This window comes from Balaenoptera acutorostrata, chromosome 13 (genome assembly GCF_949987535.1).
Source record: "Balaenoptera acutorostrata chromosome 13, mBalAcu1.1, whole genome shotgun sequence".
In the NCBI taxonomy this organism is placed as follows: Eukaryota; Metazoa; Chordata; class Mammalia; order Artiodactyla; family Balaenopteridae; genus Balaenoptera; species Balaenoptera acutorostrata.
In genome coordinates, this window is record NC_080076.1 from 54,168,320 (window position 1) to 54,421,415 (window position 253,096).

The 253,096-nt window shown below is 39.5% G+C and overlaps 1 protein-coding gene and 1 long non-coding RNA gene across 4 annotated transcripts; one reads left to right on the forward strand and one right to left on the reverse strand.

Moving 5' to 3' along the window:
• Positions 1–108,764: 108,764 nt before the first annotated feature.
• MIB1 (MIB E3 ubiquitin protein ligase 1) lies at positions 108,765–234,722 on the reverse strand. Its single transcript, XM_057525992.1, has 21 exons — positions 234,494–234,722; positions 215,216–215,387; positions 213,280–213,409; positions 207,351–207,455; positions 205,391–205,457; positions 203,883–204,087; positions 197,267–197,450; positions 190,883–191,027; positions 183,185–183,318; positions 176,992–177,099; positions 165,435–165,632; positions 163,152–163,303; positions 137,989–138,121; positions 134,789–134,875; positions 132,520–132,681; positions 130,112–130,293; positions 128,495–128,687; positions 123,311–123,389; positions 119,372–119,485; positions 117,856–117,956; positions 108,765–115,382 (listed from the first exon to the last, which is right to left on the reverse strand). Exons 1-21 carry the CDS (start codon positions 234,720–234,722, stop codon positions 115,242–115,244), a joined length of 3,021 nt encoding a protein of 1,006 aa, XP_057381975.1. The 3' UTR covers positions 108,765–115,241.
• On the forward strand, positions 153,617–202,384 carry LOC103009319 (uncharacterized). Of its 3 annotated transcripts, none has more exons than XR_009004970.1 (5): positions 153,617–153,946; positions 154,349–154,469; positions 154,728–154,775; positions 155,623–155,850; positions 201,787–202,384. It is a non-coding gene; the product is annotated as an uncharacterized LOC103009319 (long non-coding RNA). The 3 variants fall into 3 exon arrangements; XR_003622002.2 differs by lacking the exon at positions 201,787–202,384 and adding an exon at positions 176,128–176,403; XR_009004971.1 differs by lacking the exon at positions 201,787–202,384 and adding an exon at positions 176,128–176,403 and having other exon boundaries at positions 153,617–153,895.
• Positions 234,723–253,096: the final 18,374 nt, after the last annotated feature.

A 253,096-nucleotide genomic window follows, 5' to 3' on the forward strand; every position in this document is an offset into this window, starting at 1 on the left:
GGCAACGGAGTGGTTGGTAAACCATTACCAAGAGAGGACATTCAGGACGAAGAGCAGTTGGAAGCAGAGTTGGGGAGTGAAGGGCAGGAGGGAGGAGAAGGACTTCCGACCTGGACACGGTGCATTTGAGGAGCTGAGATGCCGGTCAGTGGCGAGCCTGGGGGGCAGCTGGATAGTCAGACAGCAGGACACAAAATCAGGGCCCGCAGGACTCACGTGCTGCATGACCTTGAACAAGCGCCTTGGCCTCTCTCAGCCTCGGAGTTTCCATCCAAACAAGGAAGGAGCAGATTCATATGTGACTCTGGGAGCGCAGAGAGTGCATCGCTGGGGGGCTGAGGATGGCTGCAAACAGGCTTCCCTCACATTCGAGGGAGGGTCCCAGACGCACCAAACCCTTCTTACGCTGTGCCACACAGAAGAGTGTTTCCAACTGTATCTTTCATGAGAAAGAGCCCCAGACACCCATCCCCAGGCCCCTGGAGCAGACCTGAAGGTACCATGTCACTCAGGATGCCAATGTAGTTCCCACTCAGCCCTGATGCCAACCCTGGATCCCACGCCAGCCCCCAGAACCCCTGATGGTGCTCAATCTCAGGTGCCTTCTTTAATGAGCCCCTGAGACGTGCTCCAGGTGGGAGTCCTCCCTCTCAGCATCCTTTAGGTCACATGTGAGGGGTGAGCAGGAGGAAGGATGCTGGGCTCGACACAACTTCTGTGGAACTACAGCCCTTCAGCACCTGCCTCCAGGTCAGTCATAAGATGCCTTCATGTTTCAACAAATAGAGCTGAAACAATTGAATAGTCATAAGCAAAAAAAAAAAAAGAATCTCAACCCATACCTTGCATCATACATAAAAATTAACTCTAAAAGGACCACGAACCTAAGCATGAAACCTAAAACTACAAAAGTTCTAAAAGAAAACATAGGGAGAAAATCTTTTTGGCCTTGGGTTAGGCAAAAAATTCTTAGGTAGGACACAAAAGCACGAAGCCATTTTTCTTTAAAGTTCATAAATTGGACTTTATCAACATTTTAATGTCTTCTCTTCCAAAGATGTGGTTAAGAAAATTAAAAAGCAAGTCACAGACTGGGAGAAAAAGACATAGCTGATAAGTGCTTGGTTTCCAAAATATAACTCTCATAACTCAGTAATAAGAAAACAAACAACCTAATTTAAAAGTGGGCAAAACATCTGAACATACACTGCACCAAAGAAGACATGTGGATGGCAAAAAAAAACGCTTTAAAAGATCTTCACTGTTGGTGGAAATGTGAATTGGTGCAGCCACTATGGAAAACAGTATGGAGGTTCCTTTAAAAACTAAAAATAAAGTTGCCACATGATCCAGCAATTCCACTCCTGGGCATATATTTGGAGAAAACTATAATTTGAAAAGATACATGCACCCTAATGTTCATAGCAGCACTAGTTACAATAGCCAAGACATGGAAGCAACCCATCTTGGAGGAATGCCCATCGACAGATGAATGGATAAAGATGTGGTACATATATACAGTGGAATATTACTCAGCCATAAAAAAGAATGAAATAATGCCATTTGCAGCAACATGGATGGACCTAGAGACTGTCATACTGAGTGAAGTAAGTCAGACACAAAAAGACAAATATCATATGATATCGCTTATATGTGGAAACTAAAAAAAGTGGTACAAATGAACTTATGTATGAAACAGAAACACCTATTTAAATGGCTGAACCAAAAAGAAAGGGGTGGGGGGAGGGAGAGACAGGGAGGAAAAGAAAGGAAAGGAAAGGAAATTGCCAATGTCAAGTGCAGATGAGAGAGCAAAGCACCTGGAACTCTCACACACTGAAGGTGGGAATGCAAAATGACATAGCCACTTTGGAAAAGAGTTTGGCAGTTTCTTATAAAGTTAAGCATAGGGGACTTCCCTGGTGGTCCAGTGGTTAAGACTGTGCTTCCACTGCAGGGGGCACGGGTTCGATCCCTGGTCTGGGAACTAAGATCCCACATGCCGTGCGGCGTGGCCAGAAAAAAAAAAAAGTTAAAGTTAAACATACACTTAGCATATGACCTAGCAATTCTACATCTAGGTATATATCCAAGAGTAATGAAAATGTGTTCACACAAAAACATGTGCAGGAATGTTTATAGTGGCTTTTATTCACAATATTAAGAAGCTTTAAACAATCTGCTCAACTGGAGAATGGATAAAAAAAAATGTGCCTGTGGTATTTCCAGGCTAACTGCCACACTACTCCATCCACACTGCTGAGCAATAAAAAGGATGCACACGGCAAGGTGGTGAATCTCAGCTGCATTGTTCTAAGTGAAAGAAACCGGACTCCAAAGGCCACACGCTATAAGATTCCATTTATGAAGCATCCTGGAAAAGGTGACACTATAAGACAGAACACAGATCAGTAGTTGCCAGGGGCTGGGGGTAGGTGCTTGATGACATAGGGGCACAAAGGAACTTTTGGTAGAAATGCCCTATATCTTGATTGTGGTGGTGGTTATGCGACTGTATGTGTGTGTATCAAAATTCACAGAACTGTAATTAAAACAGGTGAATTTTAGTGTCTGTAAAGTGTATCTCAATAAACTCAACTTAAGGGGAATAATATACCAAAAAGCACTTTTATGGGATTTCCCTTTTCACTTCCAAGATAATGTTTATGTGCATTGTTCATCAAAACCACCCACTTCATTTGTAACAGTCAGGGTTCTATATTCTTCTTTGCACAACAGGATGAACAAACTGAGAATGAAGGTCTAACAGACAAACTTCAAAGAGCCTGATCATAGCTCACTCTTCTTAGGTCTGTGCCTCTCCTCAGTAAAGCGTTTTATAAAACCTCAGATGTGCATGTGCACATTCACTCATGCGCACACACACACACACACACCTCACAGGTGATTTGGACTCAACCACCAAGAGTAGTCTTTGCAGCCCCTCTTGCGTACTGCTGTTGGAAATGTAAATACAACAAGTGTTGTGGAAGGCATTTTTGTGTTAAAAGTGCTAAAAATGCTCAAACACATTCACCCTGAAATGTTATCCTAGGGAATCAAATAAGTGTATACGAAATAATAGTAAAAATAGTAACTTACAAAGTGATACCTTATAAGGGTATCAAAATGCCTAAAAGCACAGACTCAAGCTGAAATGGCTGGTTTGAATGCAACTCCACCACTTCCTAGCTGTGTGACCTTGAGGTAAGTTACTGAAACTCTCTGTGCCACGGTTTCATTATCTGTGAAATGGGCTTAATAAATAGTACCTACATCTTAGGGTTGTTAAGGGTTTAAATGAGATGACGTATGTGAAGCAATCAGCACAGTTCCTGGCCCACGGTAAGCCTTCTAAAAATGGGCTGAAGGATGTCCCTCAAAATTTGTATATTGAAGTCATAACCTTCAGTATTTCAGAATGTGACCATATTTGGAGATAGGGGCTTTTAAAGAAGTAGTTAAGGGACTTCCCTGGCGGTCCAGTGGTTAAGACTTTGCCTTCCAATGCAGGGGGTGTGGGTTCCATCCCTGGTTGGGGAGCTAAGATCTCACAGGCCTCGAGGTCAAAAACCAAAACATTAAAAAAAAAAAAAAAAAAAAAAAAAGAACCAGAAGCAATATTGTAACAAATTCAATAAAGACTTTTAAAATGGTCCACATCAAAAAAAAAAAAAAAATCTTAGAAAATAAAAATAAAGAAGTAGTTAAGTTAAAGCGAGGTCATTAGGGTGGGCCCTGATCCAGTATGATTGGTGTTCCTATAAGAAGAGGAGATTTGGACACAGACAGGTACAGAGGGAAGACCGTGGGAGGACACAGGGAGAAGGCAGCCGTCCACAGGCCGAGGAAAGCGTCCTCAGAAGAAACCAACCTGTCATCACCTTCACCTGGGACTTCTAGCCTCCAGAACTGTGAGGTAATAAATTCCCATTGTGTAAGCCACCCAGTCTATGGTACTTTGTTGCAGTAGCCCTAGCAAACGACTGCAGCCATTAAATCACCAAATAGAGGAACTGGTTAAATGTATTTTGATACGGCTATTCAATGATAAGCTACACAGCCTTTAAAAACAATGGTCTCGGTATATATATATAATGATCTTTAATAAAATATTAAAGTGAGGGAAACAGGCTATAAAATAGTATGCATAGAATAATACTTTTTTGTTTATATGTCTCTGTGTATATATAAATAAATAAAATGTGGGAAGCATGATTATCTTTGAGAGAATCACGTACACGTAGAATTTTTCCTTTTTTTTTTGCTTATTTGCAGTTTCTAATTTTTCTATAGTGAACAAAGATTGCTTGCACATTACAAAAAAAAAAGAAAAAGGTAAGTGCTTTTGAAGTCAATCACCCTGAAGTGGACCAGAGCTGATGTCACTCAACAGGGACCCACAGACTGAACCAGAGGCAGACAGGAGTGGCGAGTCCAAGGGTCGGTGCCTGACTTCAGGGAGAAGGATGTGGACAGGTCATCCCCATTTGAAAAAAACCAAATCAATCCATTCTGGAGAATTCATTCCTGACCAAAGATTCCAGCACAGACTCAGAACAGATCTACTCCTTATTCTCCCTTCCGGGGCCACCAGCCCCTCCCTCTGCACGTTCCCGTCTTTCTGGAAAGCCCACGGGTTATAAACACAGTGTGCCAGGCTCCAGGGGCCAGGAGCAGCCCAACAGACATTTAGATTTGCCCCCAGGATTAATGACTTCAAGAAGCATTGGCCAGGAACTCTTCAAAGCTGGAAACAGAAGCCCTGGAGCATTAAATATAAATAAATACTTAGTCGATTGGTTTCTTCCTTGCTTTTCAAAGGGCAGTTACTTCCTGGATTATCATTACAGTAGTCTGCTCTCCGGAAACCAGGATTATTCAAGTGCACAGCTCAGGTGTGGGATGAAAGAAAAAAACATGTAAGGATCCCCTTGTTATAGATCCACTGTGCACTGTGTTTCCTCGTAGTTCGCCTGCATCAGGAAGGGCAGAAGCAGAAGCATTATTGTGCTACGTGTCCCACCTAAGGCATGTTTGTCTTCTTCTGTAGATCTGTACTTTTCTCCCTTTGAGGCATATTAATTCCATTTGAGGAAGAAAAAAAAAGCCCAGTTTCTCTATGTTAACAAGAAAGCAGTTGTCCCTGTAGCTAAAGTAGAATTCAATTCAACAAATAATTAATGAGCTTCTAGAATGTGCCCAAAACTGTTGAGATCAGGGAGAATACCATGATTTAAGTCCTGGTTCACATTGTCAAAAAATTTGCAATCGTTGTGCAGACAACTTTACAAGGCAGAGGAAATTGTTATCACAACAGCACAGGTTTTTTTTTTTCCTCCTTGTTTACTCTTTATTCATTTATTTTATTGTGGTAAAAGTCACATAATATAAAACATACTATTTTAACCATATTTAACTGTACAGTTCAGTGGCCCTAAGGACATTCCATTGTTGTGCAACTCTCACCATCATCCATCTCCCAAGAAAAATGGTACAGATGAACCTATTTGCAAAGCAGAAATAGAGACACAGAGAACAAATGTATGGACACCAAGGTGGGAGGAGGGGTGGGATGGATTGGGAGATTGGGATTGACGTATGTACACTACTATGTATGAAGTCGATGGCTGGTGAGGGCCTACTGTATATCACAGAGGGAAAAAAATGAAGGTACCATCTGTTTGCAGGACATATATTAAGTTAACCTTAAAAATGCATTCCAATATGCATTAAGTGCAGACAAATACTGTTTTTTGTTTTGTTTTGATTTTTTTTAGACACCAATTGTACTTGAACATTTGTTACTTTTTTTTTAAAAATTAATTAATTAATTTATTTATTTTTGGCTGTGTGGGTCTTCGTTTCTGTGCGAGGGCTTTCTCTAGTTGTGGCAAGCGGGGGCCACTCTTCATCGCGGTGCGCGGGCCTCTCACTATCGCGGCCTCTCTTGTTGCGGAACACAGGCTCCAGACGCGCAGGCTCAGTAGTTGTGGCTCACGGGCCTAGTTGCTCCGTGGCATGTGGGATCTTCCCAGACCAGGGCTCGAACCCGTGTCCCCTGCATTAGCAGGCAGATTCTCAACCACTGCGCCACCAGGGAAGCCCACAAATACTGTTTGATTCGACTTACACGAGGTACCTAGAAGAGTCAAAGTCAGAGTCAGAAAGTACATTGGTAGATGCCGGGGCCAGGGGGTGGGGAATGGGGAGTTACTGTTGAAGGGGACAGAGGTTCAGCATGGGTTTTTAACTGAGGCCACCAGATGGGCCCCAGGTCCATGACCTGCAGACACTGCTGGCAGCATTTGCCTGTGTGCCCGAGAGCTCCCGGGAGCGGAGGCCCTCGCGCTCCTCGGATCTCAGAGGGGACCCACAGGTAAGAGAGTACAGGAATAAAGGCGGGGTGATGCAACCTGACACCTTCCCTTGCCTCCCACAGCATCTTGCTGGTGAAGTGAAGAATCACAAGGCAGGAGCATGGGGAACGGGGCTGGTCCCCTTCCGGGAGAGTCCTTCCATGTTCGGATAGAGCTCCCAGGCCACCACCTCCCCACCGGCGGTCTCGGAGCTGCTACATCAGGCCTTGCCCTCCTGGCAAAGCACCCATGTTTATGCCGGAAGACTTCGGGGCGGAGTCTTTTAAAGGTGTTCCAGACTCCCCTGGCAGCATCACTGGGGCTGTGAGCGGCCTCGCTGCCTTCCTTGCCCGCTGTTTGCTGAAGGTTTACACACTCTCCTATGTTGGAGGCCTCCCACAAAACGCAGTAGGGTGTAAAGCACAACGGGCTCTTGGAAAAGCTTGTAACTGGATCTAGGCTGCTGATTGTAAGAAACTTGACTGGAGAAATAGACCTGGTCAATGAACTGGCTACTCCAAGACTGAGAAAGTAGAATCCAGTTCTCCTTGGAGACTTGCTTTCTTTTCCTTCATGGATTTCTCCTTCTAAAACACAATTTTCATGTTGTCTCTCTAGGGAAAAACACAAAGAGGCTGCATGTTTTGACCTGTGTTAATTCAAACTTCCACGCCGGACACCATACTTGGACAGCGTGCTTTATGCCGTCTCATCTTCTATGGCCCCTCGGTGCAGACCATGAGTTGGTTCATCCATTTGCTTATTCATTCATTCATTCATTCATTCAACATTACCCATCCTGATGGGAGTCATTGTTTTTTCTTTTTCTAGTTCATGCTAATCTTTGCTTTTTCAGCTCCTAGTGGACCTACAGGCCATTCAGTGGTCATCTCACTTTTGGGATCCCCTACAAGATTAAGAGCTCCTTGTGAGAAGGGACCAATCTGGTCATCTCTGCCTTTTGCGTGGTTGTCAGCCATGGCCTGCAATAGGATGGTAATCTTCCTATTAGAAAGTTCTTCTGCTGTTGACCTGAGAGCCACATTCCTACAACTTCCACCCTCACTGCACAGAGCTCTTCTAAGTTCTCTTCCATGTGACAGCCCTTGAAAGCTGCTTTTACGCATGTAACCTTCCTGGTTCCCCCAGTAAGCTGAAACTCCCACATCTAAATCCCCAGGCCAGACCCATCTCCCAGGCCCGGGAGACAGCATCATCTGGATCTGGTCCAGACTCCTGACCATCATCACACCCAAAGTCAAGTCCATCAACCTCTTCCACCGTATTCCTAATTTTGCTAAAAGGCTTCATCCAGTCACCCTCTGGGGGGAGGCAGTCTCCGCAGCTCCACAGCCGTATAGTCCCATTCCCCACATGTCCCCCGCCGCCCCTTCTCCCTACCCGACCACTGCTGCCTTGGCTAGGACCCACCCCCACTCTCCTCTCCACAGCGCACCTGGCTTCCCTCTAACCAACCCTCCCACTTGCTCCTTGGGTGATGTTTCTAGAAGACAAATCTGCCCTCATTACTCCCCTGCCCAAAGCCCATCAATGACTCCCTATAGCTCTCAGAATAAAGTCCAGAATCCTTAGTTTGGGGAAAAAACTAGGCCTCCAGAACCCAACAACAAAAGTTGAGATTCAGCATCTCAACAGAGTAGAAACATGAAATAAAACTAAAATAGGAAATTATAAAATAGGAAATTATTAGGGAAAAGACTCACAACAAAAGTCCTGCATTAAATTTGAAAAATATAAGCTTAAGTGGAACAGAATAAGGATAGCTTATTCTGCTTAATAACTATTCCTGAAAAACAGCTACCCTAGAGGTTTCTGACGACTGTAAATTCATCTGTGACAACAGTATGATGTCACCATCCGCAAGAATACTACCACCCCGTCCTGCCCTGTGGGTGACACATCTTAAGTGGAATGCTGGCATCCTGGCATTTTCCCAGCAGAGAGTGGCTAGACTAGTGAGAGTCTACAGACCTGGCCAGTTAGAGAACTTTCATTTGTTTGAATTCCGTTCAATCCAATTGAAATGTCTTTGGCCATTATGTGCCATGCTTTAAATCACAAAAATACATCATGAAACTTAGAGAGCGTCAAGGTCACACCTGGATTCTACAATCCCCCTTACCCCGTTCTACTTTTTCCCCATTTTCCACAGCACTTATCTCTTTCTGACATACTAGGTAATTTCCTTATTTATCATGTTTATTGGTGACAGTCTTCCTCCTGTTAGCTTATCGCCTCCATGAAGGCAGGGACCTTGATTGGTTTTATTTACTGATGGATCCCAAGTACCTGCAACAGTATCTGGCACATAGTAGGTACTCAATACATAAAGGATAGAGATAACTTATATACATATATGTTATATCTATATAATTTCTATACATATATATATATAACTATATAAATGATAGTCTAGTGGAGACAGACATGGAATTCTGCCCACCAATTATACTATCTCTCCCTTTCAGCAAAACTGAAAAGTGTGCCTTCTATGTTTTCACCCAAGTTGCTAGTTAAGGTGTTGGAAAGTGCAGGGCTATATGTATATTGATGCATGTGCTCCATGAAATATGTACAAGTCTGTTCATGGTCACAAGTTTGGAAGTAGCAAAAGATTATATGCATCTTGGGCTTCCCTGGTGGTGCAGTGGTTGAGAATCCGCCTGCCAGTGCAGGGGACACGGGTTCAATCCCTGGTCCGGGAAGATACCGCATGCCGCAGAGCAGCTAAGTCCGTGTGCCACAGCTACTGAGCCTGAGCTCTAGAGCCCACGAGCCACAACTACTGAGCCCACGTGCCACAACTTCTGAAGCCCGCACACCTAGAGCCCGTGCTCTGCAACAAGAGAAGCCACCACGATGAGAAGCCTGCGCACCATGACGAAGAGTAACCCCCGCTAGCCACAACCAGAGAAAGCCCGCGCGTAGCAACAAAGACCCAACGCAGCCAGAAACAATAAATAAATAAATTAAAATAATAAAATAAATAAATTTATTTAAAAAAAGATTATATGCATCTGTCAATCGATATCAGTTCATATAATAGACTCTCATGCAGTCATGTTTTAAAAAGAATGAGACAGATGTATAGGTACTGATTTCACATATCTCCAAGTTGTATCATTAGATTAAAAAATGAATTTTCTTCTTTTTATGGATGATTAAATCCTGTCTTTTGCAACAACATGGATGGACCTTGAGGGCATTGTGCTAAGTGAAATAAGTCAGACAGAGAAAGACAAATACTGTATGATCTCACTTATGTGTGGTATCTAAAAAAGCCAAACTCATAGAAACAGAGAGTAGAGTGGTGGTTACCAGGGACTGAGGTGGGAGGAACAGGGAGACGTTGTTCAAAGGGTACAAACTTCCAGTTATAAGTTGAGTAAGTTCTGGAGATCTAATCATGGTACGGTGACCCTAGTTAACAATGCTGCGTTATATACTTTAAGGTTGCTAAGAGAGTAGGTCTTAAATATTCTCACCACACACTCAGGCACGCACACACACACACAAAGGTAATAATGTGAGGTGATGGAGGTGTTAATTAACTGTGTTGTGATAATCATTTCACAATATATACGTCTATCAGATCATCACGCTGTATACCTCAGATTTACACCATGTTATATGTCAATTATAGCTCAGTAAAGTTGGGGGAGGAATGGAAAGTGCATATAGCATTTATCATGCTCATGCTTCCCTGTTTTTTTAAAAATCTCAAGGCATTTCTACATCAGCCTTGCCCCTGCTTTAACTTTTTGCTTTTTTTTTTTTTTTTGGCCACGCCTTGCAACTTTCGGGATCTTAGTTCCCCAACCAGGGATTGAACCCGGGTCCCAGCAGTGAAAGCACTGAGTCCTAACCACTGGACCACCAGAAAATTCCCAACTTTGTGCTTTGGGTTTGGTGGTTGCATTAATATTTACCTAATGGGTTTGTCTAGCAATAATTGAACAACCAAACATTAATTGAGCACCGCAATATGCCAAGCAGGTGCTAGAACCTTTAAATACACTGTTCCCTTAAATCTTAGGACATAGTGGTCACTATTCCTATTTCACCGTTGGAGAAATTGAGACTTGATGACTTGCCCAGGATCACACAACTCCTGGATTTTCCTGGAACTTACCCTTCTGTCCCAGTCCCTCTGTCAAGGGCAGAGTTTGCCCATGCATTTCTCTGCGTCTCCCCTTGGTACACAGATCATGGCCTGCAAGGCGCTCTGGCTTCCTGGCTTAGAGGAGCCTGGCCCGCTCACCCCCGTCCCCTGCAGAGGTGTGGAATGATGAGGTATTGTCACAGGCCTGTCACAAAGCAGGAGCCGGCAGCTCTGTCTCTCACCTGCCCAGGAAACAGAACCTTGCAGACGTGCAGTCTGACTGCCCAGGCAGGAAAACTGTCACCAGCCCCTCAACGGTGCAGACGGTCCCGGTCCACGCATCCCACTAGCTTCCCCACCCTCAGCTGGGTTTCCTCTCCGACTTCAGGGCTGCAGGGAGGAGAGAAGCCGCATCCCATCAGGCAGGGCAGTCTCCGTATCAAGGCAAGCTCTGTTATGTCTAAGGCAGAAGGCCGGAATTTAGTTAATTTTATCATTTAGGTGATTCAACTGTTTTAATGAAGAGGGGACCTTGGGGCTGGTGGCGTCACAGATAAGGAGTGTGGACAGCGTCCGCAGATGGGTGACCTTGTTCCACTTGTAACTGCTTTCCTTCCCCTCTGTCCTTCCCACCCCCTCCCTTGATTTCATTTTCTAGTCCAAGGTTTTAGCACCAACAGGGGAAGGAATAATTAGCACAGCCAAGCCTTGGGAAAACGCGGCTTCAGGGCAATCCACATGTGCTCAGCTGGCTCTGTGGCCTTCAAGCAGCCAGGCCCTGTGTCGCTAGGAGGAAGAAAGCAGCCGCCCTGGCTCCCCGAGGGGCAGGGCACGGGATAAGGCCGTCTGCGGGGAGGTACTAACCCAGGTGGCTCAGGAAGTGAGGAGGCGCGGCTAATTCTCAGCCGTGCTAATTCAATCCCACTCGACACACGTTTATTGAGAGCCTGTCACGGACCAAATTCTCTGCTAGGACCTGGGATTTGAAGAGGAGTGACATGTCCCCGCCAGCCACGAAAGAGCCAACACGTGATTGTTTGGGTTGACAGAGCGCAACGGGGGCCCTGCCTGGGAATCAGAAGGGAATTGTTTTTCCTCTTTTTTTCTTTTTTTTTTAAATTGAAGTACAGTTGATTTACAATGTTGTGTTAGTTTCAGGTGTACAGTAAAGTAATTCAGCTATTACATATGTATGTATATATACATATATATTCTTTTTCAGATTTGTTTTCTTTATAGGTTATTACAAGATTTTTTTTTTTAAAGATTTATTTTTTTTTTATTGATTAATTGATTGATTGATTGCTATGTTGGGTCTTCGTTTCTGTGCTAGGGCTTTCTCTAGTTGTGGCAAGCGGGGGCCACTCTTCATCACGGTGCGCGGGCCTCTCACTATCGTGGCCTCTCTTGTTGCGGAGCACAGGCTCCAGACACGCAGGCTCAGTAATTGTGGCTCACGGGCCCAGCCGCTCCGCGGCATGTGGGATCTTCCCAGACCAGGGCTCGAACCCGTGTCCCCTGCATTAGCAGGCAGATTCTCAACCACTGCGCCACCAGGGAAGCCCGGTTATTACAAGATATTGAGTATAGTTCCCAGAAGGGAATTACTGGAATAGACAAAGAGCAAGAAATGAGCCCAAGAGCCCAAACTGGAGGGACCACGTGGCCCTGGGAAGCCCAAGTTTTGCCCAGATAATGGGAAAGAGCTACACCAGGCAACGACGTGGTCCAAGGAAGTTCTATAATGTAAATATTCTATTCCATTCCCCGCTTCAGGACTTCTCATCTGAGAGATCCTAATTTGTGGTTTGATAATAATGTTTTCCTGAGATAAGCGTCATGTGACAGTGTGTGTGTGGTGTATGTTGTTAATATACTTGAAAACCTATTGCCTCTAACCGGTTCTGTCTCTGACTTACACCCTGAGAAGTTTATTCGCCACACGCTTCAGTTAATTCTATCCATCTCATGCGAAACTCTGTGTGTAAAGTTTTAAGGGTTCTGTACCCGACATACTTAAAACATGAGATGACTACATTGGCTTATATGTAAGGAGATTGTGATGTACTCTAAACGTATTTTTCCAAAAACAATCATATCCCATGTGTAATAATTTTTCAAGTCATCATTGAGGTAAATCCCTGGAAATTTTCAAATAAGGGAGTTTCATTTATTTGGCATTATTGGTTCACAATCTGTTGCACACAAGTGCCTGCACAAAAACTTTGTTTTAGCTAAAATATGCCTTATAACACAGTGTGCTGCCTCTTCCCTACCTGAACATTACCTCGATGACTCAGGGTATTATTAATTACGTAATGATTGTACAACATAATGCCTCCAAGTGCTATGGAAGTGCATTGAGCTATTTTCCTTTACACTGACACTGATTTTATTATTTTTTAATTTTATGCTTATGTTTGAATAATTTTTTCCCTCTTTCCCTCAGTGTTAGGCTGTAACTTTTAAAAATTGCTTTTAGCTGGCGGGGGGAGGGGAGAGATAAATTGGGAGATTGGGATTGACATATACAACTACTATATATAAAATAGATAACTAATAAGGACCTACTGTACAGCACGGGGAACTCTACTCAATACTCTGTAATGACCTATATGGAGAAAGAATCTAAAAAAAGAGTGGATATATGTATATGTATAACTGATTCACTTTGTTGTACAACAGAAACTAACACAACACTGTAAATCAACTATACTCCAATAAAAATTAATTTTAAGAAATAAATACATAAAATTGCTTTTAGCATTCCAATTTATAGCACTTAATTTGTTGCTGATATTGATAATAATAACAAATAATCCTAATATTAATAGCTATTTATTAGGCAGGTACCATATACCTGGCACTGTGCTAGGCACTTCAGGATTAAATGAAGACATTATTTCCCTATGAAGCAGGAACTATCATTATTCTTCATTTACAGATGTGGACACAGAGCCTTAGAGAGAAATTAACTTGCCTTTCTTCACACAGCTGGAGGCAAGAGGGGGGATAATGCTGTGTGAATTCAGACCTCATTCTGTTCACCACTCTGCTGTACTGACCCCTGCTGTGGCCTGGTCTACCAGACAATTACAGTCAGTTACAAATGTTTCTAAACTAAGAGTTCCTAGGCTCCAAGTGAGGACCTATGAAGCTCTTCGATTTGTAAAGTCCCTGAGCCGTTAGTGGATGTCCTTTCTTTGCTGACTTCTTTGTCCTCAACATAGTTGAAATAGCTAAGATTGCTGAAAAAGTAAAGCTGGCTAACTAAGGTGTTTTTTTTTTTTTTTTTCTCCCTGGAATAATACTTGCTTTTACACAGCATCAATCCTAGAATTTGTTCAGAAACAAACATGCTTATAAGTGAGCACCTTATTTATCTTTACAACATCTCTGTGATAAGCTCTTGTTAGTAGACATTATTATGACAGCTTTACAACTTTTTTTTAAAATATTTAGTTAGTTAGTTAGTTACATCGGGTCTTAGTTGTGGCAGGCGGTTTCCTTAGTTGCAGCTCACCAGCTCCTTAGTTGCGGCACATGGGCTCCTTAGTTGTGGCATGTGAACTCTTAGTTGCGGCATGCATGTGAGATCTAGTTCCCTGACCAGGGATTGAACCCGGGCCCCCTGCATTGGGAACACGGAATCTCAACCACTGAGCCACGTGGGAAGTCCCACTTTACAACTTTTTAAATAAAGTTAGAGACACCAAACACCAAAACAAGAATCCTGTATGCTCATACTAACCTCAACATTTCCTTGACTCATTGTCCCAAACTGTAGGGTCCTCAGCCCTCGGAAGCCCAAGATCTGCTCACCATTAGGCAAATATTTGCTCTCCTTTTCTGTTCTTTTTCACACTTTTCCATTGCCTCCACAGTGCTTGCTGACAACACGTGAAGCTCCATGCCAGGCACCAAAGGCATGTTCTTCCCTCCATCCCTTCGTGAATGCAGCTGCTGAAGCGGATGCAAACGTGGCGCAGGAGATGGTTTTATATCTTCACCTTCTCAGCACATGGCTACTGCATCCTTCCAGATGCTCAGGCCAAGCTCTCAAAGTCATTCCTGACTTCCCTGGCAGCGCAGTGGTTAAGAATCCACCTGCCAATGCAGGGGACACGAGCCCTGGTCCGGGAAGATCCCACATGCTGTGGAGCAACTAAGCCTGTGTGCCACAACTACTGAGCCTGTACTCTAGAGCCCACAAGCCACAACTACTGAGCCTGCATGCTGCAACTACTGAAGCCCGTGCTCCACAACAAGAGAAGCCACCACAGTGAGAAGCCCACGCACCGCAACAGAGAGTAGCCCCCGCTCACTGCAACTAGAGAAAATCCGCACACAGCAACGAAGACCCAACGCAGCCAAAAATTAATTAATTAATTTAAAAAAAAAAAAAAACAGACCCAGAATCTCATCCCTTCTTACCATGTCCATGGTCACCCCTGGTCCAAGCCATCACCACCCTCCTATATTATGACAATGGCCTCCCAGGGGGCTCCCCTCCTCCTTCCCAGGCCTCCTCAGTCTATTCTCCAACAATAATCAGAGCAATTCTTTTAAACTTTTCTACCATGTCTCTCTTCTGCTCCAAATCTTCCCATGGCCCCCAGCTCATGCAGAGAAGAGCCAAAGGGAAGGCCTGTACCTCCCTTACCTTTCACTCCCACACCCAGTCTGGCTCCAGCCACACGGGCTGCCACCCACTGGTGGCAGTTGTGTATATATCTTTTGGGAGTTCAGGTTTTGGGGGTTTTTTGGGGTTTTGTTTTTAATCTCAAGCTTTTGACCTGTAAATGAACAGAGGGTTACTGCCAAGGGCCGCCCAGCGGTCCTTACAGGCCTTGGCAAGGGCTTGACTTCCCTCACGTACCCAGCAGGGGGGCCGGGGTACTGGAAGGTCCCCTCCAGCAAGCAGGTGAGCCCGCCCCTCCCCTGCAGGCCACAGCAAACATTGGTGGCGACAGGAAGGACACACTTTCTTTTTCAATTTGCTGGAGGTGGCAGAATGCCCAGGACCGGCCCAGCACCGGCATTCCAGGGAGAAATTCCAGACTGAAGAGACACCTAGAGAAAAAGGGGGGCATGGAAATCCTGCGGCTCGAAGGAGACTGGAAACAGGGGAGGTTAGCAAGAGGCTTGAGGGCGGGTTCAGGCCAAAACAAAGCCAAGTCAGAAACAGAGAGCTGGGCATTCTTCACAGGCCAGCCCCACCAGGGGTCGACAACTGGGTGCCCGGGCAGCTTTCTGCCCGCCAAGGCCAAGTTCCTTCTCAGTGTCCGGGGTAGGGAGGGGCCCAGCAGCCGGCAGCCCAGGGCTCCTCTGGGCTCGTGTCTGAACCACATCACACAGCACGGCACACAGTAGGTGCTCCACGTGCGCCTGCTTGTGGGAAGCGTGAGTTCCAGCTGGCTCTGCTTCCTGCCTCTCTGCCCAACCCCTTACTTGTGATTAGGAACCCAGAGGCCCCCAACTTCTGTGTGCTCAAGGCCCACTCCTCGGGCGACGCAAACGACCACTTCCCCTTCTCGCCTTCCCGTCCTTTTGTGGGGGGGACAAAGGGGTTCTGCGCGCAGAAACCCTGTCTCCTAGAGTGAGGAGAATTCCTGGAATGGGCAGGGACCTCGCCTGAACCAGAGAAAGGAGAGCTCTAGGCGGAGGCAGAGGGGAGCAAAGGTAGATCAAAGAGGGCCTGGATGGGGTCGGGGTAGGGAGTGCTGGCAGGGAGACAAATGAGGCTGCCCGAGGGGTCAGCCGAGGGACAGGCTGCCTACAGGCTGAGGCAGTGACAGCGCGGGAGCACCTCGAGGAGACCGGTCATTGCAGAGACAATAGATAGAAAAGATAAGGGAAGGTGTAAATTAATGGAGAAGAGGACTGGCCAGAGATAAGGGTATCTGCCTGTAATTAAAACCTTACAGGCTTGCCATCTCCAAGGCTGGGGGGTGCGTCCCAGACTGTCCTGTGTCTGCGCCAGTGTGGGAGCTAAGGCCTGGGGAGCGCAGAAGTCGGGCCAGTTAATGATTAGCTCCCAGCTGAAGGTTTCGAAGCTGACGCGTCCTCATCCCGGGGCAGGGGGAGAACGGGAGGCTGAGTTACCTGAGATGCCGGAGGAGGGGTGGTGGTGGTGCGGGGGGGGCCCGGCTCAGCAAGAGCCAGTGGGAACCCCAGGCTTTGACAGGAATCCTCACTTCTGAGGCTGGCCAGGATACGCCCTTTCCGATTTTTTTTTTGGCTTTTGTTGTGGTGGTGGTGGTTTTTAATTCTGGCTTCACAGTTCTAAGCTCTGTCTCAAATACTGATTGAATTTGAACTTGATCTTACCGGTTCCACACCCAAAAAGGGTGCTGGGTGGCAATTTCGGGGAAGATTCGTCTGCCTACAGTCAGAGCTAATTAAATAGTAGAATGGGAAAGGCAATAAATTCTAGAGGCAGGCTGTCTGGGGTCGCATCCTACCTTATCCATGTGCTACCTCAAGACTTAGGACAAGATCCTTGACTTCTCGTAGAGTGCGGTGTGTTCCTGACGAATGCTAGCTGTTGTCGTCGTCGCCGTCGTCATCATCTTCATCATTACCATCTTTCCCCCACAACCTGCGAGCGGTGCCCTGACGTAAGCGCAGACCTCTTTTCAAAACCCCCATTGCCTGGCTGAGTGGTACAGAGCCCTCCAATCCCTCAGCACAGGGATGAGTGGACCTATCCTAGGACGGTCAATACAAGGAAACGAGGATCTCAGCCGCAAGTTGTGAGGGCTGCGGGAGGTCATTACAGCCCGCCGTGTGTCTTTCATCCTTCTCCTTCTCCCCTCACACCCAGTCCTGCACAAATCCTCTCTAGTCTACCTCCCAAATAAACGTCGACTCCATCCACTTCTCTCCAGCTCCACTGCTGCCCCCTCCAGTCAAAACCACCCCGCATGCCCCACCTGAACTGCTGCAATAACCCTCTGACTGTCCCCCTACCTCGACTCCTACCTGCACCTCCTAATCCATTTTACACGAAGCATGGGCAGTGATATTTACAAGGCAGGGCTACAGGCACTATGTCCCTGTCCCGCTTAAACTCTCCCCACCCCCTACTCCTGATGGCTTTCCGTGCACTTCAGATAAAGTCTCAAGATCTCAGCAGCCTTAAAAGACCCTGCAGGGGACTTCCCTGGCGGTCCAGTGGTTGGGACTTCACCTTCCAATGCAGGGGCGGGAGGGTTGTGTGGGTTCAATCTCTGGTCGGTCGGAGAGCTAGGATCCCCCCATGCCTTGCGGCCAAAAGGCCAAAACATAAAACAGAAGCAATATTGTAACAAGTTCAATAAAAGACTTTGGAAATGGTCCACATAAAAAAAAAGAAAGACCCTGCAGGACTGGCTCGCCCACCTGTGTAGTCTCATCCAGAGCCAGGCTCTTCCTGCTTGTCCATCTCACTCCAGCATCACTGGCTTCCTTTCAGTTCTTCAAACACCCCTTCCTCCTCTTCAAAGGCCAACTCCTTTTCAAGTCTCCAGGTCAATTTCTTCATAGACGCCTTCCCTGGCCACCCTTTCTAAATACCTCCCCATCCACCCCCCACTCCATTACTCTCTGTCCTAGCATCATGTTCATTTTCTCCATCGTGTTTACTTCTGTAATTGGATATTTATTTGCTTGTTCATTTTTTTTTCTTTTTTGTCTCTGTTACCATGCTGCACCAATGTGAAAGAAGAGGACCTGCATGAACAAGGGAGCGCTGAGGAGGATAAATAATTAGATCGTTGGTATTAGTGAACTTTAAGATAGGTCATTAGAAACTATCAACACAGAACAGAGAGAAAACAAGACTTAATAACATGAACAAAGCTTCAATGACCTGTTGAACAATATCAAGTGATCTAACATACAGGTAATTGGAGCCCCAGCTGTAGAACAGAGATCAGGAGAGAAAAAAAATTTTGAATACGGAATGGCCAAAAATTTCCTAAATTTGATGAAAAAGTCACCCTACATATCCAAGAAACTCTACAAACCTCAACCAGGATAAAAACGGAAAATCACACCCAGGCACATCATAATCAACTTTCTATCACAGGAACATAACACATGCTTTGGAGCCCCATTTCTTTCTCTTAGAAGGTTCTAAATTTCATATTAACCCAACCATATGTGACTTCCCCCAGCAGTTTTGTAACAGCTTCAAACCTTCCCAACTTAAATCCAGGCTATCTTCCTTCAGTCCCTAACATGAATAGTACGCTCAGTCTCTGACAGTTAAATCTCTATTTTAAATTTTTATTTACTTTTTGAATTGATAATACCTGAACATGTTGAAAAATCTAACAATTCTGTATTAGAGTTCAATCAGAAAAGCAGAACCATTAGGAAACACACACACACACACACACACACACTAAAGGATTTGTTATGCACAATTGCAGGAGCTAGTTAAGTAGTCTCCGTAGGACTGTTGTCTTCATACCTGATGCTGGCGTATGAGGTCCACAGGAAGATGGATGTAAAGTAGGGGACAGCAAAGACAGGCAGGAACCCACAAGTATGTGCTAGAACCCATGAGGATGGACTGACACGTGTGTCAATTCTCGCTGCCTCTGATGTTGGTGTCTTGCAGGAGAATCTGGTGCCCTCACCACACAGGTAAACACAGGATTCAGATTGATTCAGAAGTCAGGAAAGCTGAAAAAGGATCCAAGGGAAGTTGATTCATCGCGGGTCCAGCTGCTGCCCCCCACCAACAAGGGCTGCCAGCAGAGAAGAGACAATATATTGAGCTACAGAACAGCTTTTGCTTCACTTCCACCCTCCAAAGCTCACACAGTCATCTCTTTGGGGACCTACTCTAATTGGAACATACAGGAAAAGGAATTCTGGGAAATGTAGTTCCGCCTAGCCAAGCTGACCCACTACAAAGTTGCCAACCGTACAAAAAGTTCACACTGAAAAATGGCCCTTACACCCTAGTCTTTCCATTTCCCTCCCCCAAACAACTGGTTATCAGTATCAGTCTCTTGTGTTTTCTTTCCGAATTATCCTGTGCACATACAAATATGAACAAATATCTAGCACATGGCTTATTTTACACAAAAGGTCACATACTATACCCATTGATCAACATCCTGCTTTTTTATTTTTTTTTTTATAAATTTATTTATTTACTTGTTTGTTTTTTTATTTCTGGCTGTGTTGGGTCTTCATTGCTGCGCGCGGGCTTTCTCTAGTTGCTGCGAGCAGGGGCTACTCTTCGTTGTGGTGCGCGGGCTTCTCATTGTCGTGGCCTCTCCTGTTGTGGAGCACAGGCTCCAGGAGCGTGGGCTTCAGAAGTTGTGGCACGTGGGCTCAGTAGCTGTGGCACACGGGCTCAGCCACTCTGTGGCATGTGGGATCTTCCCGGGCCAGGGCTCGAACCCACGTCCCCTGCATTGGCAGGCAGATTCTTAACCACTGTGCCACCAGGGAAGCCCCTTGCTTTTTTATTTTTAACCAAACAATATATCTTGGAAATTTTTCCATATCAATATATGAAGATTTGCCCTTTTTTTCTTTAACAGTTGCATACTATTCTACTGTGTAGATGTACCATTATCTGTTTAACTAACCCTTATTGATGGACATCTAGATTTTTTTTTTTTTTGACCATGCCGCACGGCTTGTGGGATCTTAGTTCCCCCACCAGGGACTGAACCCAGGCCTTTAGCAGTGAACATGCCGAGTCCTAACCACTGGACAACCAGGGAAGTCCCTAGATTATTTTAAAATTTCGCTATTTTAAATCCTACAAAGAATAGCCTTGCACACACATGAATGTCCTTATAGTTAATGCTCTTTGTCAATCTGGTGTAGTAGCAGCCAAAACTGAGGCCAGGATTGGAGACTAATAGCGCCAATCAGTGCACATGGGCTGCAGTTGTAGTGAAGCTCTTTTCAGATACCCAATCCATTTTAATGTCCACCATTTACAAATTCTTTTTACACCTGTCGTGCATCTGTGCCTTTTTCTGTCCCTGTCCTAGGTCATGGGCTGCATCTGAGACTGTTGTGTGAAGGCTTGGTAAAGTAAGCTAACCAGCAATTTAATATTTATGGGATAACTTTCTAAAATGATCATCAGTAAAAATGGTCTTAATATAGATGTAATCCTCAAAAACAAGGTAACGTGGAAATCCATTGACATGTAAAGCAAGTGGTTGACAAAGCTGAAAAGTCATTCACTGTTCTGCCATCTTAATGTTACCTTTTCCAACAGCAGACCTTGCAAATATTAGATGGAAGAGAAGCTGTTTGAGCAAAGAAATGTGAGACCCACAGAGAAAGACAGATTGGCCAGTTTCTTTTCCTAAGAACATTTTCATTGATTTTTCCATTATTGAGTGTTTGCTTAAAGGCCCTTTCACCCTTCATTCCAAAGGGTTTTATAAATATCACCTTCACTTCATTCATGTTTTAAAGATCTGACCCTCTCTAGGGAGGAAATAGTTTTCTTTCAGGAGTCATTTGTTTTGAAATATAAGCATAGAATGTCTTGACTCATAGCATAATGGGGGCAGGGGAATGGATAAGACACATACACAAAAGAAGAAAACACAGAGTCACTTGCAATAGCACATCCCAAAGTAGTTTGTTGTGTGGTCCTAAGAAAAGCCCTCAAAGAGTAGCGAGAGATCTGAGGTGTGTGACCTCACTGTCCCAGAACATTCTACCCCCTCTCCTTGAAATTTTTCTGGTCCTCCAGGTTCCTTCTGTCTCCAATAGCCTGAGGTTCAAGAAAGCATTTACTGGAGAGTGTGTCCAGATCCCAGAGAGTCAAGATTTTGAGCCAGAAAAAAGAGCAGTGTCAAGAAATAGAGTGGCAGCACTATTTACAATAGCCCGGACATGGAAGCAACCTAAGTGTCCATCAAGAGATGAATGGATAAAGAAGATACGGTGTACATATACAGTGGAATATTACTCAGCCACGAAAAGGAACAAAATAATGCCATTTGCAACAACATGGATGGACCTAGAGATTGTCATACTGAGTGAAGTAAGTCAGACACAAAAAGACAAATATCATATGATATTGCTTATATGTGGAATCTAAAAAAAGGGTACAAATGAAATTATTTACGAAACAGAAGTAGAGTCACGAATGTAGAAAACAAACCTATGGTTACCAGGGAAGAAGGGGTGGGAGGGATAAATTGGGAGATTGGAACTGACATATACACGCTACTATATATAAAATAGACAACTAATAAGAACCTGCTGTAAGCACAGGGAACTCTACTCAATACTCTGTAATGGCCTATATGGGAAAAGAATCAAAAAAAAAAAGAGTAGATATATGTATATGTATAACTGATTCACTTTGCTGTACACCCAAAACTAATACAACATTGTAAATCAACTATACTCCAAAAAAATTTAAAAAAAAAAAGACACACACACACACAAAGAAATAGAATGAAGTCCCTTTAGGACAGAACAAAATATAGAAGCATGAAAATAGGAAGAACTGGTTTGGAGTCAGGTTGGAGAGACCCTGAAATGCCAGATTTGTAAGAAGAAAGTGAAGGTATTCCACATAAGTGTAGGCTCCAAAGAGAGGCTTAATAGGAAAATACCTGATTAGGGACCTTGGGAAGGGACTAAGACTCATAACTGTTTTATAAATGGATACACTTGAGTCTGGATGAGGAATATAGAATCAGAACTTGAGAGTGGCTGATTTCCAGGTCTGTGCTTAAGCCATCTAGTAAGCTAGGCTACTTACAGAGCTCAAAAGATTTACAAACACATTAGGAAGGCTCAGCAGAGCCAAAAGCCGGCAGTGCTCCCCAGCCCCGGGCTCAGGCTCCTTCACAGAAAGGCTGCAGCAAAACGGAACCACTGGCCCCTGGCCACGTCATGAATCAACTCAAGTAAGAATGCTTCATGAGCCGAGTCCAAACTAGCTCCCATCGGGGCCCATGGACCAGCTCCTAATTAATAGGCTCTTGTCCCACAAGGATGAGAACAACAGTAAAGGGAAGACAGTGATCACAATGGAGGAGGGGTTAACAAAGAAAGCAGAAGGGAAAGTTATGATGGGAAGATGGATGCAGGGCTAAAGTTAGCTGGCGAGGCAATAACTCAGACTTTATTTATTTGTTCAAGTCAGATGTGAGCAACTACATAAATTTGATTCCTGGTTTTGAAATTCAGTCAACACAGCAGAATATGAGAAAACAACCATGTTGAGAGGATTCAAAAATATAGACAAATCTCCGTCTTTTAACATTTTGTGAGTGCCAAAATATTAATTGCTGTACTCTTAGTGCGGTAACTGGGAGAATTCTCACAATGGCCATAAGTTATAACTATTATTCTTTATCAAAGTTATATAAATGTAGGCTGATCACCTTTAAAGTCTCAAAAAGCCAAATATAAATAAAGCACAGAATATAAATTCAACTGAAAAAAGTTCTGACATAACTCTTCTACATGTCACATGGAGTCCTAGGAAGAATCATTGCAATAATTATCGAAAGTAATATTAAAGGTAACAAAAGAGATGTTTGGTCTTCAATGTAAATTCAAGTATCTAAAATAACAGATCAAAGGGAAAGTGTATCTGCAATTTCTAACAGCAAAAAATAAGTTAGTTTGTAAATACTGTATTCTTCAATGAAGTAAGGAAGAAGATCAAGAGTAAAATGCTGGATAGCCTTATCAACCAGGTCACCTTTAAAGATAAATTTTCAGAATAGCAAAAATGAGCAACGATTAAATGCTCCACCTACAGCGAAACTGTTTGTTGTTATACTAGAGCCAGTTCTTTTATTTGTAGAGTTCGTGAATCAAAATGTAACAAATAATTGTCAGTATTGGAAGGAATATCAAACGTTATTTCACATCTGCCACTGTGTGTTTCTTCTTCTCTGACAGGCTGGGCGACACCAGATGGATGGAGAAGTGAGTAGTCATGCCTGACAACAGGGCTTCTGCGTCCCTGGAACTCTTCGATTTCTAATGCACATGCCTTCTCGGAAGTCTTTTCTTCTTCTCTTCACTTTCCGAGGATGCAGGACCACAGAGAGGGCTTGGGGTTGGTGTCTAAGGCGCTGGAAAATTAGAAGAGAAGATGCCAAGAGCACAGAAGATGACAGACTAACTGAGAATAATCAGGAACAAGACTTCAGAAAGTTTGGAATGTACCATCTGTTTTTACATTTGATGTGTTTTCCTGTTGCTTATCTTTGAGCATAAATGTTAGCGCGCTCCACCCTGATAATGCCCTTGGGTACCAGAGAAATTTATAATAAGGGAAGTTAGTCTGCAGAGACAGCCGTACAGTCGGTACAGACAGCTATACAGACTTCTAGTGGCAATCGTCTGTGCTCTTAAAATGTGTAAGTTAGCTTTCTGGAACCTATAACACCTCTTGTAATAGAAACAGTGTTACAAATAGACTTTAGGTCCCGGCACTAGCTCATAAAACCTATTTAATAAAGTTCCTAAATATCGTGTATGAATTTGCAATGAAAAATATATAATATTGGAAATGACTTCTTGGCAAATTATGATGTTTTAACTATGGGTTACAGTTGAAGTAAAATTACAAACGCTACCCTGGGAAATTAATTTGTTAAAGTGTTTTCAAGGCCAAGGTGTTTGGAATTCCATCTTAGAATATGGAACTTGGGAGAAAGTTACACACACACACACACACACTCCATATGGTGCAGCAGAACCTGCCCACTCAGGGAATGCTTCTTGTTCTGGGGGATTCCAGGGGGAGAAAAAGCTGGTGGTTCTCATGTGTAGGATGTATCCACATCAGGGATTTTTAATTTAGGAAAAAGCCTATTTCATTTCTTAAATGATAGAGGAAATTGTCAGTCAATTCCTACCTTCCCTACATATGCTCCTAAATTTTATATTATTGCCATACCAGCCAGGCTGACCCCTCTGAGAGCTGGGTCCTGCTCCCAGCTCAGCCCCTTGCCAGTTGTGTGGCTTTGGATGGGCACCCTCAATTCCGTGGGCCTAATTTACTCAAATTAAAAATGAGGACAGTAACATCTGATATGGGATCCTCACAGAGCTGTGGTCAGCACAAAATGAAATAATAATACTGCCTTCTTTTTGTGTAATACTTTGGCTTCTTTAATGTGTTCACACATTTTACTAGCTTGCCAACTCTGGAGGAAAACGAACTCTTTAAAATTGAACATCCCCCAAGAGGCCAAAACAGAAAAAATTATGTAAGTCCCAGGGCACTTGGCAATTCACACAGCCAACCTCCACACCTCTGCCAGCTCCCACCCTCTGTTGCTCTAATACCAGCTGGTACCAGGAAAAAACCCCTTTTTTGCTTCTTCTTCACTCGTAGTGAAAATTCACAAAGGAGCCTAAAGTTTTGATAGTGGAGAGAGTTAAGGAGAATATTATCCTCACTCAAACTCTTTTACAGATAAGTTTCCCTACATCTCCGGCGACACCCACAGGATCTAACCCAGTTAGACCCATTCAAGTAGTACAAGACCTGTTTAATGGGTCCCTATCAAATCAAAAAGCCTCTCTCCCTTCACTCGGGGACAACATGCAAGGCTGCCCTAACGCTCATCATATTTTAATGTCTTGCCTGACTTTCTCTGTGGTCGCTCTTGCCTCACACCCCGATGCAGACACACCAACCACACAAAGGAGCCATGACTCAAAACAGCGGTCAATGAGACCCAACTCAACAGTGCGGCCACTTAGTTAATCATAAATCATCTTTATTCTCTCCTACTCCTTGAGACCAGAGTTTGCCCTTCCCAAAGCAAGTCCACGTCCTCCCTTTGAGTAATGGGTTTGACCACCCCAACACAAACACAAGCCTGCCCCATGCACAAACTTATCAGGGCTGCTTGGAATGAAGGAGGGAAGGAGCAGAGGGAAAGAACAATAGCGCCCTGACTGGTGGGGCAGCGTTATCGGCCTGCCATCGGAACAGGGCCGGCACCTGTTTTCCTTTCTGTTGAGCGTGCAAGCTGGTTCCAGTGTACAGTACCAGGTGGTGTCAAAGGCTGCTGCTGGGCCCCTCTGTTTATGAGGGCTGTTGACACAAGGTGGAGTCCATGGGATGTAGACTGATTCCCGCCCTATTTTGCTGATAGCCGTAAATGAGGGAAGCACTATGGGTGGGCCCCTTTGCCCAGAGCTTGGGAGTTACATGTTTTTGGAGATGAGGTTTTGTGCATTGCGGGAAGAGCTGTGCCTTACCCTCCAGTGGAACGATATGCACGGTCAGCGGAGAGAGCACATTACAAAGAAAAGGTATTTTAGTGAAACATCCCATGCAATTGGTACCAAAGAAGAAAGGAAGTAAGAACTTAAGAACTGCTGCACAACTTGAGGCTTATGGCTCTTCAGCCAAACCCCCATCTCGTCATGAGACCTACCAGACAAGGGAAGGGCCTGACACCCACCCTAGACTTTAGGTCGAAGGCAAGGCTATGCCTTGAAATAACCCCCAGTTCCTATAGTAATTCACATGACCCATGGATTTGTGAGGGATTCCCCTGGAAGCTACTTGGATTTTTCTCCTTATAGTCCGTCTGGGAGTAATACATACTCCAGTTCAATTAAAGATGCCTCACAGACCGCCTAACCTGATTCAAGGCCCTTTGGCATATATTTCAGCAACTAACTTTATTCTTAACCTAAACTTCTTTTTCCTACCTCAGTTTCCCATTCTCTTATAGTTCAGCTGATCATGAGGAAGCTACTTGAAATTCTTATCGGCAAGGGATGAACCACAAGTTAAGAATAAAATATTTCTAGGGGCTTCCTTGGTGGCGCAGTGGTTAAGACTCCACGCTCCCAATGCAGGGGGCCCGGGTTCAATCCCTGGTCAGGGAACTAGATCCCACATGCACGCTGCAACTAAGAGTTCACATGCCATAACTAAGGAGCCCATGTGCCTCAACTAAGGAGCCCGTGAGCTGCAACTAAGGAGCCTGCCTGCCGCAACTAAGACCCAGTGCAACCAAATAAATAAATAAATAAAATGAATATTAAAGAATAAAATATTTCTAGAAAGGAGTTTTTTGTGGGTGCCCTTCCAGGATGAGATTTCAGACAATTCTAGGGGAAGTTTCTTCAAACTATTTGTAGGTTTTATGATGGAAGAGTTTGGGAGTACAACCGGGTCTTAGGGACTCTGGGAAACTTGGAGGGCTGTAATTTTCCTTTAAGTACAAATACAAGTCATGAATCCAGGCCTTTTCTGAGCTTGCTTGGGCTTTGGTCTCAGGCTAAAATCCCAGCTCCTTCACTTACTAACCTGTAAAGTTGAACAAGTGGCTGAATCCCTCTGAGCCTTAGTTGTACCCCTGTGAATATTTAGGTCACATCCACGGAGAACCACGAACATTGGAGAGTTCATGCATGTAACTGCACCAGGCCCAGCACACAGTGGGTTAACAGATGTTCCTCTCCTTCTCACTTCTGATTTCAAGCTACTCTCTTCTTTATCCTACACCAATGCATTTTCTTTGAAACCTATTAGAGAATCAGGCCAGAAAACAAACAGCACGTACATATGTTGCCACCCAATGGAAAGAACATTTCGTTCATTGGGTTTTTTAGCGTGGAGCTAATGCAGTGCTTAAGAGAACGGTTTATGGAGCAGTTGGTCTGAATTCAAATTCCAACTCCATTCGCAAGCTCTGGGCCTTGGGCCAATTACTAATCTCTCTAGGCCTCAGTTTCTTGTCTATAAACTGGGGGTAGTACTAGCAACAACATATATGTTTGTAGAATCAAATGAAATCATCCAAGTGAAGTGCTTTACTTCATGCTTGGCATGTAATAAGCACCCAATTAATGTTGACTATGGGTGTTATTTATGACATTATAATTTTTGTTACGGTTATTGTTGATTTTTTATAATAATCATCACCATTATCCAGACTGATATCAACAAGAAATGTATTCAAGTCCTTGAATCTTAAATGTACTGTCTTAATATTTATTAGTACTAGTAGTAGTACTGATGAAGATTTTTCCCGTTTCTACCTCCTGTGGGTCACTAGCTGTGATAAAACTATGTGTTATTATTTAATTGGGAGCAGGCCTGTGCTAGGTACCGTCCAAGCATTACCACATTGGATCCACATAACAACCTACGAACTCAGGTACTTTTATTTTCTCATTTTCACAGCCCAGAAAAAAAGGTTTAATGAGAGGAGATCACTTAATCTAGATCACACTACACGTGGCAAATGTGGGAAGTCCTAAAACTCTCTGGGCTTCTGTGGCCAAAAGGATTAGACCGATGATGATTCGTAAAATTTCCTTCCAGCTCCAACACCTATGATTCTAAACTGATCATAATTTCACTTTATTACCATCTCCTGTATATGTGAATATATCATATTGGATTGAGTTTAATATATAAGCTATTGTGACTTTTATAAACGTTTTTGCTCTAGCAAATTCTATGTAAGTAGGTTCATTTCTGTCTGTGTCTCTCCTCCCTTTGCTCCCAAAGCCTCCAAAGAACTCTTCCTCCAGCTCATGTACCTCCCCCTTCTCATACCCTTCCTGCCTTTCCCACTTCTCCCTTCACCAAAAGCCCACACACCCTCCCCTTCTGCCTCTACCATACCTATCCCCAGACCTGTCTCAGAATCTATCTGCCACCAAGGCCATTTCTCTGAACCTTATCAAGACCTAATTCCAACCAACACTGCTCGGAGTCCAAAGTCACCTCAAAAGGGCTGAAAAGAACTCTACAATGCTCTTATCCTCTCCACATAGATCCATACACTGATTATTCCTTCCTTGAGGACAGGGATTCTTGAAGAGTTAACGTGCATGCAAATTATCTGGGAATCTTGTTAAATGCACATCCTGTTAAATGCAGATTCTGATTTGTGGCTCTGGGTGAGGCCTAAGATTCTGCATTTCTACAAACTTCCTGGAGATGCTGGTCCCTGACCACACACCTTATCTCAATTATGCCTCTCAACAGACCTTCAAGGAAGGCATATTGTCCACATCTTACAGATGAGAAATGGGCTAAGACAGGTGAAGAGAAGGACCCAAGGTCCCAGAGCAAGTGAGTAGCAGAGGAGGGTTCTGAAACTAGCCAGACCTTTCTGACTTCATACAACGAAAAAGAAAAAAGAAAAAAGGAAAGAAAAGAAAAACAGATAAACATATGTGTGTATGTGTATATGTGTGTGTGTGTGTATCAATACGTATATGTGGAATGATACTGAAGATATTTAACTGTCCATCTCATTTCAGTAACATGAACACTCGTAAACGGCAGGAGAAAACTTTCAGCCCTGCACGTTGTCAGCACTTAATAAACATTAAGTCTGTAGGTGTGAGTAGGAATGTTTGAGGACCTGTTACATGGGAGGCCTGCTCCTTTCATTATGAGCAGACCCCGGGGAGGCCTTTCCAGAGTTTTTCCTTGGAGCACCACACATTACTTGTGTTACTGATTAAACTTATTGACTCTAACACCTTTTCTCCTCAAGCAATCCAGTCCCATAGAGAACCTCAGAAAGATGGGCATTTCATCATGAATGTGAATTACCAGAGTAAGGGTATGAATAATGAGGATCATGAATGGTGAGTCACCTCTGTCTCACAAAGCAGGATGTTGTAGACTTAGCAAGAAAGGGGTGCAGCCTTTGCAGCTCTAAGGAGGGGAAACCCCTGTAGCGACCATAAGCTAGTCCGGATGCTGGATGCCTTCGGGGGCCCGATAATCTAGTTCAATATGTGTGTAGAGTGAAAGGGAGGAACAGGAAGATACAAATTAAAGAGAAAACTCAAAAGATAAAGCAACGAATACACAAAAGATTACCAACGGACAGCAGTGTAGAGGGTACAAGAGCCCAAATCAGCAGGACTTCAGGAATATTGGGATTTGGAGGGAATGATGCTCTAGACAAAGGCCCAGGGAACAGAGGAGTGAATGCAGTGTGTTCTCAGGGAGGAGAGGAGAGGGCAGAGGGACCCCCACCCAGGAGATGGAGCAGAGAAACCTGGTGGGTTCCCAGGTGGAGGGTTGATTACCTTGGGGTCTTTGCAAGCCAGGCCAAGAGTGTGGGTGTCGTACAGTAAGAGTTGGCTTAGGAAAAGCAGCAGGCAGGGTGATGAGTAGTAAACGGGGCATCTACAGTCAGGAAAAGTGGCTTTGGATCCTGGCTTCACCATTTAATATGTAAAAAATGGGAAGAATCACATCACACCTGTGTGAGCCTTAGATACTTCTCTTTTTTTTTTTTTTTGTCTGCACTGCACGTCTTGCGGGAGCTCAGTTCCCAGTGAAAGCCCGGAATCCTAACCACTATGCCACCAGGGAACTCCCGAGCCTTACATACTTTTATAACTTGGGCATAATAATTGTTTCTCATAGTATTCTTTCTGCTGGTCTTGGTTAAAAATAATGATGAATAAAAGAATTAGATGAAGGGAATGTTAGTGGCACGGAGGAGGGTGGGTGACAGGCAACTGGGCCCCTGCCTTCTCTGACCCACAGGTCACTTTCAATGTGGCGACTCACAGCCCAGTCCCAGAGCTGGTCCAGGGGACCCTCGGTCAGCTGTCCTAGGTCCAGTGTATCCCCAAGGGGAGGGGTGACAAGCTCTTCAGTGACACGTTTGTCCCAGGGCCTTCCTGGGCCCTGCCTGGCATCAGAGAGGAAGGAACAAAGTCCAAACAGGCCTGAAGAGGCAGAGACATCGGACCTCTCCCCGGGCACCTGCCACCGCTCCTTGCCCAGGGCCTTCCAGGGGGGCCAGAGAGGAGTAAGTACAGGCAGAGCAACTGGCCACTGCAGGCACAACACTTCTTTTCTTTGTGGGACACAAGCCAGGGATCCAAGTGAAGGATATTCAGCTTGTCTTTTTGCTAACGGATTAGACCGGACAAATAGCACAAGGGCTCTCAGAACAATGGGTTTAAGAAAGGGCTGGGCCAGAGAAGACTTGAGTCTGAGGTTCCTGCCCCTAAAGCACAAGGACCAAAGGCCAGCTGGATGAAAGTTCTGTGGCCAGGCTGGGAGTGACCGGCTCCTTCCGGGTAGATTTCAAAGGCTGCTCTGGCCTGCAGGCTCAGAGCACCATGAGCCTGCAATGATTCATTATTCAGTACAAGGCAGATTCTATTTAGAAAACAAACATTTCCTGCATATTCATCCAAGTGGTTTGCATAATTATACTACTTACCATCACAACAACCCTGTCATTTAGATATTTTTAATCCTCATTTTAAAAACGATGACATTAGGGCTCAGGGAATTTGCTCCAAATTCCAGGATTCGTTCCCCAGTCTCTCCCAAGCCCAGCCCACCAATTTTTCCAAGACACCAAAATCAAAGCTTTCTTGCTTCCGGTTTTTTTCATAGCCACACGCAACGTTTGGGAACTTGTACTAAATGTTCCCTCCTGCTGTGTTTGCCTGTCAGGGCACACCTACCATTACCTCTTTAGACTGTCCCCTGAGCTATTCCCAAGGAAAACTATTACTACCGTTACCACAACTACTAATAAACATGGCTTTCATTTACTGAGCATCTACTGTGTGCTCAGCCCATGAGTTTACATATATGATCTTATTTACTTCTATAATTATCCTTATTTTATAGCTTAGGATACTGAAACACAGAAAGATAAATCCATTTGCCCAACGTCACAGGGGTAGTAGTTGAAAATCCCACTTTTTCAGTGGTGAAAGTGGGATTTGAATCCCATGAACTTTGAATCCAGGGTACGCAGTGTTAAGCACTGGACCTGATGCACAGGCATACACACCCCAACCTGTTCTCCCTACTTCCTTAATCATTTTAAAAATGCTCACTAGTAACAGAAGAATGACATTTTGGAAACGATCAAAACAGGGAAGAAACACATGATAAATAAACTTTTCCCAGGGCCTTTCTAGGGAAAACGGCATCACCATCTACCCCGTTGCTCCAGCCAGATATCTGAGTCCTCTTGATTCAGTATATTTTCATATATCAGTATATGTTCTGATAACTGTGAAGCAGAGTCTTATTTAAACTAACCCACGATTATTCTGTGCAACAGAATTTGAATCCACTAAGATGGTGATTATTCTTCCTGAGCTGTAGACGTTAGTCTCTATTCAGTCTTCAGCCATGAAACTCGTTAAACACATCATGCGAAATCTAATTGTCTGCTGGCAAAGGCCATCCCTCCTCTGAACAACTGAGCTACCCAACCTAAAATAAATAGAAACTTTTATGACTAGCCACATTGTTTTCACTTCTAAACAAACCTCCAGGAAAGAACACCCATTACCAACATATTTGTCCATTGTAAATGGCCATCATTAAAACCAACAAAGTTTAAACCTTTCGAGTGTTTGGAGTTTAGAATTTGGGGAGTTGGGGTGGAGGTTGGAGGACGTAGCATCCCTTAAAAGAGTATGGAAGGAATGTCCATCTAATCTAAGGAAAATTTCCTAACCTTTAAGGACCCATGTACGCCTTAGTGAGAACAGTAGAATGCCAAAAAATTATTATTTTAAATTTATCAGTATGACATTTTCACACGGGGAAAAGAAATGGAAAGTCTGGCTCACCCATCACAGCTCACATCCCCAGCTTGGCCAATGGGAGGTGCATTCCCGGTGTCCATGTGATCTCCGTGGCACGGATGGAGGCCAGCAGTGTCCACCCAACAGCAGCGCTCAGCGTCACAACCCCTCAAGTCCCCAAGACTCACTCTCCACATCCTTTACAAACTGCACAGATTGATAAAAAGACACTGTCTGACTCTCTAGTACACTACTGCCAGCCTCGCCATGTTTACTTTTATCCATATTGTAAATACCCCCTTGACTTAGCTGAGACCTTTCATTTTTAAGTGTTTGGAGTCAGGCAGCCTTCCGGTGTCAAAGACCTGAAGTGCTAGAAGAAGCTCCCAGCTTCCACTGAAACAAGCGTGGTCATGGTCTGAGTTTGAAAAGCTCTTTGTCTCATAGCTTAAGAAGCCCTCAGAGCCTAGGAGCATGGTGTTGCCAAATGGAATCAGAACAGTGGCTGTTCTGTGCTCTGTGATACCACTGTTTGCTCTGTGGTTCGCTGTGCCCATGATATGATCCTGGCCACCCAGAGCAACAAAAGTGGCTGACCCGCGATAGTGAGAGGCCCGCGCACCGTGATGAAGAGTGGCCCCCGCTGGCCACAACTAGAGAAAGCCCTGGCACAGAAACGAAGACCCAACGCAGCCAAAAATTAATTAATTAATTAATTAATTTAAAAAAAAAAGTGTCCAACCTTCAGGTGTACACAAAACCGAGCTGCTCAGGAAGTACACAAAGCCTTTTTCCCTGAAAGCAATGTTTTCAAGTATTCATCAAAATACCACTAGGAATTTTTTAGACTTTGCAAAGCTATTTTCACCTTACAGAGATGTTCATGATAACGGTGAAAGAACATTGCATTCTGTAAAGTGCTGCTCTACTAAATCTGTTACAAAATAGTTGTCTCTAACTTTATTTTAAGGAAGTGTAAGGGGTAATCCAAAAACCAATAACCAGGACTTCCCTGGTGGCGCACTGGTTAAGAGTCCGCCTGCCAATGCACAGGGCATGGGTTCGAGCCCTGGTCTGGCAAGATCCCACATGCGGCGGAGCAACTAAGCCCGTACACCACAACTACTGAGCCTGCGCTCTAGAGCCTGCAAGCCACAACTACTGAGCCCGGGTGCCACAACTACTGAAGCCCGCGAGCCTAGACCTCATGCTCCGCAACAAGAGATGCCACCAATGAAAAGCCCATGCTCCACAACGAAGAGTAGCACCCGCTCACCGAAACTAGAGAGAGACCGCGCGCAACAACGAAGACCCAATGCAGCCAAAAATAAATAAATAAAACCTTCATTTAAAAAAACGAAAACAAATAGCCATCTTAAAAAGGAGGTGACAATCACTCTAACGACAAATAATCGAAAGATCAGTAGGTTTTATAGTTATTAACATTTCTATCCTTAATGCTTGTTTATTTAGCTGAAGGCCTACGTGTGTCATGTTCGTTAGCATATCAAAAGAGAGTCATTTGTTTTCTAACTTGCAGTGATGAATTCTACATTTTCCTTCTTTGTGAGGGGAGATATTTTGAGGAGGATGAAGTGGAAGGAGGAAGGGTTTTGAAAACAGAAGGATGTTAATTCACGTTCACATTTGACCATTTCATGCTTTGTCCTCTGGGCCAGTTAATTTCAACCCTCTGAGCCACTGTCTATTTTTCTACAAATTGATGTCACAGGTTTGTAGTGGTAGTAAAATAAAACAATGTATGCTGGGGACTGCCATGCAATAGGAGCCCCCCAATTTTTCTAATCCTTCCCTGTGGTAAGCATCCCTAATAAGTAGTCACACCTAGTCTGAGTCTCCCCAAGTCCCACGTGCGTCTGACAAGAGAAGCTGGTTCCCGTGAGGCCTGATCACTCAGGGTGGCGCTCGCCAGGCCCCGCATTGCAGAGATGCTTTCTATTATTCCCAAATTCTTCTCATTGTTTAACGCTTTCTGTCCTTTACCCCAGGTCAAAGGAAAGGGTAGGATCTTTACAATAAAAAAACAGACATTTTGATTGGCCGGCCAGTCGAATACTCCCGAATTGCCCCTCTGTGTGCTGAGAAATGACGTAAGCACACCTCCTAAGGAATTCCTCAGCCCGCATTCTTACCTTCCCTTGCTGAAACCTGGGTTGGTCGTTACAACTACTTTTATGGGATTGTAAAAAATCAGATCTGAAAACAAACAAACAAATATCTATGTGCTTGTGCTGCCCTCGAATTGTTATGATTAAAAAGAGACAATTGGTTTTAAGTTACATATTCCTTGTATCCTATCCAGCCCTCTAGGGCTAGCTTTCATATTTTGTAGACTTTGAGGTCCGACCTATTGACCCAGGTCCTGATGTGCCCATGTCAAGCCGGAAGGGCCACCCTTCCCACTGGCTCTGCAATCAGGAGGCTGACAACCACCCAGCCAGCCACCCGTCAAAGTCCCTGCTGGTGACTCTCTCCCCCAGCAAGCTGACTCCCTTCCCCCACTTTCCCAAACATCTTGGGCATCTCAAACAATCCCAATTACACTCAGGTTGTTTAAACAAACAGCAGCACAATTCCCCAGCCCAGAGCCCCAGCTGAGGGATTCCCTTGGGCCCACTCTCACCACCTCCTCTCCCCGCCCCCCCCAACCCTAAGCCACTTTCAGGCAAGACAATGGCTCTACGTTTACAGTGGGTAGTTTTGTGCATCTAAATGTTTGCAGACACTTGGTAAAGTGTCCCAGGCCAAGTTTCCAAAGGATAGTACCTCCATGTTGCGTTTGTTTAAGAAGCCGATGATCCCAGCTAAGAGACGGTTGCCACCTCTCTTGAAAAGAGGCTAGAGGCGATGCTGCGGGAGGTTTGGGGCCAATTCCACTGGAACAGGGAATACCTGAGTCCCTCTCTCCACTCCCACTCTCCCTTCCAAGACTGGACGGACGTATGCTACAGAGAGTGTGAAATCAGGGAGTTGGTGGGATTTTAAAAGCATTTCCTAAATAAGACAACTGGGACAGGAACGGGTGCAATTTTCAATTCTGCTGTTGGGCTGAACCTAGGAGATGCACAGGTCCCTGTGGAAGGACTGACTATACCTCCCCACTGGGCAGCCCACATCTCGTGAAATCCCAGTCAATGCCCAATGCCTTAGGTCTCCTGTTGACAGGTTGAAAAGAAAAAGAACCTATCATTCTAACCTCCAAGTCTCTCCAGGCCATTTCTACAAGGGCTGCCACCAAACCTGCAAGGACCAGCGGACAGACAGCTTGATGGGTACCATCTGTAATTCATTTACTCACACAAGAATTTCTAGATTATCTATTTAGACCCAATCCAGAATAGTGCACGGAGAGGCAACAAAGGTGAAGTCTAGACTCTTACATGTGATAGAAAGTGTTAGGTATCTTAAGAGAGGAGCAAATAAGGACACTGGGAGCTTAGAGAAGAGATGACTTCTGGCTGAGTGGAGGTAAACGGATCAGCTTCTTCAGGGAGGAGCCCTTTGGGTCAGTCCTTGAAGGCTGCAATCTGCTAATAGGGACAGTTTTATTTTTGCCTTTTTAATCTGTATGCCTTTTATCTCCTTCTCTTGCCTTATGCATTGGGTAGAACTTCCAGCACTATGTTGAATGAGACTTGTCACAGCAGACATCCTTACCTTGTTCCTGATCTTGGGGAGAAGATATTCACGCCTTCACTCAAATATGATGCCAGCTGGAGGTATTTACAGATGTTCTTTAACAAGTTGAGGAGGTTCTCCTCTATTGCTGGTTTTCTGAAAGATTTTTATCAAGAATGAATGTAGAACTTAAGTCAAATATGTTCACTGATATAATTGATTGATACCATCATGTGATTTCTCTTCTTTAGTCTATTAACATGGTGGATTCCATTGATTGATTTTTTTTTTTTTTGGCTGTGGTGGGTCTTTGTTGCTGCCCGTGGGCTTTCTGTAGTCGCGGCGAGCAGGGGCTACTCCTCATTGCGGTGCGTGGGCTTCTCATTGCGGTGGCTTCTCTTGTTGCGGAGCATGGGCTCTAGGCGCACGGGCTTCAGTAGTTGTGGCATGTGGGCTCAGTAATTGTGGCTCGCGGGCTCCAGAGCTCAGGCTCAGTAGCTGTGGCACACGGGCTTAGTTGCTCCATGGCACGTGGGATCTTCCCAGACCAGAGCTCGAACCCATGTCCCCTGCATTGGCAGGCAGATTCTTAAGCACTGCACCACCAGGGAAGCCCCTCAAACCAGTCTTGCATCACAGGAGTATCACTGCATCATTGTGTATAATTATTTCCATATATTGCTGAAATCTACTTGCTAATATTTTATTAACAATTTTTGAATTTGTATTCATAAAAAATATTGGTCTGTAGTTTTTTGTTTTTTGTTTTCTATTTTCCTTGTCTGATTTTGGTAACATGGTAACATTAGCCTCATAAAATGAATTGGGAAGTGTTCCCACTTCTATTTCTGGGAAAAAAATTGTGTAGAATTGGCGTTAATTCTTGTTTAAAACTTTGGCAGAATTCTCTAGTGACACCGTCTTTGCCTAAAGATTTTTGTTATTGTTGGAGAATTAATTCTAAATTAAATTTCTTTAATAATTATAGGGCTATTTGAATTATCTCTTCTATATTGGATGAGCTGTGGTAGTTTGTATTTTTGAGGAATTGGTCATTTCATCTAAGTTGTCACAGATCTAAATTTATGGGTGTAGAGTTGCTTATAGTATTCCCTTATTGCCTTTTTTAAAAAAATATTTATTTATTTATTTATTTATTTATTTATTTGGCTGTGCCAGGTCTTAATTGCGGCATGTGGGATCTAGTTCTCTGACTAGGAATCGAACCGGGGGCCCCCTGCACTGGGAGCACGGAGTCAACCACTGGACCACCCGGGAAGTCCCCTTATTGCCCTTTTGATAGGTTCTTTTTCTTTCCAACCTGCCAACAGGATGTAGTGAGAGCTCCTGTTTTATTCCTGATATTGATCATTTGTGTCTTATCTCTTTTTTGTCTCTCTTATTAGAGGTTTGTCAATTTTATTGACTTTTTTTTAAAGAATCAACTCTTTGTTTCATTGACTTTATTTTCAATTTCATCATTTTCTGCTCATTTCCTTCCTCTTTCTTTTTTAAACGTTTTAGTTATTTATTTTATTATTTATTTTTGGCTATGTTGGGTCTTTGTTGCTGTGCGCGGGCTTTCCCCAGTTGTGACGAGCAGGGGCTACTCTTCGTTGTGGTGCATGGGCTTCTCATTGTGGTGGCTTCTCCTGTTGCGGAGCACAGGCTCTAGGCACGTGGGCTTCAGTAGTTGTGGCACGCAGGCTCAGTAGTTGTGGCTCACGGGCAGGCTCTAGATCGCAGGCTCAGTTGTTGTGGCACACGGGCTTAGTTGCTCCGCTGCATGTGGGATCCTCCCAGACCAGGGCTCGAACCCGTGTCCCGTGCATTGGCAAGCGGATTCTTAACCACTGAGCCACCAGGGAAGTCCCTCCTTCCTCCTTTTTGTTGTGGGTTTATTTTCTTTTTCTAGTTCCTTGAGGTGGGAGCTTAGATTATTAATTTGAGACTTTTTCTCTTTTCTTTCTTTCTTTCTTTCTTTCTTGGCCGTGCTGCATGGCTTGCGGGATCTTAGTTCCCTGACCAGAGATTGAACCCATGGCCCCTGCAGCGGAAGTGTGGAGTCCTAACCACTGGACCGCCAGGGAAGTCCCTCCTCTTTTCTAATGGAAACATCTAATGCTATAAATTTCCCTCTCAGCACTGCTTTAGCTGTACCCCTCAAATCTTGATATATTGTATTTTCATTTTCATTCAGTTCAATATATTTGTTTTGTTTTGTTTTTGAGACTTCCAAAAGAGGACTTTTATCTTTGTGTTTAGTTTCCAAATGGTTGGAGAGTCTCCTGCTACCTTTTCGGTGTTGATTCCTAGTTTGATTCCATTTTGGTCATAGATACTCCATAGGATTTCAGTTCTTTTAATTGGATTGGATTGGCCAAAAAGCTCGTTCGGATTTTTCCATAAGCTGTTACAGAAAAACCTGAATGAACTTTTTGGCCAACCCAATGTCTTTATATGTATCTCTATGTGTATCTTTAAATGCATCTTTAATGTATTATATATTTTGTAAATTGAGCTTACTTAAATGCTGTCTACCAATATCCCCAAGAGCTTATTTGTGAGTACTTCCAGCATTATGTTTATCTGAAAACACCGTCCCTTTAGACTTTTTATTAGATAAGGCTTTTTTCCAGAGAATGCAACTGAATCTTGGATTAAAAAGTCTTTTTCACCTACAATCTTGAAACAAAAAAAGTGCCATCAGCTCTCAATGTCCATCACTTGATGTCACATCTTCCTCCTGTGCCAGACTGTCCTCCAAATGAGAGAGAATTGGAAGGTGTCCAAACAGAGGGATCTATGGGAAGGTGAAGGTCTTTACTTTGCTAAATATCAACTAAGGAGGTCGTAATACACACCCCCACTTTCACCTCTCTATCAATCTTAAAGAGCCATGCAGGAAATAAGAAAGTGTAGGATCATTCTTTTAAAAAGACCCCAGTTGGTAAGGAATGTAAAACTGAGGAAATATTTTCCAGGAAAATTGGTAAGATCAAGAAGAGGAATAGATAGGAAAGTTTTTCCATTCCTTCAATTGACTTTTCTAGTTTTGACTGCTACAATTTCATAACAGTAAACTATTAACTCACTCTGGGCTCTGAAAATCCCTTGATTGGTCCTACTGCTCAGGTGAGTGGGGCCCTGAATATCCTGTAATCCGTATTTCCAAAAGAACTTGTTCATTAACTCCAGTAAAAAAAACAGAAGCCTGCGTCCATACCTTCTACTGGATTACTCAGAGAGGGATGGGCGCTGATTCACTTCCAAAGGCTCTGATGAGCAGGCCAGGGATGTTTTCCCAATAGAGACCAATCCCGCTACCCCCAGCCCCTCCTGCTTTTCCCCTCCCAGGATAAACACAAAGCAGAGACCAAGCTCCCAGCAGGATGACCTATAAGTGACCCTTGGACTGACCTAACACTCTGGTCACTCTCACCGACAGGTTTGTTTATCTTGGAACCTTGGAGCCTCTGCACCCAAAAGCTTCGTCTCTAGGCTCCAAGTCTTCCCAAGTGAGCTGTCAGTCACAGCTTAAGTGCGTGTGGGACAGTTGCATGATAGCCTGAGTTTATTTACCAAAACCTGATGTTTATGCTGTTCAGCAATGGGGAGGGCCACGGGCTGCTGAATTTAGTAATTGGGGAGACAACTAAACATCTCCATCAGGCATTAGCCCTCCCACTACAGAATTATCAGCGGACCCTGATAGCTCGTCTCTCCCTGGGAGATTAAAGATTCCCAGGTGATCTGAATTTGGTGCCTCCAAAGAAGGGGTCTGTGGTCAGGCCATTCCCCTAGACCTTTTTTTTTTTTTTTTTTTTTTTTAATTTTTTGGCCGTGCCATGCAGCATGCGAGATCTTAGTTCCTCCACAAGTGATCAAACCCGAGCTCCCTGAAGTGGAAGCCTGGAGTCTTACCAATGGACCGCCAGGGAAGTCCCCATAGAGCTTATTTTAATGAGCCACATCTGAGGCAAGAGGGAAGCTAAGCATCATGTTGTGGCTTGTCTGCTAGGACTAGATTTACGCTTGATACTGATATGTTGATATTTACCAAAAGAAAACGTAGATGTTGTCCCTAGTTTGGGCACTAGGGATGATCAATAAATCCAAAAACAAGGATGGATGTTAAAATTTTACTAAATTATTTTTTTAATAGATTTTGTTTTCCCAGATACAATAATCACTTAAGGAGTTACCACCTGACATGTAGAATTCTGTACTCCTGTTCACATTTCAGTGGCAATCCCAAGGGGATCAAGCCTATTCAGAGGATTGAATTCATCCTCCAGTTTCTCTTCCAATGGTTAAATATGGCAAACATGGGCTTTTAGATAAATGAGGCCTAATCAAGAAAGATGACAAGGTTAATCACAGAAATGGGCTTTTTTCTCCCTCCTAGTAGATTTCAAATAGATCTGAATCTCCAAGGAATGATTTTATTTGGTAGACCAGATGAGGAGAGCAAGAACTGTCCCTTCCAAGGGCGGTGCAGAAAGAGGGCTCTCATCCCCTTTTATCCCATTAAAGTCCCGCTGCTCAGGGACTGAGAAGCCCCCTCTATTATCAGCCTTGGCTTAAATAAACCTTCTGCCCCTGCACCCAGCCACCTCCCTCCGTGCTGCAGGCCCCATCCATCACTGTCACCTTTTCAGAGTGGCTGCCATGACAGTTCATGATCATTAACCAGCTCTGGTGTGCTTTGTGTTAAAGTTAAGACACATCAAACGCAGAAACTCTGCAGTTCCTTAAAGTTACAGGAGACGTGGATGGGCTGGGCGCCGATGGCAGCCAAACCTGACACCCGGCTTTGACAAAAGGTGAAAATGAGCCCTGGGTCAGGATGCCTCAGTATCCATTCCCACTCCTCCTCAACTCCACTCTCAGGGGCAGAAACCGGATGGAAAAGACACAGCGTGAGAATTGGGCTACAGAAAAAGAGAACATGAGCAAAGGACACAGCAACACTGCTTCTGAAATCGCCCCTCCCTCCCGTGCTGGTGCCCCGCCCCCAACTCCCCCGGCAGAAAGGTCGGCTCCCAGAAAGAACACTCAGTAAAATACCTCCCGCTCTCCTTGGCGCTCTCGTCTTCTGAACCATTTCACAAACCTTCTTATTTATGGCCTCAAATCCCTGAACCAAATGGAAATCGAAAAGTGTCTCTTTCCATTTCACAAAGGTTTATAATAGGTAAGTAACAGAGTACACGAAAGGTACTTGGGTATTTGGGTGATCCTGCTTACATTTCATGATTTCCCTCTGGGCCCACTGTTTAACGAAGACATTTGCTTTTCTTATCGTGACTTTTCTGCAACCAGGCCCAGCTTGAGGGAAATGACCTTGAGAGGAAGTCTGAGAAGGAAGGGGGAGCTGGCTCTGCCAGCTAGTATATAAAAATTAAATGACAAAAAGAAAGAGAAACAAACAAGCAGTGCATAACCATCATGCCATCAAAGCAAAGGAGTATGCATGCAACTCCTTCTTCATTCAAATGACATTTATTCATTCAAATGACGTTTATTCAGTCCCTCCCATGTGCCCCAGGGCTATAAAGAACAAAAAGTGGGTCATAATTCTTAAGGAGCTTAGAGTCTGTGAAGATAAACAAATAAAGTATCTACAAGAGAGATAGGCACTGAGGGAGCAGGGAGTGGAGGAGGGATCCGGACAGGATGTCTCAAGAAGACCTTCCAGGGGATGTGGCCAGTTGGCTGGGTCTTAAGCTATAAGCAAGGGTTCAGCAGAGAAGTGGGAGGTGAAGACACGCAAAGGTACAACATTAATGATAGCTAGCACTTATTAAGCATGTACTAAAATCCAGACTCTTGAGCACTTGTAAGGATGCTGGTCTGAACTGAGATTGTTAAATCCCAGAGGATTTCAACAACTTAGTTTAAAGAAAAGAACGTAGGATATCTCAGTAATCATTTTTATATTGATTACATGTTGAAATGATCCCATGCTGGACACAGTGGGTTAAAGAAGATCTATTAATTAATAGATTAACAAATCTAATGAATTAGATTCTAATAAATTAATAAATTATTAATAAATTAATAAATCTAATAAATTAATAAAGAAGATCTATTAATTAATTTCACCTGTTCCTTTTTTTAACAACACACAAATGTTTTTTACTACATAAACAGAAAATACTTTAAAAATCCTAACTCTCCTAATGGGTCCCTTTTTTTCACTTTCTTTTCTTTCTTTTTTTGTATTGAAGTATAGTTGATTTACAATGGTCCACTTGTTTTTTAAAGTGACTACGAAAAACATTTGAAATTACCTATGTGGCTCACATTTGTAGCTCCCCTTATATTTCTGTTGTACACAGACTCTCTTTAATCCTCCCGGCAACCATGTGAGTTTTGTATCTTCATTTTTCAGATGACAAAGTGAAGACCTAGTAAAGTGGACTCCTGTGCCTACAGCCCACAGCTGGTTAAGTAACAGGAAAGAGGAAGTTTTCAAGGGTTCAGTGCATGTTGGCAGTTTCCAGGGCTGGAGTGGACAATGTAGAGCTAGAAAGGTAGGGAAGGAAGCAAGAAAGAACAGAGCAAAGCAACTTGATATATTTATGTGTGCTTGTTGTTTAAAAATTCAAACACTATAAAGGAATAGAGTGGCATGTAAGGATTCCTCCAACCCAACCCACTTGCTGCCACCATTTGCTTGGTTTCCCTAAGAGGTACTCAAGCATGTATACATATATGGTATAATATATAATATATAATATATGATACATATTATAATATATGTGTGTTTTATACACATAGCAAGTATATATAAATATAAATTTGTATTATATATAATATAAATACATGTGTGTTTTATACACATAAAAGTATATATATTTTATATAAATGTACATGTAAAATCCCCCATCCTGTACCAATGGCCTGGCTCATTTTTTAGCTGTTTCATACATGGGACCAATAAGATTTTGCTGAAAAATGGGTTCTTCTGCTTTACAAACACTCTTAAAACTACTTATTATAGAGCCTCTGAGGCCCCTTTGAGCTCAAAAATCCTTTGACTTTGGAGTAGTATAATTTTATTGTTTGGTTCTGCTCTTCCCCCATATTATTGGTCATCGGTTTGATTTATTTAATGTGAAATTCTTGGCCAAAACAAGGTCCTTCATTACAACATTGCTCCTGTGGGAAACGTGATTTACTTTCCAACAGGTCACTTTAAGATAGAGAGCAGCTCCCTTGAACATAAAATGTTCAGTTGTACTGTGTTTTTGCCTTATATACCTATGAATACAATGGAAATTGAAAGAAAATTATTTCTATTTGCCCAAAAAGACGAATTAAGCTTCCTGCTGCTTAACTGAATGATGGCTTTTGCTTTACCCCATGTATTAATGTTTCAAATCCCAGCTTCAGCTTTTTAATAGTTCAGTGGCCTTAGGTACATTATTTAACTTCCTCCTTGGTTGAGAAGTTAAATAGTACGTAGGCATAATAATATCTACCTCAAGGGATAAGGAGGAATAAATGAAATAATATGTGTTAAGGTGCTTAGTTTAGTTCCCTGAATATAATAAACACTAAATAAGTGTAATTTACTTTAATTATTACTACTAGACTTATCTTTATTGACCTTTACTATGTGCATACCATGTAAAATGGGTAAATTTTATTGCCTATCTCATAGGACTACTTTGTGGATTGAATGAAATAATACATATTAAGCGCTTCTAGTACCAGGGGCATGTAAGCACTCAATATCTTTTTTTTTTTTTTTTTGGCTGTACCACAAGGCTTGTGGGATCTTAGTTCCCCAACCAGGGATTGAACCCATGCCCTCGGCAGTGAAAGCGCACAGTCCTAACCATCGGACCGCCAGGGAATTCCCTCAATATCATATTATATCCTTGTAGCTTGCATCGTGTAAACTATAACCTTTAAACTATAATGGCATGATATTATAGTTGTATACTTATAGTATTAAATGTAAAAACTAATCATATTATCAAGCTTACTATCTTAATGTTATTCTAAATTATCGCTAATCATGCTGGGCTTTTATGCTCAAGAAGGTGATATTTAATACCAAAGAACGCACACTGCGTTTCCATGCCACTCAAAGTCATCACGCATAGCAACTCCTTAATTAAAACCCTCATCATACCCAAGGCCAGATCAGTTCTAGATATTGTTTAACAAGCTAGAGAGACTAAGGGTGTGAGTCACCTCCGGACATAATTCAAATCTCCTTCAACAAGCCCTCCCGCCACACCTGCAACACACAGGCCTCTAGGCTTAGAAAAGTGATTCTCAAACCCTGGATCTGGTGTGTCATTGACCTCTAAGACAGCCCGCCTGTGGTTCCCGGTGTGACAGGGCAGAAACTGCCGTCATTCAGGAGGTGAGCCGTGGGCCACACCGGGTCCAAGCTGGCCTGAGGAGCTACCGCACAGCTCGGTGGCCTGTGTATCAACCTTGCCAGGGGTTATGTGGTGCCAGTGGCTCACACAACTGCGTCCTGACTTCAGGCATTATTAGATTTTTATTTACCAGCAGGAAAACCAAGTGCCGTAATTTATATTACTCTATTTTGAAAGGACAAAACAAGAGCGAAGAATCAACTGCCCCAGGTCAGAGCCCCCGGAGCTAGTGGGGTGATGTGTCGGCACCAGCCCCGCTTTCAAGCCCACGGAGGCTGGTGACAGGAGACTGGGTCCGGGAGGAGTTAGGGCCTAACCAAGGTCCAGGCAAGTCAGTCAGGTGGGGTCACTGGCCGGCACTGAGGATGTTTGCTCCCAGAATCTTAATAAAACTTTCCCCAAGTGGGGCTTCCCTGGTGGCACAGTGGTTAAGAATCCACCTGCCAATGCAGGGGACATGGGTTCAATCCTTGCTCTGGGAAGATCCCACGTGCCGCGGAGCAACGAAGCCCGTGCGCCACAACTACTGAGCCTGCGCTCTAGAGCCCACGAGCCCCGACTACTGAAGCCCGCGTGCCTAGAGCCCGTGCTCCGCAACAAGAGAAGCCACCGCAATGAGAAGCTCACGCATCACAACGAAGAGTAGCCTCCGCCTCCGCTCGCCGCAACTAAAGAAAGCCCACGTGCAGCAACAAAGACCCAATGCAGCCGAAAAATATATAAATAAATAAATTTATAATAAAAAATATATTAAAAATATAAATAAATAAATAAATAAACTTTACCCTCAGAAAGGCAAAGCTCTGTGTGGGTGTGAAAAATGGACCTTGATGAAACTGGTAAAGTTGGGACAAGAGGAGAGAGTCTTTTCTTTTCTGTCATCAAACTGCAAACAAGGCTGAACAAATGAATGTGACCTTTGGAGGAGGAGGGGTGGAGGGACACGTTGCTTGAAACCAAACCTGGGAAGTCTGAATCCAAAAGCAGAGATGTCGAGTTTCTGAATGAGTGACGAAGCTTCTATTGACATTGTGACATTCTATTCCGGCCTCTCCCCCCGGTGCCATTATGTACGGAGTTGTGCTTGTAAGTGTGGACTTATGTATGTTTGCATCTTTCATCCCAAAGGCATTTTCACAAATCCTAAGAGCATCCCTTGAGGCCAGGGAAGAGAAGTGCTCACACAGGTTCCCAGTTCTAAGGTCCTGCCTGCGACCAGGGGCCGAGGAGAGACAGTGCCCCTACTGTTGCCAAAGGGAAGTACCACGTCTCTGCCCGTCACCAATTAGGACACAGAGGGGAGAGGTTAAAGGTCAGGAGTGAGCATTACTCTCCCCTGGTCCCTGGTCAAAGAACCATTCCTCCTACGGGGCCAGCTCAGGGAAAACAAAGAAAGCCATAAAAATCTGGCTTCCTGACATACCCGATCATACCCACTATGACACACTTTGGGTAAGTCTGGAAACCGGTGTAACCATTTTCGAGGCAATCTGGCCATGGCTACCAAAATGTAAATATGTGTTTCTTTTGATTCAGCCATTCTTCTTCTAGAAATCCACTGTACCAGCATTCTCACCTATGTGTGTAAGAATATTCCCTACAGCATTTTTATTTACTGTAGCATCTTTTTGTGAAAGCAAAAGCTAGAAACCATCTAAATGCCTACCCATGAAAGAATGAAGTTAAATAAACTATGGGGCAGATAAATCTATGCAGCTGTTACAAGGAATGAAATAAATCTATAGAGAGAGACACGGAAAGACAGTTGAGATGGTTCTAAAAACACATTCAAGACTCATAAGTCATACTCTGCTGCTCCTGCAGTTAGACTATTTGCATGTTAATAGAAGGCAAGGGTGAGTGAAGCAAAAAGAAGTGGGTCTTGATGAGTGAAATGTGCAGATATTCTCAGGCCAATATAACAAGCACCCTCAAACCCTCAAACCCACCACCCAGAATAAAAGCGAATGGACAATAAACCCAAGTTTAACCAGATAACCGCATCCTCGACCCCTTCCTCCTCTCCTGATCACCACGTCCTCACTCTTCTTTATAAATAGTTGTATTGACTCTACAGACGGTCCCTGACTTAACGGTGGTCGAGGATGATCTGTATATGTATATTTTAAAGTATATAGCTTTATTGTAGTTATTTTTTAAAAATAAATTTATTTATTTATTATTTAGTTTTGGCTGCGTTGGGTCTTTGCTGCTGCGCGTGGACTTTCTCTAGTTGCGGCGAGCAGGGGCTACTCTTCGTTGCGGTGCGCAGGCTTCTCATTGCGGTGGCTTCTCTTGTTGCGGAGCACGGGCTCTAGGCACGCGGGTTTCAGTAGTTGTGGCGCACGGGCTTAGTTGCTCCGCGGGCATGTGAGATCTTCCCGGACCAGGGCTTGAACCCGTGTCCCCTGCATTGGCAGGCGGATTCTTAACCACAGCGCCACCAGGGAAGTCCCTATTTTAGTTATTTTTAATTATTAAAAAAGTGTATTGGCTGGTGGGAAGCAGCAGCATAGCACAGGGAGATCGGCTCAGTGCTTTGCGATGACCTAGAGGGGTGGGATAGGGAGGATGGGAGGGAGGCTCAAAAGGGAGGGGAAATGGGGACATGTGTATTCATATGGCTGATTCGCTTTGTTGTGCAACAGAAACTAACACAGTATTGTGAAGCAATTATACTCCAATAAAGATCTTTTTTTTTTTTTTTTTAAAGTGTATTATGGGAATTCCCTGGCGGTCCAGTGGTTAGGACTCGGCATTTTCACTGCCGGGGCCCAGGTTCAATACCTGGTCGGGGAACTAAGATCCTGCAAGCCGCCTGACGTAGTCAAGAAAAAGGGGGTGGAGTGGGTATTATGCTGTTTGTAGTCTTTTGGAACTTATTTCTTCACTTAATATATGTGCAGATTCATTCACATTGTTGTATATTGTTTAGTTCATACATTTGACTGCAGTGAAATATTTATTCATCCACTTTCCTGATGTTTCCAGTTTTTTGCTATTGTGAGCAGGACTGTTTGATCATTCTTGTGCATGCCTTCTACTGTTGTTATTGTCGTTGTCATTGTTGTTATGCAAGCATCACTCTTTGGTACATACCACAGAGTGGAACTCTGTTATAAAGTCTGTAAACGGTGCACTTTAGCGACCAATCAACTTTTCAAAGTTCATTGTACGAATCTACTCCCACTAGCCAAGCGTTAGAGATCTCTCTTTAGATCTGAATCCTCTCCATTTAGTATTGTCAGACTTTTTGATTGTTGCCAATTGAAAGGATGTCGCAGTGAACTTTATTTGCATCTCACTGACCCCTGAGGATACTGGATATCTCTCTTTTTTTTAATTAATTACTTACTTAATTAATTAATTATTTTTGTCTGTGTTGGGTCTTCGCTGCTGCGCGCGGGCTTTCTCTAGTTGCGGCAAGCGGGGGCTGCTCTTTGTTGCGGTGCGAGGGCTTCTCATTGCGGTGGCTTCTGGATCTTGGCCACATGTATTTTCTGTGACATGCCTGCTTGTGTCTTTTGCAGACGCTTCTCTTGGGTTCTCTGTGGTCTAAGTAAGCCTTGCTGGTGTCTGAAATGGAAATTCCATAGGAAACATTTTTAAACGAAACTCGGTTTCACCTGCCAGGAGACGGTGCTGGAGGGACATAAGGAACCATAAGAGACCGGTTTTCAGTAGAGGGAGTTCAGCAAAAGTCTGAGCATGAAATCCGAGGCAGCAGAGACCCCAGGAGGTGAGTGGGGCTGGAAGCTTAGACCAGCTGTCAAATTCTCCCTTTTCCTGCTCGCTACCTGCGGCAGCAGCAAATCTCCGGTGCCCTGGGCCAGGGGCTTCCCGCACTTTCCGCAGCACCTGCCAGGAGCCCTCAGCACCTAATGTTTGGTGTCACTTCCGGAGAGAACAGAGTCACAGGCTCAGATGACTACCCAAGTCATTTGGCAACCGATGCAGTCACTGTAGCTCTGCTTTCCAGCCTTTAGGAAACAAATTTCCAGAGATTTCTGAGGAGTGAGGGAAGAACCTACACAGACACAAATTTTCCAATTCATACCTCGGAAACTGCAGGCCCAGTTCTTTTAAGAAAATAGATTGAATTTCAAGAGGAGACAAAAACATGGGAAGCACAGAGCACACTGCTTCTATGTATGGCCGCTTCCAGCTCTGCTCTAGACCAAACCATTTTAAGCATCACAAAGCACCCCCTCGGCCCACTCTGTGGTTGCAGTTTATCCACGCTTCCAGGAGCCTCGCAAAGCCTCCCCCAAAGCAGTCCTCATTAGGATCCAAAGGGATCACTTCCTGTCCTTCCCGAGGTCTCCTGTCCCAGTCGTGTCTACCAGCCGCCATCTTTCTTTAATTATCAATTAATTTCTTCCTTATGACCTTAGAGGCCTTTCTCCCCATCCCAGCCCCACAGACTCCCATTCTCATTCCTCCCCACTTTGCCAACACCTGACATCAGCCTGTCTCTCTGGCCACAGACAAGGTGAGGTCAGGGTGACCTGCCTTTGACTTAGGTCTTGTGCACTGGGTCAAAGACAACCCAGGATGGACATGAGCCATCGAGACGAAAAGGGAAGGTGAGGCTCAAATTGAAGATGAAGTCTTTGGTTTTCCTAACTTTAAATGGAAATCATCGAAGAAAATGCTTTGAGTAGTAATGTGTGTGTACATTTTTTTACTGTGCATACCATATAATTAACCTTTTTTTTTTTAATCTTTTTTTTTTTGGCCGTGCCTTGCAACTTGCAGGACCTTAGTTCCCCAACCAGAGATTGAACCTGTGCCCCCTGCAGTGGAAGCACAGAGTCCTAACCACTGGACCGCCAGGAAATTCCCCCCATTTTAACTATTTTTAAGTACACAGCTCAGTGGCATTAAGTATTCACAATGTTGTGCAACCATCACCACCATCCATCTCCAGAACTTTTTTATCATTCCAAACTGAAACTCTGTCCCCATTAAACACTACTTCCTATTCTCCCCTCCCTCCAGCCCCTGGCAACCGTCATCCCACCTTCTGTCTTTATGAATTTAACTATTCTAAATACATCATACAAGTGGAACCATACAATACCTGTCCTTTTGTGTCTGGCTTATTTTATTTAACAAAGTGTTTCCCAGTTTCATCTATGTTATACATGTATCAGAATTTCATTCCTTTTTAGGACTGAATGATATTCAATTGTGCATATATACCATATCTTGTTTATATATTCATCTGTTGATGGACATTTGGGTTGTTTCCACCTTTGGGCAATTGGAAACAACGCTGCTACGAACATGGGTATACAAATATCTGTTTGATGGGTAGTGTTTTTAAACATTTTAAATTGTTTTTTGGGCTTCCCTGGTGGCGCAGTGGTTAAGAATCCTCCTACCAATGCAGGAGACACGGGTTCAAGCCCTGGTCTGGGAAGATCCCACATGCCGCGGAGCAACTAAGCCCGTGCACCACAACTTCTGAAGCCTGCGCGCCTAGCGCCTGTGCTCTGCAACAAGCGAAGCCACCGCAATGAGAAGCCCGCGCACCGCAGCGAAGAGTAGCCCCCGCTCGCCACAACCAGAGAAAGCCCGTGTGCAGCAACGAAGACCCAACAAAGCCAATAAATAAATAAATAAATATTTTTAAAAATAAAATTATGTTTTTCTCCAAATGCACAAACTACCTTGTGTCTATCTAAAAAGCTAGTAAAAACTGACCAACGGTCTAGGATACCCCATCATAATGATCAGTTTTAAGATAGGAGCCAAGGACCGTGCATTTTCTGGGTTCTGCTCCGTTCCCGTCATGCTCAGCACCTGGGGTACATCCAATCAATACAGACTGCTGGGGACACAGGTAACACTTATCACATGGGTTCCGGCCATGGCTAGACCGCACAAAGAGCCACCGGGGCCCGGGTTATCAAAGGGTTATTTAGCCCTCATTTTGATTAGCCAAGTACTTTATAATCATTTACTAATAGATCTTTTCCATCATCACCAGCCATCACCCAGTATGTGGAAATGGAGTATTTGGATAGTGAGGGAGCCAATTTCGTGTGAGGTGTACATGCAAATATAGGTGCAACCACAGAGACCAAACTTGCTTTGCTCTTGGGAAATAAGCATAAATGTTAAATTTGCTGTTCTGAGCAAAGCCATAGTCCTGAGGCTAGAATGTGGCCCATTGTACCTTACCATGGCGTCCAAAAGGATGGCATTAAGAGCTATGAGCCTTCACTGACTCCATCCTATGTCCTCCCCCAAATCCTTAGAGCTTATAGTGGTAAGAGGACAGTAGGGTGAGAAGCACAACCCATAACAGCTGATCCCCCAGAAGGTGAACCCAGGTGATACAACTGCTTTGCAACCTGCCGCAGTGACCTCATAACACCATCTATCATTCAATAATGCCAACACATGGGACTGTCAAATCCCACTCCAAGCTGCAATTTTCACAGCCTTTTACTGATCTTGGCTTGTGGGATTACACAGAGTTTTAAATTCCATTTTTTCAAGTGAACATATGTTATATTTTAAATGAAACAAATGTAGCGCATTTTATTTGAATCATTTTTAACATATAAAAACCACTTGCATTGGTGGTCATATTAATTTTTATGCCACATATATTATGTTATACATTTTATATGTGTAAAATATTTCACAAGTTTAAGAATTAATTTGTATGCGTTAGCTATTCTTACACTGTTATTTTTCCATTTTTTTTGGCCACAATATTTCCATTACACATTTCCATATCATACCCTGAACTAGTGAATTTTCTGATGAATTCAATTTATTTTCTTATTAATTCTCTGGCTTAAGTAATAGGGCACCAGAAGGTAGCAAGCAGGTGCCAGAAAGTTCACTTATGCAAAAATTATGACACATTCTTATTTCCTATCTGAAACGGAAACTGAAAAGACAATAAAAGATAGTTACTTGGTAACAGAGGATCTGCACTTTGAAAATTATGAGTAGTCACATCGTTGTGTTTTTTTTATACATTTATTTATTTATTTTTGGCTGTATTGGGTCTTCATTGCTGCGCGCTGGCTTTCTCTAGTTGTGGTGAGCGGGGGCTACTCTTCATTGCGGTGTGCAGGTTTCTCATTGCGGTGGCTTCTCTTGTTGTGGAGCACAGGCTCTAGGTGCGTGGGCTTCAGTAGTTGTGGCTTGTGGGCTCTAGAGTGCAGGCTCAGTAGTTGTGGCGCACGGACTTAGTTGCTCTGCGGCATGTGGGATCCTCCCGGACCAGAGCTCGAACCTGTGTCCCCTGCATTGGCAGGCGGATTCTTAACTACTGCGCCACCAGGGAAGTCCCTGAGTAGTCAAATCTTAATGACCTCATTCAATACATTCATTTTTTCATTAAGCATCTATCCAATGCCTTTTATGTGTGAGATCCTGGAGGTGCCGAGATGAATAAAAACTCTTCCCGGGCTTCCCTGTTGGCGCAGTGGTTGAGAATCTGCCTGCCAATGCAGGGAACATGGGTTCGAGCCCTGGTCTGGGAAGATCCCACATGCCGCGGAGCAACTGGACCTGTGAGCCACAACTACTGAGCCTGCGCGTCTGGAGCCTGTGCTCCGCAACAAGAGAGGCCGCGACAGTGAGAGGCCCGTGCACCGCGATGAAGAGTGGCCCCCACTCGCTGCAACTAGAGAAAGCCCTCGCACAGACACGAAGACCCAACACAGCCAAAAAGAATAATAAATAAATAAATAAAATTAAAAAAAAAAAAAAACTCTTCCCCAAGGAACCTCACTCTCAAGTGATTCTATAAACCATTTGTTGGCAAACATTGGTCCATGGGCCAAATACAGCTCACATCTTGTTTTTTGTAAATAAAGTTTTACTGGAACACAGCCATGCTCATTATTATTGTCTGTGATTGCTTTCATGCTGCAATGGCAAGGTAGAGTAGCTGTAACAAAGACCATATGACCATAAGCCTAAAATATTTAGTAGCTAGCCCTTGACAGAAAATATTTGCCAACCCTTGCTCCTGAGGAATGAAATAACTCTTTAATTTTAGAAAGTTCTTAGAAGAACTAACCTCACTCCCAAATGCTCTGAGAACTCAGGGAAGGTGCTGTTGCAACTCAAAGTGAGGTCCACAGACCCACAGCATCAGCATCACCTGGCAACTTAGAAATGCAGAATCTCAGGTCCCACCCCAGAACTACTGAATCAGAATCTGCTACTGAACAAAATCCCCAGGTGATTCATATATAAAGCTTGAGAATCACTGTTTGTGTTAGTCAGGGTTCTCCAGAGAAACAGAACCAACAGAGTGTACGTGCATGTGTGTGTGTGTGTGTGTGTGTGTGTGTGTGTGTGTGTGTGTGTGTTTAAATGGAGAGAGAGAGAGATTTGTCTTAAGGCGCTGGCTCCTGTGACAGTGAGGGCTGGCAACTCTGAAATCTGCAGGGCAGATGGGCAGGCTGGAAATTCCAGCAAGAGCTGATGTTGGAGTCTTGGGTTGAAGGCAGTCTGGAGACAAGATTCTTTCTTTTCCCAGGGATCTCAATCTTTTCTCTTTCGGCCTTCAACTGACTGGATGAGGCCCACCCACATTATGGAGGGAAATCTGCTTTACTCAAAGTCCACAGATTGAAATGTTGGTCACATCTAAAGAATATCTTCACAGCAACATCTAGACTGGCGTTTGACCAAACAACTGGCACCATAGCTTAGCTGAGTTGACAAAAAATTAGCCATCACACATTTTTAGGTGGAAAAGTCAGAGAATTTGAATCATCACACTGTTCTAGGTGGAAAACGTAGAGGTCAGGGAGGAACAGGGGTAGACCTGTGACCAATATGTGAAGTTGGTGAAAGTGGGTCTTCTCTAATGGTCACATATCCTTTCTAGAATCTACCTCAGCCATGTATGTATCCTCCCAGGCTCCACACCAGCTACCTCTGGATCTACATGGTCCAATACCATAACCACCAACCACAACTGGCTACTGAGCACTGGACCTGTGGCTAGTCCAAACTGGGATGTGCTCTAAGTGTAAAATACACACCAGATTTCAAAGATTTAGTATTAAAAAACCTCAATAATGTTTATATCGATTATATGCTGAAATGATGTTTTAGCTATATAGGGTTAAATAAAATAAATTATTTAAATTAATTTTGCCTATTTCTTTTTTACTTTTTTTAATGTGGCTTTTGGAAATTTTTACATTATATATGTGGCTTGCATGCTATGTCTAGGGCCAGAGCTGCTCTAGACACTTGTACTCTGTTATGGACTGAATTGTTTCTCCCCCAAAATTCATATGTTGAAGCCCTAACCCCTAGTGTGACTGTATTTGGAGATAGCGCCTTAAAGGAGTAATTACGGTTAAATGAGATCATATAAGTGGGGCCCTGATTTGATAGGACCAGTGTCCTTATACGAAAAGGAAGAGACACCTGATGCAGGTGCACAGAGAAAAGGCCATGTGAGAACACAGCGAGAAGACAGTTATCTACAAGCCAAGGAGAGAGTTCTTACCAGAAAATAAACCCTGCTGACATCTTGATCTTGGATTTCCAGTTTCCAGACTGTGAGAAAATAAATTTCTGTTGTTTAAGCCCCCCAGGCCATGATGTTCCATCATGGCAGCCCTAGCAGGTTAGAACGCCACTCAAAGTGTGATCCATAGGCCAGCAGCATCAGGATTACCTAGGAACTTGTTAGAAACACAGAAGCTCAGGCTCCACCCCAGACCACTAGAACCAGAATCTGCACTTTCCCAAGATCCCCGGGTGTTTGAGGAGCCCTGCCCGGGAGGACATTTGTCAGGGTTTCTAAGAAGGATGGGAAAAGAGATGTAGGAGAGGGGTGTGGTGGGGTGAGGAAGTCAGAAGGCTTTGCCTGGTAGCCTCTGCTCCTCAGGGAGAGCAAATATCTAAGAGCCTGAGAATTCGAGTCCCCAGCCCAGGGAGCTTTACTCCCTCTGATCCTAATGATGAGAATCACTGTTTTCAGAGCTGGAGGGGATCCTTCAGAAAATACTGAGTTCATATCCTTGAGGGGTCACTGTGACTGATCCACTCAGGAGGGATGAGAATCCAGCCTCCTCGCTCCCAATCTAAAGCCCTTTGCTACTGTTTAATTTAAATCAGCATGAAAATTCTGACAAGTAGTTACAATTCCAAGAGTCTCATGGGTCTGGGGTTGTTTGTTTGCTTGCTTGCTTGCTTGCTTGCTTGCTTGCTTGCTTGCTTGTTTAAATACAGAGAAGCCAGTCCTGAGCTGGTCCTGTGAAAGGAGAGAAAACGGGCCGAGTCCCATGGACCCTTGGGGCAACTCCACACTCTAATACCAACCACATGTTCTCTGCATGTCTGATGGGGATCCCGCACTTCTCACTGCGAGCTTTCTACTAAAGGTTACCATATGCCATAGGAATGTTTCACCACCACAAACTGGCCATATAAGCTGAGAGCTTTAAATTACTGCACAGTCAGAGCAAGTTAATCTATGCCTTGATTATCTGTGTGTCTGGCTATCTAAAGACGTCCCTGGCATGGAGCTGTAACTCATGACTGACTTGCTAATTTGAAATATAGTTGTGTGCCTCCGTGGTACACACACACACACACACACACACACACACACACACACAGATGTACATTACAGTGGAGTTTGCAGATGGATTGAATGCGTTGTCAAGTCTGTCCTCCATTAACTCCTATAGATGTATTGTTGCCTGGGAGCTGGAGAATTATCACACAGTTGAAAGTCACAGTGGGGAAGCTTGTAGAAGGGAAAAGCAGATGAAGAAGATGTTAAAGAGGGACAAATGAGAAGTAGGTGAAAATTAAATTGCTATTGCTGCCTGGGGATGGACTGAAAGTCAGTTTCAGAGGTTTCAGGGTGGGCTGATTGCGATTCAAAACTCAGCTTTGCCTCTTGAGTGGGCAAAGACATTTAATCTCTTGGTCTCAGTTTACTTACCTGTAAGAATGGGAATAATAAGACTTTTCTTCTGGAATTTAAATGAGAAGATACAGAAAATGCACATAGTAAGGTCTCCGTTAATGTCCATTTTCTTTCTTTCCTTCTGTCCTTCCTTTCTTTCTATTGAAACTGAGATGCTGACAAGATGAGGTTCTTTTCTCCTGCCCAGTAAGAGGAGAAATTATGGACAGACAGATACAGTAAGACTGTCTTCAGGGACATTGATTGCTTTGATTTGATTGATTTATTGAGCTACTCAGTACTTTTCACAGTTATCAGAGAACATAATTTTCACAAGTGGTAAACAATGATGGTCTATTAATAAAAAATAAAATTAGCAGAAGGAACAGCAATAATAATATAATCAGAGCTGTATGCTGGAAATGTAAGCTAGTGATCTTTGTAACTGAATGTTTCATATACTATGAATGGACATGTCAAATCTGGCTATTTCTGTTAACATAAATTTAGAAGGTAGCACTTGCAGAGAACTTTAGAACCTGTGAGAGTTTTGGTTTTTTTTTTATCCCAACAGTATATTTTTAGAATGTCCTTGGCAAATAGGGCCTGTCCAGGTAAAGCATGTTACAATATTGCTCTATTATTTCAGGTGTCAAGGACACTTAGATGAGAAATAAAGTCGCTCCCTGTATGAAGGGATTGTGCGGGATCTTGGTCAGCTTTGCAGCTCTTTAAGTGAAGGAGTAGTCCAACTGGACCAAGAGCCATGGCCAAAGCCAGGGGAGGACCACTGGCTTATCAGCCCATCCCTGGACTTCAGACTTTGGGAATCCAGAGGCTCTCTCTCCAAGGAGCTTTCCATCTACTTCTGCCAACTTGTTCCCTAAATCACCAGAAAATAAAAATGTTTTTATTTATTGGGCCCTTAACTACATGCCAGAAATAAGTGTTAACTCATTCAATCCTCAAAATAATTCTATATATTAGGAAATATTGTATTCTTTACACAGGTTAACTAAGACTCAGAGAGGTTAGTTAACTTGCCCAAGGTCACCAAGCAGCAAATGGCGAGCTGGGAATTGAACTCAAATATGGCAAGATGCTGCTGCTTCCCAAATTAGAGGCATTTCCTCAGCTCCTTAGAGTTTTAGTTTATACTTGTTTTACAAACTTATTCTATTTCCCTGGTATCTCCTTCTCCTTCAGATAAGAAAACATCCAAGATGTTTTTCAAAATAATATTGACACCTTCACCTACATCATAAATGACTACTCTCTTTTAGCTAAGATACTTTGGTGATCTCATTGCATTTTGTAAACACTCCTGCATTTTTTAAAATATGTACATTTCACCCTCTTTCCTTCGCTTCTCTAAACTCACAAAGCTGCTGCCTTGGCCACTACCTGCTATAAATTCATTCATTTGTTTGAATGTCCACTGAGGGTCTGCTCTGAGTCAGGGACTGTGTTCTTCCCTGGAAAGACAAATATTAATAAGTTCTCAAGGTATTCCCAGTCTAGTGGGGATGACAGTCATGCAAACAGACAATTTCAGTGCAGTTTTACACGCTTGTGGCCACTATTATACACTTTTATACACTTCTGGTCAAAGTTGGAGAAACACAGAGGATCCAGCAATGACATCAACGTGGAAGCATTGGTGAGGTATCAAGGTAGGGTGTGAGCATTTCAGTAGGAGCAACAGGAAGAAGGCATGATAGGGCCTGGAGTATTTCAGGAATCGCCCGTGTGACTCTGGGATGCGGGGAGCAGAGGTACACAGGTGATAGGAGAAGAGTTAGGAGAAGAAGTCCAGGCCAGGTATGGGCAGGCCTTGTGTCTCTTGCTCGAGTCTAGACTCTATACTGTGAGCAAGGAGGTACCACAGAGGTTGTGCAAGGGAAGTAACACGATGAGATTCTTCTTTTAGGAAGATCCCCTGACATCAGTGAGAGCTATTGCCAAGAAGAGAGAGAGAATTAAGAGGGAAACTGACAAGGCTATGTAGTAATCCAGATGGAAGATGGGCTTGATTTAAGGGAATGAAGATGAAGCCATGTTTGAAAACATTTCTGCGTCAGCATTGTTAGGATGGAGAGTAGACTGGACGGGCAGGATTTGGGAGCTGAGTTCAGGCCAACTCCGAAATGTCTTAACTTGAGAGGCTGGTGGATGGTGACAATATTAAATGAAATAAGGCATTTATAGGAAGAGCAGGTTTGGAGGATTGGGGAATGGGGTAAAGAGTGTAAAATATAAAAGAAAAAATTTAAGTACTGATGCCTGGGTCCTACTCTCAGGGATTCTGTTTAATTTGTCTGGGATATAGTCTAGACATTGAGTTTTTTTTTTTTTTTTTTTAATCTCACTAGGTAATTCTAAGGAGAAGCCAAGTTGAAAACCACTGTTATGAAGAAATAAGAGAAGACAGAATTCTCAGAAATACCACAATTTAAAAGGCAAGAAGAATAGCCCAAGTGGCCATTAATAGGGTATTAATCAAATTAACTATGTGACTCAAAACTCAGCCCCAGGTTTCAGGAAAGATGGAATAATCATAATCCACCCTACCTCTCCCACTGAACGCAGCTATAACCTGGGCAGAATGCATGGAGCAGTTCTGTGAGGACACTGTAAATAGTAGCAGATGGATTGGGCAGGAAGACCAGAGATCAAATTACCTCTGAACCAAGGGTGAATTTACCATGTTGTCAGCTTCGGTGTTGCCCAGTCTGGACATAAGGTAGTCTGAAGCTGGACATGGGCTCCAGGAGAAAGCCTCTGGTTCCGGCTCTAGGATCAGGAAAGAGAATTTTCAAAGAGAATGGGAGAATTTTCCTTTTTCTTTTCTGTTTTTCTTCTGGCTGGAGGACTGAAAAGGGAACTCCAGGAGCCAGAAAGTACTGGGGACATGGAAGAGAGAAAGGAGTTTGGGAAGTGACCTGATAAAGTTGTTGATAAATCCCTGGGCTCACCCTCAAGTGGCACATGTGTGAACTTGACCCCAAAATCTTTGAGACGGAAATATAAACTGAGGTAGACCATCACCCACATCCCACACTGGCCACCAGGTGGCGCACGTGCAGGAAGGATCTGAATAGCACTGCAAAGAGTTTGAAAGTGGAACTGGCCCTGAAACCACAACCCACAGAAGGCTGGTTGGAACTTGCAGCCTGAGCCCAACTGGGTCAATTGCTTATTAAAGCAAAATGATCAACATTTTCCATAGGATTTAAATAAGACCCTGGGATTCATAATATTCAAAGTGTCCAGAATATGATACAAAATTACTTGTCATATGAAAAACTAGGAGAATCTCAACTGGAATGCTGAGATGACACTGATGTTGGAATTACCTGACAAAGACTTTAAAGCAGCTATTATAAAAATCCAAATATAGAAATAATTACATTAAATGCAAATAGTCTAAACAAATCAATTGGCAGAATGGATTTTTTTAATGATAAAATTATGTGCTATTTTATAAGAAACTCACTTGAAATAAAATGGTATAGGAAAGAATGAAAGTAAAAGGATGTAGCATTTATGTGAGGGACATGAACACTTATTTCCACACAAAACCTGTACGTGAATGGTTTTAGCAGCATTATTCATAATAGCTCCAAGCTGAAAACAACCCAAACGTCCTTCAACCAGTGAATGGTTAAACCAACTACAGTATATCCATACCTTGGAAAACTACTCAGCAAAAAAGGAATGGTCTATTGATACACACAACAACTTAGATGGGTCTCAAGGGAATTATGCTGAGTGAATAAAGCCAATCTCTAAAGCTTATACAATATATGATTCTGTTTATATAGCACTCTTGAGATGACAAAATTATAGGACATATTACTCACATCTGCTTATTTCTGCATAAAGCATCACCAGTAGGATACACAAGGAACTAAGTAAAGTAGTTATCTATGTGGGTGGAGGAAAATGGGGCAGATAGGGCAGAGGTAGGAGTAAGATTTTTCAATGTATTTCTTGTTTATTGCTTTCCTTTAAAAAAATTTGAGGTGAAGTTCACATATAAAATTAGCCATTTAAAAGTGTACAACTCAATGGCATTTAGTACATTCACAGTGTTGTGCAACCACCACCTTTATCAAGTTCCAAAACATTCCATTACCCCAAAGAAAAACCTTGTACCAATCAAGAAATCACCCCCATTCCTCCTGTGCCAAGACCCTGGTAACCACCAATCTGCTACCATCTCTATGGACTTACTTATTTTGGATATTTTGTGTAAATGTAATCATACAATATTTGTTTGTGTGTGTGTGTCTAGCTTTTTTCATTTAGCATAATGTTTTCAAGTTTCATCCACATTGTAGCATGTTTCAATACTCCATTCCTTTTATGACTGAATAATATTCCATTGTACGTATAGACCACATTTTGTTGATTCATTCTTCTGTTGATGGACCTTTTGGTTATTGTGAATAATGCTGCTATGAACATCCATGTACAAGTATCTGTTTGAGTCCCTGCTCTCAATCCTTTGGGGTATATGCCATTTTGGAGTGGCATTGCTGGGTCATATGACGATTCTATGTTTAACTTTTTTTTTTTTTTTTTTTTTTTTTTTTTTTTTAAAGATTTTTTTTTTTTTTTTTTTTTATTGATTGATTGATTGATTGCTATGTTGGGTCTTCGTTTCTGTGCTAGGGCTTTCTCTAGTTGTGGCAAGTGGGGGCCACTCTTCATCGCGGTGCGGGGACCGCTCTTCATCGCGGTGCGCGGGCCTTTCACTATCGCGGCCCCTCCCGTTGCGGGGCACAGGCTCCAGACGCGCAGGCTCAGTAATTGTGGCTCACGGGCCCAGTCGCTCTGCGGCATGTGGGATCTTCCCAGACCAGGGCTCGAACCCGTGTCCCCTGCATTATTGGCAGGCAGATTCTCAACCACTGCGCCACCAGGGAAGCCCATCTATGTTTAACTTTTTGAGGAGACATCAAACTGTTGTTTTCTACAGTGGCAGCACCATTTTGCATTCCCACAGCAATGTGCTAGGGTTCCAATTTCTCCACATCCTTTTCAACACTTGCTATTTTCTGTATTTTTTATTATAGCCATTCTAATGGATGTAAAGTATAATAGTATCTTGTGTTTCGGGTTTGCATTTCCCTAATGACTAATAATCTTGAGCATTTTTTCATGTGTTTATTGGCCATCTGTATATCTTCTTCTTAATTGTTTTCTTTTTATAAACCCTATGAATATATTATCTATTTGAAACAAACAAACAAAAATAAATGTATTTTAAAAGGGAAAAAGTAAAGATCAGGCAGAAGAGAAGGAGAAACTAAACCACTATGGTAGACAGAATAATGGCCCTCAAAGGTGTCCACATTCCAATTCCTGAAACTTATGAGTATCTTATCTTACCTGGCAAAAGGGACTTTGCAGATATGATTAAGTTAATGACCATAAAATGGGGAGATTATCCTGGATTATTGGGGTGGGCCTGATGTAATCACAAGGGACTTTATGAGTGTGAAGCAGGAGGTCAGAGTCAGAAAAGGAGATATGCTTAAAAAAAGAACAAAGCTGGAGGCATAACCCTCCCAGACTTCAGACGATACTACAAAGCTACAGTAATCAAAACAGCGTGGTACTGGCACAAAAATGGACATATAGATCAGTGGAACAGAATAGAGAGCCCAGGAAAAAAACCCACACACCTACGGTCAATTAATCTTTAACAAAGGAGGCAAGAATATACAATGGAGAAAAGAGAGTCTCTTCAGCAAGTGGTGTTGGGAAAGCTGGACAGCTTCATGTAAATCAGTGAAGTGAGAACACTCTCTCACACTATACACAAAAATAAACTCAAAATGGCTTAAAGACTTAAATATAAGACATGACACCATAAAAATCCTAGAAGAGAACATAGGCAAGTATTCTCTGACATAAATCATAGCAATATTTTCTTAGATCAGTCTCCGAAGGCAAACAAAATAAAAGCAAAAATAAATACATGGGGCCTAATCAAACTTATAAGACTTTGCACTGCAAAGGAAACCATAAACAAAACAAAAAGACAACCTATGGACTGGGAGAAAATATTTGCAAACGATGCGACCAACAAGGGCTTAATTTCCAAAATATACAAACAGCTCATACAACTCAATATCAAAAAAACAAACAACCCAATCAATAAATGGGCAGAAGACCTACATAGAAATTTCTCCAAAGAAGACATACAGATAGCCAACAGGCACATGAAAAGATGCTCAATGTTGTTAATTATTAGAGAAATGCAAATCAAAACTACAATGATGTATCACCTTACACCAGTCAGAATGGCCATCATCAAAAAATCTACAAATAATAAATGTTAGAGAGGGTGTGGAGAAAAGGGAACACTCCTACACCATTGGTGGGAATGTAAATTGGTGCAGCCACTATGGAGAACAGAACAGAGGTTCCTTTAAAAACTAAAAATGGAGTTACCCTATGATCCAGCAACCTCACTCCTGGGCATATATTCAGAAAAAACAAAAACTCTTATTCAGAAAGATATGTTCATATGTCCTATGTTCATCACAGCACTATTTACACTAGCCAAGACATGGAAGCAACCCAAGTGTCCATCAACAGATGAATGGATAAAGAAGATGTGATATTTATGTCACTATATATATATATATATATATATATATATATGTATAATGGAATATTACTCAGCCATAAAAAAGAATGAAATATTGCCATTTGCAACAACATAGATGGACCTAGAGATTATCATACTGACTGAAGTAAGTCTGACAAAGAAAGACAAATATTTTATGCTATCACTTATATGTAGAATATAAAAAATAATACACATGATCTTATTTACAAAACAGAAATAGATTCAGACATAGAAAACAAACTTACAGTTACCAAAGGGGAAAGGGAAGAGAGGAATCATGGGATTAACAGATACATGCCACTATATATAAAAGAGATAAACAATGAGGACTTACTGTATAGCACAGGGAAATATATTCAATATCTTATAATAACCTATTAATGGAAAAGAATCTCAAAATATATATATACATTATATATGTATATATATATAAAACTGAATCACTTTGCTATACACCTGAAACTAACACAATATTTAAATCAACTATGGTTAAATTTTTAAAAAAAGAAAAGGAGATATGATGAGGGAAGCAAAGGTCAGAGAGAGAGACTTGAAGATGCTACAGTGTGGGCCTTGAAGATGGAGGACGGGGGCTCTTAGCCAAGGAATGCAGGCAGCTTCTAGAAGCTGAAAAGGCCAGGAAACAGATTCTCCCCTAGAGCCTCCAGAAGGAACACAGCCCTGGTGACACATTGATTTGAAGACTTCTAACTTCCAGGATTATAAGATAATACACTGGCATTATTTTAAGCCACTGAGTTTGTGCTACAGCAACCGTAGGAAACTAATACAGCCACAAGTGTGCTGCTCCCTCCGGTACAAAGTATTGCCTAATGACCTCCTCATCGATGCTTCCCACTCAGGAAACACAGCTGCATCTCACATGTCTTCTAAATCCCTGAGGAGGGAAATGAACCACAGATGGCAGAGTTTCATTGTCCTGTGAGGTGTAACAGATGTCGGTGGCAAAGTAACCCAAGATCTATCCTGTCTCCTACACACCTCCAGAGGAAATACTGAGCTCTAAGTCCTGTTGGATAAAGATACATGACAGAAAGGACTCGAAAGTCTTGTAAAGAACGTAAGAGATCATTACCCTTCGCAGAGACTGAACAAGATCTGCAGAAACCAAAGCCAACGGGCTTCTTTCTTATCCCCACTGGCAGTGTTACTACCTTCAGGTGGCAGCTGAAAGGCCAAGAAGTTTAAAGCTGCCCCCTGCTTCATTCTACCTCCCGACCCCTTTCCCAGAGCTCAGCAGCAACTGGCAGGACCTGCCCAGCCGCAGGCCGTTCATCAGCTGAAATGTCTGCATGTGGTTTTGCTTCATGTCCATCCTCTTTCAAAGCCCCCAATATGCCTCACATCTAATGCGTGTAATATGTTCACTCCGTGGAGCTGGCCCACAAAGGGTAACTCCACATGATAAAAGACCCCATAGCAGTTTGGGTGGCAGGTCCAAAGAGCTGATGGCGTATAAATTTTTTCCAGCTCTTTCTACTTCAGATGGATGAGGATACCACCATCACTATCACCACCTGCAGAGGAAAGACAGCTTTGGATCTCGGCCAGCTATGACATAAAAATCCACTTACCATTCATTGAGGATGCACTTGAGGAATGTGGATCTCTGACTGGGGGATAGGTCTGAATAAAGCAATGTAATATTTCTTTTTTTTTTTTTTTTAAAGGATTTTCTTATTTATTTATTTATTTATTTATTTATTTTTGGCTGTGTTGGGTCTTCGGTTCGTGCGAGGGCTTTCTCCAGTTGCGGCAAGCGGGGGCCACTCTTCATCGCGGTGCGCGGGCCTTTCTCTATCGCGGCCCCTCCCGTCGCGGGGCACAGGCTCCAGACGCGCAGGCTCAGCAATTGTGGCTCACGGGCCCAGCTGCTCCGTGGCATGTGGGATCTTCCCAGACCAGGGCTCGAACCCGTGTCCCCTGCATTAGCAGGCAGATTCTCAACCACTGCGCCACCAGGGAAGCCCAATGTAATATTTCTTAGAACCAAAAAGACAATGGTTACTATTTAAAGGGGGAACTACTCAGTATCAGCCTCAAGGAAACATTCTCCAGAAGGTGGAATTTCATCATTGATAAGAACAATAACAGGACTTCCCTGGCGATCCAGTGGTTAGGACTCCGTGCTTCCACTGCAGGGGGCCCGGGTTCAATCCCTGGTCGGGGAACTAAGATCCTACAAGCGGCATGGCCACACACACACACACACACACACACACACACACAAAGAACAATAACAATATTTATTAGGCACTTGCTGCAGTAATCCTGTGGGTATCTTGCTAGCATGAATTCCAACCCCTTCCAGTCATGAAGTCTGAGTAGGATTTACCCACCCCCAGCTCAAGGTGTGAGCCCTGATTGGTTGGAGCCAATCAGTTATTTCATCCCCCTTGGCACAGTGATTGGTTCAGGGATAAGCACCCAATGCAGACCTGAGCCAGTCAACACTTGGCATGTCATAGCCACTGGTTCAGGGCGTGATAGCACATGACCAAATTCACTTTCATTAGAAGGAAGCCCAGGATTTTGGATCCATGGTTGAGGGAGACATTCTCTCTTTCTCTCTGACTATGATGAGGAAGCATGCAGGCCTGCACAGCGAGGGTACCCACCTTGCAAGAAGGAGGGAGACTGTCTGGGATGAGGGCCTTGGCTACATCACTGGGCGACTGGATTAAAACAACCCTGAAGCCTGCCCTCTGGGTTTTCAATGACCTGAAGCAATCAACTCCCTTGTTATTTAGGTCAGTGTGTGTTGGGGTTTCTTCTGTTTACAGTTGAATACATCTTAACCAGTGCACTCACTATGTGTCAGGTGCTGCGTGAGGGGCTTTCACACATTCTGTCTCAATGAATCTTCACCATGGCCCAGTGACGGAGGTTTCATCCTTCCCTTTTTACAGATGTCAGGTGTCCTGTGAAACTGCTGATGAGTGGTAGAGCCAGGGTGCAGTCTCAGGTCTGTCCATCCCTCAGACCTCTGCTGTCTGCCATGTTCTCTTGGCTTCTACTGTGATACCTGTGGGCACAGCAGTGGGGGGAGACACTCCAGCACCACCCTTTGCAATAATTCTACACATCAGCCCCAGGAGAGATTGTTCCTATCATCATAAAAGCTGCTGTATTTCGTATCTGGCATCCTGTCTCAGTAGCTGGATATTTCTTACAAGTGTTGGTGAATCACTGTAAAAAAAAATAGCAAGTAATAAATTCCCTCATTACAGAGGCACTGCAGAAAGATCTTCATTCTCACGGGCGTTTTAGGCAGCAGAACTTAACTCCAAGATCCCCAAAGTAACCTTCTGTCTAATACAAATGGACCTAACCTTAAATATAAACATACTACATAAAAGTCACTTAAAATTGTTTCCCCATTTGAAAATGGGGAGTTAATGACATGAATCTAATTCACAATGGTTCATTTCCTCTCCCTTCGAAGATTTCTCTTTTTTTAAATCTATTTATGTATTTATTTATTTTTGGCTGCATTGGGTCTTTGTTGCTGCACGTGGGCTTTCCCTAGTTGCAGCGAGCGGGGGCTACTCTTCATTGCGGTGCACGAGCTTCCCACTGCGGTGGCTTCTCTTGCTGCGGAGCAAGGGCTCTAGGCTCGCGGGCTTCAGTAGTTGTGGCACATGGGCTCAGTAGTTGTGGCTTGCGGGCTCTAGAGTGCAGGCTCAGTAGTTGTGGCACACGGGCTTAGTTGCTCTGCGGCATGTGGGATCTTCCCAGACCAGTGCTCGAACCCGTGTCCCCTGCATTGACAGGTAGATTCTTAACCACTGCGCCACCAGAAAGCCCCCTATAACTCATATTAAGGAAACTCCAGCACAAAAACTTATCAGGTGTCTACTTTTTCCCAACCCTTTCAGTCAACCTTTCAAATATTACCAGACACATATCTTGTCTCACCTACAGTGATAGTGGTGGAGGATATGAACCAAGGCTAAAACAGAACTCCACCTTCAAGGGCTCTACATTGTCTAGTGCAGTGGTCTCCAACATTGTTTTTTATCATTTGCCCCATCAGTCAAAAAGAAAATTGAGCAGATACCCCCAGTTTCTGTAAATTTAACCATTTATTAATCATATACATATCCTACCATATATAATAGCAATCTGTTGTATACGTGTATATATAAATGTGTAAATAAACATACATGTATAATAAAACACACTTATATTTACATAAATAAATACGTAAAGTAATACTTATACAAATGAAACATACGCAACGTGAAAAGGAGGCGATAAACAATATAAATAGAAGTTATAACATATTCTTCCCTTTCCCCACCATGAATCCTCTTCTCTACCCCCAGGATGCTCAGATTCCAGGCCTTTCTTATCCACTATTGGGCTAGTGGATAAGAAAGACCTGTAAGCAAATCATTTGTATAACATGTGATAAGTCCTGTAAGTGGGAAGTTAAAAGCGCACAGAAGAGGGAGCAGGGAACTCTGCTGAGGAGGAAGAGGAAGGCTGCATGAAGGCGATGACCCCTGGCAAGACCTGAAGCATGAGTGAGACTTTGCCAGCAGACGTGGGGATTGGAGATGCTTTTCAGGCAAAGAAAACAGCCTTTTGAAAGCACGTTAATATGAAAGAGGATAACGAACGCAGAGAACCAGGAGCAACTGGGTGTGGTTTCAGCTTAAAGTGTAGTTGGCAAAGGAAGAGTTAAATGCAGTGAGAAGAGGAGGTTCCAGAACATGCAGCAGAGAGAAGTCTAGGAAACAATGCAAACCTGAAGTGGGAACCGTTTGCTCACGTTTACGAAAGTTCACTCTGATAGAGATGTGGAAGTTCTAAATGAAATCTCAGAATATTGAATGAAAGCAGTAAATTACATAATAGATTAGTGTGTCCAAATAGCATGCGCCTAGGATTACCCAGATGGTTTAATATTAGAAAATTTACTAACATGGAGACTTAGATTGTGTTTTAATAAAAAAATATTCATCCCAAGAGATACTAAAAATCTATTCAATAGATTTTCAACTTGGAGAACTGGGACACTCAAACAACAAAGAACATCTATCTTAAACATACAGCCCACAGTCGTATTAAAAGTATTTCCGGCCTTCCCTGGTGGCGCAGTGGTTACGAATCCGCCTGCCAACGCAGGGGACACGGGTTCGAGCCCTGGTCCAGGAAGATCCCACATGCCGCGGAGCAACTAAGCCCGTGCGCCACAACTACTGAGCCTGCGCTCTAGAGCCCGCGAGCCACAACTACTGAAGCTGGCGCACCCTAGAGCCCGTGCTCCACAATAAGAGAAGCCACCACAATGAGAAGCCTGCGCACCGCAACAAAGAGTAGCCCCCGCTCACCGCAACTAGAGAAAGCCCGTGCGCAGCAATGAAGACCCAACACAGCCAAAAATAAAATAAAATAAAAAATAAAATAAAATAAATAAAAAAAAAAAAGTATTTCCATTAAAATCAGAAACAAAAGAAATGTACCAAACATTAGCATTATCATGTCATATTGTGCTAAACATTCTAGTCAATGCAAAAGACATTAAACAAAAACAAGTTTACAAAGCTGGGAAGTGGAAAAGCTGGACTGTAATCTCAGAGCCTTCCCTCCTAAGCACTGCACCTGCTGGTCTCATAAGTAGGCCCTCACCATGAGCTGTGAGAATGGTAAAAACTTAAGGCCACAGCCTCAAAACCTTAAAACACAGGTTGGGGTAAATACAGACACATAAAAGGGTAAGAAACAGCCCTGTTCACTAAATGCCACTAGGTGCTCAGCACCATACCTAGCTTCTTGTAAGCAGTCATCTGTCCATTCATTCACTCACCCAACAAACGTTTATTGAGCATCTGCTATGTGCCAACAACGGCACTGGGCAATGGTGTAGAGTCTGAACAACACAGACATGGTGGCCCCATGGAGTCGAGTCTGGAAAGGGGAATCAGACAGTAAACCTATAAAAGAGAAGCTGATCACAAATTGAGGTGATATGGAGGGAAAAAACAGGGTGCAGTGAGGAATGAGAGAGGGAACATATTTGGGGCCCGAGGCAGATACAGAGATGTCAGGAGATTCCTCTCTGAGAAGCTCCATTTGAGAAGTGAGCCCTGAAGGATGCACAGGAACCAGCTGAGGGGCTTGAGAGGAGGGGGAGAAACAGGAGTGTGTGGGGTCAGGGAAGGCAGGGAGAGAGAGGTCCAAGGGCAAGAGATCAGCCACTCAGATGGAGACCGGAAAAGGTCCCTGGATTCAGCCACTCAGACGTCCCAGAGACATGAACTAGAGCAGTTTCAGGGTGATGCACGCATGAAAATGTATTACAGGGGATACTTAAAGGAGGTGTAGACACTCTTAAAAAAACCCAACAGGATCAAAGGAGGTACCCCTCACAGAGGGGTGAGATCTTTGTGAGCTAAGCCTCAGATCCAAATTGAATAAGATGACACCAGCTCAGCCCTGTTCAGCCGGTCCTCACCCTCCACTAATGCACACTGTCCCCTGGAGACCGAGCCCCAGGCCCAAACCTTGGAGTTGGGGCCTTGAAATAGGCATCTAAATCTCCACAGAGAAAATTCTTCGTGAGTCTTAACGCATCAGTCAGATGTTGGGACCAAGAGTCTTTGCCCTGATGCCTCTTGTCAAATGAGGACATAGCCTTGGGGATTGCATGTCTGCACCTCAAGCAGCTGCAGTGGCTGGCACAGTGGGGGAGGGCCCCAAAGCCTCCTTGTCCCCATCTCTAAGGCCCCCTCTGGGCGACCTCCCACTCATTCCTGGTTAATTCTGCATCTGTATTTGAAATCACCCCTTTATTGTGTCTGGTTTGGGGCTCTGGCAGCAATCTCTGGACATGGCTTCTGTTTCCTCCTGGTCCTCAATCTCGAGGTTGTGAAGAACTCTGCGATTCTAACACCTTAAAGAGAGCCAGCCTGTGGCCCTGTGTGTGAAACAGCAGCAGGACATGTCTTGAGAGAGGCGGTTACCGTCTTCCTCTTGGATGGCTTCACCTCACACCAGCCAGAAGAACACCTTGACCTTTAAGCTGGAGGGAGTGGGATGACGGGGGGCAGAGTGATGGGCGGGGACAGGAGGCCAGAAGCCACTGGAGACCCGTCCTGATCTGTGATTTCCCGTGGGCTTAGGTTTGGGCCAGCTCCGTCTGCGTGGCTGTCAGGCCTCAGTGCCAGCCTCCCTCCGCCAGCGGTCACGTGGAATAATGAATGAGGTGACACCGTGAGCCCGGGGGACAGCCCTCCAGAGGGACGTCGGGGAGCAGGCTGCCTCCAGTAGGAAGGAGCCTGGTGACCGATCCCCTCTCAGAGCGCCAGCGAGCGCTCACGACCTCTTGTCCCGGGGAGGCCTCGAACCCTGGCGCTGGGAGGCTGGGGAGAGGCGGGCAAGCCAAGGTCTCTCGTGAGTTACCTCTCGTGAGTTACGAGCCAGCCCTCTTCCCTCAGACACTGAGCCCATTGTCCACCAGCAGTTTGGCGGTTGCTCTAAAGCGGCTACAGCTTGGCACATTCTCCGAGACCTTTCCTGCTCAGATCAGGTGACCGTTTCCCTGAGCCTCATAGAGAAAGAAAGGATTAGCTGCCGCCTCCCCTCCCCCTCGGAGGCAGGTGAGAATAAATCCATTTAACGGACTGGTTTACAAATAAAACAGAAGTTATAAAAGCCGCCTTTGTTCCACTGAGGCAGCCGGCCTGGCAGGGAGGTTAGATTAGCAATTTGTCCTTTGTCCAGAGCATTAGCAGAGCCTCATTGTTTTCATGTTTATTTATCAATTTGCATCTTCTAGCAGTTTCAACCCAACTCGAGGCCCAAACTCCCCCTGTGTCCCTGCTCCTTTTACCTCCTTTGCCAAGGGCTTAACGAAGCTGGCTTAGGCACCCCCAACGGGAAGCTCCTGCAAGCCCCATACTTTTTCATCCTGCTCCCTTTCAAACTGCTTGGTGATCCCCGGCCGCAGAGCAGAAACGACAGCCCAGGCGGAGGGCTGAAAAGATGGTTCATCCAGATGCAGGGACCCTTCCCCAACCTGTACACGTGCCACCTCTAACGCAGAACTCCGCTCTCCTTTGATATCATGGAATAAAGAGAGTCCTAGTTTTGATGCCAGCCAGTGCCTGGGTGGTTGGGCAGGTGTCACCACACCTGGGCGTTTCCTTTTTTTTTTTTTTTTTTTTTTTTTAAATATTTATTTATTTATTTATTTATTTTTGGCTGTGTTGGGTCTTCGTTTCTGTGCGAGGGCTTTCTCTAGTTGTGGCAAGTGGGGGTCACTCTTCATCGCGGTGCGTGGGCCTTTCACTGTCGCGGCCTCTCTTGCTGCGGATCACAGGCTCCAGACGCGCAGGCTCAGTAATTGTGGCACACGGGCTTAGTTGCTCCGCGGCATGTGGGATCTTCCCAGACCAGGGCTCGAACCCGTGTCCCCTGCATTGGCAGGCAGACTCTCAACCACTGCGCCACCAGGGAAGCCCTGGGCGTTTCCTTTTGATTTTGCCAAGGTTCTGGAGGACCTGAGAGGGGTGGGGATGACCTCCGCAAAGCTGACAATATGCTGGACAGAGTTATCTGGACAGAGGGGCTGACCAACTGTTATCACATTCTTCCCCAAAGAAGATTACGTATTAAGTACCTATTTGTACAGGATCCTCTACAGGGAGAACTATTCCATCTCAATACCTTCCCACCCAGGATATTTTGGCCTAAGACTTTAGCTTACTTAAAAGTAAATTTTTTTTTTAAAGCTCTACTTTTTTTTCAAAGCTGCAAAATTATTTTTCCAAATGAAAGCTTATGTAGGGCCAAATTGCATGAAATAAAATAAGCAACCTGTTCTCCCTCGTGGGCCCCCCGAGGCATCTCAGGTGTGCTCTGCACTGCAGGACACAGTTTGAAACTTCTGGATTAAATGCAGGGTCTCTACAAGCTTTTCTCCAGCCCTCACAGTCAGGCTGTTCCTCCCATACCCCTTTTCCCTACCTGCCACGTGTCCCACCAGATACAAGTCCTGGTCCTCCTTGGTAACTCCTTCCTTGCATTTTCTGAGCATCACCAGACATTCCGGGAAGACTTCTTTTAAAATTTTCATCATGTCACCCCTCCAGGTTTGGTAAGACTTTCAGAGTCCTTCACAGCTTGGCCTTAATATTTCAGTTTTATCTTTCACTGGCCCCCAAACAAAACTTTCACCTCCTGCTAGTCTTAACCACTCACCATCCTTAAGCCTTAGGACTTGCCAAGACCTGCCTCCTTGTCTTTGCGCAGCCAGATTTTCATGCGGAGGACGTCAGCCCGTCCACTTGCTGCCAGGCCCAGGTCACTTCAGCCTTTAAGGTCCAACTCACAGAGTCTTCAGATTCATGCTACTCCGTGGCATCTTCCACGGACACTGTGTGTGCTGATGCTGGCTCATGGTGTAGGGTGTGTGTGTGTGTGTGTGTGTGTGTGTGTGTGTGTGTGTGTGTGTGTTTGGGGGTTTGGGGCGGTGAGCTCATACTCTATGGGGCTTTGTCTGTATGAACCCTGTGTAGCCTGGGTTGACGGTATCTCCCTCCAGATCCATCTTGCATTTGCTTCTACCAGGTGCCCCAGGGGTCGTATCATAGAAGCACTATATTTGCATTAGGCAGTTGGCGTGGGGGCTCTGGGTGCTCCTGGACCACATGGGTAGTTTCAACTCAAACCCCAAACCCGTGTGAGGGACCTATTGTTATAGATTCAGGATACATCTTATTCCACCTCGATTCTAGGCCAAGTGCCCTTGTTGTCTTACTTTGCTGGTAGGTTCATTTCCCCTCCTCAATTTCACCCTTTCATTGAGAGTGTGGCCCTTCGAGTGTCCCAGATTTATGCAGATCTCAGGTCCCCTCTACTGCTTGGGCTCTAACAGCCATGCTTCTAGGTTAGAGACACTACCAGCTCTCCTGTCCCCAGGAGAGACCCAACATCAACCCAGTGTTGATGTTGCTTTTCATCCTCTCCTTGTTTTGGACCTTGGGGATTTCCTTTACATTTCTATGAGCTCTTTTACACAATTTAAACATTTCTGTTTAAAAACAAACACGTAGATACAGAGAACACAGTAGTGGTTACCAGAGATGAAGGGATTGGGGGGAGGGTGAAATGGGTAAAGGGGATCAACTGATGGAAACTAAATTTTTGGTGGTGAGTACGCTGTAGGGTATATAATGTTGTACACATGAATCTCACATAATTTTATAAATCAATGTTACTTCAATTAAAAAAAAAAAAAGAAGGGACAGTCAGATCCTCGAGGTGGCCAGGAATTTCCTTGTTGTCGTTCTAATTCTAGGCCAGAAGTAAAACTTTTCGTCCCCATCCCAGCAAAAGCCAAAGTATGCTGTGAGGTGCTCTATCATCACAGACTTAAAGTAGTAATGGTAGCAATGTATTAACGTTGATTTCCTGTTGTTAATGGTTGTAGTTTGGTTATATAGGAGAATTTCTTTGTCTAAATAGCGAAGCATTGGGTTGGCCAAAAAGTTCATTCGGGTTTTTCCATAACATCTCACGGGAAAACCCAAATGAAATTTTTGGCCAACCCAATACTTAGAGATGTTAGGGCATCAGGTCAGCAACTTAATCTCAAATGGTCCAGGGTAAAAAATTACTTATCCTGTACTTCTAACTTTTCTGTAAATTTCTGATTTTTTTAAAATTATTGAATTAAAAAATAATTATCTACTTAAAAAAATATTTCTGTTTATTTTATCCAGAATTTTCAAGTGTTTTTTAGTGACGAGGTAGGGGGAGGGGGAGAGTTCGGGCTCTTACGTTTGCAATATTTGTGTGATTGTTTCTTCAACTGAAGTATAAGGTCCCACATATATTTCTTTGTATTATACACATAGCCTCCAAAACTATGCCAAGCAAATAGCAAATGACCAACAAACATTTGATGAATGAATGAATGACATTGGCGCTCTCCCTTTCATAGAAAGATGACACAGCTTTAGAGTCATAGGGGTCAATCCTGACCCTCCTCATCAATCAGCCCTGGGACCTTGAGCAAATGACTTCTCTGAACCTCAGTTTTCTCAAGTGCCAAGTAGAGACAACCCCTATCTTACATGGGTGTTGAGAGGATGAATATGTATTTCAGACAAGTGGCTGGCTAATGCTTAGATATAATGCGGGTCTGGAGGACACACACAGAATACTGGAATGTTTTCTACTTAGTGATAAGTCTGATACATTAAAAAGCCCTTCTGATATTCATTGCAAAAGTCTTGCCAATACTTGTTGGCTCTAGACTGAAAGCAATAGTTAACAGAGGGCCTACTAAGAGCCATCACATATATTTTTAATTCCCTCCAAAACATTCAAGTGTTACTCTATGTCTTTTCAGAGAACTTCATAGAGGTTAAATGACTCTCTAGGCTTACCCCGTAAGGCAGAAAGAAGTGTTCAAGCCTAGATCTACTGGACCTGTGTCAGATACCATAGCTAATTAGATAGTAGAAGTGAGTCAGGTATGTCTGCAGCCTCAACTCTAGACAACTGGATTAACCAGTCATAGGAGCAATTTGGAAATAAAAACAAAAGTACAACCACAGAATTCCCCCAGCCCAGGCCGTCTAGATTTCACAAACATCCAGCCATCCTGAAGAATTCGAAAGCTATGATAGAGATGGCTGTCTCAATTTCCACTTCTCTCCAAGATGTTGGCAAGGTATCTCGCCACCCCTGATGGGAAACAAGAGGTCATGGAAGCAGAGAGGGAAAAAAAAAAAAAAAATAGGAGTCTGCATTTCCCTCCAAGTCCAGATTAAAAAGAGAGTTAACTACCAGAATAAATGTACCACATTTATGATTAACCACATTAGCATGGGAAGATGTATTAGCTACCTGGTTAAGGTCAAGGCTTCAGATGCAGCCAGCGCTGGGTTTGGATGCTGGCTCTACCACTTATTAGCAGAAAGATCTAAGTGAGTTACTGAACCTTAGTTTCCTTGCCTATAAAATAGGTGTGAGGATATTCATCTCACAAGGTCATTGTAAGGATTTAAATAAAATATGTGAGATGACCTTACTTGTACCTGGCACTTTGTAAGCATTCAGGAATGGTAGCTATGCAACCAACAATAATGATAGAGAACAAAGGACATTTTAAGAACTTTACATACATTAATTCATTATTCACAGCATCCCTATGAAATAGAGACTATTATCCCTGTTTTACAAATGGGAAACTGAGACACAGAGAGGTCAGGCAACTTGCCCAAGGTCACGCATCTAAGCAGCAGAGACAGAATGTAAACCTAGGCACTCTGCCTGCAGAACCCACACTAGCTAAGCAGCCTCCCAGTTCTCTTGTTGCCATTTTATCATTTTCATGATCAGTGTCAATACCATTCAATGGTGTTGAATCTGAAGGAGGCAGAGACAGACATAGGTGGGCAAAGACAACAAGAGCTTTAAGTTCATCCAGGAGACCATAGTAGTGGAGGTGAAAATCTGGACACACTCAGCCAAGCCTCCCAGAAAGTTCGGGGCCTCTAAGCCTGGGAAGCACCTACTTGCCCACAAAGTAGATCCATGCTCATAAAAAGATGAAACAGCTCCAAGCTTCAGAAGACCACCGGACCAACCCCAAGTATTTGTGAGCAAATGTATGTGTCGGGTATTATGTTAAGCACTATGTGAGGTGTCCGAAGATATATAGCTAGGAGATTCAACCTTAGAGGAGAAACATACCATCACCCGTGACGTCATTTCTCAGAGAAAACATCTTGGCGAAGATAGGATTAAGCTGACCTTGAGCCAGGGAAGATGGTGGACCAGGAAGAATGCTCGGGTGAGCACTTGGCACGTTTCTTGTGAGCTGCCATGTCACTGGCTTAGCTGAAGAAAGTTTTGGTTCACAGAGTGGTCCACTCAAGGCAGCAGCTGCAGGACAATTACCCACAACCTGCCCTGGGTCAGCCGAGTCACCTGGTCTGAAACAAACCATATTTCTCTCTGCCTTAAGAACATCACTGGGCGAGCTTCCCTGGCGGGGCAGTGGTTAAGAATCCACCTGCCAATGCAGGAGACATGGGTTCAAGCCCTGGTCCGGGAAGATCCCACCTGCCATGGAGCAACTAAGCCCATGTGCTACAACTACTGAGCCTGCACTCTAGAGCCCACGAGCCACAACTACTGAGCACGCGAGCCACAACTACTGTAGCCCACACGCCTAGAGCCCGTGCTCCCAACAAGAGAAGCCACCACAATGAGAAGCCCACGCACAGCAACAAAGAGTAGCCCCTGCTCGCCCCAACTAGAGAAAGCCCGCGCGCAGCCACGAGGACCCAACGCAGCCATAAATAAATAAATAAATAAGAACATCACTGGGAAACGCTAGGGTGAGAGGTTGATTTGGAAATAGCTAGGTTCCTGGCCCTGGAATTTTTTGACAAGATGGATTCAGGAAAAATAAATTAATCTGTGCAGCAGGGTCAGCTGTGGAATTGTGAAAGAATGCTGGCCTTCATTGCAGGAAGGGAAAGTGCTCGAAAGCCACTTCCATGAGGGCTCGGGGCTCCAGGAAACGCTGTGTCTTGGCCTCTGCCCGCCCCCTCACCATGCCATTAAACTGGGAGCGGGTGGGAAGGAGGCCCCTCAGCTTTCTCTTCTGTGCTGCTCTGGACAGTGAACGCACTTGTTTACGCTCACAGAGAAATCTGAGTCCTACTTTAATGTAGAAAGAATTAAGATTGGAAATATTTTGTTTCAGTAGAACTGAATCCAGATGCATCTTGGGAAATGCTAAAATTCAGCTTGGAGAAAATAGATTAAAATTATATTGATACTTGATTAAACCAAGAAAATTAAAACAAAAATAATCATGTAATTAATGATTACATCTCTTTTCATCTTAATTGAGAAAGAGCCCAGGATACGTGGGAAATGTCCCTGTTTAAGCAACGTAATTCTCTAGGTCAGAATTATATTTTCGTTCATTTAGTACTGGTTCCTAACACCTGGTAAATTCAAACCCGACAGCAGAAAATGGGAAGCACATTCAAGGAAAAGGCAAATCTACTGCTTGTTCTGGAATCAAGATGTCCTTGGAACCTCCTACTCAGCTTTGAAGCCAAAGGAGTTGTGGGTAAGATGATCACGGCTCCCAAGGCAAAACTCAGGACCAACGTCAGGCACTGGGATAGAAGAATGAAGGGATAAGAAATTCTCCTATTAGTTACATCTGCATTTTCCCCTGGACGCTTCGGTAGAGACCAGAAATCCCAGGAAAAAGAAAGGAAACCCTGATAGAACAATGAACGATGTTGGAAGCTAAGGACTCCAAGGAGCTACCTCATTTCCTTTGGAACAGTCATTAGTATGCAAAAGATAGAAAATGTAATCCCTAAAATGCATCTGAATTACTAATTTAGTGGGATTAAAGAAAAAAAAGATGACACTAATTTATCATTCAAATTTAATAAATTACCCATCACACTATTCAACAGGCTCCAGCACCTGGGGTCAGGGTACAGTGGGTACAAAGTTGGTTGGGAGTATGTGGGCTCCATCTGCAAGGCTCGTTCAGCTGCCTAAGTATGCTGCCCCCTCCCCCCCGCCGCAGGGAAGGAGGGGACCACGAGCCGGAGCAACCCCACAGCCCAACAAAAATGGCAGAGAGAGGGACTGACTCGAAGCTGAAACTGCAGATCCAGCTCATTGGCTCTTATATCTAAACAAAGAGTTTTTTCATTGAGACACAATCTACCTACATTAACTTTACCCTTCTTAGTGTACAGTTCTGTGACTTCTTCCAGTTGTATACAGTCATGTAACCATTCCCACAATCAAAATATAGAACAGTTCCATCAACCCCTAATACTTTACCTGACCCCTTTGTAGTCAACCACTCCTCCTTCCCCGCAGCCCCTGGCAACCACTGATGTGTTTCCTGAACATATAGCTTTACCTTTTCCAGAAAGTCATACAAATGGAATCACACAGTACATAGTTTTAAAAGCCTGGCATTTTTCATTTAGGATAATGCACTTAAGATTCCTCCATGTTAGGGCTTCCCTGGTGGCGCAGTGGTTGAGAATCTGCCTGCCAATGCAGGGACACGGGTTCAAGCCCTGGTCTGGGAAGATCCCACATGCCGCGGAGCAACTAGGCCCGTGAGCCACAACTACTGAGCCTGCGCATCTGGAGCCTGTGCTCCGCAACAAGAGAGGCCGCGATAGTGAGAGGCCCGCCCATCGCGATGAAGAGTGGCCCCCGCTTGCCACAACTAGAGAAAGCCCTCGCACAGAAACGAAGACCCAACACAACCAAAAATAAATAATAAATAAATAAATAAATAAAGATTCCTCCATGTTATTGTGCACATTTCTTTTTCTTGCTGAGTAGTATTTCGTGGTGTGGATGTATCGCAGTCTGTATAACCATTCACCAGCTGAAGAACATTTGGGTTTTGTTTCCAGTTTGGGGCAATCACCAATCAAGCTGTTATAAACATTTACATAAAGGTTTTTGAATGAACGTAAGTATGATTGCTGGATTGTATGGTAAATATGTTTCACTTTATGAGAAACTGAAAAACTGTTTTTCCAGAGGGCTCCACTGTTCTGCATTCCCCTACCCCATGCCATATATGAAAGTTCCAGTTGCTTTCCATCCTCACTAGCAGTTGGTACTGTCAGGGTTTTTGTTTGTTTGTTTTTTTGTTTTGTTTTCTACTTTTACTCATTCCAATAGGTGTATTATCTCATTGTGATTTTAATTTGCATTTCCCTAATAATCAATGATGATGAACATCTTTTCATGTGTGCATTTGCTATCCTATATCTTCTTCGGTAAAGTGCCTGTTCAAATCTCTTGCCCATTTTTAAATTGGTTTATTTGTTTTCTTATTATTGAGTTTTGAGACTCTTTTGTATATTCTGGATACAAGCCCTTTATCAGGCATGTGACTTGCAAGTATGTTTTCATTCCTTAACTGTGTTAAACAAGGACCTTTTTACTTCACATTACACTGAGTTATGATATGGGATCATATAAGGGTGTGTGATTTGGGTTAGCTCTACTACACTCACAGTAGGGACTAGAAAAGTGGGTCAGCTATCCTCCTCCTTTGGGGGCACTGTCTTGTTCCCATGACATCCAAGGATGCAGTGGACACTCAATGAACAGCTATTGAATGAATGACTGAATGAAGTATGGGGCCAACCAGAGGAGTGCAATGGGAGATACAGGTGGAGCGTTCAGGGACCAGAAGTTAACTACTAGGCTAAGAATTTTAAACCTTATTCTTAGGCAGTCGGGAGGCCTGGAAGTGTTTCAAAAAATAATGGAATAGGATTTACATTTTTTGAAATACCATACTGGACGTAGCATAGAAAATGGATAGGAATAGGTGTGATGAGTGGTGAGACTAATAAGAAGACTACTGAAATCTTCCAAGTGAAAGATGATGAATGACTAAAATACAGATATAACAGCACGGACAGAAAGCAAGGGGCAGATACAAGAGACTGAATCGACAGGATATCATTTTGCCCCAACATCGTGTGAGTTTGAAAACTTCTGACCAACGTATACCATTACGAGAAAGAATGGAGCAATCTGTGGGAGACCCAATATGCATCGTATAATTCTTCCTCTTAGACCCCATGCAAACTTACACAAGCCTCCTCCTAATTATCCTCCCTCTCATCTTCACAGCCAACTCACTTTTATAAAGAAGTGTCCACTTGCTTTTTCCACTTCCTCATCTCCGTCTTGTGCCTCTTGAGCTTGATGAGTGAAGAAATCACAATTAACCTTGAAACGGAAGCCCAAGTACATTCCACTAGGATAACGATATTATTAAAATTAAGTAGGTAATTTAATGATCCATGTAGGATAGATTCAACATGGGTATATGAAACAAGCATCCCCCTCTTTTTATGCTGTCCAGTCAAATCCTATAAGTCACTTCTCCCTGCCCTTATCTGTTCACTCTACAATTCCCCAAATGCACACAAACATTGACATTTGAAGTGTCAGGACTCTGCATATACAGTTGGGATGTTGCCTGGCAGACACCAGCTTTCAGTGGACTCTCCCAGAAAGCAAAACAAAGTGTCAGGAAGTGGGTATTGCCTATAAAATATCATATATTAGGACAGTATGAAATCTTTAGGGAGACAAGTATTACATTCCCAAGTTAAGTGCCTTTGAGACAATGTCTTTGGCCTTTGTCTTTTTCTGCCACCTACCGTTGGCAGCCTGGTTCACTATCAAGATAATGGCAATGGGGAGGCTCCAGTCCCAGCTGTGCTTTTCATAACTCAGAGAAGTTACTTAACCTTTCTGGCCCCAGTGTCTTCATCCACAGGTAAGACTGGACTAGAGCTAGATCATCTTTTCCTGATTAAATGAGATTCTGGTTATAAAGCTAACTTTGGAGGAAACATCCTAATTTATAACCATTGATCTTAGTGAATTAGGGCAATAAATGTCTTTCCAGTGATTTAAAAGAGTGGATGTTCCTGTATTGTGCCAGTGGGGCAAAGCAATACTTTGTTGATCCATTTACAACTGATCAGAGCAAAGAAGAAAAAATCTGTTGTCTGTTAACAAAGTACGTTTTTTTTGTTTGTTTTTTGTTTTTATAAATTTATTTATTTATTTTTATCTGTGTTGGGTCTTTGTTTCTGTGCGAGGGCTTTCTCTAGTTGCAGCGAGTGGGGGCCACTCTTCATTGCTGTGCGCTGGCCTCTCACTATCGCGGCCTCTCTTGTTGCGGAGCACAGGCTCCAGACGCACAGGCTCAGTAGTTGTGGCTCACGGGCCAAGTTGCTCCGCGGCATGTGGGATCTTCCCAGACCAGGGCTCGAACCCGTGTCCCCTGCATTGGCAGGCAGATTCTCAACCACTGCGCCACCAGGGAAGCCCACAAAGTACGTTTTTAAAAGAAATATCCAAATCTATATTTGCATGCCAGCCACAGCTAAATATTTTGCTGCCTAAATGCCAAACAAAAGAACTCTAATTACTCTTAAATTCTTTTCCGCCATCATACCACCTCCATCCCTCATTTAATGAGATTTCCACAATTCTCTCTAAAAGAAACTTCAACATACACACACATATATAAACATTTTAGAACTTGGAGCAGTATGAACTATGTAAACTTTTTCCTCACAATAATCTCCAATAAAGAATTATTTTATAGGGTCTGTTAAATTTCCAGACTGCAGAGATGTGATTTCAAGAGACATAATTATTAGAAGAAAATCCCATTACAACAACATCAGATATAGTTATGTAGATATAGCTATATAGTTAGGTATAGTTATGTACAGATATAGTTACATAGACTTTGTATTAAGATTTCGCCAGTCCTCACCAGACAAAATCCAGGACCTAAACATTTATTTGACCTTAGGATGACATAGAAAAAGTTTTAGCATTATCTGTGTCATATGGAGACATAAAACATTAAAACTTTTTATACATTCAAATCTGTTCACTTTTTTTTTCCTTTATTATTTCCAGGTTTCTAAAATGTCTTAAAAATTTTTTCCCAACTCTGAAATTATGTGAATATTCTACTAACTTTTCTCCTAATATTTTAATTTTTTTACATTTAAGTCATTGTAATTAGAGATTATTTCTACACATGATGTAAGAGAGGAATATGACTTTTTGTCCCATATAAAATTGTTAATTATGCCAGCATTATTTATTAAAGAATTTATCTTTTTCCCCAGAATCAAAATATTACTTTTAGGTGGTATCAGGTTGCAATATATTCTTTGAGCTACTTCTGGACTCCATTCATTTCAACCAACAGATCCAAGGATATTTGTTGCAGTATTTTTTATATTTATAAAAACTGGAAAAAACTAACATGTTTATCAGTAGGAGAATGCATAAATAAATTATAAGACATCATATCATTTACAAAACAAGACCATTTATTAGACCATAAAGGTAGCCTCAATAAATTCTGTCTCCAGCCATAATGTAATAAAATTAGAAATTAAAAACAATATATTTCCTTAAAAATAGTATAAGTATTGGAACTAAAAAGCATATTTTAAAATAATACTATGTTTTGTAACTTCTTTTGCAAAGTTTTTTTTTTTTTTTTTTTTGGCTGCGTGGCATTCAGGCTCTTAATTCCCCAAACAGGGGTCAAATTTGTGACCCCTGCAGTGGAAGCCCAGAGTCCTAACCACTGGACCACCAGGGAATTCCCGCAAAGTTTTAAGTAACACTTAATTTTAAAGAAAATTAATAAATATTTAAAATTAAATTATAAGGAAGTACTATATGTCCATTTTTGGAGGACACAGCTAAAGCAGCACTAGAGGGAAATGTGTATTTTTAAACACATTTATCACAAAATAAGAAAGGTTATAAGCAAATCAGATAAGAATTCAACTCAAAAAATTGGAGAAAGCACAACAGAACAAATTTTACTTTAAAAAGCAAGAATATATAAACTTCATAGGGGAGGAATCTTGAAGAAAGCACCTGAACCAGTGAACATCAGGTGTAATGGGACAAATGATTATCAGGTGACTGAAGCACACAAGACACATTATCACTGCTGCGGTATCCTGGGCAAAAATACATAATAAAGTCATAACCTAAAACTATCATGAAAAAATGTAAGTTTTATGTGAATTTCAGTCCACAGATATATTTATATATTTTATCTTTAGTAAATGTTTGGTATGATTCACTGAGAAATGTGCATAAACCATCAAGGTAAATCTGGAAAATCCCATTTCTTGTTAGTTTTTTGTTGTTGTTGTTTTGCTTGAAGTTTGCTTTGGAAAATGAACATTGTCACCTTTGTTTATTAAAGATACTGGCTATTCAAGTGGAAAAAAAAAAGCAAGAATAAAGTGTAATCTTGATTCCAATATCAGACAAGGACACGATAAGAAAAGAAATTCATAGCCTCTTTCACTTATGAATATAGATGAAAAATCTTAAATAAAACAATAGCTAATTGAATTTTGATCAAATAAGGCTTCTCCCAAGAATGCAAGGATGATTCAATATATGGAAATTTATCAAATTCATTCACCTCACTAGTAGGTTACAGGAAGCAAATTACATTATCTCAAATGATGAAGGAAAAGCTTCTGATAAAATTCATCATTTATGAGTTTTCTTAAAAACCCTAGCAAACTGGGAATAGAAGCAAAATTTCTTTACTTTGTACAGGTTATATACTAAAGTCTTCACTAAACATATACTTAAGAGAGAATCTTGAGATGCCTTCCCTTTAAGACAAGAGCAATATAAGGATGCCCACTATCACTAGAGCTGTTGATTATTACAGTGAAGGTCCTACCCAACTTAACAACAACAACAACAAAAAAGTGAGAGGGATAAAAAGGAAAAGGGAATATATAAAAATGCTATCATCATTTGCAGATGATCAAAACACTAACACAATAATCAGCAAAACCGTTAGAATAAGAGAGCTCAACAAAGTTATAGAATAAAAGAGCAACTTACGTAAATCAATGCATTGTTCTATGTCAGGAATTGGAAACTAAGACCTTGAGGGCCAAATCCACTCAAAGATCTGTTTTTATAAGCCTACACCAGCTGAGAATAATTTTTACATTTTTAAAACTTTTAGGGCTTCCCCTATGGCACAGTGGTTAAGAATCCACCTGCCAATGCAGGGGACGCGGGTTCGAGCCCCAGTCTGGGAAGATCCCACATGACACGGAGCAACTAAGCCCGTGCACTACAACTACTGAGCCTGTGCTCTACAGCCTGCGAGCCACAACTACTGAGCCCGTGTGCCACAATTACTGAAGCCCGCGCGCCTAGAGCCCATGCTCCACAACAAGAGAAGCCACCGCAATGAGACGTCCGCACATCGCAATGAAGAGTAGCCCCCGCTCACGGCAACTAGAGAAAGCCCACACGCAGCAACAAAGACCAAAGGCATCCAAAAAAAAAAAGTTAAATAAAAAAAACTTGTTAAAAAAAACCAAAGAATACTCAACGAAGACCTTATGTGGCTACAAAGCCAAAAATATTCACTATCTGATCCTTTATAGAAAAAGTGTCCCTATTTCTGGTCCAAACCAAGGGTAATCAACTAGAAAAATCTAACTTTAAAAAATAGAGCACAATTCACAATAGCCACAAAAATTATAAAATATCTAAGAAGTAACTAAATCAAGAATCCATAAATCCTCTGTAGGAAAAAAATTTAAACTCTAATAAAGGATGTACAAAATAATCTGAATTAACAGGAAGATATTAACAGGAAGATAGTCCATGCTCTTGGAAGGACTGCCTGAATTTTCCCCCGAATTAACCTACAAATTCAGCACAATTCCAATTGGACTTTTTTTTTTTTTTTGGCTGTGTTGGGTCTTCGTTGCTGTGCATGGGCTTTCTCTAGTTGCGGTGAGCGGGGACTTCTCTTTGTTGTGATGCGCAGGCTCCTCACTGCAGTGGCTTCTCTTGTTGAAGAGCACGGGCTCTAGGCACACGGGCTTCAGTAGTTGTGGCACACAGGCTCATTAGTTGTGGCTCACGGGCTCCAGAGTGCAGGCTCAGTAGTTGTGGTGCATGGGTTTAGTTGCTCTGCAGCATGTGGATCTTCCTGGACCAGGGCTCGAACCCATGTCCCCTGCATTGGCAGGCAGATTCTTAACCACTGCGCCACCAGGGAAGTCCTCCAATTGGACTTTTTAAAGAATTCAATAAGCTTATTAAAAAATTTATATGGAAGAGGTATCCACAAAAAATAGCTAATTGACTTTATAAAGAATTAAAGAGGGGGACTTACTCTAGCATATATTAAGATATATTTAAATGCCAATATAATAAATGCAGTGTAATGTATACATGAACAAACTGGCCAATAGAACAGAATTAGACCGATGCATATGTGGGGACTTATATGATAAAGGTGGCACCACAAATCATTGGTGGAACATCTGATTGTTAGGTAGATACCCGGGGAAAACTTGCTCACTATGAGAGAAAAACAAAACTCAGTCCCCACCTAACACCACAAACAAAGGTGGATTCACAAGCCTAGGTATGAAAGGTAAAACTATAAAGTCAACAGAAGAAAATATGGGAGAAAGTCTTTGTAACCTAGAGGCAAAGCACTCCTTAAACAAAATTTCAAAAACATGAGCTATCAGGCAATGACCAAAAAATCAACTTAATTACCTCAATATTAGGGATTTCTGCTCAAAGATACCATAGACAAAGTTAAAAGAGTGATAAAATGGGAGAAGATATTTGCAATGTTTAAAACCAACAAAGGATAAATATCTGTAAGCATGAGATGATAAAAGGGAAGAATTAGATAATAAAATAAGAGATGGGCCTACTACAAACCATTGGTGAAAATGTGACATGAACTAAGAATTATGATTAACCTCACTCTCTGCATCTGAGGTCCATGGGAAAAAAATATTTCACCAAATCTCAGACACTTTAAGATTGTAAGATGTCCCATCATTTTATGAAAGGAAAGGAAAACTAAAGAAAGGAAAACTACCAACTTACATTAGGACACAATGTTTTGTTATCATGTAAAATTTTATTTTATATTTTGCTAAGTGCTTTTAGACTTACTTGGGGCAATTTTTTTTTTCTTTTTTTCTTTTTTTGGCCACATCACACAGCTTGTGGGATCTTAGTTCCCTGACCAGGGATCGAACCTGAGTCCACAGCAGTGAAAGCCCGAGTCTTAACCACTGGACCACCAGAGTATTCCCTATGATTTTTTTTTTTTTAATATTATCCTTGTTGGGACTTCCCTGGTGGTGCAGTGGATAAGACTCCTTGCTTATGCAGGGGGCCTGGGTTCAATCCCTGGTCAGGGAACTAGGTCCCACATGCATGCTGCAACTAAAAGTTCACATACCACAGCTAAGGAGCTGGCAAGCCGCAATAAAGGAGACCACATGCTGCAACTAAGGAGCCCACCTGCCACAACTAAGACCTGGTGCAACCAAATAAATAAATAAATAAAATATTTTTAAAAAACAAATATTATCCTTGTCATATATAAAGAGAAAGAAAATATAAGTGAAATAAATTGGTTACTCTTCCAGATTTTTAATTCAGACTCATCACTGCCCATACTTTTGCACACAGTTTCATCCTCATCAAGAATGTTAGTGATGCAACTTTTCTTATAAAAGGAACCAAATGAAATTGCTGACCTTTGACTGTGACCAAAAAAATGGCAATTTCATACAACGCAACCTAATACATGAGAGCCAGAATTCTCTTCCAAGCTGCTGACACCCATTCTGCAAGTTTTGACACTGGTGCTCTTGTTTTCCCCAGAAGAGATCAATGGAAGGGTTTTTTTTTCCCCAGACAGTAATCAGGGTATTACTTTTTCAGGTGGTTCTTAAATACCTTCTTGACTAGAATCATCAAGAGATTGCAGCTGTCCACTCATGCCACCAAGAATAATATTCAACGTCATTCATGCACAGGCAAGGAAAACTCTGTCACAACCACCAGCTGGCCAAGAGCAATTGAAAGATGGCCCATGGTTGATGAGTGGGGTTCTAACTTTAGAAGTGTTAGAATGGGGGCGGGGGGTGTCTACTTAGAATTGATGAACACAGTAAAATATTAATAATAAAGAAATAATATGATTATATAATAATAACATAAAATTTTTTTGAAGCTTTCAGTAGAAGCTTTTTTTTTTTTTTTTGGCCTCACCATGCAGCGTGCAGGGATCTTAGTTCCTCCACCAGGGATCGAACCTACGCCTGCTGCAGCGGAAGTGCAGGGTCTTAACAGCTGGACCGCCGGAAACGTCCCATCAGTAGAAGTTTTAAGCGTGGTAGAAGCTGTCAGTGTTGCACCCATTGCTCCCTCCCCTCCGCTTTCCAGAACACGCCTCCTGATGTATTCTGTGTTCAGTCTGTGCCTGCTCACATGGCAGGCCAAAAGTTGTGAGGAGCTCACACTCCTGGGAGCAGCTGTCAGCCAAAAACGTTAGAGCACAAGAAGCTCAGCTTCCTCACCCTTCAAGGGAGTAGCTCTGAGGCTGGTTCTTCATCATCTCCCAGAGCTCCCCGGGGGGCTTGAGGTCCAGTTGCCCCAGCCTGCTCAAACACCCCTGAGAGTGGCTTCCTTCTCTTCTCTGCATCCCATCTCCACCCTCTGACTGATGCTTCCTGAGATCTCCTCCCAAATAAACTACTTGGATTCAAACCCTCGCTTCAGTGCCTGCTTCTAGGTAGATGCAACCTAAGAGAGTGAACAAATCTTATCTAAAAACCTTGTAGCATGTGGCCATCATCGGGCACAAAAAGTTCATGAGCTTCCCTCCCCAGTCCTCACCAGGAGTAGATCTCTCTTCCCTGGGATTTGAACCTGAAAGTCACCTCCTCCTAACTTGTCCCTGTGTTCCTTGCCCAGTCTTCCCTTTGACCTCTCAACTTCTCCCCTCTCTTTCCCATTACCACCACCATCTTCTCATCCCTCCTCATCACAAACTCGACTTTGCTTCTTTTCCCTCCAGTGCCTCTAAAAACTGCACTGTGGGATATGATGAGCAGAAATTTCTCTATATAGAGTCTGACCTTCTGTGGTGGAGAAGAGGTATGTCCACAAGTTTTTTAAAAAGTATTAAATTTTATTAATTAATATTAAATGAACAAGTGATTTTATCCCAAAGACACTCAGGTTAAATGGTCATCATGCAGCAGAGATGTTCAGAACGTCTCAGAGTGCGTGCAGTCTGCTAGCAAACAAATCTCCTTCAGTGGTCAATCGGAGTTATCAAAAGGCATGAAGATATGAAGCATGGGCAACAAGTGTATTAAAAGATGCTCAACATCATTAATCATTAAGGAAATGCAAATCAAAACCACAAGAGGTATTGTCTTAGTCATCTCAGGCTAGCATAACAAAATACCACAGACTGGGTGGCTTATTAACAACAAATATTTATTTCACACAATTCTGGATGCTGGAAGTCCAAGATTAGGGTGCCAGCATAGTCAGGTTATAGCGAGGTTTTCACTTTTCTAGGTTGCAGATGTTTGTCTTCTCATCTGATCCGCACATGGCAGAAAGAGCGTAAGCTAGCTCTCTGGCCTCTTATTATGAATGGCACTAATCCCATTCAAGAGGGCTCCATCCTCATGACCTGATTACCTCTTTAAGGCCCCATCTTCAAATAACATCACACTGAGATTAGGGGTTTCAACATACAAATTTGGGGTTGGGGAAGAGTACAAAGACTCAGTCCATAGCAGGTATCACCTCACACCCATTAGGACGGCTACTATCAAAAAAAAAAAAAAAAAACAGAAAATAAGTGTTGGCAAGGATGTAGAAAAACTGGAATACTTGTGCACCATTAGTCAGAATGTAAAATGGTGCAGTTGCTATAGAAAACAGTATGATGGTTCCTCAACAAAGTAAAAATAGAACTACAATGTGATCCAGCAATCCCACTTCTGGGTTCCCAAAAGAAATGAAAGTGGGGACTAGAACAAATATTTCGTACATCCATGTTCATAGCAGCATTATTCACAATAACCAAAACATGGAAGCAACACAAATGTTCAACAGTGAATGAATGGATAAACGAAATGTGGTATATACATACAGTGGAACATTTTTCAGCCTTACAAAGAATGGAAATCCTGTCACATGCTACAACATGGATGAACCTTGAGGACATTATGCTAAGTGAAATAAGCAAGTCACAGAGGGACAAATACTGCATGATTCCACTTCTATGAGGTGTCTAAAATAGTCAAACTCACAGAAACAGAGAGTAGAATGGTGGTTACCAGGGGCAGGAGGGGAGAGGGAAATAGGGAGTTACTGTTTCATTGAGAAAGAGCTTCAGTTTTGCAAGATGAAAAGAGTTCTGAAGATTGGCTGCACAATGATATGAATGCACTTAACACTACTGAACAGCGCATTTTAAAATGGTTAAGATGGTAAATTTTATGTTGTGTGTATTTCACCACGATTTAAAATAAAAATAAAAAAGCAGTGGCACTTTTTGAACTGGAAGCGGGGACAGGGGAGATATGAAAAGTTAAAACATTTCTCACCCTCTATTCTGCAATTCTGCTTTACTATTAATAGACAGAAAGTATATTAAATGAGCCATGAGGTGTTCTCTGTGCAAGTTCTGGGCCAGTGTTTAGGTCTCAGTAGAAGCAGTAATAAAGCTCACAGAGCACAAAGCTCTTCTGAGCTGGGACTGTTTCTTATGCTTGTTTTATGCTGCTGCAGCTCTGATTACTTATACACAATTAGAGGTGAATAAAGGTAACACAGGCTACTTTGCTTTTTTTTTTTTTATTTCTAACAGAAGTGGAAAAACTCATAGAAAGAGGAATGATGTCAAACGCATTTGGTTAGAAATCTCTTATTAAAATGAAAGACTAAAGCAAACATCTTTTTTCTTATAATGATCCAGTAACATAAAAGGACACAAAATTAAAAGCACACAATGGCTTATTGGTGCCCCTAAGCCAGGGGTAGTGATGTTTACTGAATTATTAAATGAGCAATTATGATAACCTATGATATTAAAGACTGTTGTGTCGGCAAAGCCTATTGTATTGTTTTCAGGGGGCGCTGCCCGAGGGGGTCAGCCTCACCCCCTCCTCGCCGGCACAAATGGATTTGACTACACACATGAGCCTGTCCACAAGTGCCGTATTTAAACAAGAACAACATGTATTTATCCCCAAAATTGTGTTTAAAAAAATAAAATTAAACAAACCCCCTTGCGTTTCCATCCCACCAGGGAATAGAGTTTTAATGAACCTACGAAGCAACTAGGTGACATCTTTATCAGCCCTCATAAACCTTGATTGAACACATAGCGATAAGGCCTGTTTAAACTGTGCTCCTCCTGATAACAGGCCTGGAGTCGGTGCCGGCCTTAGCAACCAGCCAGGAAAGAGGCCTCCCCAAAACCCAGAGTTGAGCCCGCTAGGCTCAGCGAGCGGCAAAACGCCACAGCTCCAGGCAGCTGCTTTATTTGGGGGTGAGGGTTCGGGGGTGGGTAGGTGGGTGCAGGCCCTTCCCCCTGGTTTTCTTGGAAGAAGACTTTCTCCCGAACCAGCTTTGGCACCTGGGGGTGAGGAAGACACTGGAGGGAAAAGGGTGCTTTAAGCCCTAGTGACATTTAGCATTTACATCTGCAAACACAGAGAACTCCAAAGGGCCGGTTTTAAAGGATTTGGGAATGGTCAGCTCTGGTTTTCTTTCCACCAGCATCATAAATGCAGGCAAGGTACAGACATCTAAAAAGAACCGGGAGCCATGGGGTTTTGCTAATAAGCTTCAAGTCTAATTCCTACGGCCCTTTCCTTTAATGCTCTGACACACCCAATCACTACTGGCTTCTTCAATCCCAACCCCTTGCGCTCCAGCCTCCGCAGTCCAGAGCCCACAGCGATCCCCACAGGCTGCGGCAGCCAGCACCTTGGTGAGAGAGGCTATAATTCCGCGAAACAGTGGAGAGCTGGTCTCAGCAGAGCAGGAGGACATTCACCTGTGAGGCACCTGAAGATGTGTTTCCCGTGCAGTAGCGGAAAACACCTGAAGCTGGGATTCATGGCACGGGTTCTAGTCCCAGCCTTCTCTAACTAGCTGGCCGTCCCTGGGGACAGCTTATAACTTCTCTGGTCTCTCTTTCTTCAATTGAAAGCGGAGACAATTGGACTGAAAGCTCATTCAGATGTCTTTTCAGGTCTAAAATGAAAAGATTCCATTAAAATGCATTTTTCCATATTCCCTCCTAAGCTCCCCCTCGCCCACCTTTTAAAATAACATTTAATTACCACAATGGGTTATCTTATAGGTCAGGGCAAAGTATACAGTAGGTTATTTCCTACATCACTAAGATATCGGTTTTCACAATAGCCTCCAACACATGGATGACAATAAAATTTCCCCTCTTCTCCCCTCGCCCCTCTCTGCACACTGGACAAGCCTCCAATGAGGTTTGACCCCTAAGATGTCTTCCTGCAGGTCAGTAACCTAGAACTTTGGCAGAACAAGTGTGGAAGGAAGTTTTTTAGCTGGGAAATTCCACTGCTCTATGGAAAACACCTGGCCTCTGTGATATTCAGGGACTCGTATCTTCAGATGAGTTTGCAAAAGAACTCAAGCGCTTTCGAACCAGGAGGTAAATAGGAAGCAAGGTCATCCCTAGGGAAACTGGGTTTTAGGATAATAACCTGTCTTTGGAGCTATACCTGGTACATGCTCCATGCCAGCAATTTCCCTTGAACATTTATGTGGAATTTTATATTTGTAAAGTGGTTTTCCATCATTTTGCTGTAAGTCTACATTTCCCCAACAACACTATGGTTAATACTACTTGTGATTTTTTTGTTTTTTACAGAGAAAGGATTTTACGCCCAGAGAGAGAGAAAAGCAAGTGAAGTGACAAAATTAACAAATACTAAGGCAAGGATTCTGGTCTTCTGGGTGATAATCTTATACACATCAGTACACTGTGTATATTTTCCAAACCCAAAACTAGCCATGAGCTGTGATGACCATGGATATGCTTTTGAGGGCAATGGGACAGAATAGCTAAAACCCCAACTGTGTGGGGGCCATCTCATGCAGTCATCAAAACTACAGGAGTTCTTGGAAGCTGGATCCTGGGATCCACAGAGCAGAGACACAGGGGAAGTCAGCACACTCATGTACTGAAGCATCACAATGTTCGTGCATCAAAAAAGGAAAGAAGTCAACCTTGTGGGAGTACCAGTTAATCAAATACTATTTCCTCCTTGCATCCAGAGGGTTTGCCTCTTTCCACACCATTTCTAGACTTAGGGTGCTGATATAATTTATCATCCAAACAGGGCATTTGAAACGAGGACCCTATTAGTAATTCCAGCAGGCATCAATTAGGACTGGCCCAGGCAAACAGGACATCTGGTCACCCTATCAACACACCTAAAGGACACTGGGACACTCATTTCTAGCCCTTAGAAGTCATGCCCCACACAACTTAACCTAGACTACTTTTCCAGATTTTCCTCTTCTCTATGAAAATTCAATATGTCCAGGACTGGACAATTATAATTTTTATTCATCCCTTCCTCCAGCAAATATTTATTGATCCCCTGCTATGTGGCAGGCACTGTGGTACCTGCCGGTATCCTCAAGGTGCTTGTAATATAGTGATGCATAGACTGGGATTATAATCCTGCCTTCACCTTGAGTACAGCACCACCTTCTCTGAGCCTCAAGTTTCCTCATCTATCAAATGGAGATACTAAAGTAACTACCATCTAGGATTCTGTGAGGGTTAAATGAGTCAGTATATGTTATGTGCTTGGCACAGAGGAAGTCCTATGTGTTACTGTAATCCACAGAAACCACGTGTTTCTGACGTAACCATTTCATTTATAGTGATTTTTCTCACTGTAGATGTAGCTCAGTCCACAAAACACTCACCTCATTCATTCAACTCACTAAGTGGCCACCAGATGCAGGACACTGAGGAAGACATGAGAAAGCATGAACCATGTAAAAACCTTGGGAATTTTACAGTAAGTGGAGGATGGAAGACATTCATGGTTGGAAATGAAAGAACCATATGAGTATTAAAAAAATCAGTGCTTAGTAACTCTGACTACACATCAGAACCATGTGAAAAACTTTAGAAAAAAATCCAGGGCCTACCACTTACCAACTAAATGAGACTTTCTAGGAGTAAGGCAAATAACACAGAACATTAATAAAAGAAGTGTTTCACCTGTCAGTGAATGCTACATGAATAGGCTGTGAAGCCTTTGCAACACCCAGTAACAGAGTAGCAGTGAACATTTTTTGAACGTTTGTTATGTCCTGAGTGTTGTACCAAGAGCTCCATGACTTGGTTTGGTCCAGGACGGCTTCTTTGGGGATGAACTTGAGGTAGAACCGTGAAGGATGGTGGGATTCAGAAAGAAAAAGAAGCAGGGCTTTCCATGATGCAAAGGAGAGAATTTCAGTGCTGGAGTTTCAGGTAAAGTGTGCACATTTGGATGGGGGACAAATAGAAGAATGAACAAATTTAAATGTAAAGCAAATTGCTTTTATTCTATGTGTAGTTTACAAGTCTGTCCTCTGTAGCCTGTAGGTATTATTGAAAGGGACATTCACCCAAAAAAGGGACCATTTTTATCTTAAACTGAAAAATGTGTAGCTTCCTAGGCATAAACAAGCAGGCCGACCTACATTTTCACTTCATGGGGCTTTGTGTAACTGACTATATTCATAAAGCAAGCTGCAGTGAAATTCCATGGAAACTAACACAAGAGTGGATCTGAGTAAATTCCTTCCATTTTACCTTTCCTATCTCCAGACCTCTGCTGTGTTCCCTACAAAACCAGCAGCAAATTCTCAGGCATCAACCTGGAAGCAACACTTTGGAAACTTCACTTTGATTTTGGATAAACAAGAATAAAAGAAAAACAATCAGAGAGAGAGAGACAGAGACAGAGAGATAATTAGATTTTAAGTTACAAAAATAAAATCAAAACATGGTCCCGTGCAATGCAGACTCTCTCTCTCTCACAGAGAGAACCGAACTGGGGTGTTATCTAGAAATGGAACAACTGTGAAAAAGCCAAGATTATGCAGGCAGGAAATATACCCATCATGTCACACCAGAGGATTTTTAAGATAAAAATGCTTCATTGAGCCTTATTCCAGGGAAACCCAAGTCTCTCTCCTCATCCCCCCACACAAGGCTGGATTAGACAGGTAGGCATTTCCTGTTTGGTTAGACAGTGATTTTCCAGGCTCCTTCAATGTGTAAGACCCTCCACAGGGCAAGGGGCGGAGAGGAGGGGACCAGCATATGTCCCTGTGAGACATTCTTTCAGTTGGTGATCTGCATTCCTTCGACCATCCTCTCCCACTGTCTGCATTTTTTTCTATCATCGCACTTTGATTAAAGTAACCCACTGGCAGTCCAATCCCTCATTTATTTCCCAAAGTTTGTGCTAATTTGTAGGTCACCCTGAAGCCTCTATTAATAACCAGCACTGGAGTCTCACATCATAGGCGACAACGTCTCTACGGGATCCTCTAGTAACCTTATGAATAAAGCCTCCTCATCCTCACCATTTTACCTGCAGGAAGACCAAGGGTCAAAGAGGTTACATGGATGGCTGAAGACCACTGGTAAATTTGGCACAAAGTCCCCATTCTAAATCTCCCTTCTCTCCACTAAAGTATTTTTTTTCTGCTTCTTTGGGGAGCGTTTAATTCTCTCGCTCACGTTGGGGCGATCGGGGTAGAGAAAGAAGCTGCGTCTCAGAAAGCTCGTCTTGTTACCATTTGTTGGCTTCCTAGAACATCTCTAACACCAGGACTAACAACTTAAGGCATCTGAAAACTTTATCTCTGCTTTCATGCATCCATTCTCTCCCTTGCTAACGTGGAGGATTGTGTCAGCTCCGCTTGCTAATCTCTAATACTCAAGCTGCCCCGGGGGTGGACCCTGCAGAGGTGATCCCTCGCCTCTCCCTACACAATGATGAATTGTCCCAGAGGTGCGATGGACCAATTTCAGGAGCCAAAAGAACAAAAACCCAGGGAACTCAGTAATCCTGCAACAACAACAAAAAAAGCAAACTCCAAGTATTATCAAGGGTCAGGCCCAAGCATGGAGACTCTCCAGACTCTTTCTGTGCGTTGGAATTCCCACTGAGACCTTCAGCCGTCCTCGCTGGGTTTTCAGTCTGTAATGTCTTACAGATTTCAGGGCTGGTCTCTGACAGCTCTGACATATCTGAACTAAAGCTAACCTCAGCTAGTTACTTGAAAGCCTGATAAGTTATACTGTACCTGTCAAAGCCTCTCTCCACCAAGATTCTCTCTCCTTCTCCAACAGAGCAACCAAAAAAAAAAAGAAGAATAAAATGTATCCTCTTCATTTGACTGGCATAACCTCCTCTGCATATTATTATTGCTGTTCTATTATTCCAAACCCTAATTCATAAAAGAAAATATAGACCACTTAGTAGAGGGGAAAACATATCAACTCAATTTCTTTTAACTTCATAAGCGTTGTTGGCGGCTCTTGGAACATAAATTCCAGATTTGAGCTGGGTAGGAGAGAGAGGAAGCAAAGTCCACATTGTCAAGAAATGAGACATATCAATTGGCCCCTCCAAAAATTCAACAGGTTCTCTCTAATATTCCCCACAGTGGAAGTCGTTCCTCTGTACCCACGAGAGGTAACTGCAAATGCTCGCCCAAGTCCCTAACACCACAATTTTGGTTGTGACCTTGGGGCCCCTCAGTCAGTCTCCAGTGAGGAACCCAGAGGAAATCACAGGGAATCTTTCTGAGAAGGCCCTGGAAGAAAGGAAGGACCCACTTCTCCACGACTCTGTCCCCAGTCCTGACTAGTGAAGAGGTTTTACTTTAGATTATGGAACATTTAGGAAATTAAAGATTTACCCATATCCCATCAGGGTTTACAGCAGTAAAGACTGGACTTCCCTGGTGGCGCAGTGGTTAAGAATCTGCCTGCCAATGCAGGAGACACAGGTTCGAGCCCTGGTCCAGGAAGATCCCACATGCAGCGGAGCAACTAAGCCCGTGCGCCACAACTACTGAGCCTGCGCTCTAGAGCCTGCGAGCCACAACTACTGAAGCCTGCACGCCTAGAGACCATGTTCCACAACAAAGAGTAGCCCCCGTTCGCCACAACCATAGAAAGCCCACGCGCAGCAACGAAGACCCAACACGGCCAAAATAACAAACAACAACAAAACAAAAAACAACAGTAAAGACTTTTGGAAAAGCAATACATTATGAAGAACCTGAAATCGTAAACAATTTCTATCCTTTGCTAGCTCTTTGCTGTTATAAGACCTTGCAAAGATACTTTTCATCTTTCTGTCAGAATACCTATAAAAAAGAGCAAAGGCTGCAGCTTCCACTCAAGCGTACTGAAACAGGAAGTAATTTTAAAGCATAGTCATAAGTTAAGGATTGCATAAATATCAGATCACAAAGGATACTGCAAATGATTGATTTCCAGCAAATAAAATTGCCCCGGTTAGACAAATACAACTTCAAAAGGAAACTTGTAAAGAGGGCTTTCGGGTTAGGTCAGCACAAATACATGGATATGCCAGGGACATGGGGCTGCAGGACACATCTCTGCCCTCTAGAAGCTTCAACTCAAGATACCTCACTTTTGGGGAATTCCCTAGCGGTCCAGTGGTTAGGACGCCACACTTCTACTGCAGGGCGAACGGGTTTAATCCCTGGTCAGGGAGCTAAGTTTCCGCAAGCCATGGGGCCAAAAAAAAAAAAAAAGATACCTCACTTCCATAATGGTATTTTTTTTTTTTAGCATCTTTATTGGAGGATAACTGCTTTACAATGGTGTGTTAGTTTCTGCTGTATAACAAAGTGAATCAGCCATACATCTACATACATCCCCATATCTCCTCCCTCCTGTGTCTCCCTCCCACCCTCCCTATCTCATCCCTCTAGGTGGTCACAAAGCATAATGGTATTTTATGTGTATGAATATATTCTCATTTTAAAACTTTAAACAAAGAAGTTTTTTTAAAACACCCCGCTCCCATACCTATTTTTCTACCGGTCTCTCCTGTCTTCCCAAATGTAATTCCTCTTAGCTGTTTGCTATGTGTCCTGATGGGCCGTGTTCAGGTCATTTGTGTGCATATCTGCATATACTATCAGACTTTTTTTTTAATTAATTAATTTATTTTATTTATTTATTTTGGCTGTGTTGGGTCTGTGTTGCTGTGCGCGGACTTTCTCTAGTTGCTGCAAGAGGGGGTTACTCTTCATTGCAGTGCACGGGCTTCTCATTGCGGTGGCTTCTCTTGCTGCAGAGCACAGGCTCTAGGCGCATGGGCTTCAGTAGTTGCAGCATGTGGGCTCAGTAGTTGTGGCTCACGAGTTTAGTTGCTCTGCGGCATGTGGGATCTTCCCGGACCAGGGATCGAACCCGTGTTCTCTGCACTGGCAGGCGGATTCTCAACCACTGCACCACCAGGGAAGCCCCCAGACTTTTAAATATACAATTTCTTACTCAAGGATTAAGGTGTTTGACCTGAGGCACTTAAAATATTAATGTGAATCTCCAGATTAAAATTTAATCTCTGCAGATAGTTTGTGCCATTTACACAGCAGAAGCTAACTAATTACAAAAAAAATCAGTTCTGTAGTTAACTCTCAATTATCTGGGGACTCGTTTTCCAGTCTAGAACTCCTGAGCCCTCTCTGCTCTTCCAACTCTACTTGGGTCCCGTGTTTTGGCTATTTTACCTCTCATCTGCGCCTCACCCAGAAAGTCAACTGGTTAGATTGAAAAGGCTCTGAGTATAATCGTTGTTACTTGTTACCCTTTTCATCAGTGCATTCAAAAACAGAGAATTTGGAAATTATTTTTTTCTCTGATTGCCTAAAATAAGGTTTGAGTTTATCTGCAAATTCTACCTACTCACACCCCACGGCACCCTTCCTCTGCTGCCTGCAACCACAGACAATCAAGGTTTGGCTTTGGTTGAGGTTTATAGGGGAACATAGCTAGATTTCCCTCTCTACCCTGGTCTGCTAGTGTCCAGCTGGCTGATGTTCAGGGCAAGGTGCCAGGTCTATATTTTGGGGAAGGATCATCCAGAGAGATAGGGGCGGATGTGATTTGGCGGCTATGTGAGATCTGGCATGTGATTTTACGTGCTGTGGTGTTGTGTTTCCGAAATTCAGTACATGCACTTAGAAGGCTGTTCATCATCATCACAGAATATCCAGGCAGCATCCACTTGGCACTAGAGGCATTCAGAATGTCTTTTTTAAATAACATTTTAGTGAGAGGCCCGGGAAACGCACAATGGCGTGGCACCGCATGGTACCAACCCCCTTGTGCTGATGTTGGCATTTCACGGGAAATTAGGATATTTTCCTGTTTCTGACGATCAGCAAGAATTCTGGAAAGACACAGGCTACATTTTGTAATTGTTTTCATTTATTCAGTGAAAGCAATGGCGAGCACATATTTTGAAATAAAACCATATTTCTTGAGTTAATAAAAATGAAGAAAACAAGAAATTAATATTAGAACTTTGTCTTCACTCTGCTTTTCTTGCTTTCTTATACAATTCACAAATAAGGAAGAAGAAAGTTTTTTAACCACTCTTCTGAACAAAGCTGTCTTGCCGTCGCTTACAAGTCTTTCCAGGAATACTTTCCACTCCAGGTTGGGATTTCAGATTTGCGGTGATAGATTCTGGCGGCAGGTTTGGGGAAGACATATCTCTACCGTACGGTGAAACCCCAGCACTGCATTTAGGCGAGTATGCTATTACTTTGCTGTCATCAGAACAGATGCCCATGTATCACTCGAGAGAATAATGGGGTCCCAAATATTTTTTAAAGGATCCAAGTAAAACACCTGGGGTCAGTTTTGCAGGAAGAAGTCAGCAAACACAGAGCAAGTGTGGTCCCTTCTCCCTTAAAATCATCATGTACCTGGCAAAGTTCAAGATGTAGTGATGAAGTGTACGGTTCACCTTCTGAGTTTCTACAAGTTTGGTTAAGGAAAGCAATGCCGTCCCATGGGGAGACTGCTCTCCTGAGGACTGAATTTCCTCCTGTGGCAAAAGAAGGGGGCAGGCCGATGACCTTGAAGGCCCCCTTGGAGCAAGAATTCACAGCCTGCCAGCAGGGTTTTCCCTACTTGGCCTTTTTCCCAGCAATAAAGTTATTAGAAAATTAGGAGGGGAGAAGGGCAAGTAAAATGACAGGTCAGCGTATTTTTGAGGGGTTCGTTTACTTTACCCGGTGTCTTGCCCTTATGCAGAGCCCAGCTGAGTTCAGAGGAGCTGCCTTGGGGCAACAGACCCAAGTTTGACATCACAATGTCATGTTAAAAAAAAAAAAAGCCAAGTCACTCCAGGTGTAGGTTTGTAGCATTTTAACCCACTGGTAACTCTATCTTCCTTCTTCCTTATCAATACCTAAGTTACTAAGAAAACAATTTATTAGACTAAAAATCATAAATAATAATAGGTATCTCTCACACTGCTGTGCAAATTAAATGAGATAATAATGAATGGTAAACCTTTAACACAGTGATTGGTAGTAGTAAACAATCCATAATTGTTAGTTAGCTATTGTTGCATTGGTGACAACTCACTTTTGACAATCCCCTTTAATTTATGAAGCAATTTCATATTATTGCACTTAATCCAATCTTTCAGCACATATTTAATGAGTGCCTACCACAATGTGACAGACTCTGCTCTGAGACTAGAATAGTGACCAAGATTGGCAGAGGCCATACACTCCCAGAATGCATGTTCCAAATGGGGGAGAAAAACAGTAAACAAGAAAATATGGTACGGTGAGGGGATCAGGGTAGGTAAGGATGAGAATTTGTTATTATATGTGGATTCATCGGGAAAGGCCTCTCTAGTAAGGAGACATTTGAGCAGATGCCTGAAGGAAGTGAGGGGTGGGCCCTGTGGACGTGCACGGGGAGGGCATTCCAGGTGGAGGGAACAACAAATGCAAAGGCCCTGGGGTAGAAAGGTGCTTGGCATGTTCAAGAAAGACAAAGGAGGCCCATGTGCTGCAGCCAGGCGAGGGGGTGGGGGTAGTGAGAGGCTGGGGAGGGAGAATGCTGTGGGGCTGGACCATGGAAGGATTCTGTTTTTCACCATGAGTGAGCTGCAAAGCCTTTGGAGGGTCCTAAGCACAGGAGACACTTGATCTGATTTACACATTAAAGAGGTCACTCTGGCTGTATGAGAGGAATAGACTGAAGTGGGGCAGGAGCAGAGCCAGACAACGAAGGACGCCATCCTCAGAATCCAGACAAGAAAGGGTGGCTTGGTCCAGGTTAGCAGTGGAGGCAGGGAGAAGAGGTCAGATTCTAGATCAACCTTCAAGGCAGAGCTGACAGGATTTGCTGATGAGTTGGGGTTAAGGAAAGAGAAAAAGAGAAACCAAGGATGATGGAGGCCGCACTTTGGGGTCTGACAGTGGGAAGGTAGAGTTGCCATTTACTGAGATGGGAAGACATTTACTCAAAACTCCTCTGTCAGGCCGATATCACGAATGTGTCCATTTCACGGATGAGGACGCTGAGACACAGAGAGTTTAAACCTGACTAGCTCCAGATAAAGGGATCCTCACTGCCTTAAGACATAGATAAGGACTCAGCAAATGGCAGGGCCTCAGAAGATCAGACCTTAAATTAAATTAGCAAAGTAAAAGTTTTTAAAATTAAGTTTCTTAAAAAGCAGGCAATGCTATTCAATTTCTGAGGGTTACTCACTGCTGTTAGTTACTCACCGCCTTCTGGGAGGAAAGGTAACTTCCCGAAAGTTGGCACTTCCTGGTCTCCTGGCAGCGCCACTCTTCCATTTTGGAAAAGGAATCGATGGAGCTTCTTCCTAAAAACACCAGACCCATTCCTGGACTCCTGTACCAGCCAGGCTGCCAAAGCCCTGGCGCTGGGATCAAGGAGAAAGCTCAGCAACTCTGGGGCTCTGGTGGGGTGGATGTGGGGATGCAGGAGTCTGTCTGCAGGAGGAAACCCCCAGGCCCATGATTTGGGAGACAGAAAAGAGAAGCTGTACAGAGAACAAACTCATCCACTCAGCCTACAGTCGTGCGGAATCCGCACAGCCCCCAGTGCCATGAATTATGTTCAAGCTCCCCCCGCCACCCCGTCTCCACAGGAGGAAAGCAGGGCCGCGGGCACCTCCACGCCGCCTCCCAGGACAGACCCAGGACGAGGGAGGGTCGGGCGTGCCCAGACACAGCATGACCGCTGCATGAGGGGACACTGAATTTGATCCAGCTTCAAGTGCCCCCTGCCCAAACTCCCCACCTCACAAAGAAAGAAATCTGGGGTGAGGGGGCGTCAGTAACTAGGTTCGGACTGCCATTTTGCCCCAAATCAAACCTCTAACCAGTTTACTGGAGAACAGTTGCTTCAGATCTGAGCTGCGGAGTATATAAGTGCCCATTAGCAAGGATGGGGGAATCCCGTTAGAATTTCTGCAGGAGATAACTCCACCTTCTCCACCCAGTGAGGGAGCCTCTAGTCTCCTTGGAGGAAGCTGCCAAGAGGTTTGGTCCTCAGAGAGGAGACAGAACTGCATCAATCAAATGAGTATGTATTCAGTGCTGACATGCCCAGAACTGTGATATGCCAGCGAGAAATCCTGTTTCCTGTCACCAATTTGTTTATAATCTGGCTCAAAAGAGATGGACTCACATAAAATGCTTTGTAAGCAGTGCACTAGGGTTTACCCGAAGGCTAGCCCAGAATGGGTCCTTAACAAATAGCTGCTGCGGGAATTGCTTATTAAAACTTGTAGGAGTTCAGATAGAGGAGAGATCCGAGGGCCTTGGAGTTCCTGGGAAGCTCTGGAGCCCAGGGTCAGGATGTGGGAGGTGCGCTGGATCGAGGTTTCAGGCCAAGGGAGAAGTGTGAGCAAAGCTTTTACACCACGAGTCCTGGGGAAAGTAGACAATGCAAGACGGCTGCATATCTTGGGTCTCCGCTGCACACTCACTTCTGTCGTGCTGTGGGCGTCTCCTGATCTTTCTTACTGATACAATGACCCACAGTCTCCCCCAAATTATACTTTATTCAAAGCAGAGACTGCAATATTAGGGGGTATCGGAAAATCCTGTGACCTGCCTGCCTACCACTGGAGAGGTCCTGTCACTGATGCAGAAGCTGTCCTTGTCAGCAGCGGGCTGTGGTCACTCTTCACCATCTGCTGGCACATTCCCTTCCAGCTGTGGTAAGGCTGGGCGTGAGTTAGCTCCACAAGGACGTCTACAGGGGCATTTAAACCCCCGAATCCTGAAGAAGCTTGAGCTGCAGGCCCCACCAGACAGGCCCTTCCAAGCCCTGGGAAGGGTCTGGGAGTGTGTTCATACGGTCACGCTGTTTGTAAAAGAGGCAAAAGTAATATATTTTAAGTGCAATCAGTTAATACCACTTAGTATTTCCACTCCCACTTTTCTTTCGCTTCTCTGTGTCAGGTGGCGATGGGGTAGCCCCGCATTTTTGAGATGAGGCAGATGAGGATACATTAAGGATGTACTTAGTTTAGTTGGATACATCCTGGTGGCTTGCAGTTACTTCTCTGTATATTTAAGTTATTGCTGAGCCATCCTGGTATGGACATGGCTTCTAGGACCACTCCCATCACTCTCCCCACTTGGTGGTGTGATGGGAAAAGACAGGACCAAAAGGAGTATCTCAGTATGCTTGTGTCCTATGGCATCTGGTACCTGAAATACATGGGTTGTGGAGGAGAAAAGAGGTTTGAAATGAACGCAGCCAGCAGCTGGCCTGTGAAAAATTCTTCCAATCATCAGACATGTAAATGGTAAACCAAAGATTTGGTTCTCATTGACACCTAGTCAAAACGGTCTGCTCTCCTGTCAAGATACTGAGGGGGTGAAGGTCAGAGGTCCCTTCAATAACAGAATGATCGAGCTGGCCCAGTGCTAAGCCATGGAGTGGTTAATGGCAGTAACGGGTCTTCAATTCACTAAGAGGATTTTACTGACCCCTTGTGGGAGAGAGAAGTTGGTGCACCAACGAAGGGGTACTTATTTTTCTACCATCCTTCAGGGAAAAATTCAAGGAGCAGAAAGGTGAGGTATGTTATTAACTGCCGGGATCCTTCCCATTCAACTTGAAACTCTCATTTACAATTATTTCTCACATCAGCTTTTTTCCTGACACACTTCAGAGCTCTCATCAAAGGCAGGAGGTGTATGATGTCAGGTTGTGATGCCTTTGGTTGTTTAAAAAAAAAAGAAAAAGGAAGGAAGGAAGGGAGGGAAGGAAGATACGAAAAAAAACCAATTTGGGATCCTAGCACAACTACTGACTAAATGAAAGACTGTGAACAATTTGTTTAATCTATCTGAGTCTCACCATCCTCACAGGTAAAATGAAACTCACTGTTAGTGATGTGCATGTTCGGTGCTTAGTAAGTGTTTATGTTGCTATCATTAAACATAAGAATGTCATTTTACTCATCATCATGATGCTCATTGGACAGTTACTTCACACTCCTGTATAGAACATCTTTTTTAAAATTAATTAATTAATTAATTAATTAATTAATATATTTATTTTTGGCTGAGTTGGGTCTTCGTTGCTGCGTGCGGGCTTTCTCTAGTTGCAGCGAGCAGGGGCTACTCTTCGTTGCGGTGCGCGGGATTCTCATTGCGGTGGCTTCTCTTGTTGCGGAGCACAGGCTCTAGGCACGCAAGCTTCAGTAGTTGTGGCACGTGGGCTTCAGTAGTTGTGGCTCGTGGGCTCTAGAGCACAGGCTCAGTAGTTGTGGCGCACAGGCTTAGTTGCTCTGCGGCATGTGGGATCTTCCCGGACCAGGAGCTCGAACCTGTGTCCCCTGCACTGGCAGGCGGATTCTTAACCACCATGCCACCAGGGAAGTCCCCTAGAACATCTTTTAAAAAGAGAAAAAATCTAGAAGTTTCTCCTCAATGATCAATTTCCTCATTTGGGACCAGGTCTGCCAGAGCCTCTGACAATACACACAGAAAACATTTCTTGTCCAGGAAGCTCGGTTTCCCTAGTGTGAGCAGAATTCCAGAGGAGGGGGCACAGAGAAACCACCCCCACTCCCCAGCGGGGCCAGCAGGACCGTCCTGGGCTCTGGTGTGTGTCTTTGTTTATCTTCCCATAGGAAATGCCTAAGGTCCCACTCAGAAGTAAATACTCTTTGCTGAGACCGGAAGGAGACAATTCTTATTTTCCCAACCTGCAGTTTGAGGTTCCTTATGTTTTGTACTAAGAAGCCCTCAGCCTTCCCAGGAGGTAATGAGATGGGGAGGAGGGGGTGCAGGACATAAGCAGGTGTGCTCTTCCCCCACAGAAGGTACGAAGGGCTGAACAATGTCTCCTCACTCTTTCCCTTTCTTCCCAGAGCAGGGGAGAGAGGACTGGAGGATAACAGACACTGGATTAAACTGGAGAGACTGGGTTAGAGGAAACCAACCTGCCTGGCTTAGAATAACTTGACCAGAGCCCTGGAATGACGCCCACAACTTTCCAGGCCACCCTGACCTCCCACTCACCAAGCCAGGTCAGCCCAGAAGATGACTTTCTAGGCCACTCTCCCAAGGTCCCTCAGCTCTGGAATGATAACCTCTCCTGCTTTTCCTTTCTTTGTCTCCCTCTACAGAGCAACTTTTTAAAAAGTTATTCTAGGGACTTCCCTGGTGGCGCAGTGGTTAAGAATCCGCCTCCTGATGCAGGGGACATGGGTTCGAGCCCTGGTCCAGGAAGATCCCACATGCCGCAGAGCAACTAAGCCCTTGGGCCACAGCTACTGAGCCTGCACTCTAGATCCTGCGAGCCACAACTACTGAAGCCTGCGCGCCCTAGAGCTCATGCTCTGCAACAAGAGAAGCCACCGCAATGAGAAGCCCACGCACCGCAATGAAGAGTAGCCCCCGCTCGTCACAACTAGAGAAAGACCGCGTGCAGCAATGAAGACCCAATGCAGCAAAAATAAACAAATAAATTTATTTAAAAAGATAAAATAAAAATTAAAAAAAATAAAAAGTTATTCTATATAGTAAGGTATTAAAAGTCATTGTTATTAAAATGTGAGCGGTTAGGTGGAGACCACACTCATAGTATGCATATTTGTGTTTTAAAAACGAAGGGGGTACCAATATATACGTGTGTGTATTTTCTAGTATTAAAATAAAAACAGTAGAGGATAAACAAACCATAATATTATTTATAGGGGAATGGAGGATGGGACAGGGATGGAAGCTAGATTTCTCTGAATATATCTTGCTTTGTGGAACTGACTTTGGAAAAATGTACATATTTTACATAATTTAAAATGAAATTAAATAAATTAATGAATAAGGCAATTCCTAATACCCAAAAGTGAAAGTAAACTTGTGTACCCAGTTGGTTTCATAACTACACAGAGAAAGCTACTACAAGGTCTTCAACGTTTAAAAACGTTGAAAACGTACTTTAACGTTAAAAAAAAACTGCAAAAAATTTTTTAACTGTTTTCAGAAATCATATTGTTGGTGATAACACTGTGATTGTGCAATAAAGCAAATACACTTATTAAATGGCTGAAGCAAGATGTAGATATAAAATCGATAAGGCTAAATAAACAGCCAGTGGTCCTGAATTTGAATTAGATGATTGGTTTTTTTTTTTTTTTTTTGGTCCCGCCACACAGCTTGTGGGATCTTAGTTCCCCTACCAGGGATCAAACCTGGGCCACAGCTGTTAAAGCATGAAAGCACTGAGTCCTAACCAATGGACTGCCAGGGAATTCCCTCATCATGAATGTTTTTTTTAATCATAAATTGGGATTTTGTCAAATGCTTTTTATCAATCTATTGATATGGTCATATGATTTTTTCTTCTTTAGCAATATTGACGTTAATTACTTTTCAAACGTTGTATCAGGCTTGCATAACTGGAATGAATCCTACTTGGTCATGGTGTATAGTTTTTATACATTGTTGGGTCCTACTTGCTAATGTTCTGTTGAAGATTTTTACATCTATGTTCATGAGAGATATTAGCTTATGGTTTTTCTTTCTTGTAATGGCTTTTTCTGATTTTTGTATTAGGGTAATGTTGGCTGCTTCTATCTTCTGAAACAGATTGTAGAGAATTGGTATAATTTCTCCCTTGAACATTTTAATTCACCAATGAATCCATCTGGGCCTACTACTTTCTGTTTTGAAAGGTTATTAGTTATTGATTTGATTTAATTTATATGAAACTATTCATACTATCTATTTCTCCTTGTTTTGTAGTTTTGGTAGACTGTGAGTTTTGGTAGACTGCTTTTCAAGGAATCGGTCCATTTCATCTAAGTCATCAAGTTTGTGGGCATAGTGTTGTTAATTATCCTTTTAATGTCCATGGGATCTTTAATGATGGCAGCTTTTTCATTTCTGATATTAGTCATTTGTGTCTTCTCTTTGTCTTAGATAACCTGGCTAGAGTTTTATCAATTTTATTGATCTTTTCAAAGAAGCAGCTGTGGTTTCCTTGATTTTCTGTATTGATTTTCTGTTTTCAGTATCACTGATTTCTGCTCTAATTTTGTTCATTTTCTCCTGGTTAATTTGGATTTAATTTTTTCTTCTTTTTCTAGTTTCCTAAGATGGAAGCTTAATAATTTTAGATCTTCTTTTCTAATGTATACATTCAATGCTATAAAAAATTTCCCTGAGAGAGCTGCTTTCACTGCATCCCACAAATTTTGATAAGTTGTGTTTTTATTTTCATTTAGTTCAAAATATCTTTCAATTTCTCGAGACTTCTTTAAGCCATGTTATTTGGAAGTGTGTTGTTTAATCTCCAAGAACTGTGGGATTTTCCAGCTATCATTGATTTCTTAATTCTATGGTGGTCCGTGAGAATACTGTGTATGATTTCTCTTCTTTTGTATTTGTTTCACTTATTCCTTCTCTCTGAAAATCTTCCTTTAACACTTCTCGCAAGGCCAATCTACTGGCAACAAATTTCCTCCATTTTTATTTCTCTGAAAAAGTCTTTGTTTCTCCTTCACTTTGAATGATAATTTCACTGGATACAGAATTCTGAGTTGATGGGTTTTTTTCTTTCAACACTTTAAATATTCTGTTCCACTTGATTGGTGTCTAAAGAGAAGTCTAATGTAATATATTTGCTCCTTTATAGGTAAGGTTTCCCCTTCCTACTCCAGGCTGCTTTCAAGATTTTCTCTCCATCTTTGATTCCCTGCAGTTTGGATATTATATGGCTGTATGTCTATTTCTGGTATTTATCCCACTTGGTGAGTTTCCTGCATCTGTGGTTTGGTGACCATCATTAATTTGGGGGAATTCTCAGTCATCGTTGCTTCAAATATTTCTTCTGTTCCTTTCTCTCTTCTCCTGGAATTCTCATTAAACATGTTATACCTTTTGAAATTTTCCCACAGCTCTTGGATAGTCTGTTCCATTTTTTCATTCTCTTTTGCTCTCTGCATTTCAGTTTTGGAAGTTTCTATTGACCTCTCTTTAAGTTCATTATTCTTTCCTCAGCCATGTCCAAGCTACTGATAAGCCCATTAAAGGCATTCTTCATTTCTGTCACAGTGGTTTTTTTTTTTCGTTGTTGGTGTTTTTGTTTTGTTTTTATCTCTAGCATTTATTTTTATTAATTTTTTTAAGCATTTACTTTTGATCCTTTTTTAGAGTTTGCATCTCCCTGCTTACTTATCTTTTTGGATGCTATTTACTTTTTCCATTAGAGCCCTTGTCTAGGAGTTAGGTTGTGTTTACTGTTTGCTGTGGCTGTACCAGAGGCTAAAATTTCTGGTGTCCTTGCTTTTGTCTCCATTATTGTCTTTGGGTTTCCCTAGAGACTTATTAAATAAGGTCTGAAATGGGCTGTTCTTTCAGTTGTAGTCCTGTTATTATACAGGAGCCCTCTTGATGCATGGGGGGTAGAATGCATTTGACAGTCCTATGATTAGGTCTCAATCTCTCAGTGAGCCTCTGCCCCTGAGCTGTCATCTCCACAAGTGCTTCTCAGTATTTTTTTTTTTTTTTTTTCCCTTTAGGTGAGCCAGGAAGGTTACAGTGGGCTGGAGTTGGTTATCTGCCTTCCCCCAAGCAGAAGCCTAGAGTGGACTGGAGTTGGGTATTTTGTCAGTTAGGCTCTGGCAAATAGTTTCACTTAAGGGCAGGCTTTGTTAAGGCTAACAGAATGTTCTGGATGTATGGTTACTTCCTCCCTCCCCCTACCAGAAGCACAAGAGGCTTTTTCTCTGATCTTCATTGTGAAAATCTGATAGGCCTCCTGGTGGTAAAATTCACAAAAGTATGGGGACCATCCTGGAATTTTAATTCTTAAGTTTGTCCACACTGAGCCTCCAGCAATTCAACAATTAGAGTTTAGGGTTTCCTATCCTGACACCGAGTCCAGCAGTGCTTTTGGCACCTGGCCTTCTGCTTCAGGAAGCTGTGATTCTCTGCATCAGCCGCCTGTCTACCATTTTTGAAGCAGGGGCTTGTCCTGTGACCTCAATTCTCTGGTGGATCAAAGAAGAGGTTAATTTTCTGTTCGTTTCAGTTTTTTTTTTCTTGTTGTGAAGACAGGGGTGTCAACTTGAGAGCTCCTTACATGCCAGACTGGAAACCACAAGTCCAAACTTGTTTGTTAAAGGAAAGTAACTATTGAGGTAATATGTAGGCAAGATTGAAGTGGGAAGGGGCTGTCATAGTGAGACCAGGTAGAACGCTTCTGAAATTATCCATGAAGAGTTGATGAGTCCTTGACAAAAGCAGTGGATCCAACAAATAATTAGATGTGATAAAAGTAGTCAAATATGACTGAAGTTTTTAGTCTAAGAAACTGGATAATAAGATAATACTATTAATTAACACAAGTGTATTGCACATAGTCAATTTAAGGTTGGGACATATTAGGTTTGAGGTACCTGGATATCTATTAAAATATGCCTCAAGTTAAGTTGAAAATAAGAATTTTAGGATATAGAATCAGGAATCTTCCAAACATATAGATAGTAACTGAGCCACAGTAATGAGATCATTGATACAGAACACGAAGATGAATAAGGAGCAGCATGTAACATATCAGCATATTCATAAACTAGGGTTATCATTAATGCTTTCCTCTAGAAAACATTCAGAATTTTGAGCAAATTATTTGAGATTCATCCCATGTTCATATGGGAACTGCCTGTATACCAATTCTGTTAATCGTGGCGGATTTAAGTTAACCTTTCAATGAGATCTTCTCAGTTCTCTAAATCTACTGTTGAGAACATTTTTCTCAACATGTAGTAAATACAGGCCCAAATTCCCATCTATACCTTGGTGGGCAGAATAATATCCCATCCCCCACAGATGACCTTGGAACCTATGAAGATGTTATGTTACATGGTAAAATGAAATCAAGGTTGCAGGTGGGTTAAGGTTGCTCATCAACTAAAATTAAAATAGAGATTATACTAGATTATCCAGATGGACCCAATGCTGTAACAAGGATCCTAAAAAGTGGAAAATTTCAAGAGGCAGAAGAGGCATTGTCAGGGTGATGCAATGTGAGACTCAACTGGCCATTGCTGGCATTGAAGACGAGGGGACCAAGGAAAATGGGCCGCCTCCAGAAACCAGAAAGAGCAAGGAAATGGATGTTCCCCAAGAGCATCCAGAAAGCCCTGACAGCAACTTGATTTTAGCCCAGGGAGACTCGCATCAGACTTCTGACCTCCAAAATCCTTACTGTGTTAAGCCACCACCTTCACGGTAATTTGACACAGCAGCAACAGGAAACGAACACAATACTCCTGTACTATTGCATACACACTAAGGGCATATAATCTTTGTGAACTTCAGTCTTTCTCCAGTATAGGTTGGCCATGGTCAGCAGCCAAAGGCGTTCTGATTAGATTGTTTCTCTATTTTTGTATTAAATCGGGGTTAACTTCACCTATAAAAGCTTTTCCCAAACTGTATGTCAATGTTCCACTCAAGATATAAATTGGTGTTCTGTGGAAGTAAAGAAAAGAGAAAGGAAGTGACATCAATAGTCTTAAATATATGAGAAATAATATTTATATATTGATTGAAAATCTGCCTTTTAGAAAGCTGCCATATCTAAGAATGCGAGGACCTGGTATGAAGGGGTATTTTAAGCATGAACGTATGACATCTGATTAGAGCATCAGTGCAAAGGCAGCACTGCCCAGCAGTTGCAGTGATGCGTCATCAACTCAGGGATTGATGGTCACTGTTCCAGGCCTTGTCTTTTCGTATCATGTTTATCATCATTTTGTCCTTAAAATAAAAATAAATTTATCAATTAGTTTTGTTATAAAGAGAAAAACTATTAGCCAAATGATCATTCTTTAGCAACTAATTTATCTGAGAGATCATTTTTGGTGTTCTACTTTAATCCGTGCACTCATTCTGTCTTATAAACCCCTATCACTGCTCTGCAATGCACCATTTAAAAGTTTTTATTATTAGTAAGTCCGGGAAATGCTACACTATAAGACTAACAATTTTAACTTCTGTGAAGGATGAATAACTATCAATGATAAAAAAATAGAAAGCAGATTTTCTAAAATGGCTTTATTTTAAAAACCCATACAGTTTTGATTTAATAAAAAATATTGCCATGAAATATCTAATTATACAGCAACAGAAATAAACCTCCAAATACAGTTAATTAGAGGTTATCCAAAAATAAATTCACAATTTTAAAGTTGGAATACACATGCTTTTTTTCAAATAAACAATTTTAAAACTGTTTCAGATGGTTTTCCTCTTAAAACATCCAGGCTACACATACTTAATCTTTTGAACTAAAACCAGACAACCTCTCAGTAACTTCACAAATAAATGTTTCTATTAACCTGAAAAAGAAAATAACCTCCAAACCCTTCAATTACTGATTTAGTCACAAAATGCTAAAAAAGCCAAGTAACTCATTGTTTTAAAATGTGTACCTCTTGAAAATGAAATCTACATCTGAGTTGTGAAGCATGATAAACTTTTTATAGAAGTTGAGCCTTCATGACTAGTCAATTTATTTTCTATCAAGTGTACCCTATTCAGATTACTTTCACAATATCTCTTAATCCTGAAAGAATGTGAGGTGTTAAAATAGGAAAACCTTCTTTGGCCCTATAGAGAGAGAGGTACCTTAAATGTAAACAATTGCAATGAGAGCCTTCTAGATGTGGGCACCTATGTCTTGTATAGAGTCGGAGATGTATTTCCTTGTTTCTCAAAGACATGATAATCTCCTTCCCAATAATAAAAGATTTGATGTACTGCGATTTGTTTTCAAATGCCATAACAATCAAAATTCATGTATACATCTATAAAGAATAGTTTCAAAAGATCAGAGAAAAGCATTATATAATGATATTATATCATAGAGGCTTTATTAATGGTAAATGTTTGCATTCATTTTTAAAAGCTTAGCTCTTGCTAAGCATTTTTAAGCAAAAGCTAATAAATGAGAATCATTTGCCATACAAAAACTATATTCACAAACAAGACTTTAATCAAGTGAAAGCTAAAAAACACTGGAAAAAATACAAAACACTGCTGAGTCGATTAAACCGCCTTCTATCGCTAAATATATTTAGAATGACACAAGCATATTGAACAGAAAATCAATTTTGTGGACTCAGTCTAAGTAAAACCAGCATTAAGAGTGTCATGCAATTCACGATTTTCTTTAAAAAAAATTTTTTTTTAAACCAAATCACTTGAACAAAAGGTCTTCTTTTCATCTGAGGGGAAGACAATCTGTTTTCCAAACAGATTCTCCTTTTATACTAAAATAGCAAACTGTATGAACTCTAGCTCCTCTTCCCAGGTGCTACTTATACATGACTTTGCATAATGACTTAACATAGAAGTACTTTCCTGTTAACAGTGTCATGGCCATAAATAATCCAGTTAAAAAAACCCAAATGATCAAGTGCAAATCTAAGAAAACTTCCTTTAAAGAATTACCCAAACCCAGCACACAAGCAGGATCGCTATTACACGAGCTAAGAAGTACAACTTATGAACGTGTGTATGATGATAAACGCACACTAAAGACCACCTTCTATAAAGTTTTAGTAGTGTTGCCAAGTTAATAATTCTTTCAAGGCACTGAAGAATTATGTAGATGGATTTTCCAAAATATAACTAACAATTGCTTAAATTGTTAAAAAGCCCTGAGTCAGAACTTTCAATAGCTTCCTGAAATTACAGATTTCAGACACAATGGCACATTTGTTTATTGTATAGAAAATTACAAGACCATTTTGCTTTTTGGAGGAAAGAAGTAATGTTTATGAAACAAAATCAGATAGACTGCACAAGAAAAGTAAAATACTCAGCAATATTATCTTTCTTACACATTTTGTGTCAATTGTAACTTGTAGTTACGGATTTAGGCACCAAATTGATGTGGCAAGTCACCTTTCTTGTACCTACTGCTTCCTCCACAAAATACAAATCTCAATTTTAACCTCAGGTTTCCATCTCCTCCTTAATCACAAATATGAATAAATGCTGGAAAACTAATACTCTGACAGAAAAAGAGGTAGAAAATGCCAAGGTAGCAATTTACAATTTTAATTCACCAGTTCTAATAACTAGTTCATATTTTTATACTCTAGTTTCACCCACTACAAACCATTTATCAGCAAATTGAGGCTCAATCTAAAAAACTTTCCCCCTCACTGCAGCAAAGCAATGTATACATGAGACAGCATTAAATAGTTTTTCTTCAAATTTAATGTTTTGAAGAAGTACAACTGTAATTAATACTGTTATAGTTTTATATATATGTTAAAGTTCCAAGGCTATACATGATTATCAAGTAATATCAGTAAGCATTCCTATCATAATATTCAAACAAATAAAATTAGGTTGCCTTTTTGAGAGAAAAATACATTTTGAAACAGTTACAAGTAGACTTAAAGAAAACTGACATTTTCAACAAAGAGGCACACAAAATTTGTGAAAATCTATTACCTTCCCAATTTAGTACAAATTCAAAGCTAACCTAATTCTAATGTTTAATGTGTTTCTCCCCTCTGGCTCAAAATGAAATAAGAAACCCTTCTAATTAAAAGATATTTAAAACCTACTCAATTACAACTGATGATAATTGGGAGGGAGGGGAGAAATTCTGTCTCCCTCAGATTTGATATTTACCATCACTTTAGATCCTGCAAACACAAACAAACTCTTAAGATAATTCAGGTGTTTCTTGATTTATACTTAATCAAAATTCTATTCCACTGGAGGAGGGAGAGGGGGGTTGTTGCTTAATGGGTACAGAGTTCCAATTCTGCAAAATGAGAAAGTTGTGGAGATCTGTTTCACAACAACATGAATATACTTAACACTACTCAACTGTATGCTTAAAACTTGTTAGGATAGTAAATTTTATGGTTTGTGTTTTTAACCACAATTTTTAAAATGCAAAAAATTCTATTCCGAAATTCAATTTTTACACAAATTATTCCTATAAATATTTTAGATACTCTGAGAGGGTAAGTGGGTAAGTGCTTTTCCTTTCGGATTTTTTTTTTTTAAAGCAAGCTGTTCTAAAGTCTATAATTTCCAAAGCAATCATCAATTAAACTACACTAAAAACTGCCTGAAAGACCCTTTATTCAATTGAATATACTCTCTACACTTACTGCTTTGATAAAATCTACATGACCCTCATTTTTCTCTAAACTCAGAAACTGACTTTTCTTTCTTACTTACTGCAACCCCTGCCATCCTCCCTATCCAACTCCATCACCAATTGTCCTAGTTCGTAAGGTTAAATATTTTTTAGGCCAAAAGGGTCCAAAACTCATAATAAACAAAGAACAGCAACTGGGCAACACATAACTAGACAGTCTGTTTCTACCATGTAAAAATGGCCTAGCAAGCTCTGAAATTTGAATTGGATAAATCTTCAGCAGCATGCATTGCAATATGCTAAAATGCTCTTACAGGCTAAAGCCATCAAATATATAAATTTACGAAAGTTATTTTCAACATTATCAATTAATTTTATGCCTCAGTAGCTAGATGGTCAATCTGCAATGTTTAAAATTACAAATAACCAAGCATAATTTGGCCAGCTAAACTAAAACACTTGTGCAATATAATATTCCTATACTAACACAAAATGATCTTCTCTTGAAAACCTTTCTTGCTCCCAACAAAATTAAATATGCATATAGTATAAACAGGAAGAATGTTAAATTATGTGAAGAAAAACTATTAGAATAGCACCATCTGGTGAGTTGTATCTATGTTTTGGGTAACAGAGCTGACAATGTTAGGAGAATAAAAGAAAAAAATGTGGTAGGAGTGAGGGGGTACAGAGAGGGAATCCAAATACTACTTAATGACAACTCTTCCAAAACATTAGGAAGAAATGTTATCAGTGTCTTTAGGTCTCTTCCTTTTGAAGGGAATACTTCAAATATACAATGGCTGCATGATAAATTCTGTATGTGCTTAGAAGCTGACAATTTTTTCACTGTTGTGTATCTTGCCCCTGAAGCTCAATAAATATGTTTTTGAATGAATGCATGTCAGTTTTGTTTTTTTTTAAACGAATCTAGGAAAAGCAAAAGCTCTTTTGAGGCACAAGGTAAAGAGATGATAATGACAAGGAAACATCCTAATTGGGAAAGTACTGCTGAGACATATAATAAGAGGTAGCAGTTTCACAGAGTTAGAGCAAAGTCATTAAACAATTAAGTTCTTAATCTTATTCTCTCTCACAAACTGAAAATAAGTTTAAAATAATTTTTTAGGTGCTTAAAAACATGAATAGAGAAACATTTTCTTTTCACTAGACAAATTTCAATGTGGTACAAACACAGAAGCACTATAGTTATAGTGACTTTATGACTTTTGTAATAGTTTATAAGTTATATTTTTAGTATGGAGGAAATAAACTAGTCTGGAAGATGAATCTGCCTTTTAAGGATATAAGTTTAAGCACTGCAGCTCAGAAGACAAACAACAAGAATTTAAGTGAAGTAAAGCTCCTGACCATACAATTCTCTGGTTGGCCAAGCTATGCATGAGTCAGCTAAATGTTCCCTCCTTACAAGTTGATCTAGTGGAAAAGAGATGGGCAGCCTCTGGCATGGAAGAGAAGGAAAACCCTGACTTACACTGTTTTCAGATCTGAAAGAAAACAGTCTGTCTCTTTATGTGAACATCCTCAGACAGATATTCTATCTTTTTATAACTTCAAAATATGGCTTAATCAACAGCCTCAGTGGCTCGTTATTAGATAACTGAGTAGAGTCAATATAAATTTTCAAATTTAAAATTTATAAAAATTTTACTGTTCTAAATAAGCCACTCAGCTCAACACAGATACGGAATTACCGAGACTATAAAGCCAGGCAGCAAAGCGCACCATTGTTCTCGCCAGGACTTGCAGAGGCGGCAGCCATTAATTAGCCAGAAATACAATGCTGTGAGGGCTAGAGACTTTGTACTTTCAAATTTAGCTGTTGCAGCAGAAAAACTGAAATAAGAACCAGATTCAAAGGGGAAAAAACTTACAAAAAATTTAACTATCCTTAGGAGTTAACTTATACACAGTATATAGTAGATACTATTGTAAACAGCTGATTATTTATATAATTATAAATATATATTTATTTATAATCTAGCAGTAATGAACCCCAAAACACTTATTTATGTGTATATTCATTTTAGACACTGAAAGACTACTCATTCCAAGGAGAAAAAATAATTAGATGTTCTAGAGTAAACAAAACAAAACCACAGGTAATCAGACATATTTCTGTAAATGTCCTAGTCATTCTTTCTAAAGTAAGTATCTATCAACTGGTTATTTACTAGGTCTTGGATATTGCTGGCAGTTGAAATAACATCCCCATTGTTAGGTATGAAGAGAGACCCTGTTCTTTATAGTAAGCTCTACTGTCTGAGAGAGAGTGGAAGCGAGGCCTATGATGAAGGTAGAATCAGTAACACTGGCAGAATTAACAGACACGGAGGAGAAAGGACCGCTGCCTCTGGACAGTGCATTACCCTTCTCGGATCACTGCTACTGAGCACATTAGAGAAGCTAAACTGAACCTCAGAGACCCAAACAGGGCAATATCATTTCACTGGTCAGATCAAGCCTGGATAAGTAACCACTGGGGAAACTGAGGCACACTTTCCACAGACAGTTTTTTAAAAGCTGGCTGAACAAAACAGTGTACAAATTAATATAAGAAAGGCAACCGTTAACAGTCAGTTAATAGGTGCTCTTTTATTGGATGACTCCCCCCACCCCCTTCAGTTCCCCACTATGATTGCTTATTTTTCCTTTTCATGTCTATCAGTCATTTTGAAACTGGCAATTTGATTCAAGTTAAACAATTTTCCTTTGAATCCAGAAAATAAGTTAAATGCAAACTTAATATTCTCTCATTCTATATTTCCATTTACTCTAAGAATTTAGAAACAATCACTTGATAACTTTGTTATCTTAAAAAGAGAATCTTCTCTTCAGTATTCCCTTAACCATGCAGAACTTGTACTATAATTTTATCGTTTAACATACATGACATAATGGTTTGACTTCCCCCTTTCATTTGATGCATGACTTTTCTGAGTACCTGTATCAGCTCACTGTGTAAAATCATGATAAATTGAAAGATAGCTGATCATAAGGAAGTATATCTTTTGAGGTCTAACAAATTTATAAACTATAAGAGAAAATGCAATAAATACAAAAATAAAAGGAGATCCTTAAAGGATTTTCCCCCTTAGAAGTCAAAGGTAAATCACCTATGAATTACATGGATTTGATGTTTCAGATTGAAAGGAAAAAACAAAAAAAAAAACAAAAAACACAGCTTCAAACACTGTTTTGTAGAGTTTCTGTTGTTGTTGTTCTGGTACATTTACAGTCTAATTACACTCTAGTTAAAGAAACTATGATATTAAAAATTAATTCATTAGAACCTCCAACTAGCTCACTAAGATCTCATGACCAAATACTTTAGCTAACAAAACACATTGAGTTTTTAAGTTAATACAAAAGAATCCTTCGTTCAATAGCCTTTCGACAAATAGGACATTCACTCATTCGGTCTCCACAGAGCTGGCACGTTCCGTGGCCACAAAGGAAAATCATATTCTTCAGACGATCCAAACACACAGGGCACATTGTCTGGAATGTGAGATAACAAATAAAGTAATAAATGCTGAGACATTTTCTATTTTAAAAGTGTAATATAACAACTCTGTAACATCATTAATTTTCTTTTATTGTTTTAGTCAAATAATCTTTTGTTGCTTTAAAATTTTTAAACAGTTAAAATATCATCCTTATAAAACAGAAATATTGGTTGTACTATCAGGTCAGTATAAAAGGTACTATCTAAAATAAATATTACATAAAACAAATAGTATATAAAATTAAAAATTCAAATGCCAAAATCTAAGAGGAAAAGGATGAAAATAGCCCCATTCAGTCTGACTCAGATTCTCCAACTCTAGGTACTATGCTGTTCTTGCATGAAAATAACACAATGTATTGGGGGGAGGGGGGAGCAGTGAAGAGATGTTGCTGAGAACACACACATACCAAGCACCATGCTGGATATGATCCAGTCTCAAGGCCTACATCACTCCCACTTCAAAAAAGAGGAAACTGAGGCTTAGTGGGGTTAAAGACTTCCCAGGGCAAGCTATAATGTGAACTCAGGTCCACGTGGCCCCAGAGCTCTTGCTTTTAAAAATGATGCTGCACTGCAATATTTTCAATGTAGACCCCCTTAGTTAAAAACAATTAACCTTAGTTACATATTGTTAAATGTAACTTCATCAACTTAGAAGAATTAAGGAGAATACGTCTGTGAAGTTTTCTAGAAAATCACATATTTACTCACAAAGCACATTTTACATTTTATATTTATAAAAACATTTTACCTTAATATATCATAATACTTCATTCTGAATTAAACCTTTCCCAAATAACACAGAAATGAAATAATTAAATTAAAATGTCTAGATTAATAAACCAGGCCTAAAGCCTATATGAAAATGTGGTAACCAACTCTGGCAATACCAGAAATCATTGTGAAGAAAACAACAGAAAAGAAGAACCATAGTCTAACTTGCTAGCTCCATTCTTCCAAAGTAAATTTTCACATTTATCCTTGAAGTTTTGAGAAGCAAAGCTGTAGAAAAATCGTAACTTTTTATTTTAAAAAGCCAAAGCAGCTTTTTAAAATTAAATTAGTTTCTTTTTCATTAAACTTTCCAGAGGTCTATGTAGTTAATTAATAACTTCCAAAAGTAAACACATCTGTGCAGTCTGGGTTAAGCTACTTTGGATTAATATATGCTTAATAGCACATAAAATTAATCTTTGTCTTTTAAAGAGACATTGGGGTAACAGAAAGATTGGAGATTTAAAATTTAAAAAGAGACTTATTCAGATGCTTTCTCTTGGTAACCTTGAAGGGGTCCCTGAAAGAAATTCCAACATTCCACAGAAAATGAGTTTTAACTGTTTAAATACTTTAGTGATGAAATATGGCCATGAAGATTATTTAAGAATGAAAAAACTTCAGATAGAAAAGACAAGAGTGAGACTCTTAACAAGTGCATGGCAACACTGATGTGACTGCCAAACTAGAGAAATAGCACCCTTTGCTACTCAATCCTTTAATTTGATTCAATCTTCAGATTCAGATTTAATTGGTGGGTCAAATGGTAAGCTAAGGGGGGAAAAAAAGACTTTTTTACCAGATACCTAAAAATTTTAGGTAACTTTATTTTACTGTTGCTTTTATTAAATATTAAGCAGATATGAAAGAGTACTTCTGTTGGTATGTATAAGATATAAAGAACAATATAACCACCATCCAGCTTAACACATGAATATATATCCTCCTCCACCCCTCACTGATAACCACTATTCTGAATTTTGCATTTATTTACCTTTCCCTTGCTTTTCTTTATAGGTGTGTGTGTGTGTGTGTGTGCATCCTTTTCTCCTTTTTACTGAAGTATCACATCTATACAGAAATGTGCACAAATCATAAATGCACAGTTTAATAAACGTTCACAAACTGATCAAATGCAAGTAATCAACTTAGATCACGAAATGGAACTATCAACACTCTAGAAACTTCCCTCGTGCCCCCTCCCAGCCATCTCAGCCAAAAAAAACCCACTACCCTTGATTTTAATCACCATCTGTGTGATTTTTTCCTTCCAAGTTTGCATCCCCAAACAATATCCTATTTAGTTTTACGAGACAATGACAAACTTTCCCAAGGTGTTTTTACTAATTTATATTCCCACCAGCACTGTATGAGTTACGGCTGCTAAGTATTTTGCCTAAATACTTGATATTGACAGATTCTAACATTTTTTCCCCTCAATCTGATAGGTAGGAAAAGACACCTCAGTGTGGTGTAGCATTCTTTCATGTTGGTCACTGGTGCGTTTCCTATTTTGTAAAGTACTTGATGAAATCTTCTAATCAGACTTTGCTGATTGCAAATATTCAAACACTACAAGTGATACACTAATATGAACCACGCTGACTACAGAAAACACTAGTAATTTTACAGAAGGAGATGAAATGCCGTTCTTCGAGTCACTGTTCACCATGAAGACGTCACCGTTACCTGCTCTTTAATGTCCTGTAACTGCTGCTGCAGCTTCTGCACGTCCGCATTGACGTTGGTGTTATCCTTATCCTTTTGTAACACCGGAATGTTCCCACTTGCTATATAGTACAGATAAAGAATCTTAATGTTACTGTTTTGAAGCAAGAATGATTCTTTATTTCTAAAATCATTAGTTTTATTTATTAAAAACACGACTATTATTAGAATCCTCTTAAAAAATTTATTTTCCCACATGGACAACAGAAACAGCAGTGACATTCATGTTATACTCCTTCATTTATAATCTTTGGGGAAAAAATAGGTTTCCACATTAATTTCTAATTATATTTAACTCAGCTAGACAACAGTCCACACACAGACTTCTGGGCTTTCCAAGGCTCTCCTTGTTTTGTTATTGATCTGAGATGAGGAACTCCATGAAAGAAAGGTCATACTCTACTAAATGGAAGGAAATTTTTTATTTCCCTTTTCCTACTCTCTAGATTCTTGGTCTTTTACTCTAGTTAATCTGTCCTCAGGACTTTTATCCTGCCCTATCGGTGATAAAGAAAAAAAGCTCTGGGCAAAGTAGCTACGCTTATGTTCTTCCTCATCTGTACACAGAACAAAGATATCAAAGAGACCATCCAGCTTATGTCTAGTGCAGAGATGAAAAATATTTTTATACAGCTGTACTACAGATGACCCTTGAACAATGCAGGGGTTAATCAACAAATAACATAGTCTGCCCTCCACATCCACGGTTTCTCTACATTCCCAGATTCAACCAACCACACACAGACCGTGTAGTCCTGTAGTATTTACTACTAAAAAATATCCAAGTTTTGGGAGTTCCCTGGTGGCCCAGTGGTTAGGATTCCGGGCTTTCACTGACATGGCCCAGGTTCAATCCCTGCTTGGGGAACTAAGATCCAGCAAGCTGTGCAGCGTGGCCAAAAAAAAAAAAAAAAACAAGTTTAAATGGACCCTGGCAGTTCAAACCTGCGATGTTCGAGGGTCAACTGTGCTGGAAAGGTTGAAGGTAAATAATTTACTTTTCATCTTTCCACTTGTTCACTGGGTTACACTTCAGTTTATCTACAGTTACTCTGTCACAAAGAATTACTATTCCATAAAATACTTAAACACACGAGGTAAACCTATTTCATAAAATAATGGTTAATACTTGTGTAAATTGAGAAAATAATTTATAATATGATGTCCTCCCACCCTAAGACACAATAAATTTCATCTTAAAAATAGCCAGCAAATTTTCTTTAAGCAAGAATACTACAATGCTCTTTATAACACACATGGAGGTTTTCTTAAAAGACTAATGTTTAAAGGTCCATAATCATATTACAAGTTAGAAAAATACAATTTCAGGTTTCTAATAATGTAACAAGAGCAAAACCCTACCTGTTCCTTGTAGATTCAAGTCACATACCTTCTGTTTTACAAGGAGACAGTGTACTATGAGAAGACAGGTCTATGAAAGTCCCAATAAGAAAGCAAAGTAAGAAAATCCACTTACAGATATCATCAGTGGCATCCTCTGAACTTTTCCCTCCACAACACATGATGAAGGGCACTCTTCGTTCAACTACTGCCCGACACTGCACACACTTTTTCATCAGACTAGCACAGTCTGGAAACAGCAATAGGACACTTCTCACACAAGAGAACATCAACAGGGTGGCCTTCCTCTGCTCATTTGTCATAACTTAAATTTAACACTGAGATAAACACTAAGTAATATCAATACACAATTCTACCTTCTTAAAATGTTATCAACCTAAGAATGTATATTTTTCATTGGTAGTCTCTAGAATACAGAGCCCATCATCACGAAACTAATGACATTTTCTAATACATTGGAATAAACTGTGAGGAGGAGGAGGTTCTGAGTTTTTTTAAAAATATGTAATGTAAATATTTCAAGATCTTAAGGCTTGAGAATAAAGGAGGGAGATACCCTTCATAAATTTAACTACTACCACAAGAACTACAAGGCTGCTCACATGATACTTTAAAAATACTTTCTTTTGTACATCGCTTATCTCTTAAATTCCTAAAATATGTTGAACAATTCTCTCCCTTCTATCAAACTGATGTAATCTAACAAGGAAATGGCTTAGTGACTACTTTTTTAATGTAGCTGTCAGGAAAATATCAAAAATTTATCATAATGGACTATCTTTCTAATACCTATATATCGGTAGAATGCTTCCCCATTCCAAGAAGAAATACCCAGGCACAATTCTATGTTATGGATTATTAATATTACACCTAAAGTTATTAATTAATTATAAAATAACACAGTGTTTCAACACATTCTTTCCCATTAGCATTTATTATGGAAAGTATATTCCATATCTTAGCCTATATACCAAGAGTCTTTGTCATTTCAAAAACAGGAAAAATAGCAAAAACCGTGGCAGGATGTCATATGACAAGACAGTAAACCTTAGCAAAGCACAAAACCACCAATGTGGACAAGGGGGTCACATACTCCCAACAGTGCTTATGCTGGTGGACGCAGAATAACAATTCTCTGTCAAGGCCGACCCTGTGCCGAGGCCTAAACAGAGATGTGTCTGATGCTAGCCTAGGCAAGATGCACTAGGTAGGAGCTAATGTTAGTAGATACCTGGTTTGGGGTTTGTCTTCAATCTGAGGGCAGGGTTTTTTTCTTGAATTTAAAGAATTAATTTAATTGCCTAAGTATATAATATGTAACCAAAATTATTTTAAATTCTTGTAGCTATTAAGTTAGGTTGTTATATTGTTTATATAAAATCTTTCTTCCATCCCTCCAAAAGGGATGTAATTTCTCCTTCCTTTGATTATTGTGATGTGGGGACTGGACCACCTGCTGTACTGTATACTCGAGAAAGGGACATTTTCCACCTCGATTTCATCTTCCCTAACAAATAAATGTTTACCAATGGCCTGTAAAATGGAGAAAACTCTACTTCTTAGGTTTCTTGTAAAGATAAAAGAGGAAACACTCAAAAAGAGATTAAAATGCCTGGTACAAATTAAGAGCTCAATAAAAGTTAGCTGTTGCTCTTGTTACATTCTAAAGCAAAAATAATGTAAAAACGTTGGTAAGCTCCTGGGGGAAAATATTACTTTAAGGCTCTAGAATCTGTATTACCAACTACTAACTAAAACTAGCTTTCAAGTCACTTTGGTCTCTGACAGGGTCAGCAAACCACAGCCTGCAGGCCAAACCCAACCAGTCACTTTTTTTTGTTTGTTTGTTTGTTTGTTTTTTAATAGAGAGAAAGTCTTTTTTTTTTTTTTTTTTTTTTTTAATGGCTGTGTTGGGTCTCTGTTTCTGTGCGAGGGCTTTCTCTAGTTGTGGCAAGTGGGGGCCACTCTTCATCGTGGTGCGCGGGCCTCTCACTATCGTGGCCTCTCTTGTTGCGGAGCACAGGCTCCAGACGCGCAGGCTCAGTAATTGTGGCTCACGGGCCTAGTTGCTCCGCGGCATGTGGGATCTTCCCAGACCAGGGCTCGAACCCGTGTCCCCTGCACTGGCAGGCAGATTCTCAACCACTGCACCACCAGGGAAGCCCCAGTCACTTGTTTTTATAAATAAAGTTTTAATGGAAAACAAGTCCCGCCCATTTGTTTACATATTGTCTATGGTTGGTTTTGCACTACAATGGCAGAGGTAAGCAATTGGAAAGAGTTGAGGTGTTACTACAGAAATCATGTGGCCCACAAAGCCAAAAATATGTTTTATTTGACCCTTTACAGAAAATGTTTGCTTACTCCTGGGCTATGAAAATTTACATAACCTGAGTTCTTTTTTACTTAAGACAGAATTCTCTTTCTTCATGCCCTCTGACAGCTGATAATAGCCATTATACCAGTCTTTGGTAAACAGAAACAATTACTTGGAGCAGAATGTTACAGTAGAAAACCTTGATCCTTTCTTAGTTGATGAGCTGCCTATCAAAATGAAAAAAACAAACAAAACACCAACGCTTAAAGCAAATCTGTGCCAATGAGGTTAATCTATTACACAGTTTGTTACTTTAGTCAAATGTTATATGAAAAACCAACACCTAACTGACTGAAACACCATGCTTTACTTTGGGTCCATTTAAGTGAAGTATAAATTGTTAAACTTATTTAAAATTCTCCACTGACAAGTAAAAAGCAAAAAGAGGAGGAGGATATTAATACTAAGTATATTAACTTGAAAAGAACAAGGGAGATATGTAAAAGCAAAGTTTAAAACGCCTCTTAAACTTTAATATCATCCTCACAAAGAAGATTTCTATAAGCTCTCTTGACATAGAGGTTAAGGAAGGTTAAGAAGGCCGGAAATTATTGCCCCAAATGGTTGCTGAGGGTGGTTCAGCAGGGGGGAAAGTATACAGGAGAGGCACCATAAAGGTGAAGATGAAGATGTGTTAATTTCATATGTGAAAAAAGGCTAGACTAAATGTATCAACACTCATTTTCAGAAATAAATTTCTCCTGTGTGTGAGAAGTGGTCATTTTGTGCTCATACAACAAATGAAATAAAAAGCTAAGCTGGACCGTCCTACACTGCTGGTGGGAATATAAATTGGTAGAGCCCCTATGGAGGACAACATGGAGGTTCCTTAAAAAACTAAAAATAGAGCTACCATATGATCCAACAATCCCATGCCTGGGCATATACCTGGAGAAAACCATAATTTGAAAAGATACATGCACCCCAATGTTCACTGCAGCACTATTTACAATAGCCAGGACATGGAAGCAACCTAAATGTCCACCGACAGAGGAATGGATAAAGAAGATGTGGTACATATATACCGTGGAATATTACTCAGCCATAAAAAAGAAGGAAAGAATGCCATTTGCAGCAACATGAATGGACCTAGAGATCGTCATACTAAGTGAAGTAAGTCAGACAGAGAAGGACAAGTATCGTCTGATATTGCTGAACTTATTTACAAAACAGAAATAGAGTTACAAATGTAGAAAACAATCTTATGGTTACCAGGAAGGAAGGGGGAGAGGGATAAATGGGAGACTGGGATTGACACATACACGCTACTATATATAAAACAGATAACCAATAAGGACCTACTGTATAGCACAGGGAACTCTACTCAATCCTCTGTAATAACCTATATGGGAAAATAATCTAAAAAACAGTGGATATGTGTGTAACTGACCCACTCTGCTGTATAGCAGAAAGTAATACAACACTGTAAATCAACTATATTCCAAAAAAAAAAAAAAAAAAAGCTGAGCTGGGAGAAAGCAGCACATGGAGTCTTCCTTAACACTTAGGACTAAGGAGGGAAAGAGGTGACACTCTTGTACAGAGAACAGACAGAGAGTTCTAGAGGCCCACCAACTCCTCTGTTCATGAGTTATTAAAAAAGTAATTCAAAGACATAATTTGTTTCACTTTCTACTTTTATAATAATTCTGAGGAAGTTCTGTATGGGCTACTTACTCTCACAAGCACACATGTGTCCGCACGGCTGAAAAAGAACAGCTGCTTTCTTGTCAGAGCATACCACACATTCTTCAATCTGCAAAGAAGAGGTTACAGCAAAAGCGTAAACATCTACAAATAAATCTAGTGACTCTAACAGTTCCTTCTGTATCCAAATGTATTTCTCCTCTATAAGGAAACACTCCTACAGAAGAATTTAACACACTTTTCCTCTGTCCTCTACTTTATTGGTTACTCATTTTCACATCTTTGAAGACCCCAGCTAAACTGGTCTAGCTCCACTTTAGTCTCCCTACCTGTCCTAATGAATGATACAGAAAAACTCCATTTCCTCTGAGGTCAGGGAGAACATACTAGACTTCAATTTTCTTTTTTTTTTTTTTTAATTACTCTGAGGACTTCCCTAGCAGTTCAGCGGTTAAGACTCTGCCTTCCAGTGCAGGGGGTGTGGGTTTGATCCCTGGTCAGGGAGCTAAGATCCCACATGCCTTGGGGGCCAAAAAAAACCCGAAACATAAAAAATAGAAGCAATATTGTAACAAATTCAACAAAGACTTTAAAAATGGTCCACATCAAAAAAAAAAAAAAGGTCCACATTAAAAAAAAAAAAAAACTACTTTGGAGAGAAAAATCAAAAGAACAAATGACGGGGCTTCCCTGGTGGCGCAGTGGTTGGGAGTCTGCCTGCTAATGCGGGGGACACGGGTTCGAGCTCTGGTCTGGGAGGATCCCACATGCCGCGGAGCGACTGGGCCCGTGAGCCACGACTGCTCAGCCTGCGCGTCTGGAGCTTGTGCTCCGCAACGAGGGAGGCCGCGATGGTGAGAGGCCCGCGCACCGCGATGAAGAGTGGTCCCTGCTCGCCGCAACTAGAGAAAGCCCTAGCACAGAAACGAAGACCCAACATAGCAATCAATCAATCAATAAATAAATAAATCTTAAAAAAAAAAAAAACTTATTAAAAAAAAAAAAAAAAAAAAAAAAGAACAAATGACTGAGATAAGATAGATTTCTAATATTCATAAAATTCTAGCCAGATTAGCCAGACTGCTAAAGCTTAAGGGGGATTTTTCTGTTTACCCACATCCGAGGAATTCCACCTAACTCATCCTTTCCCAGGACTTGGAATTCCCCCACACTGGCTGAAGCCCAGAGCTCTGGACTATTCTTTTCGCCTGATCTCCACAAGTCCTCCACAACCTAGTCATAATTTCCATCAATTTTTCCTCCTCTTCTCCACTTAATCTGAGTTCTGCGTGTGTAGCTATTTCTTAACTTTGCTCTGGTTCTCTGACCCCCATCTGCCTACTGCCCTTGGCTCCACATCCATCTTTCACTGATTCTCCTCCCTTCTGACACACATTCACCCCTATCTGTGTCATTTAACATTACCGTCCAAAAATGATGACCACCACTTCACCTAAACAACCAAAATATTGGACCTTCCCAACTTAGACCTTGCTATGTACACAGAATTTACATAGTCGTAGTAACCTAGTGGGAAGCAGTAAGACATGGTTGGTCAGGACCTTTATGTTCCTGCATTCCAATTCCAGCTCCAATACTAACAAATTACCTAACACTGTAGAGCTGCAGCTTTTTAAAAATCTGAACAATAAAGAACAATCCTTCTTCACAAGGTGGTAAAGTGTCAATTAGAAGACAAGGAGAGGACTCACGTGGCCCTTATTCAAGTATATCCTAGAACAACTCTAACTATGAGATAGGAGGGCATATTTTAAGTAAGACATAGCAATATAGAGTAGAAGAAAGAGTTCTGAGAAATATTTAAGAAGACTTGGTAACTAATAAAACGTATAGAATGTTGAAGAAGAGATCTAAGATATCTGCTAAGTTTCTGACTTGATTTAAAAGAGTTGAAAGAAACAAATTTCAGTTGCCTACAGCTTATAGGATGCAAGACCAGGGTGTTCTTTCCAACTCTAGGATTATACATACAGGCTTTAAGACCTACTCAAGGTCAGACTATAAGGAAGGGAATGTTTACCTTCAGTACACAAATCCAGCCCACAAACTGCAAACACTAAGCAGTACGCTACCAGAACCACAGTGGGGAGCAGAGATAGGAAGACCCTGGAAATGGGTGACTAAGGAACCCATAGCCTGGAGGCAGGTACACTAACTTTTCATAGCTCCCAACAAAGTTTTTCCTCTCTCTAAAAGAACGGCTGAAATAAACAAATGGGACCTAATGAAACTTAAAACCTTTGCACAGCAAAGGAAACCATAAACAAGATGAAAAGACAACCCTCAGAATGGGAGAAAATAATTGCAAATGAAGCAACTGACAAAGGATTAATCTCCAAAATATATGAGCAGCACACATGGCTCAATAACAAAACAACAAACAACCCAATCAAAAAATGGGTGGAAGACCTAAATAGACATTTCTCCAAAGAAGACATACAGATGGCCAACAAACACATGAAAAGATGCTCAACATCACTAATTATTAGACAAATGCAAATCAAAACTATGATGAGGTATCACCTCACACCTGTCAGAATGGCCATCATCAAAAAATCTACAGACAATAAATGCTGGAGAGGGTGTGCAGAAAAGGGAACCGTCATACACTGCTGGTGGGAATGTAAATTGATACAGCCACTATAGTAAACAGTATGGAGGTTCCTTAAAAAACTAAAAATAGTACTACCATATGACCCAACAATCCCACTACTGGGCATATACCCTGAGAAAACCATAATTCAAAAAAACACATGCACCCCAATGTTCATAGCAGCCCTATTTACAATAGCCAGGACCTGGAAGCAACCTACATGTCCATCAACAGAGGAATGGATAAAGAAGATGTGGTACATATATACCATGGAATATTACTCAGCCATAAAACGGAATGAAATTGGGTCATTTGTAGAGACACGGATGGACCTAGAGAGTGTCATACAGAGTGAAGTAAGTCAGAAAGAGAAAAGTAAATATCGTATAATAATGCATATATGTGGAATCTAGAAAAATGGTATAGATGATCTTATTTGCAAAGCAGAAATAGAGACACAGACGTAGAGAACAAATGCACGGATACCAAGGGGGAAAGGGGTGGGGTGGGAGGAATTGGGAGACTGGGATTGACACATATACATTATTGATACTATGTATAAAATAGACAACTGCTGGGAACATACTGTATAGCACAGGGAACTCTACCTAATGCACTGTGGTAACCTAAAAGGGAAGGAAGTCTAAAAGGGAGGGGATATCTGTATGTGTATGGTTGATTCATTTTGTTGTGCAGTGGAGGCTAACACAACATTGTAAAGCAACCATACTCCAATAAAAATTAATTAAAAACAAAGTAAAATAAAGGAAGGGCTGAGGACCATGGCTAAATTTCAAAGGTGTGTGAGTCAGCTATCTGGCTGGCTAATAAGCTAAAAAGAAAAGTAGGCACAATATGGGTGAAAGAAGTGAAAATCCCAAACTTTAGCAACTAGACAGACAGACAAAAGTCTCAAGAGCAATGACGACTCGGAGGTGAAACTCTGACTGATCTAGCCATTTATATGTACGTAAGGAGCACCTTCATATAAATATTTTAAGAACTGTATGTGCTAAATACTGGTCAAACATTAAAATGTGACAATTTTAGAAAAAGTAAATTAGATATTATGTGTACAATGTCTAGTTCAATGCCTAATATAAAATCAGCACTTAATACATGATGATTCTCTTCCCATTCAGCTATTATTAAAAAAAAAATCTTTCTAAGCATAACTTTTTCCCCTTCTCAATTTTTTTCCTCAGATTACATTCCCAGGAGTGGAATTACTATATCAAAGCATATTTATTGTAATTGTTTGTATATATATTGTCAGGATGGTCTCTCAAAAAAATGTAAACCCATTTATTCAGCCAACTGCAGTGTTAAGAGAGTACTCATTTCTCACTTTCCTAGCATTATTTAAAGTTTACTTTTGCTAATTTGACAAGAATGGCTAATAATAGTTCATAATTTTTAATTTGTATTTCTTTAATTGCTAAAGAGACCAAGCTTGTTTATTCTCCCTCCCTCCAAATACTAGTTTTACAATTTGTTTTATCTTCAGTGAAGATGTTCACGATCCTTTAACCACCTGGGGTCGCTATTTCTTTACATTCGAAGGCTCTGCAACGAACCTGGCAAATCTCTTTGGTGGGTATGTAAGTTTTTCTACTTTTGTACAGGTTTGAAAATTCCATAACTTAAAATACAAACAGACACCTTACTAATTCTTGGAATTCAGAACTGGGCTAAAAAGGAGTGACAACATAATCCTTCCTCTCTACCTTCCTGTTCTGTCAACCCTCCCTTGTAGACATTGGTTTTAATTCTGTCTGTGTATCATAACACAGAGGAAAGAATAGTGACTTAAGAATCAAGAAAACTGCGTTGAAGACCCAACTGCCAGTGTACTTCTTTGAGCTTTGGTTTTTTCAATTATTTCAGTAAACCAAAATGAGTAAGATGGAAAAGCACTAAGTTACATGGAAAAAAAAATGAAACCAGAAACCCAGAAAAGAATACTGCTTCTCAAAAAGCAAAAGGAGTCAGATGAGATAAAAAGTTCAGAGGAGAATCAGAATTTGACCACCAAGAACTGCAGGATGATCAGACTTTATTTGCCTAATGGTGGGATACAGTACGAAATGAATAGCATCGTCTATGAAGTTTTCTTGCCCATTATGCCTAAGCTGACCCTAATCAAGCCGTTAGATCTAACTCCCAGTTTACAAAAACACAAAGGATATAGAAACAAATTAAAGAACACCATGATAAAAATGAAATAAATCCAGAATGTGTGATATTCTACCGAAAAAATCAACTAGTCTTTTACAAAGATGAATACAAAACAATCCATGTACTCAAAAAAGGTGCAGTATACAAGTAACTACAACACAAAGTGGAATTAAATACATCTTTAGGTTATAAGGGACTTTGAAAGTAAAATATTAGATTACTTTTATTTTTAACTAGTACTGTAGTTTACGTATTTCAATTGGTGTCTTGATAAATGTATAAATTATACATTCCCATATTTAGATCAGTCTTAGGAAGAACAAAATTAAAAGACACGTGGCATCATATAATCTTATTTATCATTAACTGTAGTCTTGAAGAACTTCAAAAAATAATAAAATGCTATATTAAAAACATATTACCTTTGTCCTGGATTGAACTTGTTCTTTACAGATGAGGCATTTCTTGACTCGTGGAGAACACAAAGAACAGGTAGCAATATGTCCACATGGGCCAAAAAGAGTATCTCTCTTCATATCTGAGCACACCATACACTCTTCTAAGGTTTCAGAATCATTACTAATCATAGAAGGACTTCGAGAACCCACCTGACCACTAGTAAAAGAAAATATTTCTAATCAAGCCTATGAGAATATTCATATTACAAATTCATTAATTTAAATGTTTTTTAAAACATCTAGAGCAGCATTAGTATGGGTAAAAAACAACTTTAGTTATGTTAAAAAATTAAGCTTTAACATCTATATATGAAACATTGTATACTATATTTTTCTACTTCTCTGCATTTTTACGTACTTCTAGTACAATTCAAATTTCAATTCAACAAATCCTCACCCAATGGAAAAGAGTGAATCTTCTTCTAACAAAGAAATCAAAAACACTAGTTTAAAAAAATTAACATAAACAGTTTACATCAGAAACTGTTTTATCTATATAGGACCAGCTGAGGAAGACACAGGATATAGGAATAAAACAAAAATCCTAACAAGCCCATGTTAGTTATCCTAACTACAGACAGAATGAAGCATTATCAGAGTCTACAACCGACAGGGCACTTTGGAAAATATGTCACTGCAGCTGCTGTTTTGACATTTCTTTTAAGTGTATTCTTAAGGAGCATACAATTCTATTACAGAAAGACAGAACACATCTATAAATATATATATACAACACATAAAAATACATATGCACAACCAACTACAGGTACAGATAGAAAAGGGACACTGTTTCCACTACGATCTTCAGAAACTCATGAACATGCGGGCTCACATGCACACATTCAAAGTGGTTTCCCCTTACACCCCAGTATTTAAGTTATTACTGCAGTAATTACAGTGCCTCTATCTATATATTTTTAGATGCATTCTGCCCTGCTCTGATAAAATGCCCCTTAAGGATATACTTAAAGAAATGTATATACCTCTATATAAAATGGAATACTACTCAGCCATAAAAAAGAACGAAACAATGCCATTTGCAGCAATATGGATGGACCTAGTGATTACCATACTAAGTGAAGCAAGTCAGACAAAGACAAATATCATATGATATCACTTATATGTGGAATCTAAAATATGATACAAATGAACTTATTTACAAAACAGAAACAGACTCAGACATAGAAACAGACATAGAAAACACACTTATGGTTACCAAAGGGGAAAGAGGTGGGGGGGCGGATAAATTAGGAGTTTGGGATTAGCAGATACAAACTACTATATATAAAATAAACAACAAGGTCCTACTGTATAGCACAGGGAACTATATTCAATATCCTGTAATTAACCATAATGGAAAAGAATATGAAAAAGAGTATGTATATATATGTATAACTGAATCCCTTTGCTGTACACCAGAAATTAACACAACATTGTAAATCAACTATACTTCAATAAAAAATAAAAAAGAATAGAATAAAAAAGAAATGTATATACCTCATTATATTAATTTCCCTATAACTGTGGAACCACATGATACTTTATGTACAGAATATTAGGTTTTATGATAATAATACAAACCTGACTTTTTCTTTATGACACTTTGCCAGTGCTTTGCAGAGACTTGGATCAGGACAGAGATCAAGTGGCGACTGACCCTTCTTATTTCGAATGCTAAGGTCAGCACCATTAGCAGCCAAGAAACAGGCAATAGATGCTGCACTCTTCTTCTCGGCTCCCTGGGTACCAAGTCCCATTATTAACTGAAATCAAATGAAAAAATTCATTATTTTCCCTTTAGGAATCTGTTATCAATTCTTATCACCAAATACATATATATATATATATATATATATATATATATATATATATATATATATATATATATATATATATATGCAAGAATGTGTGTGTATGTGTGTGTGGTGTGCACGTGTTTACATATATATGTATGTATATATGAATATGTATGTGTGGTAAAAAACATGTCTGGCAAGACTATATAGATGTGGTGGACACTTATGAGTTGCAGTCCTAGTATCCTTCCTCCATGTCACCTACCCCCAATTTCCTCAGGTGTATAGTATGAGGACTGACCCATCTCCAGTTTTAGAGGTGAACCAAAGATGGCTCAAACCACTCAGAGACCCATCTCGTCTATGTGATTAGTTCAGGGGTGACACATAACCTAAATCAGGTCAATTAAGGTCAATAAAACTCAAGAACATGACTTCTGATTGAGATATTGAGTAGACAGTCTCCTTTTTCTACTCAATTTGCCTCTGGAACTGCTAGCAACCAACGTGAAACGAAAAGGGGAGAGACAACTGAGAAAAGAACCAAGAACCAGGAATTAAGCCACGAGTGGAGAATGAGACAGATCAGGTTCTACTGTCATCTGAGGTTCTGACTCACACATCTTGTCTGAAAATAGTCATAATAATTGTTAATATTTATGGAGCATCTACAATGGACTAAGAACTATTTTAAGCAGTTTCCATGAATTAACTCATTTAATCTTTACAACCTTATGGAGGTAGTTACTCACTTCCCCTCGTTTTAAAATGAAAAAAACGAGGCACATAGGAGTTAGAGTATTTACCTATGGTCATACAGAAAGGCAGCAATTCTCAAACACTTTGGTCTCAGAACCCTTTACATTCTTAAAAATGATTCTAAAATTCATATGGAAACGTGAAGGACTCAGAATAGTCAAACAACTTTGAAAAAGAAGAAGAGACTTATACCACTGACTTCAACATTTATTACAAAGCTACTGTAATCAAGACAATGGGTTGGCATCACATAGATAAAGACACAAATCAATATAAGAGAACTGATTTTAGATAAAGGCACAACAGGCAATTCAGTAGAAAAAGACAGTCTTTTCAAACAAATGGGGCTGGAATGACTTGATATCCACAAACAAACAAAAAACAAAAAAGAACTTTGACCCATCCCTCATATTATGCATATAAAAATTAACTCAAAATGAATCACAGACCTAAATGTAACAGCTAAAACTTTATAAGCTTCTAGTACAAAATAGGAGAAGACCTTAGTGACCTTGGATTTAGCAAAGATTTCTCAGGACACAAACAATAAAAGAAAAATTGGTCAATCAGACTTCATTAAAATTAAGAACCTCTGCTCTTTGAAAAATACTGTTAAAAGAATGAAAAGAGGGCTTCCCTGGTGGCGCAGTGGTTAAGAATCCACCTGCCAATGCAGGGGACATGGGTTCGAGCCCTGGTCCGGGAAGATCCCACATGCCACGGAGCAACTAAGCCCGTGCACCACAACTACTGAGCCTGCACTCTAGAGCCCGTGCGCCACAACTACTGAAGCCCGCGTGCCTAGAGCCCGTGCTCCGCAACAAGAGAAGCCACCACAACGAGAAGCTCACACACTGCAATGAAGAGTAGCCCCCGCTCGCTGCAACTAGAGAAAGCCCATGTGCAGCAATGAAGACCCAACGCAGCCAAAAATAAATAAATAAATAAATAAAATTTAAAAAAAGAATGAAAAGACAAGCAACAGACTGGGAGAAAGTATGTGCATACCACATATCTGATAAAGAACTTGTATTCAGTTTATAAAAAGAACCCTCAAAACTTAGTAGTAAGAAGACAGCTCAACAAAATAATGAAGAAGGTCTGAAGAGACAATTCATCAAATATACATGAGTGGTGAACAAGCAAATTAAAAGATGTTCAATACCAGCAGTCATAAGGAAATGCAAATTCAAAAGACACCACAATACTCCTGTGTGAATGGCTAAAGTTATTAAAGAAGAACCAAACAACTTTTAGTAAGAATGCAAAACAATACAGTTAGCATTGACTAGTATTTAGCTCATAAACTAAATGTGTATATTTGTAGCTCTGATGAAATATTTTATCAGGTGCAAGTTAAATTAGCCATAAATATAAGCCTCTGCATTAAAAGATGCTCCCACTGGCACTGAATTGAAGATTATCTTTACTCACGGTGTTTTTGGATGGCTCCCAGGCAGCATCGACCTTCCCCACATCTTGCATATCTTGAAGCTGACGTAGCTGAGACAAAGTGTGATGCCTCAGAGCTTCATGCAAAGGAGTATCCCCATCCTTATCCTGAATATCTAATTTGGCACCTGCACGGACCAAAAGCTAGAAGAGAAAAACATCTCATTTTGCTAAAGTATTCCACCCACAAGAAGTTACAACATCTCTAAAATAACAGTGTGAGAGCCCTGGACCTATCTGACGAGGTTGCTATGAAAGTTAATTATTTTTATGTATTTGCTTGCTAAACTACTCTATATCCCTGTGACTCCTTACAAATAATGATGAACCTGGTTATTCAAATACACTGAGTTAGAGAAAGCAGAAAGAAATAAGAACCAAAATGTTGCTCAATTAATCTACTCTAAGATCAAGATAACTGGGGGAAATTTAGGACATTTTTTTTCTCCTTTTATTTATTTTTAAAAATAAATATATTTATTTATTTATTTATTTTTGGCTGTGTTGGCTCTTCGCTTCTGTGCGAGGGCTCTCTCCAGTTGCAGCGAGCGGGGGCCATTCTTCATCGCGGTGCGTGGGCCTCTCACTATCACGGCCTCTCTCATTGCGGAGCACAGGCCCCAGACGTGCAGGCTCAGCAGTTGTGGCGCACAGGCTTAGTTGCTCCGCGGCATGTGGGATCTTCCCAGACCAGGGCTTGAACCTGTGTCCCCTGCATTGGCAGGCAGATACTCAACCACTGCGCCACCAGGGAAGCCCTTTTTTTCTCCTTTTAATTTCAGATACGTGAGTTGGAATATTTTAAGTATTTCCAATAGGACCAAATCATAACGTTCAAAATTCTTCTATTATTTAAATAAGCAAGTTATTTATTTCCATTCTCTTTGGTTAATTTTCTCCAAATGTATGGTTATAAGGGTTATAAGTCCAAATATCAGAGAAATGAATTTTTGGCAAGAGGGATTTTAAATAATAATAAAAGTGAAATGTTTGCTAAACTGCAATCTCTTACATATAATGCATAATTGACATATCTCAATCGCTATATATGTATATTTTTAAAATATATTTATTTATTTATTTGTTTATTTATTTATTTTTGGCTGCATTGGGTCTTTGTTGCTGCATGTGGGCTTTCTCTAGTTTCAGCGAGCGGGGGTTACTCTTGGTTGCGGTGCGCTGGCTTCTCATTGCAGTGGCTTCTCTTGTTGTGGAGCACAGGCTCTAGGCACGCGGGCTTCAGTAGTTGTGGCACACGGGCTCAGTAGCTGTGGCTCGTGGGCTCTAGAGCGCAGGCTCAGTAATTGTGGCACACAGGCTTAGTTGCTCCGTGGCATGTGGGATCTTCCCGGACTAGGGCTCGAACCCGTGTCCCCTGCATTGGCAGGCAGATTCTTAACCACTGAGCCACCAGCAAAGCCCTCAATCGATATTTTAAGTGGTAAACATAAAACTTTGCTTACAGTGCTTTAACAAGTTCCCTAATCCTTTCTGTAAATGCTATCAAGAGTTTTAGAAAAATACCATACAAAGAAACCGATCTCAAGCACATGGTCCTACCTGTCTTGGCTAATTACTGTTTTCTTTTGTTTTGTTTGCTTTGTTTCAAAAAGATTATATAATGTCTCTGCAGGACGGTTTCTCAAATTTGAACATGCATCACAATTACCTGGGGGCCTGTTAAACCACAGATTGCTAGTTCCCACCCTTGGAGGTTCTGATTTGGTTGGTCTGAGGTGGGGCCCAGGAATTTACTTTTCTACCAAAGTCTCAGGTGATGCTGATGCTACTGCTTCAGCCTCCAAGCTTTAAGAATCACTGCTCTACAAAAAAGTTGTAAACAGATAATCTTTCAAGTCTTTTGACTGGAATCACCAGATTAGTAAAATAAAAATATACATGTCAGCTTTTTTGGAATCTGTTCGGCAAATGTCTAGCCAAAGCCTTTAATTACAGTTCACTCTCAATTATAAAAATTAAAAGGGAGTATACTTTTTTAAAAAAACAAATTTGTGAGTTACTCTGAAATCCTCTGATTTAATATTCTGGGAATTTACAAATCTGGCAACAAAATTATAAAGACTTTCAATATTAGAATCTTATGATTTTCCCTATTACAAATTAAAACTCTTTACCCAACTGATGTACAATATTAGCCTAAAATCATAATTTTTACCTCTAACTATGCCTTTTGAGAAATCTAACAAAGTATGATTTAATAAGCAAAGATTCACTTTAGTAGACACGTTACCCTCACAATCTGGGTGTGCTGCCGCTCAACAGCAAGGTGTAGGGCAGTCTGCTGGTTCACATTCTGGATATCCAGATTTGCGTTACCCTGAAGAAGAACAAGGCATACACAGTTAAATGTGACAAGAGGGAAGCATACTAAACTAACTCTTTGCGAAGAATCGGTAACACTGGACACTACTGACCACGCCCCCTTCCTAGGGGCTGGGACCTTGTTCTCATATGGTAACATAGGAAGAAGTGGATAGGGCAGCAAACTTTCTGAAGTAGAACAGCAAGTTTAAAATAATTATTTTTATTATGGTGATTCCGTCTAAGAACAGTTAAAGGACAAAGTACAGTACAAACACAGCTCCCTTTTAATCTCCATTATAGAGTAATGGACATAATCAGCTCATTTTAACTGTAAATATTTCCTGAAAATATATTAATGAGTCTTCATATTGGACCTAGATTTATTTTAATGACCTAATAAGGTCAGTTCCTCTTGCTGCATAATTGAGCTCTTCCTCATTCAGTGAAAAGGAACTCTGCTGGAGGGTGAGAAGAAGACAACGCTTAATTAGTACGTACAAACACTTATTGAAGAAAGAGCAGAAAGTCCCACCAGGGCCCTGAGATAGACAAAGGACCATGAGAACAGCTGATGCCAAGCACAGAGGAAAGGGACGGAGAAGCAAAAGCAATGAACACAGTGTCAGCGGACCTAGGTTCAAGTGTTGTCAGCTACGAGCTTTGTGAGCTTAAGCAAGCACTGTATCATTTCATGCCTATTTCCTCAGCTCCAAAATGGTAAGGGCACAACCTATTCCAGGGTCAATGTGAGGATTAAGAAAAATAACATGTCAAAATGCCTAGCACCATGTCTGGCATGATAAAAAATAATAATAAATTTTTTAAAAAAACTAAAATTAAGTAGAGGGCTACAGAGTCAAAAAATAAACTGTAGCATTCCATTTGTGTCTTAGAACCATTCACGCCCTATGATCACAACTCTGACACCCCCACCTGTGCACCTGCTTGGTCCATCAGGTAGAGTTGAAACTCCCTTACGGGAGTTTGGTTGGTCTGAACATGCTATGACATGTTCGGGAAGGTGGAAGTTTCTGGTTTGTTTTTACTATTTATGTTTTTTGAGTGCAATCATTAGGCTCCTGATCTCAGCTTGCTTTCCTTTTTTTTTTTTTTGAGCCGTGCCGCGTGGCTTATGGGATCTTAGTTCCCCAACCAGCAACTGACCAGCGATGGCCCATGGCAGGGAAAGCACTGAGTCCTAACCAATGGACCACCAGTGAATTCCCTCAGCTTGTTTTCTTATCATGTCTGTTCTCATATAAATGCAGAAAGTGAGGGATCTCCTTTTTAAGTTTCCTGAACTTTTTTCCATCATTTAGATTTTCCAAAGTAGTATTCACTGTATGGATATACCATAATTTGTTTATTCAGACACTGGTTGATGAACATTTGGTTTGCTTTCAGTTTAGGGCTATTACAAATAATGCTGCTACAAGTATTTAGTAGGAGTATTTCGTGGAAATGTGCCCTCAGTTCTCTTGGATACACATCTAGATGTGAGACTGCTGGGATGAATATATGTTTAACTTTATAAGAAACTGCTAAACTGTTTTTCAACATGGCTACCCTGAAAAACACCAGCAACGTTTGTGAATTCTAACTGATCCACATCCCAATCAACACTTGGTTTTGTTGGCATTTTTAATTTTAGTCATTGTAGTTTGTGATTAGTAGTGTTGGTGTAATTTCTCTTTTCCTAATGACCAATGGTAATTTAAGCAAGGTCACAGGATACATGGTAAATATATTTAAAAAACTGCAACTCTATATATTAGCAATATATAACTGGAAATTGAAATTTTAAAATAATACAATTTACCAATAGGATCAAAAAAATTACTTAAAGATAAATCTAATATGTGTAAGAGCAATCAAACTCCCCCAAAGACTTTTAATAGAAACTAATAACCTGATTCTAAAATGTACTGGGAAATTCCGAAGATCTAGAACATTAAAGTAGTTCTGAGAAAGAAAAACAAAGTTAGAGGACTTACTCTAACTATTTCAAGACTTACTATAAAGCAACAATAACCAAGACAGTGTGGTACTGGCTTAAGGTCAGTCATTTGGATTTTGGATGAAAAGGAATTTATCATAATTAACAACACTTCTAAGAAAATCAATTTTAATAATAAAGGCTTACAATGGCAGGGGAAAGGTTTAACTTTTGAACTATTTTTTTTACCTAAACTTCTGTAGTTTATGGAATGTCTATCTTATGATCTATGACCTAATTACACATAATGTACTATCTACTAAATTTTTCTGCTGTTTCATCTTCTTAACTAGACTGTAAGTTCCTTGAAGTCAGGGATCACAGATAATTCTTTGGTAACTTTAGTGCTTAGCTATGGCATATGCTTGACTGAAGCATTTAAAAATTTTGCTGAATATACCAAAATATCATAAAATTGCAATAAACGGGTTTCCCTCAAAATCCAATCTCATAAAAATGTAGAGCTATCTTATTCCTGAGATGAATGAAATGACCAAGGTGAGCCTATGCTGCTATCCAAGGGGTCCAGCAGTAGTCATGAACTGCATCCCTAGAGCCTAGCTGCAGCCTGGTGTTACCTGGTGGCACCTGCCCACACCAGCTTAGATATCAACATGACGGTTCTTGGTGCTACAGCAGAGTGATTCTTCCACAATAGTGGCAGTGACTCTGGAAAATCCCTTTTCATTGATGCCTATTTCGTTGGACCAATCCAGGAAGACTGTGCAGAGAGAATACTGGAGACTGAAGGATTCTCCCCCGCCCCCTTCTCCCCACACACACCCCTAACTCCCTCCATTTAAGAACCAATGTTAGGGGAATTCCCTGGTGGTCCAGTCTTTAGGGCTCCATGCTTCCACTGCACAGGGCACGAGTTCGATCCCTGGTTGGGGTCCTAAGATTCTACACGCTGCGTGGCGCAGCCAGGGAAAAAAAAACAAAAACAAAAACCAATGTTAGGCGGAAGACTAAATTCATACTATATCTGAATTTGCATCATCATGGGATTTTACTGTAAGATACCATCATCATGGGATTTTACTTATTATCAATAAGTAGTTGATGAAGTAAAAAATAAATAAATAGCAATGATCCAAAATTGTTAAAAATTATTGAACTGCTTTTCCTACCTGATGTACCAACAGTTCAGCCACTTCTACATGATTATTAAGGGCAGCCAGATGCAAGGCAGTATAACCATCATCTTTCTTCTCATCCACAATCCACGGTCTTGGTAATTTCGACAATAAAACACGCATTGCACTGAAAGTCAAATATTTAATTAAATATTTTATTATTTTCTTTAGAAAAAATATTCAAAAGAAACTTTTAAAATCAAATGAATATACTCCTCTTTAAAGAAAATTATGCCCTTAGAGACAAACAGAAATTCAAAATTTCTAAATCTTAAATACACAGCCTTTTGATATTGTAAGAGGTAAATGAATTATTGCTGTTTGGAGAACAGAATCAAAACAGAATGGGAGTGCTACAAAAGGGAAACATTATGAGAGGAAAAAAACCAAAGGTAAAAGAAATATACCCTAATAAGGATATATGTTGGCCTTGTGGAATCTCTTAGGTTCAACTGGAATAGTATATATTAACAAAGAGTTAATAAAGAACAACCAGGTAACAACAGCTAAGAAGGAAAAATAGTGATAAGACAAATTTTAGGTAGCTGGCAGATTATCATGAACTCCGCAGAATTAAAAATGTGATATATGTCATTTAGCGGTGCTAAATCCAGTTGATATCAAAACACACAAAATGGTCACTATAATCTAATATTTAAAATTTAAGATATGGTAACAAAGTATCTCCAAAGCAAAAAAGACAAAGTTATCCTAAAGAGCACCAAAGATTAAACCATAAAAAATCAGGGGAACTAATTATCAAGAAATCATGCTTTGTAGAGAAAAAGCTAGCCTACCACTCAAAAAGGAAAATAAAATCAGAAGCAACTTTCCTAATCCTAACCAGCCTAACTTTTCTTAACATAGAGGTTTTGTGTGGAAAACTCATAACGTAATTTGGAAAAAATCTCCCTTAATACATCTATCAACTAATGTTTTTTTTTTTTAAAAGAGTGTGACCTAAGATAACTGCTCATGCAAAGAGTGTTGGACTTGGCTCAGACAACGCTGATACACTTATTAGATACTGAATCTTCCCTCACACCTAAAAAATGCAGTAAACACAGAAAAGAAAAGCTTTTAAAATTGTGCCAATAGAGTAGAACAGGGCAAGAAATAACAGTAAGATACATATCGGGATAGTGTTTCGTAAGGTGATACATATGAGAGAAAAATTTTTAATAGAGAAATGTGATAAATGTATGGAGAAACAGTCTGAAGATGCAGAATAAGAATGTGTGTAAATGAAACTGTAAGTCTCTAAAATAATGAGACTAAGGCCTAACATGAGCCAGAGCGTGTTTCCTTAATGGCAGTGGTCTATGAATCCCAAACAGGAAGTCCAAGACATCTGAGAACAAGCTTTGGAGGATCCAAGAATCTCCAAAATTGTACTCAAATCTGGAAGTTTATAGCTTTTATCAGATTTTTAAACAGGTTTATGACCCAAGGTGTACTGAGAATCAAAACTTTAAGACAGCCTTTGGTGGTTGTTACTGAAGTTACAATCACCGTTCATGGGTAACAAGACTTCTTTGGAAATCTATGAACCATTTTCTCCCGGAAAATACACATAAAAATCTTTCCATACAATTTTGAGGAAGTCCAAAACCCCTAAGCTCCATTCATGGACCTCATACAAAGCTAAAGATTCCTGCTTTAGCTCATTTTCAGTAATTATAAGGATTCTATACTTCCTCATTCAGTGGATTAAAATAGAATACTAGAAATTATGTAGATTTTGACTCAAATTCTTAATGGGGAAAAGTATGGTAAAACAATATACTACTGAGTGTTTGGATTTGGCATAATCATGATGCTAATGCCATAGATTATCTGTTACCTTACACACTTGACCATGTGAGAAACAGAATTTAGCTTTATGATTCTTTTGGAGAGTTTTGAAGATTCAAGTATTAAATCATGTGAAAAAAGTTTTAATAAAGAAAAAATGTAATCATTAAAAATAATAAGATAGGACCCCGATTTGAAATTTGTTCTCCTGTCTTCTCCTTGGATGCTGTGTGAATAAGGCCTGTCTTCACTGCAAACCTCGGGTATCTTAGCGTTTTGGCTTGCTGTGTTTCTGACAAAGGGAACCTGGCTCGGATAAATCACCCAGCAAAGAAAAATCCAAGACACCAGTAAGATTTTTACCACAGTTGTCTACACCATGTGGCTGAGAGGTCTTGGTGCTCCGGCCAGGTGTCAGGACTGAGCCTCTAAGGTGGGAGAGCTGAGTTCAGGACACTGGACCACCAGAGACCTCCTGGCCCCACGTAGTATCAACCAGCGAGAGCTCACCCAGAGATCTCTGTCTCAACACTAAGACCCAGATCCACTCGACAACCAGCAAGCTCCAGTGCTGGACACCCCATGCCAAACTAGCAAGACAGGAACACAACTCCACCCATTAGCAGAGAGGCTGCCTAAAATCATACTAAGTTCACAGACACCCCAAAACATACCACTGTATGCAGTCCTGCCCACCAGAAAGACAAGATCCAGCCTCATCCACCAGAACACAGGCACCAGTCCTCTCCACCAGGAAGCCTACACAGGCCACTGAATCAACCTTACCCACTGGGGGCAGACACCAAAAACAAAGGAACTACGAACCTGCAGCCAGCGAAAGGAGACCCCAAACACAGTAAGTTAAGCAAAATGGGAAGACAGAAATATGCAGCAGATGAAGGAGCAAGGTAAAAACCCACCAGACCAAACAAATGAAGAGGAAATAGGCAGTCTACCTGAAAAATAATTCAGAGTAATGATAGTAAAGATGATCCAAAATCTTGGAAATAGAATGGAGAAAATACAAGAAACATGTAACAAGGACCTAGAAGAACTAAAGAGCAAACAAACAAGGATGACCAACACAATAAATGAAATTAAAAATTCTCTAGAAGGAATCAATAGCAGAATAACTGAGGTAGAAGAACGGATAAGTGACCTGGAACATAAAACAGTGGAAATAACTACCACAGAGCAGAATAAAGAAAAAAGAATGAAAAGAATTGAGGACAGTCTCAGAGACCTCTGGGACAACATTAAATGCACCAACATTCGAATTATAGGGGTCCCAGAAGTAGAAGAGAAAAAGGGACTGAGAAAATATTTGAAGAGATTATAGTTGAAAGCTTCCCTAATATGGGAAAGGAAATAGTCAATCAAGTCCAGGAAGCACAGAGAGTCCCATACAGGATAAATACAAGGAGAAACACACCAAGACACATATTAATCAAACTATGAAAAATTAAATACAAAGAAAAAATATCAAAAGCAGCAAGGGAAAAGCAACAAATAACATACAAGGGAATCCCCATAAGGTTAGCAGCTGATCTTTCAGCAGAAAGTGTGCAAGCCAGAAGGCAGTGTGGCAGGACATATTTAAAGTGATGAAAGGGAAAAACCTACAACCAAGATTACTCTACCCAGCAAGGATCTCATTCAGATTTGATGGAGAAATTAAAACCTTCACAGACAAGCAAAAGCTAAGAGAATTCAGCACCACCAAACCAACTTTACAACAAATGCTGAAGAAACTTCTCTAGGCAGGAAACACAAGAGAAGGAAAAGACCTACAATAACAAACCCAAAACAACTACAAAAATGGTAATAGGAACATACATATCGATAACTACCTTAAATGTAAATGGATTAAATGCTCCAACTATAAAAGACACAGGCTGAATGGATACAAAAACAAGACCTGTATATATGCTGTCTACAAGAGACTCACTTGAGACCTAGAGACACATACACACTGAAAGTGAGGGGATGGAAAAAGATATTCCATGCAAATGAAAATCAAAAGAAAGCTGTAGTAGCAATTCTCATATCAGACAAAACAGACTTTAAAATAAAGACTATTAACAAGAGACAAACAAGGACACTGCATAATGATCAAGGGATCAATCCAAGAAGAAGATATAACAATTGTAAATATTTATCCACCCAACATAGGAGCACCTCAATACATAAGGCAAATACTAACAGCCATAAAAGGGGAAATTGACAGTAACACAATCATAGTAGGGGACTTTAACAACCCACTTTCACCAATGGACAGATCATCCAAAATGAAAATAAATAAGGAAACACAAGCTTTAAATGATACATTAAACAAGATGGACTTAATTGATATTTATAGGACATTCCACCCAAAAACAACAGAATACACTTTCTTCTCAACTGCTCATGGGACATTCTCCAGGATAGATCATATCTTGGGTCACAAATCAAGCCTTGGTAAATTTAAGAAAACTGAAATCGTATCAATATCTTTTCCTACCACAATGCTATGAGACTAGGTAGCAATTACAGGAAAAAAACTGTAAAAAATACAAACACACGGAAGCTAAACAATACCATACTAAATAACCAAGAGATCACGGAAGAAATCAAACAGGAAATCAAAAAACACCTAGAAACAGATGACAATGAGAACACGACGGCCCAAAACCTATGGGATGCAGCAAAAGCAGTTCTAAGAGGGAAGTTTATTGCAATACAATACTACCTCAAGAAACAAGAAACATCTCAAATAAATAACCTAACTTTACACCTAAAGCAATTAGAGAAAGAAGAACAAAAAAAACCCAAAGTTAGCGGAAGGAAAGAAATCATAAAGATCAGATCAGAAATAAATGAAAAAGAAATGAAGGAAACGATAGCAAAGATCAATAAAACTAGAAGCTGGTTCTCTGAGAAGATAAACAAAAATGATAAACCATTAGCCAGACTCACCAAGAAAACAAGGGAGAAGACTCAAATCAACAGAATTAGAAATGAAAAAGGAGAAGTAACAACTGACACTGCAGAAATACAAAGGATCATGAGAGATTACTACAAGCAACTATATGCCAATAAATTGGACAACCTGGAAGAAATGGACAAACTCTTAGAAAAGCACAACCTTCCGAGACTGAACCAGGAAGAAACAGAAAATATAAACAGACCAATAACAAGCACTGAAATTGAAACTGTGATTAAAAATCTTCCAACAAACAAAAGCCCAGGACCGATGGCTTCACAGGCAAATTCTATCAAACATTTAGAGAAGAGCTAACACTTATCCTTCTCAAACTCTTCCAAAATATAGCAGAGGGAGGAACACTCCCAAACTCATTCTACAAGGCCACCATCACCCTGATACCAAAACCAGACAAAGATGTTATGAAAAAAGAAAACTACAGGCCAACATCACTGATGAACAGAGATGCAAAAATCCTCAACAAAATACTAGCAAACAGAAACCAACAGCACATTAAAAGGATCATACACCATGATCAAGTGAGGTTTATCCCAGGAATGCAAAGATTCTTCAATACATGCAAATCACTCAATGTGATACACCATATTAACAAATTGAAGGAGAAAACCCATATGATCATCTTAACAGATGCAGAAAAAGCTTTCAACAAAATTCAAAACCCATTTATTATAAAAACTCTCCAGAAAGTAGGCATAGAGGGAACTTACCTCAACATAATAAAGGCCATATATGTCAAACCCACAGCCAACATCATTCTCAATGGTGAAAAACTGAAGCCATTTCCACCAAGATCAGGAACAAGACAAGGTTGCTCACTCTCACCACTACTATTTAACATAGTTTGGGAAGTTTTAGCCACAGCAACCAGAGACGAAAAAGAAATAAAAAGAATCCAAATAGGAAAAGAAGTAAAACTGTCACTGTTTGCAGATGACATGATACTATACATACAGAATCCTAAAGATGCTACCAGAAAACTACTAGAGCTAATCAATGAATTTGGTAAAGTAGCAGGATACAAAATTAATGCACAGAAATCTCTTGCATTCCTATACACTAATGACGAAAAATCTGAAAGAGCAATTAAGGAAACACTCCCATTTACCAGTGCAACAAGAAGAATAAAATACCTAGGAATAAACCTGCCTAAGGAGGTAAAAGGCCTGTATTCAGAAAACTGTAAGACACTGATGAAACAAATTAAAGATGATATCAACAGATGGAGAGATATACCATGTTCCTGACTGGAAGAATCAACATTGTGAAAATGACTATACTACCCAAAGCAATCTACAGATTCAATGCAATCCCTATCAAATTACCAATGGCATTTTTCACAGAACTAGAACAAAAAATTTCACAATCTGTATGAAAACACAAAAGACCCTGAATAGCCAAAGCAATCTTGAGAAAGAAAAATGGAGCTGGAGGAATCAGGCTCCCTTGACTTCAGACTATACTACAAAGCTACAGTAATCAAGACAGTATGGTACTGGCACAAAAACAGAAATACAGGTCAATGGAACAGGATAGAAACCCCAGAGATAAACCCACACACATATAGTCATCTTATCTTTGATAAAGGAGGCAAGATTATACAACGGAGAAAAGACAGCCTCTTCAATAAGCGGTGCTGGGAAAAGTGGACAGCTACATGTAAAAGAATGAAATTAGAACACTCCCTAACACCATACACAAAAATAAACTCAAAATGGATTAAAGACCTAAATGTAAGGCCAGACACTATAAAACTCTTAGAGGAAAACATAGGCAGAACACTCTATGACATAAATCACAGCAAGATCCTTTTTGACCCTTCTAGAGAAATGGAAATAAAAACAAAAATAAACAAATGGGACCTAATGAAACTTAAAAGCTTTTGCACAGCAAAGGAAACCATAAACAGGATGAAAAGACAACCCTCAGAATGGGAGAAAATATTTGCAAATGAAGCAACTGACAAAGGATTAATCTCCAAAATTTACAAGCAGCTCATGCAGCTCAATATCAAAAAAACGAACAACCCAATCCAAAAATGGGCAGAAGACCTAAATAGACATTTCTCCAAAGAAGATATACAGATTGCCAACAAACCCATGAAAAGATGCTCAACATCACTAATCATTAGAGAAATGCAAATCAAAACTACAATGAAGTATCACCTCACACAAGTCAGAATGGCCATCATCAAAAAGACTACAAACAATAAATGCCGGAGAGGGTGTGGAGAAAAGGGAACCCTCTTGCACTGTTGGTGGGAATGTAAACTGATAGAGCCACTATGGAGAACAGTATGGAGGTTCCTGAGGAAACTAAAAATAGAACTACCATATGACCCAGCAATCCCACTACTGGGCATATACCCTGAGAAAACCATAATTCAAAAAGAGTCATGTAGCACAACGTTCATTGCAGCTCTATTTACAATAGCCAGGACATGGAAGCAACCTAAGTGTCCATCAACAGATGAATGGATAAAGAAGATGTGGCACATATATACAATGGAATATTACTCAGCCATAAAAAGAAACGAAACTGAGTTATTCATAGTGAGGTGGATGGACCTAGAGTCTGTCATACGGAGTGAAGTAAGTCAGAAAGAGAAAAACAAATACTGTATGCTAACACATATATATGGAATCTTAAAAAAAAAAAAAAAGGTTATGAAGAACCTAGGGGCAGGACAGGAATGGACACGGGGAGGGGGAAGGGTAAGCCGGGACGAAGTGAGAGAGTGGTATGGACATATATACACTACCAAATGTAAAACAGATAGCTAGTGGGAAGCAGCTGCATAGCAGAGGGAGATCAGCTCAGTGCTTTGTGACCACCTAGAGGGGTGGGATAGGGAGGGTGGGACGGAGACGCAAGAGGGAGGAGATATGGGGATATATGTATATGTATAGCTGATTCTCTTTGTTATAAAGCAGAAACTAACACACCATTGTAAAGCAATTATACTCCAATAAAGACGTTTAAAAATAAAGAGTCATGCACAACAATGTTCACTGCAGCATTATTTACAATAGCCAGGACATGGAATCAACCTAAGTGTCCATCGAAAGATGAATGGATAAAGAAGATGTGGCACATATATACAGTGGACTATTACTCCGACATAAAAAGAAATGAAACTGAGTTATTTGTAGTGAGGTAGATGGACCTAGAGTCTGTCATACAGAGTGAAGTTAAGTCAGAAAGAGAAAAACAAATACCATATGCTAACAGATATATATGGAATCTAAAAAAAAAAAAGTTCTGAAGAACCTAGGGGTGGGACAGGAATAAAGACACAGACGTAGAGAATGGACTTGAGGACACGGGAAGGGGGGAGGGTAAGCTGAGACGAAATGAGAGAGTGGCATTGACATATATACACTACCAAATGTAAAACAGATAGCTAGTGAGAAGCAGCCGCACAGCACAGGGAGATCAGCTCGGTGCTTTGTGACTACCTAGAAGGATGGGATAGGGAGGGTAGTAGGAGGGAGATGCAAGAGGGAGGGGATATGGGGATATATGTATACATATAGCTGATTCACTTTGTTATACAGCAGTAACTAACAGAACAATGTAAAGCAATTATACTCCAATAAAGATGTTAAAAAAAAAATAAGACAAACACATTTTTAAAATTATTTTATTTATTTTTGGCTGTGTCAGGTCTTAGTTGCGGCACGCTGGATCTTCGTTGAAGCACGTGGGATCTTCCGTTGTGATGCGTGGGCGTCCCTCTAGTTGTGGCATGTGGGTTTTCTCTTCTCTAGTTGTGGCGCATGGGTTTTTCTCTTCTCTAGTTGTGGCGTGTGGGTTTTTCTCTCTCTAGTTGTGGCCCGCGGGTTTTCTCCCTCTAGTTGTGGCAGGCAGGCTCTGTAGTTGTGGAACGTGGGCTCCAGAGCACGTGGGCCCTGTAGTTTGCGGCACACGGGCTCTCTCGTTGAGGCGCGTGAGCTCAGTAGTTGTGGCGCGCAGGCTTAGTTGCCCCGTGGCATGTGGGATCTTAGTCCCCCGACCAGGGATCAAACCCATGTCCCCTGCATTGTAAGGTGGATTCTTTACCATTGGACCACCAGGGAAGTCCCAAACACATGTTATTGATACAAAGAAAAATGGTACTATAACTGTGTTGAGAGAAATGGTGGTAATAGAGGATATTAATAGCTTTCACTTACTTGTTCTTCCTTCTTGAATTCGTAAGTCAACAAGGTAGAAAACCTGAGGTCCCTCAGAAAGAAGAGCCAATGGTTCAGAAAGTTACTAAGGCATTTAAAAAAGAAATAGAGGGAATTTCCTGGCGGTCCAGTGGTTAGGACTTGGCACTTTCACTGCCAGGGCCCAGGTTCGATACCTGGTCGGGGAACTAAGATCCCACAAGCCGCACAGCACAGCCAAAAAAATTAAATAAAAATAAATAAAAATAAAAATAAATAGATATGTATGTATTCTTGAAAGCCCGTTGCCTCCCTGCACTCTTATTACTTTGTGTCTTTTTGCTTTTTCCTCTCTTAGTACAGTACATATAACTGAACTGTCAGAACAAGGGAAAGGCAGTACCAGGCTACTCACTTGTTGGCAGTGACAAAAACAACCCTAGTCCCTTCTAGATCGCATTCTACAAAGTATATCAAATCCTAATACTAAAATGCAAAATTCAAGATTTTCAAGGAGCAAGTTTTTATTTCAGAATAAATCTATTCTGTTAATTAGTCTCACTGACATAAATGTTGTATATTACACTATAGAATAACCATATTAAAATATTTTTTCCTAACAATCCTGAAACATTAAGAAATATATCATTAAAAATAAAAATTGAAAGAAATTGGAATTAATCCAAATGCCTTATTTTAAACTGATTAAATTATAATATTATCAACATATTTTAAAGAGAAATGGTAATTTTTGATTTCCCATAGCAACAGTGTTATATTGGCAAATGAGGTGAATACACCAGACAATAGTTAATAAAGTAAATGAAACAAATGGATAACTAGAGAAAAAGAGATTTTTATAAGAGGAGATCCAGACATCGAATTAGGATGATAGATAGATAGATAGATAAATAAATCACCAGGATGGAATTATTATTAGAAAGATGAAAATTATGTCTTTTTCTGGAAAATAATGATTGGTTAAAAAGAGAGTGAAGAAATGGTTTGTACAAAGCCTGGAGAAAGAATGAGAAAAATAATTTGTCAGTGTATCACCAGTGTTATCTATAGAAAAAGCCCCCTGATGAGCAACCCCAGTATTCTAATTTACCCTCCAGTAGAATCAGGAGAATGCTATCAGTTTTCAGTACATCGTCATATGCAAAGTCATCACAGGTTGATGGTACTGTCAATTAAGATCATCTAATCAGTTGTCTTGCTCACCAATCAATTTCCAATTTTAACTTAGCTTTTCATAGATTTCTTTCTCCCCACTGCAGGGGAAAAAAATCTACTGATCAGCTGGTGTAAGTACTACAATCCACTTAGCAATATTTCTTTCTGTAAATAGTAATTTGGCATTCTTTATTAATGTTAATTAGTGTTAGTCATCTCTATGGACCTATAAAGCCAAGGTCCATACTCAGGCCCTGTGAAGCCCCAACTAAACACTCTCACCCATAACTGCTCTATCTCATATCTCTAACTGAACAAATACCAACACTTCCATAGAAATCTCTGTAAAATATTGTAAGATTGCTGTAAGAATTAAATGACATAATGTAGGTAAATGTTTTAGTAGAGTCTAAAATTCTTCAATATAATAGTGTTATTTTATTACAGTTCTAAGATTATAGACCTATAAAGTACACAGTACAAATTTCCCTTTTCTCCTTCCCAAGAATTCCTCCTGTATTCTTGATTTTGGTTATTCTTACCACCATTTAACCAGCCACCCAAGTCAGAAACCTGGGAATCATTCTAGACCCTTTCCTCCATTCTTACTCCTGCGTTCAATTTGTTCTCTTGATTTTCCCTTTTAAATCTAAACTATTCTTTCCCAGGGGCCCCAATATTCTTTATATAGGCTTCCATTACCTTTCCTCTGAACATCTGTAACAGCCCCCTTCCAAATCTATCCTCTATACCCCCTTCCACACAAATCTAATCATTTCACAAATTCAAAATTATCAGCACTCAAATTAAAAAGGCTCCCTTTAAAATAACTAAATCTTTTTAAGATACAATTGGTCTCCATAAAATTTATTCTGAAATATACTTTTTGTTTTAATATACTTTTAAAAGAATATGAGACTAAACTTATTATTTTGTTGATAACTGAATTATAACAAAATCAACTCCTGATGAAATGGTTTAAGTTGTGGAAAATACTGCAGATAGTCCCAAATCAAAATTAATGCAAAAGTCAATGGTCAACTAGCCAGGAGTGGGTAAATTTTTGTTTTTGCTGTTTTTAAATAAACTAATTTCAGAACCATTGTAGAGTTACAGAGGATTGTGAAGATACTGCAGAGAGTTCCTCACCTCTATTGTTAATATTGTACATCAGTATGGTACATTTGTTAATTAATGAACCAGCACTGACTGCTATTAACTACTTCATTCCAGCTTCCTTAGTTTTATTTCATGTTCTTTTTCTGCTCCAGAATACCACATTACATTTAGTTGTCATGGCTCCTTAGGCTCCCCTTGGCTCTGACAGTTTCTTAGACTTTCCTTGTTTTTGATGATGTTGACAATGTTGAGGAGTACTAATCAGTTATTTTGTATACTGTCCCTCAGTTGGAATTTGTCTGGTGTTTTCCCATGATTACACTGGGGTTATGAGTTTTGAAGAAGAAGGTCTCAAAGGTAGTGCCACTTCATCACGTCACATCAAGGGTACACACTATAAACATGACTTATCACTGTCGATGTTAACCCTGATCATATGGCTGAGGCAGTGTTTGTGAGGTTTCTCCACCACAGAGTTACTCTTTCTCCCCTTTTCTATACTATAGAACACTAAAATATACCATACACTCTTTGGAAAGAAGTCACTATGCGCAGCCTAAACTTAACACATGGAAAGTTATGCTCCACTTCCTTGAAGGTGCAATATCCACATAAATTATTTAGAATTTTTCTACACTGGAGATTTGGGATAGATTAATTTTAACAGAGACCTATAACCCTCTCATCTTAATTAGAAAGCTGCTAATTAATGTTCATTCCTGATCTTCCCCCCACAAAAAGCAAACAAACAAAAACAAATAATATGATGCCTCAAGAAAAGAGCCAATCTTTGGGCCTAGCCTGCAAGATGAGCCAAGAAAAAAACAGAATAGCCCCTGGTCCCCTCACCCTCATGTCCAGAGCAGCTCTGAGTGGTCTGTCTCCTTTCTTCTCATGGGGTAGACAATCTGAGGAACCCACAAGATAACCACAAAGGTCAGCTGTTCCCCACAGCACCTTAGTTAATTAAGAGGATTCTGCTGTTAGGTTGCAAGAACTGAGGCCCATAGAGTTACCGGGATAAGGGTGTTACAGCTCAATAAATGAATAATTATACTAAGCCAATAGACTCTCACTTGTGGAGCACAGGATGAGATTTGAAGATACTTTCCCTAACGTTCAAACACTCTTCTTTATTTCTCAGTCTGGTTGTTTTCCAAAAGGTTAAGGACGTGGATGATTTAAGGATAAGATCTTACTACCAGTTAAGCAGGCATTTGTGAATACTGCCAAAGAAGCATTAAGTTCCGGAACAACTAATAGTGGTGCCTAGCATAATCCCTGGCACATGGTAATACTCAAACGTTTGCTGAATGATGAACAAATGAGTTCTAAGAAGCAGAGGGGACAAGCAGCTGTCTGCATGGTATGTAACAGTCAAATGGTGCTGGGTCCATTTTTAGGACCTGCCATGCTTTGCAATCTTTCTTCAGAGATGGGCAACATTTTTCCAAATAAACCATAGTAGCTAAACTGAGGAGGCCTTACATATTAGGATTACTTAATGTAAAAAGACATTAGAACGGCACAACAGCACATATTAGGTGTTCAATAAATGCTTGCTGAGTTAATGAACAATCCCTCAAATATAGTTTAAGCATGTTACTCCAGAATCCATAAAGAAACTTAATAAAAAAGTTGATGAATCCCAAGTAGAAGTTCTGTAGGGCATGCTAAAAGCATGTTAGTATGTAACGGTCTGAATACATTTTTATTCAGTACACACCCCTATCTAAATGGATGGAGACAAGAAGTCTAGGAGGGTATATACCAAAATGCTATCTGTGATAATCACTTTAGTAAATGAGTATGGATAGTTTTTATTTTCTTTCATCTATTTATAGTGATAGACATGACTCAAATGTTTTTTAATTCTTTTTTTTGGTGTGCTTTAATTTTCTTCCCACAAACTCTTTTTTGACAGACACCGTAATTAAAAGGTTCATTAATTTAGCTTAAATTCATTAACTAGGAATTTGGTAATGTAGTAGAATTTAGCTCAAAATGAGAGAAATATGCAATGACAATGCAGGCTACAGGAGAGCTGTACAGGTGAGTACTCAGTCATTCTTAAAATAAGACAACCAAAATGATCTCTTCTATGATGTAAGGCAGGGAAGCCTACTTTACTCATCTTTATACCCGCTTTGTGCACCCAGTATTAGGTGCTCAAAGTTAGCTGAATGGAACAAAAGAAGAAACAATCAAGTGAACAACCATCTTTCTGAGCATACTGGAGCAAGAATGCTCACCATGCTACATTTTTGGTTTACGTTCCAGTCCCCAAGAGTCCATTCCCTAACTACTTGCATTTTCATAAACCAGAGCAACAGCAGGCACAGTGGTGAAGATCTCAGTCTGAAGCCAAACTACCTGGGCTCACATTCTGGCACCAGCAAACTGAAGAGCTAATGACTTGAGCAGGTTACTTACCTTCTATGTCTCAGTTTCCTCATCTATAAAATGTGAGAAGAATCACAAATCCTATTTCATAGTATCATTATGAAAATTTTAAAGGGCTTAGAAGAGTACCTGGACCTTCATACACTATATGAGTGTTTGCTTGGTGGGGGGTACTTTTACTGCTACAAAATGGTCAGCAAAGATGGGGTAATTTAGAAACCTGAAAATTAACCTATCTTAACACTCTGAGATGTGTCATCTTATCACAATGTGTCTAAAATTATTTCAGGGCTTCCCTGGTGGCGCAGTGGTTGAGAATCTGCCTGCCAATGCAGGGGAAACGGGTTCGAGCCCTGGTCTGGGAAGATCCCACATGCCGCGGAGCAACTGGGCCCGTGAGCCACAACTACTGAGCCTGCGCGTCTGGAGCCTGTGCTCTGCAACAAGAAAGGCTGCGATAGTGAGAGGCCCGCGCACCGCCATGAGGAGTGGCCCCCGCTTGCCGCAACTAGAGAAAGCCCTCGCACAGAAACGAAGACCCAACACAGCCAAAAATAAATAAATAAATAAATAAATAAATAAATAAATAAATAAATAAAAAGAAAACAGCTAGCTGTCTCTTTAAAATTATTTCAATATCTAGAAAAGCTGACTCTTTAAAACTGCCAAATATCTATAGAAGCATTCTTTATGTCACTGTTTTAAAATAGCCATCCAAAAAAATTAAACTGCTATGTTATTAAATGTTAAAGACAAAAAGAATGTCAAGGACAAATTTCCCTTCTAGGAGAATAAGCTCAGAAAACTGATAACTGTTTTTCTTGATTCTTAACTGAATCAATACTTAAGAGACTATATTTGAATTAAGAACAAAGTATAGTTGGTTTCTCTTGGGCATTCTTAGGCTTGTAAGATCTTAAATTGTATCTCCATAGGTTTGTGGAATTTGATGTTATATTTTTTTCTCCTTGGCTAAAAAATAAACTTCAATATTAAAATTTATGGTAAATATGCTATTAAATTTATAGCAAAAGTATTTTTCCTCTGCAACATACACTATGTGGCAAAGTTACATATAGGTTAATGACTATTTAAGTCTGCAGTAAAGTGTGAAATGATCATGCCTACATGCAATTTCAGAAAATAAAAGTGGAATGGCAATGTAGAAGGGAGTAAAAAACCACCTCACATTTGAGCATAAAATAAAATTTAATTAATGCATTTTAATAGTTATATAAGTATATATAGTTTCAATATAAAAGTACACAATTACTCAAAAGCATTCCAGACACTGTTTCTCACCTAAGTACTACAAAAAAATTTACTCAAATTGACAATGAATTTAAAGTTTTAAGTAGCATTTCCAAGATTTCATTTACACATTACTCCTTTCTTCCTTAGTGATCTCTCTCCACCCTCAATATATAGGTTCTATTTACCATTTTTACAAATTTGCCATTCAAATATTATTTATTAAATTTAAAAAGAATGTATAGCAACAACTAGCTCTAAAAGGTAACACTACAAAATCCCTTCTGGCCTTTAGCTGTATAAAATATCATTATCCTGATTTTGTACCAATAAAAAAATCAGGTCATGAAACATATTTTGGCAGCAGAGGGATTTTACTTGTTCCATATCTGTCTAAAGATTGTCTTGCTACTCGCCAGGGTAATATTTTTCCTCTTTCTTTTTTTCTCTGCAGTGCATCTAAGTTTAGTGACAGCCGCATCAGGCTTTCCTAGTCTCAGCGCAAGCTCAGTGAAAATCTGGGATGTGTAAGTGGAAACATGAGAGACCGCTTTATTTGGCAGTGCTTTGGAAAAAAAAAAAAAAGGAGGACAAATGGCAAGGCAGTGTTTGGACCGCAGGATGAACAATCAATAGGCAGAAAGCAAGATAGAGGCTTCCTCAGCTTCTGGATCGACAATCGACAGCTGAGAGACTATTTTTTGCTATGGTTGACTAAATATGGTCAGGGAAGAGAGAGGCACAAGAGAGCCTGTTTGCCTGGGAGTGCATGTTTCAAATGCTTAGCTGCCTATAAAGCTGTAACAGTTCAGCCTGTGGCCACTGAGGGAAGAATATAAGTTAACCTTTGTAGTGACCATGTGGAAGTCCTGACCTTGCTTGCAGACTTGACCTCTGGATATGACAAGGTAGCTTCAATACAGATCTACCATTTAATCCTGGAAACTAAAACAAACAAAAAAATCTCACAGCAAGAAAGATGCAGAACATTTCCTGAGAAGTCAGAAGACCCCAATGTATTCTGGTGCGCAAAGAAAACAGGGTGAATGTCTACAGTTACTTGGGGGGGAGCAAGGTGTGTTTTGATTTTTGTTGGGTTTTTATGTCTTTTTTAGATTATAAAATTAACCTCCTCTGCAACTTCTTCCCCAATTCTGAAGCATTCCATCTGAGAAATAAGTGAGGTTCATTTTCTTGGCCGTTGTAGCAACCTTCCTCCGTTGCTTAACTTTCTGTCCAGCAGATACAAGGTGCTTATAACTGTGCAATACTAGTAATATGACATTCCAAATCAAATGGCCAACGCTGATTCAATTTTACTGTAGTTTTTTTTCTTTCCCCTTAAGCATAAGGGAAGGGAGAGGGAAAAGATGGCTGACTTATTTTTGTTTGTTCATTTGTTTTTCAAATTTATCTTAAAAGGTGAGGTTCTGTGTTCACTGTTTCTTCCCCCTTACTTCCCCCGGCTCATGAAAAGAAGCACTAATTCAGCAAACAGAGTGAAGAAACAATCAAGATGAGATGGCTGCTGCTGATGTGACTCTCTAGGTCTTTATCTCTCTTCCTGCTGCTAACGCTGCATGACACTAAGCTTACAGGTAACACAGCACCACAGGCCTGTACTTTTAAGGATGCTTATGACTTTCTGCATGCTTACCTATTACCGACTCGATACATGTTTTTATTGTTAGATTAAATTCTATCTGGGCACAGCCTAGTTTCACAGTTCAAGTAGAGAGCTTATGTAGTATAAAAAGGAACGCTGTTAAATATCATGACAGGTAACTCGATCTCAAACTTGTACAAATCCATTCCTGTCATTTACATTATTAAAGAGTTCGTTTTTATTGTTTCAGATTAAATGGTGGTTTTGCATCCCTAGTAAATCACATCCTGCTTCCAAGGTATACTATCGCTTAAAAACTATTAACTATTTCAAGGTTTAGTCAACCAAGATACTTGGTAGATCACAAAATACTTTTTATTGCCAACTCTAATAGTTGGGCACAAAAATAAATCAGAATGTGCATGGTGAAATTCTAACTCTGCATTGCTGAAACTGCTGTAGTACTGGGCTATCTGTTGCTACATTCTGATTTGCTCTCTATAAGCTGCACTAGCTTTTTATCACAGGCTGCAGAAATTCTACTTTCTGTGTCTTTTCTTCCCGTCCTTTCTCAGACAGGAAAATTTCTCATGGTTTTCTTTTAAATTAACCTTTTAATACCACAATAATAAAAGGCAACTCACCAACTATAATTTCTTTTCATGCTAAATGATCAAGCTAAAACTCAACTGCTCATAGGCTAATACCTTTCAGCTGTTTTTAAGTGAGACTTTGGACAGTACTGTTCTGGTACTTATCCTTTATATTAAAAACAAAAAAACAAAGAATCAAAACAACTCAACTCACCAAAATTAGATATTAATTCATCTATCTAAATTTATATTTAACCCAAAAGGAGCACCAAAGTGCAAAATTCAGGTAAGTAACTAATAAAAAGAAAGGAACAACAAAGAAGTTTTCAAATGATCATGAGTTCTTATCCATGACCTTAAAAAAACTAACCAAAAAAATCATCATCTTTAAAAATTCAGTTCATTCACACTCTAAAAAGATCTGGTTTTTCTCCTTGTCTTTTCAACTTTAGAGTTAATATCAGAAGAAGTACTAATTGGCTGTTAAGTTTTTAATAAGATATTTAGTTTGTAAAAAGAATTTGCACCAAATTAATTATTGTCTACTTGTAGGATCTAGAAGCAAACTGCAAAATAAGAAGAAATTTGCTCTGAAGACTATGAAGAAACACTAGGCTGATCTTACCAATATCTGAAATACACTCTGTAAATCCCCACTGATACTATGGATCTCTTGCAGAACCAAACCAGGACAAAGTTCAACAGATAACTGGTCAAAGTTTAAAAGTGTATGTCCACCAAGAACAAGGAACCATGAATGGCACTAATGCCATGCCTCAGGTAAATCTGTTATAAAGTTTAGTCTTTGATAGTCTCTGCAAATGATCTACCATTTCTCTCCATCAGTAAGCTGAATGTTTTACTAACAAATGCGAAAATAAAACATTTCGTGTTTTTACAGCTAACAACTTAGTAATACCTACTCAGAGTACATACTTCTTTATGTACCCATATGAACATACAATGCTATGGAATGTAAAGAAGTATGTATTTTTGGTAGGCAATAAACCGCCAAGAGGGAACTAGAATGCAGCTATGTGAATGACCTTCATATGGTAAATTAACCTAATATCAAAGAGATGACCTTTGGCAATACTAACACCAGAAAAATGTACCTACTACTTACAGATGGAAACTAAATGTTGCTAAGATTTATATTTTGTGAAGAAAAAAAGTTTTACTGAAGTGGATTTAAAATTATCATGAAATTCCTTTTAAATCTTTTAAGTTAAGCATACTACATTTTACATTTTTTAAATTAAGTATTCACATGATTAAAGTTGAATACAAAAGAGAATAGAGTATTACTAGTACAAAACAATGAGGGATACACATGACCTATTTTCTGTCTCCACAATTTGACATTAATTTAAATGTATCATATTAGTAGTGTTGACTGATTTAACAAAAGCCAACTTCATTTGCCTTTCAACAGCTCTTCTTCATATTTTGATAAATTTATAATTTAATAATATTAGAGGAATTTCTGAAGCAAGTTTTGCTGTTTTAGGTTTTCTTTCTGAAAGCTATAGACATAGTTATGATTTTAAAAGGCTATCTTTCAAGTAAAATTCTGCTCTCAAAGAAAAAAAAATGGTCCTTGTCCTTCTCCCAAATCCAGTCTCCACTTTCAATGCTGTGTAAGTACTTAGAATGAATCAAGACATAAGATTTATTCATGAAAAATGACAAAATTCTGGGAAATAGCTGTAAGTCAACAGGGCACATTGGTCACAGCCTGCCAAATATTTAAAATAAATTAATTTATTATCTATATTATCCTTGAATTTGCTTTCTCCAAAGAGGGCACATAAAATGAAAACACTATAGTCAAGAAACCAATTTATACAGAAAGAATAACCATCTTTTATTAGTACTATGCAATTATAATTCAATTTTTTATAAATATGATAGACCTATTTATAGTATGTTAGATATATTAAAATACTTTTTTGTATTTTATATAAAATTTATTTTGTACTATATTTATATACTAATAAATTATAAATGATATAGCTCTTAGCAACAATTTATAAGTAGTACCTACTTTAAGCTACTATAATAGACTTTGAAAAAAGAAATACTAATATTAATATTCATATATTCTAATCATTTCTTACTAAAAGTTTTATTTTGACTAGAGTATTCAGACATGTATTACATGTCTAAATTTTTTGTGTCACAGTTGAATAGAAATGGCTATAAGGTTATCCAATTTTCTGTTTAATAAGACAACTAGATAATTGTCAAAAGATGATTTTCATTTTATCGGCAGATTATAAAGAATGAGAGAATGACTAATAGATATGGTAGCATATAAATTATTGAATATTTATTGGAAGTTACAAAAAGTTCATAATTTTAAAATTCCACATTTTCAAAGAAAAAATCAGTTCAAAGCTTAACTCATTCAAGAATAGCCCTTCTTTCTGATCATCTACAAAGAGAATGGCAAAGCTGCATATTCCATTTGTTAAGTTTAACTGTACATGCCCTAAATACCAAAAACTGACAATATATACCTCAAAAGTAGAGGTTCCTCTATAAAACTACTCAAAGGGTATTACTGCATCCATGTTTTATAATAAACAATTATATTCATCATTCTATAGGTATATATGTTTTTAATAATTATTTTAAAACATCCCAGCAACTAAGAATCTCATTGCTACAATATTAAGAGTATATAATCCCTAGAAAATAAAATGACAGCATCTGTTATTCATTTGAAAAAGTAAAATTATACACTGATTCTAGTGCTTACAAGTTCAACTTAACATATCTAAGAGTATTTTCAATCACTCTAAAATGTCACATCTATCACTTAGATCAGCTGTTCATTTTTAACTGAGTACATATTAAACTCTGGGCATCTGCTGACACTGGCGTAACTCAAACATTTCAACTGTCTCGCTGACAGGGATAACAGATGCTGACATTATCAAATGCTGTACTATTTTTTTTCCATGGCCTCTCCTTGCCCCGATATGGCCAGTATATGAAACTGAACTGCCATCCAAAAGCACACTTGAGCAACTGGATCTGCTAAACGGCTCCCATATAACTAGTAAAAATAGAAGCCAGTTTTATTGCTATCATCAGCACTGAAGCCCACGCAATTTAACACCTGTTTCATTTCTATTAGAATGATGGAAATAATTGTAGTCACATTAATTTCACCAGCAGCATGACACTCATCAACCAACAGATGCAGAATATACTTAATATGAGAATTGTTTGAATATTACCTGAATTAGTGTTGACCTCCCAGTTTGGTTCAAAACAGATAACTATTTCTTTATATTTCACTGACAGCACTCATAGGCAAACTATAACTGCTCAAACTTTTATTTCAAGGCAAGTATTTTCAGAAGACATCCCTTCCCAATACTGAAATCCCCTTATAACAAAAATTTGTTCTACTGAGTTTTTTTTTTTTTTTAATTTTATAGCTACTTTATTTGTTTATTTATTATTTATTTTTGGCTGTGTTGGGTCTTCGGTTCGTGCGAGGGCTTTCTCTAGTTGCGGCAAGCGGGGGCCACTCTTCATCGCGGTGCGGGGACCGCTCTTCATCGCAGTGCGCAGGCCTTTCACTATCGCGGCCCCTCCCGCTGCGGGGCACAGGCTCCAGACGCGCAGGCTCAGTAGTTGTGGCTCACGGGCCCAGCCGCTCCGCGGCACGTGGGATCTTCCCAGACCAGGGCTCGAACCCGTGTCCCCTGCATTAGCAGGCAGATTCCCAACCACTGCGCCACCAGGGAAGCCCCTGTTCTACTGAGTTTTAATGGTAGTTTTAATACTCAAATTCATGATTATTACTAACCACAAGTTAATGTATTATTAAGCTGATAATGAGAAGTAACTAGGCAATCTGTACCCAAAATGACAGAGAATTCGGTCAAGGAACTAGACCTTTAAAAGGGTTAAATTATTAACCTATGATTAGTAACACTACATAAGCAAAAAGAAAGAAAAATAAGCTATCACGCATGGCAGTTCCTTTCAACACAAGTCTAAGCAATACACCGAATACACGTGTCATCTATTTATAAACCAAAGCCCAGAGGTACTTTCTTAAGGCTACTCATTCCTCCACCCCGTCAGCAACTTGCTGTTAGTCCTTAAGTATAATACTAAAAAAAGCAGCGGCAGTAGAAAAGTATGACTAGCAGTGCTCTTTCCTAACCTATTTCACTTACTTATTTGGTTTACTGCCCAAGGATAAATAGATAACATTACTCTGATACACATCAAGATCTATTTGCTCTTTTAAATGGTGTGGGTTTTGAAACAGGTCACTGTCTGTATTTAAGAATTAAGCAAAAGTGTTAAAAATAAAGACGTACATTGATAACTCCTTAATGCACTAACGACGTGTTAAAGGGTAAAGATTTCTGCATGATTAGAGAAGGGAATAGTAGGAAAAGTGCCTTCAAAACATAAAGTTTTACATTCAATGGCTGAAATACTGATATGAGAATTGTTTAAGGACCATAACCATAATTTTTCAAATAAAAAACATTTTAACTGTTCTGGGTCCCAAACTAGCGGCACTGCAATGCTTTGCTAGAGCTGGTAAAATGGAACCAAATCGCCTCTTCAATGGATTTGGTCCCCTTCAACCAGCTGTAGCTATGCATTGATTACTACAGGACAGCCAGCGTTTTCATTTATCAATATCAATCACATCAACTAATTTCAACTTATTTAAATTACTCAGATTGTGGTTTAAATCAAGTAATTTGTTACTGTTAATTCTACTTGGAAGAGCCATAATGGTAAATAATGTTTATAAACAGCTTTATGAAAAATGTGTGGATGACATAAGGCTTTCAAATAAAATTATTTTATTCATTTATGGTCTCTTGGTATTAAATTTCTTATCCTTCAGAAAAGAAATGGTATTGAAATGTAGATTATGCCACACAATTTTAAAAAAACAAAACTTCCTTCAAAGGAAGGAAATATCTGGGAAGGTCACCTGAAACCATAACAGGAATGTCACAGTGTGGGCACGCACATTTTTAAATTAAAGAAAAATGTAACATTATATAAAATAAAACTCCAGCAATGTTGAGTCACTACCTTCCATATGATTACCAGTTAATTCTACTGCTATTTAATAGAACATTGATAGGTAAGGTGGAAAAGGAGATGACGACACTGCAGAGCATCTTACAGAGAGACTTAAACAGAAAGTATCTAATTCTTCTGACCCTGAACCAAAAGACTTTAATCCTCAAAAAAGAAACAAAAAACTAATAAGTATTGCTACCTTTTTACTTATGTAGACATTTCACCTCTCCAAACATGTTTCCTCAGTTGTAAAATGAGAAGACTTTTTCTAATTCTGAGTTAAAATGGTTTCTTCTGTCTTACAACCTCACTGGTCAGTACCAGGAAAGAAAAGCCAATTTTAAGAATACGAAACTTGATGTAGAAAAAGAAGAACTCAAAACAACCCAAGTTACAATTACAACCAATATATAACTTGTGTTATCTTCTGATATTCTTTCGTGTCCAATTAAAATCACACTTTATTGGGCAATGTACAGTCAAAACTGCATAAAATGTCTTAAGGAAATAGGAATAAAGAAGCTGTGTACCTTTAACTAAAGCACCACTTTGTTGTAGAATGAAAGTTTTTTTTTTTCTTTTTTTATGTCACCTGACACCAATTATCTGGTTGGAGGAGTCACTGTTATAAATTTCCAGAGGAATTCTCAAGAATTAAAGAAACAGAAGTAGTATTTTTTCCTCCTTGTATAGGCTTAACATTATATTAAATATACTATGCCTATTCTCAATAAAGTTAAACAATTCAAAATATTTAAAAGTTACTTCCTAAACACTTTAATTTTCAGTCTATCAAACTTTATAACTTAAAAATATTATAACCTAAACTAAATTCCCTCAATAAAATCTCTTTTTGACCATCCTAATTTGAAATAATTGCTGTTTCAACTCTTGACCGTTTCTCTACAGAATTTATATTTTAATTGATCATATACTCCTGTGATATCTAACACTGTCCTGTCAAATTAAGACTAACATGCATTGAGTCCCCAGTATAGTCAAGGCATTACAGGAGATACACAGATAAATATTTGTGCCCACAATTTTATCAGAAAGAAACATAAAAATGCACATACTAAGGAACAGCACAAAGCAGATTATAAGTGCAAGAAAACAAAAACACAGAACAAGGAAGTATAGGGCAAACAGAAAATAACTTCAGTGATGATATAGAGGAGCTCTGGAAGAGAGATGGTTAAGAAAAAGAAGGGATAAGGGCATCTTAATGAAAGAAAATGCTTAATAAATGAAGGAAGAGAGCAGACAATTTTAGGGAGAGAGAGTAGTATAATGTAGCTGAAGGGCAAGGTGGGCAGAGGGATTTTAATTAGTAGGAGATAAAGTTAGAAAGACAGGCTCATGAAGCACAAGAAGTGAGCTTGATATATTAATACATTCTTAGTTAAATCATTCACTGTCCACGTGTTCCAGTCTTGCCTCACATACAGACCGTAATACAGAGAAAATAATATAAAGTGGCTAAGATCAGTGATTCTAAAGTCAAACAGACCTTGCTCAAGTTCCAACTGTTCCACTAGTCAGCTGCATGATCTTGAATAACTAAATTCATCTCTTTATAAGCCTCATATGCTTCATCTATAAAATGAGGATATTAACACCTGCTTCAAAAAGCTGTTCAAAGGATTGAATGAGATAATGCATGTACACTACTTAGTAGAGGCCAGGCATGTGGTAAATGCTATCATTATCATCTTTTATTTGAAAGGCAGGGAACATATAATACTACTGTGTCTCCTTTACAGTGCCAACGTATGAAGTGTTCAAATATTTGTAATTTGAAAAAACAAATCAAGATATAACCTAAAACACTGTCATTTACTTCATCCTAGATTATACACCGATTGTCACAGCTACCAACAACCAATCACAATAAAATCCTTTTGTTCTCTGTGCTCACCCTCTAGTGGTGATCCTAAGAAGCTAAAAAAGAGCAAAAAAAAGTAAAAGGAAACATGATGTAAAAATGCAATATGGAACCAAAGAATAAGAATTCATGGTGTTTATAGTTAATAATACTGCATTGTATATTTGAAAGCAGCTAAGAGAATAGGTCTTAAAAGTTGTCACCACAAGAAAAAAAAAATTTGGAACTATACGTGGTGATGGATGTTAACTAGACTTACTGTGGCGATCACTTCACAATATATACAAATATCAAATCATTATTTTGTAACACCTGATACTAATATGTTATATGTCAATTATACCTCAATTTTTTAAAATTTAGGGTAGATTAAATTATGAAAATAAACTTCTAAGTAAACATCTCCCTCAGTCAATATACATGGGCTTGATTCAACTATAAACAGAAGACATCTAATGTAGCATTTTCTAAAATGCTTCTCAAGGTAAAGTTGTTCCAAAAAATTCATTCATAGAAAGTTCTAGGTTAAGCAAAGCTAATAACCATTTTCCTTTTCTGTGAGACTTCGCAGATCCTTTATGAATTCTATGACTTCCTGAAAGTCTTTCTCGAACTTTAACCAGCAAGCACTTTTTTCAGTAGACCACCTATTACTATAACAATGATTGGAGGACCTCTATACTAGAAGTTTATAGGTAATTATATTATTAATAAGAAATTAGGTAACTTAATAGTTATTTAGCCACAAGTTTAAAAAAATAATTACCATGCAAATAAATAACATGGGGCTAGAGGACACCTGAGAATGATCTTGAAGAAACATAAATCTCCAAATGGAATGCATTTTAATTAAATCTTTAGAATATAAGCAAGTATTCCTGATACTTTAATATCCATATTTAATATATATTTAAATAGTCATTTCATAATACTTGTATTAGTTTAACCAAAAAAAAACATATAAAACTAATCTATTTAATGAAGTTCATAATTTCCACAGACCTTAAAACATTAAAGTAAACCAAAATTATTTCCTCATAAGTATCAGAAAAAGAGAACCAGCATCAGGAAAATATTTTTAAATTGCATATAAAATAGTAAAACGTGACATCTTTACCTGGGATTTCCTCTTAGTGCAGCATGGTGTAGAGCATTAAATCCATTATTATTTGTAATGGTAACATCTGCTCCAGCTTCCAGAAGAACTGCCAGGATATCATCACGTTTCTTACTTATTGCATCATGAAGAGGGGTATCACCTTCAGAATCCTTTTTTTTTTTTTTTAAGTTTAAAGAGACTTTCATTAGTTCTTTTTCAATTAATCATTATATGTAATGTTAATACTTATAATGAACTACTGAACAAAGAAACAAAAGCAGAAGCCATATCCAACAACCCGTTAACAAAACACGTTGTGTGTTAAATTTTAAAATGCAGGCAAGAAATATTAGCCTCATTATAGTAAAGAAATTCCTACTCAATCTAGATGGAAAAGACAATAAGCATGCTGTAGCTTTCCAAAGAAAATAAAAAATAAAATCAAAGAAGTACCCTCAAATATAATTTAGCAAATAACAAAATTTAATGAGGTGGAAAAGCTGCCCTCCACCCCAATTCATTAGCTTACAATGGCCTGCTATACCACATTCCCACCATTAATTGCTATACTCTAAAATTCCACACCAAACCTACACCAGTCTTGGGAGTCCCATAGTAATGAATTTAAAGTCAGTGGTTATCAACCTTGGCTGCACTTTAGAATCTGTGGGGAGTTCTTAAAAAATCCTAATACCCAGGCTGTTCTTCAGACCAACTAAGCCAGAATCTCTGGGGGTGAAAGCCAGGCATCAACAGTTTTTCAGAGCTCCCCAGATGATTATGTTGTGCAGTCACAGTTGAGAATCATTAATCTAAATGTTTTCAAAGGGCAGGAAAGTGGCTAGTTAACTCAAAGTGAAGACAAATGAAAAAGAAAATCTGACAGTCTCAGTCTACCTTTTTCTCAAGGTACTTTTTTCATTAATCAATGATTTAGCAGTAAGTTGTTATTCACTATCAGTCACCTGGATAAATGGGTAATTTAGACCTTTTTCATATCATAGTCATAAATACTATTCTCAGTAAAGCCATATATAGCCTATCCTACGGCATATACCACGGATGCCAAATCCAGTCTTCCACCTATTTTTGTAATAGTTTTACTGGAACATAGCCACAAACATCCATTTATGTATTATCTACAGCAGCTTTCAGGCTACAATGGCAGTGTTGGATAGTTGTGATAGAAATCATATGAAAGCCTAAAATATCATCCGGCCCATTACATAAAAAGTTTGCCAATCTCAGGTATATATTCATCCACACACATTAAAAAATTCCCAACACAAGTTCAATCCAACAATCCAACTTCTATCCACCTATCCGGTGGCACTAAAAATTCACAGTCTCCAACTTGAGACGGGCTCTTAACATGGCTGGCATAAGCTTCTACAGGTCCTCATCTATCCTGCCTTCTGTTCCCCACAGTAGCTATTCCAAACCTTCATCATTCTTCTCAATCACCCTTTCTACACCTACCACTCCCCACTCACTCTCAACAGATGACTTTGCCTCCCATCTCAGACAAAAAAAGTTAGCCGGTATAAATTCCCACTCCTTCAACAGATTAACTCCCCTCAATTCCTCCCCCCATCCTCCAATCCAGCCATCAGAAGCTGTCGGTTCCCTACTCCATCAGTTCCAAAATGGATGTACCTCAGAAATATCAGTCCATAGTAACCATCTAGCTAAACAAAATCTCTGATTCTTTCAGTTCTTCTCAAACCCTCAGTCCCATTACTCTGGTTCTTCTTCTTCATTACTTCTCTGAGATCTATCCAATTTCATTCACCTGGTTGCCAAAACTTTAGATGGGAAGAATCATTTCTTAGGTGACTCTTCCTTAGGTCCTACTACAAATCAATCCTAAAACCCTATATATATTTTCCAAATCAGAAAATCTTCCAAGACTGGATTAATGACTAGACCCAGACTCTAAGATAAATTAAGCTACAATTAAAATACTTTTGATACCTCTGAAGTAACTATAATGAAATGCTGAAGCTCACTGTCATGATCAATAAAGTTAAATCAAATCAACTCAGAGCTGATATTTTCACAAGTCCCCATCCCCAACTCCCCCAAACAAAATCGATTTACTGACACTTTCTTAAAAAAGGCTTTTCTAAGAAGGAATAACTGCCAATTTTATGACATTCTATACCTTCAGTATCATTTAGTATGACTGATCATACAAAAAAGAACTGAAAACAAAAGAATGCTTACCACAAAACCATTTAGTACTTCCATTTAAAAGAATCCCAGCAATACCTGCAGAATATATTTCTTTAAAGGTTTTACCTGAAGACTGGGATGACAGCCAAAGTCCAATAAAGTCTTCACCACTTGAAGGTGACCTTTATTGACAGCAATATGAAGTGGTGTCTGCCGGCGCTTGTTTCGTGCATTCAGATCAGCGCTGCCTCGGTGCAGCACTTCTATAACAGCGCCTTCATCTCCAAAAGCTGCATGGTGAACAGCTCTATCTCCATCTTTATCCTAAACAGCAGCATTTAAATCTGAGTCAGTGAATATTTTAGAAAGAAAAATAAAACTCAAAGCTATAATAATTCATCAAGAACCAGATTAATGTGAGAAAAGGAAACAGAAAACAGAATGGAGCCAACAAAATAACTAGAAATTCGCTTGAATCGTGATTAACTCCAAAGATAAATGATGATCTGGATCATTATATCGTGCACACATATTCCAGACCAATAGTTATTTCAGAAGTAGCTTGATTCTTCAGTACCCCTAATTTATCAGCCATGATGGTAAGCCAACATTAGAAAATGTTAAATCACGACACAACTATATATGAAGTTATTTTCATTTTAAAAAATATTACACAGATTTTTTTAATAACATAAAAATTACGCTAGCAATTGAGTAATTTAAAAAAAAAAGAATGGGGCTTCCCTGGTGGCGCAGTGGTTGAGAATCTGCCTGCTAATGCAGGGGACACGGGTTCGAGCCCTGGTCTGGGAAGATCCCACATGCCGCGGAGCAGCTGGGCCCGTGAGCCACAATTGCTGAGCCTGCGCGTCTGGAGCCTGTGCCCCGCGACGGGAGGGGCCGCGATAGAGAAAGGCCCGCGCACCACGATGAAGAGCGGTCCCCGCAACCGCGATGAAGAGTGGCCCCCGCTTGCCGCAACTGGAGAAAGCCCTCGCACGAACCGAAGACCCAACACAGCCAAAAATAAAAATAAATAAATAAATAAATAAGAAAATCCTTTAAAAAAAAAAAAAAAAAAATTATAAAAAAAAAAAAAAGAATGAATGTCAAACAGTATGATCTCAACTAGCTTTAAGGGGGAGAAATATATCAACATGTTAACATTGGTTATCTCTGGCTGGTGAGCATACACTTTTCTGTATATTTAAGAACAGAAAAAAATTAAGTATTTCATTTAAAGATAAAAATGAAACATAAACAAGTATAATTCTATACATCCAAAATTCCAAAACTATTTCAGAGGAATCCAGTAGCAATGCCTCACCTTCTGCTGGCGTATTTCTGAGGAGATGAGAGGTAGAAAAAGACCCAACTGCTTTAATTTTTTTCAAATGCAAGAAACTGCTTTAAAAAAAAAATGCTTGTACTGCACCATAAAGATAATATACACAGTCCATACCAAAAAGAGTCTCATTACCTTGCTAGATGCAGATGGAGAAGGATATTATAAGGGTATTGTCTTTATTCCATACACATCTCAAATTTTAACACCCAGATGTAAGCATACTCTCAGACTTTCTCCAACCCATGGTAGGCCCTGGTGGACTCTAGTTTTTGCAAGTGGTTTGAAAATCCACATGGCACTCGAGCTTACCTGAACTACTTTTCAAAGATAACACAGATAAATACCACTGAGGTTAAATATATTTAAAACAAATAAACAAAACAGTTGCTGAATTCGAAACAGTTTTTGGTCTTTGCATATTTTCTCAAACAGATATTAAAAGTAAAACCGCTCAAGTAGAAGTCCATGACGACTTGACAACCATTCTTGAAAAGGTAGGAAACCAAGACTCAGGAGACTTCTACCTTACTAACATTCCAGCTAAACAAGGTTAGGAGTTTTTGTTACCTCCTAACACTAAGCATAAAAGAACTGGCAAACTACCACAGGAAAGATTTAAGATTCAACTCTTGTGCCTCTGAGTAGCATTATATTTAAACATTCCAGAAAAACAAGCTTCTTACAAAAAAAAAGATATGTTTGTGTGTATGTATTGTTAACCTCTCTAGTAACACATTTCAGTATTTCAGAATCTTAGATGTAAGATCTTCCTAACCTCCAATCTGGATTTATTTTCTGTTATAATTTTTAAGCCTATCTAATGGTACTCCTACCATTAAAAATGGGAATCCACTAACACTCACTGAATAAAAACAGGAACTATTTATGAAGTGTACCATATATTTATGATTGTTAGAAAACTGCTACCGAAACACTTTTATGCAGGTTCCATCAACAATTTGTTTACATTTTTTAAAAAAACCTAAAAACTTAAAACTCAAATATATGTCAAAGGGAAATACATAAGGAAAGTTTAAAGATTTTGGAAAATACATATACACACTAGAAAACAACAATTAATTTCCAGATTTTTATTCTAAATTAGAAAATCTCAGTTGAACAAAGACCTTAACTTACAGGTTTTGTTGCTTTCTTCCAAATTTATCTTAAATATTCCAAAAAACCTCAAACATTGAGGTCATTATTCTGTCTTTGATACTGCCAACAAACGAGATGTTGAGGGACAACACAATAGCTCACTCCCAAAAGATTACCTAAAAAGATTTGTAAAGGGGCCTCAAATTAAATCTTAAACTGATCTTGGTTCTTTCTATCCTCTTGCACCCCTGTTTCCTCTCAACCTCCAAAACCTGCTCTTGCTCCACTCTTCCCTATCTTAGCTGATAAAACCACAGACTGTACAGTCAACAAAATCAGGATCTGTAGGTCATGCTCACCTACTTTCTTTCCCTGAATCCCTAGGTCAAACACCAAATTCTATGGCTATCTAATCTCTCTTGTCCAATTCTACAGCTAATTAATTCAGACCTTCCTTCATTCTCATTCACTTGACCTACTGCCATAGCTCACCCAGCATTCTTACCCAATCTATTCTTCACACAAAAAACAGAATTCTCTTTGTAAAACACAGAATTTATGTTTAAAACTCTTTAATGTAACTCCACTATATAAAGAACAAACCTCTTTTAAAGCCTACTTCTGTGGACCATTCCAGACTCATCTGCTGCCATATTCCCTCATATATAAAACTAACTTACCAACGTACTTCACCCCATATGTTCATGTGCTGCTCTCAGACTTCAATGCTCTTATTCATTACCTTGTTGGTTTGAAAATACACATTCTTTTAAAACTCAGCTCACGTAACTCCTCTCCTATGAAACTTGCCCTGACTCTCACAAAATTATTTTAACTCTTCTTCTGTCATCTCACTTATCACACTACAGAATAATAATCTGTTTCCAAGTCTGTCATTTTTATTTGACTGTGAGCTTCGTGGGGGCTACGACTGCGTCTTAGTCATCTTTATTCCCAAGACGTATCATAGTACCTACTACTAGTAAGAACCAAAATGGGCGTTGAATTGAATCCTTAATATGCCTTAATAACAATCACGCATTTTTTTTCTCATTTTTTTAATGATTTTTTTATTGTGGTAAAATACAAATAACATACCCGTGTCTCTGCATCTAAAATAAGTCTCCTACAGACTGCGCACAGTTAGAATATTTTTTTTAATCCATTCTGCCATCTCTGTCTTTTGGAGTTTAATCCATTTAAAGTAATTACTGAGAAGGAAAAACTTCCATCATTTTGCTATTTGTTTCCCATATGCCATACAGCCTTTTTCCCCCCTCATTTCCTACATTACTGTCTCTTTTGTATTTAGTTGATCTTTTGTAGTGAAATGTTTTAATTTCCTTCTCATCCTTTATGTTATAACTGTTTTCTTTGTGGTCACCACAGGGATTACATTTAACTTCCTAAAGTTATAACAATCTAATTTGAATTTATACCAGCTTAATTTCAACAACATACAAAAACTCTACTTGTTTACAGCTCCATCCCCACCCCTTTCAAGTTACTGATGTCACAAAATTACATCTTTGTACACTGTGTGCCCCAAAACATAAGCTAATAACTGTTTTTTAAAAATCTACCAGTCTCTTAAATTATGTAGAAAATAAGATGTGGAGTTACAAACTGTTGCTAAAATAATGCTTTCTTTTATAATTGCCCTTGTATTTGCCTTTACTGAGATTTTATTTCTTCATATGGCTTCGGGTTACTGTCTAATATCCTTTCATTTCAACCCGCAGGACTCCCTTTTGGGATTCGTACAAGGCAGGTCCAGTGGCAACAAACGCCCTCAGCTTTTGTCTGGGAATGTCTTAATTTCTCCCTCATTTCTGAAGTACAGTTTTGCTAGATATATGATTCTCGGTTGACAGGGTTTTTTTTGTTTTTTGTTTTTTCCTTTTTAGCACTTTGAAGATATCAGCCCACTATCTTCTGGCCTCCAAAGTTTTTGATGAGAAATCTGTTGAAAATCTTAAAAGGATCTCTTATAAGTGACAAGTTGCTTCTCTCTTGCTGCTTTCAAGATTCTCTCTTTGTCTTTTGAAAGTTTGATTATAATGTATCTCAATGTAGGGCGGAGTTCATCCTATTTGGAATTCATTCTGCTTTTTGGATGTTTATATCTTTCATCAAATCTGGGGAGTTTCTATTCAAATAACCTCTCTGCCCCTTTCTCTCTTTCTGCCTTCTCTTTCTAGGATTCTCACAATGTGTATGGTGGTCCACTTGATGATGCCCCACAGGCCCCTTAGGCTCTCTTCATTTTTCTTCAGTCTTTTTTCTTTCTGTTTCTCAGACTTGATAATTCCCATTGTCCTATCTTCCAGTTCACTGGTTCTTTCTTCTGCCTGGTTAAATCTCTCTTTGAATACCCCTATGAATTTTTCATTTAAGTTCTTGTACTTTGCAGCTTTGGAATTTTTTAGTTTCTTTTTAGGTTATCTATGTCTTCATTGATATTTCCATTTTGTTCACACATCATTTTCTTGACTTTCTACACATCTTCATTTAGTTCTTTGAGGATCTTTAAGACAACCGTTTTAGAGTCATTGTCTAGTAGATCGCCATCTGGTTTTTCTCAGATACATTTACTTGCTGGTTTATTTTTTTTCCTTTGAACGGGCCATGCTTTCCTATTTCGCTGTTTACCTTGTGATTTTTCTGTTGAAAACTGGACATTTGAATCTAATAATGCCATAAGTCTGGAAATCAGAGTCTTCTCCTTCTGCAGGGTTTGTTTTTGGTTTTGACTGTTTTAGCCTGTCTTCATGCTTACAGCCTGAAGTGTAAACTTAAGGTCTCCTTGGGTCTCTTCTGAGCCTGCACCTTTCCTCAGGTATGTGCAATGCCTTTCTAATTTCCCTCATATATGCAGTTGCTTTTGAATGCCATAGTCTTTAATGCCAGGTTCCCAAAAGGAGAAAAAGAGAAAAATAGGAGGGGAAGCAGAAAAGAGCACAGACCCTTAAATCCTCTGGAAGTAACTTCAGCCAATGAGGAAGGGCTTGCAACAATGGGAGGGTACAACAATGGCTACCCACCTCTGTGCCTGCACCTCCATTATGAGAAGCAGCAATCAAGGATTAGAACACCTTGCAAGCTGATCTAAGAACACATACCTGGGCTGCCTGTCACTGGGCTGGAGGGTGGAGTACGTGTAGTTCCTGCTGAGCTAAGAGCTGAAATTGACCAAAATTAACCACAATTAACCCCCAAGCCTTCCCTTGGAAGTCACAAGCCTTCAACAGAAGCCAGAGTTCTAAAATAGTTACATCAGAAAGATTCTGCCAGTGCAGTTGTTGTCTAGATGGGGAGATGGATTCCTAGTACCTCCTACTCCACCACCATCCCAGAATCCTCTTGGTAACCATCATGATTTTTTTTTTTTTTGGCTGCATTGCGTCTTTGTTGCTGCACGTGGGCTTTCTCTAGTTGCAGTGAGCGGGGGTTACTCTTCATTGCAGCGCGTGGGCTTCTCATTGCTGTGGCTTCTCTTGTTGCGGAGCACAGGCTCTAGGCGCACAGGCTTCAGTAGTTGTGGCTCGCAGGGTCTAGAGCACAGGCTGAGTAGTTGTGGCACACGAGCTTAGTTGCTCTGCGGCATGTAGGATCTTCCCAGACAAGGGCTTGAACCCATGTCCCCTGCATTGGCAGGCAGATTCTTAATCACTGCACCACCAGGGAAGTCCCCATGATTTCTGCCATCAATGAAATTAAATACTTCCTGAACTCACTGATATTTTCAGTAAATTAGGTGAACTATTATATTATTAGGTCAATATTTTATTATTCTCAAATATAATATTGTACTTCATCTTATTTTCCTTAAAACTTGTTCAGTTAATCAAGATGCTGGTATTGTGATCATATTAAAACCTTTAGATTGTCTGGAAATGGTGTATTCTGGTTTGTTCATTCATTCATTTATTCATTCCTTCAATGAGTATTTACTAGGTGCCTACTATGAGCTCAGTACTGTTTTGGACACTGGAGAACAACAATGGGCAAGATAAAGTTCACCCTCATGGAGTTTACATTCTAGTGGGGGAGACAGAATATTATAAATGAAATAAGTAAATAAAATGTAAATGTTAGGTAGTAGAAAGTGCCAAGGAGAAAAAACAGCAGGGAAAAAAGATTAGATAAGACAGCCAAGGGATGTCCCCTTCCAGGGAAGGTTTGAGTAAATACCTGAAAGAAGTGAGAGAGAAGGCCATGAAGATATCTGGGAGAAGAGAAGTGTGAGGAGACCAGCACAGTGGCAGCAGGAAAGATGAAAACTGTTTAAATTCTGGATATAGTTTAAAGAGCCAACAGGATTTAGTGATAGACCAAATGAGGAATATGGGGGAAAAAAAGAGGAATCAACAAATGACGATTCTTAAGACCCAACCTGCACAACTAAATTTACTGATAAGGGAGAACTATAAAACTATGATATGTCCCCTTTTAAAACCTGACCTTTTTTATTTGGGCAATCTTAGACTGCAGTCTGCCTTCCTGTAAAAGACACCTTAACGACTGTTTTCTGGGTCTTATAAATCAAATTTTTCTCTTGACATCCCATGTTTTTAATAGTGCCAGTATTTCAGGGCGGGCATGTAGGGAGGTGAGAAAGCCTCTAGTCACAACCTGAATTAACATGGATCCCCAGGAACCACGTATACCAATTCCTAGAGCCATTCTGGGTGTTATTATTCTGAGTTCTGACTTGTTTTTAAGAAAAGATTTTCCTTAAACTGACCAGTCTTAAAGTCCACTTGCCCGTTCCTTTTCAGATTACAGTTAAATAAAATGTTTATACAGTTTTGTTTTCATTAACTAGATAAGCAAAATCAGACAGAATTAGCATCTGGGGTTTTTTTTTGAGAAACTGTGCTAACTCCCACTAGTTGGAAAGAAATCTTTAATAAGAACAGTCAGGGACTTCCCTGGTGGCACAGTGGTTAAGAATCCACGTGCCAATGCAGGGGACATGGGTTCGAGCCCTGGTCCGGGAAGATCCCACATGCTGCGGAGCAACTAAGCCCATGCGCCACAACTACTGAGCCTGCGCCCTAGAGCCCGCGAGCCACAACTCCTGAAGCCCGTGTGCCTAGAGCCTGTGCTCTGCAACAAGAGAAGCCATCGCAATGAGAAGCCCGCACACTGCAACGAAGAGTAGCTCCCGCTTGCTGCAACTAGAGAAAGCCCGCGTGCAGCAACCAAGACCCAACGCAGCCAAAAATAAAACAAACAAATTAATTAATTAAAAAAAAAAGAACAGTCAAACACAGGTAATAATGACACTTTAAATTCCCATTGTGTTCTACATTATAAATGGTATCTTAATTATTTCCCTTACTCTATTCCCCAACTCTTTCAGTTATTTTCATAGATGAGGAAACTGAAGCTTATACCAATTAAACTTTTTGCCCAATATCATTTTAGACAGCAACAATACCATTAAAACTTGGGTTTTCTGACAATGTCGAGTACTGTTCCCTACTATTAATATTCTCCATTAAGAGAGTTTCATCATTAACCTTAAATAGTGAAACCACCTAAAGTTTACTGATATCTTCAGTATATATTTATACTGTATTTGAAAAACTTACTGTAAAGAACACACTTTTTAAAACTGGGCTTCCTTTCCATTAAAATAAATCCTCCACACCTTTACCTATTATTATATTCATCAGTAGGGGAAAAAAAAAAAAACAACTGAGTCCCTGGAGGATCAAACATTAGCTCACCCATATCAACATACCTAAGATCTCACAGTCCTCGGTGACTTTAACTACACATTAAGAAGGAAACAGAATGTAATCCTACTGTACTCAGTAGGTCATACATGGAGACAACCAACTTTCCAAAATAGCTCTCTGAGTTTTCCCTAAGAAAAAGAAATAGGGAAAAAATGTAACCTTATCACATATTTGAAAGGTATAATATATAGCAAATAATTTAGTTTAATAACAGCTTAAATCAACTAAAACCTGTAATAGTCATCTACATTAGGGGCCAGCAAACTTTTCTGTGAAGGGCCAGAAAGTAAATATTTTAGGTTTTACAGGTTATATGATCTCTTGTCACAACTACACAACTACTCAATTCTGCAGCTGTAGCACAAAAGCAGCCATACACAATAAAATTAATTAATGGGTGTGTTGTGTTCCAATAATACTTAAAAATACAAATGAAGGGCTGGACTTGGCCTGCGGGCTATAGTTTGCAACCTGTAATCTATACTATCTTGAGCTCACTTCCTGATGGAGATGAAAAAAATTAATACAGATACAGAATGAGATAACTAGACAACAAAATATATTATTCTCTTTATTCTTCAGCTAACCTCAAAACTTTTAATGAAATTAGATTTTTAAAAAATCATTGTTAAATTATCATGTCTACATGTGTTAAAGGTACAATAAAGTTTTTAGAAAAGAGTACTTATCTTCTAGGATACATACTAAAATATTTACAGATTAAATAATATGATATCTGGATCTGCTTCAAACTAAGTCAGTGGAGGAAATGGGAGGCAAGAGGGTACAGATAAGACAAAATTGACCAGGAAAAATAAATGAAGTAGAGTAACGGGTACACAGGATTCATTATACTATTCTATTTCTATACATGTTTAAAATTTCCAATAATAAAAAAATTAATAGCAACCAATCAACTTACAAACAAGCTAGTGCATGATGAATCACAATTTTAAGTGCATTCGTAAAATTAACTATTTTCTCCAACTTTTAAACCAGGATTTCCCAACCTCAGCATTACTGACATTTTGGACCAGATAACTCTTTGTTGTGAGAGCTGTCCTGTACACTGCAGGATATTTAGTAGCATCCTTAGTTTCTACCCAGTAGATGCCAGTAATACTCCCCAGCAACCAGTTGTGACAATCAAAAATGTCTCCAGGGGCTTCCCTGGTGGCGCAGTGGCTGAGAGTCTGCCTGCCAATGCAGGGGACACGGGTTCGAGCCCTGGTCTGGGAAGATCCCACATGCCACGGAGCAACTGGGCCCGTGAGCCACAACTACTGAGCCTGCGCGTCTGGAGCCTGTGCCCCGCAATGGGAGGGGCCGCGATAGTGAAAGGCCCGCGCACCGCGATGAAGAGCAGCCCCCGCACCGCGATGAAGAGTGGCCCCCACTTGCCGCAACTAGAGAAAGCCCTCACACGAAAACTAAGAGACCCAACACAGTCATAAATAAATAAATAAAATAAATAAATAAAGTATTAAAAACTATTACATCAGGGTTCAATTTAAAAAAAAAAAAAAAATGTCTCCACAAAATGTCCCCCGTGGGACAAAAATGCACCCCAGTTAAGAATCACTGTTTTAAACAAACTATATTGCTGTTTATGACAGACAATGTTAATTCTTACATTCTAGAAAAATGAAACTTTGATAAATTTTTGTTTTACTCTTAGGTAATGAATTATATTTATATTTCAATCCAATTTTTAAATGTAATTTTTCCTCTACCAATTGGGACACTGTGTTATTAATTTAACCTGATGTGTAAATATTCCTTTTTCACACTATTGCTACAAATTACATCTGCCTACAATGGTTTTTAAAACAGAAAATGCACAGAATGGAAATCCAAAGGAGGAGGTATGGCAGAAGTCCACCTGTACCTTACAGCTTTATTAAGAGATGTGGTTTCCAAAGTGAAAGATAAATTATTGACAAACACCTAGCCTACTGAGCTTCACTCCAACTCCAAGCTTATGTGTACAGTAATAACTAACAATTTGCTTTGTATTTGAGTTCATTTAAGGAAAAAAAAAAAAAACCTACTCTTGAGAAATAGTGCTAACTTTGTTCCCCACCCCACAGCTGCATCCCTATTCTACACAACGTCTCATATAGTTTACAAACGTATAATATACTGATTTAAAATTCAAGCTCTAGGCAAAAGAAAAATTCCAACATCAAAGATGACTTATTTATACCTACAAAACCAATGGCTCTTTAGTAGCTGTCCAACAACTCAAGATACATACAACTGGGGGAAAAAAGCAAAAATAATGTAAGACTTCTCTTTTCAAATATATGTCATTAAAATTTTATAATTAGTAAAAAACAGGCTGGTCAACAAATTTAGCCCTCAGAAATTCAAATCCATATTAAATAGCTTCCTCAGATGAGAGTGTCATTTGGACAAAATTGCAACCTTTTGCCTAGTTTAACTTTGACAGAATTTGGCTTATTCCTAAATAATCTTGTATTAGGCTAAAACAAATGTAATTCTAATATACTCTTTAAGTCATGAGGTTATAGTTAACTACAACAAAGGGAGCCATCCCTCATACCAGCCATACAATGAAATTCCAATGATAGTAAAAATCATTTATTTCTCCTTTAATTAGAATATACTCTAGGGCTTCCCTGGTGGCGCAGTGGTTGAGAGTCTGCCTGCCAATGCAGGGGACACGGGTTCGGGCCCTGATCTGGGAAGATTCCACATGCCGCGGAGCGACTGGGCCCGTGAGCCACAACTGCTGAGCCTGCACGTCTGGAACCTGTGCTCCACAACAAGAGAGGCCACGATAGTGAGAGGCTCGCGCACTGCGATGAAGAGTGGCCCCCACTTGCCGCAACTAGAGAAAGCCCTTGCACAGAAACGAAGACCCAACACAGCCATACATACATAAATAAATAAATAAATAAGTAAATAAGTAAATAAATAAGTAAATAAATAAGTGAATAAATAAATAAGGATATACTCTAAATTAAGCACATATACACACATAGAGCGATAAACATGCATTGTAAAAATCTTCAAAAACCCATATAAAGATCAGGAAGCAAAAAGACTAAACAAATTCTAGTTTACTTTTTCCCTCAGGAGATAAACAACAACAACAACAAAAGGCCTCTGAGTGTCACATATCAGGAAAAATCTTGCTGCACATGATTTATATTCCTCTTCCCTCTATTTCCCCAGCATGACTCATGGGTAAATCCAGCTGGGCTCCCAACAACATGGTGGTCCTACCATAGCAAAGGGAAACTCAACTATCTTCACTTAGGGTTATGCCTAGAATATTGAGTGATCACAGAAAAACACGAAATGCTTCGAGCTGTCTTTTGTCAAATTTTTCTTCTCAATCAGAAGAGTCTTAGGTTAATATTAAATTTCAAAATGAAAAAAATCCATCTCATGATAAGAAGTACCATTTCTAGGACATTAATTTTTACTTAAAATATTCTTTAAGCTTAGTTTTAATTACCTCTGCTTCTACATCCACATTTTGCTTCAAAAGTAACTTCAAAATGTCAACATGTCCATTCTGACTAGCAGCTTGCATGGCTGTGTGACCAGCACACTGTCCATTCACCTAAATAAAAAAAGAAAGGATGAAGGAATGTCACAAATCAGAAAGAGCCAATATATACATACAGTGTAGGTTTAAAGCCAGCAAATTATATGATTCTATGAAAACAATTTAGGTTGGTGTTCTATATATCCTAGCATAGATCACCAGAAACTGGTTTCTCTAATTTAGGGAGGGATACATGAAATTTCCATTGTTCAAAGAGTTATGAAAGAACTTTTAGGCAGTCTGCAAAGGTGAAAATAGAAAAGAAGGAGGGGAAGAAGGGACGAAGGGAAGTAAGTTACCTTCGTTTTGTATGTATATGTCTACTTGAATTATTAAATCTCAGAGTCTGTTTCAATGAAGAAAAAGCAATGAGGTGAATGGAAAAACCTTTAGAAAAGATACGTCTCCTACAGTATAAAGAAATTCAATTCAGCCAATATAACCAAATGCTAATGGTAAGCAAACTACCATGAAGCATACATAAATGAGTTACCAGGGTAGCTATACACAACTGTTCCAATATAAAGCAGTAATTTTCAACCAACCTTTTCTTCACTTCAGATGTAAATGCATTACTTATTCATGGATACACCCAAGTCTAAGTGTAATTCCTTAATCCCACTACATTCACTCCCATCCATAAAACCTTTTATAAAAAATGGCTAAGGACACCAATTACTAATATAAGAAAAGGAGGATATCATTACAGATCCCATGGACATTAAAAGGATAATATGGAATATTCTGGAAACTCTATGCCCACAAATTTGATAGGCTAGATGAAATGGACCAATTTCTTGAAAGACACAATCTGCCAAAACTCACACAAGACGAAACAGACCATGTGAAAGGCCTGTGTCCAATAAAGAAACTGAATCAATAATTAATTAACTTCGAAAACCAAAAGCACCAGGCCCATATGGGTTTACCAGTGAATTCTACCAAACATTTAAGGAAGAATTACACCAATTCTCTACAATCTCTTTCAGAGGATAGAAGCTGAAGGAAAACTTCCTAACTCATTCTATGAGGGCAGATTACCCTAATACCAAAACCAGACAAAGACACTACAAGAAAGGAAAACTACAGACCAATATCTCTCATGAACACAGATGCAAAAATCCTCAACAAAATGTTAGCAAATCAAATCCCAAAAAGTACATAAAGAATTATACACCACAACCAAGTAGAATTTATCCCAGGTATGGAAGGCTGGTTCAACATTCAAAACTCAATTAACGTAATCCATCACATGAACAGAATTAAAAAGAAAAATCACATGACCGTATCAATAGATGCAGAAAAAGCATGTGACAAAATCCAACACCCATCATAAAAACTCTCAGTAAACAAGGAATAAAGGGGAACTTTCTCAATTTGAAAAAGACTAGGTACAAAAAAATTACAGCTAGCATCATATTTAATGGTGAGAAACTCCAAACTTTCCTATTAAAATTGGGTACAAGGCAAGCAGGTCCACTCCCACCACTCCTTTTCAACATCATACTAGAAATCCTTGCTAATACAGTAAGGCAAGAAAAGAAAATAAAAGGTATACAGATTGAGAAGGAAGACAGGAAACTGTCCTTGTTTGCAGATGATCATCTATGTAGAAAATCTGAAAGAAGAGACCAAAAAATTCCTGGAACTAATAAGCAATTATAGCTAGGTTGGAGGATACAAGGTTAATACACAAGTGTCAATTGCATTCCTATACTAACAAACAAGTAGAATATGAAACTGAAAACATAATATCACGGCACAGCAAAGGAAATCATCAACAAAATGAAAAGGCAACCTACTGAAGAGGAGAAACTATGTGCAAATCATATATCTGATAAGGAGTTAATATCCAAAATACATAAAGAACCCATACAACTCAAAAGCAAGAAAAACAATTTGATTAAAGAATGAGCAGAGGATCTGAATGGACATTTTTCCAATGAAAACATACAGATGGCCAACAGGTACATAGAAAGATGCTCAATATTACTAATAATCAAGGAAATGTATACAAAAAACCACAATACCATCACATTACCATTACACCCCCCAAAATCAAACACTGAGGTATAAATCTAACAAAATACGTGTAAGATCTACATGAGGAGAACTACAAAACTCTGATGAATGAAATCAAGGAACTAAATAAATGGAGTATACTCCATGTTCATGGATAGAAACACTAACAGTTCTTCCCAACTTGATCCATAAATTCAATGCAATCCCTATCAAAATCCCAGCAAGTTATTTTATGGATACTGACAAACTGATTCTAAAGTTTATATTGAAAGGCAAAAGACCCAGAATAGCCAACTTAATACTGAAGAAGAACAAATCTGGATGACTGACACTACCTGACTCCAAGATTTACTACAAAGCTACAGTAATCAAAACAGTGTGGTACTGGCCAAAGAACAGACAAACGGAACAAAGGAAAAGAACAGAAAGGCCAGAAATGGCCTCTCATAAATACAGTCAAATGATTTTTAACAAAGAAGCAAAGGCAATACAATGGAGCAAAGATAATCTTTTTAACAAATGCTGCTGGAACCACATGCAAAAAATGAATCTAGACACAGACTTTACACCTTTCACAAAAATTAACTTAAAATGGATCACAGATCTAAATGTAAAACACAAAACTATAAAACTTCTAAAAGATAACATAGGAGAAACCCTAGATGACCTTGGGTATGGTGATGACTTTTTTTTTAAGATACAACACCAAAGACATGATCTATGAAAGAAATAGTTGATAAGCTGAACTTCACTAAAATTAAGATTTTCTGCTCTGCAAAACAAAATATCAAGGTAATGAGAAGACAAGCCACGGACTGGGAAAAAATATTTGCAAAAGACGTATCTAATAAAGTACTGTTATCCAAAATATACAAAGAACTCTTAAAACTCAACATTAAGAAAACAGCCCAATTAAAAAATGGGCCTAAAAAAAAAAAAAAAAAAAAAAAAAAAAAGGGCCAAAGACCTGAACAAACACCTCACCAAAGAAGACATACAAATGGCAAATAAGCATATGAAAAGATGCTCCACAATATATATCATCAGGGAAACACATTCTTACTATATGATCCAGCAATCACATTCCTTAGTACTAATCTAAAGAAAGCTGAAAACTTACGTCCACACAAAAACCTGCATACAGACATTTATAGCAGCTTTATTCATAACTGACAAAACTTGGAAGCAACCAGTATGTCCTATAGTAGGTGAATGGATAAACCCTGATGCAACCAGACAATGGAATATTAATCAGCACTAAAAAGAAAGAAGCTATCAAGACACGGAAAGACATGGAAGAAACTTAAATGCCTATTACTAAGTGAAAGAAGCCAAACTGAGAAGGTTACATACTGTATGATTCCAACTATATGACATTCTGGAAAAGGCAAAACTATGAATACAATAAAAAGATCAGTGGTTGCCAGAGGTGGGGTGGGGAAAAGAGGTGAATAGGCAGACCACAGAAGACTTTCAGGGCAGTAAAAATACTCTGTATGATATTATAATGATGGATACATATCATTATACCTTAGTACAAACCCACAGAAGGTACGACACCAAGAGTGAACTCTAAGGTAAACTATAGACTTTGGGTGATTGTATCAATATAGGTCATCCTCAGTAAAATAATGTACCATTCTAGCAAGTGATGTTGATAATGGGGGAGGCTATGCATTTGGATGGACTGGGAATACATGGGAAATCTCTGTACCTCTCGCAATTTTAGTTTGTAAGACTGCTCTAAAAATAAAATCTGAAATAAAAAATGATCAAAAATTCCCAAATATGAAAGACATGATTTCCAGAATAAAAAGATCAAGCATTAAAAGTAATGGATGAAAACGGATCCACATCACGGCACAACACTGTACAAGTTCAGACTCTGGTGACAAAAAGAGATGTTCATGCTTGAAAGAAAAAATGAAAAAACAGCTCACATGCAGTATCAATCAGGAATCAAAATGGCTTAATAAGTCTTCTCAACAGCAATTCTGAATGCTGGAAGAAAATGGGATTATTCTGAAGGAAAATAATACCTAACCTTGAATTCTATTCCCATCTAAAACCTAATAGTAAGGTTAAAAAATATATACATTGAAGGTCTATTTCCCATGCACTCTTTTTCTGAAGAAGCTACTAAAAGCTATACTTCACAGAAGAGGGAATAAACTTTGAAACAGAAGGACAGAGGATACAGAAAACAAAAAATCCAACACAGGAGAGAGGGGAAGGGCACCTCCAGGATGATGGGTGAGATACATTCCAAATGGGCATCAGGCATAGAGAGCAACCTGGCCAGATGGAACAGATCAGAAGGCACTGAGAGAAATCTCTCTCAGAAGATGAAATGAATACATACCTGATGTGCCTGAATTTCTTGACAGATTACACAATTAGAGAGAATTTTGGAGAAGAATTAATTATAACAATATAGATTACTAATAAGTGAAAAAATTTTTAGATTATCTCTTGGGATTAAGAGAGACTGGGAAAAACTACAAGTGAACTCTTTGGAACGAACGAAATGTTCTACATCTTAATAAGGCTGTGGATTATGTGGGTATATGCATTTGTCAAAACTGATCCATGTATTTCACTGTATGTAAAATACACCTCAGTTTTTTTTTAAAGAACAATTATGAACACCAAGGAAAACAAAAAGTTGTGTAAGAAAACACAATCTAGTATCCTCCACAGCTTAGATGTGAATGTCATTTGAATAATAACATGCACAATTAATTTTAATCTTAACAAAATTACAATACGATAATACCACATTAAGAACCTGGAAGAGGTGTGTATGTGTGTAGTGGGGATGGGCTGGAGGTGGCAAAAGAAAGCTGAATCCTCACCTTCACAGAGAAGTATCAAAAGATAACTCCTAAAACATAAAAATCAAGAAATAACAATAGAAATACGTTATTGAAAGATGTGGAAGTATATGAAGAAAGTCAGCTGAAAGAGGTGAAAATAGTTGCCTCTGAAGAAAAGCAAACTAAGATTGAGAAAGAGATGCTGTTTTTCATAACAAACCTTGTAGAACTGTTTTTCCCTTGAAATTTTTAGAATGTATGACATTCTAAAAAACAACTAAAATAAATCAGTAATTAAATAAAGGAAAAAATTAAGTACAATAGCATGTAAATCTGCTTGACTGAATATAAAAGAAGTCTGACTCTACTTTCCAAACACAAAAAACTTTAATATCTGAAACAAATTATTTGTGACATAGCTCATAACCAATCAAGGAACCACTGTCATGCTGCTGCAACTGATCTCTAATAAACCTAAAATGCCACATGAGATCATAGAAGTAAGATGTTTACACCTTATAATTACAGATCTGATCTTTGTCAAACTATCTAGCATACTTGCACACAAAAATGTGGCAACAAAAGTCCTCACTACACAGTGACAATGATCCAAATTGACACTCAACCTACAGTCTCTTGGCTGGTACTGACCTCATACTGGTGCCACAACAGTAGCAATGACAAAGCCAATGGATGACTAAGCGAGAACCAAAATTTAAATTTTGAACCCGTTTAAAATATGGCTTTTGTAAATGGTAAAATTACAACATAAACTATGAAGATTCACAAAATGCATGACCCCTAATTCACCTGCATTATAAACTATGAAACAGTCAATTTTCATAAGGAGGGGAGGGAAAAAGTTTAGATTAAATGTTTTGAAAAGAGAGATGGAAAATTGCTTATAAAATTTACTAAAATATATTTTTTAAACATAATAAGATAACATTTTTTTTTAAGATAACATTTATATGAGAAAATTTCACTGAATTTCCCGAAAGGACACTACTACTTAAAAACCTAAAAGTAAATTTTGTCAATCATAAAATTTAAAAAGTCAGTATTAAGAAAATGTCAATATCTTTTAGAAATGCACAATGAAGAAGTGATGCCCAGTGTGTTCTTTAAAATACCTTAGAAAAACAAGCAAGAAGGAATAGATGAAGCACATGTGGCAAAATATTAATAACTGTTGAAGTATAAGGTTCATTATAACTATTCCATTCTTGTGTATGCTTCAAAATAATTTTTAAAATGCTCACATCCACATCTGGTCTTTTTAGCAAATCTTCCACTTTAGCAACATCTCCATTGGCAGCAGCCTTAACTAATTCTTCATTGAGGTCACCAGATTCTTGGGTTTCAAATAATTTCTTCAAGAGTTGGGAGAGTCTTTCTGTAAAGCACCAAATAAAGCTGCTAATATAGGAGGATCTCAAACCTTAACTACTAACAGACAAGCATTACCCATATGCCTACAATACATACTTTTCCTTTCTTATTATTTCTATCATTAATATTATTTTCGTACTATGCTACAGATATTACCCATGCATGTTATAATTACTACCATATAAAGCTGCATTAAATTCAAGCCCCCAGTTATTCCCAGTTTACTCCAATTCATGTATTTCAAGTTAACATTTCAGAAAAAGAAGAGAGTTACATACAAACTATAATTCAAGATTTAGGAGTCATACCAAAGATATTATAAATGAACACACTACAATGGGAGTATCATAATGATACAAATTGTCTTTCAGGTCTTACGTATATCATATGGACACTCAGAGCTCAATGTTACAGATCTTAGACTAGATCAACAGATCAATGGTTATCATTCAAAAGCAATATAATCTCTATAATGTCCAGGGAAATATTTTAGGAACAAACCAATTTTCAGTTAAAAATGGATCTCTAAGGGTTAATAACATACTTCAAAGGTGCCAACTGATTGGTTTTGACTAAAACAAGAAAGAACCAGAGATATGTTTACATAAACCCTTTAAATATGATTTTTTTCCTAAATAGCATTTATCAGTAGCAAATCTACCCAGTTCTACTCCTTAACTCTTGGATCTACTTACTGGAAAGGAAAGAAGTCACAAAGTGGGGCAGAGGCCCAACACCCAGTCCACATTACTTGAGAGAAGGATATTAACCATCCTTCACTTTCAATTTGTTGTTTTTTTTTTTGTTTTTTTTTTTTAAAGCAACAATGATTGCAATTACCAAACATGAAACACACTCATACTATGTCATAATATTGACATTCAGTCCAGTAATCCTCCACTGTAACAGCTCCTTTACTTTGCAGTGAAAATTGATTTGTATATTCTTTGCCTCTGAGTCCTTGTGGGATTTTTTTTTTTTTAATTCAGACAGAAAGTCACAAAAATTATACTCATCCTCATCAGTTCACTCAGTCCCATGTAATTAATTTTTTTTTTTCATCTTGATCTTTTGTTAGCACTTTTATGAGTTCATCAGTTTTTCATTAGAGTTCTGAAAATGCTTATTCATTCAGTTCAGCAGTACAGTCAGTTACCAGAAACCTGTACTTGTCAGAGTCTTTTCCATGAATTTCTTGAAGATGAAACCCTTTTATAGGAACATACTTGCAAAATCATCAGAGTACACCCAGAACTGTCTGTAAATGACAGAAGACTTAAAAATGACCATGGTTAAAGATTTGATGAAAGTTCATAATAATGCAGTTGACAAGAAAATTAGTTATTTCTGAGATATACATTTTAAAGTAATAACTAGGATTATTACTTATAACCTTATACCAGAACATATAAGATTTTTAGAAGTTTCCTGTAATGTCTGAAACATTTATATTAACATATTTCCATACATATTTCCATACAAATACAAATATAAGATTTTTAGAAATTTCATGTAATGTCTGAAACATTTATATTAACATATTTCCATACATATTTCCATACAAATACAAATATAACATTTTTAGAAATTTCATGTAATGTCTGAAACATTTATATTAACATATTTCCATACAAATAACCCAATGAAAGTTTAGTATTAGTTGTTTTGTTTGTTTTTTTATACTGCAGGTTCTTATTAGGCATCAGTTTTATACACATCAGTGTATACATGTCAATCCCAATCGCCCAATTCAGCACACCACCATCCCCACCTCACCGCAGTTTTCCCCCCTTGGTGTCCGTATGTCCATTCTCTACATCTGTGTCTCAACTTCTGCCCTGCAAACTGGCTCATCTGTACCATTTTTCTAGGTTCCACATACATGCATTAATATACGATATTTGTTTTTCTCTTTCTGACTTACTTCACTCTGTATGACAGTCTCTAGATCCATCCACGTCTCAACAAATGACTCAATTTCGTTCCTTTTTATGGCTGAGTAATATTCCATTGTATGTATGTACCACAACTTCTTTATCCATTCGTCTGTTGATGGGCATTTAGGTTGCTTCCATGACCTGGCTATTGTAAATAGTGCTGCAATGAACATTCGGGTGCATGTGTCCTTTTCAATTACGGTTTTCTCTGGGTATATGCCCAGTAGTGGGATTGCTGGGTCATATGGTAATTCTATTTTTAGTTTTTTAAGGAACCTCCATATTGTTCTCCATAGTGGCTGTATCAATTTACATTCCCACCAACAGTGCAAGAGGGTTCCCTTTTCTCCACACCCTCTCCAGCATTTGTTGTTTGTAGATTTTCTGATGATGCCCATTCTAACAGGAGTGAGGTGATACCTCATTGTAGTTTTGATTTGCATTTCTCTAATAATTAGTGATGTTGAGCATCTTTTCATGTGCTTCGTGGCTGTCTGTATGTCTTCTTTGGAGAAATGTCTATTTAGGTCTTCTGCCCATTTTTGGATTGGGGTGTTTGTTTCTTTGATATTGAGCTGAATGAGCTGTTTATATATTTTGGAGATTAATCCTTTGTCAGTTGATTCATTTGCAAATATTTTCTCCCATTCTGAGGGTTGTCTTTTTGTCTTGTTTATGGTTTCCTTTGCTGTGCAAAAGCTTTGTAGTTTCATTAGGTCCCACTTGTTTATTTTTGTTTTTATTTCCATTACTCTAGGAGGTGGATCAAAAAAGATCTTGCTGTGATTTATGTCAAAGAGTGTTCTTCCTATGTTTTCCTCTAAGAGTTTTATAGTGTCCAGTCTTATATTTAGGTCTCTAATCCATTTTGAGTTTATTTTTGTGTATGGTGTTAGGGAGTATTCTAATTTCATTCTTTTACATGTAGCTGTCCAGTTTTCCCAGCACCACTTATTGAAGAGACTGTCTTTTCTCCATTGTATATCTTTGCCTCCTTTGTCATAGATTAGTTGACCATAGGTGCGTGGGTTAATCTCTGGGCTTTCTATCTTGTTCCATTGATCTATGTTTCTGTTTTTGTGCCAGTACCATATTGTCTTGATTACTGTAGCTTTGTAGTATAGTCTGAAGTCAGGGAGTCTGATTCCTCCAGCTCCATTTTTTTGCCTCAAGACTGCTTTGGCTATTCGGGGTCTTTTGTGTCTCCATACAAATTTTAAGATGATTTGTTCTAGCTCCGTAAAAAATGCCATTGGTAATTTGATAGGGATTGCATTGAATCTGTAGATTGCTTTGGGTAGTATACTCATTTTCACAATGTTGATTCTTCCAATCCAAGAACATGGTATATCTCTCCATCTATTTGTATCATCTTTAATTTCTTTCATCAGTGTCTTATAGTTTTCTGCATACAGGTCTTTTGTCTCCCTAGGTAGGTTTATTCCTAGGTATTTTATTTTTTTTGTTGCAATGGTAAATGGGAGTGTTTCCATAATTTCTCTTTCAGATTTTTCATCATTAGTGTATAGGAATGCAAGAGATTTCTGTGCATTAATTTTGTAACCTGCAACTTTACCATATTCATTAATTAGCTCTAGCAGTTTTCTGGTGGCAGTTTTAGGATTCTCTATGTATAGTATCATGTCATCCGCAAACAGTGACAGTTTTACTTCTTCTTTTCCAATTTGTATTCCTTTTATTTCTTTTTCTTCTCTGATTGCCGTGGCTAGGACTTCCAGAACTATGTTGAATAATAGTGGTGAGAGTGGACATCCTTGTCTCGTTCCTGATCTTAGAGGAAATGCTTTCAGTTTTTCACCATTGAGAATGATGTTTGCTGTGGGTTTGTCATATATGGCCTTTATTATGTTGAGGTAGGTTCCCTCTATGCCCACTTTCTGGAGAGTTTTTATCAGAAATGGGTGTTGAATTTTGTCAAAAGCTTTTTCTGCATCTATTGAGATGATCATATGGTTTTTATTCTTCAATTTGTTAATATGGTGTATCACATTGATTGATTTGCGTATATTGAAGAATCCTTGCATCCCTGGGATAAATCCCACTTGATCGTGGTGTATGATCCTTTTAATGTGTTGTTGGATTCTGTTTGCTAGTATTTTGTTGAGGATTTTTGCATCTATATTCATCAGTGATATTGGTCTGTAATTTTCTTTTTTTGTAGTGTCTTTGTCTGGTTTTGGTATCAGGGTGATGGTGGCCTCATAGAATGAGTTTGGGAGAGTTCCTTCCTCTGCAATTTTTTGGAAGAGTTTGAGAAGGATGGGTGTTAGCTCTTCTCTAAATGTTTGATAGAATTCACCTGTGAAGCCATCTGGTCCTGGACTTTTGTTTGTTGGAAGATTTTTAATCACAGTTTCAATTTCATTACTTGTGATTGGTCTGTTGATATTTTCTGTTTCTTCCTTATTCAGTCTTGGAAGGTTATACCTTTCTAAGAATTTGTCCATTTCTTCCAGGTTGTCCATTTTATTGGCATAAAGTTGCTTGTAGTAGTCTCTTAGGATGTTTTGTATTTCTGCGGTGTCTGTTGTAACTTCTCCTTTTTCGTTTCTGATTTTATTGATTTGAGTCCTCTCCCTCTTTTTCTTGATGAGTCTGACTAATGGCTTATCAATTTTGTTTATCTTCTCAAAGAACCAACTTTTAGTTTTATTGATCTTTGCTATTGTTTTCTTTGTTTCTATTTCATTTATTTCTGCTCTGATCTTTATGATTTCTTTCCTTCTGCTAACTTTGGGTTTCGTTTGTTCTTCTTTCTCTAGTTTCTTTAGGTGTAATGTTAGATTGTTTACTTGAGATTTTTCTTGTTTCTTTAGGTAGGCTTGTATAGCTATAAACTTCCCTCTTAGAACCGCTTTTGCTGCATCCCATAGGTTTTGGGTCGTCGTGTTTTCATTGTCATTTGTCTCTAGGTATTTTTTTATTTCCTGTTTGATTTCTTCAGGGATCTCTTGGTTATTTAGTAACGTATTGTTTAGCCTCCATGTGTTTGTCTTTTTTACGTTTTTTTCCCTGTAATTCATTTCTAATCTCATAGCGTTGTGGTCAGAAAAGATGCTTGATATGATTTCAATTTTCTTAAATTTACTGAGGCTTGATTTGTGACCCAAGATGTGATCTATCCTGGAGAATGTTCCGTGTGCACTTGAGAAGAACGTGTAATCTGCCGTTTTTGGATGGAATGTCCTATATATATCAATTAAATCTATCTGGTCTATTGTGTCATTTAAAGCTTCTGTTTCCTTATTTATTTTCATTTTGGATGATCTGTCCATTGGTGTAAGTGAGGTGTTAAAGTCCCCCACTATTATTGTGTTACTGTCGATTTCCTCTTTTATAGCTGTTAGCAGTTGCCTTATGTATTGAGGTGCTCCTATGTTGGGTGCATATATATTTATAATTGTTATATCTTCTTCTTGGATTGATCCCTGGATCATTATGTAGTGTCCTTCCTTGTCTCTTGTAACATTCTTTATTTTAAAGTCTATTTTATCTGATATGAGTATAGCTACTCCAGCTTTCTTCTGATTTCCATTTGCATGGAATATCTTTTTCCATCCCCTCACTTTCAGTCTGTATGTGTCCCTAGGTCTGAAGTGGGTCTCTTGTAGACAGCATATATATGGGTCTTGTTTTTGTATCCATTCAGCCAGTCTATGTCTTTTGGTTGGGGCATTTAATCCATTCACGTTTAAGGTAATTATCGATATGTATGTTCCTATGACCATTTTCTTAATTGTTTTGGGTTTGTTTTTGTAGGTCCTTTTCTTCTCTTGTATTTCCCACTTAGAGAAGTTCCTTTAGCATTTGTTGTAGAGCTGGTTTGGTGGTGCTGAATTCTCTTAGCTTTTGCTTGTCTGTAAAGCTTTTGATTTCTCCATCAAATCTAAATGAGATCCTTGCTGGGTAGAGTAATCTTGGTTGTAGGTTCTTCCCTTTCATCACTTTAAGTATTTCATGCCACTCCCTTCTGGCTTGCAGAGTTTCTGCTGAGAAATCAGCTGTTAACCTTATGGGAGTTCCCTTGTATGTTATTTGTCGTTTTTCCCTTGCTGCTTTCAGTAATTTTTCTTTGTCTTTAATTTTTGCCACTTTGATTACTATGTGTCTCGGTGTGTTTCTCCTTGGGTTTATTCTGTATGGGACTCTCTGCGCTTCCTGGACTTGGGTGGCTATTTCCTTTCCCATGTTAGGGAAGTTTTCGACTATAATCTCTTCAAATATTTTCTCTGGTCCTTTCTCTCTCTCTTCTCCTTCTGGGACCCCTATAATGCGAATGTTGTTGCGTTTAATGTTGTCCCAGAGGTCTCTTAGGCTGTCTTCATTTCTTTTCATTCTTTTTTCTTTAGTCTGTTCCGCAGCAGTGAATTCCACCATTCTGTCTTCCAGGTCACTTATCCGTTCTTCTGCCTCAGTTATTCTGCTATTGATTCCTTCTAGTGTAGTTTTCATTTCAGTTATTGTATTGGTCATCTCTGCTTGTTTGTTCTTTAATTCTTCTAGGTCTTTGTTAATCATTTCTTGCATCTTCTCAATCTTTGCCTCCATTCTTATTCCGAGGTCCTGGATCATCTTCACTATCATTATTCTGAATTCTTTTTCTGGAAGGTTGCCTATCTCCACTTCATTTAGTTGTTTTTCTGGGGGTTTTTCTTGTTCCTTCATCTGGTACATAGCCCTCTGCCTTTTCATCTTCTCTGTCTTTCTGTAACTGTGGTTTTTGGACCACAGGCTGCAGGATTGTCCACTTTCAATTTGTTAAAAGTCAGCCTACTGTGATGCCGTCTAACCTCAAGGTAAAAATAACACCACATGATTTAAACTTCAAATACATCAGCAAATTTCAGCAGGAAAGACAAGACAGAAGCAAAGAAGTAGAAAGCAGTACAAAATAAAACTGGAGGTCACCCAATGTTTTCCTTTACTTTCTTACTGTTCACAGTTATGGTTCTATCTTCTTTTCTGGATGACAACAATACACATACAGTAAGTTGTAATTTACTGTTGAATGAACTAAGTGTATATATAAAGCTGGAGCATAAGAAGGAAAGATTTTGGGCATGGGTCTACCCAAGCATCCAGCATACTCACATCTCAACACAGCTTTCTACTCATTGTGGCATGTATATAACTCCTATTAAATGACAAGAGAAGAAGTATAGCTGACATGTAAAAATATCCAGAAAGAAAGCCATCGGCTAGCAATAATATTGGAAATAAAAAGAAAATAAAGTAGTCTAAGAAAGCGATGGTTCTTTAGCAGAAAACAAAACTTCCGACTAAGGAGTAAGAATGTTGAATTTCAGGTATCTCAGATTTGATGTGGAGAAGCCCTTGATATATCAAAGAAAAAGCACATATTTACGGAACTTTTCCAGGGCATACCTCAGCCAGAACAAAGATTGTTCATCATATAAAAAAGCAGAAGAAAAACCAAAACAAAAAACCTTTAGCGAAAGTCTAAAAGGTAGTTAATATTCAAGTGAGGCTATGTGATCTATGAGAAAATCAAGAACATATACAACATTATCTGTATACAAGAATTGGGGAATTGGGAAATGTTCTAATGTAAACCATATTACTTTTAGAGAAACATGAAACAAAACATACCACCAGATGCATTGCTAATGGCTGATCCTGCAGATGCCACCTTGGAAACTGCTGCTGGATTATACGTCCAAGATGTTCCACAGACTTCCACCTTTAAATCACTGTCTGAATAAATTTGTTGTACTCGGCCAACTTTACCTAAAGTCTTAAAAAAAATTAGATTCATGCTTCAAGTCTGAAGTATATACCGTAAAAAGCAATCACCAGTTTTTACATATTTAAAGTCCTAATTTTACTTCATTCCTAATAAAAAAAAAACTTTTAAAGGATAATCATATTCAAATGGGTTGTTTATTAGTTGCAAACTTTAAAGAGTATCTTTTAAAAATATTTTAATAAAACTACATTTCCACAAGGATATAAAACAATCATGACAATCTATTTTATTCATAAAAGTTCACAAAATCTTGGTTTCTGATATTCAATCCTTTTTTTTGTAAATTTATTTTGTAAATTTATTGACTGATTGATCGATTGATTGTTGGCTGCGTTGGGTCTTCATTGCTGCGCACGGGCCTTCTCTAGTTGCAGCAAGCAGGGGCTACTCTTCGTTGCGGTGTGCAGGCTTCTCATTGCGGTGGCTTCTCTTGTTGTGGAGCACAGGCTCTAGGCACGCAGGCTTCAGTAGTTGTGGCACGTGGGCTCAGTAGTTGTGGCTTGCAGGCTCTAGAGCACAGGCTCAGTAGTTGTGGCACATGGGCTTAGCTGCTCCGCGGCATGTGGGATCTTCTGTGTCCCCTGCGTTGGCAGGTGGATTCTTAACCACTGCACCACCAGGGAAGTCCCCAATCCTTTTTTAACCTCATAAGATACTTCTTGAGAACTTGTAACTCAAGTAGTCCAAAATCATCATCAATCTAGCCTAAAAAAAGAAAATCTAATTTCTAAAAAAAGCAATTTAAACCAAAAAGGGCTCAAAGCTTACATCTATGTTTAAATCCTTTTTGGAATCAAGCCTGATTTCAAAACAGAAGTATGTAGAAGTAACATGCTTATTAAATATATGGAGTAAGAAGAGCAATTAGGTACGGAACACAACCAGAAGCAGCAGCCCTCATGTGGCGGGTACTGTTCTAAGAGCTTTATACGTATTGACTCACCTAATACGTAAAATCCTGAAAGCTATGTAATCTTATTGGCCCCATTTCAAACTCAGGTCCAAAACCCATTCTCTTATGCACAACAGAATAGCCAATAACAACACTAGAAAACTGGTGAAGAGTAGTGATAATATCTGACTATTTCCTAACACAGAGGAGACTGCCCTTAAACTTGTTTTCTCTTTTGACCTCTCCACAGCATCTGACTCCAACTTCTTGAAAATATTCCCTTGATTTCTGGATGACAGCCTTATCTTCCTGCCTGTTCCTTCCCTTTTTCCACTCACTGACTCCTTTTCCTTCTTCAGATTCCTAAGTCTGTTCATTCTCCCAAACTTTATTCCTTGTTTTTCACTCTACTTTCTTGGAAATTTAATCCACTTGACAACTATCGTCTTACTTCCAGAGACTTCAAAATATACTACTCCAGCCCTGTTTACCCCTCTCCTCGCCCCAAAACACACACCAATTTTAACTTCTCATTAGATACTTTCACCTGGAATTTTCCACCATCATCTCAAACTCTTTGAGGCTGCATTCTTTTTTTTTTTTCCTCCTTAACTGTTCTTTACAGAAAATCTCAAACACACAAAAATAGACAATTGTATATTGAATCCTCATGTACCCATCAACCAGTTTTAACAATTGTCAGCTCATGGCCAATCTTGTTTTCCCTACCCATTCTCCCCTCCTGTATTATTCTGTCATGTAAACTCTTTTTCTTAAAATATAACTTCAATACTATTATCAACCTACCCCAAATTATCAGTAACTCTATAATAAAATAAAGTACTAGTCAGTGTTCAAATTTCCGATTGCCTCACAAATGACAATTTTTTTTAGTTTGTTTAAATCAAGTTCCTAACAAAACCTACACATTTTTTTTCTTTGCAAATTACTTGTTGAAGAAACAGGGTTATTCGTCCTATAAAGATTCATCCAATCTTAATTTTACTAATTGGTGCAGTTTAATAGACTGATCTGTCTTTGGTAAGAAACCCTTCGAATTGGCGGCTAGATCTTTTTAACATCACCTAGAAATCTTTGATACCTTCCTTGCTATCTGGTATGAGGCTCATCTTGTTCACTTCCTGCCAAAGAACTAGAATGAGCCATTTCTCCAAAAAGCCCTGATTCTTCACAGAGGGAAAGGCTATTTCGAGACCATAATCTAGGCACTAAGGTTGGTTATTGTTACTGGAATGGTCACTGTTTCCACGCCTTTTCATGGACAGAGCTAGGAAATGGAGGGGGGCGCAGTGTGTTTTAAAACAAAGGTAAAATAAATCGTGAGTTTCAACACTCTCGCAATTCAAATTCCAGCCTACAGGGTCTTTTCTTAACCTCTTCTATACTACATCTGCGTCTCCTTTTTGCCACTCTGATAATTCTGGTCCTCAGGGTCATTGGGAATAACAGAATTAGAATTATCATATAACTGCTCATTTGATTTTTTGTCATATTACATACACAACAGTCTCAGAGTAACAATATCAACACTATCACAAACAATAAATTTACGAAAATTGTTAAATTTTTTTTCATGCAGTTCTGAAGGGCATAGACCTCCTATAAGGATATAAGGACAAACTACTGTGTTTGGAAATCACTTGGAATTTCCTCTCTGTATGATTAAGCCAACAGGAAACACACTTAGGTTCATTCGTTTCATTTTATTCTCCACTTTTGGGAGTTTCCTTTTTGAACTTAATTTTGTTTTCTAATTGTATAAAATACATGTGATTTCAAGTCAAATCTATAAAACAAGACATATTCAAAGATGTTTCCCTTCTACCTTTGTCCCCCATATCATATTACCTTTCTATACATGAAAACTTTTTTTTAACTTTATGGTTAATCCTTCCATTGTTTGCTTTTTTAAATATAAAGTTTATATTAAACTTTATATAGTCCCAATTAATAACTAAAATGCAATCAAACAGCTCATTAAACTTACCATATCCTCTCTGCATTCCCAGCCCATTTTCTGACAGTCATACTTCATGTTGTTAGATCATGTAACCATTATAAACTCTACCCTTTCCTTTGTAACTATCATTTAATCTTAGTTCAATAAATAAATATGTATTTAATGATCACTACCAGTCCTTCAGTTGATATTTCTTCAGTCATTTTGGTTTTCTAAAACTAATTCTCTAGTAGATTACTCAGAAAAGGCTCATGGGGACTTGATTCTCTGGATTCTTATATTTCACAACAGTCTACAGCATTTACAGTACTTGAAAGTCGGTTTGCTTATATATAAAATCCTTAGCTTATGCTTTCCTTCCTTGAGCACCTTAAATAAATGTTATTTCATTGTTTTCTGGCATAAAACATTGAGATCACATTTTTTTTCTTAACAACAATCTGATTTTCTTTCCTTTGTAAGTAACTTGGTCTTTTTTCCTAGATACCCAAAGAATTTTTTCTTTTCTTGAAGATTCAATTATTTTACCAGAATATGGCTCTGTGTTTGGTGTTCTGGGTTAGTTTTCCCAGGTATGCAATGTGCCCTTTTAATATTTAATTTCAAATCTTTCAATTTCAGGTAAACTTTCCTGGAATTACAAATTTTAGCATTTGTTATATTCCATTACTTTGGTTTCTGTTTTTTCCTTTTTGCAAGGATTCCCTAATACACATATATTAGATATTCTGTATTTGTCACTTTCTCTCAAATACATTTTATCTTTTTGATTTTAAAAATTTTCCTCCTTTTTACCTTCTGTTTCTCTTAAGGCATTATCTGTTGTATTTATTTGCTCTATGTTGCTTTTAGCTTATTTCATTTCTGAAATGAATTCTTTAAAATTCTTTCCTAAGTTCTACCTCATTTCTAATTATGATTTATTTCATCCTTTCATGTCTTTTATCATCTTCTTAATTTTTTAGCTCATTTTGAATTATTAGATTTTAGTTTTCCGTGCATATCTTTCTGATGTACTTTCATCTGTCTGTAGAGAAGTTATTCTATTCCTTATTCTCCTTTTTCAATAATAACAGTGCATAGGGATTCGACCATGATCCCTTCCAACTTTTACCTAGATTTGCTCTTTCCTTTGTGCCTATTGTCTCTACCCTACTCAATCTGGCTTCTATTCCCAGCATTTCCTCCTCAATGGAGGGCTCTGCCCTAGAAGGGAGATTTGGCTGGTTGGTCTGGAAAGTTTATAGCCCCAGGCTACTCCAGTCCCTTCAGACTTTAGCATGGACCTATTGCTCTCACCCCAAACTGGAGTCTACAAGAGCCCTCCCAGGTTCGGCTGTTGTTATCACATTAATCTACCACACTAACCAATGAATACTCATAAGCTGTTCTGGAGTTTCCCCCTTCTCAGGTCCACCTGATGCTCCATTAATTCTCTCTGCTGCCACACAGATGCAGACCCTGTAGCTGTCAATGGTTTATCTTTACTCATTCACATTTTAAGGTTCAAAAGACTATTCTATCACCTGGCTTTGTTACAGATGTTTGTAGCTTTTTTAGTTATGCTAACTAATCTAGTTGTCGACTGTTTTAATCATGAGGATTTGAGAAGATTCAAATCTACATCATCACTACTGGGATCCCAGTACTGCCCTCTAGAAATTACCTAAAGGTTTTGCTTATACAGCAGCTTAATATGGGAGACAGGCTTTGAAGTAATATAGACTTGGGTTCAAATTCCAGTTCATTACCTTAGTTCTGATTTCCTCATATTTAAAATAAGGATGTCATACCACCACCTACTTATAATATTCCTAAGACAAATAAAGTCTGTATGTTTATGTATATATGTGTATACATATATATAGCATGTGCTGCATATGTACGTATACATCATTCAGCACGGTGCTTAGAATAACTGTGCACTCAACAGATGGAAGATGCTATAAGGTGTCACTGATAAGGGGAAAAAACAAAAACATCTTGACTATAAAATAATTTTAAATAGTATATATAGCTCCTATAAAACACGTCAAAAAATGACATTTTAAGTAACACCACACTATAGTGAGGCCTGAAGTATATTAATACATTTTTTTAACCAACATTAATACCAAAAGCAAACAAAACAAAGAGGGATTATATAGAACTCAACTTTTTGGAGAAAAATAATGATTCTAAAATATAGTCCTGAAATACAACTATCACTTATTCAATACCTAACTAAAGCAATAAAAAATGTCAGCATCATGTGCAAACTATGAAATGTCTTTGAATGAAAGTACCACAACAACAGAGATTTTTTTTTTCTGTTGTGTTCACTATTACATCCCTGAAGGCTAACAGGCACACTGCTTCTGCTAAAACATCTGCTGAAGGACTAAGGCAGAAAGGAGGAATGGACTGATGGAGGGACAGGACATCATGAAGGATAGGAAAGGGGGACTGGACAGGATAGGGAGAGGGCAGAAGGCAAATGGGGCAGGAATTGGGGCTGGACAGGAAGAGAAAAAGGTGTTGACCAGGACAGGGGACTGGACAACACACCAGGGTGGGTTGGATGCCATATGAAGGGGGTGGGAGGGGAGGTACATGGGACAGGAAGGAGGTGCTTAAATGGGATGGGACTTGGGAAGACAGGATTTGTAACAGGATGAGACAGGAGCAGGGAGTGGGCAAAGTGGAGGGCTGAAGAGGAGGATATAGCAAGGTGGAAGGGAATGGGATACAGGGCAAGGCAGTTAAGGGCAGTTGGCAGGATGGAACAGGTAGTACAGAAGGAAGGAGACAGGAGGACAGAAGCAAGGAAAAGATGGAGAAAGAGAAAGATGAATGAAAAGAGGGCAGAACAAACAAATTATTTTGTTACTGCTGAACATTTGACGAAAAATGTATTGAATGACTAAATAAAAAATTAAACTGTAGCTCTTTGGGAGCAAAGCTGTCTCAGAAGGCACACGTCCTGAGCTGCTCTTGCAGTCTAAGCTTTAGAGAGGCATGCCCCCAAGTGAGGAGAGCAGCGGTGGTCCAGCACTGCTGGTGACTGGATGAGCACGTCGCTCTCATTCTGGGGTGAAGTATCAGGAAGCCTCTTTGCCTCACCCCAACATTACATTCTCCACTAAAAGCTCTATCAAAAAATATTAACTAGAGCTCTTTTTTGGACCTTCCCAGGCTAATCTAACTGAAATAAGTTAGAAAATAAAAGGCATACATATGTTAAGCTGCCAATGAAGATTACAATTCTCAAAGGATTACGCTAATTTAGTTTCTAAAATCAAAGTTTTAAAAACTTTTAAAAACTACATAAACATGGTGTATTTCCTAGTCCCAAATTATTTTATATGTACTTACTGGGAGCATAGCTTCAGCCCATTCTCCATGTCCTCTCTGTAGAAGTTTAATTCTTTCCAGGTCATAACAAACTTGTACAAGATCACCCACTTGGAACTGCGAGGGGCCTCCTTCTGCGCCCTGAGCGGCATCCCCACTTCGGACAATGTTTGCTTTAGTGAGAACAGCAGGATTGAAGGTCCACCTAAAAATCAAAGCCAAAATTCAACATGGGTAAGTTTACTTAATTTTAGCACAAATTCTTAGTTAACCGTTACAGGGAAAAAAGCTTTATAACACATGAACAGTGTAAAGCAATCCTTTACAATTACATCCTGAATGATTTGTATTTCTTTTTATGATTTTATTATACAGATTTGGGAAAAGAGTTATCCATAATCTCACCACTCTATTATGATACACTTCTGTCTAGCACTTCTGTCTAGATTTATTCGCACTTGCATGTCTTATAAAATTGTTATAAAAAAAGTAACACACACTCAAAAAAACAAGTAATACACACTCGTTAAAAATTAAAACATTTCATAAACATGTAAAGTAAAAGCGAAAGTTCCATTTCACACAAACACACCGGGATCACCATTCCCCACCCCACTAGACACCACAGTTAATACTCCATTGCGTAGCCCTGAAGATCTTCTATTAATATGCAGAGTGATGGTTATAAGAGAGAGAGTTGTTTTGTTTTCCATAAATGGGATCATAATATACATATATATATTATCCCGTGACTTCTTTTTTCTCAGAGAATGCATCCTGGAACATTTATTTTTCAATGTGACAGATATAGATCTATTTATTTTGATTTAATGGCTACAGAGTATTCCATAGCATCTATATACACAAATGTACTTAGCGATTCTCCTATTGACTATCATTTAAAGTAATTCCACATTTTCACTATTATTACGAACAATATTATAAAGAACATCACTGTATGTACATCTTTGTGCACATGGGGGTCAGTATTTCATTAGAGATTCTTAAAGGAACCACCTAATCAAAGTATATATTTGTTTACAATTCTGATAGAGCCAAACAGCTCTACAAAGAGTACACTATTTTCCCATATCATTGCCAATCTCATGGATAAAAATATTATCTAGTTTTAAATTGCCATGTATGGGTATCTTACATCCTTGTAATCACTGTATCAAAACAAATTTGGACTCGGATTTCTTCTTTCCTATACATAAGCATTTTCCTATGCTGCTACCATCTTCATAACCACCGTTCTATTGACTACTTAATACCCCATCAAAAAGTTGTACCACAGTGTATAACACATTTCTCCTAGTCCCATAGGGTACTCCAAGGGACAAAAGGTTCCCTAGTCAAATAAACTTTTACAATATGGCAATATTATACCCTCCTTTCCTTATTATAATGGTCCTTAGCATATAAAAGGCTCTGAGAGGTCACAACACACAAAAACCTGCTTACTAAATTCCTATAACCATGTAAACTTTCTTTCTAAAACAACCACAAAGAGAAAGAAGTGCCTCTGATCAGTTAAGAATAAAACTCAAATACAAAAAGTTTTCTTTTCAGTCTTATCAGTCATGGTGCCCTTTATTTACCTCACTCCCAAAGTTCCAAAATTTACTAGACCTGTGTAGTGCCCGAACAGTAGTTATTTACTCAAGTTGTTCCTTCTGCCTACAGCGCTTCCTTGCCCAGGTGAAAACCAAATCTTTCAACCTTACTTAATGTAATATGCTCTCTTAAGTTTTCTCGGATTTGCCCAGCTGAAATGACCACTCTTCTTTTGTACCTTCAGAATAGCCTGAATACTCACCTATCATAACTACTTAAAACATTTTAATACAGCTATTGCTGACTTTGTCTATCCAAATTAATAGGGAAACTCCTTCAAAGCAGAGGACCATGTCTTGTTTGTCTTGGTAATTCTAACATAATCACAGGGCCTAATACAGGATAAGTATTTAATAAATTGGTGTTGAATAAAGAATAAAAAAAGATTATTTTCTAGAAGTCAAATGTCATGTTACTAATAACACTACTGCCCAAGAAAGAATTTTGACTGAGGAAGAATTCTGCAAGTAATAATCCTAATCTGTGTTAACCTAACATTTCCAAACAACAAACAAGATACTATTTAAGACAAAATATGGTAGTACATGCTACTCTGAACTTCAATTGTGTTAAGATTTTTTCCTTCTTTTTTATTAAGAGCTATACTGAGATGTAGCTCACATATCATACAATTCGCTCATTTAAAGTGTGTAATTCGGTGGTTTTAGTATATTCAGTTGTATAAACCAACCACCACTACCTAATTTCATTTTCATTACCACAAAAAGATACCCCCATAACGATTAGCAGTCACTCTGAATTCACCCCTCTCTCCCCAGCCCCTAACAACCAGTAATATACTTTCTGTTTCTATGGATTTCCTTATTATGGACATTTTGTATAAATAAAATCAGATAATATGTGACCTTTTGTGACTGGCTTCTTTCACTCAACATAATGTTTTCAAGATTTATCTGCGTTGCAGCATATGTCAGTACTCCATCCCTTTTTATGGCCAAATATAATATTCCATTGGATGGATATATCACATCTTATTTATCCATTCATCAGTTGACAGACATTTGGGTTATTTCCACATTTTGGCTGTTACGAATAATACTTCTACAAACGTACATGTACAGATTTTTGTGTGGGCACATGGTTTAATTCTCTTGGGTACAAACCCGGAAGTAGACGTGCTGGGTCATATGGTAACTCTATACATAGCCATTTTGAGGAACTACTGAACTGTTTTCCAAAGCATCTAGACCACTTCAAGTACTTACCATCAATGTATGCAGGTTTGGTTCTAATTTCTCTATACCCTCAGCAACGCTTGTAATTATCCTACCTTTTTAGTCTAGCCATTCTAGCATGTAAAGTGGTATCTCATCATGGTTTTGAATTGAATTGCATTTCCCTAATAACTAATAATGTCCTGCATCTCTTCAAGGGTGATATAAAATGTGAGTTGTACCCCTCCAAATTTCATATCTTAAAGCTCTCTAGCTCTTAATGTAACTGTATTTGGAGACTGGGCCTTTAGGGACGTAAGTAAGGTTAAACGATGTCGTAAAGGTGGGGCGCCATGTGAGAAGGCAAATCCTCTACAAGCCAGGAAGACGTCTCACCAGAAACCAACCCTGATGGCACCCCGCTCTTGTGCTTCCAGCCTCCAGAACTGTAAAAAAATAAACTTCTGTTGTTTAAGCCACCCAGTCTGTGGCATTTGTTAATGCAGCCCTAGCAGACTAATGCAACGAGTTTACTGGCCATCTCTGTATCTTCTGTGGAAAAATGTCTGTTCAAATCCTTTGCCCATTTTTCAGTTAGGTTATCTTTTATTGTTGAATTTTCAGAGTTCTTTATACTATATTCCAGATATAAGTCCCTAATCAGACATATGATTTGCAAATATCTTCTCCCATTCCATGGGTTGTCTCTTCACTTTCTTGATAGTTTCCTTTGAAACACAAAAGTTTTAATTTTGATGAAGTCTATTCACTCTTTCTTTGGTTGCTTCTACTTTGGAGGTCATATCTAAGAAACCACTGTCTAATTCAAGGTCACAAAGGTTTATGCCTATGTTTTAAGACTTTTATAGTTTTAGCTCTTGCATTTAGATCTGTGATCCATTTTGACTTAATATTTGTACATGGTGTGTAGCAGGGGTCCAATTTCATTCTTTTGCATGTCAATATCCAAATGACTCAGCATCATTTGTTTTGTTTCGTTTTTTAATTGTAGCTTTATTTTTTAGACTGTTGTATACTTGACATATAACATTAAATTAGTTAACATTAAATTAGACATACACCATAATGACTGAATATCTGTAAATACTGTCGGCACCGTTTGTTGAAAAGACTGTTCTTCCCCCATTGAACTGTGCTGAACCCCTGTCAAAAATCAACTGACTTTAAATGCAAAGGCTTATTTCTGGACTCAATTCTACTCCATCAATCTACATGTTTATTTTTAAGTCAGTAATAGACTGTCTTGATTACTGTAGCTTTGTGGTAAATTTTCAAATTGGGAAGTGTGAGTCCTCCAACTTTGTTCTTCATTTTTAAACTGTTTTGGCTATTCTGGGTCCCTTGAGTTTCCATATGAATTTTAGGTTCAGTTTGCCAATTTCTGTAAAAAAAAAAAAAAAAAAAAAAAAAAGGCAAGGATTTTGATAGGGATTGCACTGAATCTGTTGATTAGTTTGAGGAATACTGTCATATGTTAAATGTTGAATTATTTCCCCCTAAAGATATGCTGAAATGCTAATCCCCAATACCTCTGAATGTGAGCATATTTAGAAACGGTGTTTGCAGATGTAATCAAGTTAAAATGAGGTCATATCAGATTAAGATGGGCCCTAAATCCAATGACTGGTGTCCTTATAAGGTCACGAAAAATCATCTTTTGATCATTTTCTATGTAAAAGTCTCTAGAATTTCCATGAGCTCAATTAACTTTCTTCTATGCCTCCTTAGGGTTCTTTCCTTATGGATGGCTAAGGTACAAATGTTGGCTTGACGAAAATAAATAGCAGGCTGGAGGACTGTTGATGTGGCTCTTGGTATCAAATAATCTCCCTACAACTGTCTGTACTTGACTAATCAGAGACTGACTTGAATGAATTTGAAAATAAACTATGTACCCAGAAGAAAAAAAAGAAGAAGAAGGTCATGTGACAATACAGGGGCACAGAGACTCACAGGGCACAAGACCATGTGAAGACAGAGGCAGAGAAATGAGTGGTGCATCGACAAGCCAAGGAACGCCAAGGATTGCCAACAATCATCAGAAGCCAGGAGAGAGGCATAGAAGAGATTCTCCCTCAGATCTCCAGAAGAAAACAGTCTTGCCAACATCTTCACTTTGGACTTCTAGCCTCCAGAATTTGAAAGAATAAATATCTGTTGTAAAGCCGCTCTGTTTGTGGTAATTTGTTATGGCAACCCTAGGAAACTAATACACCATCTAAACAATATTAAATCTTCTGATCCATAAACATGAAACGTCTTTCCATTTAGGTCATCTTTAATTTCCTTCAACAATGTTATATAGTTTTTGGTATACAAATCTTGTACTTATCGGGCTAAATTTATTCTTAAGTATTTTATTCTTTGTGATGCTATTGTATATGGAACTGTTTTCTTAATTTCATTTTCAGATTGTTCATTGCTAATATACAGAAATACAACTGATTTTTCTATACTGATCTTGTATCCTGTGACTATGCTGAATTCATTTATTAGTTCTAATAGTTTTTTTTGTGGATTCTTTAGATTTTTCTATACACAAGATCACGCCACCTGTGAAGAGAGAGGATTAACTTCTTCCTTTCTCTTATTTCTTTTTCTTGCCTAATTGCCCCAGCTAGACCCTCTAGGACAATATGGAATAAAAGTGAGGAGAGCAGACATTCTTGTTTTGTTCCTGATCTTAAAGGAGAAAGCATTCAGTCTTTCCCACTGAGTATGCTGTTAGCTGTGGGTCTTTCATAGATGTCCTTTATCAAGCTGAAGAAGTTCCCTTCCGTTCCTAGTTTATTTAGTATTTTTATCATGAAGGATGTTGGATTTTGGCAAATGCTTTTTGTGTATCTCTTGATATTATCATGTGTATCCTTAAGATTTAAACACAATTAGAGCTAATTCTACAATGTGGTTAGCAACTTAATGTTAATTTTTCTTATTTCAAATATAATCCTTCCCCTAAAGAATCTCAGAGTTAGTTTCTTTATGTACATGTCAGTAATAAAGCTTTGACAACTATTCAACTACCGAATTTTTTCTTTAAAATACTGTAAACATACTAGTAAACTGGATATATTTTGGCCCCTAGGGACAAATAAATAAAAGGCACAGGCCCAGTCTCCAAGAAACACGAAACCCAGAGACCAAGTAAATAACGATTTTAGTAGATAACAGGAGACCTAAACAGATAAATAGCGTATGCATGTACCAGGGAGGGGGGAAGGAGAGAGGAAGTAAGCATAAAAGTTCAATATTTATAGGAGGCAAAGGAGTTAATCCAGAGAAGGAGGGAGACAAGGAGGAAAGGGTATTCTGCATGGAAGGAGTGGTGTGTGCAAAGGTTACAGAAGTGAGGAGACACACGCAGTGCTGTGTTGCTGATAAGCATTAGTGTGCGCACAGGTGTCTGTGGCAAGGGAGAGCTGTGTTACCATGAGATGACGCTGGAGATATGGGCCAGAGGAGTTTTATTGTTATCCCGTTCATTCAGGGTAGACTGATGCCGTCCAACAGAACACAGAACTTTTTAGCTATACTTGGACCTAATACTGATACAATGTATTCTGCCCCCTAAAGGGAAAAAAAAGTGCACAGAACATTGAATCATAAATATATTCAAATAAATATATACACTTACACACACACACACACACACTGTTCTTACTTGTTTCCCTCCACTTTACCAACATATTCTGGATTTTCATCTATTATTGAAGAGCTAGCTGTAAGAAGTCTTTATTATATCATATTATTTGCTTTCTTTAAGGCTCTTTCCTCTATATACTAATTTTATTTGCCATTACTGAAAATTAAAAAATAAAACCAACCTATTGCCACTTGGATACTGTACTACAATGTCATGATCTTCATCAATGCCACAAACAGTTCCAGTTGTAGTTAAAGTCTCAAACATGCCATCAGTCCATCCTCCATGACCGTGCTGCAAAGACTGTACAATTTCTAGGTCAAGATCTATATTGACCAGGTCACCAATCTGCAATCCACCAGGATTCCTGTTGCCATTCTGCTCACCTATAATTGCAGAGGGAGTTGACAAAGGAAAAGGAAAATCACAGCAACAACAGGCAACTGCACTGTTTTAAATAAGAAAAAGCCCAAGATATTTGAGTTTTAGTTACTATCTAATCTTAAAATGTTTTGAGAATTTACTGTGAATTCTAGAATTAGAGAGCTTTAAAAAAAGAAAGAAAACAGACTCAAAACCAGAAATAATGTAATGATTTACAACAATGACTGAACAGGGGCAGAATCTACAGAAGACTAGGCAACCATCTATCAGAACACAAAGTTCTGGGCATTGATAATATTCACCTTTCTGCCTGGATGACTTGCTGAAGAGCCAACATAACTAACTAAAGTATATGAAAGAGAAACTTGGAATTTTTTTTCCTCTGAATTGCTTACTGTTATTAGTTACCAAATAGTTCTTATGATTTTTGCCTAAAGAGCATTTTCAAATATTTCAAAGCCCATTTCTGAGATTATTTTCAAAACTAATTATGGGATAAAGGATTCATGATCATAAAACACTATGCTGAGGGATCTGAAATGGGTATGCTGATTCTACGCTTTCCTTGTAAAGCCCAGATACAAAACAAAGTTTCTGAAAGCAAGAGAAAGAGATGATCTCATCAAAACCATAAGATTTTCTTCTACATTCTCCTTTTTAAAAAAATTAGGTATGCTGGAAGAAAACAGCACTTTTGGGCAATAAGGCAAATCAAACGATTTGGAAAGAGGAACGGAGCGTTCACATGAGAAAGGAAAGCATTCAGAGACTAAAGGTTTAATCAGAAGAATGTGGTAAATGTTCACCTTGCCAACGATGAAGAATCTATAAAATGAAAGTAGTTTTGGTTTTCTTGTTCTTTTTTTATTTTAATGATACATGAAATTATATTTATCATATTATCTTAATCTTAGAGCTGTTCTTATATTTCCAAAGGAATTTTACAGAAATTCTAAGGAATTTATAAACATTAAATTGTTAGGTCCTGTTCTCAGTAGTATAAGAGATATAACATTGATCATATAACACAAAATTTTCCAACAATATAAGTTTATGGTTAAAAGACAAAAGTTTCAAATACAGTATGCCATATAAATGGTATATCAATTATCAAGTCATGACAATTCTTTCAGAGTCTAAACAAATTAAAAAGAACAAATGCTTTAAAACAAAATAAAACCAAAAGAGTATGTCTTTAAAAAGCTTTAATGGTAACTAACTTTTTTAAAGCCCAATTTAAACACTTTTCTGATTCCATGAACTCTGACCCATTATTTAGAAATTTTCTCTAGCCTGCTAACTCACCTAGCACAGGACAATGATCTCTGTAGAAAGAACCTCCTTTGGCATCCTGGACACACTTCAGGTCAGACTAAGAAAAAGAAAAGAAAGCAGAAAAATCACCCTTGAAAGCTTCAACTACAGCTTAAAACCTAAAATAGGCAAAAATGTTCATTCAGAACATATCCTCAGCAGAAGTGAAGAGTAGCTCGGGGTTAATAGTCACACTAAACATTGCTTTCAAAAACACCCATCAAAAACTATAAACTTGACCTCCAGGTAGGTCACACTTTAAGATATCTTTTAAACTTCAACATTAAAATGCCTGGATCTTTACCATTATCATACTTTCAAATACACATGTTGGAAAAAAAGAACTAAAACAAAAATCTCGTATTTCAAAAGTACATAACATATTCCATTTTAAAGATATTTTTACCAAAAAAGAGCTCAACTCATTTGATCTTTCTAATCAATTTTATGATATATACAAGGCAGCTATTGTATAAAGGAAATTAGCCAAAACTAAATAGTCAGAAAGTAGAAAAGGAAAGAACCAAATCCAGCCTTTTGATTCCTTGTCCAGTTAATTTCCTATTTATATCACTTTTAGTCCTTACTTTACCATAACTTGGTTAACTCAAGTTCCTTCCCACTTAGTTTTTATAAGAAAGTATTTAAGTATTTGAATGGGGAGGCAGTTGTGGTATAATGAAAAGTACAGAAAATGTGAACTTAGAAGAGCAACCTTGAGGGTGACTGAAAATTCAGAAATAGATTACCTAAAAGTGCCTAACAGTACCATATACATGTATAAAGTAATCAGTATATACATACAATATTAAGGAAAGGAGCTCCTTTATACAGACACATACACACACAAACACACCTCAACCCAACTCTCTTTTACAGCCTCCTTTGCCACTATAGCTCACATTTAGTTCAATCCTAGCCAAAGAGACATGGGTCAAGCAGTTTTAATGTGATACTTTAGCCCAGTGGTTCCACTTCTAGGAATCTATCTTAAGGAAATATACCCATAAATGTACAAAGACATATGCACAAGGATGCTTACTGAAACACTGCTTGCAACAATGAAAAAAAAAAAAAACCCCAGATACCCATCAACAGAAATCTCATTATATAAACAATGGCATAACCATATAATGGAATACTACTCAGCCATCAAAAAAGAATGGGATCGATCTATATGTATACTACTCAATAAGTACCTGAGCACACATAGCACGTAAAGCTTCGTTTGAAGCAAGTTAATAATCAGTTGGAATTCTACAAAAATTCCCAATTTAAAAACAGGGAGAGGCATGAAGATAATAATGAAAAACTAATGACCAATGCTATATACAATTGTAAAAATTGGTGAGTAAACTACCGGTCTAGATTCACAAGGCTCGCTTTTATGTATAAAAGGAATAGATTAAGGCAAAGGGACAGTGGGATATTTTTTCCCCTCCTAATGAGCATAAAACAGTTGGGAAAAAAAATGAAATTTAAGAATTCTTCGAATGAAAAATGTATTCAAGATGGAAAGGATATAAAAGGCATTAATATTTTGGCATTAATATAATATTTAATTACGCTCTATAAATTAAATAGCTGAGGTCAACATTTGAACAATGATCCATGACATGCAGAAATATAGGACAATCCATTGAATAAACTACCATTATGCTCCTTAAGCACTTAAGTAACTCGAAGTGTTTCTAGGTCAGTCATTTTCAATCATCAACACTACACTTTAAAAATACAGAGGAAAAAACTCCTTAAAAACAATTTTAACACCTATTGTATTAAATTCTCACTTTACAGATGTTCCCTCCAATTGCATACTCATGATTCAGATGGCTGTATTGTGACAAAAGGAGATGACAAAAGAAAAAATGAAAGAATACAATAAGGGCTATTTTTACTTCCTTTCTTTCACCCGTCCAATATTTTCATCTTTTGTGGTTCTTACACTCACCATGCCCTCAAAGCCAACTCTGTAAAGGTTCTTAGCACCATTGTCCCAGAGAACGTAGGCCGCGCTATGTGGGCTTGATGCACTCCAGTCTTGGATTTCTGTTACCTAAGGGAAATTTTTGAGAAAAAAAAAATTTTGAAAGAGGAGAGGAGAGGTTGGTTCTTTTAATTATATTTAAATCTTTAAAAATATTTCAGCTACAATCCTGTGTAACAGGATCATGAAAAATACTTACTTACCAAATATATGTCACTTCTAACATATAACTGAAATTATACAGACAATTTTCCGGAATATTATAAGGTAATTTCTAAAACCACTGTAGAAATTTTAAATAGAGAAGCTTAGTGATTACAGTGATGGATTATCAGAAAATACATAATTCAATATAAAATTTAAAATCTTCACTCTTAAAGGATTCCCTCTAACAACTGTGTATTCTTTTAAACCTATTCTTTGATACAAAATTTAAAATCTTTGACCAAATACCCTGAACAATTCAAGATAAACCCGCTCTCTGGTCAGCTAAACGCTGACAAGCATGAGGCTCAAAGGCCACGTTTAAAGAAGACTTGAGTGACTTGGCTCCTCCAGCAGCACCCCTCAGCTGCCCCAAGAAGCAGGCCATCTAAGCTGAAACACCGTGACTGCAGTGGAGACCCAGACACAATCTCTAGGCCCCACATGCCAGCAGGCTGATTAGTAAGAGCGTTTAATACTTAAAAAAAAAAAAAAATACTGGAGTTGCTATTGCTTAAGGGCCAAGAATCAACTACACAAAACTGACGCGCAACGAGCACTAAACTTGGGTATTCTCAAGTGAACCAGTCTACAGCTCAGAATGGGAAGTCGCACATGCGCAACTCATTACTCTTCTCCACCCTGACACTTATAATCAACCACGCTACATAGTTACTTAGAATGCCAGGCTGATGTTAAACGTAATTTTTAAGGCATGCCCTTAAAAACAGACTATTTCAAATAAGATACATAATGACCATTTAATTTTCACCCTGTACTAAAGAAATAGTTTTGCAAGCTACGTGTTTTATGGTGCTTTTGTAGAGATAAAAAGTTCTTATGCTTAAAATTTAATCAAATATTTGAGCAATATTTCAAATTGTTAGTAAATGAGTCTATCTGTTCTTTTTAATTTTTTTTTTTAAGGCCGAACGGTGCAGCATGCGGGATCTTAGTTCCCCGACCAGGGATCGAACCCATACCCCCTGCACTGGGAGCATGGAGTCCTAACCACTGGACGGCCAGAGAGTCCCTATTCTTTTTAATTTTAAAGTAAATTATACATTATGAAAATATATCATATGTAAATTTTAAAGAATAATAAAAAACAAGATGAACATCGGACTAAGAAAAAGAATATTACCAGTACTTTTCAATTCCCCTGTACGCCTCTCATCAAACCCACCCTCCTGCCTTCCAACAGAGGTAACTACCATCCTGAATGCAGAGTCCATCACTGCCATGCTTTGCTTTCTGATTTTCACAATGAACCACTGTATAACCTTCCAAAGCAAGAGTTTCTAACACTCTAAAGTGAAAGAAACATGCAATTTTTAGCAAAAAAAATCCCTTCTGATTCTAATATAGCCAGATTCTATTTCATTCATTTTTAAAAATACAATGCTAGATTAAATAACTGTGTTTTTATGAGAGGGACAAAAAAGCATGTGACCAACTAAAAAACAAAGACTACAAACTTTAAATCAAGTTCATCCTAAATTTCAAATTACTTGGGATATAAGCAAATTCATTACTCAAGCTCTGAATCACTAAATGAAATTCCTTCATTTGTTAATATGATTTGGTTTATCAAGGAGGAAAGTGGAAGGCATAAGAAAATAACTACATTAATTTCATACTTTCAATTCTGATTAAGAATATGTGTGAATGGCTGCTAAAACCATTAGGTAAAAGGTTGCTGAGAAACTGTGTAAAGGATCAAACTGACAATACCTGCACTGATCAATCTTAACGTCACCAATAGTAGGATAATCAAACTTTATGTGCCTCCTGATGTGATGCGATGAAAGTACACACACAACTGATGAGGTACTGTTGACAAAAAAACCTGAACCTGAACCTGAATCTAATCATGTCTCTACACCTAACAACTAGCTTATAAGAATACAAGGGTCAGAGGAACAAGTTAAAGAATATCATAAAGAATCAATCAGCCAAATCCAAAGAACCTCGATTTCTTCAACAAATAAATGGCATTTTTTAAAATGTTGATAATTTTTGAAGTTGGATGTTGGGTGCATGGGAATTTGTTATACTACTCTTTCTATTCTGGTTATGTTTGAAATTCTCCATAATAAAGTTTTTTAAAAAGAAGAAAATATATCTAGCGTACCTGTATGAAACAATCAACATATATTCGAAAGCATTTGCAAAATGAAAACAGTCTTGAAATACTAACATAGGTAGTTAAGAATACACCACACATTTCCATGATGACCTTGCATCATGCTTGCCAAAGCCATGGTGCAAAGCAAAACACCATGGTACATGTTGGCACATGGTAGGCCATAGATTGTATCAGTATTACAACATCAGCCTAGGTTGGTTTATACCCCTTAATATGGCTCATACTAGCCATATTGTTGAAAACATGTAGTAATGAGAATGGGGTGGGAATCTTGAACCTCAAGGGAAAAAAAGATAAGAAAAGAGGATTGGGACAGAGCAGCCAGCACTGAAGACTGGCCAGCACAGGAAGGCTTAAAAACTTTCTTCATTCACACACATAGTCAAAAAGAGTCAGACAAAAATTACATTTCATCTCAAACATGTGCTTAAATAATGTTACCCTGAAGACTTCCTATTATATTAAGTTCCCTCACTTAGAGTCACATGTGCAAGATGGTTTCATTTACTTTTCATTTTGTTCTTAAAATGTAACAAGTATTAAATCATAACAAACCAAAAATGTAATACTGATGACTCAAAGCTTCAAGAATGCCTACTTTTCATCCCCCTAAGAAGTGCCAATATAACAAAAATCCAGGAAGTTCCATTTATGTGGCTTCAGACTTTAGCTGCAACTGCTTTTGAAAAGCTGATGAAAAAAAATTTTTCCAACCCTCTGACCATAAAATTAAGTGTGAGGAAGAATATAAAGTTAAAAACAATTTTAGAATGAAAGTATTAAAAAATTTACTTCTTGTGCACTCTCGCAAAAGACATTACTAGAACGTGTACACCACCAAAGGAAAGAGTGAGCTAAGTAAGATGATGTAATCGGATACAGAAAACATGGGATCCAGGTTTCCCTAGTGGCGCAGTGGTTAAGAATCCGCCTGCCAATGCAGGGGACACGGGTTTGAGCCCTGGTCCAAGAAGATCCCACATGCCGTGGAGCAACTAAGCCCGTGCACCACAACTACTGAGCCTGTGCTCTAGAGCCCGCGAGCCACAACTCCTGAGCCCGCGTGCCACAATTACTGAAGCCCACGTGCCTAGAGCCCGAGCTCCACAACAAGAGAAGCCACCACAATGAGAAGCCTGTGCACCACAACGAAGAGTAGCCCCCACTCGCCACAACTAGAGAAAGCGCGCGTGCAGCAGCAAAGACCCAATGCAGCCAAAAGTAAATAAATTAAATAAATTTTTTTAAATGCTTAAAAAAAAAAGAAAACATGGGATCCAGCCAGGAAAGAGGCAAAGGCATCCATCAAAGGGAGCTGCCAGGATGACTGCTGGGTACCAGGCATCAAGGGCAATCCGTCTGTACTGTAGCCATGTGATTCACAGGCCAGACATGCTGAAGGCTCTTATCACCAAGATGCCCACTGCCATTGCACCATTTTATCAACCTAAGGTCACACTGCCTGAGTAAGCCTGACCCAAATTCTCCACTGTACTTGGCTTGTTGGACTACGTAATGATGAGGTTCCCACTCTCCCCTCCACGCCCCATTCTCTGCCGCCTAAATCAGTTGAGGTCTTCCACCTTACCCCGCAGAATATTCTGCTTTGACCCACTCCTAAAACTTTGAGGTGGACCATGGTAAGCTTAGAAGCAAAAAATGCATAGTAACTCATATCCTCTGACCATATTCCTGTCCAGTGTCCTGCGCTTGGCCCATACTTCTGCCCTGCCTGATGTCCTGACCGTGCTGAGCCTGGTGTTTCCCAGGACTCACTAATGATTCCTTGCAGGGCTTGCAACTGGGAAAGGGTAAACAGAAGGCTTTTAAAGGTATTCATAACATTCTATTTTTTAATCTGTATAGTAGGAACAAAAGTTTGCTTTTTAAAATTTTATTACTATTCTTTAAGGTTTAACATACATTTTATACATCCTATGTGACACAGGATTGCTATAAATGATTACAGAAGTTGTTAACTGCACAAAGGGCCTTGCCAAGGAGGCAAATAGAGGCTGACCTCCAGCCTGAGCTCCACTTACCAAGACCTTATGCACGAGGACAAGGCTGTTCCTGTGTCCACACTCAAAGGGGTACCTCTTCTCTACCACTGGCTTGCCAAGCATGTCCCCACATCACTCCATCCATCCAGAAGTGGCGCCTTTCCCAAATTCACACTGGTCTATTTTTCTTTTTAAAATGTGCATCTCAAACTTTAATGTACACCTGAATGACTTAGGGCTCTTGTTAAAAAGAAGATCCTAATGTAGAAAGTCTAGGAGGAAGGGGACCTATTACCTATTATACTTCTAACAAGCTTTCAGGTGACACCAATGCTGCTGGTCAACAGGCCACACTATAGTCACAGAATTTAGATTTATATTTCTGGTTGTCCATCTCCCCTAATTAGAATATAGGTTTCAGAAGAGTAGGAACTTTGCCTCTTTTGTTTATTCCCATAACCGTCATGCTTGGAACAGAATCCTTCACCTAAGTGTTCAATAAATATTTACTAAATTAAAAAAAAACAAAACATTGCTTCCTTAATGAAAATCAAAGTACTTAAAACATATAGGCCAAAATATTTCTGTCCGACTTCCAAACGTTAAAATTAGACCTTATTACTTGAAATTAAATCAATATAACAATACTCTGAATTTAGAAAACATCTATTTGACAAAATGTTTAAAAATCTCAAATTCAAAAGAATCTGTATAGCACCAAGTTGTACGAAAGAGGCTTTCGAGTTCCTAGGAAGAGTTCCTCAGATGACAGAGACTTTAAAATCATCATTCCTTAATGCTAAAAACAATATTTTAAAGAAGGTAACAGAACTGATATTAATTGACATCAAAGTCTCAAACCTGAAATGCTGTTCATTTCAGTACATCTAGGAAAACACAGAGAATACACATTAATATGTGACTGACTGAATCAACGAATGCATCATCAGCAAAAGCAACATGAAATCCAAATAAGTAAAACCAACAACCCATTCACCCTAATATCTCTGGCTATCCCACCCCGTTAAAGAGGCTGTACAAAATTCCCTTCAGAATAACTGCTATAACTGACCCCTAGACAGCTCTACATGCCTCCTGAGAAGGGTAAGGAGTTAAGTGGACTGAATAACAAAGCAGCTGCCTATTACCCCTCAGAAACAGACCTTTGGGGGAATGGAATATAAAACAAGTACATTCAAATGAAATTTTAATAACAAGAAAGTCAAGAGCATGAGATAACTGCTTAGGGAGGACTAGCCCAAACAGGATGTTCAGAAAGGCATTCTGGGCAACAAAACGGCCACATGAAGGCTAAAAGTGGGAAGGTAATATCTACCCTACAACCTTCTCACGGAACACCAATATGTACAACAGAGCAGGAACAATCTTTTTTCTTCCAGGGGAAAAAAAAATGAAAACTTAAGAAATTGTTATTGGCATTAAAAAAATGGGCCAAGAAAGTCAACTACAGTAGTTTTAAAATCTACTGAATATACAATATTCTAGGATAACATGATGAATCAGAAACAATTTTTACCTTTCCCCTGCGTCCATTTCCTCCATCCTGGTCTTCCCATTGCCAGTCCACTCCTCGCACCACTCTGGCACCTGCAAAGATCCCTCTGGCTGTAATCTTCTTAGATTTTCTACGAGACTCTAACAGAACCCTAAAAATAAGTATTTATTTTCAAATTTATATAAAAATAGGTAACAACAGTTTATTTTTTAAAATAAGATTATAAAAAAGGTTATTTTGAAAATATACAAGATTTTTCTTTGTTCTGGTTAATACCATAACAGCATGGTACAGGAACACTTTCCACATTACATAGGTTATGATGATGAAGACATTAGTAGTTGGAATAATAATAACAACGGCTAATATTTACTTAGCTTTTCCTATACATAAAAGCACTTACAGAGGTATAAAGTCTGTTACAGTCCCTAAGATGAAGGTATTATTATTCATTTTACAAATGAGGAAACTGTCCCAAAGAGGTAAGTAATTTGCCCAAGGTCACAAAAGTTAAACTGGAATGGAATCAACACATGAATCCAGTCTAACCACTTCAGGGTATCACCACACTCTTCACTACTTTAGAGGTGGCAAATTCAAAACCCTACAACTGTCAGGCAAGTACTACAAATGAGGGCCTAAGAAAGACAGCACCACAGCAATGACAAATGGCAAATGGCACTTGACCTCAGGCTGGGGAAAACAATAGGGAGTGATAGGGACTTTGGTGAACTCCAGAGTATGATCTGTCTAAAGGGTACAGGTGTTCCTGTGCTTCAGCCAACTGCTGCCAGGAACAAATGAAGGCCCTGTGCTGACAGTCTTTGGAGGGTGGGGGAGCAGAATAGGGTTAGAATTCATAAACCTGATTTTTCTGTGAAATCACCCGGTTTTAAAAGGTTAGCAATTGTTCAAAAATTTAGATCACTGCGTAAGTCAAGTAAAATACATCTGTGGCCTGGATCTGACCTACACTAAACTGTCTCTAAAGTAGTGCATACCTACAAGAGACTACAGACCTTGAAAAAGATTATATACTCAACTATCTAGACAAGCATGGTTTTCCAAGGCCTTCTATCCCTTATTCTTCTACATCCTTCTCATTCCTAAAAATCAAAAAGATTCAGGGTTTTTTCTTCTGCTCTGCTTTTATCTCATTCTTCTATTCATTTTCAGAATATCTTTACTACACCCTAACTTTAAAAATTGTAAGCAAAAGACAAAAATAAATAATCTGTTGAAAGTTACTCACTTAATAAATGGCAGGACCAGGATCTGAACCAGGACAGTCTGACACAAAAATCCATTTTCCTATTACTCCTGCTGCCTCCTTGTCACTGACTTGATTCTTGCTCCTATGCATTAGTCATAGCTACATGAGAATACTCAATCACCTGAAACTCTGTACCCATTCACAATTAACACTCTTCTCTCTTTGCTCCTAAGACACTTAATACGCATCTCTATATACAGTCTGAAACATCACATGATAATCACTGTTGATCAAATAATACCTTAATTTGTAAACTCCTTAAGAATAACATGTCTTATTAATCTTCAAATTTACACAAGTATAGTCTTAATGCTCTGTAGTCTTAATAAATGTCTCTTGATTCAATAAATAGGCTCTAGTGTTCACAAGATAGAATGCATACGGAGAAAACAATCAGCCTCCCTTGGGCCACCCTTTCATTTCCAAACACTGAGCAGTGCCAAGTCTCTACAACAGAGAAAGAACAGCTCAGATTATCCTGGAAAAATACATGTATCTCTATCTTCACAGAGCTCTTTTCTCGCTATGTGGTAGGCCTGGTCTACATCTAGCCTGGTAATTGCTACTTCTTGACTAAACCAGCTGTCAGAAGCTACTTCCTGATCCTATTTTTAACGCTGAATGGTATAAAAAATTCAATAGAAACAAGGAATTGCAATTGAAAAAAAAAATGGATTGCCATACCGCTCACTTCCTGGTGTAGTAATTCTATAAAAGCGATGCCTTAAATGATGTTTATCTCCATGATAACAAACTGTGCACAAATCATAATTTGTACACTCCGCACATTTCCATCGAATGCCAATGATTGGTTGCTGGCGGCAGGTATCACACATGGTTCCATCATGCTTGATGCCTATTAAAACAAGGATACACGCTTACATTAATTACAAGTATTATTTATTTGAATATTATTCCCTAAGGGAAAAAATAAGAACACAGCATTTTACAAAATAGTTCAATAAAGAAATAATATTTCAAACGTACCATATATAGTTTCAAGATAACAGATTGCGAATATTTTAACCAGTACAAATTATAGACTAAATATTTTCTATCCCTTCTTTTTTCATTAGTAAGAACACTTCTCAGTAGCACTTTCCTTGCTCTCATCCACAAACTGAAATTTAGGTTCAATCCAGAGAAAGAAAGAAGAATCCTTTATCACCAAGTAGATGTTTCAGACTTCAAACACACAAAAATCTTTTGAGGAATGTGAACCTATTCTCCAGGTAAAAATTCCAAAAGAAAAGACAGTTTTATCCTCATGATATCAGAAACAAACTATCAATTAACTTTAGCATTTATCCCTACATATTGACAACCTTTTCCCCATCGACAATAAACTTTAGACAATGATTAGCAAGCAAGTTTCCCAGTTTGGGAAACAAACTTGAGTTTGTCATGGGTTTTCTTTTTTCCTTAAAGAACAAGAAGAAATTAACACTAGAAAAAGAAAACAAGCACTTGGTAATATAACCTATACTAAAAATGTTCACATGGATAGATGAGATAGATGTTAGAACTATAAAAGTACCACTATAAATTAATGAAAATAACTGACGTTGTAGGGTAATAAGATTGGGGAATAATGTTCCTTTACTATTCTATTAAGATCACTTGTTCAATAAATTAAAACTAGGAGTTTTTTAAAACAATGTGTGGCCTGTGAACATCAGTGTCACTATTTCATGACACATGCTGTATGGTCATGCCCAATGTTGAACTACAAGCAAGGGCTAAGTTGTCTGTACAATACTGACACTCCCCTAGATCAAGTTCTGGCTCTGTCAACAGCTATCTCTGTGTCCATGAAAAAGTCATTTTAACTGAAGTACTTACATATAAAACAACAGTATTTATTTCAAAATAATTGGTGGAGAGGGAGGGGAAGTAAGGTGGGTTTAGATGAAACAAGATTGCTCGTGTTGAAGTTGGTTAACAGGTAACATGGGGGTTCATTATACTATTTTCTATTGTGTGTAAGTTTAGAGATGTTCAATAATTAAAAAATGAAATGAGTCATTTTAGTTCTCAGAACCTCAACTTCCTTTGGAGGAGGTAATATGTTCTTTAAAGGAAAGGTATGTTCTAAGAATAAAATGAGAATGTGAAATACACGCAAGAACTTGAATACAACAGTAGTAATACTGTAGCTAAACTCTGCAAGAACTAATACACTATTGCTACTTCCTGGTAAGGGGAAAAATCCTACATAATTCATTTTCTATATCCCGGTTTAAAATCCCTATGAGTGGGCTTCCCTGGTGGTGCAGTGGTTGAGAATCTGCCTGCCAATGCAGGGGACACGGGTTCGAGCCCTGGTCTGGGAGGATCCCACATGCCACGGAGCGACTGGGCCCGTGAGCCACAATTGCTGAGCCTGCACGTCTGGAGCCTGTGCTCCGCAACAAGAGAGGCCAATAGTGAAAGGCCCGCGCACTGCGATGAAGAGTGGCCCCCACTTGCCACAACTGGAGAAAGTCCTCGCACAGAAACGAAGACCCAACACAGCCATAAATAAATAAATAAATAAAATTAAAATCCCTATGAGTAAGGTAACCAGATTCTAAATAAAGTGCCCTCGCTGAGATGGTTAAGAAGAAAAAAGGGAGGGAGGGAAGGAGGAAGAATGAACACTGAAAGAAAGTTGGAATGTCTAGTAAACTACAAAAGAGCATGACACCAACACCAAATATGTTTTGCGTGCAATCCTTCTGCAGTCTCCTACCACACAAATGCTTGATTGTAGAGACAGAGAAGACAGCAGATATCAGTACCTACTGATTCATTCAGTAACTATTTCTTTACTGCTACTGTGGGCAGGCCCTCTGCTGCTTTCAAATATCACTCTTGCTATGGTAGGAAGAACAGAAAGGAAGAAAGTAAAAGGGGCTAGAGAAACAAAGTCAAGTCCTAAGAAGCTTACACAGCAGTCCAGGTGAGATAATGGTAGTTTAAGCCAGGGTGATGATAGTGGAAGTGGAGAGAAATAGAGAGATTTAGGTCTTGGTGGCTACGGGTTAGAAAATAAAAGATGTAGAAGGTAACAAAAAAACAAAAAAAAGTATAAATAAGATCATTAAAGAGAATACAAATAGATAAGTATTAGAGATATTTAGGAACAAACAGCACAATAAACTGAAACCTAGAACTGCTCCCTTAAAAAACAGAAAGGGAGCCACCAACAAAAACATAAATAAGCACATGCTTATCAAATAATGCAAGCTCAGGGCTCCACTGAGAAACTCATTCAAGAAACTAAATCAAAAAAAAAAAAAAATCAGGAAACGTTTTTTATAAATGGTGGATGAGTAGACCTTTCAAAGGAAGAAAGAAACCTCAGAAGAGCACAGAGTATGTTCAATGAACCAGGAGCAGCTTTGTTTGGCAGGATTATGAAATATAGTCACAGACTTAGAGATAAATTTTAGAGTCATGCTGGGAGATAATAAGATAAAACATAATTTCTGATCTGTATATTTAAACTGTTGCATTAAATGGGGAAAACAAAGGTATGCGATTTCAGAAACTACTTACATAACTTACTGGCCAGGTAATGTTCAGAATCAAGCTTTTTAAACTACTCTGGGACCAATATTCTCATCTATAAATTGAGAAAATACTTCCTTTCATAGATGTTATGGACTGGAAGGTTCCCCCCTAAATCCCTAACCTCCAATGTGATGATATTTGGAGATAAGGCCTTTGGGAGGTAATTAGGTTTAGATGAGGCAATGAGGGTGGGACTCCCATGATGGGATTAGTGTCTTTCTAAGAAGAGGAAGAGACCAAAGTGTCTCTCTCTCTTTCTCTGTCATGTGAAAACAAAGCAAGAAGGCAGCTATCTGCAAGCCAAGGAGAAAGCCCTCAATAGGGAACCAAAGTGGCCACCCCCCTGAACTTGGACTACCCAGCCTCTAGAACTGTGAGAAATAAATTCCTGTTGTTTAAATCAGCCAGTCTGTGGTAGATTATGGCATCCCAAGCAGACTAAGACAATATGGAAAGGGACACTGTGAAGCTAAAGTGATATAATAGAGGTAAACATACTCTGAAAGGCATTAGCATAAAAGGTAAGTATAAAGAATTATACTGCAATTAATTTAATCTTAATATAGATATATTAAATGTACTAGTCATCTATTTAAATAATTTAATGATCAAAGTCATCACGTACCCTAGGCAAATTCAGCAATACTTATACAAAAATTAAAGAACTCAATAAATTTCTCAATTTCCCAGAGACTGCATACAGAAAATATTCAATTATTCATGTGTGGATTACCCCCATTTTAGCAAATTACCTGCCCTCTCCATTTGTTAATTACTCTTTTATCTCAGGTTTTCCCCCAAGTTTATGGCTTCCCTGCAGCTGTACCTGTCTGCTCTGTTCCTTTAATTGTTTTCACTCCAGAAGAGCAACAGAGGACACAACTGCCACGTGAGACAGTCCTACACAAGAGTAATTCATCCACCACTTCTCATTCTAACCTATGGCTAATTCTGACTGCATCAATCATGAAAATTATCATCAGCCATAGGCCCAAAAGAAATTATACTCTAGTCTAACAGACTGTAAACTAAAATTAAAAACCAAATTTATAGCTGCACAACTCAGAGCTACCAGCATTCACTAGTATTGCATGCTTCAGTCTTTTACAATATAAATCAAAAGGCCAAATCTATTCTTCCTTTTGGGGTGTATAAATGAATACACAGAAAAGGATCTGTTTGGTGTTTTTCAATCACAGAAGGATTTTTTTGTTTAAGTACCAAATAATCCATAACCTGGCTAATCATCCCATGGGTTACTAAGAATTTGCTATATTTTGCTTTAAATCAATATATAAACCATTCCTTATAATGTTCACTTTGAAAACATAATTTTGTAATTACTCCTGATATTATCTCCTAACACAAATAGCAAAAGTCTACAAAGTTAAGAAAGAAATTATCCTAGCTCACATATAGATATTTTTTAAGGTAAATTCTAAAACCTATCAACAGACAAAGATTTTGAAGAACTGTCGTAATTGTCTGATGCAAGCCTACTAAAATGAATTTTAAATTTTCATAAAATTGCACTTTTTAATAAGAAATAGCAAGAATCACAATATGAAGTTTTTTTTAATTCATCAATTTAAATACTGAAATACAGGTACACCCCTGCTTTATTTATGCATTTTATATCAGGCACATTCCTGGAAAACTGAGTGTATACTTAAAATGGAGGAAAGGTGTGGCAGATTGTATTTTCCAAAGAAAGCCTCACCGATCTATATCCACCCCAAGTGCTCTTCTGACAAGAGGACAATGAATGACAAGTGGCCATCAAGAGGCGGGTCTGTTTTCCTCCCCACTGATCCTGGGGGGACATCTGCAACTGCCTTGGTTAATAGAAGGTGGCAGAAGTGACACCATATGACGTCTGTGCCACCTGTCTGTCCACGTCTCTCTCTCCCCCTCAGGATTCATGCCCCCACATGCCTTGGCAGCTCTTTCATACTAAGTCTGGCTACCCTGAAGCTCCCACAGAGAGGAGACCACTTGGCGAGGGCCTAAAGAGGTATCAAGAGATGCCCGAGGAAGCCTGGCTGTGCAGCCCCTCCACTGTTTGACTCTCCTAGCTGGGGCCCTAGATACTGTGGAGCAGAGGCAAGCCATTCCCCACTGAGCCTCTCCAAATCCCTGAGGGGTAGAAGCCCTGAGCATAGAAACTGTTTCACACCACTAAGTTTGGGGGTATTTGTTGTGTAACCATTGCAACCAGAACAAAGCAAGTTAAAAATAAGTTACAATCTTTATTAAATTACAGTTCCCTGCAGTACAGCATAGCAAAAATATGGATAAATTAAAGAGCTAAATATGAAAAAAAGAAAACCAGAAAAGTGCTAGAAAAAATAGCTGAACAGCATCTTTTACAATTCTGAGTAAAGTCTCTCTAAGCATGACACAAAACCTAGAAGTCACACACACATATAGAAGTGTATAAATAGAGAAAACCTGGAAACGCCTCCAAACTGCTGACAGTAGTTGAGGGTACACAGATGAGGAAGGAGAGGGCACCTTCACATTTTTTCTATATACACTTTTCAATTGTTTAGTTTTATTATAAGTATTTTAATTTCATAATTTTAAAAAGAAAATACAAAACAAGAGATACCAACTTTATCCTCTTAAATTGGAACAGATTAAAAATAATATGTCAGTGTACGTGAAGATGGTGTCAAGAGAGCCAGTCATACTGCTGAGAGGGAAACAGAAATTGATACAATCTCTATGGAAGGTACTTGCAAAATGTTTCAAATGCTTTAAAAGATTTGGACCCTGTCTTCAAATTTAAAAGGTACATCTCATGATACTAAATTATTTGCAGTAAATAAAAATTTAACATAACATGTTGAAAAGATGGGGATGCGGCTATTTATGTGTAAACTAAGGTAATCCATAGAAATTCTATGCAGTTATTAAACCATGTTGTAGAAGAAATGCTACTGAGATGGTAAACTATATTATTATTTTATAAAGCAGTACGCAAAGAATTACAATAGAGCACTTTGGCACATAAATTACATTATACATATAACACATGTGCCCAGAAAAACTAGAAAGATAACCCCCAAAATGTGCTTGACAGGATCGCTCTTTGGGGTTTTCCAAGTTTTCTACACTGGGTATGTATTAATTCTAGGAAGCAGCTGGGCGAGAAGGGGCATTTAATATGCAGTATAAGCATCAGAAATGCTGGTATATGTCACTTATAAATAAAAGCTAAAAATAAACAAAAACATGAGGAACTCCAAGTACTTACAGAAACCAATTTTCAAATAGTTCAGCAATGTGGTACACTGCTACTCAGAAGTTTTTACGTCTTTTAACCCTTTACCCTAACTGAGTATTCTGTGCTTATGAAAAGAAAATATATAGCTAATAAGTACACTCCTTATTGCCACGTGCCTTAAGAGTCTAATTTGTCTTACCACAGGAAAGCATCATGACCAAAAACATCCTAATTAACGTCAAATAGCAGTAACAGTAAATGTCCACACAGTAGTTAAGTTTCTGAACAGGTCTAAAATAGGTCTCCTATGCCATCACAAAAAGTCAAATACACTAAACAAATGGGTATCTAATACACACTAAGAGGTATATCCTAATTTATCTGCACAGCTCTACAAATGAGTGCTGACAGATGAAAGGCAAAGGGAAAATGTATCCCAACCTCCTCACTTGACCAGAAAAGGAAAAGCCCAGTTTTCAGCTGTTCCCCTATTTACATATTTTTCATCTCTAAGTTCATTTTCTCCAAAATACAATAACATTCATGAGCTCTTAATCTGAGTACAGGCTTTCTTTAAAAGCAACCATTTAAACATACAATGTGATAACTGGTTAAAAAAAAATAAAAAACTTCTACAATTCACGGTTTTAAAGAATACTTCAGGAAGACCACTAATGCACACAAAAGCACATCCAAATCCTTTCTTGGTTCCCACAGTTCAAATGCCAACAAAGCTACTGAACAGCTGTGAAACAGACTAATGCTGAGAATTGGAAAAAGTAAACAAAGCAACCCACTCCACTACCAAAATGAGCAGTACAGAATTTTTAATGAGAATGCAATTAATTGACTTTAAAACAAAAGATGACATTTAAAGAAAACATAAAAAAGGAAAAAGGATTAAATGAACAAGGCCAACATTTTACTGGTCTCTCACTCTGGTAGCTTTTTTGTTTCCCTTTACTTCATCCACCCAATTCATTCTCAACTAAAAGCATTCCCTTCCATTCTAAACCTACTTAGCCCTGGCAAGAGTTATTCCTTAAAAATTCAATAAAATTTAATTCCCTAACTAAACCCATGAATGCTTTTTCTCCTTCCTACAGAATACCATATCACCCTAGAGAGTTAACACTCTTTCCCTTTGCTAAGCTTTATGAAGACATCTGCCACCGTTAAATGAACCACCTGATGATAGCTTTTGACTCATTCTAATACTCAAATGACCATCTGCTCTACATTTTAATGACATCTCGCCTAAATTCAATAACTTAGAGAATTTACATAGCTTAAGTCTTTTTGTTGGCAAATTTTATGAGACCAGTAAAACACTATGGTCAAGATCAATAACCACAAGTTCTTAAAAGAGCCAAGAAAAACAGCTCAAATTCATAAAGCACTGATTTATTTAAGTAAAATGTTAAATTTCTAGAGAAAAAATGATTCAAAGAGAGAAGGTTCTCACTACAAGCAGTTCATTATGTGAAGCACTTAAACATGGAACAAGAATCTGTGAATTATCACTTTGTATAAGAGCAAAAGAAAAAGCAAACAATGTAAATGTTCATTAACAAGAGAGTGAAGATATGTATTAGGTATACAATGGAATACCTAAAATGAACACTCAAGAGCCACACAATTCAACATGGATGAATCCTTCAACCATAATGCTGAATTTTAAAATTATTCAAGAATACAGAATGTTGCAAATAAAGTACTATGCACTGTTTACGGATATATACAACACAGCATAAATGTAAAGAAACCCATGGGAATTACTAATTTCTATACGGTGGTTAGGAGAGGAAGGGAATGAAATTGGGAAGAAGTACAGAGAGTGTTTTAAACATTAGAAATGCTTTATTTCTAGATAGGTTCACAGTTATTTATTAATCACTTATCCACTTGGATATCTTAAATACTATGTAATAAATTTTAAAATGTTTTTAAAATAAAAAATAAGCATTCCCAGTAGACTAGTATAGTGCCTACCTAATCCTCTAACCTTCTGCCCTAATTAAAAGATTTTACCTAACCTTAAAGAATAATTTACAAGTCATTAACCAGTGTTTAAAAGCAATTACTTACTGTGGCATAACCATTTGCTGATGTCACTCAACCAACCAAGAATTCCTATTTCTGATTTATGGATTCATTCAATTTTAACCCCAAATCAATGTGACAGAAAGTTTACAGAGATTAAAGAGGGTTAACCAACTAGAGTATGCATCTTATTCTCCCTGAACCATCAAAGTACTTATGGTTTAGAAATTGGCTGAAATGTAATTAAAATTCCTACTGAGGGTGAGGCCTTTGTGACCTGCCAGCTGGTTGGCGTACTGCACATTCCTTACTCTTGAGAAACAGTAAATTAGTGAAAATAGTATTGTTATTATTAATAATACTAACCACTACTTAAATCGGTACCAAGCTAGGTGCTTCACATATATTTTATTAACTTTCCCAGCAATACCAAAAGGTAGGCATTATTATCCTCATTTATAGATGAAGAAATTGAGGATATGAAGTCACACGTTAGTAAGTGGCAGACTCAAATTCAAACCCATGTGAGGAGTCTGATTACAAAGCTTGGCCTCTTATGCTCTTACCCTACCAGGGTTTTTCCCTCTACTTAGCTCTGATTTTATTTGAAGAATAATTACATATCTAGGGCATCATGTTCCCCATTCAACCTTCTGCACTCAAAATATAAGTTATTAAATCCTATTCTAATATTCAAATAAATCTCAAAGAGATACATTTTTAAAATTGAAAAGATTATCTACTTCTTAGTTAATTTCAAAAGTGTTGTAGGGTGAAACACCATCTACTTCCAACCAACTCCTGTTATGAGTTAAGGAGATGTCTTTGAAAGTGCCTCACCCAAAATCTAGAACTCTTTCATCATATCTTTTCTGTTGGACAAGTTATTCTCTCATCCATTTTTGCAGCCTCTGCTACTCTACTTTATTATAAGCTTGCATAATAAAATTACAATCATGCCTTACACAGTCCAAACAAAAGAAACAAGGCATCAAATAAGGTATACAACTGGCAATTTTAGTAATGTATTTGTTATTTTTAGCACTTGTTACACAAGAGTAGAAAACTAATGAGGTCAAACAAAAATAAGAATTTTATCCACTTTATTTTTTTCCTGCTAACAGATAAAAATTCATTTTTTCATTTTACAAGCAAAACACCTGTGTACCTTGACCTACTGCAACTTCATTTTACAGGTGAAGAATTAAAGTTTTAAAGAGACTAATGTTATAAGGTAGGGGGGAAAAAAAGACTGACAAACCTAGATTTGAATCTCAACCATCAACCAATTACTTATGAAATCTTGGGCAAATTAGTTCATTTCTCATAGCCTGTGTTCTCCTAAGTAAAATGAAGGCTATCAAACAACACTTTTGAGGATTAAATGAGATAAAGTACGTAAAAAGCTTAGTATAGTTCCTGACACATGATGGGAGCTCAGTAAATGTTAGTCCATTCCCCTAGTTAATGAGACCACGTGAGAAAATCTAGAATGAACAAATACCTTGACTTCCCTACTAAGCTCGTGCATTTTCCCCTACTCCATGATAAGAGACTGGGAAAGAGGGGTGAGCAAGGCACCACAATGTAAAATATTACAATCTCAAACTTTTATGATTTATTATCGCTAGCCCTGCAAAACTCCCAAAATTCAAATAATGATTTGTTTTCATATCAAAACGTTTCTACCCCATTTCTTGATTTTTTCGGATCAAAATTATCATCAAGAAGATAAATCCACCCCAGGAGAAAGCTATATACTCTTATCATGAGTGTGCTTAGAGAACATAAACTAACCCTAACCACAGCAAGCATCTACAAAAGTAAATATGCTCCCAAAGGCACTCCAAAGCCAGAAATGAATGTCTGGACTACCTGCTGTGTTCCATTATCTCCTCCATTAATTTAAACCCCACCTTATCTTAGTTGCGTTCTTCAAGTTCATTTAAAAGCCGGTTGTTTAGAATTCAGAACCATTTTCCCTCAGAAACAAAGTTTTAAAGATAACTTAGGTACCAGACTATTTCACAAGAACTTATTTACATAGAGCTCATCTATGGGCAAAGATCGAAATTGTTCCTGCGTTCCTAGTTCCATCTGAGGAGGTGCTTTAATCGCTGTAATGCAAACATGATGATAAAAAAAGGCAAGCTAAATTGGTACGGGGAAATATGAAAGTATATGAGTAAAGAAATGGGCTTAGGAGAAGGAGGAGTGTTCTAAAAAAGCCATTTCCCTACAGATACTTAAAATGCATAAGCTCCTGCTTGATGACAGTGCAATGGTTTTCAAAGTGAAGTACTGACCCAGGAAATACAAAAGATGATCTGTGAAATTAAAGAGATAAGCCCACAATCTCTTATCTGTTCCGAAATCCCAAAACTCTTTAAGTTTTTTGTAAATGAGCAGGAAACTCACTTAGTGGTAAATCCTGATCTGAACAAACAAGAGGCTGTGTAGTCTTTATTTACCCCCTTAGCATAACCATTCATATGCTTCCTGCAGAAATATTGGTGTATCTGATGACAGGGTGCTGCTGGGGACCTGGAAGTGGGCATTAACAAAAGTTTATAAATTCAGTCCCAAGCATTCTGAATAAAGGGTTGTGGACCTTCATTAATACTTTTATATTTACTATTTTTCTTTTTTCCTTTTTTTTTTTTTTGGCCACACCACACAGCTGTGGGATCTTAGGTCCTGACCAGGGATTGAACCCAGGCCCTCAGCAGTGAAAGCTCAGAGTCTCAACCACTGGACTGCCAGGGAATTCCCTATATTTACTATTTTGCTAAAAATCTATGAATGAAATTAGGTTATTAATTGTACATTATTCAGCTGATATTAGCACCCTCAGTGGGTCTCCACAAAAAAAAGAAAAAAAATCACACATGGAATACAAGGTGTACTAAAGGTGAGTGGGAGTTTGACAGCGTGAGGGTCTAAATAACACTGTTGCTCACTTCTTGCACATTAAAATGGGCTGTACCTATTTTGTGCCTAGTTAAGCAGTCTTGTGGAGCACCTCCTAATGATACAAAACAACATGTTGTTGATTATCTTGCAACAAAGTGCTTGAGAGTCAAAATTAAGAATAGTTCCTTTTTTTTTTTTTTTTAAATAAAATAAGTACTCCCAAATTGCACACGTTTTCCGGAATGAAAAGTGGTTGTTAGTGGTGTGTTCCCTAGAAGACACATATTTTTAAATTATACCATTTAATCTATCCCTTCCAGGTAAAGGTGATGTCTGACAATAAATAAGAAAATAAATGCAGTCCAAAAGAAACTAGAGTAAGCACGGTGAAAACTGACATTTGGAGATACTTCCATCATTATATGGTCTTTAATGCTGAAACAATGTGTATCACCAATAAACTCTAATATCTGCATCCATAAAAGAACATCACTTTTATTTCATTTTAAATTCAGTGGATTCTGAATTTATTTATTCACAATGTAAAAGTGAAACACGGTCCAATTCGTTTGTTAGAATTGATCAGCATCAGAAAAATGGAAAATTACTAGCTAAATTTCAATAAAAATGTTTAATTAACTGATAAATGGGATCGAAAAATAAGACTGAGATTTGGTAAACACACTGTATTAATCAGGGTCCAGTCAGGAGACAGGAAACCACACCACTTCTAGAAATGGGGAAACAATGAAAAAAATAGTATTATTAAAATGTAAGAGGCGGGGAATTCCCTGGTGGCGCAGTGGTTAAGAATCCGCCTGCCAATGCAGGCGACATGGGTTCGAGCCCTGGTCTGGGAAGATCCCACATTCCCCAGAGCAACTAAGCCCATGTGCCACAACTACTGAGCCTGTGCTCTACAGCCCGCGAGCTGCAACTACTGAAGCCCGCGCGCCTAGAGCCTGTGCTCCACAATAAGAAAAGCCACTGCAATAAGAAGCAGGCACACTGCAACAAAGAGTAGCCCCCGCTCGCCACACCGTGCGCAGCAACAAAGACCCAATGCAGCCAAAAATAAAAATAAGTAAATAAATTTTTAAAAAATAAATCATGGCATATTAAAAAAAAAATTAAAAAGGAAGAGGCTTTAAGGAGGGGTCTCATAGGGCTGGGATCCAGACCTTTAAAGAGGGGTTGCAACTGGCAGGTGCTAGGGTCACGGGGCAGGGGGGTGCACATCAGGCTACTTCTGATGGTGTTGGAAATAAGCAAACTGGAATCAAATACTGACACTGAAATCCTGCTTAGTGAAATGATACTTGAAGGAAGAGCAAGCAAAACAAGAAAGAGCGTATCCCTTCCCACCCCCAAGCCTTCCAGTCTCCATCCAGCGCCCCCTATTGGCAGAGCCAACAGGGATCCAGCTGACAAAGGAAAAATACCATGTGCAGACTCCCAGACCAGCCTCAGGGGTAGGAGCACAGAGAGTGAGCTGAAGGCAAGAGACAACAGCTTAATAACCAGCAAGCACACATCAGAAATGCACTTCTTCCCTTTGGCTCTATCGTCTATCTTCGTGAGGTCTCCTGAGAGCTAATGCGTCCAACAAAATCAAGAATGGAAACAAACTCAATTTAGAATCAGACTTGATTTACTAACATACTAAACCAAGATTTCCAAAAACAATGAAGAAAAACCATATTGCTCTCATTAAAAAGAAAAACAGGGCTTCCCTGGTGGTGCAGTGGTTGAGAATCTGCCTGCTAATGCAAGGGACACAGGTTCGAGCCCTGGTCTGGGAAGATCCCACATGCCGCAGAGCAATTAGGCCCGTGAGCCACAGCTGCTGAGCCTGCGCGTCTGGAGCCTGTGCTCCGCAACAAGAGAGGCCACGATAGTGAGAGGCCCGCGCACCGCGATGAAGAGTGGCCCCCGCTTGCCACAACTAGAGAAAGCCCTAGCACAGAAACGAAGACCCAACATAGCAATCAATCAATCAATCAATAAATCATTTAAAAAAAAAATGTACCTAATATCAAAACTCCTTTAAAAAAACAAAAACAAAAACAAAAACAATAATTTGATGAGATGAAAAGCAAAATACCAAAATACCACCCTGAGGTTAGATCCTTTCAGTCTAAGTCTTTATCCTTTTTCTACATATATTTTCCATAAAAAAAACTTGTAGTCTTTTTCCAAACTTACATAAAAAACACAGTATTATCTACAGTATCTCTTTGAAATCTACTTTTTCACTCACCATATATCTGGTAAATATAGGCTAATTCTTTCATTTTAACTGATAATATTTTATTGTATGGGACTCATGCAACATAATATACTTTACATATAAATTTTCAGTCATTTCAAATTACTGCTTTTATAAACAAGACTAGAGTGAATTTCTTTATACATATCTCTTTATGGATGTGTGCTTGAGAATCTCGTGACGTAACATTTAGAAGTAAATTTTCTCAACTACAGGATACATGAATTTTTTTTTTTTAATTTACAAGATGTTGCCAAACTGCTTCTCAAAGTAGTTGTACTAATTTACAATCCCACCAGTAACTTGAGAGTTCTGATTTCCCCATATTCTTTACCAATGCATACTATTTTTAGACTTTTAATCAATCTGAATGGGGTGAAATCTCTTTAATTTGTATTTCCCAGGTTAGCTGTGATTTAGCTGTATGAATAGATATTAGCTCTTTACTATTAACATTAAATCAAATTTTCAAAGGTAGAGGGAAATTTATATTTAAATTGATATAATCCATTTATTTCATTGCTAAACGAAAAAGCTAGCTAGCTGGCTTCTAACTTCTAATTGAAAATTTTCTCCCACACCAGGTAATGTAAGTATCTATGTTGCCCCTGAGCACACACATACAAACATAAATATTAATAAGCCAATTTTTCTCATAAAACAAAAGAAGCTTTATGAACAAGGTGAGTTTCAGTAAGATCTGATAGTTTAGAGACATGACCATGTCACATCTTCTGCCAAGGGCAGAGCTTGGCTTCAAGAGTGCAGGATGACTGGGACTTGGAGCCACTGTTTGGAACAAAGAAAACATAAAAGATGAAGAACCCCAATAAAGTAAAAAAACAATACCATATAGTAAAGGCTGACCTTTACTGGAGCTGGAGAATCTGACAGCCTCATATGCAGCTCAATGACTTGCTTTGACAGCAATTACTTTGCAAAAACTCTTTCACAGGACTGAAAATGTTTTCTTAAAGGAGGCTAAAGATAATTACATGTAATAAACTACCTGTCATGTTGGATACACACAGAAAAACCATTAATCTCCAACAATGTTACATTAAGTTAATCAAATAACCATATCACAGACTAGAATAAATTATTTAAATTTCCTAATCAATTTTCCCTCAGGAAAAGTAATACAAATGGTGATCATTTCTGAACTACTATACCATAAATGGAAGAGAGAATGATGAGGAAAAGCAATGAACTGAGTTTTCATCCCTACATCTGCCATTCACCAGCTTTGTGACTGGACAAGTTTCTTCATCTCTCCAAGCCTTAGTTCCCTTTTATCTGTGTTAGGATAATATCTACCTAACCGCAGATCAAATGAGTCCAAAGTTCTTTGAAAAAAGCATTTTATTCAGAAAATATTCATCCAGAGCTATGGCTTTGCTAGAAAATGGAGATACAAGGAACACACACACACACTCCTTCCTCTCAAACTAATAATCTCATGCAGAAGACAATTACAACACAGCATACCTGTGGCAGTAGACAGAAGCACAGAGTGCACTGTGATCACACTGCCTAGCAATTAAGGAAGGTGGAAGAGAACCTGGTGGGCAGCTACCGGGAAATACATCCAAAAGCAATACCTAATCCAACCAGAGGGATAAGGCTGTAAAGTTTAGGATGAAAATATGTATTAAGACAGCATTATATTTGCAAACAAATATATATATTAGAAAGCTGTTTTGGGACTTCCCTGGTGGCACAGTGGTTAAGAATCCGCCTGCCAATGCAGGGGACTCGGGTTTGAGCCCTGGCCCAGGAAGATCCCACATGCCGCGGAGCAACTAAGCCTATGCGTCCCAATGACTGAGCCTGCGCTCTAGAGCCCGCAAGCCACAACTACTGAGCCTGGGTGCCAGAACTACTGAAGCCCGCGCACCTAGAGCCCATGCTCTGCAACAAGAGAAGCCACCGCAATAAGCCTGTGCACCGCAACGAAGAGTAGCCCCCCTCTCGTGGAAACTAGAGACAACCTGCACACAGCAACTAGGACCCAACACAGCCAAAATAAATAAAATAAAATAAATAAATTTTTTAAAAAGAGTAGTTAAAAAAAGAAAAAGAGTACTTTTTTTTTTTTTTAAAAAGAAAGCTGTTTCATGTTCCTTTATTTCCTCCCCTTCTTCCTGCCCAATAATGTCAGTCTCCAAAATTGAAGACATATATTACTGACAAACAATGAAGGCTTGGAATCAGCTGAGGGGAAAAGGAAACAACAAAGAGCCTGGACATCTCAAAAGACAAGCAGTCACTTAGCATCCTGCTATTCAAAGTGTGTCCATGAGCCAGCATCATCTCCATCACCTGGGCACTTTTAAACTACTCTTGCTGAATCCCATACCTACTGAATGAGAATGTCTATTTTTAAAGGTTCCCAGTTAATCTGCATGCTTACTGTCTGTCTGAGAAGTACTGACAGAGGGATGACTATTTCTTGAGATCTTCAAGTTGATTTCTTGAGGTCCTCAGTTCAACCAAGCCGCAATTTACAAGGAGTATTAAAACTAGATGGACTTTCATTACTTAAAACATTGTTTTAGCAGATGAAGATAAAAAGGAAAAGACATTTTACGTATTTAAAATAGATAGGATCTATAGGAAAATCAAGTTTTCCTTCCAGATGCCATTAGTAAAAAACCTCTCACAAAATCTCATCCTTTCCAGGTCTGGCATCCTATTCCCCAAACATTGTCCACACAAGTCCTGTTTTTTCCTAAGACTCTGTCCCCTGATAACACTCTTTTCTCCTGTAGTTCTAGAAACAGATCAGAAGAGAAACAGGAGGCCTCAGAAAGGCAACGCTGAGGGTTATTAATCCATTTCACTTTTTATCCAGGGTCAGCACTTCTAGACCTTCAATTGAATTGGGGATTCTCCCCAAATCCTATAAAATCAGCACCTAAATGATAAAAGGTCAACTATACCTACTTGATTACAGACTTCACAAAATTAACTCGAAACTAATTCACCAATAACATATATATTTTCACGAACTTCTTGCTCACTACAAATTAACCAAATATATCTGGATACAAGATAGAAGTTATATCATTCAAATATACACTAAATGCTCCTCTTCTCAAGGTTTGACTATCCTAGGCCATAAATTCAAATTTATCATGTGTCACCTGAAAGAAAAAAAATAACAAAGCTTCTGTGCCAAAATGTTACAGACCCCACATAAAACCCTCAGACAAAATCTCCAACACACAGTATAGAAATATCAGAAAGATTCAAAATGACTCAACCATTGCAGAATCCTTAATTCTCAGGAAAGTTTCACAGAATTTTATTTTAAAAGCTACCCATTCCTTAATTCCGAAACAGACTGCAATAAATTTTCTGTTCATATAATGTCGGTAACAAGTAAGGAACAAAGAATGAATAACCAAAGGCAATCTCAGTTGTCCTGGTAAATATTACAAGACTTTTTAAAACTAACTATGAAATTTAAGAATACAAAAGGCATAAAAATATAACACACACCTATGTACCACCACCCAGTTTAAGACATAAAACTTACCCAAAAAATTACTACACTCCACTTCCTTCAGTGTAAAGATATCCACTCCCTTGAACTTGGCATTTATTATTATTTTTTGGTATACTTTTACCACATATGTACATATCCCCAAACCAATGAGTACCAACCTGCAGCAATCATACCTGGCGATGTCTGAAAAATGTTGGGTTATCATAACTGCAACCAGTGGGTAGAGACCAGGGATGCTGCCACAGTGCACAGGACAGCCCCCTCCAGCAAAGAATTATCTAATCAGTCCAAAACAGCAATAGTGCCAAAACTGAGAAACCCTGTCCTAAACAACAAACAGTACTGTTCTACATTTTAACATACCATACGTTTTCTTTTTAAAGAAACTTTACTTTCTTGCTTTATTTGCTTAAAATTAATTTTCTCCAGAAGTGTTTTTAAAATGTTTGCTAACAGAATCAGATGAACAAGATGAATTGATACATACCAACAAATTAAATAATGTGTAAAATTATCCTGTAAAGTAAACTAAGATTTTTAAACCTCTGAAAAATACCTGTTTTTACATAAGATAATGAAACTATTTACACAACAGATATACTCCATACTAGAAAACATACAGACAACATGAATATCCCTTCAAAAATTGCTGTAGTACAGGATTTGTTACACTTTACCTTTACCCTGGAAAGATATTTAAAATTCCCCATAAACCTACAATTACTGATCCCAAGATGCGTCCAAATTATTGAGCTCAAACTTTAGCTTTAGCTAGCAGGATAAAATTTTAAGAGTGCGCAGAAACAGGAATATGCCCCACACAGTGTTGTAGGAGGATAAATTGGTAAAATGTCTTCGCAAGGCATTTAGTCAACATCTCTCAAAATATTAAATATGTGCACTCTTTGATGCAGCAATTCCACTTGCAAAGTACTCAGTACTCATGCACAGGATATATGTACAAGGATTCATTCAACGCATCACTGTAATAAGAAAACCTGAAAGAATACAAATGCCCATCAACAAAGCACTGGTTAAATAAATTACTGCATCCAATCACTGTAATATTATGCAGCTGTGAAAGAATAAGGCCAACATCTATGTGCTAACATGGAACAATCACTAATAGGTACTACTAAGTTAAGAAGCAAAAGTACAGAAAAGAATATAGTAGTTTATTACCACTGGGCCTTAAAAGGGTTGCAGATTTACAATACGTTAATACATTTGCTTGCAATGAGTATTCTGTAAGAACACACAAGAAACTGATAACAATGGTGGCCCCTTTTTGTACCGTGTTGGTCCTGCACATAAATCCTCTGCAATGTTTAAAAAGTCAGCAAAGAAACACAATTTTATGAATTATCTATTCAAAAACTGAATTGCCTTGTGTTAATTTCCTTTTTATTGGTGCTAACAATAACTATGTACCCATTTCAGGATTTGTTAGGTTCTGCCGAACTCAATCATAAAGCTTTAAAAATAGCTTATTTAAGCATTCCGAAAATTATCAAATTTTAAATTTGAAACTATTTCCTACTGAACAGAGTACCAAGGATAAATCTATGTGAAAATGAATTCGATTAAATTATTTTGAGAGCAAGCTTTCAGTTTATCATATTATATAAAAATTCTAGAGTCAATAACAAACAGTTCCCTGAAATTTGGTGAATCAAGAAGGACACTGACTCATTGCTGTGTTAATGGATAAGTCTCTGACATAACCTTACAAATGAACTGAGATGTTAAAAGATATCAGGTGTCCCCTATACCTATCTTCCACTTGAAAAGAATATTTAACACAAAGAAAGGGTTCAACAGCTTAGGCTGTTTTTCCCTCTACTGGTATAAAGATACACAACGAAACAATTAAAATGAAAAATCATTCCACAGGGTACTAAGTAGCAGCATTCAGCTACTGAACTCCAAGTCTTTCTATGTGTTAGATGAGGAGGAAAAAAGGGTATCGCAACAAATCCGAGGTACCAACGGCCCCTCGGCAATTGTAACCGGTCAACTAAACACCATATGGCAAGGCAAGCCTCCCTTCAGACACTCATCACTCGGTGCCTGATTAATTTCAATGGCTTATTAGACAGGCCTCTCCAGACCCCTTCCCTAGAGGAGAAGGAGGAGGGGAAGTGTCTGCGGTCTTCCCGGTGCTTTGTGCCTTCCAGGCTTGAAAGCATCCCCGTGACGGTGCAGCCATCATTTCCCTTGGGGATGGGACGGAGGGAAGAGAAGAGAGCTCTTTTTTGCAAGTTTTTGTTTACCAGGTATTGAACCTAAAATTCCCTTTGGCTCCTTCTCTGCTCCCTCCAGCCAGGCGCTGCACGGTAGGCGTTCCACCGCGGGCTTCTCCCAGGCCGCCCGACACCCCCGCACCCCGCCTCGCCCCTGCCCCGACGCGCGCAGGCCCCGGGCCAGGTGGCCGCCGCTTACCCGTGGGCGCGCTGTCCAGGATACGCAGGTCGTAGGCCCCGGAGCAGCGGTAGTTGGCGGCGGTGCCGTTGTCCCACACCACCACCACCTCCTCGGGGCTCTCGAAGCTCCGGACCGTGCCCACATGGCCCTCGCCGCCGTCCTGCTTCCCCCACTTCCAGTCCGGGCCGCGCACCACTCGGGCCCCGACCCCTTCCACCATCACCCGGTTATTCCTGGAGTTACTCATCGGGGCCCGAGCGGTGGGCTCTGCCGCCGCCGCCGCCGCCGCCGCCGCCGCCGGGGGACCCGTGAGGGAGTTGGGCCCGGGCCGGACTCTCGGCGCCGGCGGGGGCGGCAGCGAGCCCCGGGGGACGTGAGAATAACTCACGGGGGCGGCGGCGCGGTCCCCGCCGAGCCCACAGCCGCTCCCCAGCCGTCGCCGCCGCCGCCGCGCCCCCCGCTCGGACTGGAGACCGGACTGCAGCAGCTCCGAGGCGGCGGCGGCGGGCGGGCAGAGAGGAGGAGGCCGTGGGCGGGGACTCCCCCGCTTCCTCCAGGCTCCCCGGCCGGGCTACAGCGACGGCCGCCAGGAGACCACGCTCTCCCCCGACCGGGAGCGCGGGGCGCACAGGGGGCCGGGGGAGGTTAGCCCCGGGGAGACGGCGCGGGCGGCGGGGAGCAAGCTTAACTGCCGGCCTATTTTCTCCCCCGGGCCCTCTCTCCGGGGTGGACGCCCGAGCGCCGGCGCCGCCTCCTCCCCCGTGGGCAGTGATGGTACCTGCCGGCGTCCGGCGAGCGCCCGGGCCCAGGGGCCCCCTTCTCTCTGCCCCCGCGCACGCCGCCGCGCTCCGCCCAGCAACAGAGTCCCCGCCGGGCGAGAGCGGCGCCACATCCGGGTACTGGCGCACCGAAGGCCGCAGCAGCACGTTCTCTGAGGGATTAGGAGAGGGCTCCTCAGTAACAGTACAGTGGAAGGGTTTTGGAGAGTTGCGCGACTGGAGAAAGAAAGCAGAGGAAAATCGCTCCCTAAGCGCCTCGCCAAGGCCCTGTGAGGGTGCGCATGCGCACGCGCACTTCCTGTAAACGCTAAGGGGCAGACGCCCAGCCCCAGTCTGAGAAGATGGAGGGGCGGTTCCCTGGAGTTGTTGCGGACCGGTTGTGCCGCGCGTCCCATTGGCTGTGAGGGAAGGGGCGGGGCAAGGAAGTGCGTCTGGCCGATTTTGAGGTGAGACTAGAGGCAGTGAGGATCCGGATGTGGTTTGGGCTGCTGAGACCGGGTATCTCTGGTGAGGTCAGTCTTTCATCAAGTTGTAGCGTACCTGGATGTACTAAGTGTGAATCTGGGATTACATAACGTTTTAGTCTTTTTGTTTTTAATTTTTATTAGAGTATAGTTGATTTACAATGTTGTGTTAATTTCGGGTGTACAGCAAAGTGAATCTATTATACATACACATATATCTACTCTTTTTTAGATTCTTCTCCCATATAGGCCATTACAGAGCATTGAGTAGAGCTTCCTGTACTATAACAGTAGGTCCTTATTAGTTATCTATTTTATATGTAGTAGTGTGTTTATGTAGTTTTCTTTTTTAACGGGGTGGGGAATAGGACAGCTTACGACATAGATTAAGGGCAACCTGTATTTCTGTATACGTAAACTGAAAGTATTTCAGACCACAGTGGGTAATTAGTGATGTGTTTCTAAACTGAGCAGAATGTTACTGAATGATGTGTGTCTTGCCTTTATGTGGAGTCAGGGTGGTAAGTAGACTCCAAACAGCACAAGCTCCTGGGAGAGACTTCACAAGCATATTGCCCATTTTAACAACATCTTGCCCATCCATTACATAATTCGGCCCCCAATCACAGAAACACAACAAAATAAGGGACTGTAAGAGTGGTTTCTGGCTGCCATTACTTAAATAACATCATGGTGCGTAGGATTTAAAATCATTGGTTCACAGCCCACACGGATGCACTGTTAGCATACTAGTGCTTTTCCTGAGAGTCAAGGGAACAAGGAATACTCCAGCAGGATCGAATAATCAAGTGGAAAGAAAGAGGGTGTTGAAAAGTAACCAGTGGGGGGAAAAAAAAGAGTAACCAGTGAATAATTATGTAGTGAAATAAATGTTCTTAATTTTTCATGTCAGTGAAACAGGAAAATACCAATATGGAATCCCAAAGGCCAAACAGAGCTTATTTTAGAAACTAAGCAGTTAAAATATTTGTTCAAAATAAACAGCCAAATATGTAGTCTATTTCAAAGCATTTTCATCCTGGAAGTGTTAAATGTGCTATTCTTTCTCTGCCAACTCTTTCTTTTCTCTCTGGGTTCTTTTCTGGTTTCCTTCTTTTCTTGTTCACCAGTTAAACTGATCACATGCATTAATAAGTTGATAAAAGATTTTTAGAAAAAAATATAGCCACTGCACAAGTTGTACTGTGGTTGACTTTGTAAAGTAAGCTAACTCGAGGAAAGGCCAACTGAGATGATAAGACAATAGTGCAACCTTGCATTTTACATCAAACCCAGTCTATTGATAATGGCTTTCCATATGTTTGATTGTGTTTATCTCACCCAGGAGTTTTATACTTACGAAGACATCATCTCATATTTAGACAGGCTTTTATTCTCAATACCAGAGATTTGTTATAATAACTTCGAATTTCATTTGTCCTTAAAATGGAAAAGGATCTTAAGAGGTGATCTAGCCCAGTGGTTTTCTTTTCTTTTCTTCCCCCATCCCTTCCCCGCCGCTTGACAAATCCTCTGTTCTTACCCTGACCTATAATGGGAGCTAGGCACTCTAGATGAAGCAATTCAGGAATTCCCCGACGGTCCAGCAATATAGCAAGGCTGGTACCTGCCTGTAGTCTTCCCTTCCTCCTGCCTTTGCAGGGGCTCTGCAGAAACTCATCAAAATCTCTGGAGTACCACTGAGCACAATTAATCAAATTAACCTAATCCACATATTTGATAAGAAGAAAATGAGGCCAGCACTGATTAAGTAACTTATCCAGGATTTCAGAGGAAGTTAAGAAAAAAGCAAAAACTATAACCCATATAATACTGGATGAATTTCTGTATATTAAACACTCTCTTATCCATCCATCCCCTTATTAAATACATTGTGAATTTATAACAGTATCATGTTGCTAAGACTATTTCAAGGCCCTTAAATTAATTCAGTTTGCCAATGGTCTCTAAATATTTTTGATCATACATCCTTTCAGTACAAAATTTTTGAACATGTACTTCCAATGTGTGTACTTATTAATGTATAACTTATATATGTATTAGCATGTTAAGTGTTATATAACATACTCAAAAATAGAAATTACAAGAGGATAAGATACCAAAGAAATAGGAAAGTTTTCATACTTTCTTCCTTCACTCCAACAGATCATCTTCTGCATCCCTGGATGTTTAAATTAGTATTCTCCAAAGTAGACACACCACAACAACAAGCTCATAGTTACAGAAAATAGATTGGTGGTTGCCAGAGGCAGTGATTGGAGGGTGGGTGAATTGAGTGAAGGAGGTCAAAGGTACATACTTCCAGTTATAAAATAAATAAGTCATGGGGATGTAATGTACAGCATGACAACTATAGATAGTAATACCATATCGTGTATTTGAAAGTTGCTACAAGAATAGATCTCAAAAGTGCTCATCACAAGAAAAAAAAATTCTGTAATTATGTGTGGTGACAGATGTTAACTTATTTTGATGATCATTTTGCAATATATACAAATATCAAATCACTAAGTTGTACACCTGAAACTAATATAAGGTTGTATGTCACTTATACCTCAATAAAAAAAATAGTCTGGGAAATGAGAAGGAGGAAAATAATTGGTCTTATGCATAAAAAGTGTTGCACAGGACTTCCCTGGTGGTGCAGTGGTTAAGAATCCGCCCTCCAATGCAGAGGACTCGGGTTCGATCCCTGGTCAGGGAACTAGGTCCCACATGCATCCCGCAACTAAGGAGCACACATGCCACAACTAAGACCTGGTGCAACCAAGATAAATTAAATAAATAAAAATGAAAAATAAATAAGTTTAAAAAAAAAAAGTGTTGCACATTGAATTACGTCCTCCAAAAAGATAAGCCCTGATACCTATGAATATGACCTTACCTGAAAAAAGAGTGTTCGTAGATGTAATCAAGTTAAGATCATACTGGAATAGAGTGGGCCCTGAATCCAATGACTGGTGTCCTTACAGGGGAAGGGAAAAGGAGATTTGGACACACAGACATATGGGGATGAAGGCCATGTGACAACAGAGGCAGAGATTGGAGTGATGCTCCTGTAAGACAAGAATGCCAAGGATTGCCAGCAACCAGGAATAAGCAAGGAACTATCCTTCCCTGCTGCCTTCAAAGAGAGAGCACAGCCCTGACAACACCTTGATTTTGGATTTCTAGGCGCCAGAACCGTGAAAAAATAAATGTCTGTTGTTTTAATCCGCAAAGTTTGTGATAATTTCTTACAGCAGCACTTGGAAACTAATACAACAAGAAAGGAAGAAAATAAGCATAGCTGTTACTGTCCTCATTTCTGTTACTGCTCACAATACCATAGTTGATATTTATAACTCCCTCTTTCCATTACACAGCCCACATTTCCTTTTCCCTCTGCCAGCATGTCAGCTGACTGTAGTCGCATACCTGGCAGGTGGTCCAAATCTTCATTTTTGAAGGACTTCACTCAGTTCTTAGTGGGTTGTTGTACTGTGATAATTAATTTTATGTGTCGACTAGACTGGGCCACAGGGTACCCAAACATTTGATCAGACATTATTCTGGGTGTATCTGTGAGTGTATGTGTGTCCGGATGAGACTAACATTTGAATCAGCAGACTGAGTAAAGCAGATTTCCCTCCTTAATATGGGTGTGCCTCTTTTAAACAATTGAAGACCTAAATAAAACAAAATGTCTGAATAAGAGGGAACTTCTCCTGCCTTACTACTTGAGCTGGGACATTGGGTTTTTTTCTGGCCCTGGACTCAGCCCAAAACATCAACTCTTCTTGGGTTTTGAGTCTGTGGACTTTTAGACTGGACCTTACACCTGTCATCAGCTTTCCTAGTACTCAAGCCTTTGGACTCAGACTTCACGCATTAGCTCTCCTACATCTCCAGCTTACCAACTGAAGATCTTTGGACTCCTCAGCCTCCATAATCCATGAACCAATTCCTTATAGTAAGTCTCTTCATTATATATAAAGATGTGTCTACTTATATATTATCATACATTAATAGTATATTTTATATATTTGTATATATTATATATATGAAGATGTGTGTGTATACATGTGTACATCCTATTGGTTCTGTTTTTCTGGAGAACCCTAACTACTACATGTAGTCTACCATTAAGTTTTACTAGAACATAAATGAACTATTCCAAAATGTACTCCCAAAGAATCTCTAGATTCCAAACACAGTCCTTTCTTAACCTTTTCGGTAGCAAGAATCCCATTTCCACTCAATAATTGGGACCCATCCCTCAGTCAGTACAGTTAACTCTCTTCTCTGCTTGTTGGTTTAGTGGTTTGAAAAACCCAAAGTGTTCAAGTGTCAGTCTCAACCTCCAATTCAGTGGAAATATTTTGGTATCCTCTGGTGGAAACACTCCTCACTTGGGAAATAAGTTCTTATAACCAGTAAAACACACAGGTGTAGGAATAGGAATCAAAACATTTTTCCAGGTGGTTATCTACTAGTGTAAGAATGAAAAAAGCCATGTCAACCCCTTGATTCCTGAACCTATTGATTATGACTATGGGAGCACCATCTATTGGTCACATGTTGGTCACACGTTCAAAGCACATATCTCAGTTGGTGTTCCACGGTCAGGCATTTAGTTTCAACCACAACCTAGAAGAAAGCAGGAGCTATTTCTCAAAGGGAGAATACTTATTGAAAGAAGAGGGCATAATTTTGAACTAAACCCTAGAGTTTTGCACTGGGATTATACTATCAACATCTGACAGAGGATTCATATTGTATGACAGTCTGTCACAGATATGTAACATATGGGCCTTGCTGGGTCATATGACCCACATGACAGAGAAGCTTGCCCTGCAGTCTGGGCCTGCTTCAGAGTTTTCTCTTATTTTAGGAACTACTCAAAACTGGCTTATACAAAGCAATATAAATGTGATATATCTTGTCTCTAAAATACAAAAAGGCTCAAGTGTTTTTACCTCTTTCTTAGCAGCTAAAGGTACAATTTGCCTTTTATTTTACAGAGGATATTCTGATATGCCCCAGACCACTGGACTCCTGGCAACTTTATCAAAGTGATAGGATCTAAATTTTCCTAGATTATCTGCCATCCACTGGTATTCATGTGTCTTACTAAGGCATCTAGGGTTCTTGACACTTCTGGCCCACCAAGTCAAATCAATATAATGTCATCACTGTAATGGACCAGCATGATGTTCTGTGAGTGGGTAAGGGAATCAAGGTCTCTACAAACTAGATTATGACAGAGAGCAGTAGACTTTACAAAGCCCTGAGGAAAGACATTGAAGATGTGCAGCTGCTCCTGCTAGATGAAAGCAGTATGTTTGTGATGATGCCTGTCGACTTGTACTGAGAACAAAGCACTTTGTAGATCAGCAATAGCTGGAGCTACACATTGATATGCTCCATTAGAGAGACCACACCTAAAAACAGTAGCTACAATTGAGTCACCACCTGATTAAGTTTGTAATAATACACAAGAGCCATCTTCCTTTGCAGGCTAAAGAGCAACTTAAATGGTGGGGTGGTGGTGATAGGAATCACTCTCCCTGCATTTTTCAAGTCTTTGATGGTTGCACTAATCTCTGCAACTCCCTAGGGATGTAATTTGCTTTTGGTTTATTGTTTTGATAAGGAAGGGCAGTTACAGGACTTCCATTTGGACTTTCTTACTATTATGTTTCCCTCCATAGATGAGGGAGCCAATATGCATATTCTTCCAGTTGCCAAGTATGTCTCTTCCAACTACGCATTCAGGAACTAGGGAACTAACCATAGTTAGTTCCCTGAAATCATCGTACAGTGTGCTAGAGCCAAAACTGGATTAACCACGTGACCTCCGTAAGCTACCACTCTGACCAATGGATTCCAGTGGCTACTTGGGTGCCCACAAGGATTGGCATACTCATAGCCAGAATATAGAAATTCCTAAAAGAGAAATTTCCCTTTCCCTAGTGCCCATTCACTCTGGAAAACGGCTGCTGGTTTTGGGGGGGGGGGAGAAAAAAAGGAAGGAGAGTTATAGGATAAATTTTTGGCTGTGTCACAGGGCTTTCTCAAGAAGACCCAACCTCTTCTCTATTCAAGAACCTGTGAAATGGCGTATATCCACACACTGGATGAAAGGCCATGGCTCTTCACAGTGGTGACTCAGGTCTATGCCTACCAGAGCTAGAATCTTTCTGATTGTATAGATCTAAAAGTATTTAAGTGAGGTGCCCATCTATTTAATTCACTGTGATTAATAGCCACCACCATGGAGCTATGTGAGTTAAAGCATTCTGACTGCCACTCTGGTCCTATTGGCCCGTCTTAGTATCTGCGTTCACCTAGTCTCTGGTGGTTAAGCACTGACACCTGGCCTGTTACCGTGGCTTGAAATCAAGGAACCTATTTAAATGGTGAAATCTCCCACCATCAACCCTGACCTATAGATGGCAGCCATCAGTGAGCTTTTTAAAGACGCTAGTGATCCCCTAATCAATGCATTTCTCAATGTCTTAGTGAAAAGAGTGTCCTCTGGGACAATTTTTCCTGCTTCTGAAGCTTTTGGGTCCCTTCCTTGAAATTATACCAGGGAAGTTTTGGCCTCTCACCCTACTGAAAATAAGCCACCATTATCAACCAATCTGCTGCTTGAACTACACATTGTATCTGAAAACTCTGGAAAGTGCTCCCATGTTAAATTCATCCCAGTCCAATGTTAAGTTCTGCTTTTTGTTTTTTGTCATGCACTTGGAGAATCCATTCCCTATATATTCTCTGGTCTCTGACAATATAAATTTGAAAAATCTTGCAATTTGTGGGGGCGGTGGGGATGGCGCTTATGATCTTTCTTCTCCCAAGTCAGAGGACGAACTACTTCAGATGAATTCACTACAGGGTCTTCAATAAATAGAAAGCTAGTCTCCTGAGACATGGGGAAAAGGAGTATTCTGGTTGGTAAAGAAAGCTCAGAGGAATGAAATGCACACAGCCACTTGGATGGATCTCAAGGGCATTATCTCAAAGGATTACATACTGCATAATTCCATGTATATAACATTCTTAAAGTGACAAAGTTATAGAGAACAGATCAATAGTTCCCAGGGGTTAGAGCTGAGGGAAGGGTATGACTATTGGGGGCAGCACAAGGGTTTCTTTGTGGTGATGGAACAGTTCTGAATCCTGACTGTGGTGATAGTTACTTGAATCCACACATATGATAAAATTTCATAGAACTGTACACTCAAAAAAAAAAAGGAGGGCATGTAAAAACGGGCAAAATCTGAATAAAGCCTACATCTGAGTTAATAATACTGTATCAATGTCAGTTTCCTACTTTTTACAAGGTACTATGTTTATGTAAGATATTATCATTGGAGGAAACTGAGCAAAGGGTACACAGGAATTCTATACTATTTTTGCAACTTATTATGAGTCTTAAACTTTTAAAATAAGAAGTAGAAAGAAAAAGAGAAAGAAAAGAAAGAAAGAAAGAAAGAAAGGGAGAGAGAGAGAAAGAAAGAAAGGAAGGGAGGGAGAAAGAAAGGAAAGAAAGAAAGGAAGGAAGAAAGGAAGAAAGAAGGAAGGAAGAATCTAAGGAGGACATGAGGGTTCAAGTTTCTCAGATTTGTCTGAATCCAAATGCCTTCATTCTAAGTCTCAGGGTCCCAATCTATGCCCACAGAAGGGATTCTGGGTCCTCAGTGATACTGCTCTGATGAGTTAACCAACCCTGGTACTTCCTTGCTTTCCTGCTTCTAGACTTCTTTTATATGAAAACAAAAATATCCTTCTTGTTTAAGTTGTTTTTAGATCCTTCTTGTTTAGTTGTTTTTGTAACTTGAAGCTGAAAGCAGTCCTAACTAATTCAAGTTCTTGACTCATAATTAGATATAATATTTTAAAATTTTACTCTCTGGTGATTTCCATCCTCTTCCTTCCTAAAATTATTTTTTCTAAACAATCAAAACAATGTTATATTAGTTGGACCTTTTTATTTCAAAAGACAGAAAATTCAACTCAAATTGGCTTAACCAAAAGGGGAAATCTCTTAGATCATATAACTGAAAGAAAAAAAGAAAAAGAAGTTCTAGTTTAATGCGTGTTTTGGCTTAGGAGCTCAAACGACATCTTTAGGATTCAGGTTTTCTCCAGTTCTCATTTCTGCCTTTCCTTTTCTTGGCTTCCTTTATAGTCAAAGTGGTCTCAAGCTCCTGGCTTCATTCATCCTTACTGCTAGAAGTTCTAGCAGAAAAGAGGTTCCCCGCCCCCTCCCAACACTCTCAGCAAAAGTCTCCTTGTGAGACAGTGACTCTGAATGGAAAGTGTACCTATCCCTGAATCAAACTCTGAGGTCATGATAGGCCTGGGTTTCATGTCACTCTTAAGTTAGATGGGGTGTCAGCTCTACCCAAAGCAGTTGGTCTAGCAGTAGAAGCAAGGATACCAGTGCCAAAGAAAGTGGAATAAATGCTCGAGAAAAAAAAAATGTTTTGGAAAATGAATACTAATGAGTACATTGGAACATATCGTGCAGTGCTTAAGCTGAAATTGTTTGAATTCTGAAACAGATTCAGAGGAAATCATCTGACATTTTAGACAGTGTCAACCTTTGAATAGAAACAATGTGGTAGAATGAAATGAGCACTGAAATGAAGAGACTGGTTCTAGCTGACGCTGAGGCTTGCCAGCTCTGTGAACCTCAGCAAATCACCTAACTTCTCTGATCCCAGTTACTTCACCTGTAAGATAAAGGCATTAATAATATTTGTACATATAGTGGTTCTTGGTTCATTTTTTTAACATATCCCGACATGCTTAGGTTTGAGAAGCGCCAAAGTTTGGTGTCTAAGGAGTCACTGCAAGCACTTCTGTGGCCAAACTTGTCAGAAACGCAAGCCTATAGGGGCCATAATCTTTGACATGCGCGCCATGCTGGCTCTTGAAGGCACTCCGCTCAGAAGTAGGGACAGTATCAGCCCCCACACACCTGTTGCCTTTCAGAATCCGTCTCTGGGAGCTGAGGCACACTTGCGTCATCCCCCCATCTCCTCCGATCCCAGCCAACAAACAGCGCTTCTTTTCTTTTGTCCTTCCAAATTAGATTCACCAACCATGAGAACTTGATATGTAATGTAATAAGACTCTTGTGAAATCTTAGATTTTTTAAAAAATTAATTAATTTATTTATTTTTGGCTGTGTTGGGTCTTCGTTGCTGCGCACGGGCTTTCTCTAGTTGTGACAAACGGGGTCTACTCTTCATTGCCGTGCGCGGGCTTCTCATTGTGGTGGCTTCTCTTGTGGTGGAGTACGGGCTCTAGGCGTGTGGGCTTCAGTAGTTGTGGCACGTGGGCTCGGTAGTTGCAGCTCGCGGGCTCTAGAGCACAGGCTCAGTAGTTGTGGCACACGGGCTTAGTTGCTCCGTGGCATGTGGGTTCTTCCCGGACCGGGGCTTGAACCCGTGTCCCCTACATCAGCAGGCGGATTCTTAACTGCTGAGCCACCAGGGAAGCGCTGTTTTATTTTGTTTTGTTTTGTTTTGTTCCCAGGAAGATGAGAGAGCAATCCTTCCCTCCCTGTTGGCATGTGTTCAGATGCTCAACATATAAATTCCAGCAGTTCCTCGTGTTACCATGAACCCTTTTGAGTCCCCTCAGGCATTCCATCACAGAAAAAGTTGCCAACTGACAGTGAGTGCAATTATAATTCCTAGTGCTAAACCATACAAACTTTCCCTTATCTATTACTTATCTACCCCCCAAGATCCACCACACTTACAACATTTCACTGGGATATTCTGATGGGAAGATGAGAGATGAGTGATGGTGATGGTTGCATAACAATCCGAACACAGTGAATGCCACTAAAGTGTACACTTAAAAATGGTTAAAATGATAAATGTTATGCTATGTATGTTTTGTTTTGTTTTGTTTTGTTTTGTTTTTTTTTTTTTTTTTTAAAGATTTATTTATTTATTTTATTGATTAATTGATTGATTGATTGATTGCTATGTTGGGTCTTCGTTTCTGTGCTAGGGCTTTCTCTAGTTGTGGCAAGCGGGGGCCACTCTTCATCACGGTGTGCGGGCCTCTCACTATCGCGGCCTCTCTTGTTGCGGAGCACAGGATCCAGACACGCAGGCTCAGTAATTGTGGCTCACGGGCCCAGCCGCTCTGTGGCATGTGGGATCTTCCCAGACCAGGGCTCGAACCCGTGTCCCCTGCATTAGCAGGCAGATTCTCAACCACTGCGCCACCAGGGAAGCCCTGTTTTGTTTTTTAATTTATTTATTTTATTTATTTATTTTTGGCTGCGTTGGGTCTTTGTTGCTGCGTGCAGGCTTTCTCTAGTTGCGGCGAGCGGGGGCTACTCTTCATTGCGGTGTGCGGGCTTCTCATTGTGGTGGCTTCTATTGTTGCGGAGCACGGGCTCTAGGCGCGCGGGCTTCAGTAGTTGTGGCTCGTGGGCTCTAGAGCGCAGGCTCAGTAGTTGTGGTGCACGGGCTTAGCTGCTCCGCGGCATGTGGGATCTTCCCAGACCAGGGCTCGAACCCGTGTCCCCTGCATTGGCAGGCAGACTCCCAATCACTGCACCACCAGGGAAGCCCACTATGTATGTTTTGACACAATAAAAAGAAAATGAAACAAGAATTACAATATGATCCAGCAATTCCACTCCTAGGTATATACTCAAAGAAATTGAAAGCATTCGCTCAAACAAATATTTGTATGACAATGTTCATTGCAGCATTATTCACAGTAGCCGAAAGGTGGAAACAACCCAAGTGTTCATCAGCAGATGAATGGATAAACAAAATGTGGTATATACATACAATGGAATATTATTTAGCCATAAAAACAAGTGAAGTTCTGATGCTAGAACATGGGTGAACCTTGAAGACATTATAATAAATGAAATATGCCATACAGAAAAGGATAAATACTGTATGACTCCAGTTATATAAGGTACCTATAATAGTCAAATTCACAGAGATAGCAAGTAGATTAGAAGTTACCAGAGAGGTTGGTGGAAAGGCAATGAGGAGTTATTGCTCAGTGGTTACAGAGTTTCTGCTTGGGGCAATGAAAAAGTTTTGGAAATGGAAGTGGTGATGATTGCACAACATTGAAAATGTAATTAATGTCACTGAGTATTATACTTAAAAATGGTTAGGGACTTCCCTGGTTGTGCTGTGGTTAAGAATCCACCTGCCAATACAGGGGACACGGGTTTGAGCCCTGGTCCGGGAAGATCCCACGTGCCGCGGAGCAACTAAACCCATGAGCCACAACTACTGAACCTGCACTCTAGAGCCTGCAAGCCACAACTACTTAGCCCGAGTGACATAACTACTGAAGCCCACGCGCCTAGAGCCCATGCTCCGCAACAAGAGAAGCTATGCAATGAGAAGCCCATGCACCACAACGAAGAGTGGCCCCTGCTCGCCACAACTAGAGAAAGCCCGTGTGCAGCAACGAAGACCCAACGCAGCCAAAAATAAATTAATTAATTTTAAAAAACGGTTAAAGTGACAAATTTTGTGATACGTATTTGACCACATATAATACATATAATGACAGCACATGTATTTACTACATAAATATGTATTTATTTATAGTTTTTTAAAATTTATGATGTAGTATACTAAAAACCATTGAATTGTACACTTTAAGCGCTGTAATTATATGGTATGTGAATTATACCTCAGTAAAGCTGTTTTTTTTTTTTTTTTTTTTTTTTTTTTTTTTTTTTTTTTTTTTTTTATAGATTTAGCCAGCTTATAACATCCTGACTTCTATTTATTTTGCTTTTTTTTTTTTTTTTTTTTTTTTTTTAATAGCTACTTTATTTATTTATTTATTTATTTTTGGCTGTGTTGGGTCTTCGGTTCGTGCAAGGGCTTTCTCCAGTTGCGGCAAGTGGGGGCCACTCTTCATCGCGGTGCGGGGACCGCTCTTCATTGCGGTGCGCGGGCCTCTCACTATCGCGGCCCCTCCCGTTGCGGGGCACAGGCTCCAGACGCGCAGGCTCAGTAGTTGTGGCTCACGGGCCCAGCTGCTCCGTGGCATGTGGGATCTTCCCAGACCAGGGCTCGAACCCGTGTCCCCTGCATTAGCAGGCAGATTCTCAACCACTGCGCCACCAGGGAAGCCCAGTAAAGCTGTTTTTAATGCTATTTATTATTTTGTTTTTGTTTGTTTGGTTTTTGGCCACACCACACGGCATATGGGATCTTAGTTCCCTGACCAGGGATTGAACCCGTGCCCCCTGCAGTGGAAGCGTGGAGTCTTAACCACTGGACCACCAGGGAAGTCCCTCAGTAAAGCTGTCTTTAAAAACAAGGCAGAGATTGACTGAATGGATAAAAAATAATTACAAAACATGATCCAACCATATGCTGTCTAAGAGATTCACTTTAGTATCAGAGATACAAATAGGTGGAAAATGAAAGGATGGAAAAAATATATTCCATGTGTATTAGTTCTCTATGACAAATTACCACAACCTGGGTGGCTGAAAACAATGGAAATTTATTCTCTTGCAGTTCTGGAGACCAGAAGTCCACAATAAAGGTATCAGCCAGACTAGTTCCTTCCAGTTGCTGGGGGAAAATCCATCCCATGCCTCTCTCCTAGCTGCTGGTGGCTCCTAGCATCCTTGGTATTCCGTGGCTGGTAGATACATCACTCCAATCTGTGCCTCCATTTCACATTACCTTCTTTTCTGTGTATCTCTAAAATATCCCTTTCCTTTCTCTTGTAGGGTCATCTATCATTGGATTTAAAGCCCACCCTAAGATCAAGATGATCTCATCTCAAGACCCTTAACCCAGCTGCAGCAAAGACCTTATTTCCAACTAAGGTTACATTCACAAGTATCAGGACTTAGACACATCTTTTTACAGTCACTATTCAATCGACTACAACATGCAAATAGTAACCAAAAGAGAGCTGGGTAGCTAGATTAATAGCTTAAAATAAAAACTTTAAGTAAAAAATTGTTACAAAAGACAAAGAAAGACATTATATATTGATAAGAAGGTCAGTCCTTCAAGAAGAGATAACAGTTATAAACATATATCCACCTAACAACAGAGCCCTAAAATATATGAGCAAAAACTGGCAGAATTGAAGGGATAAACAGCTCTACAATAACAGTTGAAGACTCCAATACGCTATATCAGTAATGGATGAACAACCTCACAGAAGATCAATAAGGAAATAAAGATTCAACACTCTAAGCCAATAGACCTAACAGACATCTATAGAACACCCCACCCAACAACAACAGAATACATATTCTTGTCAACTAAACATGGAAATTTCTCCAGGATGGACCATATGTTAAGCCACAAAACAAATCTCAATAAATTTAAAAGACTGAAATCATACAAAGTATCTTATATGGCCACAATAGAATGAAACTAGAAATTAGTAACAGAAGGAAACTTGGAAATTTACATATATGTGGAAATTAAACAAAACACTTTTTTTTTTAAACATCTTTATTGGCGTATAATTGCTTTACAGTATTGTGTTAGTTTCTGCTTTATAACAAAGTGAATCAGCTATATGCATATGTATATCCCCATATCCCCTCCCTCTTGCATCTCCCTCCCACCCTCCTTATCCCACCTCTCTAGGTGGTCGCAAAGCACCGAGCTGATCTCCCTGTGCCATGCAGCTGCTTCCCACTAGCTATCTATTTTACATTTGGTAGTGTATATATGTCAGTGCTACTCTCTCACTTTGTCCCAGCTTACCCTTCCCCCTCCCCGTGTCCTCAAGTCCATTCTCTACATCTAAACAACATACTCTTAAACAATCTGTGGGTCAAAGAAGAAATCAAAAGTAAGATTAGAAAATAATTTAGGATGAATGAAAATGAAAACATATCAAAACTCATGGGAATACAGCAAAAGCAGTGCTCAGAGAGAAATTTATAGCTGAAAATGCTTACATTATAAAAGAAGAGAGATCCCAAATCAATAATCTAAAATTATGCCCTAAGAAACTAGAAAGAGAAAAGCAAGCTATACCCACAGCTAGCAGAAGGAAGGAAATAATAAGGATTAGACCAGAGATAAATGAAATAAAGAATAAAAAAACAAAACCAGTGAAACCAAAAGTTGATTCTTCGAAAACAACAAAAGGGACAAACTTTTACCTAGACTGACTAAGAAAAACAGAGAAGATGTAAATTACTAAAATCGGATTGAAAGTGGAGACCTTCCAGAAATAAAAGGGATTATAAAAAAATACTATGAACAACTGTGTGCTGACAAATTAGATAATCTAAATGAAATGGACAAACTCCTAGAAAAACACATACCACCAAAACTGACTCAAGAAAAAATAGAAGAATTTGAACGGACTTATAACAAGTAAAAGATTGAATCAGAAATCAAAAACCTTCCCCCCCAAAAAAGCCTAGGGCCAGAAGACTCACCGATGAACTCTACCAAACATTTAAAGAATTAACATCAACGCTTCTCAAACTCCTCCGAAAAATAAAAAAAGGAAGAAGAATTTCCTAATTCATTCATGACACCAGCATTACCATGATACCAAAGCCAGACAAAACCAACACAAAAAAGGGAAACTAGAGACCAATATCCCTTATGAATATAGGTGGAAAAAAAACTTCAACAAAACAGTAGCAAACCTAATCCAGCAGCACAGTAAGAGGAGTATACATCATGACCAAGTGGGATTTATCCTAGAACACAAGGGTGGTTCAACATATGAAAACTATGCCACATTACCAGAATGAAGGGGAAAAAATCCACACGATCATCTCATTTGATGCAGAAAAAGCATTTGAAAATATCCAACACCTTTTCATGATGAAAACTTTCAACAAACTAGGAGTAGAAAGGAATTTCCTCACCATGATAAAGGGGATTTATAAAAATCTCGCTGCTAACATTCTACTCAATGGTCAAGGCTATACTCTTTTTTTTGGTGGGGGGATCCAGGGATTGATTGAACCCTCGCCACGGCAGTGAAAGCACCAAGTCCTAACCACTGGACCGCCAGGGAATTCCCAAGGCTGTACTCTTTTTTTTTTTTAAGTTTTTTTTGATGTGGACCATTTTTAAAGTCTTTATTGAATTTGTTACAATATTGCTTCTGTCTTATGTTTTGGTTTTTTGGCCGCAAGGCATGTGGGATCTTAGCTCCCCAACCAGGGATTTGAACCCGCACCCCCAGCATTGGAAGGCGTGTCTCAACCACTGGACCGACAGGGAAGTCCCAAGGCTGTACTCTTATCTAAGGCTCAGGGTCCTCTTCCAAGTTCACGTAGTTATTCGGAGAATTCATTTTCTTGCAACTTTAGAACTCATGGAGCCTTGCTTCTTAAAGTTCAGCAGAAGAAAGAATCTCTGACTTCTTCCATGTCTGACCCCTGGATACTCCTTTAAAGGGCTCATCTGATTAGGTCAGTCGAACCAGGATAATCTCCCCTTTGATTACTCAAAGTCAACTGATTACAGACCTTGGTTATACCTGTAAAATCGTTTCACCTTTGCCATAAAATGTAACATAATCACAGAAATTATATCCCATCATATTCACACATCCCACCCACACCCAAGGGGAGGGGATTATACAAGGGTGAGTACAGGCATACGTCATTTTATTGTGCTTTGTTTCATTCCACTTTGTAGATATTGCATTCTTACACATTGAAGGTTTGTGGCAACCCTGCTTTGTCAGGTGATGGTTAACATTTGTTTAGCAATAAAGTATTTTTTCGATTAAGGTATGTACATTTTTTAGATATAATGCTATTATTACACATTTAATAGACTAAAGTATAGTGTAAACATAACTTTTATATGCACTGGGAAACCAAAACATTTGTGTGACTTGCTCTATTGTGATACTTGCTTTATTGCAGTGATCTGGAACCAAACACAATATCTCCGAGGTAAACCTGAACATCACGGGGAGGAATCTTGAGAGGAGGACGTCTTAGAATTCTGCCTCCCATAGGTTATGATCTTTGATGAAGTAGGAAAGGACATTGCCTTCACCTGTGTTTGGGTATCATCCTCCCCCTTCTATGTCCCCAAGGGCCATATCCCATCAGTCATACAAGTGTGAGTGTGTATACAGGTAAGTTTGGAGGTACTCAACTGAGAACATAAGAACATACTATTCTCTTTTCCTTTTCTTTTCTTTTTTTCTTTCTTTTTTTAACTTAAATGAGTTGCCTTGCTTAAGAACTGATTTTATCACATTCTTGCAGTGTTTCACATGACCACTCCACACTTGCCTACTATGGGTACGTTTACTTGTAAACAAGCTACTTGGGAATTAACAGGGCAGAGTGTTTTCACAGATGTCAAGGTGGCCAAAAATCTTTCTCTCTCCAACTACATATGATCAGAAAGCTGCATCTTTGCATGAAGGCTAGTTATTGAAGTTCTATTAAGGTAATTTTGACCTCAACCACTTCAATTGAAACCCATATGATAGCTTCTCTTTTTCTTTCTGTCTGTCTGTATGTCATTCTATCTTACACAAAGTATGTCTTTGGCTTTTCCCTGGGGAAGGAGGAAGAAGAAGCATCAACTCTATGTTCCTCCAGTTGGGTTAGAATCTGTAAATTAATCTGCTCCATAGGAAGGTATTCCCAAATGACTCCAGTTACCTTGGAGGAAACAGGCTAATTTATCTCCCTATTATGCATACTACTTGGCTGCCATACTCTGAATCTAATAAACACAAATTAACCTTGAGGGGAGCTTTAGAGATCACAGTGATAAATCTAAACAGTACAGATTGGGCTGTGAACCAGAAACTCATCTGCCCCCTTCACCACTTCTTAAGCTTTCAAAAAGTTCAACTTGTTTCTTGCCTAGGTTTCCACAGGGCGTCTCACATGTACATTCCTCCTTTCCAACATGACTTTTTGCCTGTTAGTTGAGCCCTTCCTTATTTTAACTCCTTTTCTCATCCTGAAGTCTCTTGCTTCAGTTCCCAGGGTATACTGCTCCTCCCAAAGAAATCAATCACTTGGAAATCAGATTGTTAGTGCTAAGGTTGGACTTCGCTAGTGTTAGGGATTGTTAGTGCTAAAGTTAGGGCTGCAATTAGTGCAATAAGTATTAAAAGGTGATCAGGAGAGCTTTTAGCTCCAATCTGCTAAGCTGGAGTCATATAATATAATGTAATCCCAGGTGTGGTGACATCGCATCACTTTTACCATAGTTTATTGGCTAGAAGTCACAGGTTCTACCTGCACTCAAGGAGAAAGGATTATACAAAGGCATGAGCACCAGCAGGAAGAGATCACCAGGGATTGTGTTGGGGTCTGAGCTCTCATTTCCTCATCTAAATTGGAAGTAATAGTTCTTGTCTTA

Coding starts and splice junctions, on each gene's coding strand:
- MIB1 (XM_057525992.1), bottom strand. CDS start 234,722: ATGAGTAACTCCAGGAATAACCGGGTGATGGTGGAAGGGGTCGGGGCC. Junction 204,088..205,390: donor AGATCATTGTCCTGTGCTAG/GTGAGTTAGCAG, acceptor CTGCAATTATAG/GTGAGCAGAATGGCAACAGG. Junction 197,451..203,882: donor CAGTATCCAAGTGGCAATAG/GTTGGTTTTATT, acceptor TTTGATTTTTAG/GTGGACCTTCAATCCTGCTG.